The sequence below is a fragment of the Oncorhynchus tshawytscha genome, linkage group LG04 (genome assembly GCF_018296145.1).
Source record: "Oncorhynchus tshawytscha isolate Ot180627B linkage group LG04, Otsh_v2.0, whole genome shotgun sequence".
Lineage (NCBI taxonomy): Eukaryota > Metazoa > Chordata > Actinopteri > Salmoniformes > Salmonidae > Oncorhynchus > Oncorhynchus tshawytscha.
In genome coordinates this window covers 70,139,814-70,349,813 of record NC_056432.1, presented here as the reverse complement: position 1 = coordinate 70,349,813, position 210,000 = coordinate 70,139,814, and the positions used below count along the sequence as shown (strand labels likewise).

The 210,000-nt window shown below is 42.6% G+C and overlaps 6 protein-coding genes across 13 annotated transcripts in view; 2 read left to right on the top strand and 4 right to left on the bottom strand.

Moving 5' to 3' along the window:
* Positions 1 to 3,645: 3,645 nt before the first annotated feature.
* On the bottom strand, positions 3,646 to 53,391 carry rras2 (RAS related 2). The gene is made up of 6 exons (XM_042321154.1): positions 53,045 to 53,391; positions 14,153 to 14,240; positions 13,857 to 13,959; positions 6,992 to 7,100; positions 5,698 to 5,816; positions 3,646 to 4,282 (listed from the first exon to the last, which is right to left on the bottom strand). Exons 1-6 carry the CDS (start codon positions 53,144 to 53,146, stop codon positions 4,195 to 4,197), a joined length of 609 nt encoding a protein of 202 aa, XP_042177088.1. The 5' UTR covers positions 53,147 to 53,391; the 3' UTR covers positions 3,646 to 4,194.
* A 6,411-nt stretch (positions 53,392 to 59,802) lies between these two features.
* Positions 59,803 to 67,067, bottom strand: LOC112235133 (coatomer subunit beta). Of its 3 annotated transcripts, none has more exons than XM_024403527.2 (22): positions 66,958 to 67,067; positions 66,204 to 66,357; positions 65,846 to 66,075; positions 65,538 to 65,707; positions 65,321 to 65,435; positions 65,139 to 65,231; positions 64,498 to 64,635; positions 64,286 to 64,405; positions 64,059 to 64,166; positions 63,798 to 63,944; positions 63,544 to 63,689; positions 63,337 to 63,433; positions 63,085 to 63,245; positions 62,851 to 62,971; positions 62,515 to 62,742; positions 62,149 to 62,328; positions 61,617 to 61,761; positions 61,346 to 61,465; positions 61,092 to 61,237; positions 60,912 to 61,001; positions 60,327 to 60,482; positions 59,803 to 60,156 (listed from the first exon to the last, which is right to left on the bottom strand). In XM_024403527.2, exons 2-22 carry the CDS (start codon positions 66,292 to 66,294, stop codon positions 60,097 to 60,099), a joined length of 2,862 nt encoding a protein of 953 aa, XP_024259295.1. In that variant the 5' UTR covers positions 66,295 to 66,357; positions 66,958 to 67,067; the 3' UTR covers positions 59,803 to 60,096. The 3 variants fall into 3 exon arrangements, with proteins under 3 accessions (XP_024259295.1, XP_024259294.1, XP_024259293.1); XM_024403526.2 differs by having other exon boundaries at positions 66,901 to 67,050; XM_024403525.2 differs by having other exon boundaries at positions 66,847 to 67,036.
* A 2,005-nt stretch (positions 67,068 to 69,072) lies between these two features.
* Positions 69,073 to 73,268, bottom strand: LOC112235132 (proteasome subunit alpha type-1). The gene is made up of 10 exons (XM_024403524.1): positions 73,153 to 73,268; positions 72,408 to 72,452; positions 72,216 to 72,317; positions 72,009 to 72,112; positions 71,817 to 71,905; positions 71,628 to 71,698; positions 71,415 to 71,544; positions 71,263 to 71,342; positions 69,503 to 69,607; positions 69,073 to 69,345 (listed from the first exon to the last, which is right to left on the bottom strand). Exons 1-10 carry the CDS (start codon positions 73,153 to 73,155, stop codon positions 69,286 to 69,288), a joined length of 789 nt encoding a protein of 262 aa, XP_024259292.1. The 5' UTR covers positions 73,156 to 73,268; the 3' UTR covers positions 69,073 to 69,285.
* Positions 73,269 to 74,220: 952 nt separating this feature from the next.
* Positions 74,221 to 167,768, top strand: LOC112235140 (cGMP-inhibited 3',5'-cyclic phosphodiesterase B). Of its 4 annotated transcripts, none has more exons than XM_042321151.1 (16): positions 74,221 to 75,319; positions 149,489 to 149,539; positions 152,135 to 152,383; positions 152,706 to 152,854; positions 154,001 to 154,104; positions 154,222 to 154,435; positions 154,575 to 154,672; positions 154,897 to 155,051; positions 156,157 to 156,357; positions 157,411 to 157,522; positions 158,385 to 158,498; positions 161,619 to 161,818; positions 162,955 to 163,158; positions 163,384 to 163,545; positions 164,629 to 164,875; positions 165,051 to 167,768. In XM_042321151.1, exons 1-16 carry the CDS (start codon positions 74,429 to 74,431, stop codon positions 165,257 to 165,259), a joined length of 3,360 nt encoding a protein of 1,119 aa, XP_042177085.1. In that variant the 5' UTR covers positions 74,221 to 74,428; the 3' UTR covers positions 165,260 to 167,768. The 4 variants fall into 4 exon arrangements, with proteins under 4 accessions (XP_042177085.1, XP_042177086.1, XP_042177084.1 ...); XM_042321150.1 differs by having other exon boundaries at positions 74,222 to 75,319; positions 154,894 to 155,051; XM_042321152.1 differs by lacking the exon at positions 158,385 to 158,498 and having other exon boundaries at positions 154,894 to 155,051.
* A 420-nt stretch (positions 167,769 to 168,188) lies between these two features.
* On the bottom strand, positions 168,189 to 185,668 carry LOC112235131 (vitamin D 25-hydroxylase). The gene is made up of 5 exons (XM_024403523.2): positions 185,124 to 185,668; positions 184,147 to 184,288; positions 183,337 to 183,969; positions 170,500 to 170,829; positions 168,189 to 169,229 (listed from the first exon to the last, which is right to left on the bottom strand). Exons 1-5 carry the CDS (start codon positions 185,361 to 185,363, stop codon positions 169,048 to 169,050), a joined length of 1,527 nt encoding a protein of 508 aa, XP_024259291.2. The 5' UTR covers positions 185,364 to 185,668; the 3' UTR covers positions 168,189 to 169,047.
* A 20,047-nt stretch (positions 185,669 to 205,715) lies between these two features.
* The window catches only part of LOC112235130 (calcitonin-1), a 4,441-nt gene continuing 156 nt past the window's right edge, over positions 205,716 to 210,000 (top strand). Inside the window, exons 1-4 of one of the 3 annotated variants that reach the window (XM_024403522.2) lie at positions 205,716 to 205,868; positions 206,576 to 206,669; positions 207,373 to 207,507; positions 208,218 to 208,794. In XM_024403522.2, the coding sequence (XP_024259290.1) occupies positions 206,584 to 206,669; positions 207,373 to 207,507; positions 208,218 to 208,407 (411 nt within the window). In that variant the 5' untranslated portion in view covers positions 205,716 to 205,868; positions 206,576 to 206,583 and the 3' untranslated portion in view covers positions 208,408 to 208,794. Of the gene's footprint in view, positions 205,869 to 206,241; positions 206,670 to 207,372; positions 207,508 to 208,217; positions 208,795 to 209,141 lie in introns of those variants that run through there. The other 2 variants (XM_024403521.2, XM_024403519.2) reach the window with 2 other exon arrangements.

Sequence of the window (210,000 nt, the reverse complement as noted above, 5' to 3'; positions counted from 1 at the left end):
TTAGGACTTTAGAGGCACTGTACTTCCCAACATATATCCTGTCTCGGCTTCCTCTAGTGTAGACAGTGAGAGAGAACAAATGAAGGAACAGGAGAGAGAGGGAGAGAGATGACGTGCAATAAGGTAATAGTGGTAAGTTCATCTCTCTCTAAAAAAGCTCTGAAGAAACCACAAAGCTCATACAGTATGTATGAGATGACTACCACCAAGCTTAAACTCTCAGTGAAAAGATGGTAATATCCTGGTATTTTAACAGAGCTGGAATAAAGAAAATTCATTACAGCGCGTAAGGGAATTGTGCCCTCCCAACACTTTTTTCTCTATATCCCATTCCCTTAATCTGAAAGGAGAAACTGTAGTATAGTTATACTCCGACCCTCTCACCTTTCATTTGTAGTGGAGCTGATAATCACTGCAACAGATAGTTGACGGACACCACTGAGCACACACACAACTGTCGGTGTTACACCTTCTAATGAGCCACATGAATGTGTGTGCATAAGCACAGTGTTTGCAGTTGTGTGTCCATGTGGGAGAGATGCAGTATAGGCCACTGTGTGTTCATCTCTACAAAGGAACCCCTGAGGGAAAAACAGACTGGAATGTTCCGTGATACTTCGGTGAGAAGAACTGGAGTTATTCATCCTTCCCTCTGTATATTTTGATCAAAAGACTGCAGTTGAGTGGAGGTCTATAGCTAACTGAGATATATCTCCAGACAGTCTTTCATGCATTATATATCTGAGAATTAAGGAGGAAATGTCTCGTGAGCCCAACTGCTGCCATGGTGCCTGGTCAAAGCCTTGCTTTAATTTCTGCCGGCAGAAATCTAGTTGATGAGAATAATGACCTCTTCGTGACTTTTTAGGAGCCATTACAGATCAAACCTAACTCCACAAATATCACCGGAGCTTATATCTGAGAAATTATTTGACAGCTGTGGGGTACAGAGGCCCAGCAGTGACACATTTGTGCTCCCTGTGTCTTTCTAGGTACAGAAGCCCTGGCCTGCAGTGACAAAACTGTCTCTGACTTGTTTAGTGACAGTAAATTGCTACAGCTGTTTTGAATGAGTCCAAGCATAATGTGATTGGATTGCCATAGCCATCTGTTCCCCAGTCAATACAATTCTTTAGATAATGTAGAACCAGTCAAAGGACTTATAGCTCATCTTGATTTCCAGTAGGCTACACAGTAGACATTCAGAGGCTATGCATTCAGACTCATGCACCACATCACGTAAGGATTTCTCCAGTATACAGCCGTAGCAGTCAGAATGATACATTTTATGGTTATTTGGAGACAAAGCCAGGTAGAATGGTAATAGCATTTAAATGACTGTGCTTGACTTGAGTGCACTACACACTGTATTGTTTCCAGCCCAGCAACACCACACAGATGACTCAGAGTCAAGGCCACCGAGAACACAGAGCCAAAAGTAGGAATTATCTTCAAGGGTTCTTTTCAAACCAAATCGCACAGTGATCCTCTGTTGATTTATGAGACATTTGTGCAGGGTGCTATGGAAACCATGGCCCTGTCCTGCTATCTCCACTCCAGAGTTGTGTTCTACAGTCTGGAGACGGCCAATCAGATGTGAAGAACTGAAGTGCTGCCTGGCGTCTTACACCATATTTCTGCTGTGATGATGGAGATGACAGGAATAACATGACCATCAGCCAGAGAGAGGTGAGCTACACGGGTACACTTACCCTCCATACAAGAACACATTTGTTCCTGTAAGGCAGATCTATCCAGCTGGAAGACAATAAGCTATAGTAGAAGGAGTTACATCACCAATAAGACAGCCGTTTTCACGCAGACAGTTCAGAGGTGGTGTTAATGTTGGAATGTTATTAGTGAAGACAGTGGTCCATCCTCATTATGACAACAGGTGTTCAGTGGGTATAAAATGATGGAATCTTCTCATCTTATTCCTCTTTGATTGGATACATCCATTTTCTCAAAGCAAAAATCTCAAAGCAATATCTGCCAACACAACTGTTATTGTTCCACCTCGCTTCACAATACAAGGTCAACAAAATATGAAGTTCACCAAATGCAGGACTTCTCAAAAAAACAAAAACAAAAACAAAAGGAATATTCTCTATTATAGTTGGCTGAATGACAGATTTTATTATAGCACCAGATGCTATACATGGGGCAAGGTGCATGGACGTGAAAATAAATAAAAAATATATGAATTGAATGTACTGTACATAAAGTTTGCCAAAAGAGAGGTGGTGTTACTTTCAGACACATTAATCTATGACCCAAACATTGACCTAGAGAACAGTGAAGAGAAGAGTGAACGGCCTACCCACGATCCACCCTGCTAGTAGGTCAGGTGGGCTGAGTGGAGGCGTTCAACCAACACCTTGGTTGACATTTGCAGTATAGGCATTGGGCAAGGTAGTGGGGAATGGTCAAGGAAAATGTGTCACCAACACCAAGAACTATTGGAAGATTTGTCCAAATGGGGACTAATCAAATCAAGAGGAGGAAAGTTTCTGGACCACAGGTTGGTCAAGAACCAATGTAGGCCTACAGTCTTCTTCAGTTCAAAACCAGCTAAGGGAATTATACGTTCCTCTTTACATATACACACAGCTGTGCTGTGAGAGCATATTCACTTACAGACATATAAAAATACTTGTCAACTAGTTTGATAAGAAAATAATGTATAAAAGTATAAAGTAAAAACATTTAATCAAGTCCATCAAATAATCACTTTCATGTTTCTGTTTGTCTTATATTACATGATGATATAACAACACTACAATAGTTCATTGGTTTCTATTAAGCAGAAATACAGATCATATTGAAAAGGATGGCAAGACAACAGAATGTGTGAATTGTCTTGATGTTAACTTTAAAGGTGAGAGGTCAGGTGATGTAATGGCAATTATGTAACCTCCATGTGACTGTGGGAGTCATGGAAACAGCTCCAAACTGGCCCAGAGTCACACCAATAACCTTGGAGGACATGAACACATCTCCAAGAATAATTGAAGGCAGTGTGTAACAAACAACCATGTCATTGAAATTAAGTTACAGTTTGTTTATGAGTGAGCTTCAACAGCTCAATACCTCTGTCTACTTTAAGTAATAACTACGTCCCAAAAGAGAGCCAAATAGATGGTACAAAAATCAATGTTCCAACTGAGAGGGATTGATTTGAAAAGATATGTCAGAGAGGAACATTTCTGAAACTGGTCTGCTATTAAATTCATCATTATCAGTGAGGTACATAAATACTACCCATGGTCTCTTCTGCACTGCTTGGTAAAGATTAAAAATATAAAGAGTTTAAAATGTTTAATTCTGATTAGGCCAACCTGACTCTGAGCTAATCAACAACAACAGGTAAGAGTCAGAGAAGTGTTGTACAACTAAATAAATAAAACAGGTTTGATATCATATTAGAAGCCTAAAGTCTATGAACCTTACAATGCAAATACAGTAAACATTCCATATTTGGCCAGTGAGATGAGTGCAGAATCCATAGACATAGAAATGGATCCGCTGATGACGCTGGAAAGTTAAGTTGTCATAACTTTAGGGCTATCTAGGTTTATACTGTACAGTGTACATACTTGTATACATGTTATGTTCATAGAAGTCAAACCAAACTCATCAACCTTACACGCTGTACTGTGGCGATTTAATAAGTCATTACAAATGCGCTTTCAAAATCACAACAAATGTCACTTATGTACAGTAGCGGATGAGCACATGGAAGTAAAAACGGATATGGCATGACATACACAGAGCTTCATAAGATCACCTCTCTATTCTGATGAGAAACTGGTAACTAGTAAACCTCTCATTGACATTCTGGATGTATATATTTCTCATTCAATCTCGGCAAAAAGTACAAATGTCACTGCAAGGCAAGAAAAAGTCCTTCAGAATACAAAAAATGATATTGTTTAGCTGATGGCAATGTTTAGTGTTAGGACTTTCTCATATGAATTGGATTATTGTTGAAGGTCAAGAGGAGTTTGGCGTTGTCAGTTTCTTCTAGAAGTGAAGTCTGGGGGCGGGGGCAGTTCCTGGTTGCTACCACAGGAACCTCTGTTGAAGTCATGCACGTGGAGAAGGCAGCACTCAGTCATCCATACAAGATGTCATGTCAGGCAGGAGGCGGGGACTGGTGACAGCAGCTGGGTGACTGACAGTGATAAGGCCCACTCAGACGATCACACAATGGCAGCCACTCTTGTCCTTTTCTTTCCGCGTGGGTTCTGGCGAGGGCGGGCATTCCTGTTCCTGGAATTTCCTGTGAGGAGAAAGTGCATTATTACATTATGAGTAAGCAGAGATAGAAGGATTCTAACAAAATAATCTGACTCACTCAAGCAACAATTGTTTTGTTCTGGCTTTGAGTGTAGATGGGATCACATCCTGTAATTGTCTTCATAGAAATGGTATTCCTTTACTTCTACAGATATATCATTGACATTAGGGCATTCTCACATATGAAATTCAGTACCCTGGTTCAGATCTCTGGAGCGTTTGTGAGAATTCCACAGAATACGTTTTGATTTCACAAGACCTGAAAATAACAGTTTCAGGATGCAATTAGCAAGATGCACATTCTACATCATTGTTTTCCAACCCTGGTCCTCCACATGTTTATTGTAACCCTGGACAAGCACACCTGATTTAACTTGTTAACTAATCATCAAGCTCTCAATGAGTTGAATGAGGTGTGTTTGTCCAGGTCTACAATGAAACTGTGTAATGTTGGGGGTACTGGAGGACCAGGGTTGGGAAACACTGGTGTACATGATGTTAGCAAGCTAGCTTGTCCAAATGGGCAAAAAAGTTCCACGCGTCTCGCACTGCCACGTAAATACTTGGTACTCTAGTCCTAGATCTTGAACCCACTACTCACGCAGGACAAGGATTCGTTTCAGCTAGGGTTCGTTTATGTTTTAAACATGCTTTTGTCACACCCTGATCTGTTTCACCTGTCCTCGTTATTGTCTCCACCCCCTCCAGGTGTCACTTGTTTTCCCCAGTGTATTTATCCCTGTGTTTCCTGTCTCTCTGGGCCAGTTTGTTTTGTATGTCTTTCAAGTCAATTAGCGTGTTTTCCTGTACTCCTGCTTCTATTCTCTTTTTGCAAGTCCTCCTGGTTTTGACCATTGCCTGTTTTCTGAACTCCGTACCCACCTGCCTGACGATTCTGCCTGCCCTGACCTCGAGCCTGCCTGCCACTCTGTACCTCCTGGACTTTGAACTGGTTTTGACCTTTTGCCTGTCCATGACCATTCTCTTGCCTACCCTTTTTGGATTGATTAATAAATATCAAAGATTCAAACCATCTGCCTCCCGTGTCTGCATCTGGGTCTCGCCTTGTGCCATTATAGTTCAGATCAGGGTACCAAATGGTTCAGATCCTAAGGGGATATGTGAAAGTGACATTCCATGTGGAAGTATTGCATAAAGCACCTTTCAAATGTACTTGAGAAAGACAGACTAGTGCCAGTGAAGGAACAAAAGCTGAAACTACTTCTTTCCCTCAACCCATTGCCACTGTATTCAGGGAGGTATAGTGGGGTTGTGGTGCCACCTACAGTCAGTAATGAATCCACCCACCTGATTACTCTAACTAACTCTACAGTCAGTAATGAATCCACCCACCTGATTACTCTAACTAACTCTACAGTCAGTAATGAATCCACCCACCTGATTACTCTAACCAGCTCGTGGAAAGCCTGGTCTACATTCATACGGATTTTGGCTGAGGCCTCCATATACGTCACCTTGAGCTGTCTGGCCAGCTGCTGGCCCTCCTCCTGGGTCACCTGAAGGGACGAAACAGGTACAGGGATATATCTTAGATAAATAGCAAGTGCTATTTTGCATCACCCTGTGCCCTAGCTGGGTGAAGACTTCACTTTAGGACCAATTGAACGGTTTCAAATGATCAAACTCTGCCCACCAGGCGATGCAAAACAAACACGCCCATACATTTTATCACACAGTCAGAGAGAGCGAGAACCACCCTCTAACACATGACCATTGACAAACACAAGAATCAGGAAACTGGTGACATCTGCTGGTGAGGTTGAGAAACACATGGGTCAGAAGGTTCACATCCAAGAGTGGGTCACTATGAAATGTGTAAACAATACAGCAAATGTATCACATTACATTTTACATTCAAATAGCACCTGAATTCTATGTGCTTAGCTAGAATATTGTTGCTTCTGGTCCGTCCTAAACTATTGTGACAAGATTAGAGACCAGGGCCTGTATACACAAAGCGTCTCTGTGTAGGAGTGCAGATCTAGGAACAGTTTTGCCTTTTCGTTCACAATAAATAAGATTTTATGGACAGATCCTAGATTAGCACTCCTACTCTAAGACACTTTGTGGATACGGGCCCAGACCTCATTGCAAAATCATTTATTCTACCGTCCTAAAACAGCTGAACTCATTGAGTTGCCAGTAATGGGTAGAATTGAATCATACTCAACTAATTTGTTAAAGCCCACATTTAGACTAATTCATTTGGATGAATCATATTGAGTTATCAATTCTAACAGAGGCCCCACATTATATTCAGCCAATAAAAATAATTATAACAGTAATTGATGTGATAAATGCATTTATATTTGATCAGAAGAGAGAATGTGTTTTATTCCAGCAGGTGACAGTGTGGAGTCATGTGGGAAAGTGAACTGCAGCTGAAAGCCAATGAAGGCCACGGAATGAGCCCTCTTCTTTTCTTCTCTCCCTCCCTCCTCTTTCCCTCTGTCTTTCCCTCTGGTGGTCATCTTCTCTTTCTCACTCCCTCTTTGTCTACCCAAATAGCTCCAGCCACCACCACCACTCTCCATTTTCACAATTAAAAATATAAATGAGAAATTACACATTTTTAAAGCTTGTTGCTTTATATTTACTTTCTTCACATCACCCTAACATGTATGTGTATTTGAGCTGAGGCCTCTGGGCCATTAGGATGACTGCTACTCACCTGTCTCTGAAGCTCCAGGTCTGCTTTATTGCCTACAAGGATCATGGGAAATTCATCCCGGTCTTTGACTCTGAGGATCTGTCTTTGAAATTTGTAGATTTCTTCAAAGCTGTGAAACATAAAGCACACAGCATCACTCGATGCCCCCAGTAAAGCTCAGACATAAAGATAAAGCTGGTGCCTCTGTGGACCTCCCAGGAATGTTGTCTCACAGCCACAAAAATGAACCCCTTGCCCTCCCTTCCCCCACAGCACCCAGGCAGATGGGATTGGCGTCTCTATAAAAATCAAATCAAATCTTATTTGTCACATACACATGGTTAGCAGATGTTAATGCGAGTGTAGTGAAATGCTTGTGCCTCTAGTTCCGACAGTGGAGTAATATCTAACAAGTAATCAAACTATTCCCCAACAACAACCTAATAGACACACATCTAAAGGGGTGAATGAAAATATGTACATATACAGTGCCTTGCGAAAGTATTCGGCCCCCTTGAACTTTGCGACCTTTTGCCATATTTCAGGCTTCAAACATAAAGATATAAAACTGTATTTTTTTGTGAAGAATCAACAACAAGTGGGACACAATCATGAAGTGGAACGACATCTATTGGATATTTCAAACTATTTCAAACAAAAACTGAAAAATTGGGCGTGCAAAATTATTCAGCCCCTTTACTTTCAGTGCAGCAAACTCTCTCCAGAAGTTCAGTGAGGATCTCTGAATGATCCAATGTTGACCTAAATGACTAATGATGATAAATACAATCCACCTGTGTGTAATCAAGTCTCCGTATAAATGCACCTGCACTGTGATAGTCTCAGAGGTCCGTTAAAAGCGCAGAGAGCATCATGAAGAACAAGGAACACCCCAGGCAGGTCCGAGATACTGTTGTGAAGAAGTTTAAAGCCGGATTTGGATACAAAAAGATTTCCCAAGCTTTAAACATCCCAAGGAGCACTGTGCAAGCGATAATATTGAAATGGAAGGAGTATCAGACCACTGCAAATCTACCAAGACCTGGCCGTCCCTCTAAACTTTCAGCTCATACAAGGAGAAGACTGATCAGAGATGCAGCCAAGAGGCCCATGATCACTCTGGATGAACTGCAGAGATCTACAGCTGAGGTGGGAGACTCTGTCCATAGGACAACAATCAGTCGTATATTGCACAAATCTGGCCTTTATGGAAGAGTGGCAAAAAGAAAGCCATTTCTTAAAGATATCCATAAAAAGTGCCGTTTAAAGTTTGCCACAAGCCACCTGGGAGACACACCAAACATGTTGAAGAAGGTGCTCTGGTCAGATGAAACCAAAATTGAACTTTTTGGCAACAATGCAAAATGTTATGCTTAGCGTAAAAGCAACACAGCTCATCACCCTAACCACACCATCCCCACTGTCAAACATGGTGGTGGCAGCATCATGGTTTGGGCCTGCTTTTCTTCAGCAGGGACAGGGAAGATGGTTAAAATTGATGGGAAGATGGATGGAGCCAAATACAGGACCATTCTGGAAGAAAACCTGATGGAGTCTGCAAAAGACCTGAGACTGGGACGGAGATTTGTCTTCCAACAAGACAATGATCCAAAACATAAAGCAAAATCTACAATGGAATGGTTCAAAAATAAACATATCCAGGTGTTAGAATGGCCAAGTCAAAGTCCAGACCTGAATCCAATCGAGAATCTGTGGAAAGAACTGAAAACTGCTGTTCACAAATGCTCTCCATCCAACCTCACTGAGCTCGAGCTGTTTTGCAAGGAGGAATGGGAAAAAATTTCAGTCTCTCGATGTGCAAAACTGATAGAGACATACCCCAAGCGACTTACAGCTGTAATCGCAGCAAAGGTGGCGCTACAAAGTATTAACTTAAGGGGGCTGAATAATTTTGCACGCCCAATTTTTCAGTTTTTGATTTGTTAAAAAAGTTTGAAATATCCAATAAATGTCGTTCCACTTCATGATTGTGTCCCACTTGTTGTTGATTCTTCACAAAAAAATACAGTTTTATATCTTTATGTTTGAAGCCTGAAATGTGGCAAAAGGTCGCAAAGTTCAAGGGGCCGAATACTTTCGCAAGGCACTGTAAGTATATGGATGAGCGATGGCCCGAGCGGCATAGGCAAGGAGCAATAGATGGTATAAACACAGTATACACATGTGGTATGAGTAATGTAAGATATGTAAACATTATTTAGAGTGGCATTATTGAGAGTGGCATTGTATAAAGAAACTAGTGATCCATTTATTAAAGTGGCCAGTGATCTCAAAGTAGGCAGCAGCCTCTCTGATTTAGTGATTGCTGTTTAGCAGTCTGATGGCCTTGAAATAGAAGCTGTCTTTGAGTCTCTAGATCCCAGCTTTGATGCACCTGTACTGACCTCAAATTTCTTCAGACTCCTGAGGTTGAAGAGGCGCTGTTGTGCCTTCTTCACCACACTGTATGTGTGGGTGGACCATCTGAGTTTTTCCGTGATGTGTACGCCTAGGAACTTAAAACTTTCCACCTTCTCCACTGCTATCCCATCGATGTGGATAGGGGGGGTGCTCCCTCTTCTGTTTCCTGAAGTCCACGATCATCTCCTTTTGTTTTTCTGACATTTTTTTGCCGAAGGGAGGGCGGGGGAGGGCTTTGTATGCATCACGGAAGATAGAGTAGCAGTGGTCGAGGGTCTTGCTCATGCGTGTAGTGCAATCAATATGCTGGTGGAATTTAAGTAGTCTTGTTCTCAAATTTGCTTTGTGAAAATCCCCAACTACAATAAATGCAGTCTCAGGATATATGGTTTCCAGTTTGCATATAGTCCAGTGAAGTTCCTTGATGGCCGTCTTGGTGTCTGCTTGAGGGGGAATGTACACAGCTGTGACTATAACTGATGAGAATTCTCTTAGTAGGTAAAATGGCCTGCAATTGATTGTAAGGAATTCTAGGTCGGGTGAGCAGAATGACTTGAGTTCCTGTATGTTGTTATGATTACACCATGAGACGTTAATCATGAAGCATACACCCCCACCCTTCCTCTTCCCAGTGAGGGGTGTATCTCTGTCGGTGCGATGCATGGAGAAGCCCAGTGGCTGAACCGATTCCCATAACATATGCAGAGAGAGCCATATTTCCGTAAAACAGAGAATGTTACAATCTCTGATGTCTCTCTGGAAGGCAACTGTTGCTTGAATTTCATCTACTTTGTTGTCAAGAGACTGGACATTGGCTAGTAGTATGCTCGAGAGCGGTGGGCGATGTGCACGTCTACGAAGTCTGCCCAGTTGAAAGCTTCGTCTGCCCTTTCTGGGTCGTCTTCTGGAATTTGATCCATTGTCCTGGGTGGTGATCGTATTCCTGGTCGTAATGTTGGTAAGTTGACGTTGCTCTTATATCCAATCATTCCTCCCGGCTGTATGTAATAAAACATAAGATTTCCTGGGGTAACAATGTAAGATATAATACATAAAAAAACAAAATACTGCATAGTTTCCTAAGAACTCTAAGTGAGTCAGCGCCATCATTTGGGAATCAGACAGGGTGGGTGAAGGGAGGTACTCCAGAGCAGACAGAGAAGTCAATGAACTCCTGTGGTACTGCATGCCTCAATGTTCCAGAAATGTTTGCATGAGCATTGCAGTAAAGCCTTGGTGAACTTGTGAGCAGCCTCAGCACAGGCTTGCCTGCCTTCCATTGACCAGGGAGGGGTAGCACTAAGCAGGTCTGTCCCTTTAACCAGAGCTTTGCTCCCCGTTGACTTGAAAGGCTTTTAGTGTAATACAAATATCATGCTAACTGTTTGAACCAAACGGCATACATAGAAAGTAGAATCTCAATTCAACGGCTCAGACACAAGAGGTATGTGGCAGGGTCTACAGTCAATCACGGACTACAGGAAGAAACCCAGCCCAGTCACGGACCAGGATGTCTTGCTCCCAGGCAGACTAAATAACTTTTTTGCCCGCTTTGAGGACAATACAGTGCCACTGACACGGCCTGCAACGGAATCATGCGGTCTCTCCTTCACTGCAGCCGAAGTGAGTAAGACATTTAAACGTGTTAACCCTCGCAAGGCTGCAGGCCCAGATGGCATCCCCAGCCGCGCCCTCAGAGCATGCGCAGACCAGCTGGCCGGTGTGTTTACGGACATATTCAACCAATCCCTATACCAGTCTGCTGTTCCCACATGCTTCAAGAGGGCCACCATTGTTCCTGTTCCCAAGAAAGCTAAGGTAACTGAGCTAAACGACTACCGCCCGTAGCACTCACATCCGTCATCATGAAGTGCTTTGAGAGACTAGTCAAGGACCATATCACCTCCACCCTACCTGACACCCTTGACCCACTCCAATTTGCTTACCGCCCAAATAGGTCCACAGACGATGCAATCTCAACCACACTGCACACTGCCCTAACCCATCTGGACAAGAGGAATACCTATGTGAGAATGCTGTTCATCGACTACAGCTCGGCATTCAACACCATAGTACCCTCCAAGCTCGTCATCAAGCTCGAGACCCTGGGTCTCGACCCCGCCCTGTGCAACTGGGTACTGGACTTCCTGACGGGCCGCCCCCAGGTGGTGAGGGTAGGCAACAACATCTCCTCCCCGCTGATCCTCAACACTGGGGCCCCACAAGGGTGCGTTCTGAGCCCCCTCCTGTACTCCCTGTTCACCCACGACTGCGTGGCCATGCACGCCTCCAACTCAATCATCAAGTTTGCGGACGACACAACAGTGGTAGGCTTGATTACCAACAACGACGAGACGGCCTACAGGGAGGAGGTGAGGGCCCTCGGAGTGTGGTGTCAGGAAAATAACCTCACACTCAACGTCAACAAAACTAAGGAGATGATTGTGGACTTCAGGAAACAGCAGAGGGAACACCCCCATCCACATCGATGGAACAGTAGTGGAGAGGGTAGCAAGTTTTAAGTTCCTCGGCATACACATCACAGACAAACTGAATTGGTCCACTCACACAGACAGCATCGTGAGGAAGGCGCAGCAGCGCCTCTTCAACCTCAGGAGGCTGAAGAAATTCGGCTTGTCACCAAAAGCACTCACAAACTTCTACAGATGCACAATCGAGAGCATCCTGGCGGGCTGTATCACCGCCTGGTATGGCAACTGCACCGCCCTCAACCGTAAGGCTCTCCAGAGGGTAGTGAGGTCTGCACAACGCATCACCGGGGGCAAACTACCTGCCCTCCAGGACACCTACACCACCCGATGCTACAGGAAGGCCATAAAGATCATCAAGGACATCAACCACCCGAGCCACTGCCTGTTCACCCCGCTGTCATCCAGAAGGCGAGGTCAGTACAGGTGCATCAAAGCTGGGACCGAGAGACTGAAAAACAGCTTCTATCTCAAGGCCATCAGACTGTTAAACAGCCACCACTAACATTGAGTGGCTACTGCCAACACACTGTCAATGACACTGACTCTACTCCAGCCACTTTAATCATGGGAATTGATGGGAAATGATGTAAATATATCACTAGCCACTTTAAACAATGCTACCTTATATAATGTTACTTACCCTACATTGTTCATCTCATATGCATACGTTGATACTGTACTCTATATCATCGACTGCATCCTTATGTAATACATGTATCACTAGCCACTTTAACTATGCCACTTGGTTTACATACTTATCTCATATGTATATACTGTACTCGATATCATCTACTGTATCTTGCCTATGCTGCTCTGTACCATCACTCATTCATATATCCTTATGTACATATTCTTTATCCCCTTACACTGTGTATAAGACAGTAGTTTTTTTTGGAATTGTTAGTTAGATTACTTGCTCGTTATTACTGCATTGTCGGAACTAGAAGCACAAGCATTTCGCTACACTCGCATTAACATCTGCTAACCATGTGTATGTGACAAATAAAATTTGATTTGATGATTTGATTTGAGAAATATCCCCCAGAGAGAAAGGGAAACAGAATGTAACCACAAACCCAGGAGTGTGTTATAGTGAATGGCCCCCGGCGGGCAGCTTGGCGAGCACATAGTGAATCTGGAGAGCCTTGACTAACGTCAATGGAGGAAGGAAAGACTGTTTACAGCAGGGAGAGAGGGGACTCTGAGGGGTGGGTTGAGACACACCACCATCACATTGCTGCACAGGGACCAGAGGGGTGACACGGGCCCAAAGACTGTTTACAGCACGGAGAGAGGGGACTCTGAGGGGTGGGTTGAGACACACCACCATCACATTGCTGCACAGGGACCAGAGGGGTGACAAGGGCCCAAAGACTGTTTACAGCACGGAGAGAGGGGACTCTGAGGGGTGGGTTGAGACACACCACCATCACATTGCTGCACAGGGACCAGAGGGGTGACAAGGGCCCAAAGACTGTTTACAGCAGGGAGAGAGGGGACTCTGAGGGGTGGGTTGAGACACACCACCATCACATTGCTACACAGGGACCATAGGGGTGACAAGGGCCCAAGACTGCCGACCACAGCACTACAGGACAGCACATATAGAGGGGATGCATTAATTCTCATGCAGGTGATTTAATGCAGAGTTTTTAAACAGAAAAACAAAGCCTGTAAAGAGGTGGATGTTGAAAGAGAGGTATATGAGCAGAGGAGAACAAAGGAGAATGACGACACAGGTTGGCGAGAACGGACGTGTGGGAGAACAAGAGCGTGAGTGAGAGAGATGTATGTGTTTAGCATGAGAAGAGAGAGGAGCAGGCAGACAGAGGGAGAAAGAGAGAGACAGACAGAGAAGCACAGATGAAGATAGGCGCAGATAGAGAGAGTGAGAGAGAGAAAAGCGCAAACAGAGATTGGTGCAGACAGAGAGAGGCACCGTGGGGGCGACACATGACTGGGTTGTCACTCACCTTCCTCTGTCAGTGACTGAGAAGACAAGCAGGAAGCCCTCCCCTGTCCTCATGTATTGTTCTCTCATGGCTCCAAACTCTTCCTGTCCGGCCGTGTCCAGGACTAACAAACACAGGGACAGACACGTTAGACACACACACACACAGTAGCACCTCTCCTGAAAAAGGTACTGTACAAAACTAAACCCTCCAAGATAAGAACAGTAATCTCCTGTGAAGGCTGGTATTTCTCAATGAACATTAGTGTTGTGGTCAGATTTCTCCTGTTTGTTTACAGGCTGAGGGTCTATACTTACTGTCAAGCCGGGCCGCCCTCTCGTCAATGACACACTGCTTCGTATACGAGTCTTCAATCGTGGGATCATAGTCAGTGACAAAGTAGGACTGGAGAGAGAAAGAGGGAGAGAGAAAGAGGGAGAGTGAACATGTTGTACAGTAAGGACTGAGGAGACACAGCTGAGTAGGCATTGAGATAAACATCCGGCTTTGGCTCGGTCTTCTAGAGAGTAAACACTCCATCCACTTGTTTTGTTCAGTAACTCGTTGACCTCTACACTACTATGCAGCATGCAGGAGGTAAACACATAATCCTGACCCGTGTGTTGTGAAAGCCAGGGTAAATACGGACTCACATAACCACTCCACTGTTTCTGAGGGCCACAGGAAAATGAGGTCATCTGGAGTGTTCATGACCAAAACACTGCTAATGTCACTGGCACTTCTGTCGCCACTATTCCAACAATGACACTAATTAGCCATCTTCCAGAGGCTGGTAATGAAGCAGTGACTGGGACTGCCTGTCTGTCTCCAATGTGAGCAGGATGCTTGGAGTAGGTTGAGACAGAGCTTGAAGCAATTAGGGTTAAGTGCCTTGCTCAAGGGCACATCGACAGAGTTTTCACTTAGTAGGCTCAGGGATTCGAACGACCGACCTTTCGGTTACTGGCCCAACACTCTTAACCGCTAGGTTACCATGAATAAAACAGTCTAAGTTTGTTCCAATGCATGAATCATCTTTCCATTTTAAACAAATGATTGTGACAGGAGTGGATCTAATCTGGTAGTGGATTAAATCAGTGTATGTGTATTGATTCATGGCACATGGCCACCTGTTTGACTGTTAAAATATGCATTGTCTTTTTCAGTTAATCCACCGATGCAGATGGAAATATACTGCCTTCTCTCCCTCAATAAACCCCTCTTTCTCTCCCTCAATAAACCCCTCTTTCTCTCCCTCAATAAACCCCTCTTTCTTACTACCTACTCCACACACTCTCCAACTCTCTCACATGCATTATTTCATACAAATACCCTTTTCTCGCCATATTTCTCTGTTGCACACATAAACACACCCCTTCCCATACTATCTGTCTCTCCCTCACCCAAGCTCGTTCCTTCTTTCTCCCCATGCCTCTCTCCCCATGTCTCTCCCTAGTCCTCTGTATGCGCTGCATGCATGCCGACATCACATCCACTGTTCAATAATTCATCAGCGGTCATGCATATGTCTGCAGCCTGCTCTGCACTACTACATGACAATGCTGACCATGTGCCGAGAGAGAGAGAGAGAATCTACCTACTGCTCACACGCTCTTATTTTTAACCTCCAGAAGTTGAGGTTCATGCTCTCCATTCTCCACAGCCTCAGCTATAACATCAGAGTCCCACTCTCTCTGTCTCCAAGAGCTCTACTCTCAGTGAGCCTGTTAACCAGCAGAGACTGACTGTTGCTCTGCCGCTCTCTCTGTGCTGGTTCCCATGATTGATGAGGCTGCAGTACAGTGAAGAGAGAGAGAGAGCGAAAGTGAGAGAGCGCAAGAGAGAATGTATATCCAGAAACATCGCTGGCTCTGTCCAGTAATATATGTGATGGATCCTCATATGGCTCATTGGGTACATCACCATTAGCTCCATATTCAACACAGGATGACTCCCACTGTGGGGTGGGTGACTAACTGGGACAACACAACCACAACAGCCTCCCAGGGTGGGAACGAGCTTAGCTCACTGTTCTTCCCAGCACCATTCAGTCTTCACTGTATGCACAATTGTGTTTGTGCTATCACGCCAACTCCTTGTCATGCTTGGCTTAACAAGGACAGCAATTGAGTTGGCAAGAGCACAAACAGATCTGGGACCAGGCTACTGAACTTCTATTGTGCAGCCTCACACCACCGTCTCCATGACAACACTGGACAGCCATCACTGCACAGACAGCTGATCCTGTCCAGAGTCCAGAGTCAGTCGCTCAATCTGCAGGGGATCTAAAGTCTGGTCTGCTTGCATCCCCCCCAAACACACACACACACACACACACACACAGTGGACTCTCTTTGCACGGTGAAGTGTCCTGACCTTCAGTCGCACCTTAACACAGATGCCAGTGGGAACTGAAAAAAGAAACACTCCCTGTTCAAACACTCCTGAAATGCAAATATTCTCCTCTCAAGTGAATTAACCAATTGCTGCAATGGTAGCGGAGCCTTTTTCATAGAATTACACTTAATTTGAATTAAAAGCAGCTCTGCAGCAGTAACTTGGAGAGCGGCTAAGGTTAAATCCCTCTTTAACAAAACAGAATGCTCCTGTAGTCTGACAGAGTTCAGCCAACCCTTCCATAAATTACCTCTATTCCTGTGTGCACCAATTAGACAGCCTTAGACACACATCCTTATGAGCACCAGTGTGTGTGTGTATGTGTGTGTATAGTGTAGAGCAGAGTATAGAGCATGGTGTAGAGTAAAGTAGAGTGGAGCAGTATAGAACAGAGTATAGGGTATAGAGTAGAGCAGAGAATAGAGCATGGTGTAGAGTAAAGTAGAGTGGAGCAGTATAGAGCAGAGTATAGGGTATAGAGTAGAGCAGAGAATAGAGCATGGTGTAGAGTAAAGTGGAGTGGAGCAGTATAGAGCAGAGTACAGAGTAGAGTATAGAGTAGAGCAGAGAATAGAGCATGGTGTAAAGTAGAGTGGAGCCGTATAGAGTAGAGTACAGAGTAGAGTATAGGGTATAGAGTAGAGCAGAGTATAAAGTAGAGCAGAGTATAGAGTAGTGCAGAGTATATAACAGAGTATAGAGTAGAACAGAGAATAGAGTAGAGTGTAGAGTATATGGTAGAGCAGAGTATAGAGTAGAGTGGTGTATATAGTAGAACAGAGTATAGAGTAGAACATAGTATAGAGTAGAACATAGTATAGAGTATATAGTAGAATATAGAGTAGAGCGGTGTAGTATAGAGTAGAGTAGAGCAGAGTACAGAGTAGAGCAGAGCAAAGAGCAGCGTATAAAGTAGAGCAGAGTATAGAGCAGAGTACATAACATTTGATTTGATTTGAGTATATAGTAGAGCATAGAGTATATACAGTTGAAGTCGGAAGTTTAAACTCAGTTTTTCACAATTCTTGACATTTAATCCTAGTAAAAATGTCCTGTTTTATGTAATTTAGGATCACCACTTTGTCTTAAGAATGTGAAATGTCAGAATAATAGTAGAGAGAATGATTTATTTCAGCTTTTATTTCTTTCATCACATTCCCAGTGGATCAGAAGTTTACATACACTCAATTAGTATTTCATAGCATTGCCTTTAAATAGTTTAACATGGGTCAAACGTTTCGGGTAGCCCTCCACAAGCTTCGTACAATAAATTGGGTGAATTTTGACCCATTGCTCCTGACAGAGCTGGTGTAACTGAGTCAGGTTTGTAGGCCTCCTTGCTCACACGCTTTTCCAGTTCTGCCCACACATTTTCTATAGGATTGAGGTCAGGGCTTTGTGATGGCCACTCCAATACCCTGACTTTGTTGTCCTTAAGCCATTTTGCCACAACTTTGGACGACCTACTTGGGGTCATTGTCAATTTGGAAGATCCATTTGCGACCAAGCTTTAACTTCCTGACTGATGTTGCTTCAATACATCCACATAATTTCCCTCCCTCATGATGCCATCTATTTTGTGAAGTGCACCAGGCCCTCCTGCAGCAAAGCACCCCCACAACATGATGCTGCCAACCCCGTGCTTCATGGTTGGGATGGTGTTCTTCGGCTTTTTCCTCCAAACATAACGATGGTCATTATGGCCAAACAGTTCTATTTTTGTTTCATCAGACCAGAGGCCATTTCTCCAAAAAGTACGATCTTTGTCCCCATGTGCAGTTGCAAACCGTAGTCTGGCTTTTTTATGGCGGTTTTGGAGCAGTGGCTTCTTCCTTGCTGAGCGGCCTTTCAGGTTATGTCGATATAGGACTTGTTTTACTGTGGATATAGATACTTTTCTACCTGTTTCCTCCAGCATCTTCACAAGGTCCTTTGCTGTTGTTCTGGGATTGATTTTCTCTTTTCGCACCAAAGTACATTTATCTCTAGGAGACAGAACACCTCACCTTCCTGAGCGGTATGATGGCTGCGAGGTCCCATGGTGTTTATACTTGCGTACTATTGTTTGTACAGATGAACGTCGTACCTTCAGGCGTTTGGAAATTGCTCACAAGGATGAACCAGACTTGTGGAGGTCTACAATTTATTTTCTGAGGTCTTGGCTGCATTCTTTTGATTTTTCCATGTCAAGCAAAGAGGCACTGAGTTTGAAGGTAGGCCTTGAAATACATCCACAGGTACACCTCCAATTGACTCAAATGATGTCAATTAGCCTATCAGAAGCTTCTAAAGCCATTATCTGGAGTTTTCCAAGCTGTTTAAAGGCACAGTCAACGTAGTGTATGTAAACTTCTGACCCACTGGAATTGTGATACAATGAATTATAAGTGAAATAATCTGTCTGTAAACAATTGTTGGGAAAAGGACTTGTGTCATGTCATGCACAAAGTAAATGTCCTAACCAACTTGCCAAAACTATAGTTTGTTAACAAGAAATTTGTGGAGTGGTTGAAAAATGAGTTTTAATGACTCCAACCTAAGTGTATTTAAACTTCCGACTTCAACTGTAGTAGAGTATAGAGTAGGGTATATAGTAGAGTGGTGTGTAGGGTATATAGTAGAGTTTAGAGTATAGAGTAGAGTGGTGTATAGAGTAGAGCATTGAGTATACAGTACAGTGTAGAGTATAGCAGTGTATAGTGTAGAGTAGATTATAGAGTAAAGTATAGAGCAGAGAAGAGTACAGAGTACAGCAGAGTATACGGTAGAGCATAGCAAAGAAGTGCAGTGTATAGAATAGAGTAGAGCAGAGTATAGAGCAGAGCAGAGTACAGAGTAGAGCCGGGTATAGAGCAGAGTAGAGTAGAGTATAGTGTAGAGCAGAGCACAGAGTAGTGTAGAGCAGAGTATAGAGCAGAGTACAGAGTAGAGTATAGAGTAGAGTAGAGCAGAGTATAGAGTAGAGCAGAGCAGAGTAAAGAGTAGGGTGGAGGATTGAGTAGAGTAGAGCGGAGTATAGCGTGGAGTGGAGTATAGAGTAGAGCAGAGAGCAGAGTAGAGCAGAGTAAAGAGTAGAGGGGTGTATTGAGTAGAGTAGAGTAAGGCATAGAGCAGAGTAGAGCCGAGTATAGAGTAGAGTGGAGTATAGAGTGGAGTGGAGCGGAGTACAGAGTAGAGTAGAGTAGAGCGGTGCAGAACAGAGTATAGAGTAGAGCAGAGCCCTCCACTCCAGTCAGCCCCAGCCACTCAGCCAGAAGGAAGGAAACTAAACCTACACACCAGGGCAGCCGGCCCAGGCCAGCAAAGCCCTCTGATGTCACAGAGGAGATATTCCCCAATCCACACCTACTCACCCACTAACCCACCCATCCAGCCACCCACCCACCCACCGCCAGCCATTTCCACTGCTGCCTTTCAGCTCCACCACCCCACCCACTCCACACCATAACAACATTAGCTGTCTGTTCACCATGAAAAGAAGGTCAGTGGATCCAGTGTCTCTCTCCGCTGCAGCCTCTGTACTGATTTAGTTAGCCTACATTGTGCTGCAGCGCTGAGGAGTCGTCTCCCTAGTCGACAGCTGCTATACTAACCCTGTCTGTCTCTGACTCTCTGATAGACAATCTAACAGATCCTGTATTACAACTGCTGGCTGCCAGCTTCATCTCCACCAACGGGAAAACAAGGATACGTGTAGGCGTGCAATAAACGCCATGCACCCACCATGCACCCACTTCCTCACCACACAAACAGCTTACCGTGCTATATATAGATACACTCCTTTCTATCTGAGACAGCCATCCCACTCGTTTGGGTAGCAGGAGTCTCACGTAGATTACCGTTATAGCTGATCCAGCATAAGATAAACAGCCAGAGCAGAGCTCAGCCATGGATTCACCAACCAGTTCTGTGGATGGAGGGAGGCCGGAGATTTCTCTCCAAAATACTCTAGGCGATTAATTAACAAAAACACACATTTTTGAGGAAAATGGTATGCCTGCCTACTGGATCATAATAAGTGGGAACACAGCAGACTAAGAGGAAACGGCAGAGTTAATTGCCTTCCATACGTGCCCATAATGCCCTATGAAGATTCATAGACCTTGACTTCCAAATCAAGAGCTTGAGCTTCTCTAATGAGAAAATGTAGATTAAATGGTAGGAAAACTTACAAAATGATGCAAATATCTGCAACTTTATAATATCCCCCAATCCCAATACAGCTCCCCTCTCAGCCAAGCCTGGCCAATTCCAGCACCTGGTCGCACTGACACAGCGTTAGAGAGACACACACTATGGCTGGGCCCAAGGTAGGGTTGGACCAGGACACTGTGGAGGAGAGGTCCAGTAAGGGGTAGGAAAGATGGGGTAGTAGGGGTAGGGTAGGACCAGGACACTGTGGAGGAGAGGTCCAGTAAGGGGTAGGGGAGATGGGGTAGGACCAGGACACTGTGGAGGAGAGGTCCAGTAAGGGGTAGGGAAGATGGGGTAGTAGGGGTAGGACCAGGACACTGTGGAGGAGAGCTCCAATAAGGGTTAGGGGAGACAGGGTAGTAGGGTTGGACCAGGACACTGTGGAGGAGAGGTCCAGTAAGAGGTAGGGGAGACAGGGTAGTAGGGTTGGACCAGGACACTGTAGAGGAGAGGTCCAGTAAGGGATAGGGGAGACGGGGTAGTAGGGGTAGGACCAGGACACTGTGGGGAGAGGTCCAGTAAGGGGGTAGGGGAGACAGGGTAGTAGGGGTAGGGTAGGACCAGGACACTGTGGAGGAGAGGTCCAGTAAGGGATAGGGGAGACGGGGTAGTAGGGGTAGGACCAGGACACTGTGGGGTAGGACCAGGACACTGTGGGGAGAGCTCCAGTAAGGGGGTATGGGGGAAACAGGGTAGTAGGGGTAGGACAGGACACTGTGGAGGAGAGCTCCAATAAGGGGGGGTAGGACCAGGACACTGTGGAGGGAGACGGGGTAGTATGGGTAGGAGACACTGTAGTAGTAAGGGGTAGAGGTAGGACCAGGACACTGTGGAGGAGAGGTCCAGTAAGGGGTAGGGGAGACGGGGTAGTATGGGTAGGACCCGGACACTGTGGAGGAGAGCTCCAGTAAGGGGTAGGGGAGACAGGGTAGTAGGGTAGGGTAGGACCAGGACACTGTGGAGGAGAGGTCCAGTAAGGGGTAGGGGAGACAGGGTAGTAGGGGTAGGGTAGGACCAGGACACTGTGGAGGAGAGGTCCAGTAAGGGGTAGGGGAGACAGGGTAGTAGGGGTAGGGTAGGACCAGGACACTGTGGAGGAGAGGTCCAGTAAGGGGTAGGGGGGACGGGGTAGTAGGGATAGGGTAGGACCAGGACACTGTGGAGGAGAGGTCCAGTAAGGGGTAGGGGAGATAGTAGGGTCCCAGGTCCAAGTGCAGCCATTTCAATTAACAATACCGTTAAACTCAGGCCAGACCACCTAGTGTAGACTCTAGAAATAACCGCTGACAGGGTGGTCCTGCCTGCCAACCCTTGATAAAGATGTATGAACCAGCCACCACCACAACTTTACCTTCATTTACAGTACCTGCACAACAGCAGTCAGCCATAACACAAATAACTGCTAATCTTACATGTTTTGGAAGTATGCAGGACTTGATGACGGCATACAAATACAGGTGATGAACTGAACTGCCTTTTCATGTGCATTGATTTATGGGAGAGTTGAACCAGTGCCAGCTCAAAGCAGATCCCGGTGAGGCCTGGTGCTTTAACTCCAGACCTGCTTAAGCCCTCTCATTTGTTTCTAGAAGTGCAGCAACAGAACTCCACCCTTGAAGTAGAGCTGTTCCAGGGATTTGCATAGTCAGGCTTTCCCTAGATTCTCCTTCATTCCCCAGCTTATCATGATGTGAATGGCGAACTAGACTGGCCCATTATACTGGCTGTTATAGGGGTAGTCTACACTATCATACTGGTCACTGCTTCCATTGGGGGTGTTAGGTACAGTCATGTTGAGAGTTCGCTCCAGGTCATCTACAAGTCCATGCTAGGTAAAGCTCCGCCTTATCTCAGTTCACTGGTCACGATGGCAACACCCATCCGTAGCACGCGCTCCAGCAGGTGTATCTGCTATGTACTTCCGGCGCCGACAGAGATGGCCGCCTCGCTTCGCGTTCCTAGGAAACTATGCAGTTTTTAGTTTTTTTACGTGTTATTTCTTACACTAGTACCCCAGGTCATCTTAGGTTTCTTTACATACAGCCGACAAGAACTACTGAATATAAGATCAGCGTCAACTCACCATCAGTACGACCAAGAATATGTTTTTCGCGATGCGGATCCTGAGTTCTGCCTTACAACCAGTGTAACCGAGTGGATCACATGCAGCGACCAAAAAAAAAACGACTCAGAAAAAGAGGGAAACGAAGCGGTCTTCTGGTCAGACTCCGGAGACGGGCACATCGTGCACCACTCCCCAGCATTCTTCTTGCCAATGTCCAGTCTCTTGACAACAAGGTTGATGAAATCCGAGCAAGGGTAGCATTCCAGAGGGACATCAGAGACTGTAACGTTCTCTGCTTCACGGAAACATGGCTCACCGGAGAGACGCAATCCGAAGCGGTGCAGCCAGCGGGTTTCTCCACGCATCGCGCCGACAGAAACAAACATCTCTCTGGTAAGAAGAGGGGCGGGGGCGTATGCCTTATGGCCAACGTGACATGGTGTGATGAAGGAAACATACAGGAACTCAAATCCTTCTGTTCACCTGATTTAGAATTCCTCACAATCAAATGTAGACCGCATTATCTACCAAGAGAATTCTCTTCGATTATAATCACAGCCGTATATATCCCCCCAAGCAGACACATCGATGGCTCTGAACGAACTTTATTTAACTCTCTGCAAACTGGAAACGATTTATCCGGAGGCTGCATTCATTGTAGCTGGGGATTTTAACAAGGCTAATCTGAAAACAAGACTCCCTAAATTTTATCAGCATATTGATTGCGCAACCAGGGGTGGAAAGACCCTGGATCATTGTTACTCTAACTTCCGCGACGCATATAAGGCCCTGCCCCGCCCCCTTTCGGAAAAGCTGACCACGACTCCATTTTGTTGATCCCTGCCTACAGACAGAAACTAAAACAAGAAGCTCCCACGCTGAGGTCTGTCCAACGCTGGTCCGACCAAGCTGACTCCACACTCCAAGACTGCTTCCATCACGTGGACTGGGAGATGTTTCGTATTGCGTCAGACAACAACATTGACGAATACGCTGATACGGTGTGCGAGTTCATTAGAACGTGCGTTGAAGATGTCGTTCCCATAGCAACGATTAAAACATTCCCTAACCAGAAACCGTGGATTGATGGCAGCATTCGTGTGAAACTGAAGGCACGAACCACTGCTTTTAATCAGGGCAAGGTGTCTGGTAACATGACTGAATACAAACAGTGCAGCTATTCCCTCCGCAAGGCTATCAAACAAGCTAAGCGCCAGTACAGAGACAAAGTAGAATCTCAATTCAACGGCTCAGACACAAGAGGTATGTGGCAGGGTCTACAGTCAATCACGGACTACAGGAAGAAACCCAGCCCAGTCACGGACCAGGATGTCTTGCTCCCAGGCAGACTAAATAACTTTTTTGCCCGCTTTGAGGACAATACAGTGCCACTGACACGGCCTGCAACGGAATCATGCGGTCTCTCCTTCACTGCAGCCGAAGTGAGTAAGTCATTTAAACGTGTTAACCCTCGCAAGGCTGCAGGCCCAGACGGCATCCCCAGCCGCGCCCTCAGAGCATGCGCAGACCAGCTGGCCGGTGTGTTTACGGACATATTCAACCAATCCCTATACCAGTCTGCTGTTCCCACATGCTTCAAGAGGGCCACCATTGTTCCTGTTCCCAAGAAAGCTAAGGTAACTGAGCTAAACGACTACCGCCCGTAGCACTCACATCCGTCATCATGAAGTGCTTTGAGAGACTAGTCAAGGACCATATCACCTCCACCCTACCTGACACCCTTGACCCACTCCAATTTGCTTACCGCCCAAATAGGTCCACAGACGATGCAATCTCAACCACACTGCACACTGCCCTAACCCATCTGGACAAGAGGAATACCTATGTGAGAATGCTGTTCATCGACTACAGCTCGGCATTCAACACAATAGTACCCTCCAAGCTCGTCATCAAGCTCGAGACCCTGGGTCTCGACCCCGCCCTGTGCAACTGGGTACTGGACTTCCTGACGGGCCGCCCCCAGGTGGTGAGGGTAGGCAACAACATCTCCTCCCCGCTGATCCTCAACACTGGGGCCCCACAAGGGTGCGTTCTGAGCCCCCTCCTGTACTCCCTGTTCACCCACGACTGCGTGGCCATGCACGCCTCCAACTCAATCATCAAGTTTGCGGACGACACAACAGTGGTAGGCTTGATTACCAACAACGACGAGACGGCCTACAGGGAGGAGGTGAGGGCCCTCGGAGTGTGGTGTCAGGAAAATAACCTCACACTCAACGTCAACAAAACTAAGGAGATGATTGTGGACTTCAGGAAACAGCAGAGGGAACACCCCCATCCACATCGATGGAACAGTAGTGGAGAGGGTAGCAAGTTTTAAGTTCCTCGGCATACACATCACAGACAAACTGAATTGGTCCACTCACACAGACAGCATCGTGAGGAAGGCGCAGCAGCGCCTCTTCAACCTCAGGAGGCTGAAGAAATTCGGCTTGTCACCAAAAGCACTCACAAACTTCTACAGATGCACAATCGAGAGCATCCTGGCGGGCTGTATCACCGCCTGGTATGGCAACTGCACCGCCCTCAACCGTAAGGCTCTCCAGAGGGTAGTGAGGTCTGCACAACGCATCACCGGGGGCAAACTACCTGCCCTCCAGGACACCTACACCACCCGATGCTACAGGAAGGCCATAAAGATCATCAATGACATCAACCACCCGAGCCACTGCCTGTTCACCCCGCTGTCATCCAGAAGGCGAGGTCAGTACAGGTGCATCAAAGCTGGGACCGAGAGACTGAAAAACAGCTTCTATCTCAAGGCCATCAGACTGTTAAACAGCCACCACTAACATTGAGTGGCTACTGCCAACACACTGTCAATGACACTGACTCTACTCCAGCCACTTTAATCATGGGAATTGATGGGAAATTATGTAAATATATCACTAGCCACTTTAAACAATGCTACCTTATATAATGTTACTTACCCTACATTGTTCATCTCATATGCATACGTTGATACTGTACTCTATATCATCGACTGCATCCTTATGTAATACATGTATCACTAGCCACTTTAACTATGCCACTTGGTTTACATACTTATCTCATATGTATATACTGTACTCGATATCATCTACTGTATCTTGCCTATGCTGCTCTGTACCATCACTCATTCATATATCCTTATGTACATATTCTTTATCCCCTTACACTGTGTATAAGACAGTAGTTTTTTTTTGGAATTGTTAGTTAGATTACTTGCTCGTTATTACTGCATTGTCGGAACTAGAAGCACAAGCATTTCGCTACACTCGCATTAACATCTGCTAACCATGTGTATGTGACAAATAAAATTTGATTTGATTTGATTTGATCTCACTGATCATCCCTAAAGCCAACACCTCATTTGGCTGCCTTTCGTTCCAGTTCTCTGCTGCCTGTGACTGGAACGAATTGCAAAAATCGCTGAAGTTGGAGACTTTTATCTCCCTCACCAACTTCAAACATCAGCTATCTGAGCAGCTAACCGATCGCTGCAGCTGTACATAGTCTATTGGTAAATAGCCCACCCATTTTCACCTACCTCATCCCCATACTGTTTTTATTTATTTACTTTTCTGCTCTTTTGCACACCAATATCTCTACCTGTACATGACCATCTGATCATTTATCACTCCAGTGTTAATCTGCAAAATTGTAATTATTCGCCTACCTCCTCATGCCTTTTGCACACATTGTATATAGACTCCCCCTTTGTTTTCTACTGTGTTATTGACTTGTTAATTGTTTATTCCATGTGTAACTCTGTGTTGTCTGCTCACACTGCTATGCTTTATCTTGGCCAGGTCGCAGTTGCAAATGAGAACTTGTTCTCAACTAGCCTACCTGGTTAAATAAAGGTGAAATAAAAAAATAAAAAATAAAACTAGGATGAGAGCCACTAGCCACAGTTGGCCATTAAAAAAATGGGCCCCCAAACATCCAGCTTTGTTGTCTCTTCAGGGTCAAAGTCCATTGATAAGGTTGTGTGTGCAAAGCACATGGTGTACTTTTCAGAATATAGTCCATCTGAGTTCATCTTATCTCTGTCCCCAACCAGAGTTTTTACACTGAGCCGTCCTCTAAAACTGCCTCACTTGTGGAACTGCTCAGAGTAAAGGGTAGCCTAGTGGTTAGAGTGTTGGACTAGTAACCGGAAGGTTGCGAGTTCAAACCCCTGAGCTGACAAGGTACAAATCTGTCGTTCTGCCCCTGAACAGGCAGTTAACCCACTGTTCCTAGGCCGTCATTGAAAATAAGAATTTGTTCTTAACTGACTTACCTAGTTAAATAAAGGTTAAATAAAAAAATAAAAATAAACACCTGTGAACATTGAGTTTCATGTGTCAGTCAGGCAGCTGTAGACTTACACCACTCCCTTAGCCATCCCCTTCCTGTTCCCCCTGCCCTCCCTTGTCCTACAGGGTTAACCTCTGCTGAACCTGGGGGACTGTCCAGGGGCCGAATGGCAGCCGTCAGTAATCAGACATCACCCAGCACAAATAGCCACCCTTAAGGGTTAACATGAAGCAGATGGGAGTGTAGGAGTTCTGCTTGTCCAATAATACTGTCTGCTCTACTCCATCCCTCTCCTCACCTTCATGTGTGACTTCATCCCACTGGAGAGTTCCAGCCAAGAACACAATTACAATTTGTTATGTAAGTGAGAGCAAGAGAAGGAGAGAGAAAGAGAGGGCGAGAGTGAAAGACCTCCACTTCCTGGGGAAAAACCCACTTGTCCCATGAGCTCATGCAAACCAGAAAGGTCAAATATTCAATAACTAATACACATGAAGAGGGTGAGCACAGCAGCACACAATGGGTCCACCGCCTTAAAAGGGCACCAGGGACCTCACCCCTCAGGCTGAAGGAAGCCTCTATCTACTGTAAATGTTATTACACTGCTTCAATAAAACGCTTCTACTATTCCTCATAAATAATCATCACATCACATCTGACCACATTTGAGGTGGTGGCTAGGGCTTTAGCATCTGGAATTATTTCATCTGATTGAATTCTTCCTTGGTCTCAGTGAGCAGAAACTAGTGCCAATGTCCAGCATTACCGGTTGTTTTATCATATCTCAAAACTCATATCTAACCCGACTGAGCAAAGAGAGGAATGTTCCAGAATGATTCTGAACAAATGAAGCCATGAAATGAAGTGTCCACAACACCCCCAGCCTGTCATCCTCCCAATGACCAGATAGAACAGATCCCCTGGCCCCTGCCTCTGCCAGGGCCTCTCATTCAGCAGCCCACGCCCAGGCCCCACCCCAGCAGAGGAGCCCCCCACCTCAGATACCAAAATCGATTTAGCTCCCAAATAGATGTTCTCACTGCACTGGAGCCAGGGCTCAGCCACAGGCCATGGTACAAAACATCACCAGGGGAACGACTAGCTAACTGGCTCTCCATAGTTAGAGCCTTCTTCACCCCTGTGCTCAGGTCTCATACTGTGTACATATACAATTACACAGCAGCCCTCTGTCAGTCTACTGAGGCCTCTGCTCTGGTCTCACCCCGCAAACAGCTCTGGACTTGATAATAGCGAGGTTACCATCAATTAGAGAATCATCTTAGATTAGCATCATTTAGAGTCTGAGAGGCTGAATGGCCTCCTCTGTGTCAGGACTAGGTCATGTTGCCTGGGGGCTCTCTGGAACAGGAGTCATGACTTTCCACCAAACGGAAAAGAACACAGACACGCACAAACACACGCCACAGCAGTAGTAACGTTTCACCTCAAACATGAGACAGAGTAGCTTTATGGCATGAAACTACATGGGTAATAAAATCATATGTTCTGGCCTTGGTCTGAAAGTCCTATGTGGTCCTGGTACTGTACACCATAAAGAGCGTAGCAACAAGGAGAGTGTTCCTGCTGAGGCTAAAGCAGGGAGGGAAATGTTGATCAAGTCTGCTGAGCCAACCAGGCGCTCCTCTGCCCTCCGTGGCATTATAACTTCAATCGGCAGGCTAAATATCACTGTGTGCTGGACTTTCACTGCTTTTGAACCCACTCAAAGGGCGCCATCAAAGAGGAGCCAGTAAAAGGCCTTTCTTCCCCGGCTGGCCACCAGAGCTCAAAGCATTCAGAATCCACAGCCAACCTAACATGTTCACTGGGACCTGACCACACCACTACCTCGTCTCTTTCTTAACCCCAGTTTCTGGTCATGTTCTCATCACAAGGCACCATTTTAGATACAGTAGAAAGCCACAGAGTTATTCGAGCCGACAGTGTGCAGTAAAAAGCTGTGTGAACGAGCCTAGTTTCTGTTCCAGCAGGTCATGTGATGTTACCAATGTCCCCTTCCCCCCATTAAGCTAGCCTTAAGCCTAACCATTGTGGTGGTGTTGATGTAGCCTTCTCTGTGGCCTTCGGTAGTTTGCTATGAGGGGCAGAAAAAACAAATTGATATTTGTGAGTCTAACTTTCTCACTCATAATTATTCAGATTCATTCAGGACTATCTGTAATCATGGTAGCATCCACAATAATGTAATAGTGTTTTGAAACATATTCTATTATTCTTATACAATGAAACTAACGTGACACAATACATTATTTACCATTATTTTCTATTGGGCACAAAATAATCTGAAACACAACCAAAACAAACAGGAAATGCATCCAGCACGTTTGTAGAGTCATAATCTTGATGTAATCATTGCGTGCTAGGAATATGGGACCAAATACTCAACTTGACTACTTTAATACACATAAGTGGATTTGTCCCAATACTTTTATAAAAAGTGCTGTAATTTCTTAGCGGTTAACCTGATATGGATGAAAATACCCTCAAATTACAGTGGACAGTCTGCACTTTAACATGTATCATTTCAAATCCCCAGTTCTGGAGTACAGAGCCAAAACAACAACAAATGTTCACTGTCCCAATCTTTTTAGCTCACTGTATGTGGTGGCTGAAACAAAGCACTAACAGAAGAGAGTGTGGTGATAGCTGGCTCTGAAGTTCCCACAGTAAGAGCGACTCAGCGAGAGACGGCCACGATGTGTTATTGTTGTCTCAATGAACAACCTGTGTCACAGTTCTGACACATACCTGGTATGGGATGAGGTCACTAGGGAAAGGAAAGTGAAAGGGGGATACAACTGAATGCCTTCAACTGAAATGTGTCTTCCGCATTAAACCCAACCCCTCTGACTAGGCTTGTTTATTATGAGTGAGATATGGGGACAGAGATTTGAGATGGGTACATAATACTGATAAGCTCTCATAAAGCTGCATCTGATAGGACAGAGGGTTGTTTTCCCACTACAGGAAGTAGGACAATCTATGAGCTTACGGGTTGCTGTAGAAGAGATGCACAGAGAGTCAGGGGTCCGTTATGGCCAGTCAGCCATGTCGTGAGTAAAAACCATGACTGGGACCTAGGACAGGGCCTCTCCTGACCACCCCAGCTCAAACACACACACCCCGGTGTCCTCCACCTAGCACCCAACCACCCACGTTGTTCTTATTCCACTTTCATTTACTAGTAGTAATGGCAGGTATGACATGTATCCTACTTTACAGTACAGCTCCTGTTACAGATTCATCTCCCTCCATCCGCTGTAGTAGCGCTCCATGTATTTGCATTAGTGGTGTTTCTCCAGATGGTAAGCTTTGCAGAGGGTGATATGTCAGGAGGAATAAGGCTTCTCCTTGGCAGTGTGTCAGAAACGCAGCACCATTACCGTTTTAGGCCACCAGTCACACAACACAGACAGTGGAAATGTTATTACCTCAGCAGGCAGCTCCTCATAAATAAGAGTTAATGGACGTCACTCTCCTGCTCCCAGCCCCAAGGCCCAGGGCAGACAGACAGGCCTCCCCCACATAGACCTAGCCCAGCCGCCCACCGGCCTCATAAGCCCTTACGTAACAACATGATAAATATAGGTGATATATTTCACTTCCACAAACCGTTCCCATTGAGGGAAGTGGATATGCCTTGAGCTAAATCACACAAAGAAGTGAGGCCCTCAAGTCCCTTTTAGTCATGTTTAAATCCAGAAACAATTAGCTTGATTGCCATCAGGACTGTTTGTTGTAGTAAGACAGCTAAGACTCTCAGGTCTTCAACTTGGCCACTTTAAATTGCGTCTGGAATCAGGTTGAGGGGAGGATAAAGGAACATGTTGCAGTTATACATACCAAACATTTATGAAACACACTTGTTAGACGGCTGTTAACTTGGTGTGCGCTTGCTTGTGCCAACCAAACATTCTCGTTCATTTGTGTTTATTGAGACAAACTGGTGCCGAGTACATATTACGAGCCATAACCAGTGATCCGGTCTCTCTTAGCAGCCACAGAACAGCAGCTGAGCCTCCCACTAGTCCCCACTGCCATTTCTTTCTACCTACCCCTTGAAAACTGATTACAGATCAGCTCTCCATATCCCATCTGGAACCTTAACCATTAACCTAAACCACAAGATAGGCCCAGGACCAGTTGTTAAGGGCATAATGAGGCCACACGCCTGCTCACCCACTGTCATCAGCACAGATGGGGAGTCATTCATGCTGCACTCCTCACCTGTTGAGAGGGGTTGTTCCATTCCCATTCCCTTCCCTTCCCTTCCCTTCTCCTCACTCCCCTCCTCTCCTCTCTCCCCCTGTTGGACAGCAGGTGCCCAGCAGTAATGAGTCAGTCTCAGCTCAGCCTCAGCTGTCTGCAGACAGCCAGCAGCCTGCCCAGACAGTGCCAACTGTCAGCCAGCCCAGAACCTGCCTAAGCCTAGCCAAGGCCCCAGGGTAGGGCAGCCAGTGATGGGACGTCCCAGAACCAGGCTCTCAGTGACACACCATTAGTCTGCCTGACCGTCCCCATCCCCCCAGGAACAGACTCAGGGGTTTTAGTCCCAGGAGTGGACAGACACGTTCTAACAGACAAGCCTTTGGTTTGGTCAGCTAGCAGCAAATCAAATTTTATTTGTCACATACACATGGTTAGCAGATGTTAATGCGAGTGTAGCGAAATGCTTGTGCTTCTAGTTCCGACAATGCAGTAAAAACCAACGAGTAATCTAACCTAACAATTCACAACAACTACCTTATACACACAAGTGTAAAGGGGATGAAGAATATGTACATAAAGATATATGAATGAGTGATGGTACAGAAAGGCATAGGCAAGATGCAGTAGAAGGTATCGAGTACAGTATATACATATGAGATGAGTAATGTAGGGTATGTAAACATTATATTAAGTGGCATTGTTTAAAGTGGCTAGTGATACATGTTTTACATCAATTTTTCCAATATTAAAGTGGCTGGAGTTGAGTCAGTATGTTGGCAGCAGCCACTCAATGTTAGTGGTGGCTGTTTAACAGTCTGATGGCCTTGAGATAGAAGCTGAACAGGCAGTGGCTCGGGTGGTTGTGTCCTTGATGATCTTTATGGCCTTCCTGTGACATCGGGTGGTGTAGGTGTCCTGGAGGGCAGGTAGTTTGCCCCCGGTGATGCGTCAGACCTTCATGCAGACCTCACTACCCTCTGGAGAGTCTTACGGTTGTGGGTGGAGCAGTTGCCGTACCAGGTGGTGATACAGCCCGACAGGATGCTCTCGATTGTGCATCTGTAAAAGTTTGTGAGTGCTTTTGGTGACAAGCCGAATTTCTTCAGCCTCCTGAGGTTCTTATTACTTCCGGCGCCGACAGAGATGGCCGCCTCGCTTCGCGTTCCTAGGAAACTATGCAGTATTTTTTAATTTTTTTAATTTTATTTTATTTCTTACATTGGTACCCCTGGTAATCTTAGGTTTTAATACATACAGTCGGGAGGAACTACTGGATATAAGCGGTAATGTCAACTCACCATCATTACGACCAGGAATACAACTTTCCCGAAGCGGATCCTGTGTTTTGCCCACCACCTAGGACAATGGATCGGATTCCAGCTGGCGAACCAAAACAACGACGCCGTAAAAGGGGCAGACGAAGCGGTCTTCTGGTCAAGCTCCGGAGACGGGCACATCGCGCACCGCTCCCGAGCATACTACTCGCCAATGTCCAGTCTCTTGACCACAAGGTTGATGATATCCGAGCAAGGGTAGCATTCCAGAGAGACATAAGTGACTGTAAAGTTCTTTGCTTCACGGAAACATGGCTCACTCGAGACACGCGATCGGAGTTGGTACAGCCAGCTGGTTTCAGAAACAAGAAGAGGGGCGGGGGTGTATGCCTTATGATTAACGAGACGTGGTGTGATCATAACAACATACAGAAACTCAAGTCCTTCTGTTCACCTGTCTTAAAATTCCTCACAATCAAATGTCGACCGCATTATCTACCAAGATAATTCTCTTCGATTATAATCACAGCCACATATATTCCCCCCCAAGCAGACACATCGATGGCCCTGAACAAACTTTATTTGACTCTATGTAAACTGGAATCCATACATCCTCAGGCTGCATTCATTGTAGCTGGGGATTTTAACAAGGCTAATCTGAAAACAGGACTCCCTAAATTCTATCAGGATATCGATTGTGCTACCAGGGCTGTTAAAACCCTGGATCATTGTTATTCTAACTTCCGCGACGCATATAAGGCCCTCCCCCGCCCTCCTTTCAGAAAAGCTGACCACGACTCCATTTGGTTGCTCCCAACCTATAGACAGAGACTAAAACAGGAAACTCCCGCGCTCAGGTCTGTTCAACGCTGGTCCGACCAATCTGATTCCACGCTTCAAGATTGCTTCGATCACGTGGATTTGGGATATGTTCCGCATTGAGTCAAACAACAACATTGATGAATACGCTGAGTCGGTGAGCGAGTTTATTAGCAAGTGCATCGGCGATGTCGTACCCACAGCAACTATTAAAACATTCCCAAACCAGAAACCGTGGATTGATGGCAGAATTTGCGCGAAACTGAAAGCACGAACCACTGCTTTTAACCAGGGCAAGGTGACCGGAAACATGACCGAATACAAACAGTGTAGCTATTCCCTCCGCAAGGCAATCAAACAAGCTAAGCATCAAGCATCGGTATAGAGACAAAGTAGACTAGCAATTCAACGGCTCAATCACGGATTACAAAAAGAAAACCAGCCCCGTCACGGACCAGGATGTCTTGCTCCCAGACAGACGAAACAACTTCTTTGCTCGCTTTGAGGACAATAGAGTGCCACTGACACGGCCCGCTACCAAAACCTGCGGGCTCTCCTTCACTGCAGCCAACGGGAGCAAAACAATTAAACGTGTTAACCCACGCAAGGCTGCAGGCCCAGACGGCATCCCCAGCCGCATCCTCAGAGCATGCGCAGACCAGCTGGCTGGTGTGTTTACAGGCATATTCAATCAATCCTTATCCCAGTCTGCTGTTCCCACATGCTTCAAGAGGGCCACCATTGTTCCTGTTCCCAAGACAGCTAAGGTAACTGAGCTAAACGACTACCGCCCCGTAGCACTCACTTCCGTCATCATGAAGTGCTTTGAGAGACTAGTCAGATCGGAGATTCATATAACAACAAGATGACTATGGGAAAATGCCATGCTGTGAAGCTCCTCACTTCTCTAGCTCTACACAGACATTGATTTTCTAACACCCACATGGGAAACAGACTGTAGAGAGGCACGGTGAAATCCCTCTCTGTACAATGTCTAGATGGGAAATAACAGTGATGCAGGAGTGACATGGCACTCTCTCTACAATACCCACAGTGAAAAATAACTTCTATAGACACATGATAATGAGGAACAAATGGTGCATGGATTCTGCGAAACAATACCAAAACAAATTGACTAAGGAGTATCCTCTGTGCCTAGTATAAAAGCCTTTTAGTCAGATTGGCTGCATGGGGTTGAGAGATATAGGGGCATGAGCTTCACAGCATGGCATTTCGCCATAGATATCTTGTTGTTATATGAATCTTCGATGTGAGGAATGATACGGTCACAGTGAAACAGGCCTCAGCAGTGGAATGAATAGAGAAGGAGATTATCAAAGACAACATGTGCAGCTTCCCAAGTACCCACACTTCTCTTCTCTCTGTCAGTATCTCTCACCTGGGTGACAGGCAGCCAGCAGGGACCAACAGCCTGAGATGATCTGTGATTCAGACAGGAGGTGCATTTGACAAGCCTAACTCGATATGATAAGCAAACTATTAATAATTCAATTAACAGACTGCACAAGAGTCGGGAAGAGGACTGTCTGGAGTGAGGAATGATTTGAGTAAACACAGGTTTAGATTTTAGTCTAATTGCAGTGTTGGGCTGGAGGGAGTATGTTTCAGCATGCTCTGCAGTATTGCCTCTGACACTGCAGCATACATTACATTAGTTCTCAACAGCACACATAAAGCAAGCAAACATCAGAAGGAATGCTAGGAATTCCTCCTATTGTGATCAGTGAGTATCATGATTAGCCCTGTCTACATTTGTTCGGATAGGGACCGATCCAATTATTGTTTTGACGATTGCTGTGCCTTTTTAATGCCCGTTTGGGATTGTATCTTTCCGTAATGCAAACCGTTACTCATATACTGGGGCACCAAACTGAACAACCCTACATCAAGGCTCTAGCATCTTTTATTTTTTAAACAACAAAGAGAGCTTGATCCAGTGAATTCCTGAAACAGTCATTATGCCTAATCCACAGTGACATTGTCCCAGAGAGACTGCTGTACTCAGAGGTTGGGGAGAGAAAATGAAATCAAAACAAACAGGAGGGATAATAGAATCTGTGGGTTCTTCTCCTTTAACTGCCACTGCTGTTTGTTGTTGGAGCCATCCGTTACACGATGACTCCAGGCCACAGTTGTCTCAGACACTCAGAAACACAGTCAGTCATGAATAGGGTGCCATTTGGGACCCAGAACAGATCTACCCAAATCAAACAAACAGAACTAGTATAACGTGCTGTGGTGAGATCAGGGACCAGACTGACTGGAATGCTGTGGTACTGTTGACACAAGACATTTTAGGCAGATCAGATCATGATTTTGCAAGATGATAGTCAAATGTTATGGCAACAATAGCCTGTGGCTAGTGTGGACAACTATGGCCTCTACGGACAGATTTGAGAAGAAAACAAAAGCCATGTCTAATTGAATGTTTCTCAAAACCAACCCACTCAGGGCATCCCCACTGAGCGCAAATTGAACACGTCAATATATCATATAACTATGACTAAACGAATGGGCTGCAATAGCTGCAGTATAGCAAACCAAACAGCCTGGCAGATCTGACACACATTTTTGTTGAGAGTAAATAAAAGGGAGAGACATATAGGGAGACAGACAGACAAATATTTTATGTTCTAACAGATCAAGAGAGGGGGGGGGGGGGTGAGACCAATTGCCTCTCTCTGGATCAGGCAGAAGCCACGGGCTCTTGGAGTCTCAAGGCCGACTGACAGCCATCCACGTCATACCATAGAGTCTAGACCAGGGATGGGCAACTCCAGTCCTCGGAGGCCTGATTGATGTCACACTTTTGCCCCAACCCCAGCTAACACACCCAGTTCCAATATCATCATCATCTTCAGATTACAACGCAATTAGTTTAAATCAGCTGTGTTTGCTAGGGAAGGGGGAAAAGTGTGACACAACTCCGGCCCCCGGAAAATGAGGTAAGAGAAGGGAGGTAAGGCAATAAATAGGACATGGTGGCGAAGTAATTACAATATACCAATTAAACACTGGAGTGATAGATGTGCAGAAGATGAATGTGCAAGTAGAGATACTGGGGTGCAAAGGAGCAAGATAAATAAATAAATAAATACAGTATGGGGATGAGGTAGTTGGATGGGCTATTTACAGATGGGCTACGTACAGGTGCAGTGATCTGTGAGCTGCTCTGTCAGCTGGTGCTTAAAGCTAGTGAGGAAGATATGAGTCTCCAGCTTCAGGATTTTTGCAGTTATTTCCAGTCATTGGCAGCATAGAACTGAAAGGAAAGGTGGCTGAAGGAGGATCAGTAGATCAGTGGTTCCCAAACTTTTTATAGTCCCGTACCCCTTCAAACATTCCTGCAGCTGTGACCTCCTCTAGCACCAGGGTCAGCGGACTCTCAAATTTTGTTTTTTGCCATCATTGTAAGCCTGCCACACACACACACACACACACACACACACGATACATATATTAAACATAAGAATGAGTGTGTAGTTTGTCACAACCCAGCTCGTGGGAAGTAACAAAGAGCTCTTACAGGACCAGGGCACAAAAAAATAACAATCAATAATTTTGCTCTTTATTTAACCATCTTACATATAAAACCTTATTTGTTCATCAACAATTGTGAATAACTCACCACAGGTTCATGAGAAGGGTGTGCTTGAAAGGATACACAGAACTCTGCAATGTTGGGTTGTATTTAAGTATAAGTCTTAAATCATTTTCCACACACAGTCTGCGCCTGTATTTAGTTGTCATGCTAGTGAGGGCCGAGAATCCACTCTCACGTAGGTACAAGGTTGCATAGGACATCAGTGTCTTAACAGTGCGATTTGCCAAGGCAGGATACTCTGAGCGCAGCCCAATCCAGAAATCTGGCAGCGGCTCCTGATTAAATTCAATTTTCACAGAACCGCTTGTTGCAATTTCGATGAGGCTCTCTTGTTCAGATATCGGTAAGTGGACTGGAGGCAGGCCATGAAAGGGATAACGAATCCAGTTGTTTGTGTCATCTGTTTCGGGAAAGTTACCTGCGTGATTGTGCACCCAATTCACTTAGGTGCTTCGCTATATCACATTTGACATTGTTCGTAAGCTTGAGTTCATTTGCCCACAAAAAAATCAAACAATGATGGAAAGACCTGTGTGTTGTCCTTGTTAATGCAGACAGAGAAGAGCTCCAACTTCTTAATCATAGCCTCAATTTTATCCTGCACATTGTATATAGTTGCAGAGAGTCCCTGTAATCCTAGATTCAGATCATTCAGGCGAGAAAAAACATCACCCAGATAGGCCAGTCGTGTGAGAAACCAGTCATCATGCAAGCGGTCAGACAAGTGAAAATTATAGTCAGTAAAGAAAACTTGAAGATCGTCTCTCAATTTTAAAAAAACGTGTCAATACTTTGCCCCTTGATAACCAGCGCACTTCTGTATGTTGTAAAATCGTTACATGATCGCTGCCCATAGCATTGCAGAGTGTAGAAAATACACGAGAGTTCAGGGGCCTTACTTTAACAAAGGTAACCATTTTCATTGTAGTGTCCAAAACGTCTTTCAAGCTGTCAGGCATTTCCTTGGCAGCAAGAGCCTCTCGGTGGATGCTGCAGTGTACCCAAGCGGTGTAGGGAACAACTGCTTGCATGCGCGTTACCACTCCACTAGGTCTCCCTGTCATGGCCTTTGCGCCATCAGTACAGATACAGGCATGAGCAGCTGCTATGTTCGGCTATAAATATAAATGGACTGTTTAAAAATGCGAATCACATTTTATTTGGCGTAGACCTGACGCCATTGCACGTACCCCAGTTTGGGAATACCTGCTCTAGATAGCTAATGTCCCAGGAGGGGTTGCTGATGAGAAATCATTTTAAACCAATTCCTGTCTGGGGAAGTGCTGTGTCACATACACCCACAGCCTCACCATGTCATATACTGAACAAAAATATAAAAACGTAACATGCAATCAATTCATTAGGACCTAATCTATGGATTGCACATGACTTTGCAGGGGTGCAGCCATGGGTGGGCCTGGGAGGGCTTAGGCCCACCCACTGGGGAGCCAGGCCCAGCCAATCAGAATGAGTTTTTCACCATTAAAGGGCTTTATTACTGACAGAAATACTCCTCAGTTTCATCCAATGTCCGGGTGGCTGGTCTCAGACGATCCAGCAGGTGAAGAAGCCGGATTTGTAGGTCCTGGGCTGAAGTGGTTACATGTGGTCTGTGGTTGTGAGGCCCTTTGGATGTACTGACAAATTCTCTAAAATTACGTTGGAGGCGGCTTATGGTAGAGAAATTAACATTCTCTGGCATCAGGTTTGATGGACATTCCTGCAGTCAGCATGCCAATTGCACGCTCCCTCAAAACTTGAGACATCTGTGACATTGTAGCATCTGTGGCACTGCACATTTTAGAGTGGCCTTTTATTGTCATCAGCACAAGGTGAATCTGTGGCACTGCACATTTTAGAGTGGCCTTTTATTGTCATCAGCACAAGGTGAATCTGTGTAATGATCGTGCTGTTTAAATGTGGATGGATTATCTTGCCAAGGGAGAAATGCTCTCTAACAAGGATGTAAACAAATTTGTGCACCAAAATTGAGAGAAATAAGCTTTTTGTGTGTATGGAACATTTCTGGGATCTTTTATTTCAGCTCATGAAACATGGAACCAACACTCTACATGCTGCGTTGATATTTGTGTTCAGTATAGATCAGGGGTAGACAACCCTGGTCCTGGAGGACCACAGGAACTTCATGTATTTGAAAACTAGGTGTGTTGAATTTAGGCACTGAACTGTTTAATTAGCTCAATTGGTCAGGTTGTCTTGCCGTACATGCGGGACTACAAGAACAGGGCTGTCTACCCCTGTCATAGATGATAGAGGTCTGAGAGGGGCCCATGCCTCCATATATTATGTGAACAGTCAACCAAGTCAAAGCTCAATATGTGAGAAAGTTACAGTTACAGACCAAAGTTCACACAAGCAGATTGTGTTAAAGATGATGTGACACACATTACTTTTCCTCTTGTCACTCTTTGATATTCCCTGTTTCAATGTGACTCTATGGATCGGGCCAAATGAGAGGAGGCTGGTAAGCATAAGCGACAGATCCTCCAGCAGATGTCATTTGTGTGAGCTTGGAGATGGGAGGCATATGTTCCCTGTGTCCGTGCAGACCATGAACATTTACACAGCCCCAGGCCAGGCAGCCGTATTCTAATCTGTTCCTGTTCATGGTGGGAAGTGATTATCTGAACAGAAACACATGCACTCTCTGGATCCTCTCCCCTGCTGTCCCTGAGAACATAGAGAATCACAGTCACTGTATGCTAAACCCACAGATGAACTGGAAATAGTTTTTTACTGTGACTGCATGAAAAAGGGGATAGAAATAGAATCTGAATTCTACCCGAAGAAATTCACTGGCTTAGTGGAAACAACAACTCTTATCCTCTGCAAGGTGAGAGGTAGAATCTTTTTGACTAACTGTCACCCCAGTCTCGTTTTTGAGTGTGTTTGTGTGTTTGTGTGTGTGTGTGTGTGTGTGTGTGTGTGTGTGTGTGTGTGTGTGTGTGTGTGTGTGTGTGTGTGTGTGTGTGTGTGTGTGTGTGTGTGTGTGTCAGCTCATGCCCTGCCAGACATGGTTTCTACAAGCAGTTGATTCAGGTAAACAGGATACCTAAAGTAGAGGCAGGGCCTTTGAAAAGCCACAGGAGTAAATACATGCCCTGATGTGAGACCAAAGGGGAGAGAGAGAGAGACAGAGAGAGAGAGAGAGGAGGCCCTGTGGTGAATCGAGGGGGAGGGGTAAACACATACCTACTGCTTTTCTCTAACCATCACTTGTTTCCCTCAACACCTGTCTATCATCTCATCTCCTCTATGAATAGCGATGACCATGTTAGAGCAACAACAAAAACCCTTTGCTGTGGCACTCAAGTATAGTGAAACTCAACAGGGAGGAACATTCCACCTGACCATACATTATCAACATTAATATACATAAAATATCCAGTAATAACACAGTAGTAAGCTCTCTGATTGGTGGTAGCACTTCTACATGGGGGGAGCAATCAGTGTCACCGACTCCCCGTCTCTAGTCTCTGTCTGTCTAAGACTCAGGGTCAATTAGACATTGATAATAGTCGTGATGAGAAGACTTGCCTTCAGTGGAAGCCTTCTGTAATGCAGTTTATTCACTAGGAGCCAATGGAAAGACCTGCCCTCAGTGAACATGGACCACACCACCCACTAGAGGCATTCACGGGTCACGGGTCCATCCCAACCTGAATCCCGAGACCCTAACCTGAATACCCGAGACCCGACCAGGTCCAAAGTTCTAATTTTTCCCTCAGGTGGGTCCTGTTTGATTGTCAGTGGGTCTCAGGTCTATGTAACTACAGCTGATAGACCAGAGTCCACCAGACCACTGATTTGCATAGGCTATTGCATATTTGTTTTACGCTAATAAAGGTGAATTTCTTAACTTATAGAAGGCCTAGCCAAAATTTAAAGACGTATTTGTTAACCAGAAGAGCAATTTGGCACATTTTTTTGTCACTCGGTTCCAATCGGGTCTGGTCTAGACCCGGACCTGTTAGGGTACGAATTGGGTCTAGGTCTGGTTGTCATCGGGTCCATTCGGGTTTGGGTACGATTGTCCTCGGGTCTGTTCTGGTCTGAACCAGAGAAGATCTCTCCTACCCACTGCATGCAGATGGGCGGGGGTGTCCTGTCCATTCAAATCCCAGTCCCATTATTATTTATCTTTACATTTTTGTCATTTAGCAGACTTACAGACTTAAAATTAATGCATTAATCTTAACCCTAAAATCACCAACAGGGGTCAAAAATGTAATCTATTTTGTATACTAGTGGTGAGTGGCTAAGCTGAACATGTGGACTCAATAGTAACACCAATTTTGGCACAGGTGTAGATGTATGTACCCTTAAAAGATATACAGTGCATTCGGAAAGCATTTGGAAAGTATTCAGACTCCTTAACTTTTTCCACATTTTGTTACGTTACAGCCTTATTCTAAATTGTATTAAATCCTATTTTTTCTCATCAATATACACACAATGCACCATTATGACAAAGCAATAACAGTTTATTTTTGCAAATGTATAAAATAACAAAACTGAAATGTCACATTTACATAAATATTCAGACCCTTTACTCAGTACTTTGTTGAAGCACCTTGGGCAGTGCTTACAGCCTCAAGTCTTGTTGGGTATGACGCTACAAGCTTGGCACACCTGTATTTGGGGAATTTCTCCAATTCTTTCTGCAGATCCTCTTCAGGTTGGATGGGGAGCGTCGCTGCACAGCTATTTTCAGGTCTCTCCAGAGATGTTCGATCGGGTTCAAGTCCGGGCTCTGTCTGGGTCACTCAAGGACATTCAGAGACTTGTCCCAAAGCCACTCCTGCATTGTCTTGGCTGTGTGCTTAGGGTCGTTGTCCTGTTGGAAGGTGAACATTTGCCCCTGTCTGAGCGCTCTGGAACAGGTTTTCATCAAGGATCTCGCTGTACTTTGTTCTGTACATCTCTCCTTCGATCCTGTCTAGTCTCCCAGTCCCTGCTGCTGAAAAACATCCCCAAATGATGCTGCCACCACCATGCTTCACCTTAGAGATGTTGCCAGGTTTCCTCCAGATGTGACACTTGGCATTCAGGCCAAAGAGTTCAATCTTCGTTTTACCAAAGAATCGTGTTTCTCATGTTCTGAGAGTACTTTAGGTGTCTTTTGGCAAACTCCAAGCAGGCTGTCATGTGCCTTTTACTGAGGAGTGGCTTCCGTCTTGCCACTTTACCATAAAGGCCTGATTGGTGGAGTGCTGCAGAGATGGGAGAACCTTCCAGAAGGACAACCATCTCCACAGAGGAACTCTGGAGTTCTGTCAGAGTGACCATCGGTTCTTGGCCACCTCCCTGACCAAGGCCTTTCTCCCCCTATTGCTCAGTTTGGCCAGGCGGCCAGGTCTAGAAGATTCTTGGTGGTCCCAAACTTCTTCCATTTAAGAATGATGGAGGCCACTGTGTTCTTGGGGACCTTCAATGCTGCAGAAATGTTTTGGTGCCCTGCACCAGATCTATGCCAACACAATTTTGTCTCGGAGCTCTACGGACAGTTCGTTCATCGTCATGGCTTGGATTTTGCTCTGACATGTACTGTCAACTGTGGGACCTTATATAGACAGGTGTGTGCCATTCCAAATCATGTCCAATCAATTGAATTTACCACAGGTGGACTCAAATCATGTTGCAGAAACATCTCAAGGATGATCAATGGAAACAGGATGCACTGGAGTTCAATTTCGAGTCTCATAGCAAAGGGTCTGAATACTTATGTAAATAAGGTATTTCTAAAAAACAGTTTTCGCTTTGTCATTATGAGGTATTGTGTGTAGATTGATGAGGGAAAAAAATATTAAATCAATTTTAGAATAAGGCTGTAACGAAACAAAATGTGGAAAAAGTCAAAGGGTCTGAATACTTTCCGAATACACTGTAGATATGAGGCCACCGCAGATGTGGTCCCCGGGGGGGTGTGGCAGCCAGTAAAATGAATAAATAAACATTTAATTTAATTTAGATTCCAGTCAATGTCTCTATACCAAGTTGAGAGTCATCTTTCAGATGCAATTGGAAATGTGTTTATAGCCCACAGCATTCCAAAGTTAGACCTAAAATTCTGATGACACCGGTGACCATATCGCCTATATCTCGTGGCTATCTTAGGTCATACCGGTATGTCAGATTACCAGTCACATTCTGTTAAGGTCCCCAAAGCACACACATCCCTGGGTCACTCGTCTTTTCAGTTCGCTGCAGCTAGCGACTGGAAAGAGCTGCAACAAAACACTCAAACTGGCCAGTTTTATCTCAACATTTTCGTTCAAAGACTCAATCATGGACACTCTTACTGACAGTTGTGGCTGGTTTGTGTGATGTATTGTTGTATCTACCTTCTTCTACCTTCGGGGCAGCAGGTAGCCTAGTGGTTAGAGTGCTGGACTTGTAACTGAAAGGTTGCAAGATCGAATCCCTAAGCTGACAAGGTAAAAATCTGTCGTTCTGCTCCTGAACAAGGCAGTTAACCCACTGTTCCTAGGCCGTCATTGAAAATAAGAATTTGTTCTTAACTGACTTGCCTAGTTAAATAAAGGTCAAATAAAATTAATTCTTGCCCTTTGTGCTGTTGTCTGTTTCACAGAAACACAACACTTTGAATGGAAAGAAATGTGTTAAAATATATGCTTATTTTGGGGCATTTAAACCATTTACTTGTGTTAGAAAAGGTTAATAAAATAAGAAGTGTTACTGTTTGACAGAAAGTGTCATTTTTCCATAATTTCCAATTGTGTAAAAATTTACCCCTTTTAGGGTGAGCTAGACGAGACAACCACATATCACAGTCATGGCAAGTACATTTTCCCTCAATAAAGTAGTTATCAGCAAAGTCCGTGCTAATCGACACCCCTGCCCAGGGAGTGAGAATTGGCACTATGCCCGGTTCTGGTCTGTTACCCAGGCAACAAGGAAGTGGTCCTCCATAAACTTTTTAAAAGAGCAGTCAGAGTTGATCTCCTGCCTTATTCTTTACCACAGGGACCACGGACAGTGAGTTTATCATTGATCTGATCTTATTGAAATGCACTATGTTATGATCAGCATTACTATGTAATAGAGGTTAATCGGAACGGCCGATTAATTAGGGCCGATTTCAAGTTTTCATAACAATCGGAAATCGTGATTTTATTTATATATAGTACACCTTTATTTAATCTTTATTTAACTAGGCAAGTCAGTTAAGAACACATTCTTATTTTCAATGACGGCCAAGGAATGGTGGGTTAACTGCCTCGTTCAGGGGCAGAACGACAGATTTTCACATTGTCAGCTCGGGGGATCCAATTTTGCAACCTTACAGTTAACTAGTCCAACGCAATAACGACCTGCCTCACTCTCGTTGCACTCCACAAGGAGACTGCCAGTTACACGAATGCAGTAAGCCAAAGTAAGTTGCTAGCTAGCATTAAACTCATCTTATAAAAAACAATCAATCAATCATAATCACTAGTTAACTACACATGGTTGATGATATTACTAGATATTATCTAGCGTGTCCTGCGTTGCATATAATCTGACTGAGCAGCTCTGCGTTGTGCGTCAAGCATTGCGCTGTTTATGACTTCAAGCCTATCAACTCCCGAGATGAGGCTGGTGTAGCCGAAGTGAAATGGCTAGCTAGTTAGCACGCGTTAATAGCGTTTCAAACATCACTCACTCTGAGCCTTGGAGTGGTTGTTTCCCTTGCTCTGCATGGGTAACGCTGCTTCGAGGTTGGCGGTTGTCGTTGTGTTCCTGGTTCGAGCCCAGTGAGGAGTGAGGAGAGGGACGGAAGCTATACTGTTACACGGGCAATACTAAAGTGCCTATAAGAACAAAGGTTAATGAAATACAAAATGGTATAGAGGGAAATAGTCCTATAATAACTACAACTTAAAACTTCTTACCTGGGAATATTGAAGACTCATGTTAAAAGGAACCACCAGCTTTCATATGTTCTCATGTTCTGAACAATGAACTTAAACGTTAGCTTTCTTACATAGCACATATTGCACTTTTACTTTCTTCTCCAACACTTTGTTTTTACATTATTTAAACCAAATTGAACATGTTTCATTATTTATTTAAGGCTAAATTGATTTTATTGATGTATTATATTAAGTTAAAATAAGTGGTCATTCAGTATTGTTGTAATTGTCATTATTACAAATAAATGGTAAAAAATACAATCGGCCGATTAATCGGTATCGGCTCTTTTGGTCCTCCAATAATCGGTATTGGTATCGAAAAAAATCTCTACTATGTAGACCTCTACTATGTAACCATGTTCTGCCTGGTACAAATGTTAGATGTTTGGACAGAAAACAAAGATAGTAGAGAAACCTGACTCCACCCAGTCTAATGATACATCTATAATAAACCTGATCTTTGCTCAGAATAACATCACATCAGTCTCTGGGTACACAGACACCAACTGCAAGACCTGCTGAATGGGTTTAATTGTGATTAGATCCCCATAGGGTTTCTATTCAAACTCAATATAATATCAAGTTACAGACTGGTATTATATCATTCCTTATCCTTTAGGGCACGGTTCCCAAATAGGCGGACAATTTTATTTGGCCCCCCTATATTCTGAGCAAAGAATCAATACATTACTGTAAAATCACCAGGAAATCAGCTCAAAGTGATTTTAAATTATTTATAATGATGTTCCGGCCCCCCAACCCTCCACTCAAGAAAACAATAGGCCCACGGCTGAATCTAATTGGGAACCCCTGCTTTAGGGTAAGAGACCAGCACAGACTTGTGTCATTGAAAACCAAAATAATTTCAACGTTATCTCTTAACCCTTGAGTCTAAGCCTTTAAGAACTAAACATGATTACAATGTTGCGCAAACATTGTGCTGCATCATGCACTCAAAACTATCACACAAATACATTCCTAGGAATGTGTAAGGTCATTATAACATGTTCATCAAATTAGAACATTTAGGTTAGAGGGAAATGTATGCATTTTCTCTCCCTCTGACAACACCCATATGGAATTGGAAAATTACTTCTACAGGACTTTTTTGCAATGTAAGCAGGAGAGTTGTTGTTTAAGTAGCTCAGAATGAAGTGCTGTTAAAATGACTTCCCTGCTATGAGCACAGACTGGTTCACTTCACAGGAACGCTCAGTCAATGAGCCAGCTCTGTGAGAAATCAACAGGTGACTCTGTTGAACAAAACCAACAATGTTCCCTCACCACCCACCTTGGCAGCACTACCAAACACCCACACACAGCTAAATGTGTGGGGTTACCAACTCCCTCAAAGGAAATGAAAAACCAGCTCAAACCAAAATGTATCAGTGGTATATGGTATGTGACATATCACCAAGCTAGATAGAATGCTACAGCACTGACTATATCCAAAAATAGTTTTAAAGTGTGCTGGTCGTGGTCAGTTTCCACACTACCTGGTACTCAGCCACCTTGTCCTGGGTGTGTGGGAATGCACACCCCCATCACCACTGCTGCAAACACTTTACTTAGCCCGCTGCGTCTATTTCAGAGAAATGTGCATGAAACAATCCCCCAACCCCCATCACACACACACACACACACACACGCACACCTTGCCTGCAAATGCCCAGGAAAGAACGCCCACATCCTTAATCTGTATTTATTCAATTAGAACCCAGAGCAGCAGCATTTCTCCTAAATGACCTCATCTCAGTAATCAAAACCATGCTCAAAATGAGACAGAGAGAGAGGGGGTAGAGAGAGCAAAAAAGAAAGAGAGCACTTAAGTACTCCCTGTTTAGGTGTCTTTAACCTCTGATCATACTGGTCTGTATCTAATCCTTCATGACTCTATCAGGCTGGATACTGTGCTCTCCCACTGAATCATACAGCGGGGAGTCAACTCCAGCAGAAATGAAAGAGAGTCAGTGATAAGGGCTAATATTAGCAGCTGTGTGTTCATGCAACACCATGCTTTACTATGTCATCCAGTCTGGCGAGAAGATAGCATTTCACTCCCACAGGTGCTATGGTTGCTAATCATAACTTCCACAAAGGAACCATAGCAGAAATGTTATTCATACCATCGGTCAAACAAATGAGTGACATTAGATATGGGATCAAATGGCTTGAACCCCACCACCCCACATTGAGTCATGTTTTCCATCTGTTGAATAACACTCTGTGTTCCAAAACTTCTGTCAGATGACTCAATGTTATGTCACCTTTCTGCCATTCTACTCATTGGCTTGGCTGTGTTCTTACTTCAACTACTCCCAGTGGCGATGACCTGCCTGCCCTGTCACTCTGTTATTGTAGAGTGACATCATCCTCCCTGCAATGTAAAAGGACCCTCACTTCAGCCATTGTGTGACTAGTCTAGTATACACTACAACGGTTTCAGTAACTAGGTTTCCATCCAATTGGCGACAGATTTTCATGAGAATATTCTAAAATACAGTGGTGTGTTTCCACCAAATGGACTTGTTTGAGATCAAATCAGTGCGTGACGACGTAGTGCACGCTTAAGTTTTCATGTGCCGAATAGAAATCTGAACTTCAATGTTTCCATCACATTTTCAACTCTACCTATAGTTTTGTCACAAAAAACTCTTGCATTAAATACAAAATGTCTCTACTCTGGTCTTGACATGTGCGCTCTATCCAACAGCTCACAGTGTGGGTAGACTGTGCAGGGAGGCTAGTCTATATGATGAGATTATTATGGATAAGAGCAAGAATGTTTGTATTTGTCAAAATGGCAGTCAAGCATCGATCACCAGAATAAGAACCTTGAGATTTATTGGAAAGGAGCATCAAGATCATTGTGCACTTTCACTACCCTGTGAAGTTCATAACTTATTTCATCTGTAGCCTAATAAACTGCATATTTGCGCATAAAGGTGTTTTCACCTCCATTTCTCAAATTATTCATTTTGCCGACACAAAAAGATCCCACCAAGTCGAACAAACTATTGATCTGTCGACATCTATAAAATTGTACCAAAACTTCCTGTTTCCATCACAGCTATCGTGATTTTTTTTTATAAGGTATGACTTTACTCGTATACAAACTGTGGATGAAAACATGGTTACTGAGCCAAGAAAGTTTTTGTTGTCGTTCAAATCAAATCAAATCCAATTTTATTTGTCACATACACATGGTTAGCAGATGTTAATGCGAGTGTAGCGAAATGCTTGTGCTTCTAGTTCTGACAATGCAGTAATAATCCAACAAGTAATCTAACTAACAATTCCAAAACTACTGTCTTATACACAGTGTAAGGGGATAAAGAATATGTACATAAAGATATATGAATGGGTGATGGTACAGAGCAGCTTAGGCAAGATACAGTAGATGGTATCGAGTACAGTATATACATATGAGATGAGTATGTAAACAAAGTGGCATAGTTAAAGTGGCTAGTGATACATGTATTACATAAGGATGCAGTAGATGATATAGAGTACAGTATATACGTATACATATGAGATGAATAATGTAGGGTATGTAAACATTATATTAGGTAGCATTGTTTAAAGTGGCTAGTGATATATTTTACATCATTTCCCATCAATTCCCATTATTAAAGTGGCTGGAGTTGAGTCAGTGTGTTGGCAGCAGCCACTCAATGTTAGTGGTGGCTGTTTAACAGTCTGATGGCCTTGAGATAGAAGCTGTTTTTCAGTCTCTCGGTCCCAGCTTTGATGCACCTGTACTGACCTCGCCTTCTGGATGATAGCGGGGTGAACAGGCAGTGGCTCGGGTGGTTGTTGTCCTTGATGATCTTTATGGCCTTCCTGTAACATCGGGTGGTGTAGGTGTCCTGGAGGGCAGGTAGTTTGCCCCCGGTGATGCGTTGTGCAGACCCCACTACCCTCTGGAGAGCCTTACGGTTGTGGGCGGAGCAGTTGCCGTACCAGGCGGTGATACAGCCCACCAGGATGCTCTCGATTGTGCATCTGTAGAGGTTTGTGAGTGCTTTTGGTGACAAGCCGAATTTCTTCAGCCTCCTGAGGTTGAAGAGGCGCTGCTGCGCCTTCTTCACGATGCTGTCTGTGTGAGTGGACCAATTCAGTTTGTCTGTGATGTGTATGCCGAGGAACTTAAAACTTACTACCCTCTCCACTACTGTTCCATCGATGTGGATAGGGGGGTGTTCCCTCTGCTGTTTCCTGAAGTCCACAATCATCTCCTTAGTTTTGTTGACGTTGAGTGTGAGGTTATTTTCCTGACACCACACTCCGAGGGCCTCTCACCTCCTCCCTGTAGGCCGTCTCAGGGCGGGGTCGAGACCCAGGGTCTCGAGCTTGATGACGAGATTGGAGGGTACCATGGTGTTGAATGCCGAGCTGTAGTCGATGAACAGCATTCTCACATAGGTATTCCTCTTGTCCAGATGGGTTAGGGCAGTGTGCAGTGTGGTTGAGATTGCATCGTCTGTGGACCTATTTGGGCGGTAAGCAAATTGGAGTGGGTCTAGGGTGTCAGGTAGGGTGGAGCTGATATGGTCCTTGACTAGTCTCTCAAAGCACTTCATGATGACGGAAGTGAGTGCTACGGGGCGGTAGTCGTTTAGCTCATTTACCTTAGCTTTCTTGGGAACAGGAACAATGGTGGCCCTCTTGAAGCATGTGGGAACAGCAGACTGGTATAGGGATTGATTGAATATGTCCGTGAACACACCGGCCAGCTGGTCTGCGCATGCTCTGAGGGCGCGGCTGGGGATGCCGTCTGGGCCTGCAGCCTTGCGAGGGTTAACACGTTTAAATGTTTTACTCACCTCGGCTGCAGTGAAGGAGAGTCCGCATGTTTTCGTTGCATGCCGTGTCAGTGGCACTGTATTGTCCTCAAAGCGGGCAAAAAGTTATTTAGTCTGCCTGGGAGCAAGACATCCTGGTCCGTGACTGGGCTGGTTTTCTTCTTGTAGTCCGTGATTGACTGTAGACCCTGCCACATACCTCTTGTGTCTGAGCCGTTGAATTGAGATTCTACTTTGTCTCTATACTGACGCTTAGCTTGTTTGATAGCCTTGCGGAGGGAATAGCTGCACTGTTTGTATTCGGTCATGTTACCAGTCACCTTGCCCTGATTAAAAGCAGTGGTTCGCGCTTTCAGTTTCATGCGAATGCTGCCATCAATCCACGGTTTCTGGTTAGGGAATGTTTTAATCGTTGCTATGGGAACGACATCTTCAACGCACGTTCTAATGAACTCGCACACCGAATCAGCGTATTCGTCAATGTTGTTATCTGACGCAATACGAAACATATCCCAGTCCACGTGATGGAAGCAGTCTTGGAGTGTGGAATCAGCTTGGTCGGACCAGCGTTGGACAGACCTCAGCGTGGGAGCTTCTTGTTTTAGTTTCTGTCTGTAGGCAGGGATCAGCAAAATGGAGTCGTGGTCATCCCACTCAAATTGGGCCAAGACAGTATGCTTAATAGGAGAGAGGCTTTACATTTCTCTATAGATTCGGATGCATCTCTGTAATCCCTTTACTGTAAAAAGGGTGTCAGGTTTTTTTTCACCTGTAAATCTTATCCAATTCCATCAAGTGCACACTACCACACACAATCACACCCACAAGCCCAGCCAGTTAGGCAGGCTGCGGCTCGTGTTTTCTTTTTCAAATCTAAGTGGTCCATAGAAAACGAACAGGAGTGGAGGGACTTCCTTTTCCAAAGGCGCTGATTCCGGCTGTTCCATGGTCATTAACCCAACATGACTCAGACAACACTCTGTCCCCCACCCCAAGTGACCCTCCACACCTCCATAGATCTGGATGGGAAAGTCTGGACTCAACAGCCAGCTGCGAGGCTTTTCCCCTGGCAGCCGGCTTCTAGAAAACTCTAATAGGATGTAGGCGCTTTCCATGATGTCAACATTCTACACATTACCAAATTCATTTTTCTTTACATCCACAGACATATACAAAATAAATAAGAAAAGGAATGCAGTCAACACACCAACTACATTTGACCAAAAAATATATATATTTCAAGCCTTGCTTACATTTGTATACAATCATATAGATCTCTCTATTATGTGTGAGAATACTTTGGAAAATATTTCCAAAATTAAAATGACTTGGAGCTGATTTCCTGGTGTTTTTACAGTACTTTATGTCCAACAAGCGGGCCACCAGTTGGGGAACCCTGCTATAGACTATGCATGCAGAGCATATAGGCCGTTTATACTGCACTCATTTCTCACAGATTTAACATACTGTATATATTGGGAATTCCTTTGCATGTCAAGGGACAAATAAGAGGTTGATGCTCATCTAAAAGATATGGTTGCACATTATTATGTTATACCACTATTCACAATGAACACAGTTGTGGTATGGTTATTATAAAGAGGAATAAAGAGTATTGATCAAGACTGAATTGGACATATTCGGAAATGCTAAGTGTATACAAAAAAAAAGGTCTTATTTCCCAAATGAATGTTCTTTAGTGAGTGCGGACTGACCTGCAAATTTCAACTAAAGGCTCCAGAGGCACCGTTGCCATGACAAAGCAATCATCCAGAAAATATCTGTGAACTGCTGATCGCTGAGCTGCATACAGTCTTCTCCTACCTACCCTATATTCTACTCATCTTGTTAACAAACAACAATCTTGTTGCTTAAACAAAATGTAATAACCAGTCTATTATTATCTTGGTGTTACTGTCCTATCAGTATTATTCTTTTCATATCATATGGTAATTAATCACATTACTGTCTCATTACACTGTAATAAGGCACTTGTACTGTGGTTTACTGTTTCCTATCCCTACTGGAACAAGTCAACAGTGCATATTTCCTTGTTTGGACCAAAACGCAAGTATTTGCTAAAAATACTAAAAGGACTTTGAAGTGTTTATACAATACTTAGCCTACTGTTCCATTCCAAAGAAGAATAGGGTCAGAATGTCTGAAACGTGGTACAGAAATCTGATCTGACCAACATCACTGATATACATTTAATGAGCTTTCTGAAACCTTATTAGACCTTCAGATCACAACAAAATCCCCAAGCAGCACATGCTGCTGACTGCCCCACTATTGTCTCAGTCACTTTAGACATGCAGCTGCCCGCCCCCAGTCGAGTCTCCTGGAATTAGGACCTGGCATTACAGACTCTTTGAAGACACAAAGAGGATTCCAACGCTTGTCCACTCATTCTCAGTTACACTTTTATGAGCAGCTACACCAAGAAACTAACTGTGAATATAAAGGTTTTGATAGTGAAAGGGGAAAGACAAAGAGTTAAAAGTGTGGGTACCTATGGACAACACACTGTGTGTTGGAATGCCATTGATAAGACTATAAAGGACAACTGTGGCTGGGCAATGGCTGCTTGGTCCACTGGCTTTAACAACAACTGTCTTTAGCAGCAGCTGTCATTGCTCTGCAACTGTTTGAGCAACAAAAGGGATTGATCAAGATTCACATATCAATGTTGATATCAATGTTAGAGAAAGGCATGCATGCAGGGATATTCTCTGTAATGAATATGCTTACAGTTATGGATGTGTAGGAATTTCTTTATATCATAGTCTGATTCACTTAGATTTTTTGGGATCCAAATGAATGTTAGTTAGTCTGTTGGCTAAACCGTTATTAGGCTATTCAATAGGCATATTCATTGTCTGATAATGAACATTGTCTACATGAATAAAAAGGGTAGGCAAGAGATTTGTCAATACTGCACCTAATGGGTATGATGGAAAATACGTTCAATGTGAGTTTACATAGGGCTTTTGTTTCAGATTCATGTTTTCAAGTACAGCAGGCCCAGAAATGCTGAACGATGTGTTATATTGTAGCCAACAATTATAGACTGATGTATGTAACGCCGCAACGGGCAGGACGATCCACCCAAATATAGCTCCAAAACAAGAGAGATGTTGACAACTCAACTTTGCAAATAAGTGTTTTTTCATTTCGGTTGTACAGATTGTACAGGTAGCCGAATGTTATAATACTTAGGTTATACAGTTTTAAATCAGATTTCAGCCTAAATCACAATTGTGAGACTATTTATTCCACAGTTACTTTCCATAGCCCAGTGAGATTACATTGCCAATTGGCGTTATTCATTGTACTGACAAATATGCTTAAAGTAAAAATTGTATCCAACACAATTTCAAGTGTTTTTACAGAATATGTTCTGTGCTAAACAGGCCTCGGCGAATGTAGCCTACTTTTGCGAGAAGAAAATGAACTAAACCCCAGCATACACTTGTGGGATCCCCATTCGCAGCCTCCGTCCAGATTCCCAAACATTCCGTGCAAAGTGACTGGAGAAACGGCCGACTATTTACTAACCTGGATAAATTGTATAGTTAGGGCTGACTTTCCGACACCACCACCTCCAACCACAACCAGTCGATACTTCTCCTGCACCGAGCCGTCCTTCCACCCTGCCATCGAGGACACACTTCTGCACTCGCCGCTGTCTGAACACCAGTAGTGAGGAGACACCCACTTTTCAGTGAAAGGCCTTCAGTTGAAAAATGGAACGAAGGAAAATCGCGAGCCTATTAGACTGAAATGATAACTGCGTCTCTACAATCTGTTCCAGACTAGAGGAATTAACAGTGCTGCTCACTGACCTACGGCCGACCAAGTCCATACGCCCTCAACAGCGTTGCTAACCACTGCGTTTTTAAGATGTGAAACAGTAATCAGTTAGTCCAATACAAATGTCCGTCGCTAGGGGCACTTTACTTCTCATGAGTAGCATCGACTAGAGGGGTATTTAAATATTACCATTGTAGAATACTCACTTTACGACCTATGTTCCTGTCATGTAGGGCTTACCATTGTCTTCGTTATGTGCTGTGCCAATAATAACATTTATAAGCATTCATTTTGGCCGTGCACAGACTATCCTCAGTAGGCTACAATGAGGTCATGCAGTATTAATGTCCATGTTAATGTAATTAACAGTATCCACCATCCAGCCCACACAGCGATGGATGGTGATTGTAATGGATTTCATACTTTCATCTCTGATGGTCTGGATGATCAATAAGCCTATCTTCCAAGTAGCACATCATTGTTAGTGGGAAAGACAAGTTTAGTCTGGCCTGGAAGGATGGCTTTTGGCTCATTTCTATGTATTACCTTAAAAAATGGGAAGATATGCTGCAGCTTGACACTGTCTGTTTTCCACAGCTGTGAAGCGCTGTCCTCACTGACACCGTTGGCCAATATCAAAGCCCCCAGAGTGAGAGCTTTCCCACAAAGGCACTTTGTCCACATATTTATGTTCTTAATTCCATTCTTTTATTTATATTTGTGTGTATTGGGTATATGTTGTGAAATTGTTTGATATTACTTGTTAGATATTGCTGCACTGTCGGAACTAGAAACACAAGCATTTTGCTACACCCGCAATAACATCTGTCAAACACATGTATGTGAATAATTACATGTGATTTGATTTGATTTCAAGTGTGTGTGTGTGTGTGTGTGTGTGTGTGTGTGTGTGTGTGTGTGTGTGTGTGTTTGTTAGGGCTGTCAGGGCTGAACTGAGTTCTGTAGCAATGGCATGCATGCGTGACCACAATGATCTTGGTGACGCACACAAGTGGGTCTATATCTGAGTTTCTGGAAGGACCTAAATGTTATATAGCCCCCAGACAGCGCATAGCAATACTTTATGTAATACTGGTGCATGTGTTTACATATCTACACTAAACAGAAATATAAACGCAACGAGGTGTTGGTCCCATGTTTCATGAGCTAAAATAAAAGATCCCAGAAATGGTCCATAAGCACAAAAAGCTGATTTCTCTCAAATGTTGTGCACAAATTTGTTTATCCCTGTTAGTGAGCATTTTATAATTTGTCAAAATAATCCATCCAAGTGACAGGTGTGGCATATCAAGAAGCTGATTAAACAGCATGATCATTAAACAGGTGCACCTTGTCCTGGTGAGAATAAAAGGCCACTCTAAAATGTGCAGTTTTGTCACAACACAATGCCACAGATGTCTCAGGTTTTGAGGGAGCATGCAATTTCCATGCTGACTACAGGAATGGTCCACCTGAGCTTTTGGCAGAGAATGTAATGCTTATTCCTCTACCATAAGACACCTCCAATGCCGTTTTAGAGAATTGTAGAGACCACATGTCACGAAGACAGCCCAGGACCTCCACATCCGGCTTCTTCACCTGTGGGATCATCAGAAGAGGGAGATGCTGAAGAGTATCTCTGTCTGTAATAATTCTGATTGGCTGGACCTGGCTCCTAAGTGGGTGGGCTTATGCCCCCCCAGGCCCACCGATTGCTGTGCCCCTGCCCAGTTTGTGAAATCCATAGATTAGGGCCTAATTAATTGATTTCAATTGACTGATTTCCTTTTATGAACTGTAACTCAGCAAAATCTTTGAACAGTAGATATGATTTTCCTTCATTTTCCCTCTGTCTCCTCCCAGGAGGGCTATTCAGCAAGATGTTGTATTTTAGACTCCTGAATGAATAAATTCCAATTGACTCCCACTCTGCAACGTAGTGCCAAAGGCATTTGAGGAATTTAAATGAACTGCTGAAATCACAGTCCACGCAGCCTGTGGGGTAGCAGAGGAACAACAGGGGCGGTGCATGAGTCCCTCCACACTTCAGGAAATATGGCTTGTTAAGTACAGTGCCTTGCGAAAGTATTCGGCCCCCTTGAACTTTGCGACCTTTTGCCACATTTCAGGCTTCAAACATAAAGATATAAAACTGTATTTTTTTGTGAAGAATCAACAACAAGTGGGACACAATCATGAAGTGGAACAACATTTATTGGATATTTCAAACTTTTTTAACAAATCAAAAACTGAAAAATTGGGCGTGCAAAATTATTCAGCCCCCTTAAGTTAATACTTTGTAGCGCCACCTTTTGCTGCGATTACAGCTGTAAGTCGCTTGGGGTATGTCTCTATCAGTTTTGCACATCGAGAGACTGAAATTTTTTCCCATTCCTCCTTGCAAAACAGCTCGAGCTCAGTGAGGTTGGATGGAGAGCATTTGTGAACAGCAGTTTTCAGTTCTTTCCACAGATTCTCGATTGGATTCAGGTCTGGACTTTGACTTGGCCATTCTAACACCTGGATATATTTATTTTTGAACCATTCCATTGTAGATTTTGCTTTATGTTTTGGATCATTGTCTTGTTGGAAGACAAATCTCCGTCCCAGTCTCAGGTCTTTTGCAGACTCCATCAGGTTTTCTTCCAGAATGGTCCTGTATTTGGCTCCATCCATCTTCCCATCAATTTTAACCATCTTCCCTGTCCCTGCTGAAGAAAAGCAGGCCCAAACCATGATGCTGCCACCACCATGTTTGACAGTGGGGATGGTGTGTTCAGGGTGATGAGCTGTGTTGCTTTTACGCCAAACATAACGTTTTGCATTGTTGCCAAAAAGTTCAATTTTGGTTTCATCTGACCAGAGCACCTTCTTCCACATGTTTGGTGTGTCTCCCAGGTGGCTTGTAGCAAACTTTAAACAACACTTTTTATGGATATCTTTAAGAAATGGCTTTCTTCTTGCCACTCTTCCATAAAGGCCAGATTTGTGCAATATACGACTGATTGTTGTCCTATGGACAGAGTCTCCCACCTCAGCTGTAGATCTCTGCAGTTCATCCAGAGTGATCATGGGCCTCTTGGCTGCATCTCTGATCAGTCTTCTCCTTGTATGAGCTGAAAGTTTAGAGGGACGGCCAGGTCTTGGTAGATTTGCAGTGGTCTGATACTCCTTCCATTTCAATATTATCGCTTGCACAGTGCTCCTTGGGATGTTTAAAGCTTGGGAAATCTTTTTGTATCCAAATCCGGCTTTAAACTTCTTCACAACAGTATCTCGGACCTGCCTGGTGTGTTCCTTGTTCTTCATGATGCTCTCTGCGCTTTTAACGGACCTCTGAGACTATCACAGTGCAGGTGCATTTATACGGAGACTTGATTACACACAGGTGGATTGTATTTATCATCATTGGTCATTTAGGTCGACATTGGATCATTCAGAGATCCTCACTGAACTTCTGGAGAGAGTTTGCTGCACTGAAAGTAAAGGGGCTGAATAATTTTGCACGCCCAATTTTTCAGTTTTTGATTTGTTAAAAAAGTTTGAAATATCCAATAAATGTCGTTCCACTTCATGATTGTGTCCCACTTGTTGTTGATTCTTCACAAAAAAATACAGTTTTATATCTTTATGTTTGAAGCCTGAAATGTGGCAAAAGGTTGCAAAGTTCAAGGGGGCCGAATACTTTCGCAAGGCACTGTATGTTTCAGTAGGTCATTTAATGGTTCTGTACCTATGTTATACTTCCAGCCCTAAAATCCTTATGTCAACAAAGTTAAAACGGTGAGGCTAAAGGGGAGTTCTGGATTGAAAAAGGGGAGAGATATTTGTAATGGAAGAACTCTTGTTGATTTAGTGCGTTGTTGGGGTCTCTTTTTTTCGTTCAGTCATTGTGATACCACACAAGCAGTGAAGTTTAAGAAAAATATGTGAATAACTGAAAAATCATTCATAATTTCTCTCCGATAACTATTCTGTGATGTTGTATATCTGCAGATTTTAGGGTGAGATGAGGACTTGAGAGGAAAAGGACTTAATGATTGATCATGGGTTTTGTTACTGTCTGAACTCTTCACTATAGGCCTAAAATCGTATTTTTCAAACGATTTTCTTACAAGCAATCATTTCACAGTAATGTTGCTTTTAAACATGCCTCTCTCAATGAGAAACGAATGGAAATTTGGTCATCAAATTCAGAAAACGTACGTGAAGGGGACCCTGGGTCTCGACCCCGCCCTGTGCAACTGGGTACTGGACTTCCTGACGGGCCGCCCCCAGGTGGTGAGGGTAGGCAACAACATCTCCTCCCCGCTGATCCTCAACACTGGGGCCCCACAAGGGTGCGTTCTGAGCCCTCTCCTGTACTCCCTGTTCACCCACGACTGCGTGGCCACGCACGCCTCCAACTCAATCATCAAGTTTGCGGACGACACAACAGTGGTAGGCTTGATTACCAACAACGACGAGACGGCCTACAGGGAGGAGGTGAGGGCCCTCGGAGTGTGGTGTCAGGAAAATAACCTCACACTCATTGTCAACAAAACTAAGGAGATGATTGTGGACTTCAGGAAACAGCAGAGGGAACACCCCCCTATCCACATCGATGGAACAGTAGTGGAGAGGGTAGCAAGTTTTAAGTTCCTCGGCATACACATCACAGACAAACTGAATTGGTCCACTCACACAGACTGCATCGTGAAGAAGGCGCAGCAGCGCCTCTTCAACCTCAGGAGGCTGAAGAAATTCAGCTTGTCACCAAAAGCACTCACAAACTTCTACAGATGCACAATCGAGAGCATCCTGGCAGGCTGTATCACTGCCTGGTACGGCAACTGCTCCGCCCTCAACCGTAAGGCTCTCCAGAGGGTAGTGAGGTCTGCACAATGCATCACCGGGGGCAAACTACCTGCCCTCCAGGACACCTACACCACCCGATGTTACAGGAAGGCCATAAAGATCATCAAGGACATCGACCTCCCGAGCCACTCCCGAGTGGCTCGGGAGGTCGATGTCCTTGATGATCTTTATGGCCTTCCTGTAACATCGGGTGGTGTAGGTGTCCTGGAGGGCAGGTAGTTTGCCCCCGGTGATGCATTGTGCAGACCTCACTACCCTCTGGAGAGCCTTACGGTTCACCCCGCTATCATCCAGAAGGCGAGGTCAGTACAGGTGCATCAGAGCTGGGACCGAGACTGAGAAACAGCTTCTATCTCAAGGCCATCAGACTGTTAAACAGCCACCACTAACATTGAGTGGCTGCTGCCAACACACTGACACTGACTCAACTCCAGCCACTTTAATAATTGGAATTGATGGGAAATGATGTAAATATATCACTAGCCACTTTAAACAATGCTACCTTATATAATGTTACTTACCCTACATTATTCATCTCATATGCATACGTATATACTGTACTCTATATCATCGACTGCATCCTTATGTAATACATGTATCACTAGCCACTTTAACTATGCCACTTTGTTTACATACTCATCTCATATGTATATACTGTACTCGATACCATCTACTGTATCTTGCCTATGCTGCTCTGTACCATCACTCATTCATATATCCTTATGTACATATTCTTTATCCCCTTACACTGTGTATAAGACAGTAGTTTTGGAATTGTTAGTTAGATTACTTGTTGGTTATTACTGCATTGTCGGAACTAGAAGCACAAGCATTTCGCTACACTCACATTAACATCTGCTAACCATGTGTATGTGACAAATAAAATTTGATTTGAAGTGCTCACATTCTAAATCTTTCCATACAAGGCAAAACGTGATGTTCTTCTTTCCAAGAAGCGAAGGAAATTGAGTGTCTATTCAACTTGAGAAGTTTTATATAATGGTGAGGTGGGAAAGGCAGTCAAAGCAATGTAAATGTATGTGACTGATTAGAAATTGACAAGGGATTTGATGCTGATCGTTCACCATTTCAAATACATAGCAAAGAATGATCTCACACAGCACGTTGATTGTGTTCACTCCACATTTCTATGACTTCAAATTTGGGACCTGGCAGAAACATACATTTTCACTTCATTGATGCAATTACTTGCAATTTACAGAAGCAATAACTTTTTCCACAAACCTTTAAGTTTTACTTTCAAGGAATTTGCATGCATCTGATACCATAACCACTTCGATGAGTCATTATCTGAAGTATAAAGACAATAATGGGACATGAGATCAGCTAAGCTGCTTATTCACAGGCAGCCCAATTCAGATCATTTGTTTGGTCAAATGACCAATTAGTGGCAAAAACGTAAGAATTGGGCTGCCTATGTATACACAGCCGTAGTGGATTGAATGTAAATTCAAACTGCATCCATATTTCATGGTTTAGTCTGACATTGCATTTCACTTTACTGTCATAACTTTTGTCAATGGCGTAGTTAAGGGATTGTGGATCCAAAGTTTTTCCTACCTCGCATTCCTTTAGTGTGAGTAAAGAACGACTGAACACGCAAACAGCCCATCGTCTGACAAATGTTGGGAGTATGTTTTGTTATATATGACATGTTTATTGAAAATGAAAGAAAGGCCAAGGATATCACTTGGAGGACAATAAGAGGGAGTTTCGTCCTGACACAGGAGGTGTAAAACCATTTCTCATACAGACATAGAACAGTACTTAATCAAAATGGCCATCAAAAAAATATTGTAGCGCTTTATGGCCAGAGACAGACGAGACTAGAGAGGACGAGCAGAAAGCACATTTCTTTGCAGATGAATCTTATCCAGTAATGTGGAGTTCTCAGTTGGACTGCTGGTTTTCAGTTCACTTTATATAGATGTTTTTTTCTGGGAAAGGTTGATCTTGTCACCCAGACTCAATGCCATACCCTGTAGAAAGAAGGGAAGGGTTACTTGCAATGTATAAACTTTAATAAACAATTCCACCCCGATGTTTGCATTATTCTATCATTACGTCGTCTGCATCCCAAAAAGAGTGCACTATATAGGGAATAGGGTGCATTTTGGGATGTAGTCTGAGTGGGGAGTGAGTTTCTCACCTGGCTCTTGGCCCGGATGCGGATGTGTCCGTTGACAGGGGCATCAGGACCCAGGTGGATGGGCTTCTCAATGCTGACGTTGGCCAGGGCGTCTTCACCGAAGATGGAGCGGGCATACAGGTTGGCAGCCATGAAGCCACAGAAACCAGAAAGTGCCTGGTTGTAAGGACAGACAAGGTTGTGTGAGTGAGCATCACATGCATTACTACCTATTTGACCCAGTAGTAGGAGTATGAAATGTGCTGAATTTGCTGAAGACAGGGCTATGACAAGAGAGTCAAGCTCATCTTAACGGTCTAAATCCATCAGTGGATTGATGAAGAACTTGATACAAAATAAATAGGTACACATTGCCTGTACCTCGCAGGGCGCCCTTTTCTTATCAAACGGATTGATTCAATCAGATAATTATAAAAAGCCATTTAGAAATCAAATCCTAACACTGTAAAAAAGGTAGCAGCAACAGAAAAGTTAGACGCTCTGACAACTTCCACTCATTAGCCTTCCCATCTGCCAGGTTTTCTGTTCTACACATCATCGTCCTATTGATGTAGTTCTAACGGCAATATTCCACGACTACTGTACCTTCTCTGGGGTCAGGCACTTCATGTTGGTGGAGCTGAGGATGTGGTGGAGGTACTCGTTCAGGTCTGCAATGTTGGTGTTCACTGTCACCTAGAATAAACAGTGTTATTACGATCATCCACTGAACACACTAACAAAACAAAACCAAATATGGACAGTTCTCTTATCTAGCGGTAGTACCTTATTCTCCCACTCAAACTCAGCCCACATCTGTCTGAACTCTGCATCTGTGCACGAGGCTGGCTGGATGTAGTCCATGATGTCAATGTGGATGTCACTGAGGACCACGCAGTTCCTGTCGCTGGCAGCTCCTGATACGTCATACACTGAGAGACAGACAGACATTAGAACTGATGTCATACACATGGAGTGGAGGCTGGCATCAGATTATTCATGACAAGTATTCTGACAGAAGTTAGAAGTGATCCGCTTACCTATGTTGCCAAATATGATGCCATTCTCTGTGGACGCCACTTTGACGTTAGCCTTGATGTTGGCAAAGTCATGGGGTGCCAGAGTGAGAGGAGAAGGCTTCTCAACCAGCTTGAGGTCACCTGTTGGATTGAAAGGTATGTCTAATGCTGATATCAACATCACCTATGGCAAACAAGAGAAATTGCCCTGAAACAACCCTTAGTAAGGTTGTATGACTCTGCATATAGTCATATGAACTATAGTCATATGAAGTATAGACTAGAACCTCACCCAATGTCGCCAGCTCCAGGGTGCAATTCTGAAGGGTGTCGTTGGTTTGGTTGACGACCAGCACGTCCAGCACAATGTCATACTGGTTGACATGGACATAGGCCTCAGCATAGACTGGGTCTGAGAAACCAGTCAGCTGGGTAACCTGCAATACAACATACACTCAGAATGACATGGTCCTCACCAACCTGTTGTTATACAACGGAGCAACTGTCAATAACTACCTCAACAGCACTAATAGCTAAGATGAAAACGTACATTTCAGAATAGGATCCTGATACAATCCATGCCATAGCCTGAACCTAGAAATGTTGTTATATTAATTCCCTCTTTCATAGTCGTTCCTGTGGAACAGAACTAGAAAACTCTGCTCACTGTCACGTTGGAAACACAAAGCCACCTGCTGGCAACTTGAGGTATATCACACATCTACTATCCAAAAAGGCACATGACCGTGTGATTTCACAAGCACACAATTTTGTAATTCTGTAACAGAACAGTGTGTGTGTCTACTGGGTCCTTGTATGTGTACCTTGTTGAGTTTGGAGGCCATGGGGTCGTTAGCCTCCTTTTTAAGAGTGGTTCCCATGGCAGCCAGTAAACTGAGCTGGAACTGGTCCTCCTTGGAGGACGTCTCGTTCTTGGCCGTCAGTTGCATAAAGGAAATGGGGTCGTCTGCCTGCACCAGCACGTTCCGCTTCTCTGACTCTTTCTTTGGATAAGAGCACAGAACACCATCAGCACATAGCAATACAATCCAGCAGTGTCCAAATGGATAGGCAGCCAGGTGAAGGGAGAACTAGAGTATAGCTGATTGAACTGGGAGAAGGCAGTGGTTTAGTGAGAAGTGGACTGGAAGCTATGGCCTAGTAATCTAGCAGCCAGTGCTCCTCCCTACCTTCTGAGATAGCTTCTCCTCCTCCAGCCTGACAGTGAGCATGTGAGACAGGGACTTGCGGCACTCCTTGTTAAAGATGTCGTTCATGAGGGGCGAACACTCGGACAGCACCTTGAGGCACAGAGAGATGCGGTCCACATCGTCGTCTGTGATGGGCTTCTTGGGCAGAGAGGACTTGCCCAAGTGGAGGATGGTGGCCATGATCAGCATAGACTCAGCCACAAAGGACTGAAGGGGAGACGGTGATAGAGCATTAGAATCACTTCATGACTTTCAATGGACAGTGAACATGGAACACCTAAATCACAACTGTTTCACAACCGTTTCTATACTTACATTCTGTCTCTTTTTGTCTTGAACTATGGTGACATATCGCAGGGCCACTTTGGTCAGGGTTGTGGCTAAAGAGGCTGCCACATAGAAGTCTCCGTCCATCAAGAAGCCCCTGAGAGGAGGCCTACAGGGAAAGAGATGACAGTTTCATTTAGTGACATATCATCCACTTCTGAAAGACAATCACTGAAAGCTAAGAAACTGTGCATTTTAGACACAAAAGGTGATTTATTTTACCTGTCCTCTTCCTTCTTTGAGGGACGGGAGGAGCTGAGGGCGCTCTGTGTGACGTAGGTGCCCATCTCTGTCACCAGTTTGGCTGCTGGAGCTGCGCTCACCTCTTCTTCCGGCTTCCCCTCCCCAGCCTCTTTCTTGATCTCGTTCTCTACTATGGGAATCTGAAAAAGGGACAGACATAAGCAACTGGCATCAAGTATCACTCTGGTATTGGGCGCTGAAAGTGAATGAATAATCCATAAGCACACACACCTCTCCAAGCGACCTGCGCACTTCTGTCATCACACTCTGAATGTCCTCTTTAGTGCTGCAGTATTCTCCCAGGATCCAAAGCGCTCCTCTGTAGATCCTAACACAGTTTAAAAGATTGGATGTCAGCATAAAAAAATAAATCAGTAATTCTCCAAAAGCATCCTATGATTGTCTATTTATATGTAAGCTTGTCGGTCTTGGTCTTACTTGACAGTCCTGATGGCGTGGAAGACTTCCAGCATCTTCTCGATGATGAGGGGCCTCAGGTTGTCGAACCTCTGAATGGCCTCCCTCACAAACTCCAGCACATCAGCCGCAGCTGCCTCATTAGTGTCACTCAGGAACTCCATCAGCTGAGTGACACACGTATGTTATTTAGAATACATCACAGAGGACAGAATGACCCTAGCTGTGTTTGATTTCAGGGTGTGTGTGAGAACAGGGTAGATCGGTAGACTCACCACAGGAATGACATTGGCCGCCATGTCAGGGAAGCGTACACTGCATGAGTGGAGGGTGCGCACCAGCAGCTGCCTGAATTTATCAGTGTCCTCATGCTCCGTCACATTGTTGGTCTTAATCACCTCCTTCTTCAGAACTATCACCAACTGGAACACAAACACACAAACACCTTAGTTAGAATAATCATCCTTTTACAAAATAGACAGGAGAGGCGAGTCCACAGAGACAGGAGAGATTAGTCCTGAGGATGACACCCCCACCTCCTCTACGTTCCGGGATGAGACTAGGTCCAAGGCCAGCTGCAGGGTCTTCTTCCGGACCTCGAGGTCAGGCGTGCTCAAAACACGCAGAATGTCCATCACCAGGTCCTGGGTGGACAGAGAACAGACATGTTAACCAGGTTATTATTACACTTCAAAGACTTACTGGTACCTAACATGGAGTCTGTTCACCAGGAGCAACATTAATGAAAGTGAAGTTGGAGTACCTGGAGAACACGTTCATGAGTGGGATGCTCCTTCAGCTCTATCAGACGATCCAGGACGATCAGCTTCACGTTGTTGTCACTCTCCTTGATGATCAGGTCAATGTAGCACTGGGCAGCAGCCTAGAACAACCACACAAATGCCATTGAAAGACACACAATGCCAGACTAAAATCGACAGCAGTGCCATGATGTAGATAAGTGAGACGGGGTACCTTGATGGCAGTGGGTGCGCTGGACAGCGTGACAAGAGTGCCAGCTGCCTCGTACTTGACGGCTGGGCTGGAGGACTGCAACAGGTTGTAGATGCAGCGGATGAAGCGGGCACGCTCAGACGGGTTAGCGTGGCACACCTAAACATTGAGGAAACAAGAGACATGGCAAATAAAAATGCTAGTACTTACATGGATATAATTTTCAATTGAAGCTTCTTTTTTTTTTAGCCCTTTTTCTCCCCAATTTCATGGTATCCAATTGGTAGTTAGTCTTGTCTCATCGCTGCAACTCCCATTATGGACTCGGGAGAGGCGAAGGTCTAGAGTCGTGCGTCCTCCGAAACACAACCCAGCCAAGCAGCACTGCTTCTTGACACAATGCCAACTTAACCCGGAAGCCAGCCGCACCAACGTGTCAGAAGAACCACCGTACACCTGGCAACCGTGTCAGCATGTACTGAGCCCGGCCAGCCACAGGAGTCGCTAGTGCGGGATGAGACAAGGACATCCCTGCCGGCCAAACCCTCCCCTAACCCAAACGACGGTTTGGGCCTATTGTGTGCCGTCCAATGGATTCTTTACACATTTCTCAAGAGAGATATCTGGGAGGTTTCTGGTGGGAAAATGTCTGAAGTACTCACCTTGTAAATCAGCTCCACAATGACCAACTGGAGAATATCTCCAAATGTATGCACTTGATCAATGCAGGTGCTGAGGTAATCCAGAGCTCTGTCCTGCACAGTGGAAATGACCAGTGTTAGTCCCAGACACAGAAAAATGTTGGTGATTGGTCTCTACTAAAAAAAGTGAAGATGCAATTGACCTGGTCTGCGTGAATGAGCATCATGAAAGCATTTCTCTTGCAGCTGGCATCTTTTTCATTCACAAGAAAATCATGGATCAACTCAGGGGCATCTGGGATAAGATTTTCAAAGTTCCTGAGATGGAAATAAAATTGCTCAAGTAAATGCCATGTTCCCCATTAAGGGTCATAAACAGTCATACGGGACTTCCATATTGTATCACTACAGTAAGTGTACCTGTAGATGGTGTAGATGGCCAGTACAGCATTGCGGCGAACGTAGCTGTGGCGGTGCTCCAGGCAGGCGCGGATGGCTGGCATGAGGGGCTCCAGCAGCTCAGACTCCTTCAACTTGCACAGAAAGCGCAGGGTGGATCCACGGATGAACTCGTTGGGGTGCTGCAAGTCCTGAAACAGACAAACATACCCTTGAATAAGAGGCATTAAATGTAATAGTCACATGTCATACTTTCTTGTGCTAATTATATAATGTATTTAACATTCAGACATGCAGTGACAGTACACTTGTGTAGTATGCTACCATACCTTTCTGTAGGCGTCACAGACAAGGATCATCTCCTGTAGCAGCTTGCCATCTGGAGTCGTTTTGGGGACAATCTCCCAGAAGACTAGCAGAAGCTTTTTAATGGTGTGGTCTTGAAGTGGGAGGACAAATCGGATGATTGTCATCAGTAGGCCTGGCAGCTTCTCTCCATTCAGAATCATGATGATTACCTTCTTCAGGGCCTCTGTCTTTGCCTTGATCTCTCCTTTTTCTGATATCAGGAAAAATAACATTGTATTACTCTTAAAGTCACAATAATTACAGATCAGTCACACTGATAGTTTAGGGGCGGTTAAGTGCCTATTGCCAATGCAGATAGGGTCAACAGAGGATACTTACCCAAGTCTGCTTTGAGACTGACTTCCGATGGAGGTTCGGAGTCATTTGGAACATTGATCAAAGTGTAACAAACATTCTCTGCGGCTGTCATTTTGCCGGATGGATCCACTTTCCTCTTGCAGCACCCCAATCAACAAAACTGTTAAGATGATTCCTATGAAGTACCCATCAAGTAATGTTAATGCATAATCCGACAAATGTAAATAGGTGCTATTACACATAAGTTATTGAACACGATTCATGCTTTCGAATATTGCACTGCTGTAACTAAGAAATATGTGGTAGCTAGTCGACACATCACGTAGACAATTCAGTTAGCTAGCTTGTACTATAGTAGCTAGGTTTTTGTTGTTGTTGAGTAGCCAGTAAATGTTATTAATTCACACAGGCCGCCTCGGCTATTAGTTAGCTAGTACGCTAGTTATTGACAAGTCAATAGCCTAACGAATTATGCAGCTCAATCAGTGACATTCACAACAACAACAAAAATGCAATATGGCTGTATCACTTCACAGAGCCTAGTAAACTAGTCGGACGTTTTGTTATTGCAAATAGAGCAAGCTCAAACGCTTGTCGTCCATGACAGCTAGCGTTAGCTTGCAAATGGTGGATAGATACCAAAACATATTTGGAATACAATTACCCAAACCAATCCTTCCGCACTTGGTTACGATAGAGAAATAAGCACTTTAGCTACCTTACTGCACGTTTACTATATTTCAAAATAGCCTCAGATGTCGCGTCTCTTATTTACTTGGGCATCTGTAAATTGCTCAGAGATCTTCTCGAGCTGTCCGTTCCCCACTTCCCTGTGACGTGGAAGATTAGCTACTTTCTGAGCCACATCACTGATACAGCAAGTGAAAAGGGACAAATAACCCGGATGTCTAGACACGAAGACGAAATTCTGAGTGTTGCCCAATGTAACAATATTCTATATTGCCTCCATGGATGTACTGAACTGATGCTTTACATGTTTTTGCTACAAGTAATTTATACATTTGCTATTTATGAAATATTGAATTGTAGATTTTGTTTATAATTGACCCATCCGCCCATCACTTGGTATGGTCCAATCCAGAAGGTTGACCAAGCCACATTATATAAGGTTACCATTTCAGTTGGGTTTGTAAGTAGGTTGTTTTACCAATGATTACGATTCAATAAAGTCCATAGTAATCCTGGGTTAGTCATGAAGTTTGAACATCTATGTTTTTATTTTTTTGTTCAAAGTTCAGTTGGTGTTTAAGCATAAATAAACCCCCACTTTGGTTCCTACCTCTTTGAAAACATCCACCACCGAGTGGCCACATAAGAACATAGAATGACAATGCAGTAATGAGAAAAGATAAACGTGATGTTACATTTCTTTTAAAAACCTATTACGGCTGAAATCCCGTTAACGGGATCGATATGACAAAAGCCAGTGAAAGTGCAGGGCGCCAAATACAAACAACAGAAATTTAATAATTAAAATTCCTCAAACATACAAGTATTTTACACCATTTTAAATATCAAATTGTTGTTAATCCCACCACAGTGTCCGATTTCAAAAAGGCTTTACGACGAAAGCATACCATGTGATTATGTTAGGTCAGCACCTAGTCACAGAAAAACACCACCATTTTTCCAGCCAAAGAGGAGTCACAAAAAGCAGAGATAAAATTAATCACTAACCTTTGATGATCTTCATCAGATGACACTCATAGGACTTCATGTTACACAATACATGTATGTTTTGTCCGATAAAGTTCATATTTATATCCACAATTCTCAGTTTACATTGGTGTGTTATGTTTGCTAATGTTTTGCTTCCAAAACATCCGGTGATTTTGTAGAGCCACATCAATTTACAGAAATACTCAAAATAAACATTGATAAAAGATACAAGTTTAATGCAGGTAATTATAGATAAACTTCACCTTAATGCAACTGCTGTGTCAGATTTCGAAAAAGCTTTACGGAAAAAGCACACCATGCAATAATCTGAGTACAGCGCTCAGAGACCAAAACAAGCCATAGATACCCGCCATGTTGTGGAGTCAACAGAAGTCAGAAATAGCATTATAAATATTAACTTACCTTTGATGATCTTCATCAGAATGCATTCCCAGGAATCCCAGATCCACAATAAATGTTTGTTTTGTTCGATGAAGTCCATAATTTATGTCCAAATACCTCCTTTTTGTTCACGCGTTTAGTTCACAAATCCAAATTCACAAGGGGCAGGCACTTAGTTCAGACGACAATTCCATTACAGTTCGTAGAAACATGTCAAACGATGTATAGAATCAATCTTAAGGATGTTTTTATCATAAATCTTCAATAATATTCCAACCGGACAATTCCTTTGTATTTAGAAAGGAAAATTAACGCAGCTAACTCTCACAGGCGCACGTGAGCCTGAGCTCATGGCACTCTGCCAGATACCTGTTTGAAACAGCTCTCATTCACTCCCCCTTCGCAGTAGAAGTCTGAAACAAGGTTCTAAAGACTGTTGACATCTAGTGGAAGCCTTAGGAAGTGCTAAATGACCCCATAGACATATATTGACATTGACATATATATTGACATATATATAGACATGTATATTGGATAGGCAAAGACTTGAAAACATACAAACCTCAGATTTCCCACTTTCTGGTTGGATTTTTTCTCAGGTTTTTGCCTGCCATATGAGTTCTGTTATACTCACAGACATCATTCAAACAGTTTTAGAACCTTCAGAGTGTTTTCTATCAAAATCTACTAATAATATGCATATCTTAGCTTCTGGGCCTGAGTAGCAGGCAGTTTACTCTGGGCACATTATTCATCCAAGCTACTCAATACTGCCCCCCAGCCATAAGAAGTTTAACGAACCAGACAATTTCAGAAAAGGTTTGTCTTTAATGACAAAAAATATATGCAAACATTGAACCGTTCACAAAAATCATAGATAGTCGACTTGAACATACACAAGTATAATGGTAATTGTTCTCCATGTTGATACAGTTACAAGTGAGTGTGGGTGGAATATTGACTGAATGAATCAGGGATAAGAGCGTTGTCATCTTCACACTGTCTGGGACACACGTTAATCTCAGAGCTCCATGGGTTCTTCTGGCTTCTCTGCTGCCGGCTCGTCATCTGGCTGGGCAACCTGCAGTACAACAAGAGGACAAGGCATGTGCATTGTCAGGTATGGAGATAATAAGATTATTGACGGTACATTATTCAGTTAAGGCAATAACCGTTCCTCTTGACAAGTTTCCTCAGAGAAAATATTTGTATTCAACATTTGCCAAGTTGTTCTTTACCCTTCTCTGTGGTCTCTCCTCAAGGCCTTCAAGGAATGATGCCACATCGCCATCATCGTAGATGGTGAACTCCATGTCCTTGCCAACAATCCCAACGGACACATTCTAAAAGGGCAGACAGTAAGTTGTCAATCTGTGAATGAACTTGTGTTCCGAACCCCTACCCTTCTCTCAGAACCCCTCATGAATTTAAAAACACTGGATTAGTGTAAGAATGGCTAGAAGGTGTTTTCACATAGTAGTTATACCAGTCCATCCCATAAGGGGGAGCAAATGAGAGCCCACTTCAAGGTGAGGAGTAGATAATTGGACAGTAGCCTGATATTAAAAGTCTTAAGGTTACTACAAGCTTCACTCCGTTGATCTACGTGCATGTGGGTGCAGTGGGATTTTTGGAGCAGGGGATACGTTTTGGTAACATGATATCCTTGACGGTCCCACTCCCATTAAAATAAAATCAAATTTTATTTGTCACATACGCCAAATAGAACAGGTGTAGACCTTGGTGAAATGTTTACTTACAAGCCCTTAACCAACAATGCAGTTAAGAAAAATAGGTGTTAAGAAATTATTTACTAAAATAAACTGAAGTTAAAAAATAAAAACATAAAACAAGAATAGAAAAATAACATAATTAAAGAACAATAATAAAATAACAGTAGCGAGGCTATATACAGGGTGTACCGGTACAGAGTCAATATGCGGGGGCACAAGTTAGTTGAGGTAATTGAGGAAATATTTACATGTAGGTAAATGTAAAGTGACTCACAAGGGGGCGATAGCAAAGTTTTGTAATATTTTCATTTTTATTAGTAACTAGCTGGTAGCCTGGCTAGCTGGCTTTAAACATAGGAAGCTAGCTAGCTTTTTTTTTTACTTCCCACATCTATCTCCTTATGAAATAAATCAGATTTATAATTAAAACATATGCACTGGCAAATATTCGTATACTTGCAGGTTTAACTACTGATGGGGAAACAAAGCTTCCTGAAGCTGAGGTTTTCAAGACAATTGTGTCAAATAGGTTCTTTACTCAAGGCTTTAATCAACACAGTGTACACTAGTTACGTCTGCTGTTCAAAAATAATTTAGAGCAGCCAAATTAGCGTGTGCTCAGCATGGCCTTTTTGTCTTCTACCAAACCAATCAGGTGGTTGTTCGACGAAACGAAGCTTCATGTCATTAATCACATGCTTCTGATATTCATGATACAGTCATTTGCACACTGCCTCGAAGTACACTTCTTAGCGATTTTGACGTATGCCTCAGAATTCAGGCATCAAACGTAACATCACTAAGTGTAACCCAAAACATTATCCCAGTTTGATATGCTGCTTGTGTATTAATTCCCATATCAGCTAAAAACAGAACATCATAATGTTTTGCTCGCAGAGAAAAAATCATATGGCTAGCTAGTTGGCTATAGCAGGTTATACAATTTCACACTAGCCTGATAGTTATAACTTCTAAACAAAATACCCTTTTGGGTGGATTCTTGTTGTTTGATTATCAATGCAAAATAGGCTAATTTGATTAATAACCTATAGATCGGATCGATGGAACCAAGTGACAACACTCCCCCCACGGCTGCGGAAAGAATGATACGGCGCATCTCAATTTTCAGGTAGTAGAAAAGTATGTTGAATGGCGGATGGTATTACAAGAACCCGCCCCTTTTGTGACAAAAAACGACATTCCAACATTGCGCTACGCTCTGAATCTTGCGTCTCCATAGAGCTTGCAGTAAGCTTAAGGTTTACCTTTGTGGTAAGATCTTGTTCTGCAGGTAGAGTTTCTCTCAGTCCCCGGAGGCCATGTTGAACCAGGTCATTCAGTTCACCTACAAGACAGAATGAAAGTTTTACAATGTGCTTACATCAGAAGCAGAGAAGAAAAGGCTTAAAATACTCACAGTCGAGAAAAGTGTCCATATGTCTTTCCAGATAGGTACGTGCAGACTGGGAGCGGGCCCCTATGGACATGGCCTTGCAATCAAAGTAGTTGGCAGAGGGGCAGGTCTGGAAAATGTGTGGCCCCATATCCTAGAAAAGACAGACAATATTAGATATGACATACTACTCCACTAATATTTACAGAGGAACAAACCAACCAATACATATCTTACATCATATCCTGCGATGAGTAATCCCACACCATAAGGCCTTCTTCCATATCTCTGTGTAGGGATCTGGGTTTCTGAGTGCTAGGTCAAGGTGGATTGTCTTAGTTGCAACGGTATAATAACTTTTCAAATGATCAATACAGACAATTCATGTTAAGCATCATAAAAACTACATTTGTGGTAAAAGGATACTGCTTCCAATTAGTGTGACCAAGCGGGACACAGGGAGAGGCCGATCAAACACGAACCTGGAGTCCAGGCACTCCTGACGCATAAAGTTGCTGAAGGAGTATGATGGAGGAGAGAAGTGTTAACCTCAGTCAGAAGAATACTGTCTAATTCTCTTCAAGAATATGAATAACCATGCACAACAGATCCTCTTACCAGAGTAGCCTTGCATCAGCAGTGAGGCCAGCAATGGAGATGCCAATATGGCTGTCGACGTGTAGAATTTTCTTCTGATGGGCAGCCAACTCGGACTGAGCTCGCTGGACAAGAACACAAAATTAGGATTAAAAATAAACTACTTTTACACTGCTTTTCATATAATCATGTTCTTGAATGCAAATGTAAAATCAATGTAAATTGTACCTTCAGAGCCACAAGTACAGCATGACTGCGAGATTTCAGACCCACTGTGGCAGATCCTTGTTTCACTGCTTCCATAGCATATTCAATCTGATGAATACGCCCCTGAAACATAAGACAGTGACCTGTTATGAGTCACAAATATTGCAGCTGAAATTGCTGACTGTTACATTACCTGTATTTGCAGACTCTTACCTGTGGACTCCAAACGGTGACATCATTGTCATACTGGTTGCGGAACTAAGAAAAATACAAAAATGAGTCTTACAATCTAGAAACCTACATGTTGCTGTCGTCATAGGACAATATGTCATCATTGATTCCATAATCAAGTTCCATTTAATGTTATCATGGAACCCATTATTGCTCCATTGTTTATATTGGCTGCCCAAAGCCCACCTTTTAATGGTAACAGTTACTTCTTACGTATCTTTAACAAGGCAATGACTCAGCTAAAATAGATCTGATTTAACTAACTAGCTAGCAACACAGATTGGTCTTCACACAGTGAAGTTTGACTTCAAGTTGTGAACAACTAATCTAGGTAGGTAGGTAGGTAGCTAGCTGAATGGATAACATTAGCTAGCTAGTTAGCTACCATTGATTAAAATGTTAGCTATGTCCAATAACATTAAGAAAGAAGTTAGCTACTACTATCATATTCTACCCAAAATATGGGATAGTCACAGGTTAGGGGTGCAGCCATAGCATTGGTTGTTAGCCTAGCCAGCTATTATATTTCATTACATTTTTCTTAACCGGTAAGTTACAGCAGCGTGGCTAGTAAGCTTAACTAAATGCTTACTCATTGCTATGGATAGCTAGCTAAGTAGCCTTTCCATCCAACTACAGATACCAGAGATTTCTGGTGCATTTAATTATTACGTTTGCAGTCACTTTTGATATATCGTACATATTATATTATTTCTTCCAAGCTTACCATGATGATAGAGCTTCCCACCAACAAGCGCCTCAGATAACCGATTAGAGCTTGATTACTTTTCCTATTGACGTCTGTGCAAAGGGAAACAAGTAGATTACAGATGTGATGTGAAATTCTTCACCAGACACTGCTGAATAAATCAGAAACCACCCACAATACACAAAGTAAAAGCTTGCAATTACTCAATACACCTAATGTTAAACATAATCTACAATCTCGTCGAAATCAACTATTTACCCCTGAAAATTGCGATTTTGAAGGTGCTTTCCTTATTCTTACATACATATCACTTGCTTTATCCAAATAGAGTCCTCTGATATATGTAGTGCTCTAAAGATGCGATTCCGTGGAGGAACAATGCTTTCATTTACAAAGTCTCATTAGAACACATACAAAAATAGGTATTCTAAAATTAAACATATTTTCAAAAATGAAGTGGTAGATTTCGTTAGTTGAACATATTTGGAAATCTTTCAATATCACAGGCCTGCCAGAGTAACTAGGCCTAGATAGGGGTACAATAGCCTGGCTATGTAATTACACTATAAAAAATGTGTAATAATAATAGTAATACTACTACTATTATTACTACTACTTCTACTACCACTAATAATAATGGCTAAACCTTCAAATAATGGGCCTTATTTTTGGCCAACATGTACTTTACCGATCCTAAAATCCCAAAGAAACAGATCAAGTTGCATATCTGTTTGAAAGCAAGATCATTTGACGTTTGGATTTTGTCCAAAGTAACGGTAACCAAAATCAGGTAAATTGATAAACGCACACTTTCCTCACTGTCAACATGTTGACGTTGTGTGGTTGTTTTTAGCTGTATAGATTATCTATTTTTGAGGTTTTCAGTTTATTTTGAACGCGTTCAGACAATGCAATTAATTGTGATTTAAAAATGCGTGCACTAAAATGACAAAATGTTAACTCGAGCTGATTAACTCTGACAGTCTTAGCTTTTATATAGCAGCACTCTTCTACTGACAGACCATGAGAGTGCACGGTTTGTTTTTAGTGCTGCAGAGCGCGTGCCTGTGTTGATCTGTAGTTTTTGTAGCGGATTGTCACATCTAGGCGGCGACACAGAGTCCCTTTTCTCTAAAAACAACAACATTTCACCTTTCTTTCTTTTAGTCAAAATGCTTGTGCACGTTTGAGTGACCATGGAGTGCGTTTGCCGTCAGGTAGTTGAGAGTTAATACGGCGAGAATATTGGGAGAAGGAAACTTTTCAAGGAATCCAAGGAGCTACAGTTGGAAACATGGCTGTTCGCGAAGAAGGAGAGGTTTTGCACAGTAAAATCAGGCACCACGATGGGGTTGCCAATGCAAACAGCACAGAGAGCTTCAGGAACGGCTATGTGAAGAGCTGCGTCACCCCTTTAAAACAAGTCCATCAAAGGGGATTTTTGTTTAACGTCTGTAGGTTTTGCATTGAGGACATTCTGAATTCAAAAATATTTAGAATTTCTGGCCTATACCTGGGTGCATTCGCAATTTTTGCAGTTTCGTTGCTTATTTCCAGGAGCTTGCAAAGTGACTTTAGCTTTTGGGATTTGCGGACTTTTCTGTCGGGCTTCTCTCAGTCCATCAGCCCTCTCTTTAGCATAGGCTGTGCATTCTTCTTTTTGACCTTTTATTTAAGGAGGAAAAAGAGGGAAAGTAATAAATGTTGGCTTGTGTCACTGCCAGCATCATGTTACTTAGGGGATTTTTTAGTTTTGCGGTTTTTGCAGTGGGGAGAGGACCAACACCAGATGCAAATGATTGGCAGGTTGTTATTCGTGTTGGGGTGTGTGGGTCTCCTAACACTGATCCCCACTTTGAAACTCAAACACAGTGTTCTGATCCTGGTGTTTGCCAGTGTTGTGTGGTTGGTGTCTTTCACCAGTCTGAGCTGTCTGCCTGCACTCCTGAGACCCGTGTTTGCGTGTTTGGCGGGTGTCTCAGGCTCGCTCTTGTCCCTCTGTTTTGACCATTATTACCCGTCAAGGGAAACGCCGAATAGGATCTCCAGCAACGAGGAGAAAGTCCCTGTGATCAGACCCAGGAGAAGGTCCAGTTGTGTTTCTTTGGGGGAAACGTCGACCAGCTATTATGGCAGCTGTAAAATGCCTCGCAGACCTTCATTACCGTGCATATCCAGAGAACAGGTAGGTCATGGGCTGGCATAAAGTTCATCATTGCCTTCATTCATTTGTGCAAAAAGTATCACTGACTGCTCAGAGTGAGCACACGTGCACAAGAGTACACAACCTTGAACCTGTGGTCTCCAGCAAGGAGGCAATTAAACCCCATATCCAGAATGCATAGGCCTACAGTAGTCCAGACAGAAAATCACCCCTACACTGCTGAACTATTCACCATCCAGGTCATTCACCTCTACTCACACAAATAATCGTCTCTTGAAATAAACTAGTCTGATAGTCCTGCAGTAATTAAACTCATATGACTATAACATGCAGCACACATGCACCATAAGTTAATTTACTTAAATCATTTTTATTCAGCCATCCTATTCTATTCTTGTTTGTTGAGAGAGTTGTGTTGATGACAGGAAAACCTGTCAAACAAGCTAAAGCGTGATCACTTATGGTAGAGTAAGCAATGCAATGATCATTATTTAGTAATACACTCACAGGCATAATTTTCATATAGGATTAGAAAATAAGTGGTTAGTGCTACATATGGACTAATCTCAAGTTCTCTATAAGGTTATTATTTCACTGTAGTTAGGATATGGTGTGAGGCCACTGCAATGGAAAGTGTGAGTAACATCAAGTGTATTTATTTGGCTTCAACACTCACTGTATTCCAGGCAATGTATTGTGACCATGGAAGATATTCATTCCCCAATAGTTCAAGACGGAAGACCCCCCCAATAGTCAAACAATCTGTTCACACTTACATTTGATTGTAACAAACAACGTCACTGTGGCCCAGCTGAGCAGGGGCCACAGTGTATTTATACAAAAATGTACCCTTGATTTGATGAAGAAGACAACTTGATGAAATGGCCTATTATTACTTTCGTATGCAGGCCCAATCATAACATTCTTTGCAGGGATGTGAAATATTGCTAACTTTCTTACATTTTCAACATCTGAGCTCCAGAACCAATTGTGTATCAGAAAGAAGCTGTTTTTGGAAGGACAGGGCCATCCACTCTGACAGTAAATAGACATCAGGCTTTGGCATCAAATGATCTTCCATATTTTAAAACCCCAAAGGAATGTAATTCCTTTAAAGATGTATAATAACAGGCAATTTGTGTATAGAAACTTTATGGATTGCAGTTTGGCTTTATCTTATTATCAGTGATGGTAGTTGATTCTAGTTTATTTGTGAAATATTTAGGCGAAATGTCACACATTAATAATAAGGGTTTTCAAATCCAATGAGGGCAATATGTTCAGCTGATATTTTAGTATGTGCTCTGGCCTCTGACCTTATTAGATTAGCCTATCATATTTTTCATTGTCAATTAGATTTATCCGAATTTAGTTTTGCCTCTGATTCTGTCTGAACCTGTGACGTTTTATAAAAGTGACCTGCCAAATATTGTTTCAGCAATAGCCTTTGTTGTAAACTGGACTACCTTAAAGATGGAGATTATTATGAAAAGATAAGACACATAAGCTGCATAAAGGATGTTTTATTACGGTGTTGTAATAGCACACTTCACTCATACAACACAACATTGAATTTGTTCTTTGTTCATTTGACTCATTGTCCTGCAGTGGATGTTGTCAGGAATAGATTGCAGACTCAAGTCTGGATACTACCATACAGGTCTGTTCTAGCAGTAATGTTGTCAGGCAGTGAGGGGCATTTGTGTAGACCAGTATTGATCAGTGAAATAAAGTTGTCACTGCCTGTTGTCCAACTGTATTGACTTAACAAGAGAGGACAGGAGTGCCAGCATCACCCAAATCGTGCTACTGTCCTAACTGAAGGACCATATTTGAGTATCACAGGCAAGGACTTGAAGAGTGTGATGATGTGCCTGTCAGGTTCAGTGTCCACAGTCAAGTCCTGTATGTGACTCTTTGTCATGATGTAATGTAGAATAATAGTAATTACGCCAAGCTCAAATGTGGTCTTAGCAGACACATTCAGTTTGGAACTGAAAGAACAAACTCAAACGTAATACTAACCATAGATCATACTTGTCATCCACACATGCATAGATTACTGGACTTGTTTGGTCACACATTAAATGGCACCTCATGTATCATGACATTACATGATTTTCTGGTCATTGATTCATCAGAAAATGTATAGTAAAATAATTTATATTTTTTGGGGTCAGCACATGATGCTTATGACAAATGCTGTGTGGAATGTGGAAAAGACTAACTCATGTCACTTGAAAAAAAATGATGATTTTGATTGTGTCTTGCAACATTGGCAATGCGTAAAAATACACAATTTATATAATAACGGTTTCCACAAATTAATATTTACAAATGAACAACACCACCATATACGATCAGTGGTCAACCACATTTGGGTTTGCATACAAAGTTTAGACACGATCCTTGCTTTTGTCCTGAAGCTCTGTTGATATTGACATGATGATATGCTGTGTGTCCTGTTCTGCGTTAGATCCATTTGTTGCCAGCCAGTGATGCATTTAGACCTTGTCTGTTAATTGTTTCTAGTTTCCACGCAACAAAAGTTCAGTGTTAGCTGCCAGACACATATCAATACCAACACCTTTTGATATGAGACCATGTGCAGCTGAAATCCAAATAATTTAAAGTCTTTGAAAGACAACTCTGTTTTAATAGGCCTGTCTCTTGCTGGAACTCTCCCATGATAGCTATGTAGGCCTTGTTATGGCACACTATCTCATTCTGTTCAGGGCTCTACAGTGACCTTTTTCACAAGGAGCATGTGTGTGCCTAAGTTGAAAAATGTAGGAGCATACAAAGAAATTTAGGAGCACAATGAAAAGTATTTGAGGTAGTAATGGTGCAAGCATGACGGTCATGAATCTGAGCTCAGTGTATTTTCCACGGCACTTGGGGGGGTGCGGTATAGTGAAGTAATCATTGCAACAATTATCATCTGGGTGATATTTTTCGGGGGTTTCACAGCATAATATTTAGGCGCATATGCAAGTAAAATGGTTGCACTGTAGAGCCCTGCTGCTACAATTCACTATGCTCTTTTTGTATGTAGGCCTACATACTGTGCTTGACACTCCTTTGTACAACTACTAATACAGTTCAAATAGTTATGATATAGGTCTACTTCATTATGAATTATATAGGCCAACAAAGGCATGACTAAGGAGGACCATAATGCAGAGAAGAGAAAGTTTTACATCTCATTTGCATGTCTATCACCTCACTTTGTGTCATGTATTCTGAAACCTCTGGTATTAGGTTAGACGTTCTGAGCGTAAGACTTAGTGTCCCAGTGATGAATGATCAGTGATAGGCCATAAGCACTGATACATTATTTCTTATTTTGGACTCTGATACCTTACATTTTTAACGTTTGGTTTACATTGGCACATCAGTCATGTTTTTCATAAAGATACTGACGTTTGGATTTCAGCTTGATAGTTCATGCTAAAAAGCAATGAATAGTACAGCCAAAACAGCCAGGCAAAAGAAGTCCAGATGTCGACTAGTTTGGCTCTTAAGTGTTGGACACAGTTGGACAAATGTCTTACATTTCAAATCAGATCAAATCACTACATAATCATCAGTGTGTTATCTTATTTATTGTGTTGTTTTCAAGATTACTTGACATTCTTTGAAATTTATTGCAGTTTGACTTTAAGGGTGACATCTGTCCGCAAAACAATCCTTGCAGAGCGCAAATAGGCCTAGAACATAATACACGCAGTCGCAGTAGCCTTCTTTTTACGATGTCTGTGGGAAGGCAGTGATCATTTATGAAAAGTTTAAGTAAACAGTGTAAAAGTGCTTTGCACATGACATTGCAAGCAGCATTAGGCCTATTCCAAACTATTTAAAATGTTACTTTTCTTGGGCATCTTTGCTTACATTGTATTTCGGACAGACGATGTAGCTCATTATCTTGTAATAGTACCCTACCTCATATAGATAGTACAATTGTCATACTTTCAGGGGATGTTACTGAGGAAAGGTACATTGAATCTGTATTATTTGCTAACTAGCAAATGGCTGTGAATGTGTTGTGTCTGGAGAGCGACATTAAGCTTATGAGCGTCTTACTTGGTTGAGATTAAGGTGCCACACTCTGTCCTGTGATCTTATGATCTAGATAGTACACCACAACACCTCGGCCTCTCCTGCACTTCCTGATTCACTTTGGAAACTTGGTCATCATACATTACGCTTGCACTTTTGAAGTGTTTTAGCCATTTGGTAGCCATCAGACCCCGTTGTGGTTCCTAAACTGATGGACTGGCTAGCTACAGTGATAATCAGTGCAACGTTTTGTGGGAATATCTCATTGATGCGTGGTCTCACGTCATGTCTGGCCTCATGGCTTCTCCACCTGATGAGCCCTCTCCCTGGCCCCTGCCTGTGAGTCACAGCCTTCCTTCCCACAGTGTAATGGCTATGTGCTCGTCACCAGGGCAGCCTACTACGTCTTTAAACCCAACTACAGTGGCATGGACCAGAAGGTGCGTCTAGTGCTGCTTGAAATCTGTTTGACATTGAATTATTAGTTTGCATTGCACAAACTCAAAAGAAAGCAAAACCTAACCTGAAACTGTGAACATGGGCCTACAGTAAAACAGGTGTAAAATCCTGGCCCCAGTGGTGGAGTCTTCTCTACCTGAAATGCAATTTTGGTAACAGAAAACAGGACATTGACAAACACATTTGCAGTGCATGGTCCTTTGAAAAAGAATACAATGAACAGTGTGCCTTGACTACTCCTACAGTATAATGTGCCAGTATTCCTATAGTATAATGTGCCAGTATTCCTATAGTATAATGTGCCAGTATTCCTATAGTATAATGTGCCAGTATTCCTATAGTATAATGTGCCAGTATTCCTATAGTATAATGTGCCAGTATTCCTATAGTATAATGTGCCAGTATTCCTATAGTATAATGTGCCAGTATTCCTATAGTATAATGTGCCAGTATTCCTATAGTATAATGTGCCAGTATTCCTATAGTATAATGTGCCAGTATTCCTATAGTATAATGTGCCAGTATTCCTATAGTATAATGTGCCAGAATTCCTATAGTATAATGTGCCAGTATTCCTATAGTATAATGTGCCAGTATTCCTATAGTATAATGTGCCAGTATTCCTATAGTATAATGTGCCAGTATTCCATATTATACTATAGGAGCAGTCAATAGAACAATTAAACGATTGAGTTCACACAGTGAGGTTTTGAACTTGTAATTGTATCAAATGATTTCTGTAGTAAGATGGACAGCCTACATGATTAGGCACTACTATATAGGCAGTATTATTCTGGAAGTATTACACAGTTGTTATCATGTTGTTTTTTCAGTGATAGAATAATGGTAAAATACTGCACACATGAGAACGGTAGAAAGACCATACAGTGCTTTTACCTGTATAGGTCACATTTCTCACAGAATAAAAAAGTCCTACATTTGTAGCAATGTTTTCATGGAACAGACATGTTGGCCCCACACTTCCTAAAGAGTTCACACAAATGAAAAACAGTCACTTCGTCTAGGCATAAACCAAAGTCGTTGCATGTCTTTTGGGAAAATACATCCATGATTTGGTAGCATACCGTTTCTCTTCTTTTTGGATAGTGCTTGGGTGGTGTTTGGACTATCATGACAAAATCAGATTTTGTTTGTCTATTGTTTAACATGTGTCATTCCTGCAAAAGGGGCAGGTTGGATATCCTGTGTAGTGCACTGACATCCTGTGTCACATCACTACACTTTGTGGCATATTGGTAGGCTAGATATGAGGACAAATAGAAAGTATTTAAATAGAAAGTGATCCAAGGTTAATGAGTGACCTAAAGAACTTGTGTCCTACACACACACACACACACACACGACACACACACACACACACACACACACACAGCAATGTGTTCCTTTGACTAGGGAAACTGATTTGCTGTCCTTTGGGAACTGAGCTGTATGTTCTGTTTCTCCTGGTGTGAGTCTATGGGTAGTTGTGGCTTTATCGGTTTATCTTGAGCTCATGAGGAAGTTTGTCTGTGGGTTTGGCATTGTGCAGCTGGAGGCAAGTGGGTCGGTGTGGTGGGCGGGCGTTGACGCTTGCTGAGGGCCTGTTATCGCAGGTGTTTGGCTTCTCAGTGCATGACTGCTTTTGCTCTGAAAAGGACATGGCTGCATGGGCTCCAACATCTTCCTCAGTCACCTCCCTACTGCTCATTCAGTCCTATTGCCTCTCCAAATTGATTCTTAGATGTTTAAAGCTCTTTATTTGTATATATATATTGTCGACATGTACTTTACTATTCAGGTGGAAAATCTGGTCTTTCTCCATCTCAAACAGGAACTTTTCAATTCAGCAGTTGTTGAATTGAGATAAATACTGTTAATAATACACATGTTGTCCTATGTCATTTCTGAACCACATTAACACAGCAAGGTGTAGTTACAACAACCTGTCAATGAATGTGCAGCATTCCTATGCTGCTTTCCATAGTCTGACTTACATGGCTCTGAAATTGTCAAAATGTTCTTTTGTGTTTACCAGAAAACTGATCTCCAAGTTTTCAAAACAATAAGCCGTGGCCCTGTGTTCATGTGACCTACCGGTCGGTATGTCCTGCAGTGCAGCTGTATGCTGATGACCTCTGTGTGGAGTGAACACATCTGTCTGTTGTTGGTGAGATCCTTCAATGTGTCAGGCGGTCTGGGAGGGAAAGCCCTACTCAACACGGATGCTGCTGCTGCCATTTTAGAGATCTCACTGTGAACATAATGTATTAATGAAGTGATGGCGAGACTACTGATACATAATTCATGGAGCAGGATGGGAGAGATTTGTGTTTTTGTCTCAGCGAAGGTGTTCGTATGATTAAAAATTAAGTATCAGCGGAACAAAGTGAAAACATTTGCCCCCAAGAATGTGGATAGGCAAAGTCACCAAGTCATAGGATTTCCCACAAATGACCTCAATGTTTTCCTTTTCCAAAATAATTTACATCAGAAATCCATGGGAACTATTATCCTCACCAATTAAAGTCCTGAAAACAACCCCCAAACCATCTAGCTATAGTATGGATGTGTAATATAGACATTCTGGGCTGACCTGATATTAAAAAGTCTTAATTGGTATTGAAGAATTTAGTGCTTATATTGGTATCTGAACAAATCATCCTCCTTTCCACTCTCTGCTAGCGGTCAATTTTTAAAAGGTAGAATTGTAGAAATACACTTTTAAAAATAATCCTGACCTTAATAATTGATAAATTATTAAAATGTCAGTCGTTGGTATAAGTGTGTAACCCCCAGATGTATTGCAATGCTGTTGCCCTCTTTTTCTTCATCCTCATCTGGTCCGTAATAAAAGATGGAGTAATGAGGCGTAGAGTGTTAACACTGGCCCCTGACTAAGGAAGCCAAGGCTCCTTGCCTGGATGTGACCCGCCTACAGTGTCTGTCTCGTATAGAGGTCAACTGCATATGATTTTTCAACACCGATATCGATTATTGGAGGACCAAAAAAAGCCGATACCGATTAATCGTCTGATTTTTATACATATATTTGTAATAATGACAATTACAACAATACTTTATTAACACTTTTATTTTAACATCAATAAAATCAATTTAGTCTCAAATAAATAATGAAACATGTTCAATTTGCTTTAAATAATGCAAAAACAAAGTGTTGGAAAAGTAAAAGTGCAATATGTGCCATGTAAGAAAGCTAACGTTTAAGTTCCTTGCTCAGAATATGAAAGCTGGTGGTTCCTTTTAACATGTGTCTTCAATATTCCCAGGTAAGAAGTTTTAGGTTGTAGTTATTATAGGACTATTTCTCTCTATACCATTTGTATTTCATATACCTTTGACTATTGGATGTTCATATAGGCGCTATATTATTGCCAGCCTAATCTCGGGAGTTGATGGGCTTGAACAGTGCAATGCTTGAAGCAAAGCGAAGAGCTGCTGGCAAATGCAGGAAAGTGCTGTTTGAATGAATGCTTATGAGCCTGCTGCTGCCTACCACTGCTCAGTCAGCCTGCTCTGTCAAATATCAAATCATAGACTTTATTATAATATAATAACACACAGAAATATGAGCCGTAGGTCATTAATATGGTCAAATCCGGAAACGATAATTTCGAAAACAAAATGTTTATTCTTTCAGTGAAATACAGAACCGTTCCGTATTTTATCTAACAGGTGACCTCCCTAAGTCTAAATATTGCTGTTACATTGCACAACCTTTGATGTTATGTCCTAATTATGTACAATTCTGGCAAATTAATTATGGTATTTGATAGGAAGAAATGGTCTTCACGCAGTTCGCAACGAGCCAGGCATCCCAAACGGCTGCATATACCCTGACTCTGCTTGCACAGAACGCAAGAGAAGTGACACAATTTCTCTAGTTAGCAGGCAATGTTAACTAAATATGCATGTTTAAAAAATATATACTTGGTTATTGATTTTAAGAAAGGCATTGACGTTTATGGTTAGGTACATATTGGTGCAACGACAGTGCTTTTTTCGCGAATGCGCTTGTTAAATCATCACCTGTTTGGCAAGTAGGCTGTGGTTCGATGATAAATTAACAGGCACCGCATCGATTATATGCAACGCAGGACAAGCTAGATAAACTAGTAATATCATCAACCATGTGTAGTTAACTAGTGATTATGTTAAGATTGATTGTTTTTTTAGAAGATAAGTTTAATGCTAGCTAGCAACCTACCTTAGCACCTTGCTGCACTTGCGTAACAGGTAGTCAGCCTGCCATGCAGTCTCCTCGTGGAGTGCAATATAATCGGTGTGCAAAAATGCCGATTACCGATTGTTATGAAAACTTGAAATCGGCCCTAAATAATCGGTCAACCTCTAGACTCACATATGACCCTCTTATAAAGCACTACTCTTTTTTTCCCACCTTTATTTAACCAGGTAGGCTAGTTGAGAACACCTTTATTTAACCAGGTAGGCTAGTTGAGAACACCTTTATTTAACCAGGTAGTGTCACGCCCTGGTCGAAGTATTTTGTGTTTATCTTTATTTATTTGGTCAGGCCAGGGTGTGGCATGGGTTTTTGTATGTGGTGTGTATATATGGGGGATTGTAGCTAGTGGGGTGTTCTAGATAAGTCTATGGCTGTCTGAAGTGGTTCTCAATCAGAGGCAGGTGTTTATCGTTGTCTCTGATTGGGAACCATATTTAGGCAGCCATATTCTTTGAGTTTGGTGTGGGTGATTGTCCTTAGTGTCTTTGTTCCTGTCGCTGTGTTAGTTGACACAAGTATAGGCTGTTTCGGTTTTCGTTACGTTTATTGTTTTGTAGTGTTTTGTGTGTATTCGTGTTACGTTTGTTTGATTAAACATGGATCGCAATCTACACGCTGCATTTTGGTCCGACTCTCCTTCACCACAAGAGAACCGTTACAGGTAGGCTAGTTGAGAACACCTTTATTTAACCAGGTAGGCTAGTTGAGAACACCTTTATTTAACCAGGTAGGCTAGTTGAGAACACCTTTATTTAACCAGGTAGGCTAGTTGAGAACACCTTTATTTAACCAGGTAGGCTAGTTGAGAACACCTTTATTTAACCAGGTAGGCTAGTTGAGAACACCTTTATTTAACCAGGTAGGCTAGTTGAGAACACCTTTATTTAACCAGGTAGGCTAGTTGAGAACACCTTTATTTAACCAGGTAGGCTAGTTGAGAACAAGTTCTCATTTACAACTGTGACCTGGCCAAGATAAAGCAAAGTAATTTGACACATACAACAACACAGAGTTACAAATGGAATAAACAAACATACAGTCAACAATTCAGTAGAAAGTGTGCAAATTAGGTAAGGTAAGGGAGGTAAGGCAATAAATTGGCCATGGTGGCGAAGTAACTACAATATACCAATTAAACACTGGAGTGATAGATGAGCAGAAGATGGATGGGCAAGTAGAGATATTGGGGTGCAAAGGAGCAAAATAAATAAATACAGTATGGGGATGAGGAGGTTGGATGGGCTATCTGCAGTGATCTGTGAGCTGCTCTGACAGCTGGTGCTTAAAGTCAGTGAGGGAGATATGAGTCTCCAGCTTCAGTGAATTTAGCTGTTCGTTCCAGTCATTGGCAGCAGAGAACTGGAAGGAAAAGTGGCCAAATGAGGAATTTACTTTGGGGGTGACCAGTGAAATATACCTGCTTGAGCGCATGCTACGGCTGGGTGTTACAATGGTGACCAGTGAGCTGAGATAAGGCGGGGCTTTACCTAGCAGAGACTTGTAGATGAACTGGAACCAGTGGGTTTGGCGACGAGTATGAAGCGAGGGCCAGCGAATGAGAGCGTACAAGTCGCAGTGGTGGGTAGTATGCGGGGCTTTGGTGACCAAACGGATGGCACTGTGATAGACTGCATCCAATTTGTTGAGTAGAGTGTTGGAGGCTATTTTGTAAATGACATCACCGAAATTGAGGATCGGTAGGATGGTCAGTTTTACGAGGGTATGTTTGGCAGCATGAGCGAAGGATGCTTTGTTGCGAAATAGGAAGTCGATTCTAGATTTAATTTTGGATTGGAGATGCTTAATGTGAGTCTGGAAGGAGAGTTTACAGTCTAACCAGACACCTAGATATTTGTTGTTGTCCACATATTCTAAGTCAGAACCGCCCAGAGTAGTGATGCTGCACGGGCGGGCAGGTGCGGGCAGCGATCGGTTGAAGAGCATGCATTTTGTTTTACTTGCATTTAAGAGCAGTTGGAGGCCACTGAAGGAGTGTTGTATGGCATTGAAGCTCATCTGGAGGTTAGTTAACACAGTATCCAAAGAAGGGCCAGAAGTATACAGAATGGTGTCATCTGCGTAGAGGTGGATCAGATAATTACCAGCAGCAAGAGCGACATCATTGATGTATACAGAGAAGAGAGTCAACCCGAGACTTGAACCCGTGGCATCCCCATAGAGACTGCCAGAGGTCCGGACAATAGGCACTCCGATTTGACACACTGAACTCTATCAGAGAAGTAGTTGGTGAACCAGGCGAGGCAGTCATTTTAGAAACCAAGGCTGTTGAGTCTGCCGATAAGAATGCGGTGATTGACAGAGTCGAAAGCCTTGGCCAAGGTCCATGAATACGGCTGCACAGTATTGTTTCTTATCAATGGCGCTTATGATATTGTTTAGGACCTTGAGCGTGGCTGAGGTGCACCCATGACCAGCTCTGAAACCAGATTGCATAGTGGAGAAGGTATGGTGGATTCGAAATGGTCGGTGATCTGTTTGTTAACTTGGCTTTGGAAGACCTTAGAAAGGCAGGGTAGGATAGATATAGGTCTGTAGCAGTTTGGGTCTAGAGTGTCTCCCCCTTTGAAGAGGGGGATGACCATGGCAGCATTCCAATCTTTGGGATTCTCCAGCTTTCTGGATTTGGATGAAGGAGAAATGGGAGAGGCTTGGGCGAGTTGTTGTGGGGGGTGCAGGGCTGTTGACTGGGGTAGGGGTAGCCAGGTGGAAAGCATGGCCAGCTGTAGAAAAATGCTTATTGAAATTTGCAATTATAGTGGATTTATCGGTGGTGACATTGTTTCCTAGCCACGGTGCAGTGGGCAGCTGGGAGGAGGTGCTCTTATTCTCCATGTACTTTAGTGTCCCAGAACTTTTTGGAGTTTGTGCTACAGGATGCAAATCTCTGTTTGAAAAAGTTAGCCTTAGCTTTCCTAACTGCCTGTGTATATTGTTTTTTTTACTTCTCTGAAAAGTTGCATATCACGGGGGCTATTCGATGCTAATGCAGTACGCAACAGGATGTTTTTGTGCAGTCAGGTCTGAAGGGAACCACGGGCTATATTAGTTCCTGGTTCTACATTTTTTTGAATGGGCCATGCTTATTTATGATCGTGAGGAAGGCACTTTTAAAGAATAACCAGGCATCCTCTACTGACAGGATGAGGCCAATTTCCTTCCAGGATACCCGGATCAGGTTGTTTAGAAAGCCTGCTTGGTGAAGTGTTTTAGGGAGCGTTTGACAGTGATTATGCTACATGGTATCTTACACTTGACACCCCCTCTCCCCATCAGGCCCTTTGAGTCTGCTTTCTCTCGGCCCCTGTCCCACAATGTCCAGCAGCCACATTTTAAGAATAGAAGTAACTGTATTTAAAGAAATGACAGGCACAATTAATAAAAATAATAACACCTCACCTAAATCATGCTCTATGGCAAGGTTCCTCATCTTTTTTAATGGTTGGACATAAAAGACTGTAAAAAAAAAAAAAAAAAATCCCACACAATAGAGATAATAGTGAAGACATCAAAACTATTAAATAACTTTTAAGACATGAAGGTCAGTCAATCCGAAAATGTCAGGAAGACAGTGCAGTTGCAAAAACCATCGTGCGCTATGATGAAGCTGGCTCATATGAGGACCGCCACAGGAAAGGAAGACCCAGAGTTAACTCTGCGGCTAAGGATAACTTGATTAGAGATACTAGTCTCATAAATTGGCAATTAACTGCACCTCAGATTGCACCTCACAGAGTTCAAATAACAGACACATCTTAACATCAACATTTCAGAGGAGACTGTGTGAATCAGGCCTTCATGGTCAAATTGCTGCAAAGAAACCACTACTAAAGGACACCAATAAGAAGAAGATACTTACGAGTCCATATTGAGATTTTTTTGGTTCCAAGCGCCGTGTCTTTGTGAGATGCTTAGTAGGTGAACGGATGATCTCTGCATGTGTGGTTCCCACCGTGAAGCATGGAGGAGGAGGTGTGGGGGTGCTTTGTTGGTGACACTGTCTGTGATTTATTTTGAATTCAAGGTACACATAACCAGCATGGCTACCACAGCATTCTGCTGTGATACACCATCCCATCTGGTTTGCGCTTAGTGGGACTAACATTTGTTTTTCAACAGGGCAATGACCCAAAACACACCTTCAGGCTGTGTAAGGGCTATTTTACCAAAAGGGAGAGTGATAGATTGCTGCATCATATGACCTGGCCTCCACAACCACCCGACTTCAACTCAATTGAGATAGTTTGGGATGAGTTGGACCACGGAGTGAAGGAAAAGCAGCCAACAAGTGCAGCATATGTGGGAATTCCTTCAAGACTGTTGGAAAAGCATTCCAGGTGACTACCTCATGAAGCTTTTTGAGAGAATGCAAAGCTGTCATCAAGGCAAAGGGTAGTCTACTTTGAAGAATCTCAAATTTAAAATATATTTTGTTTAACACTTTTTTTGTTTCCTACACGATTCTAAATGTGTTATTTCATAGTTTTGAATTCTACTATTATTCTACAATGTATAAAATATAGAAAAAACATTGAATGGGTAGGTGTGTCCAAACTTTTGACTGGTACTGTATATATGCAAGCAAGGTATGTTTTAGTCAAACATTATTGTATGTCTGTTTGGGATTCTTGCGGTCAATATGCAGTCTTCAAATGATTTGTAATTATGTTCCGCCCCCCTGACCATTTGCTCGTGGCTGAATTTAGTTGATGATCCCTGCACTATGGATTTGTTTTGTCTTGTAGTAAGATATTCCAAATATGATCTCTACAATCTCCTGCAATATAACTTCAGTCACAAACTGTCAAATTATGATGTTCCGCTTTGTGTCATTACAGAAGCATTTATACTCAGCTCTGATGGACAGACCCATAATTATGCTGTCGACATTATCCTTTTGTTTTCCACATCCCACTTTGAGTCCAACCCATGTGTTGATCAGGTCCTCTCTGCAATTCAGGGCAAAATGACTGTTTCTATAATAATCTAATTAAACACTGTTATTTAAAAGAGCATAGTATGAGCATAGTATGTCGTATGAAGGATGGCGTTTCAATGTAATATTCTAAAATATCCTGTAAGAACAGTTGCGATGTTCCTTGTCCGTATGGAGAGAGGGAAGGGTGGTTTAAACCTGGTCAGGCAAGGGTGAACCATAGATGAACCCCTGTTTGTGTGGTGTTAGTGCTCCTGGGTGTTTTGGGAGCCAGGCAGGGGTAAATAATGCTCTTAACTAACTCTTAACTATACACATGAGGACAGTGCATCAGGCTGCATATAGAGAAAGCAATAGAGAGAGGGAGGGAGGGAGGGAGGGAGGGAGGGAGGGAGGGAGAGCAAGGCGGTGGAAAAGCAGAGCATCTCTCAGCTGTCACGTTCTCTTGCTGTAAAGCCATGTGGAATGATATAACATTGACGTCACTACCCAGTACGACGTACGAGTGTGACTGAAAAAAACAACAACGTAGTTTTACTAATCGCCCTGTAGAATTTAGTGACTGCCTCTAGCTTCTGATGAGAAGGGGAGAAAATGCACGGAGGAAAATGCAAATACTATTTAACGTTGTATGTAGGATTGTTTATATTAGTCAAATAAAATGTATCATTTTTTACATTATTCTTGTCCGACCATGCGATTTCTTTTTTTTTCTCACATTGAATTCTGTTTTTGTTGTTTTTTGTAAATATTTTTATGAAGATGAACATTAATTGAATAGAGCCAACTACCAAGTGTTAGTAGTTGATGGTCATTATATTTAGCCTAAATGATTGTAAAATTGCTTGAGTGAATTTAACAAATAGTGCTCTGATTTGACAAAGATGATGGATGACGTGTGTAATATCTAAAGTACTCTATATTTTGACATATTTTGAGACAGTTAATGTTTTTTTCTATATAGTAAAATAATATGTAATTTACGTGCATGTTTCTGGAATATGGAACATCGTTTATTTGATTAAATATTAAAATAAGGCTACAACATGTCTTTAGTCGTTCTTTTGATCATTTCTAGCAATTCTGTGATTCTTGACTAAGGAAAAAATATATAGACCTACTTGTTGTTGTCTGTGATCCATCCAACTTATTTAGTCTATCTCCTCAACTCGTTTATTTCTGCGTAGTCTCAGTACATTAGCTCCTATTGTGCTCAGCTGTAGTGGGCCCAGAGATAAGGGGCTCCTGAATGACTGAAAAACAAGTCCTAGAAAGCACTGATAGGATGACAAAATACAACAGTCTGCTGGAGCTACAGTATATTGCTTATGGTGTTGAATTACATGTTCTATAATACCAAATACATCTTTTAACCTTTCACTGTCAATACTATTCAGATATTTTGTGAACAGAAATCCACAAAGACAAATATTGTAGCCAAACATTGGCTTGAAAACAATGTAACATGGTTCTCTCTTTTTTGGAATAGTAATCGTTATTTAAAAAAAATATTTTTACTTATGTAAAATGTTGGACTAAGGAAGTGAGTCACTCCTGCCTTGCACAAGTAAACGCATGAGTGGTAATCAAATTAGACCTTAAATTAAGGCCACGACACTACTCAGGCCTTTTCACATCACACATGGTCAGGATATTGCTGCTGCACGCAAACACACACACACACACACACACACACACACACACACACACACACACACACACACACACACACACACACACACACACACACACACGCACTAGCAGCAGGCAGGGCCTTTCCAATAAGGGCAGTAGACATACATCGGTCTAATCAGACACAAGTCCTCAAAGCTTCCTATAGTCAATTTTGAAATATACATTACTGACTTATGCAAAACATATTAAGCAATAAATGGTAAAAGGAACAGATTTTAGCCTTTGAAATGTAACATTTATATTATTGTTACATGAATAATTTTTGAACTAGATAGATAATGGATAGGTAATAAAGGTACCACATCTCTTCCAGTGGCTATGAGTGAACAGATCTATCCAATATTCACAGTTCTTGACACATACTGTATATCTGTTCAGTGTGACTCTTAATCAGAATATCCAGATCTCAGTGTGTGAGCTTGACAGTTAAATCCAAAAGTTAGTTTGCATTGTTACTTCAATTTATTGATACATAAGGTGCAGCCCAGCTATCGTTGCTGTCTGTTTTATTTTTTCACTATTAGATTAATAATACTTAAAAAATAATAATAAAATACCCCAAAATGATCAGTCATGTTTTACATAATAAAAAAATACATAATATTTTTATTAGGCTAATATTTTATTATTATCTTGTTGTATTTCAGCTCAAATTAAGACAAAACTCCTCATTATATACAGTTGAAGTCAGAAGTTCACATACACCTTAGTCAAATACATTTAAACTCAGTTTTTCACAATTCTTGACATTTAATCCTAGTAAAAATTCTCTGTCTTAGGTCAGTTAGGATGACCACTTTCTTTTATGAATGTGAAATGTCAGAATAATAGTAGTGAGAATGATTTAGTTCACATTTAATTTCTTTCATCACATTCCCAGTGGGTCAGAAGTTTACATACACTCAATTAGTATTTGGTAGCATTGCCTTTAAATGGTTTAACTTGGGTCATATGTTTTGGGTAGCCCTCCACAAGTTTCCCACAATAAATTGGGTGAATTTTGGCTCATTCCTCCTGACAAAGCTGGTGTAACTGAGTCAGGTTTGTAGGCCTCCTTGCTCGCACACGCTTTTTCAATTCTGCCCACAAATCTTCTATAGGATTGAGGTCACAACTTTAGAAGTATGCTTGGGGTCATTGTCCGTTTGGAAGACCCATTTGTGACCAAGCTTTAACTTCCTGATTGATATCTTGCGATGTTGCTTCAATATATCCACATAATATTTCCTACCTCATGATGCCATCTATTTTGTGAAGTGCTCCAGTCCCTCCTGCAGCAAAGCACGCCCACAACATGATGCTGCCACCACCGTGCTTCACGGTTGCGATGGTGTTCTTCGGTTTGCAAGCCCCCCCATTTTCCTCCAAACATAACGATGGTCATTATGACCAAACAGTTCTATTTTTGTTTCATCAGACCCGACGACATTTCTCCAAAAAGTACAATCTTTGTCCCCATGTGCAGTTGCAAACCGTAGTCTGGCTTTTTATGGCAGTTTTGGAGCACTGGTTCTAAAAAATAATTCTGAGGTCTTGGCTGATTTCTTTAGATTTTCCCATGGTGTCCAGCAAAGAGGCACTGAGTTTGAAGGTATGCCTTGAAATACATCCACAGGTACACCTCCAATTGACTCAAATTATGTCAGTTATCCCATCAGAAGCTTCTAAAGCCATGACATCATTTTCTGGAATTTTCCAAGCTGTTTAAAGGCACCGTCAACTTAGTGTATGTAAACGTCTGACGCACTGGAATTGTGATACATTGAATTATAAGTGAAATAATCTGTCTGTAAACATTTGTTGAAAAAATGACTTGTGTCATGCACAAAGTAGATGTCCTAACCGACTTGCCAAAACTATAGTTTGTTAACAAGAAACTTGTGGAGTGGTTGAAAAACTAGTTTTAATGACTCCAACCAAAGTGTATGTAAACTTCCAACTTCAACTGTAGATAAAATATACACAGGTATCAGATTATTCTAGCAACTATTATTTATTTGCTAGTTAAATTGAATGTTGTCTTTTTTAAATTATGTTCTCTGTCAGTGGTTTGGTGTTAATTTTCTACTTGGCAGCAGTCATCAGGACTTGTTGAATGAAAGGGTTAACAGCAGCAGCGAGGGAGCCAGCCGAGCGAGGTGCTCTGTGTGTTTGGCCGACTGCAGAGTGAAACAGGATGCAGCGACTGCATTGTCAGCCTGCTGGTGTGAGTGCAAACAGATGAGGAAATGCTGGAGCGTGTACTCTAAAACTTGGGTTACCTTGGAAACGGTTTGCGTCATGATCACCAGCAATTAGCTTGCAGCTCTTTAGTTTTCAAGATAGGTCTACCAGGGCTTAGTCCAATGGCTGTTGCTAACAGCGAAAGGAATTGTCCTCCAAACAACGCTAGGAAATAATGATGCTTTTTACCTATATTTTGTAATGTCATTTTTTTGTTTTCAAAGACAATTAAAAGTTTATCTTATTTCATATGTTAAATTTTTTACAGAATGTATATATTTTGAAAGTTACCTGAAGAGTGGTGTTTATTATAAAAGTGAGATGACGAGGCAGAGAAAGTTCCCATTAAATGCTCTTCTAATGAGCCCTCATTGACGTTCTTCTCGTGTGTGTGTGTGTGTGTGTGTGTGTGTGTGTGTGTGTGTGTGTGTGTGTGTGTGTGTGTGTGTGCGTTGTATGTGGTCGAAGCACATGGAACGGTGCATAAAGTTCCCGAGCGGTCGGTCAGTGATGAGTAGTAATATTTAATGGTTATATTTGAGAGTTAAGAGGCTTCTCTCTCTGGACCTGTGTTGAGTCTGTGGACACACCAACCAACTGCCATTTTTATACCTCCACTGATCACAGGGAGAGAAAGCCTACTCTGCTCAACCCAGGGGCAGATTGTTGGAACTGTATTAGCCATATACTCAGCACCTTTCATTTGTTTCAAGAGGAGCAGGGATTTTCTGCATGGCTCATCTGGAAAGGATTATTGCACCATAAGGTTCCCAATAGTTCAAACATTTAAGGTGGCCTGGTAGCTTTTAAGTCGACATGGAGGTTGTTGAACCTTGCATGCATCCTGTGAAGGAAAAAAAAGATAAGAAGCTGTTTGTTTAGCCCAGTGGCTGGGTTGGATAGGAGGGAGGGACAGCAGGGGAGACCATAATGGGGTTGGGAGGAGGGGTGGTTAGCTGAGATCAGAGATCGAGTGACGTACGTGAAAGATCTCAGTTGAGTTAGTTGGCTCGCTGGGGGTTGGAGAATGTTGGAGGAATGGGACTGCGAGGATGGTTAGTTTCTGTTTGCAGTGGTGTAAAAAGTACCCAATTGTCATACTTGAGTAAAAATTAAGATACCTTTATTAGAAAATGACTCAAGTAAAAGTGAATGTCACCCAGTAAAATACTACTTGAGTAAAAGCCTAAAAGTATTTGGTTTGAAATATACTTAACTACCGAAAGTAAATGTAATTGCTAAAATATATTTAAATATCAAAAGTAAAAGTATAAAAATACAAAATAAATCCTTATATTAAGCAAACCAGACGGCACCATTTTCTTGATTTTTCAATTTATGGATAGCCAGGGGTTATCTCCAGCCAGGGGTTATCTCCAGCCAGGGGTTATCTCCAGCCAGGGGTTATCTCCAGCCAGGGGTTATCTCCAGCCAGGGGGTATCTCACCTCTATACAAGCCCTATTGCTGTTTAGCTGTTTTGGCAATTACAGCGTATTTGCAGTGGTGGAAAAAATACCCAATTGTGATACTTGAGTAAAAGTATAGATACCTTAATAGAAAATGACTCAAGTAAAAGTGAAAGTCACCCAGTAAAATACTACTTGAGTAAAAGTCTAAAAGTATTTGGTTCTAAATATACTTAGTATCAAAAGTAAATGTAATTGATAATATATACTTAAGTATCAAAAGTAAAAGTATAAATCATTTCAAATTCCTTCTATTAAGCAAAGCAGACGCCACCATTTTATTCTTTCAAAAATGTAGATAGCCAGGGGCACACTCCAACACTCAGACATCATTTACAAATTATGCATTTGGGTTTGGTGAGTCCGTCAGATCAGAGACAGTAGGGATGACCATGTGTTCTCTTGATAAGTGCATGAATTGGATCATTTTCCTGTCCTGCTAAGCATTCAAAATGTAACAAGTACTTTTGGGTGTCAGGGAAAATGTATGGAGTAAAAAGTACATTATTTTCTGTTGGAATGTAGTGAAGTAAAAGTTGTCAAAAAATGTATAGTAAAGTACACATACCACAAAAAACTACTTAAGTAGTACTTTGAAGTATTTTTACTTCAGTACTTTACACCACTGCTTATTTGTGACTGAATAGCACCAATAATCCTGTCTGTCAAATTCAAGATGGGAACTGAACTGTTGTTCACTGTTCTGATGAAACGTTTTCTTTCTCTCGCTCTCTCCTCTCCTCTCTCCTCTCCTCTCTCCTCTCCCCTCTCTCCTCTCTCTCTCAATTGAAAACAGTGTTAGCGCTGCCACTTTTACACCAAAAGGCTGTTGCTAGGTGACGGCTGACGTCAGTGGCAGCTACAGAGGAGGTCTTGTGTGTTTGGCTGCTGAGGGCAGACCCCACTGAAAAGGGCAAAACTATGAAGCACTATTAGTCATTGCAATAAAAACCTAAACTTCAGTGTCCAAGGATAGCCACTCTAAATAATTGTGAGCATTTCATGCAGACACCTTCTGTAAACCTGCGATCAGGAATTACAAGGTAAAAAAATAAGAAATTCTCTGTCAACAATGCCAATACCCACCCCCTTTTATCTTTCTCTCTCCCTACTCCCTCGCTGTCTCCTTTTCTCTAACCCCCCACACAGGCTCAAATACCAGTCCAGGAACCCCCTCCGTTTTCAGAGCACATGACGTAAGCAATATTTTGTAGAGAGGGGGGAAGAATCAAGGTTGCCAAGGTTGCTCTGGAGCCTGCTTGCCATTGTTTAGTGTAACCAATTCCTGGGAACCCGTATCTCTCTCCCTCAATCCCTCTCTCTCTCTGGACTAGAACATCTGCCCTATTGGACAGCACAGATCAACACCGCACTGTGCATAGCCTAAACAAATTACACAAAAGTTAGGCTTGGCATGTTTGTTTATTTTAGTAAAGAAAGTGAACTATTCTGCTGAATGTAAGCAAAATAAATGACTAATTCACACAATATTTATTTCACTTAGAAATTGTAGAGTAGATTGTTTAGACCAGTGAAAAATACAATAATTTAATGCATTGAAAGTTCTGTCTAAGGCAACAATGTGATAAATGGGTTGAATTGGGGAAACCAGGTTACCGAGATTCACCGCCCAAACCCATTGTTCTTCTTCCCCTGAGCAAGGCAGTTAACACACTGTTCCCCAGGCGCCGAAGACGTGGATGTTGGTTAAGGCAGCCCCCTGCACCTCTCTGATTCAGAGGGGCTGGGTTAAATGTGGAAGACACATTTCAGTTGAATGCATTCAGTTGTACAACTTTCCCTTTTCCTCTGGATGAATACAGTGCCTTCAGAAAGTATTCAGACTAGACTTGGGCGGTATACCGTGTATACCGGGGTATTTGGAAATAGCCACAAGATGTTTTTTCAATACCGTATAATAAAAAATTAAATAAAAATTCAATACATTTTAATATTTGTAGTTACAGACGATACATTAGTGCAACACATACATTTGCCATTAAATAGCTTCATTGTCATCAGATGACAACAGAAGTGCAACAACTATTTGGTTGGCAGCCACACAAGTAAATGTGCTCACAATGAAAAAGCAAGGTCTTTTTTTGCTAAAAACTATGCATGGTCATCATATTTCTAATGTTTTTCATGGAAAGAATGTAACCAACTACATTTCCTAAAGTTTTGCATAAAGTTAATCTTGTATTTTACCGGATAAAAGTACCTGAGAAAAGTAGCTACACATCAGGGCTCCTGAGTGGCGCAGCGGTCTAAGGCACTGCATCTCAGTGCAAGAGGCTTCTCTGCAGTCCCTGGTTAGGCTGCATCACATCCGGCCATGATTGGGTGGCCCACAATTGTCCCAGCGTCCGGGTTTGGCCGAGGTAGGCTGTCATTGTAAATAACAATTTGTTCTTAACTGACTTGCCTAGTTAAATAAAGGTTAAATAACAAATCAAAAGTCAGAATGCTGTCTTTTGGTAGAATGCCTGTTCGTGAATTCTCATCCGAGTGGAGAGATGCAACTGAAGCACAACATTTGTTTGATGCTGAGCAGAAATTACAATAAGAAGCATTTTAGATCTGAGTTTTTAAAACGTAAGAAGATATTTCTTATGCGTTTTAGTAATTATTTCCTGTGTAAAGAAAATGAAGAATTCTGCGTTAGGGCGACCCCTAAGTTTAACTTGCTAGTTATCTAAGTAAGTGGCTGAATTAATAAGTTCACAGGGCATCATATTGTGTTGGCTTTCTGCCGTGTTTGAAAAGTCAAAGCCCTTTGGATGAGTTATCTGTAAAGCTGCCACTGCAGCTTTATATCCTTGCGTTTTTTCTCCTCTCCGTTCTGGGCCCGTCTGCTCCTCCCCTATCTTCTCAGAGCAGCGAAGACAGGCTCGTTGCCCTTTCGACTCCTGGACTCCACACAGACACGGTGTGTGTATACAGTACTGTTCTTCCTTCAGACAAGCATGTGTCAAAACTTTGTTCATCTACACAATGTCTCTCCTTCACATTCACTTGTAAATGTCCAAACTCACCAAAAAGGACATTCGGTAACTCCTACCCATAGGAGCACTGTATATATATTATACAGTGCATTCGGAAAGTATTCAGACCACTTGCCTTTTTCCATATTTTGTTATGTTATAGCCTTATTCTAAAATGGATTACATAGTTTTTTCCCCCCTTGTCAATCTGCACACAATACCCCATAATGACAAAGCAAAAACAGTTTTTTTAGGAAAAAATATTACATTTGCATAAGTATTCATACCCTTTACTCAGTACTTTGTTGAAGCACCTTTGGTAGCGATTACAGCCTCTATTCTTCTTGGGTATGACGCTACAAACTTGGCACACCTGTATTTGGGGAGTTTCTTCCATTCTTCTCTGCAGATCCTCTCAAGCTCTGTCAGGTTGGATGGAGTGCGTTGCTGCACAGCTATGGGACACTGGGACACTCAAGGACGTTCAGAGAGTTGTCCCGAAGCCACTCCTGCGATGTCTTGGCTGTGTGATTAGGGTCGTTGTCCTGTTGGAAGGTGAACATTTGCCCCAGTCTGAGGTCCTGAGCGCTCTGGAGCAGGTTTTCATCAAGGATCTCTCTGTACTTTGCTCCATTCATCTTTCACTCGATCCTGACTAGTCTCCCAGTCCATGCTGATGAAAAACTTTCCCACAGCATGATGCTGCCAACACCATGCTTCACCGTAGGGATGGCGCCAGGTTTTCTCTAGACGTGATGCTTGGCATTCAGGCCAAAGACTTCAATCTTGGTTTCCTCAGATGAGAGAATCTTGTTTCTCATGGTGTGAGAGTCTTTAGATGCCTTTTGGCAAACTCCAAGCAGGTTGTCATGTGCCTTTTACTGAGGAGTGGCTTCCTTCTGGCCACTCTACCATAAAGGCATGATTTGTGGCGTGCTGCAGAGATGGTTGTCCTTCTGGAAGGTTCTCCCATCTCCACAGAGGAACTCTGGAGCTCTGTCAGAGTGACCATCGGGTACTTGGTCCCCTCCCTGACCAAGGCCCTTGGTGCACTACGAACAATTCCTTTCACCTCATGGCTTGGTTTTTGTTCTGAAATGCACTGTTAATGGTGCAAATGCACTGTTAAGGTGTGTGTGCGCCTTTCCAAATCATATCCAATCAACTTAATTTACCACAGGTGGACTCCAATCAACTTGTAGAACCATCTCAAGGATGATCAATGGAAACAGGATGCACCTGAGCTCAATTTCGAGTCTCATAGCAAAGGGTCTGAATACTTTTTATTTTTAATACATTTGCAGAGATTTACAAAAAAAAAGGTTTTTTAAAATGTTCTTTCATTGTAGGGTATTGTGTGTAGATTGATGTATATAAAATCTGGATACCTCCAGACTCTAATTCACAACCCTTAACTTTTTCCACATTCTGTTGTGTTTTAGCTTGCATTTAAAATGGATTACATTTAGATTTTTGGGTCACTACACACCATAATGTCAAAGTGGAATTACATTTTTTAGACAATTTTACAAATTAATAAAAGATTAAATGCTGAAATGTTTTGAGTCAGTAAGCATGGCTACATGTACACAAAAATGTGATTATTGTGGATAGTCAGGTTAATATACTACACTGAACAAAAATATTAACACAATATTAGAGGTCGACCGATTAATCGGAATGGCCGATTAATTAGGGCCGATTTCAAGTTTCCATAACAATCGGAAATCTGTATTTTTGGGCGTCGATTTTGCCAATTTAATTTTTATTTATTTATTTATTTTAAATACCTTTATTTAATTAATTAGGCAAGTCAGTTAAGAACACATTCTTATTTTCAATGACGGCCTAGGAATGGTGGGTTAACTGCCTTGTTCAGGGGCAGAACGACAGATTTTCACATTGTCAGCTCGGGGGATCCAATCTTGTAACCTTACAGTTAACTAGTCCAACACTCTAACCACCTGCCTCTCATTGCACTCCACGAGGAGCCTGCCTGTTATACGAATGCAGTAGAAGCCAAGGTAAGTTGCTAGCTAGCATGAAACTTATCTTATAAAAAACAATCAATCATAATCACTAGTTATAACTGATAGAATCTTGGTTGATGATATTACTTGTTTATCTAGCGTGTCCTGCGTTGCATATAATCGATGCAAAGCTAGGGGATGATTTAACAAAAGCTCATTTGCGGAAAAAGCACAATCGTTGGACGACTGTACCTAACCATAAACACCAATGCCTTTCTGATAATCAATACACAGAGGTATATATTTTTAAACCTGCAATCCAGGTTAGCAGGCGATATTAACCAGGTGAAATTGTGTCATTTCTCTTGCGTTCATTGCACGCAGTGTCAGGGTATAGGCAACAGTTTGGGCCGCCTGGCTCATTGCGAACTAATTTGCCAGAATTTTACGTAATTATGACATAACATTGAAGGTTGTGCAATGTAACAAGAATATTTCGACTTAGGGATGCCACCCATTAGATAAAATACAGAACGGTTCCATATTTCACTGAAATAAAAAACGTTTTGTTTTCGAAATGATAGTTTCCGGATTCGACCATATTAATGACCAAAGACTCGTATTTCTTTGTGTTCTTATGTTATAATTAAGCCTATGATTTGATAGAGCAGTCTGACTGAGCGATGGTAGGCAGCAGCAGGCTCGTAAGCATTCATTCAAACAGCACTTTCGTGCGTTTTACCAGCAGCAAGCACAGCGCTGTTTATGACTTCAAGCCTATCAGCCTAATGGCTGGTGTAACCGATGTGAAAAGGCTAGCTAGTTAGCTGGGTGTGCGCTAATAGCGTTTCAAATGTCACTCGCTCTGAGACTTGGAGTAGTTATTCCCCTTGCTCTGCAAGGGCCGCTGCTTTTGTGGAGCGATGGGTAACGCTGCTTCGAGTGTGGCTGTTGATGATGTGTTCCTGGTTCGAGCCCAGGTAGGGGCGAGGAGAGGGACGGAAGCTATACTGTTACACTGGCAATACTATAGTGCCTATAAGATCATCCAATAGTCAAAGGTATATGAAATACAAATGGTATAGAGAGAAATAGTCCTATACATACTATATTAACTACAACCTAAAACCTCTTACCTTGGAATATTGAATTCTCATGTTAAAATTAACCACCAACTTTCATATGTTCTCATGTTCTGAGCAAGGAACTCAAATGTTAGCTTTTTACATGGCACATATTGCACTTTTACTTCTCCAACACTTTGTTTTTGCATTATTTAAACCAAATTGAACATGTTTAATTATTTATTTGAGGCTAAATTGATTTTTATGAATGTATTATATTAAGTTAAAATAAGTGTTCATTCAGTATTGTTGTAATTGTCATTATTACAAATAAAGGTAAAAACATTGGCTGATTAATCGGTATCGGCTTTTTTGGTCCTCCAATAATTGGTATCGGTATCAGCATTGAAAAATCATAATCGGTCGACCACAATATGCAACATTTTAAACCATTTTCCTGAAATATAGTTCATATTTTTTAATTGATATATATATATTGTGAATAAGTTTGAAAAGATCGAGATATGATTTTTATGCCATATCGCCCAGCCCTATGGCCTGGACTCATAGCACAGAGGAGGTGATACTTGGGTGAGTTGTTAACTGAACTTTCCTGCTGTGCCCAATGTGCGCTAGTAGATCAAATCAGAGCTGTGACCCAACTGTCACAAATATCACACTCCGGCACCCAGAACTCACAGTAAGAGCTTGGCCAGAAATAAAAGACCAGCTACATGGATCTCTGGGAAATTAATTTATTTTAGGTGCAGGTAGGCTTTTTTTTTTTTACACCACCAGCCTGTATCGTTTACACCAGGCAGGAGCAAACCGTTTTCGTGAACGGGGTGGTGTACCTAAAAAACTGGCCACAGTAAATATGGCCACTGGCTCCAAAATTACTGGCACCCATGACTGGCAATGTACAAACAATACTTAAAAACATATAAACAATATCATTATAGAGATAAACTCAAAATATCAACATGTGAAAAATACTGTACTTTATTAATGTTTCAATGGAACCCAACAAAATCATTGATTGATTTAATTAAAAATCAATGTCCTCCAAATCAAGGTTTCCCGAATAATGGCTTTAAAGATGATTGTAAATAACATCTACTAAAATTAAACCAGGAATTAAATTCCACTTATATAAGTGTATCTAAGTGTTAAGGAACTATATTGGGTAGGGTATAAAAATGAGGTAACAAGCATTTTGTCAAACATTACAGGAAAAGACCATGCTGTTATCCTTGCCAGAGGTGGTGGCACTAAGTACTAAATGAAGAGCACCAATAATTATGAAACCTTGATTTTGGTGAAATGTATTTTGTATTAAATAATTGTATGATTTTGGTGGGTTCCATTGAAACATTAAAAAAGTACAGTATTTCTCACATTGGTATTTTGAGTTTATCTCTATAATTATATTGTTTATATATTTTTAAGTCTTGTTTGTGCATTGCCAGTCAGGGGTGCCAGTAATTTTGGAGCCCACTGTATATCACATATAACTAGGGATGCACATTGTTGGCAAAAAAATCTAATTGCGATTTTTGTTGTTGTAACTTTGTGATTGTGATTTGACTTGTGATAAAGATCAAAACCCTTGGGTGAACTGTTGGAATCATAGACATGTAATGATTTATATTAAAGGGGAAGCTTACCTAAAAATCCAAATGTTCCAAGTGATTCTGTACATTGATGTATTATGTGACTTGTGACGTGTTTTTGTACCCTGCTAGCTCTGCTCCGCTGTCAGTCAAAGAGCAGTTGAGAAATCTGTGAATTGTGGACATTCCTTCTTTTATTGAAAGCGCATAGCCGAATGAGTTCATGTTTGGAACAATCTGTTGACTGCATTTGACCTAACAGAACAGCATGCAAACTTCTAGTGAATCTAACAGCGGGGAGGAGGACCTGCACTGCTTGTGTGACAGGGGGTGAGGCTTTGTTTGTGTGGGAAGCAGCCGCAAGAGGATAGAGAGAGAGAGAGAGAGATGACAGAGAACTATAAAAATGGATATTACACTGAGTGGCCTTTTCAGAATATTGCGATATGGGTATCTCTTGCGATATGGATATATCTTGCGATATGGATATCTCCTACGATATGGTTATCTCTTGCGATATGGCATTGCACATGTCAATATTGAAATTTGATTAATTGTGCATCCCTACTATAAACCTAGGCAGAGCAGCCTAATACAGATCATTGTAGCAAAGTCCTCGGCTAATAATATTGAAATTGAGAATGATTTATTTCCCACTTCAGAAGTTTATTTTCCTCTTTCTCTTGATATTGCAATTGGCTCACTGGTTTAGTGCAGTGCGTTATGTTTCCCTGTGTGCAAAGTGAGATTGTGAGTGCAGTCTGTTGGGCTGCTTCTGCTGTGTGTGGAATGATAGCAACAGCTGCTTTGTGTGTCTTTCTGTGGCCTGGCTCTCCTGTGCTGCTGCTGCTCCAGCAGAGGTTCTGTGATTATGGACTCCTGGTGCTATGGGCCTTGGTATTGGGCAGCAGGGATAGAGAGCAGCAGGAGCTGGTTGGGAGTTGAGATGTACCAAGCATCGTGTGTCCCTCATATAGACAGGCCTACACTCTGACTAGATGGGGACATGACGTGACTACTATGGTACAGTAGCTAGCTAGGGTTATAGCACAGTGAGAAAAGTCAGTGTTTGTTGACTGTGCCCAAAGTGATGTGATCTAATGTGCTTTGTTAAAATAACACTGTCCCATTACAGTGACAAAAGGATATGGGGCACAGTTCCAAGCTATTTAAAAGGTCATTTAAAGGCTAGCCTACAAACTGTGGAATGTGCTTGATTTCTTTCAGATAACCTAAGACCCCTGAAAGCATGCAAATGTTATTTCTGCTTTTATTTATACCTGTGCAGAGACTCTTGCAGCTGCTGGTCTAGGATCATTCATTACAGTTTTGATTGACCTATAATTCACAAGGCTTTCTTTCTGCTGTTGGTATTAGTGCTCTTTTCCCTTTAATCAATGTTCCAAGAGCCAGTGGGCCAGAATGAGATGTGGTGTTTCTGTCTGCTGCGCCGGCTGGAGAGGATGTTGTGCAAATGGACGCCATGTGTGTCACTTTACTTTGGGGGGAGAGACAGGAGAAGACAAAGGGGGAGTTCTAGTGTCCCTAAATGGTTGATAGGGAAACCGAGAGACAGACATTCACTGCATCAATTCATAATTTCATTGTGACATCAGTCAGAAATATACGCTATCATTTACTCAAGTGTAGACATTTCTTCAAGAGAGCATGGCACTATCTTGATGACATAAAATGCCAAGTTATGGGAAAAATGTGTGCTGTGGATGTAATTTTCTTCTTCCCCCGGTTCAAGCGATGTTGTGTATTTTCTCACAGCTCAGATGTAGCATATACTAATTGTTCTTTACCGGTCTTCACAGTAAACCTGCTTCTACTGACACAGTAAACCTGCTTCTACTGACACAATAAGCCTGCTTCTACTGGGAGACAGGGTTTGCCTCAGTCTGCGCTCATACTTGGATGTTGCTCGGGCCCTCACTGGGTTGTGCTGTGCTCCAGACTCTGCTCTGCTCGGAGTCAACCCTGGATGTAGATGCTCAGAGATCTTTTATGATGAACTAGTAATAGTAATGGAATCTCCCTTGCCTTCACATTCGAAAGATGTGACATTTGTATCTCCACCCAAGGCATTTTCCCTTCATGTAACACCCTTCCTGCTTAACAGAGCAAGGTATGCCCAATGTTTACATCCCCAGGATATGGGATTGTTGAGAATATGAGTGTATTTCATCTAAGGCTGCAAAGGGAGGGTCGATTACTTGAAACCTTCTGAAGTTTACCAGTAAACCACAAGAATTTTGGTATCTTTTAAGGATATGAATTATACAAATAAAAAATGACAAAATTACGATAGATTGCCATAGATTTTCTGTTAATTACCAAAATTACTGAAGATTCTGATAAATTACATGTAGCTTTACAACTGTAATTACATCATGTTGAACTAGATGAACTTATCATAGAACGTCCACTAACTCTTAACAATAAAACTAAGTTCACACCATGTCTGTTATCATAAACTGGCAAGACAATAACAAAGTTCCCTCTTCATTCAAGATTTATTGTCATTGTTTGTATAGTTTTTTCTGAAGTGCAATGACTAACGCAAAGATATTTCAGGGGCTATTGTTGACCAAATGGATTGAAAGCTGGAAATAAATAGTCAAGCAAACCAGTTAGCCTATCTGTTTTCACATTTTGAAATAGGCCAACTGTCAGTGATGAAAACTACTGCAAAGGTGGAACTATGCTATTGGAGCATCCTGTGCTGAAAGACACTCAAATATATTTTAGGAACTGGCATTTAATGTTACCATATTACCATATTCTAGACCATTAGAGGGCGTGGAATTGTGGAATCTCATTCATAACAGGAAATGACGTTGTCTCTTATTATTTTTCAGTCTGACTGAATCTAAAGGATTGTGAATAATACATACTCATTCCCATAGACCAGGGGTGTCAAACTCATTCCACGGAGGGCCGAGTGTCTGCAGGTCAATTAAGACCTAAACAACCAGGTGAGGGGAGTTCCTTACTAATTAGTGACAATAATTAATCAAGTACAAAGGTGGAGCAAAAAACCCACAGACACTCGACCCTCCATGGAATGAGTTTGACACGTGCCATAGACTGAGCTGTCAGATGATGGTATTTATGCCATTGTGAGTAAGAGTTATGCTACCTCAGAGCACTGGCCTCGGATCAGATCAACTTTTCCTTCCTATGTCTGTTCTGATTTATGAAGTGAAATGTACTCTGGCCTTGCTCTAAAGCCCTTCCAGTGAGTGATGTTGTGTTTGGTGACGAGTGTTCTTCTTCTTGTCTGTATGTATCCTTCCCACCCTGTCTGTCTGTCAGTCTGGCCTAGCGGCAGGGTCTCTGTGTTCTCCCCATGGTAGTGTATGGCACAGGGCACATGGCACATGGCAAGGGACTCTCTTTTTCAGTTCAGTTCATGACATGTGCTGTGCTGCTGAACACCGGGGACTCAACACTCCCTACCAGCCCAAGCCCCATTTTATTCTCATAAAACATAAACTTATTACTCTCACACTTGGCTACAAGAAGGCATTTTTTAGGTGTTTCGCAACATAGTTGTAAGATTCAAGCTGTTTTAAATCCCATGGAGCAGGAGCAGCTCTGACTAAAGCTGATCTGCTGTTTCCACCGTATCCTATTGGGTTAGAAGGGAATGCTCCATAGCTTTGTGTTAGAACTTATCCCAGTGCCTGGAGGCCCAGGTTACAGGGCTGTGAGTTGTGCCAAGAGCCCAGACATCTTGTGCAGCCTACCACTGTGGCATTTTGTACTGCTCACACAGCACTGTGGCAGGCAGCAGAGCTGACCTTTATTTCACTGATTCTAAAAGGGCCTAAGGGTTTCCTTATGAAATTCAGGTGAGGGTAACAAGCTATGGGGCCCATTGCTCTCATTGTGTAATGATGTGTGAGCATCATGAAAACAGGAAAAGTGTAAAGTTTGTGTTTGTTTTAGTGTTGTTTTTGGTCACTTTAGGGCCTGATGTTGGCACCCAGAATGAGATGCACATAGAGAGAAAGCTGGAGGCAAGTGACCGCTGTAAAATAAAAACGTTGTGCCTGGGCCAGCGGTGGGCCCTTGTTTGTAAATCATTTACTTGACAACAGGCAATTTCACTCACTCTCACATCTCTCTCTCTCTCTCTCTCTCTCGTGTGTAAGATAGATGGTGGCTCTGTTCGCATGCTTGTTATTGGCCTGAGTTCCAGGGCTCAGGCGCTAGGCTTTGTTTATGAGAGGAGCCTGCTCTGATTCCATGATAAAGCCAGATGTTCCCTTACAAGGCCTCCAGCCTCCTCGATCTGGCACTCATGACCATATCAGGTATAGTCTTCCTGTTGTACTCAAGCCTCCCAGGCTCAACACTAGCTGCTGTCAGGCCTTTAATTGGGCGCCTCAATGCTTGGCTCTAACACAGCTGCATACGAAGGACACTAAGGAAAGTGTTTATACTTCAATACAACAGAGCCTTTTTAATATACAACGTGTCAATTCTCCCCACCATGTATACTGTACATTGTAAAAAAGCCCTGTGTGTGTGTGTGAGTTCAGAGTAATAGGTTTAACAGGGTTATTTTCCAAAAGAACGTAAGCAGATACATGAGGAACCAGAAAAATGGAGCCCCACTTTCATTAATGTGTCTAAGTGCCTAACTAGTGTGTAAATACCTGTGCTGGATCTGGATGTCCTTGTGAGTGATGCGCCTTACTTTCCCTGATCCATCTCTTAATTCAGCCTTTGAAAAGGTATGGGTCGCAACCCAAAGTGGATCCCGGACCTGTTAATGGTTGGTCGCGACGTATCAGAGTAAATATATAATTATTTTATTTATTACTGGAATTGATTTGGCCAAGTGCAACTGCGGCCTCTGTTCAGTACGCTCTCTGCTTAGCAGCGGTCTCTGCACAGTTTGGCAGCTGCGCTAGTGGGAGAGGGAGATGCCTGTGTGCTTCGCGGTTTACCAGGTCTTTTTTCTTAAAGATCACTCAGCAACACAGGCTGCAGCGATGTCGTTCAGCAGAAGATGATGCACTGTCAGCTACTGACTTGTCCTTCTCACTCGCCATCACTCACCGCTGTCATCAAAGGGACTCATGCTAGCAACAAGTTCTTAGCTGAGCTCAATCGTCACAAAACGCAAATACACAGATGAGTTTATCTCTCTTTCATACAAACTTTGAGAAATTACGAGGAGCGCCCACAATGTGTTTTGTGCGGGGAGTGCTTAGTAATGAGTCAATCAAAACAAACAAATGAATGTAACGGCACGTCCTAACCAAACGTCCACAGCATGATGGTAAACCCAGGGAGTTCTTTCAGAACAGGGCAGAATGCTTCAGGAAACAGTGCTTTAACATTGGAAAAGTAAGTCAGCTAGCATGGCGTTGTTGTCATTTTATAACAGGTGATCGATCATAAACAGAAATTAGGGAAAATCTCATAGTAGTAGATGTGAGTTTCTCTTTCAAACAATCCCCTGGGTTTGTAACATTACACAGCTAATAGCTAACGTTAGCCAAAGCAAGCTAACTAGCTACTGATAGTGCAACCCTAAGAAACAGTACAGCTGAAGATGAAAAATGTAAGCCTACTGTACATTTTACTGTGGAAATTATTGTTGAAAACAAGTCTAGGTTGTAACCGTTGTTTTTAAAATACAAGTAAGAAATGTTTTGAGGCAAAGCTTAGTGATGAGCTTCATGGGCACTATGGTGTTGAACGCTGAGCTGCATTCTCACATCACAGTGTGGAGTGCGATTGAGATTGTGGATCTGTTGGTGCGGTATGTGAATTGGACTGGGTCTAGGGTATCCGGGAGGAGGTTGTTGATGTGAGCTATGACCAGCCTTTCAAAGCACTTCATGGTTACTGATGTACGTGCTATGGGGTGGTAATCATTTAGGCAGGTTACCTTCGCTTACTTGGGCACGGGGACTATGGCGGTCTGCTTGAAACATGTAGGTGTTCCAGACTCAGTCAGGGAGAGGTTGAAAATATCATTGAAGACACTTGCCAGTTGGTCCGCGCATCCTGGTACGCCGTCTGGCCCCGCGACTTTGTGAATGTTGACCTATTTAAAGGTCTTGCTCACATTGGCTACCCAGAGCATTATCACACAGTCATCCAGAACAGCTGGTGCTCTCGTGCATGATTCAGTGTTGCTTGCCTCGAAGCGAGTATAAAAGGCATTTAGCTCGTCTGGTAGGCTCGCATCACTGGGCAGCTTACGTCTTGGTTTCCCTTTGTAGTCCGTAATCGTTTTCAAGCCCTGCCACATCTGACAAGCGTCAGAGCCGGTGTTGTAGGATTCAATCTTAATCCTGTCTTGACGCTTTGCTTGTTTGATGGTTCATCTGAGGGCATAGCAGGATTTCTTATAAGCGTCCGGATTAGTGTCCCGCTCCTTGAAAGTGGCAGCTCTAGCCTTTAGCTCGATGTGGATATTGCCTGTAATCCATGGCTTCTGGTTGGGATATGTACGTATGGTCACTGTGGGGACGACGTCGTCGTCGATGCACTTATTGATGAAGCCGATGACTTAGGTGGTATACACCTCAATGCCATTGGATGAATCCCGGAACATATTCCCGTCTGTGCTAGTAAAACAGACATGTAGTGTATCATCCGCGTCATCTGATCACTTCCGTATTGAATGAGTCACTGGTACTCCCTGCTTTAGTTTTTACTTGTAAGCAGGAATCAGGAGGATAGAGTAATGGTTAGAAGATTTTCCAAGTGGAGGGCAAGGGACAACTTCGTATGCTTCACTGTTTGTGGATTAAAGGTGGTCTAGAGGTTTTTTCCCCCTCTGGTTGCACATGTAACATGCTGGTAGAAATGAGTTAAAACGGAATGAAGTTTCCCTGCATTAAAGTCCCCAGCCACTAGGAGCGCCGCCTCTGGATGAGCATTTTCCTGTTTGCTTATGGCCCTAAACAGCTCGTTGAGTGCAGTCTTAGTGCCAGCATCGGTTTGTGGTGGTAAATAGACAGCCACGAAAAATATAGAGGAAACTCTCTTGGTAAATAGTGTGGTCTGGAGCTTATAATGAGATACTCTATCTCATGCGAGCAAAACCTTGAGACTTCCTTAATATTAGATTTGGTGCTCCAGCTGTTATTTGCAACTAGATACAGACCTCCACCCCTGATCTTAACGGATGCAGCTTTTCTATCTTGCCGATGGACCGGAAACCCCGCCAGTTGTAAATTATTCATGTCATTCTTCAGCCACGATTCGGTGAAACATAAGATATTACAGTTGTTAATGAACCGTTGGTAGTGTCATGATGTGGCCCTTTCTGGGTATAGCTCGTGGCATCCCTCTCTCTCTCCTACACCCAGGTTCTGTTATCTCAGGTCGAAAATTCCTGGAGGAGACTCTCCTCCTGGTCAAGCAGTATAGAGAGAGAGAGAGTTTCACAGTAGAACAAAGGAACTTCTTCTACATCACAGAACTTGAGAACTGAACAATATCCATGTTTTGGAGAATGTGTAAACAGTTGGTGGAGAGGCCAGCTACGACCCGGTCTGTTTTGTTTCATGTTTGTGACCTCATGAAAGACAACACAGCCACATTACCATAACTCTGTTCATAAAGGTGCCTCTGTTATGAGGTTTGCTTCTAATTACTGTATAACATGAATGAGTAAAGATTAAACTATTTGTGAAATGATGTTAAACCATTAATGTGAGAAAATTGTATTCACTTTAAAGTTTAACTAAGTCATTGTCCCGCCCCCATGAGCACAGGCATGATCTGGCTCATGGGACAGCCCTTTTCTACTCTTACGAATAAAAACCCCTCCTGAAGAAATCCTCTTTAGACCATGCATACCTCGGTCAGCTAAGGGGGCAAAGGTTTGAGTAGAGACCACAAAAACCTCAGTTTAAGCTAAGGTTGTAATGGTTGTTGAATTCCTAACCATACCACGTGGAGCATTGGCTACACGGCGGGAAATGGTTCAACTCTGAGACTATCGATCCCGGCAGAATAAGAGCAAACCTTAGATACTAATTACTAGTCTGCAGCTAGAAATTATGTCAACCTGGGATGCGAAGACCGACAACAGCCGAAACATCTATTCGATAACAAAATTTCTGAATGGTAGTCTGAAGTACCCATCCTAACCTGGGAAGACTTAAGGGAAGCAGAGAGACGCTCGGATGAACTTTCCAACAGAAGGCCTGACTATTCCAACAGAGATCACGACGACACACTGGGCGTAAATATAGAGTGCTGTGAAAAAGTATTTTTGCACATCAGATCAAACAAATTTAAATATTACACAAAGATAACCCAAGTAAACACAAAATTCCGTTTTTTAGTGATGATTTTATTTATTAAGGGGAAAAAACTAATAACTGGTTGTGCCACCCTCAGCAGCAACAACTGCAATCAAGTGTTTGCGATTACTGGCAATGAGTCTTTCACATCGCTGTTGAGGAATTTTGGCCCACTATTTTTTGCAGAATTGTTTTAATTCAGCCACATGGAGGGTTTTCGAGCAAGAACCGCCTTTTTAAGGTCACGCCACAGCATCTCAATCGGATTCAAGTCCGGACTTTGACTAGGCCACTCCAAAACCTTCATTTTGTTTTTTAAGCCATTCAGAGGTGGACTTGCTGGTGTATTTTGGATCATTGTCCTGCTGCAGAACACAAGTGCGCTTCAGCTTGAGGTCAGGAACTGATTGCCGGACATTCTCCTTCAGGATGTTTTGGTAGAGAGCAGAATTCATGGTTCCATCAATCACAGCAAGTTGTCCAGGTCCTGAAGCAACAAAGTAGCCCCAGACCATCATACTACCATATTTGATTGTTGGTATGATGTTCTTTTTCTGAAATGCTGTGTTACTTTTACACCAGATGTAACGGGACGCACACCTTCCAAAAAGTTAAACTTTTGTCTTGTCAGTCCACAGAATATTTCCCCAAAAGTCTTGGGGATCATCAAGATGTTTTTGCCAAAAGTGAGACGAGCCTTTGTTATTTTTGGTCAGCAGTGGTTTTTGCCTTGGAACTCTGCCATGGATGCCATTTTTGCCCATTCTCTTTTTTATGGTTGAATCATGAACACTGACCTTAACTGAGGCAAGTGAGGCCTGCAGTTCTTTAGATGTTGTTGTGGGTTCTTTTGTGACCTCTTGGATGAGTCGTCGCTGCACTCTTGGGGTAATTTTGGTAATTTTGGTACTCCTGGGAAGGTTCACCACTGTTCCAAATTTTCTCCATTTGTGGATAATGGCTCTCACCGTGGTTCGCTCGAGTCCCAAAGCGTTAGAAATGGCTTTGTAACCCCTTCCAGACGGATAGATGTCAATTACTTTGTTTCTCATCTGTTCCTGAATTTCATTGGATCACGGCATGATGTCTTGCTTTTTGAGATCTTTTGGCCTACTTCCCTTTGTCAGACGGGTTCTATTTAAGTGATTTCTTGATTCAACAGGTCTGGCAGTAATCAGGCCTGAGTGTGGCTAGTGAAATTGAACTCAGCTTTCCAAAAAATGTGATTAACCACAGTAAATTCATGATTTAACAAGGGGGGGCACTTACTTTGTCACATAGGGCCATGAAGGTTCGGATAGCTTTTTTCCCTTAATAAATAAAATGGTCACTTAACGTCCTTCAGCTAGGAGGCACTATTTTTATGTTTGGAAAAATAACATTCCCAAAGTAATCAGCCTATTTATCAGGCACAGATTCTAGAATATGCATATAATTGACAGATTAGGATAGAAGCACTCTAAAGTTTCCAAAACTGTCAAAATATTGTCTGTGAGTATAACAGAACTGATATTGCAGGCGATAACCGGAGGAAAATCAAACCAGGAAGTGGCTTCTATTTTGAAAACTCCATGTTCCATAGCCTGCCTTCGCTCCATTTAAAGAGATATCAACCAGATTCCTTTTCCCATGGCTTCCTCAAGGTGTCAACAGTCTTTAGACATAGTTTCAGGCTTTTATTTTGAGCGAGAAAGATAACTTCGCGTCAGTTGTTCGCATGAGTTTTGCTTGGGCAGCCATCGTCTCTCCCTCTCCTACGGAAAAAGACAGTGCCGGTTGATATATTATCGAATATATATTTTAAAAACAACCTGAGGATTGATTATAAAAAAACGTTTGACATGTTTCTGTGGACATTACGGATACTATTTGAAATTTTCGTCTGCGTTGTCGTGACCGCTCGAGCTTATGGATTTATAACGCGCCAAACAAACTGAGGTATTTTGGATATAAAAATAATATTTTTGGAACAAAAGGAACGTTTATTGTGTAACTGGGAGTCTCGTGAGTGAAAACATCCGAAGATCATCAAAGGTAAGCGATGAATTTGATTGCTTTTCTGATTTTCGTGACCAAGCTACTTTGATGATAGGTGTTCATAATGTTTTGTCTAGTGATCAATAAACTTACACAAACGCTTGGATTGCTGACACGACAGGTGGATTAACAAAATGCTAAACTGTGTTTTGCTATATTGCACTTGTGATTTCATGAATATAAATATTTTTAGTAATATTATTTGAATGTGGCGCTCTGCAATTCAGCGGTTGTTGATGACAATTATCACGCTAAAGGGATTGGTAGCTTCAAGAAGTTATTAACTGTATTTTTGTTTTTGTGTAATATAAAAATGTGTTTGATCTGAAACATTTAAGTGTGACAAATGTGCAAATAAATAAGAAATACTTTTTCACAGCACTGTATATTGATTGTAATTATTCCCAAATGAGTGAGCGTTCATGTGCAAAGGATTAGCATTTCAATTAATATAATTATCAACTGTGTAGTAACTCTTTTTGTCTTTCCCGCCCTTCTCAGTCCACACTCACTTCCCTTTGTCCACCAAGCCGTCATATCGGCGTAGCCCACTAGGGAACCTTCCCTATCATTCCCTTATCTACTGTTTGTTTGTTTATGCATTTCTGTGATTATTTAGTTAGTTAGGAAATAAATTATTAAGACAATTGGTGTATGGATGATTCATTGTAAAGGCTGGGTTCGTGCAGATAACCAACCATTTACAATGTTTGGAATGAGACTAACACGAGGTGAAGAATAATTAATTCATTTAGAAGACTAATTGATCAGATATTAAAATATCTGAAGACTTATATTAGGAAAATTATAACTTTGTAATCTGAAGATTTTCCTTGGTGCCCCAATTTCCTAGTTAATTACATTTACATGATTAGTTTAATCCCGTAATAATAATTACAGAGATTTGATTTGATAAAATAACAGTCTTCAATTTAATGATGCCAAAGACACGACAGTAGGATATCCTTGATCGGAGTTCATCCATTTTGTTATCCAATGATTGTACGTTGGCTAATAGGACTGATGGTAGAGGGGGTTTATTCACTAGCCTACGAACTCTCAGAAGGCAACTCGACCTCTCCTTTTCTTCTCGCAAATTACGGGGATTTAGGCCTGTTCCAGAGAAAGCAGTATATCCTTCGCGTCGGACTCGCTAAAGAAAAATCTGGGTTTAGTTCGAGGTGAGTAATCGCTGTTCTTCCGGCGCCATTTCAGGAAACAGTCTCAATGCTGAACATGACCTCAGTGTTAGACTGTCAAAAACTGAGCCCAGAATAGACATGCTTATTGAAAACTTAAACCTGCCACACACCTCTCATTAGGAGTGTGTGTGTGTTTTCTGGTCTACATCCGTATGATGTGATCAATCAGTTTTATTTTGGTTCAGAATTTTTTTTAAATTTATTGTATAGATGTACAGCAACAGCTCCAACCTATACTTTTTTCATCAATAATTTCTACAGTAAAATGTACAATAGGCCTGATCACTTTTCTTCTGTACTGTTATTTAAGGTTGCGCTATCAAAAAGCCTGTGTGTGTGTGTGTGTGTTCTGTTATGCATATTTGTGATGTGATCAATCAGTTTATTCCAGTTCAGAATGAAAATGATGTATTTTAACAGCAACAGTTCCAACCTATACAGATATGGGTTGTTAATGGGGAAGAAATAAACAGGAATAGATATTGATATTGCTATTTCATTGTTATTTGTTTTTGTCTATATTGTAGTTGTTTTAGGCATAAGGGCAATGAAATGTACCAATATTTATCTATAGTTGCGTATTTTCTTAAGCTTGGGTCCCAGGAAAACACAGAATTTCTCATTTGTGTCCTTGGCTGAAAAGTTGAAGAACCCCTGTTCTAGATTGTGATGATCATTTCGGTATGTTTTTAAATGTCCTGTCATGGAATTGTCAAAATACACTTGAAGTTTGGTTTCTGAGTGTGTAAGGGCCACACCAGGCTGAAGTCAGCCAGCAGTATGTCACGATCGTCGTACAGAGTAGACCAAAGCGCAGCGTGGTTAGAATACATTCTTCTTTATTAATTACGAACACTTAAACAAAAACAACAAAACGAATAAGACGAACGTGACCTCTATATAAACGATGTGCTAACGTGCAACATAACATAGACAATAACCCACGAAATACCCAAAGAAGATGGCTGCCTAAATATGGTTCCCAATCAGAGACAACGATAAACACCTGCCTCTAATTGAGAACCAATCTAGGCAACCATAGACCAATATAAACACCTAGAATAAGACAAAAACACACATATCACCCATATGACCCTTCTGGTCAGGCTCCGGAGACGGGCACATCGCGCCCCACTCCCTAGCATACTACTCGCCAATGTCCAGTCTCTTGACGACAAGGTTGATGAAATCCGAGCAAGGGTAGCATTCCAGAGGGACACCAGGGACTGTAACGTTCTTTGCTTCACGGAAACATGGCTCACTGAAGAGACGCTATCGGAGTCGGTGCAGCCAGCTGGTTTCTCCACCCATCGCGCCGACAGAAACAAACATCTTTCTGGTAATAAGAGGGGCGGGGGCGTATGCTTTATGGTTAACGAGACGTGGTGTGGTCACAACAACATACAGGAACTCAAGTCCTTCTGTTCACCTGATTTAGAATTCCTCACAATCAAATGTCGACCGCATTATCTACCAAGGGAATTCTCTTAGATTATAATCACAGCCGTATATATTCCCCCCCAAGCAGACACATTGATGGCTCTAGAACTAGAAGCACAAGCATTTCGCTACACTCGTATTAACATCTGCTAACCATGTGTATGTGACAAATAAAATTTGATTTGATTTGTCACACCCTGACCTAACCAAAATAATAAAGAAAACAAAGAATACTAAGGTCAGGGCGTGACACAGTAGGAGTTTTCTCTTGGTTGTACAGTAGGCCAGGTTTCTGGATGTAACGTCACCCCTATGAGCTGTGAAGAGTACAAACCTCTAATACTCTCCCCATCGTTCACAGTGTAATTACAGTATAAATGCCTGCCTGTAGGGAGGGAGGGACTGTTTACCATCTGTCCTATCGAAAAGTTACTTCCACAAAACACCAGTAGGCCTAGGTTACATTTTGACTTGGACATTAGTGAGCTAGGGAGGTTGGAATTTCAGGACAAAAATAGTTAGCATTGTTGTTTTATAGTTCCTGTGTGTAAACACTTAAAAATGCCAAAAGATGTGCTGAAAATATTGTCAGCGAACAGGTTCTTCCACACAGTTAGATCACCAAGAGAAAGAGGTTCTGTAAACAGAACTTCTGGCGAATGAAGAATCCAGGTTTGATGTTTCTGCTGGACTCATGGGATGTTGAAAGGGGAGTGGAAACAGTCGAGCCAATCAGGAGAGGACCTACAAAGTTATTTCACATCCATAAATGATCTGTTCATAAATTTCAGGTGATATATAAAAGCTGCCCGGGCTGTCGCACAAATCGTACATTTTGTGCGTCACTGGGTCAACATTCTCTTTCATAATTGCATGTGTTAAAAGTAGATAAACCCGGGATATTTTTATGAAGACGCAGATCAGCAAATGAAAGTAAAGCAAAAAGGAGTGCTTATGATTGAGAAGGACTATTCCAGGTATTTATGCTGCCAGGGCACCCTGCCAATACTCTCCACAGATCATGGATCCCTATTTGCTCTAAAGCCCGTCGGCTGGTGCATTGCTGAGGTCCAGGTCGAGGGATATTAAGCAAAGATGAAACTTAACGTGCATGAAACACAGCACACTGCCTACAACTATTTATAGGACGATGATTTACTGAGCTGTCGCCAATAAACTTTGGATCAAACTCCTCTCGCTGAGATTAAATCCCTTTTACTGGGAATATGCACTGTGTTTTTATCTAAGAGATATAAATTGTATTATCAGGCCTATCTTCTCGGAATTGTGGTGTTTTTGTTATTTCCTTGTTCATAACTATATAAATGGAACCTCCACGTTTTGCCCCTGGGTTCTGTTTTGGATATTACATGAAATTGAAAACACATTTTTCCTTGTTGCATTTTTCTAATTCTTCCACATCATTGCTCTTTTTTTTCTCTTTTTTTCTCCCACCTTTATTTAACCAGGTAGGCCAGTTGAGAACAAGTTCTCATTTACAACTGCGACCTGGCCAAGATAAACCAAAGCAGTGCGACATAAACAACAACACAGAGTTACACATAAACAAACGTACAGTCAATAACACAATAGAAAAATCTATGTACAATGTGTGCAAATTTAGAAGATTAGGGAGGTAAGGCAATAAATAGGCCATAGAAGCAAAATAATTACAATTTAGCATTAACACTGAAGTGATAGATGTGCAGATGATGATGTGCAAGTAGAGATACTGGGGTGCAAAAGAGCAAGAAGATAAATAACAATATGGGGATGAGGTAGTTGGGTGTGCTATTTACAGATTGGCCGTGTACAGGTACAGTGATTGGTAAGCTGCTCTGACAGCTTGATGCTTAAAGTTTGAGAGGGAGATAAAAGCTTCCAGTTTCAGTGATTTTTGCAATTCGTTCCAGTCATTGGCAGCAGAGAACTGGAAGGAAAGGCGGCCAACAGAGGTGTTGGCTTTGGGGATGACCAGTGAAATATACCTGCTGGAGCGCGTGCGTGTTGCTATGGTGACCAGTGTGCTGAGATAAGGCGGAGCTTTACCTAGCAAAGCCTTATAGATGACCTGGAGCCAGTGGGTTTGGTGACAAACAAGTAGCGAGGGCCAGTCAACGAGAGCGTACAGGTCGCAGTGGTGGGTAGTATATGGGGCTTTGGTGACAAAACGGATGGATGTGATAGACTACATTCAATTTGCTGAGTAGAGTGTTGGAGGCTATTTTGTAAATGACATCGTCGAAGTCGAGGATCGGTAGGATAGTCAGTTTTACCATGTTTGGTAGCATGAGTGAAGGATGCTTTGTTGCGAAATAGGAAGCAGATTCTGTCACGCCCTGGTCTTAGTATTTTGTGTTTATATATTTATTTGGTCAGGCCAGGGTGTGACATGGGGTTATTTTGTGTTGTGTTGTGGTATTGGGGGTTTTAGTAGGTATTGGGATTGTGGCTGAGTAGGGGTGTCTAGCATAGTCTATGGCTGCCTGAGGTTCTCAATCAGAGTCAGGTGATTCTCGTTGTCTCTGATTGGGAACCATATTTAGGTAGCCTGGGTTTCACTGTGTTTGTGGGTGATTGTTCCTGTCTTTGTGTTTGCACCAGATAGGGCTGTTTCGGTTTTCATTATTTCATTTCGTTAGTTTTGTAGTTTCTGTATGTATAGGTTTTCCTTCATTAAAATATATCATGAATCATCATCACGCTGCATTTTGGTCCGATCCTTGTTCTACTTCTTCGTCAGAGGAGGAGATAGAAGAGAGCCGTTACAGATTCTAGATTTAATTCTGGATTGGAGATGCTTAATGTGAGTCTGGAAGGAGAGTTTACAGTCTAACCAGACACCTAGATATTTGTAGTTGTCCACATATTCTAAGTCAGAACCGTCCAGAGTAGTGATGCTAGTCGGGCGGGCAGCAATCAGTTGAAGAGCATGCATTTAGTTTTACTAGCATTTAAAAGCAGTTGGAGGCAACGGAAGGAGTGTTGTATGGCATTGAAGCTCGTTTAGAGGTTTGTTAACACAGTGTCCAAAGAAGGGCCAGATGTATACAGAATGGTGTCGTCTGCGTAGAGGTAGATCAGAGAATCACCAGTAGCGACATCATTGATATATACAGAGAAAAGAGTCGGCCCGAGAATTGCACCCTGTGGCACCCTCATAGAGACTACCAGACAACAGGCCCTCCGATTTGACACACTGAACTATGTCTGAGAAGTAGTTGGTGAACCAAGCGAGGCAGTCATTTGAGAAACCAAGGCTATTGAGTCTGCTGATAAGAATGCGGTGCTTGACAGAGTCGAAAGCCGTGGCCAGGCCGATGAAGAAGGCTGCACAGTACTGTCTTTTATCGATGGTGGTTATGATATCGTTTAGGACCTCGAGTCGAGGCTGAGGTGCACCCATGACCAGCTCGGAAACTAGATTGCATAGTAGAGAAGGTACGGTGAGATTCAAAATGGTCGGTGATCTGTTAGTTAACTTGGCTCTCAAAGACTTTCGATAGGCAGGGCAGGATGGATATAGGTCTATACTGTAACAGTTTGGGTCTAGAGTGTCTCCCCCTTTGAAGAGGGAGATGACCCAGCTTTCCAATCTATGGGGATCTCAGACGATATGAAAGAGAGGTTGAACAGGCTAGTAATAGGGGTTGCAACAATTGTGGTGGATAATTTTAGAAAGAGAGGGTCCAGATTTTCTAGCTCAACTTGTTTGTAGGGATCCAGTTTTTGCAGCTCTTTCAGAACATCAGCTGTCTGGATTTGGGTGAAGGAGAAGCGGGGGGCTTGGGCAAGTTGCTGCAGGGGGTGCAGAGCTGTTGGTAGGGGTAGCCAGGTGGAAAGCAAGGTCAGCCATAGAAAAATGCTTTTTGAAATGATCGATTATCGTAGATTTATCGGTGGTGACAGTGTTTCCTAGCCTTAGTGCAGTGGGCAGCTGGGAGGAGGTGCTCTTATTCTCTGTGGACTTTACAGTGTCCCAAAACCTTTGGGAATTAGTGCTACAGAATGCAAATTTCTGTTTGAAAAAGCTATCCTTAGCTTTCCTATCTGACTGTGTATGTTGGTTCCTGACTTCCCTGAAAAGTTGCATATCGCGGGGGCTATTCGATGCTAACGCATAACGCCACAGGATGTTTTTGTGCTGGTCAAGGGCAGTCTAGTCTGGGGTTTGTCTGTTGATTGTCATTGATTGGCAACTGAAATCAATCAGCCTGTAATAAATGATATGTGAATCAAAATATAAACTCACATACCATGTCAGAAAACAAAACAGTTTGTAGATTTAATTTATTTTCCTTTTTAAACAATGCTCAAGGAATGCTTTCATTGAAAAAAAGAGAATTGGCTCTCTGATTGTGTACCATGGTTGTAGCTAATCTATTACGATATAGACCTAAAAAATACTAAATTGATTAGTGATTTTTCCAATAGAATCCTATAGGATTCACATATCATTTATTATAGGCTGATTTGATTTCAGCATTTGTTGATAATAAAATGTGAAAATACTCTAGATGATACATTTAGTAACATGATAAGAATATTCCAGGAAAATGTGGGGTAGGTGCAACGTAAGACAGGGTTTGAGTGAGAGGAATAACTGGTCTCCAAGTGGCCACGCGACTCTCCAAGGTGTGCACAAGTCCTAAGTTATTACAATGCACTTTTACGACTCAAAGAAGTGTCTTCACCTATAAAGAGTTGACATTTTCAACCCATATATGGTTACGAGTGTAAAGGGTTACAGTGAAGACCTGGATGCCAGCAGTGGGTTAGTGGTGCGTTTGGGCAGAGCTGTGGTATTTTGCTTTGGCTTGGTGTGTAAAGGGAATAGCCTATATCTCACTCCTGTCCTGTGTGTGACGGCTGGACACAACCCCTAGAGCTCCTCGGCTTTCCAGGAAAGTCCCATCTGGAATGATCACCTAGTCTCCTGTAAATCGTTTTGTTGTTGTAAAAGGTGGATGTTCCAGGGGAGCTTATTTGACAGATATTCCATCAGGAATTTTATATCCAAAAATATATCAGAAAAAATGACAAACTTTCTCTGGAAAGCATAAACTTTCTCTGAAACAGACCATTTCAAACCATAGTTTTAGATCCACAATTCTCAGATTTGCCTTTTAATCAACTTTGTGAACAAATGGTCCAATCAGGCGTTCTTTGTCTAAGCTGAGCCGTGGTGGCTGTTCTTCTGTAGAGTTATGGTAGTGAGCACAGCAGAACTGTCTGTAATCGGCCATTTGAGACTGAAACATGCCATTGTGGGAAAAAGTTCATCATTGACGTAATATGGTTGACCTTCCTCAGATTGTGGCATTTTTGTTGTTCCTGCAAAACACGTGTTTGTCATTATGCAAGCTCCGCTCCGCTCCGTCTGGCCTGCAGCCAGGAGCTAAACCTCAACTATGAGAAGCAGAGCTGACAGTTGAGCTGAGATTTTCTCCTCTAAGTAAGCTCCGCATTCCTGTTTCAACATAATACCCCGTCAGTCACCTCATCAACTCCTTTTAGCCTAAATACTGGAGGGAAGTCTGTCTTACACACTGTCTTACACACGTACAGTGGGGCAAAAAAGTATTTAGTCAGCCACCAATTGTGCAAGTTCTCCCACTTAAAAAGATGAGAGGCCTGTAATTTTCATCATAGGTACACTTCAACCATGACAGACAAAATGAGGGGAAAAAATCCAGAAAATCACATTGTAGGATTTTTAATTAATTTATTTGCAAATTATGGTGGAAAATAAGTATTTGGTCACCTACAAACAAGCAAGATTTCTGGCTCTCACAGACCTGTAACTTCTTCTTTAAGGGGCTCCTCTGTCCTCCACTCGTTACCTGTATTAACGGCACCTGTTTGAACTTGTTATCAGTATGAAAGACACCTGTCCACAACCTCAAACAGTCACAAAGGCCAAAGAGCTGTCAAAGGACACCAGAAACAAAATTGTAGACCTGCACCAGGCTGGGAAGACTGCTTCTGCAATAGGTAAGCAGCTTGGTTTGAAGAAATCAACTGTGGGAGCAATTTTTTGGAAATGGAAAACATACAAGACCACTGATAATATTCCTTGATCTGGGGCTCCACGCAAGATCTCACCCTGTGGGGTCAAAATGATCACAAGAACGGTGAGCAAAAATCCCAGAACCACACGGGGGGACCTAGTGAATGACCTGCAGAGAGCTGGGACCAAAGTAACAAAGCCTACCATCAGTAACACACTACGCCGCCAGGGACTCAAATCCTGCAGTACCAGACGTGTCCCCCTACTTAAGCCAGTACATGTCCAGGCCCGTGTGAAGTTTGCTAGAGAGCATTTGGATGATCCAGAAGAAGATTGGGAGAATGTCATATGGTCAGATGAAACCAAAATATAACTTTTTGGTAAAAACTCAACTCGTCATGTTTGGAGGACAAAGAATGCTGAGTTGCATCCAAAGAACACCATACCTACTGTGACGCATGGGGGTGGAAACATCATGCTTTGGGGCTGTTTTTCTGCAAAGGGACCAGGACGACTGATCCGTGTAAAGGAAAGAATGAATGGGGCCATGTTTCGTGAGATTTTGAGTGAAAACCTCCTTCCATCAGCAAGGGCATTGAAGATGAAACGTGGCTGGGTCTTTCAGCATGACAATGATCCCAAACACAACACCCGGGCAACAAAGGAGTGGCTTCGTAAGAAGCATTTCAAGGTCCTGGAGTGGCCTAGCCAGTCTCCAGATCTCAACCCCATAGAAAATCTTTGGAGGGAGTTGAAAGTCCGTGTTGCCCAGCAACAGCCCCAAAACATCACTGCTCTAGAGGAGATCTGCATGGAGGAATGGGCCAAAACACCAGCAACAGTGTGTGAAAACCTTGTGAAGACTTATAGAAAACGTTTGACCTCTGTCATTGCCAACAAAGGGTATATAACAAAGTATTGAGATAAACTTTTGTTATTGACCAAATACTTATTTTCCACCATAATTTGCAAATAAATTCATTAAAATTCCTACAATGTGATTTTCTGCATTTATTTTCTAATTTTGTCTGTCATAGTTGAAGTGTACCTATGATGAAAATTACAGGCCTCTCTCATCTTTTTAAGTGGGAGAACTTGCACAATTGGTGGCTGACTAAATACTTTTTTTGCCCCACTGTATATTCATAACATCTGAAGTATATTTACTTATCTCTTTCTGCTCTGTAAATTGTTTCATTGTCTTTTTTTGATATTTTCTAATCCTAAACAAAACTAAACCAGGTTTATGGTCCTTCCCCTGTCCACCCTCCAAAACAACAGCCCTCTAGTTTTATTGTAGTAAAGACATATGAGAGGGCAGAGAAGACTGCAGGTAGTAGAGTGAGGTAGAGACCTGCTAATAGGAGATGGGAAGTAAAACATCCCCAGGAGAAGAAGGCTTCAGAGCTGGGGCTTCACAGCAGAACAGAGCAACAGCACAACACTTTCACTTTAGATTTACTGCTTGACTGGATTGAGTTTCTCTCGCCAGGCGCCACAAACACTCGCTGGGCGTCCTGTCCCAGAGCCAAGCCCTGGAGGAGAGGGCCCTTTTGACCTGTCTGGGCCCTGGCCCTGCTCTCTAGCCTTCTGGCCCATGCCCTGGGGCCACCCCTGTTCCACAGCTGTCAAACCTCTGGATGGACAGGGGCTGGAGCGGTGGCCCGGGCAGGGTCAGTCCCTAGGGGAGCTTAACGTGGGAGTCTCTCTCTCTGTGGTTCATTAATTGCTGTGGTGTGGGGTTTGAGTAGTGGTTTGGGAGGAGACGAGGAAGAGGGGGTGGTAGTGGTTAGGCTCCAGCAGGGGGAGACCTGGCCTTCCACAGGCCTGCGTCATCAGCATCTGTCTGAGCTGCGGGCTGCAGGCAGGTGGCCCTGGGCAGGAGAGACGTAAATCACTGAGCTGCAGCAGCTGGTCACGCTCCTGGACCGGGTACAGGCAGGCTTTTTGGTGCCCCAGAAGCACACACACACACGACTGACTCCAATCAAAACCATGTTGCTGTGTACTACTATAATTTGGTGGCATTTGTATTTTTATCAGGTTTATATATATTTTTTTGCCTAGTTTAAAACCCATTATGAATTGTTTGTAGTTATGCTCCTGTTCTGTGTTTCTATGCTGTGCCAATAATGTGGAGAGGAGAGGCAGCTAAGGAGCAAGCTATGTGCAGAGGAAGGGCAGCCAAGACTGGGCGTGTCTGCCGTGACCGAGGACGCCCGCATCCACAACGGGTCCTGTCTGGGACAACCGAGACAGGGGACGCCGAGCCCATTGTCCCCCTCCCAGTCACCCTCTATGTCCATGTCCGACTCCCTGTCCAAGCTCCGTACCTGTCCCCATCCCATTCCCTGTTGCAGTCCCAGTCCCAGTTGCAGTGCACATCCCTCATCACAGTGCTGGGATCAGTTCCTGGCTCTGGCTTAGGACACACTTTTCTATCTACTTTTCAGGAGTTCCATGTTGCATGACCGTTTTTCTTTCCCTTGGTGGTTTGTCTCTGGTCTGGTCTCTGGTGTTTCCCTGTGAGGGGCCACAGCTGGCCATCAGATCCACACACAGAGCCAGGGAACAGTGCAGAACCCCCAACCCTCCCCTCCAAAAGTAAAGTTGCCTTAAGTAGCCTTGTCTGAGCCATAACAGCCCATAGGGCAGGAGCATGTCCCCTGTTTCTGTAGCGTGAGACAGCTTGATGTACAAGGCCTAGACAGGAAGGCAGTCTATTGCAGGGTCAACAGTATGTGTTGCTGGCTGTATTTGGATGCCGTCATTGCGCTGGTGGTGTTTGGTTTGGTGTCCTGGATCTCTCTGTCCTCCGTGTCCTGCAGCAGCAGGAGGATGTAGCTGCTAGCTCATCTAGAGGTGGTTGAATCCTTGAAACTTTTCAGAGTAATAGGGTCCTCAATTAGCTTACAGACATAAGCTCTCTCTCTCTCTCTCTCTCTCTCTCTCTCATACACACACACACACACACTTATTGCCCTCAACTTTATTCATTTTGGGTTGATGAGATGGACAGTGCATTGTTCAATTTGAGTATAATCTCATGAAATGGACTTTGCTGGCAGATTTGCCTAAGAATTAGGACTCATTCATGGTAAGTTTGAGCGATCCTGTGACAAACAGACATAATCACAAAGAGACCTTGTGATTAAAGGCTTTTGTTGTCCAGCCAAATAATGGTTTTTTTTGTGTTTTTTTCCCACCTTTATTTAACCAGGTAGGCTAGTTGAGAACACCTTTATTTAACCAGGTAGGCTAGTTGAGAACACCTTTATGTAACCAGGTAGGCTAGTTGAGAACAAGTTCTCATTTACAACTGTGACCTGGCCAAGATAAAGCATAGCAGTGTGAACAGACAACAACACAGAGTTACACATGGAGTAAACAATAAACAAGGTAATAACACAGTAGAAAAAAAGAAAAAGAAATTCTATATACATTGTGTGCAAAAGGCATGAGGAGGTAGGCGAATAATTACAATTTAGCAGATTAACACTGGAGTGATAAATGATCAGATGGTCATGTGCTGGTGTGCAAAAGAGCAGAAAAGTAAATAAATAAAAACAGTATGGGGATGAGGTATGTAAATTGGGTGGGCTATTTACAGATGGACTATGTACAGCTGCAACGATTGGCAGCTGCTCAGATAGCAGATGTTTAAAGTTGGTGAGGGAGATAAAAGTCTCCAACTTCAGTGATTTTTGCAATTCGTTCCAGTCACAGGCAGCAGAGAACTGGAAGGAAAGGCGGCCAAATTTGTTGTTGGCTTTCGGGATGATCAGTGAGATACACCTGCTGGAGCGTGTGCTACGGGTGGGTGTTGCCATCGTGAACAGTGAACTGAGATAAGGCGGAGCTTTACCTCGCATGGACTTGTAGATGACCTGGAGCCAGTGGGTCTGGCGACGAATATGTAGCGAGGACCAGCCGACTAGGGCATACAGGTCACAGTGGTGGGTGGTATACGGTGCTTTAGTAACAAAACGGGTGGCACTGTGATAAACTGCATCCAGCACAACAGTGTATTTGAAGGAAATAAACAACTGTTTATTTTTGGCTGAATTATCGACCATAGGCTATATGCGCATACCCTTCAACATTTTAATGGTTTCTTTAGACATATTTCATATGGTAAGAATCCAGGTTAATATGACAATATTTCCATAGCTGGTGTTGTAGTCAGTGTGTGTGAGAGAGAGAGAAGAGCCATGGGGGGACTGCCTGCTGGGTCTTGGTCTGGGGTATCACAGTGCAGCCCCAGATCAACACCTGAGAGGAGAAGTGGTAGACGGGTGTGAAAAGTCAAAGATGACGCTGTCCTCCAACCCCATTCCCCACTCCAAGAATGTTCCATGGTCCTGCCAGGTCGCCCTGGCGACACGGCTGAGGCTGACACCTCCGACTGGTCCCCTGCGCCCCCCTCTACACCAATCAGTCAGTCAGTCCCCCTGCCAAGGCTTTGGATTACAATCCAGGCCATCCGTACCAGGGGGGAAGAATAGAGCAGCAGAGACTGACTGCAGGCAGGCTACAGTGATCTACTTAGCTAAACGTCAACTATCTGAGCAGCTAACCGATCGCTGCAGCTGTACATAGTCCATCTGTACATAGCCCACCCAATCTACCTACCTCATCCCCATACTGTTTTTATTTGATTTACTTTTCTGCTCTTTTGCACACCAGTGTCTCTACTTGCACATCATCATCTGCTCATTTATCACTCCAGTGTTAATCTGCTAAATTGTAATCATTTGCTCCTATGGCCTATGTATTGCCTACCTCCTCATGCCTTTTGCACACAATGTATATAGACTTTCTTTTTTCTACTGTGTCATTGACTTGTTTATTGTGTTATTGGCTTGTTTATTGTTTACTCCATGTGTAACTCTGTGTTGTTGTCTGTGTCACACTGCTTTGCTTATCTTGGCCAGGTCGCATTTGCAAATGAGAACTTGTTCTCAACTAGCCTACCCGGTTAAATAAAGGTGAAATAAAAATAAATAAATAAAATAAGGACATCTCTTTTCACAGCGATGCAGACTAGTGTAGAACCACCCTATGGATATATTTGTTCTTGTGTCTCCTTCTGCCATTTAGGCTACTCAGTGTCTCTTTTATTTTTGTATTATCTGTGTGTGTGTGTGTGTGTCTAAAGAGGGCTGCTGACGCGCTGTGTGTCGCTAGAGGCTGACGTCAGCACTGACCTGCTCCTCTCCATACAAATCCCAAGCTGCCTGTTTCCCCCTTCTCGCATTCCCCCTCGCACTCATTACCCTGCTTTTATGATTTCTACCCTGTCTGATCTAATCTCACACTCAGTGCTAGTGGAGGGGAAATATAACAAACAGGTCAGTGTAAGACTGGTTTGGACTGATTAGCAGCTCAAATAACTGCTGTGTTTTAGGAGAATATTCAAGACTAAGTTATGATAAAGATTAACCCAGTAAGCAAAATGACGTCTTTTAGACATCACTTCCAGACATCCTTTTCCAGATGTTGACGTCAGGTGCGTTTTAGGTGCTGAATGAAAGGTGAAAATACTTATTTTCTGGACTTAAAAAAATACGTATTTTCGGCCTCCCGGGTGGCGCAGCGGTCTAAGTGCTTGAGGCGTCACTACAGATCCGGATTCGATCCCTGGCTGTGTTGAAGTTGGGCCACGACCGGGAGACCCATGAGCAGCGCACAATTGGCTCGGAGTCGTCCGGGTTGGGGGAGGGTTTGGCCGGCTGGGATGTCCTTGTCCCATCGCGCTCTAGCGACTCCTATTGTGGGCCGGGCTCATGCACACTGACATGGTCGCCAGGTGTACAGTGTTTCCTCCGACACATTGGTATGGCTGGCTTCCGGATTAAGTGATCAGTGTGTCAGGAAGCAGTGAGGCTTGGCAGGTCGTGTTTTGGAGGACGCATGGCTCTCGACCTTCGCCTCTCCCGAGTCCGTATGGTAGTTGCAGCGATGGGACAAGACTGTAACTCCCAATTGGATGTCACAAAATTGGGGAGAAAAAGGGATAAAAGGTCAAAATATTACGAATTTTCCGGACATTGAAAATACATAATTTACAGATGTTGAAAATACATCTTTCAGTCATTGATTCTATGGACACATTTTAACTGCACATACTCAATGAAGTAAACATTATATCACAATAATCATTCTTCAAGCCTCTTAATATAAGAAAGTGGAGCCAACTGAAGAGTGCACCAGAATATTTATTATTGCTCACATCTGTCACGTGCCTTGATGGTAGCTTTTTCAAAAGCTTTAGAACTGTCAGCAATGATGTTCAAAGTCATCCAACCTACAGAATAAACCAACACACCACTTAAATGACTATAACATTTTTTTAAAATTGTAGTCTGCAAATTGACTGCAAGAAAGCCAAACAGATATACTATTTAACTTAAACATAATAATTTCAAACCTTGCTTCCATTTGCAAACGGTCACATACACTACATGACCAAAAGTGTCGACCATCTCATTCCAAGATCATTGGCATTAATATGGAGTTGGTCCCCCCTTTGCTGCTATAACAGCCTCCACTCTTCTGGGAAGGCTTTCCACTTTATGTTGGAACATTGCTGCGGGGACTTGCTTCAATTCAGCCACAAGACCATTAGTGAAGTTGGGCACGGATGTTGGGCGATTAGGCCTGGCTTGCAGTTGGCTTTCCAATTCATCCCAAAGGTGTTCGATGCGGTTGAGGTCAGGGCTCTGTGCAGGCCAGTCAAGTTCTTCCACACCGATATCTCGACATAACATTTTTGTATAGACGTCGCTTTGTGCACGGGGGCATTATCATGCTGAAACAGGAAAGGGCTTTCCGTAAACCGTTGCCACAAAGTTGCAAGCACAGAAATGTTCAGAATGTATGTAGGCTGTAGGTGTAAATGTCCCTTCACTGGAATTAAGGGGCCTAGCCCAAACCATGAAAACCAACGTGCTGACGATGCTTCCAGAGGCAGTTTGGAACTCGGTAGTGTTGCAACAGAAGACAGATGATTTTAACGTGCTACGCGCTTCAGCACTGGGCGGTCTCGTGTGGCCTACCACTTCCCGGCTGTTTCCACTTCCCAATAACAGCAGTTACAGTTGAGCGGGGCAGCTCAACATGGCAGAAATTTGACGAACTGACTTGTTGGAAAGGTGGCATCCTATGACTGTGCCATGTTGAAAGTCACTGAGCTCTTCAGTACGGCCATTCTACTGCCAATTTTTGTCTATGGCAGTGGTTCCCAAACTTTTTATAGTCCCGTACCCCTTCAAACATTCAACCTCAGCTGCGTACCCCCTCTAGCACTAGGGTCCGTGCACTTTCAAATGTTGTTTTTTGCCATCATTGTAAGCCTGCCACACACACTATACGATACATTTATTAATCATAAGAATGAGTGTTAGTTTTTGTCACAACCCGGCTCGTGGGAAGTGACTTAGAGCTCTTATAGGACCAGGGCACAAATAATAATCAATAATTTTTCTCTTTATTTAGCCATCTTACATACACTGCTCAAAAAAATAAAGGGAACACTAAAATAACACATCCTAGATCTGAATGAATGAAATATTCTTATTAAATACTTTTTTCTTTACATAGTTGAATGTGCTGACAACAAAATCACACAAAAATTATCAATTGAAATCAAATTTATCAACAGAAGTCAGAAATAGCGTTATAAATGTTCACATACCTTTGATGATCTTCATCAGAATGCACTCCCAGGAATCTCAGTTCCACAATAAATGTTTGATTTGTTCGATAAAGTCCATCATTTATGTTCAAATACCTCCTTTTGTCCAGGCGTGGTCCAGGCGAAAGTTCAGGAAAAAAGTCATATTACAGTTTGTAGAAATATGTCAAACGATGTATAGAATCAATCTTTAGGATGGTTTTACCATAAATCTTCAATAATGTTCCAACCGGAGAATTTTTTTGTCTTCAGAAATGCAATGGAACGCAAACTCTCACATGAACACGCGTGACCAGCTCGTGGCACTCTGCCAGACCACTGACTCATTCAGCTCCCATTACCCCCTCCTTCACAGTAGAAGCATCAAACAAGGTTCTAAAGACTGTTGACATCTAGTGGAAGCCTTAGGAAGTGCACTTTGACCCCATAGACACTGTATATTCGATAGGCACAGAGTTGAAAAACTACAGACCTCAGATTTCCCACTTCCTGGTTGGATTTCTTCTCAGATTTTTGCCTGCCATATGAGTTCTGTTATACTCACAGACATCATTCAAACATGTTTTAGAAACTTCAGAGTGTTTCCTATCCAAATCTACTAATTATATGAATATTCTAGCTTTTAGGCCTGAGTAGCAGGCAGTTTACTCTGGGCACCTTATTCATCCAAGCTACTCAATACTGCCCCCAGCCATAAGAAGTTTTTAAAGCTAGGCCCCTGAACTCCTGTGTATTTTCTGCATTATGAAATGATATGGGCAGCGAACATGTAACATATTTACAACATACAGAAATGCGTTGGTTATCAATGGGCAAAGTATTGACATGTTTTTTTTAATTGAGAGATGAGCTGAAAGTTTTCTTTATTGACTATAATTTTCACTTGTCTGACCGCTTGCATGATGACTGGTTTCTCACACGACTGGCCTATCTGGGTGGGTCTTTCAAGCTGTCAGGTATTCCCTTGGCAGCAAGAGCCTCTTGGTGGATGCTGCAGTGTACCCAAGTGGCGTAGGGAGCAACTGCTTGCATGCACGTTACCACTCCACTATGTCTCCCTGTCATGGCTTTGCGCCATCAGTACAGATACCAACACATCTTGATCACCAGTCCATTTGATGTCACAAAAATATCCTCTCATGTTGTCCTGGTATCCAGTGGTTTTCAGAAGACGATGTCTTCCATGATTGACCCCCTGTAAATGTAACAGACATACACCAGGAGCTCTGCCAGGCCTGCCACGTCTGTTGACTCATCCAGCTGTAACGCATATAATTCACTGGCTTGTATGCGAAGCAGTAATTGTTTCAAAACATCTCCTGCCATGTCACTGATGCGTCGTGAAACGGTGTTGTTTGATGAAGTCATTGTCTGTATAGTTTTTTAGGCCTTTTCCCCCAGCATTGTCCCAGCCAAATCCGCTGCAGCGGGAATAATTAAGTCCTCCACAATAGTATGGGACTTGCCTGTCCTAGCCACTTGGTAACTCACCATATAAGACACTTCTAGCCCCTTCTTATTAATGGTATCTGTTGCTTTTATACATGTCTTTCTACTCAAAAGTCGTCTTTATTCTCGCTTCGGTTATATTTAGCAAAATGTGAAATAGTGTTTTTTACGTTGGATAACATGGAGACTTAGAGCTAGAAAATGGTACATCATACACTGCAGTTGAGAAACAATGGGGAAGTAATTCTGCTTTGAAGGTTGATACATTTGTAAACACACTTTTGAGAAAATCGTCCTTGAATATTTTGGTACACCTACTGGAGAGTTCTTCTTTGTCTACACCCATTCATCATCGTTCACACCGTCTTAAACCTTAGCCCCACCCATCTCTTTGAGGATTCACGTGTGAGGCCAAGTGCAAAGCAGAGTGAGTAGTGTTGCAAAAAACAAAGATTTCAAGACTAGGTAATAGCCTACAATAAGGAAAAGCTCCATGTACAAATACTCTATCTAGTCCTTGGTCTACATCCTAATCTGATTTTGGTGCTGGTCATGTTCTTCACTTTACCGTCTCTGGTAAACACACACTATATCAAACTAAATCTAAGTGTATTTGTCACATGCCCAGGATAGAGAAGGTGTAAATAATACAGTGAAATGGTTACTTTCACAGTAGCAATATCAAAGACAGAGAGTGTCCAGATAAAACTATTTGATGAATTATGTTTGGGAATACTTTGGAACATATTTCCAAAATTCAAATACATTTGAGCAGACTTTTGTTTTGCTCAAACATGGTTTTATTTGGGGGCCAAATAAAACCACGGCAGCCACCAGTTGGGGAACTCTGGTCTATGGTGTGGCAAGCCGTCTGTCTGCAGACTGCAGCAGAGTAGTTAGATGTCAGTTTTGGTTGTGGGGATGTGGCTGACTGTGGTGGTGAGATTGACGGTTAAGGCCAGGCAGCCATCAGTCATCAAAGGATATGGCTGGTGTTGCAGCAGGACCAGGGTGTGTTATAGGGTGTTGTTTTGGTGTGCTTCCCTGGCTTGCTGGCTGGCCCTGGTTGGCGGGTGTCGTGGGGCGGGTTGGGTGGGCCCGGTTGAGGGCTGTAGCGTGTCAGTGTGGAGTTATTCGGCTCCCTGTCATAACCCAGGGCTAGGGGCAGGCAGGTGAGAAACGCACATGCTGACACTTTCCCCTCTCACAGCCACTCACAACAGACAGCTCCCACCTCACAAATACCTCACCTCACCTCACCTCACACCAAGACCAAGAACCAAAACACCTAACAAATCTCCTCAATCAATTAACTATTTGAGATTTTGTATTACACTGAACAAAAATGTAATATAAACGCAACATGCAAATTGTTGGTCCTTTGTTTCATGAGCTGAAGTAAAAGATCCCAGAAATGTCACACAACACAATGCCACAGATGTCTCAAGTATTGAGGGAGCATTCAATTGGCATGCTGACTGCAGGAATGTACTTCAGAGCTGTTGCAAGAGAATTGAATGTTCATTTATATACCATAAGCCGCCTCCAACATCGTTTTAGAGAATTTGGCAGTAAGTCCAACCTCCTCATCCCGCTTATTCACCTACGGGATCATCTGAGATCAGCCACTCGGACTAGGTTTGCACAACCAAAGAACTTCTGCACAAACTGTCAGAAACTGTCTCAGGGAAGCTCATCTGCATGCTCATCATCCTCACTATAGGTCTGGACTAGAGGTCGACCGATACGATATTGATTATTGGAGGACCAAAAAAGACGATACCGATTAATCTGACAATTTTTTAAATATAATTTTTATTTGTAATAATGACAATTACAACAATACTGAATGAACACTTATTTTAACTTATTATAATACATGAAAAAAAATAAAAATCTATTTAACCTCAAATAAATAATGAAACATGTTCCATTTGGTTAAAATAATGCAGAAACAAAGTGTTGGAGAAGAAAGTAAAAGTGCAATATGTGCCATGTAAAAAAGCTAACGTTTAAGTTTCTTTCTAAGAACATGAGAACATATGAAAGCTGGTAGTTCCTTTTAACATGAGACTTCAATATTCCAAGGTAAGGGGTTTTAGGTTGTAGTTAATATATTATTTATAGGACTATTTCTCTCTATACCATTTGTATTTCATATACCTTTGACTATTGGATGATCTTATAGGCACTTTATTATTGCCAGTGTAACAGTATAGCTTCCTTCCCTCTCGTCGCCCCTACCTGGGCTCGAACCAGGAACACATCGACAACAGCCACCCTCGAAGCATTGTTACCCATCGCTTCACAAAATCTGCGGCCCTTGCAGGGCAAGGGGAACAACTACTCCAAGTCTCAGAGCGAGTGACGTTTGAAACACTATTACCGCGCACCCTTCTAACTAGCTAGCCATTCACATCGGTTACACCAGCCTAATCTCAGGAGTTGATAGGCTTGAAGTCATAAACAGCTCAATGCTTGAAGCACAGCAAAGAGCTGCTGGCAAAATGCACGAAAGTGCTGTTTGAATGAATGCTTACGAGCATGCTGCTGCCTACCACCGCTCAGTCAGACTGCTCTATCAAATATCAAATCATAGACTTAATTATAACATAATAACACACAGAAATATGAGTCTTTGGTCATTAATATGGTAAAATCCGGAAACTATAATTTCGAAAACAAAACGTTTATTATTTCAGTGAAATACGGAACCGTTCCGTATTTTATCTAACTGGTGGCTTCCCTAAGTCTAAATATTGCTGTTACATTGTACAACCTTCAATGTTATGTCATAATTACGTAAAATTCTGGCAAATTAGTTCGCAACTAGCCAGGCGGCCCAAACTGTTGCATATACCCTGACTCTGCGTACAATGAACGCAAGAGAAGTGACACAATTTCACCTGGGTAATATTGCCTGCTAACCTGGATTTCTTTTAGCTAAATATGCAGGTTTAAAAATATATACTTCTGTGTATTGATTTTAAGAAAGGCATTGGTGTTCATGGTTAGGTACAGTCGTGCAACGATTGTGCTTTTTTCGCAAATGCGCTTTTGTTAAATCATCCCCCGTTTGGCGAAGTTGGCTGTCTTTGTTAGGAAGAAATTGTCTTCACACAGTTCGCAACGAGCCAGGCGGCCCAAACTGCTGCATATACCCTGACTCTGTTGCAAGAGAAGTGACACAATTTACCTAGTTAAAAGAAATTCATGTTAGCAGGCAATATTAACTAAATATGCAGGTTTAAAAATATTTACTTGTGTTTTGATTTTAAGAAAGGCATTGATGTTTATGGTTAGGTACACATTGGGACAACGACAGTCCTTTTTCGCAAATGCGCACCGCATCGATAATATGCAACACAGGACACCCTAGATAAACTAGTAATATCATCAACCATGTGTAGTTAACTAGTGATTATGATTGATTGATTGTTTTTTATAAGATATGTTTAATGCTAGCTAGCAACTTACCTTGGCTTCTTACTGCATTCGCGTAACAGGCAGGCTCCTCGTGGAGTGCAATGAGAGGCAGGTGGTTAGAGCGTTGGACTAGTTAACTGTAATGTTGCAAGATTGAATCCCCGAGCTGACAAGGTAAAAATCTGTTGTTCTGCCCCTGAACAAGGCAGTTAACCCACCGTTCCTAAGCCGTCATTGAAAATAAGAATATGTTCTTAACTGACTTGCGTAGTTAAATAAAGGTGTAAAAAAACAAAAAAAATTGGTGTCCAAAAATACAGATTTCCGATTGTTATGAAAACTTGAAATCAGCCCTAATTAATTGGCCATTCCGATTAATCGGTCAACCTCTAGTCTGGACCTGACTGCAATTTGGAGTCGTAACCGACTTCAGTGGGCAAATGCTAACCTTCGATGGCCACTGGCACACTGAAGAAGTGTGCTCTTCACGGCTGAATCCCAGTTTCAACTGTACCGGGAAGATGGCAGACAGCATGTATGGTGTCATGTGGGTGATCAGTTTGCTGATGTCAACGTTGTGAACAGAGTGCCTCATGGTGGGGTTATGCTATGGGAAGGCATTAATATGGACAATGAACACAATTACATTTTATCGATGGCAATTTGAATGCACAGAGATACCATGACGAGATCCTGAGGCCCATTGTCCTGCCATTCATCTGCCGTCATCACCTCAGGTTTCAGCATGATTATGCACGGCCCCATGTCGCAAGGATCTGTACACAATTCCTCGAAGCTGAAAATGTCACAGTTCTTCCATGGCCTGCATACACACCAGACATGTCACCCATTGAGCCTGTTTGGGATGCTCTGGATTGACGTGTAATGTCTTTAAGTAATGATGGACTGTCGTTTCTCTTTCCTTATTTGAGCTGTTCTTGCCATAATATGGACTTGGTCTTTTACCAAATAGGGCTATCATCTGTATACCCCCCTCCACCCCACCCACCTTGTCACAACACAACTGATTGGCTCAAATGCATTAAGAATGAAAGAAATTCCACAAATTTACTTTTAAGAAGGCAGACTTGTTAATTGAAATACATTCCAGGTGACTACCTCATGAAGCTGGTTGAGAGAATGCCAAGAGTGTGCAAAGCTGTCATCAAGGCAAAGGGTGGCTACTTTGAAAAATCTCAAATATAAAATATATTTTGATTTGTTTAATACTTTTTGGGTTACTACATGATTGTGTTATTTCTAGTTATTTCTAGTTTTGATGTCTTCACTATTATTCTACAAGAAAATAGTTAAAAATAAAGAAAAATCTTGAATGAGTAGGTGTTCTAAAACCTTTCACCGTTAGTGTGTATTAGGCCCGATATTGTGAATATATTAGGCTCTATATTCTGACTATTGTGCCTATATCAGTCCCTATATTGTAACTATATTGTGACTATTGTGACTTTATCAGGCCTCAATTGTGACCCTCTCATACAGATAAGAATGTCCCAGTATGTTTACCTCCATTTGAATTTACAAGTAGAGTTGTGTTAAAATAGGAGAGGATGTAGCATAGCTTGATTTACAATCCTCCATATTTGCATTGGTACTGTTGTATACAGTATTGTACCATGTTGCACGATGCTCTCTTTTGACCTAAAAACTGGTGAATCTGTAATTAGGCAGGTGTGCGTGTGTATGCGTGTGTGTTACACACACAGGGGCTAGCTAACAGGCCTGTGTATTGTGGCCATTGAACTCTGCTGTTGACCCACATTCCCCTGTCTCTGAAACTGTTACATTCACTGTCAAATCATGTGTGAACAGAGCTTGGCATTTTTCGTGTGAGACTACATGTTGAGGTGAAGATGAACATGGAGTGTACAGAGAGATATGAACAGAACGTTCATGTGTATGTGCGTGCGTGCTCACAGAGGTGTGAACAAAGCGTCACAGGGACACACGTGTCTGAGGAACACACTCCCTAGCTCCAGTCTGACAGTCAGGCCAGCAGCACGTCTCGACTGCGTCATCCACTACACTCCATGGCAGCCTCTCATTCTCCCTCCCTCTCTTTACCTCTCCCTCTCTGTCACTCCCTCTCTCTCATCTCTCCCTCTCTCCTCCCTCTCCCCCTCCCTCCGACCCATCTCTCCCTCTCTCCTCACTCTCCCCCTCCCTCCGACCCATCTCTCCCTCTCTCCTCCCTCTCCCCCTCCCTCCGACCCATCTCTCCCTCTCTCCTCACTCTCCCCCTCCCTCCGACCCATCTCTCCCTCTCTCCTCCCTCTCCCCCTCCCTCCGACCCATCTTTCTCTCTCCTCCGCCCCGCTCTCTCTGTAAACAAGCAGACATCTGACAGATCTTTCCTCTGGCCCTCTCCCGCCATCCCGTCACCATGGCGTTTGGAGCATTGTTTGCTGGGCTCTGTTGAGTTGCCATGGCAGTGCTTATTTGCTGTACTAAATGTTTGGCTGTGTTGTACAGATTCTGATGACAAACACGGAGCATCCCGGTCTGATCAATGAAACTGCCTCTGATTGGAGAGGAAGGAACGAGGCATCTCATAGAAGCGCAGCACAGATACATTTGTCATCCAATCTAACCTATTTAATGGCCTCGTGTTATTTGTGTCTGGTGTCTTTTGATGCAGATAAAATATGTTTTGGGATGACATTCCCCTGACATAAATGCTTTGGTTTCTGTGTTCATTCAGAGGATCTCTGGTCTCAATCTCTGGTCTCAATTATTGGTCTCTGATACTCAATTATTATTTAGAACAACACTGGTATCACTCACACTCCCAGGGTGCATCACTCCTCACTACACCTGCTCTCACACTCTGTAGAAGTCTACTACTGAACACACAACCTAGACTAAGGGTCTTGTGCAATCACAAAGATATCCTTATTTACTACATTAGTGAACGCTAAGAAGCAAATGAGGATTACATGTTGGATTAATGTGATTCATGTCAACGTTTACAATTATGTGAAACAAAGAGACCTGGATAATAAATGCTTTCTTACATTGCAGAAAGGAGGTTGTTTTTATATCCCTGCACTATGTTCCAGTGCATTGGGAACCAGTGAACTAACACTTAAGCTAATGTTCTCTAATGTTCTCTCAGACAGTTGAGCTTAGTGCATACTGGTCTACTTCAATCTTACATAATGACTGCTTGGGATTGGGCTTTGTGTCTATTTAGATGTGAATTGCTGTGTTTTTTTGTGTTTAAGTCTGAGAGGTGGTCTGTGACGAAAGACTAGAGAGCAGAGGCCTTGAAGTGTGTCCATCCATCCACATGCCTCTAGCACACACCCTTGTGGCCAGTAGAAAGACTACATGTTCTCTGAGTCTTGCGGGAATGAGTGTTTGCTCTCTGGGTTTAACCTGGCGACTAACCTGTGTTCCTTTCTCCCTGAGAGAACATGTATAGTGATCACCCAGTATGATGGCAAACTGCTCCCAAGACGCATTTACTTCAGGACAGACTGTTCTGCTCTGTCTAGACTATAGATCATCCACAGATACTTTTGGGTGTTTGTTGCTATTATTTTATTCTTCCCAGAAGTGGTAGTTTGACAATTTAAACAAATGTATATGCAATATCCTATTTTAAATGTTTTATTGGAGTGAAAATACTGTTCAAGATGAGGGCAAACTAGTGAATTAAATAATATCAACAAATGTCAAAAATGGTATCGTTAGCGTTCATTTCTAGAGGTTGTACTGTAGATCTATCTAAACCAATTCACATATATTCAACATCTACTGTAGATCTAGTTGTTGCAGTGTGTAGTAAGTAAACCTACGACCCAGTATGTGACAATGGAAGTTTAACACTCGTGGCATAGTAGCAGTTGGTCTGTGTGAGACTGTGAGCTCCTGTTTGGTGACTTTTCTCTGACAGATCATGTGGAAATGCTGGTCATTGACGTAATGGGGGCGAGATAAGATCTGAGTGCAACATTGTTGACGTTTCATTGTGGTCAGCTGGTTGCGGTGGTTTGCTTTTTGTGTTTTTCCTTTCTACAAATGTCATAAGTTAGACACAATAGCTCTCTCTGTGTGTGTCGGCCTAAATAACACTACAGCAGTTGAAAGTCCACAGTTTGGTAATTCGTCTATGTAAGCTGTTTGACCTGATTCTATCTTACCCTCATGTGTTTACTTTAGGTTAACTACTAGAGGTGAATAAAGAAACAACACTTTCTCGTTGACCTCTTTAATATGCTACGACAGTTACACTATGTCTAATACTATAAAATAGACTGTTTCTCATTGGCCTCTTTAATATGCTACAACAGTTACACTATGTCTAATACTGTAAAATAGACTGTTTCTCATTGACCTCTTTAATATGCTACAACAGTTACACTATGTCTAATACTATAAAATAGACTGTTTCTCATTGGCCTCTTTAATATGCTACAACAGTTACACTATGTCTAATACTGTAAAATAGACTGTTTCTCATTGACCTCTTTAATATGCTACAACAGTTACACTATGTCTAATACTGTAAAATAGACTGTTTCTCATTGATCTATTTAATATGCTACAACAGTTACACTATGTCTAATACTGTAAAATAGACTGTTTCTCATTGACCTCTTTAATATGCTACAACAGTTACACTATGTCTAATACTGTAAAATAGACTGTTTCTCATTGACCTCTTTAATATGCTACAACAGTTACACTATGTCTAATACTGTAAAATAGACTGTTTCTCGTTGACCTTTTTAATATGCTACAACAGTTACACTATGTCTAATACTGTAAAATAGACTGTTTCTCATTGACCTCTTTAATATGCTACAACAGTTACACTATGTCTAATACATTTCCACTTCCGGCGCCGACAGAGATGGCCGTCTCGCTTCGCGTTCCTAGGAAACTATGCAGTTTTTTGTTTTTTTTACGTGTTATTTCTTACATTAGTACCCCAGGTCATCTTAGGTTTCATTACATACAGTCGAGTTTTTACAAGCATTTCGCTACACTCGCATTAACATCTGCTAACCATGTGTATGTGACAAATTAAATTTGATTTGATTTGATACTGTAAAATAGAGTTTCCCATTGACCTCTTTAATATGCTACAACAGTTGCACTATGTCTAATACTGTAAAATAGACTTTCCCATTGACCTATTTAATATGCTACAACAGTTACACTATGTCTAATACTGTAAAATAGACTTTCCCATTGACCTATTTAATATGCTACAACAGTTACACTATGTCTAATACTGTAAAATAGACTGTTTCTAATTGACCTCTTTAATATGTTACAACAGTTATGCTATGTCTAATGTTGTAAAATAAACTGTTTCTCATTGATCCCTTTAATATGCTACATCAGTTACACTATGTCTAATAATGTAAAATAGACTGTTTCTCATTGACCTCTTTAATATGCTACAACAGTTACACTATGTCTAATACTGTAAAATACACTGTTTCTAATTGACCTCTTTAATATGTTACAACAGTTATGCTATGTCTGTGGTAAAATAGACTTTCTAATTGACCTCTTTAATATGCTACAACAGTTACACTATGTCTAATGCTGTAAAATAGACTGTTTCTCGTTGACCTATTTAATATGCTACAACAGTTACACTATGTCTAATACTGTAAAATAAACTGTTTCTCATTGACCTCTTTAATATGCTACAACAGTTACACTATGTCTAATGTTGTAAAATAGACTGTTTCTCGTTGACCTCTTTAATATGCTACAACAGTTACACTATGTCTAATACTGTAAAATTGACTTTCCCATTGACCTATTTAATATGCTACAACAGTTACACTATGTCTAATACTGTAAAATAGACTGTTTCTCATTGATCTATTTAATATGCTACAACAGTTACACTATGTCTAATACTGTAAAATAGACTGTTTCTCATTGACCTCTTTAATATGCTACAACAGTTACACTATGTCTAATACTGTAAAATAGACTGTTTCTCATTGACCTCTTTAATATGCTACAACAGTTACACTATGTCTAATACTGTAAAATAGACTGTTTCTCATTGACCTCTTTAATATGCTACAACAGTTACACTATGTCTAATACTGTAAAATACACTGTTTCTAATTGACTCTTTAATATGTTACAACAGTTATGCTATGTCTGTGGTAAAATAGACTTTCTAATTGACCTCTTTAATATGCTACAACAGTTACACTATGTCTAATACTGTAAAATTGACTTTCCCATTGACCTATTTAATATGCTACAACAGTTACACTATGTCTAATACTGTAAAATAGACTGTTTCTCATTGACCTCTTTAATATGCTACAACAGTTACACTATGTCTAATACTGTAAAATAGACTGTTTCTCATTGACCTCTTTAATATGCTACAACAGTTACACTATGTCTAATACTGTAAAATAGACTGTTTCTCATTGACCTCTTTAATATGCTACAACAGTTACACTATGTCTAATACTGTAAAATAGACTGTTTCTCATTGACCTCTTTAATATGCTACAACAGTTACACTATGTCTAATACTGTAAAATATGACTGTTTCTCGTTGACCTCTTTAATATGCTACAACAGTTACACTATGTCTAATACTGTAAAATAGACTTTCTCATTGACCTCTTTAATATGCTACAACAGTTACACTATGTCTAATACTGTAAAATAGACTGTTTCTCATTGACCTACTTAATATGCTACAACAGTTACACTATGTCTAATACTGTAAAATAGACTGTTTCTCATTGACCTCTTTAATATGCTACAACAGTTACACTATGTCTAATACTGTAAAATAGACTGTTTCTCGTTGACCTTTTTAATATGCTACAACAGTTACACTATGTCTAATACTGTAAAATAGACTGTTTCTCATTGACCTCTTTAATATGCTACAACAGTTACACTATGTCTAATACTGTAAAATAGGCTGTTTCTCATTGACCTCTTTAATATGCTACAACAGTTACACTATGTCTAATACTGTAAAATAGACTGTTTCTCATTGACCTCTTTAATATGCTACAACAGTTACACTATGTCTAATACATTTCCACTTCCGGCGCCGACAGAGATGGCCGTCTCGCTTCGCGTTCCTAGGAAACTATGCAGTTTTTTGTTTTTTTACGTGTTATTTCTTACATTAGTACCCCAGGTCATCTTAGGTTTCATTACATACAGTCGAGTTTTTACAAGCATTTCGCTACACTCGCATTAACATCTGCTAACCATGTGTATGTGACAAATTAAATTTGATTTGATTTGATACTGTAAAATAGAGTTTCCCATTGACCTCTTTAATATGCTACAACAGTTGCACTATGTCTAATACTGTAAAATAGACTTTCCCATTGACCTATTTAATATGCTACAACAGTTACACTATGTCTAATACTGTAAAATAGACTTTCCCATTGACCTATTTAATATGCTACAACAGTTACACTATGTCTAATACTGTAAAATAGACTGTTTCTAATTGACCTCTTTAATATGTTACAACAGTTATGCTATGTCTAATGTGGTAAAATAGACTGTTTCTCATTGACCTCTTTAATATGCTACAACAGTTACACTATGTCTAATACTGTAAAATAGACTGTTTCTCATTGACCTCTTTAATATGTTACAACAGTTACACTATGTCTAATACTGTAAAATAGACTGTTTCTCATTGACCTCTTTAATATGCTACAACAGTTACACTATGTCTAATACTGTAAAATAGACTGTTTCTCATTGACCTCTTTAATATGTTACAACAGTTACACTATGTCTAATACTGTAAAATAGACTGTTTCTCATTGACCTCTTTAATATGCTACAACAGTTACACTATGTCTAATACTGTAAAATACACTGTTTCTAATTGACCTCTTTAATATGTTACAACAGTTATGCTATGTCTGTGGTAAAATAGACTTTCTAATTGACCTCTTTAATATGCTACAACAGTTACACTATGTCTAATACTGTAAAATTGACTTTCCCATTGACCTATTTAATATGCTACAACAGTTACACTATGTCTAATACTGTAAAATAGACTGTTTCTCATTGACCTCTTTAATATGCTACAACAGTTACACTATGTCTAATACTGTAAAATAGACTGTTTCTCATTGACCTCTTTAATATGCTACAACAGTTACACTATGTCTAATACTGTAAAATAGACTGTTTCTCATTGACCTCTTTAATATGCTACAACAGTTACACTATGTCTAATACTGTAAAATAGACTGTTTCTCATTGACCTCTTTAATATGCTACAACAGTTACACTATGTCTAATACTGTAAAATATGACTGTTTCTCGTTGACCTCTTTAATATGCTACAACAGTTACACTATGTCTAATACTGTAAAATAGACTTTCTCATTGACCTCTTTAATATGCTACAACAGTTACACTATGTCTAATACTGTAAAATAGACTGTTTCTCATTGACCTACTTAATATGCTACAACAGTTACACTATGTCTAATACTGTAAAATAGACTGTTTCTCATTGACCTCTTTAATATGCTACAACAGTTACACTATGTCTAATACTGTAAAATAGACTGTTTCTCGTTGACCTTTTAATATGCTACAACAGTTACACTATGTCTAATACTGTAAAATAGACTGTTTCTCATTGACCTCTTTAATATGCTACAACAGTTACACTATGTCTAATACTGTAAAATAGGCTGTTTCTCATTGACCTCTTTAATATGCTACAACAGTTACACTATGTCTAATACTGTAAAATAGACTGTTTCTCATTGACCTCTTTAATATGCTACAACAGTTACACTATGTCTAATACATTTCCACTTCCGGCGCCGACAGAGATGGCCGTCTCGCTTCGCGTTCCTAGGAAACTATGCAGTTTTTTGTTTTTTTTACGTGTTATTTCTTACATTAGTACCCCAGGTCATCTTAGGTTTCATTACATACAGTCGAGTTTTTACAAGCATTTCGCTACACTCGCATTAACATCTGCTAACCATGTGTATGTGACAAATTAAATTTGATTTGATTTGATACTGTAAAATAGAGTTTCCCATTGACCTCTTTAATATGCTACAACAGTTGCACTATGTCTAATACTGTAAAATAGACTTTCCCATTGACCTATTTAATATGCTACAACAGTTACACTATGTCTAATACTGTAAAATAGACTTTCCCATTGACCTATTTAATATGCTACAACAGTTACACTATGTCTAATACTGTAAAATAGACTGTTTCTAATTGACCTCTTTAATATGTTACAACAGTTATGCTATGTCTAATGTGGTAAAATAGACTGTTTCTCATTGACCTCTTTAATATGCTACAACAGTTACACTATGTCTAATACTGTAAAATAGACTGTTTCTCATTGACCTCTTTAATATGTTACAACAGTTACACTATGTCTAATACTGTAAAATAGACTGTTTCTCATTGACCTCTTTAATATGCTACAACAGTTACACTATGTCTAATACTGTAAAATAGACTGTTTCTCATTGACCTCTTTAATATGTTACAACAGTTACACTATGTCTAATACTGTAAAATAGACTGTTTCTCATTGACCTCTTTAATATGCTACAACAGTTACACTATGTCTAATACTGTAAAATACACTGTTTCTAATTGACCTCTTTAATATGTTACAACAGTTATGCTATGTCTGTGGTAAAATAGACTTTCTAATTGACCTCTTTAATATGCTACAACAGTTACACTATGTCTAATACTGTAAAATTGACTTTCCCATTGACCTATTTAATATGCTACAACAGTTACACTATGTCTAATACTGTAAAATAGACTGTTTCTCATTGACCTCTTTAATATGCTACAACAGTTACACTATGTCTAATACTGTAAAATAGACTGTTTCTCATTGACCTCTTTAATATGCTACAACAGTTACACTATGTCTAATGTTGTAAAATAGACTGTTTCTCGTTGACCTCTTTAATATGCTACAACAGTTACACTATGTCTAATACTGTAAAATTGACTTTCCCATTGACCTATTTAATATGCTACAACAGTTACACTATGTCTAATACTGTAAAATAGACTTTCCCATTGACCTATTTAATATGCTACAACAGTTACACTATGTCTAATACTGTAAAATAGACTGTTTCTCATTGACCTCTTTAATATGCTACAACAGTTACACTATGTCTAATACTGTAAAATAGACTGTTTCTCATTGATCTATTTAATATGCTACAACAGTTACACTATGTCTAATACTGTAAAATATACTGTTTCTCATTGACCTATTTAATATGCTACAACAGTTACACTATGTCTAATACTGTAAAATAGACTGTTTCTCATTGACCTCTTTAATATGCTACAACAGTTACACTATGTCTAATACTGTAAAATAGACTGTTTCTCATTGACCTCTTTAATATGCTACAACAGTTACACTATGTCTAATACTGTAAAATAGACTGTTTCTCATTGACCTCTTTAATATGCTACAACAGTTACACTATGTCTAATACTGTAAAATAGACTGTTTCTCATTGATCTATTTAATATGCTACAACAGTTACACTATGTCTAATACTGTAAAATATGACTGTTTCTCGTTGACCTCTTTAATATGCTACAACAGTTACACTATGTCTAATACTGTAAAATAGACTTTCTCATTGACCTCTTTAATATGCTACAACAGTTACACTATGTCTAATACTGTAAAATAGACTTTCTCATTGACCTCTTTAATATGCTACAACAGTTACACTATGTCTAATACTGTAAAATACACTGTTTCTAATTGACCTCTTTAATATGTTACAACAGTTATGCTATGTCTGTGGTAAAATAGACTTTCTAATTGACCTCTTTAATATGCTACAACAGTTACACTATGTCTAATACTGTAAAATAGACTGTTTCTCATTGATCTATTTAATATGCTACAACAGTTACACTATGTCTAATACTGTAAAATAGACTGTTTCTCATTGACCTCTTTAATATGCTACAACAGTTACACTATGTCTAATACTGTAAAATAGACTGTTTCTCATTGATCTATTTAATATGCTACAACAGTTACACTATGTCTAATACTGTAAAATAGACTGTTTCTCATTGATCTATTTAATATGCTACAACAGTTACACTATGTCTAATACTGTAAAATAGACTGTTTCTCATTGACCTCTTTAATATGCTACAACAGTTACACTATGTCTAATACTGTAAAATAGACTGTTTCTCATTGATCTATTTAATATGCTACAACAGTTACACTATGTCTAATACATTTCCACTTCCGGCGCCGACAGAGATGGCCGTCTCGCTTCGCGTTCCTAGGAAACTATGCAGTTTTTTGTTTTTTTTACGTGTTATTTCTTACATTAGTACCCCAGGTCATCTTAGGTTTCATTACATACAGTCGAGTTTTTACAAGCATTTCGCTACACTCGCATTAACATCTGCTAACCATGTGTATGTGACAAATTAAATTTGATTTGATTTGATACTGTAAAATAGAGTTTCCCATTGACCTCTTTAATATGCTACAACAGTTGCACTATGTCTAATACTGTAAAATAGACTTTCCCATTGACCTATTTAATATATGCTACAACAGTTACACTATGTCTAATACTGTAAAATAGACTTTCCCATTGACCTATTTAATATGCTACAACAGTTACACTATGTCTAATACTGTAAAATAGACTGTTTCTAATTGACCTCTTTAATATGTTACAACAGTTATGCTATGTCTAATGTGGTAAAATAGACTGTTTCTCATTGACCTCTTTAATATGCTACAACAGTTACACTATGTCTAATACTGTAAAATAGACTGTTTCTCATTGACCTCTTTAATATGTTACAACAGTTACACTATGTCTAATACTGTAAAATAGACTGTTTCTCATTGACCTCTTTAATATGCTACAACAGTTACACTATGTCTAATACTGTAAAATACACTGTTTCTAATTGACCTCTTTAATATGTTACAACAGTTATGCTATGTCTGTGGTAAAATAGACTTTCTAATTGACCTCTTTAATATGCTACAACAGTTACACTATGTCTAATACTGTAAAATTGACTTTCCCATTGACCTATTTAATATGCTACAACAGTTACACTATGTCTAATACTGTAAAATAGACTGTTTCTCATTGACCTCTTTAATATGCTACAACAGTTACACTATGTCTAATACTGTAAAATAGACTGTTTCTCATTGACCTCTTTAATATGCTAAAACAGTTACACTATGTCTAATGTTGTAAAATAGACTGTTTCTCGTTGACCTCTTTAATATGCTACAACAGTTACACTATGTCTAATACTGTAAAATTGACTTTCCCATTGACCTATTTAATATGCTACAACAGTTACACTATGTCTAATACTGTAAAATAGACTTTCCCATTGACCTATTTAATATGCTACAACAGTTACACTTTGTCTAATACTGTAAAATAGACTGTTTCTCATTGATCTATTTAATATGCTACAACAGTTACACTATGTCTAATACTGTAAAATAGACTGTTTCTCATTGACCTCTTTAATATGCTACAACAGTTACACTATGTCTAATACTGTAAAATAGACTGTTTCTCATTGATCTATTTAATATGCTACAACAGTTACACTATGTCTAATACTGTAAAATAGACTGTTTCTCATTGACCTCTTTAATATGCTACAACAGTTACACTATGTCTAATACTGTAAAATAGACTGTTTCTCATTGATCTATTTAATATGCTACAACAGTTACACTATGTCTAATACTGTAAAATAGACTGTTTCTCATTGACCTATTTAATATGCTACAACAGTTACACTATGTCTAATACTGTAAAATAGACTGTTTCTCATTGACCTATTTAATATGCTACAACAGTTACACTATGTCTAATACTGTAAAATAGACTTTCCCATTGACCTATTTAATATGCTACAACAGTTACACTATGTCTAATACTGTAAAATAGACTGTTTCTAATTGACCTCTTTAATATGTTACAACAGTTATGCTATGTCTAATGTGGTAAAATAGACTGTTTCTCATTGACCTATTTAATATGCTACAACAGTTACACTATGTCTAATACTGTAAAATAGACTGTTTCTAATTGACCTCTTTAATATGTTACAACAGTTATGCTATGTCTAATGTGGTAAAATAGACTGTTTCTCATTGACCTATTTAATATGCTACAACAGTTACACTATGTCTAATACTGTAAAATAGACTTTCCCATTGACCTATTTAATATGCTACAACAGTTACACTATGTCTAATACTGTAAAATAGACTGTTTCTAATTGACCTATTTAATATGTTACAACAGTTACACTATGTCTAATACTGTAAAATAGACTGTTTCTCATTGACCTATTTAATATGCTACAACAGTTACACTATGTCTAATACTGTAAAATAGACTGTTTCTCATTGACCTCTTTAATATGCTACAACAGTTACACTATGTCTAATACTGTAAAATTGACTTTCCCATTGACCTATTTAATATGCTACAACAGTTACACTATGTCTAATACTGTAAAATAGACTTTCCCATTGACCTATTTAATATGCTACAACAGTTACACTATGTCTAATGTTGTAAAATAGACTTTCTCATTAACCTATTTAATATGCTACAACAGTTACACTATGTCTAATACTGTAAAATATACTTTCTCATTAACCTATTTAATATGCTACAACAGTTATACTATGTCTAATACTGTAAAATAGACTGTTTCTAATTGACCTCTTTAATATGTTACAACAGTTATGCTATGTCTAATGTGGTAAAATAGACTGTTTCTCATTGACCTCTTTAATATGCTACAACAGTTACACTATGTCTAATACTGTAAAATAGACTGTTTCTCATTGACCTCTTTAATATGCTACAACAGTTACACTATGTCTAATACTGTAAAATACACTGTTTCTAATTGACCTCTTTAATATGTTACAACAGTTATACTATGTCTAATACTGTAAAATAGACTGTTTCTCATTGACCTCTTTAATATGCTACAACAGTTACACTATGTCTAATACTGTAAAATACACTGTTTCTAATTGACCTCTTTAATATGTTACAACAGTTATGCTATGTCTGTGGTAAAATAGACTTTCTAATTGACCTCTTTAATATGCTACAACAGTTACACTATGTCTAATACTGTAAAATTGACTTTCCCATTGACCTATTTAATATGCTACAACAGTTACACTATGTCTAATACTGTAAAATAGACTGTTTCTCATTGACCTCTTTAATATGCTACAACAGTTACACTATGTCTAATACTGTAAAATAGACTGTTTCTCATTGACCTCTTTAATATGTTACAACAGTTACACTATGTCTAATACTGTAAAATAGACTGTTTCTCATTGACCTCTTTAATATGCTACAACAGTTACACTATGTCTAATACTGTAAAATACACTGTTTCTAATTGACCTCTTTAATATGTTACAACAGTTATGCTATGTCTGTGGTAAAATAGACTTTCTAATTGACCTCTTTAATATGCTACAACAGTTACACTATGTCTAATACTGTAAAATTGACTTTCCCATTGACCTATTTAATATGCTACAACAGTTACACTATGTCTAATACTGTAAAATAGACTGTTTCTCATTGACCTCTTTAATATGCTACAACAGTTACACTATGTCTAATACTGTAAAATAGACTGTTTCTCATTGACCTCTTTAATATGCTACAACAGTTACACTATGTCTAATACTGTAAAATTGACTTTCCCATTGACCTATTTAATATGCTACAACAGTTACACTATGTCTAATACTGTAAAATAGACTGTTTCTCATTGACCTCTTTAATATGCTACAACAGTTACACTATGTCTAATACTGTAAAATAGACTTTCCCATTGACCTATTTAATATGCTACAACAGTTACACTATGTCTAATGTTGTAAAATAGACTTTCTCATTAACCTATTTAATATGCTACAACAGTTACACTATGTCTAATACTGTAAAATATACTTTCTCATTAACCTATTTAATATGCTACAACAGTTATACTATGTCTAATACTGTAAAATATACTTTCTCATTAACCTATTTAATATGCTACAACAGTTACACTATGTCTAATGTTGTAAAATAGACTGTTTCTCATTGACCTCTTTAATATGCTACAACAGTTGCACTATGTCTAATGTTGTAAAATAGACTGTTTTTCATTGATCTATTTAATATGCTACAACAGTTGCACTATGTCTAATGTTGTAAAATAGACTGTTTTTCATTGATCTATTTAATATGCTTCAACAGTTATACTATGTCTAATGTTGTAAAATAGACTATTTCTCATTGACCTCTTTAATATGCTACAACAGTTACACTATGTCTGTATATAGCCTCACTACTGTATATAACCCTGCTGTTATTTCACTATCTTTTTACAGTTGTTTTTATTTCTTTTCTTACCTATTGATCACCTAATACCTGTAAGTAAGCTTTTCACTGTAAGGTCTACACCTGTTTTGACAAATAATCTTTGATTTGATTAATGAATACCTGCATGAGTGTATATATATATATATATATATATATATATATATATATATATATAGTGTATGTATATATATATATATATGTATATATATATATATATATATATATATATATATATATATATATATATATATATATATATAGTGTATGTATATATATATATAGTGTATATATATATATATATATATATATATATATATATGTATATATATATATATAGTGTATATATATATATATATACACTATCTGTAACACGCAAGGCCTCCTGACTGATGTGTGTTTCTCTCGTTCAGATGATCCTATGGGACTGGGACCTGAAGCAGTGGTACAAGCCCCAGTATCAGGTTAGTGTTCTCTTTTCTCTCTCTCTCCCCCTCGCTCCCCCATCTCTCTCTCGCTCCCCATATCTCTCTCTCTCTGTCTTTCTCTCTCTCTTCTCTCTTTCGCTCTACTTTCTCTCGCTCTTCCCCCCTTTCTCTCTCTCTCTCTCTCTGAATATTCTCATCTGGATACTGGTACAGTATATCATGTACTCATCTGGGTATTGGCTACAGTATATCATATACTCATCTGGGTACTGGCTACAGTATATCATATACTCATCTGGATACTAGCTACAGTATATTATATACTCGTCTTGATACTGGTACAGTATATCATATACTCATCTGGATACTGGCTACAGTATATTATATACTCATCTGGATACTGGCTACAGTATATCATATACTCGTCTGGATACTGGTACAGTATATCATATACTCATCTGGATACTGGTACAGTATATCATCTACTCATCTCTATACTGGCTACAGCATATCACTGTTAGAGCACATGTGCAGTCTATCATTCACATTAGGGTTGGGGATCATTTCCTATTTTACTTTCAATCCATCCATGGAATGAATTGTAATAACATGAATACAACTATAGATCATCAACCCTCATAGTGTAACAAGTGTCCTCACAAGTGAATTAGATTTCCCAGAGAGGGCATTGAATTGACAAAATATAAGTAAAAGTGGATACTGAATAAAAATGGTATTAGTGTAGCTCACTGTAATTTAGTCATATTTCAAAAAATTGAGTCTGGAATTAATAAGTAGAGGGGGTATTTTTTTAAACTAACTTCAACCTTTTAGGAAATCAGATGTATCTCCATACATTTTGGAGAGCCTCCATATAATCTTTCTAATCTAGAATACTGGCCTTGTGTTCCAATATATTGTCAAATCGCTGACAGACGTTTTATGCTAGGTCTACTTCATGCATCGTAAAATGGAAGCATCAGTGTTTTTTGTAAGCTTGTGTGTGCGTGTGTGTGTGTAGATGTTTGGACTGTGTGTGTAGGCCTGCCTATGTGTGTGTGTGTATTTTGTGCCTTGTATGTGTTGTCATCCTGTTGGGGTCCACAGTGTTTTGCAGACACGCTCTACAGGTAGATCAACAGGAAGCAGTGCTCCTCTGACTGACGTGTGCCCCACTCATCACTCACCACTCATTGTGGCCACAGTTCCGGGCCTTCAAAGGGCAGCCTAGTTCTCCAAACCCTCTAGTATTTTATATGGTGTCTATCAGCACAGGAACAGTCAGTAGTATGGACAGGGTGAAGAGGGGTAGGGGTGTAGGCAGGATCTCCGTCAGTGTCATGACATACACACAGCCTCCTAGCTGTCGTCACTGGGCGCTGCACTTTTACTCCACACACAGGCACCATGCCCAGCCAGCACCATGGCCTGCCAGCACCATGCCCTGCCGCACCATGCCCAGCCAGCATCATGCCCTGCCAGCACCATGCCCTGCCGCACCATGCCCAGCCAGCATCATGCCCTGCCAGCACCATGCCCTGCCAGCATCAATCCCGGCCAGCACCATGCCCTGCCAGCACCATGCCCAGCCAGCATCATGCCCTGTCAGCACCATGCCCAGCCAGCACCATGCCCTGCCAGCACCATGCCCAGCCAGCACCACTCCCCTTTATTACTGACATCACTGGTCCAAACAGCCTTTCAATTACCTAGCATCAATGCCATGAGCTCAGCAGCGAGCCTGTCTGCCCTTCACACTACCCTCTACTGCTGTAAGAGGAGGAGTGACAAGTACAGTCCCATCACAATGAAGCCAGCAGTGTCCTGTTACAGCTATCTGACAGTCTATCTGTGTATGTGTGATACCTGTAGATGTCCTGGGCCCAGATTCACTAAACACTTTTTACGCAAAAACTTAAGAAGCTTCTTTAGAGGAAGAAAAATAAGTTCATTAGTGCAGATCCTCAAAAATGTCTTAAGAATGAATGATTTTTCTCATGAACTTCTCAGATGTCTTCTTACGAACTTCTTAACTATTTTGAGATGTTTGTCGTTAGGCAACCCAGCCAGCTAGCTGTCTATCTAGCAATGGCAATCATGTTAGCATATTTCTAATTGGGATTACTGGTCTAAAATGTTCTTGGCTTAAAAACAATTAACACTGAAACTTTCAGATGAAGTTTGTGAGTCAATTGAACATGTTCAATAGCTTTCATTAGCATATTATTTCACTGCCATGTGTTTAAGACAAGGGTTTAGCTATCTGGGAATTCCAAGAAGAAATTCAATTACTTTATTTTCAAGCATCTCATTTACACTTAATTTTTTTGCTTAAGGAGAAACACAAGAAGTAACATAAAAACAAGAACCTTTTGGAAGAATAACACCTTCGCTTAACTTTCTTCATAAGTCCATAGTTAAGGAAAAAATGGCAATTAAGAAGGAATTTCTTCTTCAGAAGCTTTTCTGTTTGGTCATTTAAATCCAATCTGGGTTCATTGGAAACAGTGTAAAGGAATGAGGAAAGGACACCAGTCTCTCTTCTCTAGTACAGTATCTACTGTATGTTTGTGCTCTGCTGAATGAGGCATCTCTCTGACATGTGTCCCCTTGTCTCCTCCATGTCCCCAGGGAGCGGTAAGTGGTAACGGAGTGGACCTGTCGGTCATCAACGAGGCCAGGAACATGGTGTCTGACCTGCTGATGGACTTGTCCCTGTCGCCACACACCGTCTCATCCCTGCGCAGTGTCAGCAGCCTCATGGGGACCTTCTCTGGCTCCTGTCGGCCCAGGGTCAACCCCTTCACCCCCTTCCCAGGTTTCTACCCCTGTACCGAGGTGGAGGACCCTGCAGAGAGGGGCGACAGGAAGCCCCTGAAGGTGGGCCCTCCAGCAACCTTCTGAATGTGATACTAGCAGGTCATAACTAACACACAGACAGAAGCCTGCTGAGACTAGCAGGCCAACACATTATCCACTAACACATTATCCACTTATACATGGTATCTTATCCTCATAATGAATGTTCCTCTTCTATGTGTTCACCAGTGTTACGTATATTTAGTTTTGTTGTTTTTAGTTGTACACCTGCTCTACTCTATGTAACCTGGTGGTGAGCTGAATATAGATCTGCCTTTGACTGTGTTATAGCATCATTGACCATAATGTAATAATGTCTCCCTGCTCCCCTCCACACACCTAGGGTCTTAGCAGCAGGAACAGCCTACCAACCCCCCAACTCCGCCGCGGCTCCACCTCCTCCCCTCTCCCCCCTCTGGAGTCGGCCTCCTCCCGCTGGGAACGCAACAACGGCAAGAGACCGGGACCCCACCCTGACCTCAATATGACCAGGTACGACCACACACACCTTGACCTCAATATGACCAGGTACGATCACACACACACACCCTGATCAAAATATGACCAGGTACGACCACACACACCTTGACCTCAATATGACCAGGTACGACCGCACACACACACTGACCTTAATATGACCAGGTACGACCACACACAGGTGGGACTTCAGAGTTCAGACACCAGGTTAAAGGTTAAAGACATGCCCCGGTAATTTGGCGACTAATAAGTACTTTTTAAACCTCACGTTTTCGGCTGGATGTGTCAATGTGTAGTTCATACATGGATAATCTATGAGCAGAATAACTGTCTTACCTCAATTAGCCATGAAATCTTTCAAAGCGACTTTCTTCTGAAAGCTGTGCGGCGCCATTTTCCCTACATTTACCCCTATGTGGGCTAGTCCCCTAGCAATTAGAGTTTTAGCAAATGAGCTTCAGCCCCTCACCATTTGAGTGACAGCTAGCAAGACACTCACACAGTAGAGAGAGAAAGGGAGTAATGACGTGGTGTACATGGAACAACGGCAACATTTGCGAGGTAGTACAGAGTTTTTCGGGGACTACTTTTTGCTCGCAGGCACTACTTTCAGAACTACTGGCTAAAAGGTATATAAAAGTACTGGAGAATATCATTCAAGGTCAAGTCATTTTCAACATGACACACTCCCCATCTTTACCCTGATATGAACAAGCAGGCCCTCCCTCAGCAACACATTCTTTACCATCTGTCCTTGATTAAACTCCCTGAAGATGTGGTTCCCCTTTATATCCACTGGGGGGCAGTAGTGGTCAAGCTCTGTAAACTGATATGCCTAACAGATAATGACCATAACATTCCTTCATTCTGTTTGTTCCAACACTGTTTAGATGAGTCACTTGATCTTTTATGGATCTTTGTCTTCTTCGAGGATACAGTTTCAACATTGATTGTCATTGTCTTACTTTGAGCACCAAATGAGTCATATAATTAGTGTTACTGTATGCTATGGAACATTTCTCTAAGTTCTTCATTATATATAAGAGCGGGTGTGAAAAAGTTGAACTTTATAATGGTGTAGATTGAATATGAAATCATTTTAACTGATGTTGTCTCATTAGTTCTAGCAGTAAGTGCTATGTGTGTGTGTGTGTGTTCCAGCACGGGTTCTCTGTCCAATGGGCCTAATGCTAACCTGCTGACCATCCCTAAGCAGAGGTCCTCCTCTGTGACCCTGACCTACCATGCCGGGCCCAGGAGAGCAGGTGAGACCATGAGGATTTACTGTACACACAGGTCTGATACACTGTGTGGAAGTGGAATATGTTTTTAAGTTGTTTGACTATCTCTCTCATTTCTCTTCTATCTCTCTCGCTCTACAGGTGCGTCCCCCAGTCTGAGTCCTGTCAGCTCCCCCAGCCACAGTCCTCAAGGGGGAGGTCTCTCCTCCCAGGTCACGCGCCCCCCGGTGGAGTTCCCTGACACAGCTGACTTCCTCACCAAGCCCAGCGTCAACCTGCACAAGCCCCTGGGCTACATCCTCAGCTCCGCTGACTTCCAGGGGCCTTACCGCAGCCCCGCTGCCCTGTGCACCAGGTAGGGCAATTTACTACCCCCTTCCCCCTCCATTATCTCCTGGTGTTGTAGAGGCAGGTCAGCTGTAGAGTAGAGTTGCATTTCACCATGTGTGTTGATGATACGTGCGGCTGTGTTTGTCCCTCTGCTCACCCTGTAGCTGTGGTCGTCAGATGCTGAAGAACATGCCCAGTATGGAGGCGGGGGAGGGACACCTGCCATTCACTGGTCATGCTGAGGCCCAGCGCAGACGCTCAGGTATGACACCTGCTGGAATGTAGCCTCACTCTGTACAGACATAGGCTGCACAGTGTTTTTGGGCGCACTCCCATGGCTTAGCTTACTGTTTCCACTCTCAAATGACTGAAAACCATTTGGACATGCTGTACCAGAGAGTCAATTCATTAGAATAATGCTTCCCACCGAAATGTGAAACCAGTGGTCATCTCACTGTGATTTGCAATGTGTCTCCTCCACAGCAGGTGAGGGGTCAGAGTTCATGGGGGAGGCACTGATCAGGGAGGAGAGTGTGGAGGCCGAGTCGATGGGGGACAGGAATCCAGACCCAAGGAGCCGGGGCCAGACAGACGAGGAGGAGCAGAGCGCCACCACAGAGCAGCAGACTCAGGAAACAGAGGTATGCAGTGCTACAGTATGCTAAGGGTGCATTCCCACACAAGCTAATGGAGGAGTATGAGCTATGTACCTTTGTGAGAGTGTTTTGGTAGTGCGTTGTTTAGCACAACCTCATGCAACCTGACACGCCTCCCCTCCACTACTCCAACGCACCTTCCCCATTGAAATACATTGTGTTGGCTCTGTCATTTTACTCTGTGTTGCCCTCCCTGTGTGACTGCACCCTACTGCTAGGCTAACATCGCCATGCTGCAGACTTAAGAAACAAAGGTAGGCTACGCTGTTACATAACAGTAGCTTTGAAGGGATATGTCTCAGTCAATGCTAACACCTTACAGCGTTTGTTAGCCTTCTTGTGTGTAGCATTGCTGCCACTAAACTATCCCAACCAGGAGACTCCCTCTGAGTGAGATAACACACTCAGGCCAACACATGTAACAGTGTAGCTAGCTATAGGATGTGTCCTCTAGTTAGTTCTGGGAACACAGTAAAGGTTTTCCTCAGACACTCATTGGGTGCATGTCTTTCAGTCTGTTGTGATGTATCTAACAGCTGTGTAAAACCAGTGTGATGGGGGGGTAGTGTTGAACTGGCTCTGTCCTGGAATGCCCCCGCCGTTTACTTGGGCTGTGCGCTCACTTTCTTTATTGGACAAACCAAGCCTTGTTAAATCAAGCCAGCTGTTAAGACAACTGTGTAGGGTTCATCTGAGGATTCTGTGGGGTAATTCAAAAGCGAATTATTCAAAAGCAACGCATACATAGTCAGTCTGTAGCCTGATTCCATCCCCTTAACAGAGAAATGAGATTCATAAGATTTACGATGTGGTGTTTTGAATAGTCTGGTTGTCTACGGGCCTGTGTGTGTATGTGTTAATGTGTGTGTGTTTTAATGTGTGTTTGTGTGTGTTAATGGGTGTGTATGTATGTGTGTGTTAATGTATGTGTGTGTGTGTGTGTGTGTGTGTGTGTGTGCATACGCGTGCGTGCGTGTCTGCCTGCCTGCCTGCATGCATGCATGCATGCATATGTGTGTTTATCTAAACGTGTGTGTGTGTGTGTGTTTGTTTAAAATGTGTCTGTGCTGTTGTCCTCTCCTGCCTGTAGGGTGAGTTCAGACTAGACCCCCTGCTGGAGAACCACAATGACCTCATGGAGAAGATCAACAGCTGGAACTTCCAGATCTTTGACCTGATGGACAGAACAGGAGGGAAGACAGGAAGAATACTCAGCTACGTCAGTACAACCACATACCAACCATATAGCAACCATCATCTGTCTGTCATACGCCATGATCTGTTACATCAGGTATTCCCAAACTGGGGCAATGCCGTCGGGGGTACTCCAAATAAAAATATGATTCAAATGTTATTTTTTATTTTACTTTTGAATTGTATTTTTTAAATTTTATAATCTTCACATTTTCAAACAGTACATTTATATTTTCCAACGGGGCTATACATTTGGGTGATGTTTTTCTCTCGCCTGAGTAGCCTCGGTTCACTGCCAAAAATAAAATTAAACCATCTAGTGTTCAGCCAAATAACAACACAATGTCAAATACAGGTAGCCTCGTCAAATAATTAACATCTGTATGTTCGGTCTGTATGTAGCCAAACGTAGCTGCTGCTCATGTTGGTATCTGTACTGATGGTGCAAAAGCCATGACAGGGAGACATAGTGGAGTGGTAACGCGCCTGCAAGCAGTTGCTCCCGACGCTACTTGGGTACACTGCAGCATCCACCAAGAGGCTCTTTGCTGCCAAGGGAATGCCTGACAGCTTGAAAGACGAGCCAGGTTGTGACAAACTCTCACTCATTCTTATGATTAATAAATGTATCGTATAGTGTGTGTGGCAGGCTTACAATGATTGCAAAAAACAACATTTGAGAGTGGACGGACCCTGGTGCTAGAGGGGGTACGCAGCTGAGGTTGAATGTTTGAAGGGGTACGGGACTATAAAAAGTTTGGGAACCACTGTGTTACATCAATTAATATTTGAATAAGCAACACCTGAGTTGTATTCCAAATGGCACACTATTCCCTATATAGTGCACCAGAACCCATAGGGCTAAGAGTAGTTTTGTGAAGCATCCGTTGAATGTATTTATTTGGAGAAACTCACTTGAATGATTGGTTTAAATGTTGAGAACGGTATGATCCCCATTACTGATATTTGCCTGAATGATATCCCGAATGCTCATGGTGTTCTTGGGGATTTCTCTATGTGCTGTTTTGAGTACACTGTTCTCCCAGTGTCTCACTGTCTGTGTCTGAGGGGAATGACTTGGTTAATGTCAAAAAAATGTATTTGGGTTTTAAATTAATCTAGGTGTTTTATTTGTTGTCTTTCTCCCCAGGTGACCTACACTCTGTTCCAGGACACTTGTCTGTTTGAGATGTTTAAGATCCCTGTGAGGGAGTTCATGTCCTATTTCTGTGCTCTGGAGAACGGCTATAGGGATATTCCCTGTGAGTATAGTGCTGCCTGTGCTTTCTTCAGTCCAGGCACAATGCCCATATTAACACTTGGTGTATTGTCTACTCAGATGTAGAAATGATCAGACCTGGGTGAAAAACATGAAGGTATGGGCCTCCTGAGTGGCGCAGCGGTCCACTTCATTGCAGTGCTTGAGGCGTCACAACAGACCCGGGTTCGATCCCAGGCTGTGTCACAACCGGCCGTGACCGAGAGTCGCATAAAGCAGCGCACAATTGGCCCAGCGGCTTCCGGGTTAGGGGAGGGTTTGGCTGGGGGGGGGGGCTTTACTTGGCTCATCGCGCTCTAGCCGGGCACCTCCAGGCTGACTTCGGTCATCAGTTGAACTGTGTTTCCTCCAACACATTGGTGCGGCTGGCTTCTGGGTTAATCGGGCAGGTGTTAAGGAGCGCGGTTTGGCGGGTCATGTTTCGGAGGACGCATGGCTCGACCTTCGCCTCTCCCGAGCCCGTTGGGGAGTTGCAGCAATGAGACAAGATCGTAATTGGATATGACAAAATTGTGGAGAAAAAAGGGGAGGTAAAAAATATATCAAAAATAAGAATTTGAAAAAGTATTTGAATGGTGTTTAATTTAGCTCAATTACGCCAGTTTAGACTATTCCAGGCAGCTAAATCATTCCCACTTCAAGTATTATTTTAAATTATATTCCCAGGTTGTCATGAAGTAGAAATGAATCCCCATAATAGGTCTACAGTTCACTACATACAGCAGGACACCATACAGACATGCACCATCATATGTAATAGTAGCTTCTACCTCATGTACAAGATGTGGTGAAGTATTACTGTGACTGATGTGTGATGTCCAGTGTGAATCTCTGCCTGTACTCAGATCATAACCGGGTCCATGCCACTGACGTGCTCCATGCTGTCTGGTACCTGACTACCCGGCCTGTCCCAGGATTCCAGCAGATCCACAATGAGCATGTGACAGGAAGTGACACAGGTAGCACTATTTCTGTTCTCTTTATTTCAATTTGTATAACTATGGACTTCCCCAAGCCCTCATTTATTACCATAATATACCACAATATGCCACATATTTATTAGCATAATTAGTGTGCTTGCTGAAGGCAAGACCACTCTAGATTTCATACATACTCTTATTATTGGATTTCTTCCGCACGCTCTAGAGCTTAAATGATTTAAGTTTTTAACACGAAACCTACTGTGCAAAATGTGCAAACTGCCCCAACTTAGATTTCTTGACAAAATATTTGTTATATCATTTATAATTTTTTAACTACAACAATATTTAAAATAATCTCCAAATGCATTTCAATAGCAAACATTTGAGACCTATCTCCTCTTTCACATCTTAAACTATCAATGATAAACCAATGTTCAGACTGACCCTGCTTAGATTTGATATAGATTTTTTTTTATTTTTAAATTGTACCCCTTTTTCTCCACAATTTCATGGTATCCAATTGTTAGTAGCTACTATCTTGTCTCATCGCTACAACTCCCATACGGGCTCGGGAGAGACGAAGGTTGAAAGACATGCGTCCTCCGATACACAACCCAACCAAGCCGCACAGCTTCTTAACACAGCGCGCATCCAACCCAGAAGCACCAATGTGTCAGATGAAACACCGTGCGCCTGGCAACCTTGGTTAGCGCGCACTGCGCCCGGCCCGCCACAGGAGTCACTGGTGCGCGATGAGACAAGGATATCCCTACCGGCCAAGCCCTCCCTAACCTGGATGACACTAGGCCAATTGTGCGTCGCCCCACGGACCTCCCGGTTACGACGGAGCCTGGGCGCGAACCCAGGGTCTCTGGTGGCACAGCTGGCGCTGCAGTACAGCACCCTTAACCACTGAAAACCATTTAAATTAGCATAGATTTACAAAACATGGATTCATTGCCAACCATAGTAACACCGTGGTAGACATTTGAAATGCTACTGCTTTTTAACCATTTCAACTACAAACATTAAAGCTACTTAAACATTTTCCAAGCAAACTATTTAAATTAGCGACATTAGTATAAAATAACCCACCAACAGCTGGTGGGAGGAGCTATAGGAGGACAGGCTCATTGTAATAGCTGGAATGGAATGGAATCAAACACATCACATATATGGAAACCACATGGTTTTCGTTTACCTTTATTTAACTAGGCAAGTCAGTTAAGAACACATAATTTTTTTCAATGACTGCCTAGGAACAGTGGGTTAACTGGTCTAGGAACAGTGGGTTAACTGGTCTAGGAACAGTGGGTTAACTGGTCTAGGAACAGTGGGTTAACTGCCTTGTTCAGGGGCAGATTTTTTACCTTGTCGACTCGGGGATTAGATCTTGCAACCTTTCGGTTACTAGTCCAACGCTCTAACCACTAGGCTACCTGCCGCCCCATGTTTGACTCCGTCCCATGAATTTCATTACAATTTCATTACAAGCCATTACAATGAGCCCATTCTCCTATAACTCCTCCTACCGTCCTCCTATAGCCCCTCCTCCAGCTTGTCCCAATCAATCCTTCTATCCATCTATACTTATTCAACTGAATTAATTAACATGGGGTTTGAATGAGAACCATAGAAATACACTGTTAACAAAATTAAGTTACAAGACCAACTTTAAAACATTCAGGCTATCCTAACTTAACATTTTCTAACACACCTTCATAAACAATAAACAGTTTTAATGTATAAAAATTAGCATACCATTTAATGAATTCAATTTCAACCATGATAATACAGTGGTATTCATTTCAAATGCTACTGTTCTTTTTGTAGACTTAAATCTCGCTCACTAACTTTAAGCATCAGCTGTCAGAACAGTTTAACGATCACTATACCTGTACACAGCCCATCTGTAAATAGCACACTCAACTACCTCATCCCCATATTGTTATTATTATTTTTTTCTCTTTTGCACCCAAGTATCTCTACTTGCACATAATCATCTGCACATCTATCACTCCAATGTTAATGCTAAATTGTAATTATTTTGCCACTATGGCCTATTTTTTTGCCTTACCTCCCTAACCTTACTGCATTTGCACACACTGACTGTACGTTTGTTTATCCCATGTGTAACTCTGTGTTGTTTTTGTCGCACTGCTTTGCTTTATCTTGGCCAGGTCACAGTTGTAAATGAGAACTCATTCTCAACTGGCCTACCTGGTTAAATAAAGGGGAAATAAAATAAATAAAACAATATTACAGCTACATACATTAAAACAACTTCAAAACTTTTTAAACCATAACAATTCAAATTAGCATAAATTGGCATTAAATAACCCACCAACAATAATAACTCTTGAAATGTTCAAGCTAGAGACACCAAACCAACTTTCACCAACTTTCATGTTCAGGGTAGGCTATTCAATCAATCAATCATTCAATTCTCCCATCTAGCTACTTTTTCTACTTTATGAACCAGTCAGTACCATTAGTATTGTATTCACTATAACTACTCTAACTTGTTTCACGACCATAAATACTTTAAGACAAGCTAGCAAGCACACATTTTCTTTAGGAAAGGGACTTTTCTAGTTCTATGATAGCCTCTTGATGTACCAGTGTAGGCATTCCTGTAGTGTTTGGCCTTTTCTCGGCAGACACCAGATGGTTTAGTTTAAAATGCCAGGATCCCCAGTCCCGTCCCTGCTAATTATATTTTATGTACTGCATCTTTGATCCATCGGAAATGATTTAAGGCTCGCTTGCTGACTGATCCTTCAGTAGCTGCCAGAGGAGCAGCTGCCTTCTGATAAAGAGAGGGGGGGGGAAGGGTGGAGAAACAGAGAGGGGAGATGGGGTGGTGAGCAAGCCTCTGTCGTGATAGAGATCTGTCTGTGCTGAGCTCAGCATGTTTATGGCTTATTTTGGCCCTTTTAATCTTTCAAATGGAGTGCAGTAGTCTGAGTCACTGTGCCACCAGCTTAACCTGCCTGTAGAAATCCTACTCTACCTACTTTGTTCTTAATGTGACACTAGTTCCCTGTTTTCACTTTATAACACAGTCAAGTCTTCTCCAGTAAGGTCCAGTTATGATGTAGTTCCAGTGTGAGGTCCCAGTATGTCGTTGCTGAAAGCTGCTGCTCTTCTCTCTAGATTCAGACAGTGGGATCTCGCCGGGCCGGGTATCATACGCCTCCTCCAAGAGCTCGTCCATCTCTGACGACAACTACGGCTGCCTGGCGTGGAACATCCCTGCTCTGGAACTCATGGCACTATATGTAGCAGCTGCCATGCATGACTATGACCACCCCGGTCGCACAAACGCCTTCCTCGTAGCCACTAACGCAGCTCAGGTAAGTGTTATTATCCCAAAAGCCACTACTCTACCATCTCAGCTAGCAAACCCACACCTGTTCAACAGTAAAACCTGTATCAGGAAGAGAAAGTTCAACCTATCCCGTCACTTCAGTAAGTGTTCCCATTTGTGTTCCCACACGCTGTTAAGTCCTAGGAAAGGGGAAGTGTTGTGCTTGTGTCACAGACAGCATTCATTTGGTCCCTGTGACTCATGGATGAGATCTTTATTGGCCTAAAACCTTCTACATAGACAGATTCTAATCAGCCTTGGATCTCATGGTAAAAGCAATGAAGTGAGGGACTGGTATAATAATACACTTAGTTCACATGTCAGGGAAAAGTTTCCACAATTCCTAAGAATTCAGCCAATACCTTTTCTTGCTACAACATTACAGCAAAGGTTGACAAACAAACTATACCACTGTATAAATAGTGTTTTGCACTGTCATGACCTAATTATAGCACTGTGCATACTGTCTAGGTTGTGTTTTCCAACCCTGATCCTCCAGTACCCCCAACAGTACACATTGTTATTGTAACCCTGGACAAGCACACCTGATTTAACTTGTTAACTAATCATCAAGCCCTCAATGAGTTGAATGAGGTGTGTTTGTACAGGTCTGCAATGAAACTGTGTAATGTTGGGGGTAGTGGAGGACCAGGGTTGGGAAACACTGGGCTATGTGATATGTGAAGCAAGAGTTCTGGGTAGGCTATGTGATACTGTATAACAGGATGGCATGGCATGGCATTATATTGCTAACCTGACATGTGGGCAATGCCTTCCTCGTAGCCACTAACGCAGCTCAACCCTGACATATTGATTAACAGTATGTTGGCAGTCAGTCAATCACCCACCTGTCCACCAACATGTCTAGACCGTCTGCATTATTTAGTCTGAAGCACACTGACCCAATTTCCTTTCCCCTGCTTTCACCCCTCCCATTCCCTTCTTCAACCTCCTTTTTCATATTTTACCCTCTCCTTTCTTCTTCTTGTCCTCTGACCCACCCGCATCCATCTCCACTCAACCTACCCTTCCTCACTCTCTCCTCACTCTCTCACTCTCACTCACTCTCTTCTTCCCTCATCCACTTCTCCTCTACCTCCGTCTCATCCCTCTGTTCCCCAGGCGGTGTTGTATAATGACCGTTCGGTCCTGGAGAACCACCACGCTGCTTCAGCCTGGAGCCTCTACCTGTCCCAGCCAGAGTTCAACTTCCTGGCCAACTTGGACCACGTGGAGTTCAAACGCTTTCGCTTCCTGGTTATCGAGGCCATCCTCGCCACAGACCTGAAGAAGCACTTTGACTTCCTCGCCGAGTTCAATTCAAAGGTTTGAGATGATGATGACGAACCTCACATTTTCAGAAAATCTTTTTCCATTCTGTTGATACTTTGTTTTTCCTGTCATTTCGATACTGGCAAAGGCAATAACAATACGCCTTATCTTCATGGCTAATAGAGTTGATACTTAAAGGAACATGCTGGGGATCTCTGTTAGAAATGAGGAGCCTGGCAGTTATAATCACTGTGTGAATGTTTGTGTTGCTATAAATAGGTGAATGATGTGAACAGTCCAGGAATCGACTGGACTAATGAGAATGACCGGCTGCTGGTGTGCCAAGTCTGCATTAAGCTGGCAGACATCAACGGGCCGGCCAAAGGACGCGATCTGCACCTCAAGTGGACAGAAGGCATTGTCAATGAGTTTTATGAGCAGGTATAGAACCCCTCCACTCAGCATGGCCCACATGTCAGGTTAGCAATATAATGCCATGCCATGCCTTCCTGTTATACAGTATCACATAGCCTACTACCTGGAACTGATGCTTCACATATCACATACCCTACTACCTGGAACTGATGCTTCACATATCACATAGCCTACTACCTGGAACTGATGCTTCACATATCACATACCCTACTACCTGGAACTGATGCTTCACTTATCACATACCCTACTACCTGGAACTGATGCTTCACATATCACATACCCTACTACCTGGAACTGATGCTTCACATATCACATACCCTACTACCTGGAACTGTTGCTTCACATATCACATAGCCTACTACCTGGAACTGATGCTTCACATATCACATAGCCTACTACCTGGAACTGATGCTTCACATATCACATACCCGACTACCCGGAACTGATGCTTCACTTATCACATACCCTACTACCTGGAACTGATGCTTCACTTATCACATACCCGACTACCCGGAACTGATGCTTCACTTATCACATACCCGACTACCCGGAACTGATGCTTCACTTATCACATACCCTACTACCTGGAACTGATGCTTCACATATCACATACCCTACTACCTGGAACTGATGCTTCACTTATCACATAGCCTACCCAGAACTGTTGCTTCACATATCACATAGCCTACCCAGAACTGTTGCTTCACATATCACATAGCCCAGTGTTTCCCAACCCTGGTCATCCACTACCCCCAACATTACACAGTTTCATTGCAGACCTGGACAAACACACCTCATTCAACTCATTGAGGGCTTGATGATTAGTTAACATGTTAAATCAGGTATGCTTGTCCAGGGTTACAATAACAATGTGTACTGTTGGGGGTACTGGAGGACCAGAGTTGGAAAACACTGACATAGCCTACCCAGAACTGTTGCTTCCTTTTCTGCTGTCTGTTACTGCTAGAATCAACACAACGTCACATTTATCCCTTTACGAAGTGAAGTGAAATTAGATTAATGAATAAAACAATCTTAATTGACAAATTAGTGAAAATGTTTGTCTGCCTGTCTGTCGATCATCTACAGGGGGATGAGGAAGCCACTTTGGGATTACCCATCAGCCCTTTCATGGACCGCTCCTCTCCCCAGCTGGCCAAGCTGCAGGAGTCCTTCATCACACACATCGTGGGGCCGCTCTGCAACTCGTACGACGCCGCTGGCCTGCTCCCTGGCTACTGGATCGACGAGGAGCGCTCTGAGGATGAGGATGAGGAAGAGCAGGTGGAGGACACAGAGACCGACGAAGACGAGCTGGAGGAGGAGCTCGAACCAAGTAAGACGTCATTTTCTACCCTTCTGAATTGATGTATGATCATGAGTTGATACATTTATAATTTTAACATTGAGCATTTAACATTTCCATCAAGAGCAGGAGTTTTTTTTTTCTTGCTATTGCGACTAAAAAGATTTGGGATGTTAAATCCTTTTTTGTGTGTGGTCCCATGCAGAAAGGAGAAACGGCCGGCGTCGGCTGTTCTGCAACATTATGCAGCACCTGACAGAGAACCACAAGGTGTGGAAGAAGACCATCGAGGAGGAGGAGAAGAGCAAGGAGAAGCAGCAGGCCGACAGCCTGCCTCTCAGCCTGTCCCCTTCGCCCTCCGACGACCAGATCCAGGTCATTCAGGAGGAGGAGGAAGGAGAGGAGCGCCAGTAGCATGATGAAGAAGAGGAGGGACAGAGCCAGGATGCTCGGCAAGGGCGGAACAGTGAAGGCGAAAGTCCTTCAACTCCTCCCTCTTACACGCTCACACAAAAATATTTATACACAACACATAGGTGCACACACGTACTATAGACATATACACAAACACATACACACACAGGATGACCCTGCTGGATCTCCACACGTTGAAATTGTCACTGTGCCGACACGCTAATGCAGTCATGTTGTTTTGAAAAAAGGCCTTACTACTGTGAGGGGATTCTTGCTGCAATGGTGGGAACCCCACTCCTATGCACTTTCACCCCATGGAGAGTAGACCAAGAACAAACACCAGAGCTGAGGACACTGGTGTGGAGAGGAAGAGAGGAAAAGGGTCTGGATGTGCCCTCCATGGTGATCTGGCTGTAATGCTGCCTTGAACGCAGAGCACTTAACTCTCCCTTCGGTACTAAAACAAATCCTATGATTTCAAATAAAGGAAAAGAAAAAACACCTTGACGTGGTTGACATCCGTTACCAAAGCGAACAGTTCAAACGTGGAAAGACAAGAGACTGAGACTGTTTCAGGCTCACTGTCAGGAATATTCTAGATCTATATATCAAATGTGCCTGTCTGAACCTTTACTGAGTCCCCTGGTCCAGACCCTAGGTTGGTCTGTGCAGTCCTCTCCCCTTGCTGGAGACACCAAACACTGTATCACTGACTCAGTCACAGAGACGTTGTGGAGATGTTGACTGAAAATGAGCATTATACCTGCATCGTTTTTGATGCCTTTTATTCATGTGTACCACCTGCCTTTTATGTTTCCTTCTTTTTTTATTGGTTTAATTTAGTTGGCGTGAGCGTGTGAATGTGTGTGTGTTTTCTTCAGGAACGCTTGGTCGCAAGTCATTGAAATGTTGTCGGAGATGAGATGTTCTCTGTTGTTCCAATGGAGTGCTGTTTTTTTATTTTGATTATATCTATTTTTTCCACGGTTACTCAGGATTCTCGTGAAGTTGAATCATTATTTTGCAAGAATTTAAGTAATTGACTTTAAAACAAAATCTCGGTGATTGAAATAGTTTTTAAGCTTTGTATGAACAACTTGAAAAACAAACACATTCAAGCAATTGAACTGCTCCTCTGTGATAGAGCAAAGTATGTCCTGTGTTTCTGTCAAACTCCGTTGGCTTGATCTTCTAAAGACCTCACTGTAGAATTGGGATCCTTGATTGTCAGTTGACTGTAAAAGACCTGTTTGCAGCAAGGCAACATTTTGTACAGTAAAATCCCATGATTATTCATGTACCAGTATAGGTAAAGGTGTTTTTGAGTGCATTGCTGTTGGCATTGTTTTTACACATACTCTGTCTAGCTAACCTCTTCATTTCATTTCAGTCATTCTACAGACACTGATGTTTTGACAAAAACTCTAGATCTTTGCCAAACCCACAACCAGGCCAGGACTTAAGTAATCCAGGGTTTCACCTTTGTTTTGGTTTTATAGTGTCTTATTCTCTGTACCATAAGACGGTGTAATACTAATAGTTCTATATTTCTCTCTGTAAAAACTCTAGGCATTCCACTAGAAAGAGTTTAATGAAAGAGATGGCAGACCTGCAAGCCGAACTCACTTATCACCCTGTTAAGTCATTTTCTCTGGAGAAGGAAGTTCTCAAGTAGGAAGTGTAATTCAAGCTAGTATATTTAAAGACAAAAAATATATATATAAATGTCCACATTTTACTACCAAACAAGTGTTTAGCTCTGCACAAAAAAATATCTGCATATAAATATAGTGTATAAATATATTATATTTTTTAATTAATCAACAGAATGCATCTGTTTTCTACACACAGCTGACATATTGTACAGTAAGACCCTGTACTTCTCATCCTGTTTCCAGAGTTTTTATCTGATACTACAGATGTTGAACTGTGGGGTTTGGTGTTTTTCTTTTGGGTTCAGCATCTCCCTGCTCCTTATCATAACCACTTTCTCTCTCAACTCTTGTGTTGTCTACTCAGTCCACCCAACCAGTGCCAAACTGTCCCTGCTCACTGCCCAACCTCTGGGCCCTCATACACTGGGCTTGCTATGGTTGGACCCAGAGGTCTCTCTGAGCTCCATGTCCCACAGCAGGCTCAAAGTGATGCTGGTGAAGCCCGGCCCAGGTGTTGTTGTATGAGAGCTCACGACTCCTAACCGTGGCCCTTCAGTCGGTTCGGGTTGAGCGACACTGCATCTCTTAAGTTCTGATGGTGAATTGTGATGCCTCTGCCACCTCCCCCCACATTGTATGGCTCATTATGTTGTAAAAGTTTGTTTGTTGGCTTGTCACTGTGCAGTCTCACGAACCACAGTGTCCTCTAATGTTCTTGTCATAAAAGTCTCTATGAATGGCTGTTACCCTTATGTAGCATTGAGATATTGTCTGTTTTAACTGTTCAACCATATCAAAATTGTGGGGGAAATGATTTTTGTTATTTATAGCTGTCATAAAACACCATCCCTAAATTAACTGTTCTCTCAAATTATTTTATTGATACATAGACACACATACTCAATTGTAACTGTGTGTGTGTGTGTGTGACATAAAAATCCCCTTGAATGTAACTGTACTATAACTTTGTCCTTAAAGTGTTTAGATCCTCCTGCCAACAACCACAGTTGGAACACTGATGTTTGCTGAAATGACTGCAATGTTACAGTTTCAACGCACACAAACAAGGTGCTCATCCAGGCGAATTGGCAGTCTGTCTACCTCAGCATAACTTTCTGAGAAGTGCAGTTAGTAGTTAGAGGTGTGCTGGGTGCCAAAAATAGCCAGATACATTACATCAATATGAAATATTACCCAGTAAGTCTGATGTATGCACAGCACAGCATTGCATTGGAGGTTTTTTTCTAGCCCTTTGGTCTGTTGAGTAGAAGTGAGAGGTCAAAAACGGCATTGTTCTTATTACAAAGTATGACCATAATAGACAAAAGTCAAATTTACTTAAATCACAAAGGACAGCATCACAAAGACATTTTCAACAGATATTGCAGTAGCTTTCTGAGAGAAGGCTTTTCCATGGAAGAATCCCTAGAGATCGGGTTCATTGTTAGTTCAGACTGCTTGATATGGCAGATCCAGACTAAACACCATGTCCAGAGCCTTCTAGGAAAAGCTGGCTGCTAGTCTACTTTTTTTCACTGTCCTGTAGAAACAGCTGAAACTACCCACTGGGAACAGACATCAATTCAACGTCTATTCCACGTAGGTTCAATGTAATTTCATTGAAATGACATGGAAACAACAATGATTCAACCAGTGTGTGCCCAGTGGGTAATGTTCCCATTTCTCATCTAGGCAGGCTGTGAGAGAGAAGACAGGGCTGTGAACCATCATAGAGGTCCATCCTGTCAATCATTGATGTAATCCCGCAGGGAAGATGAGACATTTGATTATAAGGACACAGATAAAAAGTAAATTCTAATTCAAGGTTAATTCATAGTATATGTCTGCATGTATTGTTTAAATATTCACACTTCTTATCTTCTCGATTAAACTTACTGAGAAGTTCCACCTGATATTTCAGGATCTCGCCAGTAACATTTCTGGTGATCCTGTGACTTTGTAAATGGTGCTGTGCAAACATGCAATTTCTCAGAAACAACCATCAGCTGATGTTTAGAATTCTAGCAGTTCTGTGTAAAACACAAGGTAGGAGTCCAAGCTCTAGACCCCTGTTCTGTTCTGACTAAACCCCCAACCCCCCCACCCCTTCGGGCTGTGCCTTCTGAGAATCTGTCACTGCTGCCTGCGGACGGCGCAGATGGAGTAAGGCAGTGGCTGCAGTGTCATGCCCAGTTTGGGGGTGAGGCTTGGCACTGTGCCGGGGGGGAACTGCAGGTGGAAGCGCTGCAGCATGGTGGTGAAGAACAGGAACATCTCCATCCTGGCCAGATGCTCGCCCAAACAGTGACGCTTCCCTGAGGACAAACCACACAACATGGATTGAGTTTTGTGAAGATCATGTCATACTTTGTATCATCTACTCTACTCAGAGGAGGCTGGTGAAGGGAGGACTGCTCGTCGTAATGGCTGACATGAAATCAACGGAAAGGTATCAAACCATTCCATTCCAGCCATTATAATGAGCCGTCTGCCGATTTAGTGACACCAGCTACTACTGACTACTGTTTTCCAGTGAACATTCAACCAACATATCTATTGTACTCAATGTATCTGTTAAGTGATAGTAAAGGTCCTTTACTATCACTGTTATCAGCTGTTTAGTGTTTACCTTATTAGGATATAGGTTATGGCTGGGAAAAGGTTTACACTTGCATACACAGCGCAACTTGAGCAATAGAGGGAACCACATGTATGGGTGGTATGACAGAGAATTTGTTTTGTTTGAACTGACATGGTGGTGTTTTTCTGTCTTAACAGTACTTTCCTTTATTAATGGCAGCGTTGTAGTCTGCAATAGCCCCAGGGACAGGCTTGCTCACCAGTCTATTAATTAAGTGCTCAAATAGATTACTGGGCCTTCATACCAGAGATGCTCTAGCTTTTATTACATTTGACTCATTGTAGGTAAAATGAAATGAGATCATAGCTGGGGTATACAGTTAAAGACATGCTCCGGTACTTTGGCAACTAAAAAAGTATTTTTCAATGTGTAGTTCATACATGCATAATCTATGAGCAGAATTACTGTCTCACCTCAATTAAACACGAAATCCCTAGTTTGAAAGCGACTTTTATTGAAGCTGTGCTGCTTTATTTTCCCTACATTTCCCTCCACGTGGGCCTGCCACCTAGCAATTTGAGTTATAGCCAATGAGCTTCAGCCTCTCACATTTGAGTGACAGGTAGCAAGAGGCCTGCCCAGCATTATCCAATGAGGTTGCAGGGCGGGCCCAGCTCAGTGGAAACAGCACAGAGAGAGAGAGAGAGCAATGGCGTGGTGCACATATCTGCATATATGTGACGTAGTATGCAATTTTTGGGGACCATTTTTGGCTCATGAGTGCTACTTTCAGAACTACTGCCTAAAATGTATACAAACATACAGAAGAATCTCTAATATATTGGAATTTCATGCCCATGATGACTATTAACCCTGTTTTTAAGCATTACCATTTAGATTAGGCAAGAGGAGAGTCATTCAAGTGAAAGGGTGTACACAGTATGTGTGTGAGAGTCTGTGCTACTCTCTTTGGGGGCCTAGGAGTGGAAAGAAGCCAGACTCACCCAGAGAGAAGGGTAGGAAAGCTTCCCGTCGGACAAAGTTTCCATTGCTGTCCAGGAAGCGATGTGGTGAGAAGGTTCCAGGGTCGCACCAGTACTTCTCATCAAAGTGCACAGAGTACAGGTTGGTGATGACCATGGTGCCTTTGGGGATGTTGTAGCCGCTCACCAGTGTGTCCTGAGTGGTGGCGCGGAAGATGCCCAGGGGCACGATGTTACAGAAGCGCAGGACCTCATGTAGCACCGCTTCCACATAGGGCATCCTCTTTTTGTCCGCCAGCGAGGGAGACTTCTCACTTCCCAGCACACTGTCCAGCTCCATATGCACCTTCTCTACACAGAGGAAACACCAGCAGCAAACTGTCAATAACTTTTCATCACAATGTGCTTTCTGCTTGCTAAACTCTTATCTAGTATCTACAGAAATAAGAAAACCTTTAATATGTTTGCACCCCAGGAAGAGTAGCTGCTGCCAAGGGGATCCCTAATAAATACAAATCCTTCCCACAGTTGTGTCAAGTTGGCTGGATGTCCTTTGGGTGGTGGACCATTCCTAAAATACATTGGAAACTGTTGAGCGTGAAAACCCCAGCAGCATTGCAGTTCTTTGTACAAACCGGTGCGCCTGTGTAACGGATGTGAAACGGCTAGCTTAGTTAGCGGTGGTGCGCGCTAAATAGCGTTTCAATCAGTGACGTCACTTGCTCTGAGACCTTGAAGTAGTAGTTCCCCTTGCTCTGCAAGGGCCGCGGCTTTTGTGGAGCGATGGGTAACGATGCTTCGAGGGTGACTGTTGTTGATGTGTGCAGAGGGTCCCTGATTCGCGCCCGGGTATGGGCGGGGGACGGTCTAAAGTTATACTGTTACACCTGGCACCTACTACCATACCCCATTTACAGTGCCTTGCGAAAGTATTCGGCCCCCTTGAACTTTGCGACCTTTTGCCACATTTCAGGCTTCAAACATAAAGATATAAAACTGTATTTTTTTGTGAAGAATCAACAACAAGTGGGACACAATCATGAAGTGGAACGACATTTATTGGATATTTCAAACTTTTTTAACAAATCAAAAACGGATTCACTAAACTATTCAGCCCCCTTAAATTAATACTTTGTAGCGCCACCTTTTGCTGCGATTACAGCTATAAGTCGGTTGGGGTATGTCTCTATCAGTTTTGCACATCGAGAGACTGACATTTTTTAGTATTGCCAGTGTAACAGTATAGCTTCCATCCCTCTCCTCGCCACTACCTGGGCTCGAACCAGGAACACATCGACAACAGCAACCCCTCGAAGCAGTGTTACCCATGCAGAACAAGGCGAACAACTACTCCAAGTTTCAGAGCGAGTGACGTTTGAGACGCTATTTGCGCGCACCCCGCTAAATAGCTAGCCATTTCACATCGGTCACACCAGCCTAATCTCGGGAGTTGATAGGCTTGAAGTCATAAACAGCGCAATGCTTAGAGCTGCTGGCAAAACTCACGAAAGTGCTGTTTGAATGAATGCTTACGAGCCTGCTGGTGCCTACCATCGCTCAGTCAAACTGCTCTATCAAATCATAGACTTAATTATAACATAATAACACACAGAAATATGAGCCTTAGGTCATTAATATGGTCGAATCCGGAAACTATCATTTCGAAAGTAAAATGTTTATTCTTTCAGTGAAATACAGAACCGTTCCGTATTTTATATAACGGATGGCATCCCTAAGTCTAAATATTGCTGTTACATTGCACAACCTTCAATGTTATGTCATAATTACGTAAAATTCTGGCAAATTAGTTTGCAATGAGCCAGGCGGCCCAAACTGCTGCATATACCCTGACTCTGCATGCAATGAACGCAGGAGAAGTGACACAATTTCACCTGGTTAATATTACCTGCTAACCTTTCTTTTGGCTAAATATGCAGGTTTAAAAATATATACTTCTGTGTATTGATTTTAAGAAAGGCATTGATGTTTATGGTTAGGTACAGTTGGAACAAAGACAGTCCTTTTTCGCGAATGTGCACCGCATCGATTATATGCAACGCAGGACATGCTAGATAAACTAGTAATATCATCAACCATGTGTAGTTATAACTAGTGATTATGATTGATTGATTGATTGTTTTTTATGAGATAAGTTTAATGCTAGCTAGAAACTTACCTTGGCTTCTTACTGCATTTGCGTAACAGGCAGGCTCCTCGTGAGGCAGGTGATTAGAGCATTCGACTGGTTAACCGTAAGGTTGCAAGATTGAATCCCTGATTGAATCTGTCGTTCTGCACCTGAACAAGGCAGTTAACCCACGGTTCCTAGGCCGTCATTGAAAATAAGAATGTGTTCTTAACTGACTTGCCTCGTTAAATAAAGTTGTAAAAAATTTAATTTAATTAATAAAATCGGCATCCAAAAATACCGATTTCCGATTGTTATGAAAACTTGAAATCGGCCTGACTGGTTGCATCACTGCCTGGTATGGCAACTGCTCTGCCTCTGACCGCAAGGCACTACAGAGGGTAGTGCGAATGGCCCAGTACATCACTGTGGCCAAACTTCCTGCCATCCAGGACCTCTTTACCAGGCGGTGTCAGGCTGTTACCAGGCTGTTCTCTCCTACCGCACGGCAAGCATTACCGGAGCGCCACGTCTAGGTCCAAGAGGCTTCTAAACAGCTTCTATCCCCAAGCCATAAGACTCCTGAACACCTAATCAAATGGCTACCCAAATGGGTATCACCTATGCATAGTCACTTTAATAACTCTACCTACATGTACATATTACCTCACCTAACTGGTGCCCCCGCCCATTGACTCTGTTCCGGTACCCCCCTGTATATAGTCTCACTATTGTTATTTTACTGCTGATCTTTAATTAATTGTTACTTTTATTTCTTATTCTTATCTGTATTTTTTAAACTCCATTGTTGGTTAGGGGCTCGTAAGTAAGCATTTCACTGTAAGGTCTTGTTGTATTTGGCGCATGTGACTAATAAAATTTGATTTGAAATATTGCTGCTAGAATCTTGATTAGAACCACAAAATTTGATCATATTACTCCAGTACTGTTACTTCCTGTTAAGGCTAAGTTCAAGGTTTTACTGCTAACCTACAAATCATTACTGTAACAATGAATCTGTGAGTCGCAAAGCAGGAGAAACGTTTAATAAAGCAACAAACATGAAACGAGACAACATAACAGTGGCGTTTACTTGTAAACACTGGAACAATATTGACTGAGGAAGAAACCCAAGGGAGTGACAGATATAGGGGAGGTAATCAGGAAGGTAATGAAGTCCAGGTGAGGACAGGCTTCCATCTGCAGGTGCGTGTAATGATGGATACCAGGTGTGCGTAATGATGGATCGCAGGACCGGTGGTTAGTAGAACGACGATGCCGAACGCCAGAGGGGAGGAGCGTGAGTAGATGTGTGAATTACATGGACTTGCTCATACCTATCTCTCTGATTTGGTAATGCTGTACATACTTACACATACTCTACGGTCACAAGACGCAGGCCTCCTTATTGTCCCTAGAATTTCTAAGCAAACAGCTAAAGGTAGGGCTTTCTCCTTTAGAGTTCAATTTTTACAGAATGGTCTGCCCCATGTGAGAAACGCAGACTCAGTCTCGACCTTTTAGTCTTTACTGAAGACTCATCTCTTCAGTAGATCCTATGATTGAGTTTAGTCTTGGCCAGGAGTGTAAAAGTGAACTGCAAGGCACTGGAGTGACGAATCCCCCTTGCTGTCTCTGTCTGGCCGGCTCCCGTCTCTCCACTGGAATTCTCTGCTTCTAACCTTCTTATGGGGGCTGAGTCATTGGCTTACTAGTGCTCCTCCATGCTAGTGCTCTTCCTGTCCGGTTTTGCGCCCCCTCGAGCTTGTGTGCTGGAGGATATCTTCGTGGGCTATACTTAGCCTTGTCTCAGGGTAGAAATGGCGCCGGAAGAAATGGCAGCAGTTTTACGGGCACCCAAGCAATTGTCCTATTATGTGTTTTTTTTGCGTTATTTGTAACTTATTTTGTACATAATGTTTCTGCAACTGTATCTTACGGCAAAAAATAGCTTCTGGATATCAGGATCACTCACCTCGGATTAGACAAAGATTTTTTCTTCAACAAACAAGACATTTTCCAAACATCCGGCAGGGCCGACATCCCCATTATTTGCAAGAGGAAGCGACGCAGGTACAGAGGACAAAGAGCCAGATGCCTGGTCAGGACCCGGAAAAGGCGAGTGGGAAAGCTGCCGTTACTGTAAATACTACTCACCAACGTGCAATCATTGGACAATAAACTAGACGAGGTACGATCACGAATATCCTACCAACGGGACATCAAAAACTGCAATATCCTATGTTTCACAGAATCGTGGCTGAATGACGACATGGATATTCAGCTACCGGGATACACGCTGCACCGGCAAGATAGAACAGCACACTCTAGTAAGACGAGGGGGGGTCTGTGCATATTTGTAAACAACAGCTGGTGCACGAAATCTAAGGAAGTCTCTAGATTTTGCTCGCCTGAAGTAGAGTATATTGTGATAAATTACAGGCCACACTACTTGCCTAGAGAGTTTTCAGCTATACTTTTTGTGGCTGTCTATTTACCACCACAGACAGATGCTGGCACTAAGACCGCACTCAGTCAGCTGTATAAGGAAATAAGCAGGAAAGGAAACCACTCACCCAAAGGCGGTGCTCCTAGTGGCCGGAGACTTTAATGCAGGGAAACTTAAATCAGTTCTACCAAATTTCCATCAACATGTCAAATGTGCAACCAGAGTTTAAAAAAAGTCTAGATCCCCTGTACTCCACACACAGAGACGCGTACAAAGTTCTCCCTCGTCCTCCATTTGGTAAATCCAACCATAACTCTATGCTCCTGATTCCTGCTTACAAGCAAAAATTAAAGCAGGAAGCACCGGTGACTCGGCCTTTAAAAACACCTTGAGGATGGATCCTAAACAACGTTTGCCGTGTTTCTGTCGATATTATGGAGCAAATGTTTTAAAAAGTTTGGCGTTATAGTTGAAGAATTTTTCGGTCAATTTCTCAGCCAAGCATAGTGAAGAAACGGGAGCTTTTTCACCTACAAAAATAATATTTTTGGAAAAAAGGAACATTTGCTATCTAACTGGGAGTCTCCTGAGTGAAAGCATCCGAAGTTCTTCAAAGGTAAATGATTTAATTTGGTTGCTTTTCTTATTTTTGTGAAAATGTTGCCTGCTGCCAGCAGAGCCTAGCATAGCATTATGCAATGATAAACTTACACAAATGCTTGTCTAGCGTTGGCTGTAACGCATATTTTGAAAATCTGAGATGACAGTGTTGTTAACAAAAGGCTAAGCTTGTGTTTGCATATATTTATTTCATTTCTTTTTGCGATTTTCATGAATAGGAAAAGTTGCGTTATGGTAATGCGCTTGAAGCTATGATTACGCTCCCGGATATGGGATTGCTAGTCGCAAAAAGTGGTCAGATGAAGCAGATACTAAACTACAGGACTGTTTTGCTATCACAGACTGGAACATGTTCCGGGATTCTTCCGATGGCATTAAGGAGTACACCACATCAGTCACTGGTTTTATCAATAAGTGCATCGAGGAAGTTGTCCCCACAGTGACTGTACGTACATACCCCAACCAGAAGCCATGTATTACAGGCAACATTCTCACTGAGCTAAAGGGTAGAGCTGGACTCTAACCCGGAAGCTTACAAGAAATCTTGCTATGCCCTGCAACGAACCATCAAACAGGCAAAGCATCAATACAGGGCTAAGATTGACCGTCTCTGATGCTTGTCTTATGTGTTATAGACTACAAAGGGAAGCACAGCCGCAAGCTGCCCAGTGAGACGAGCCTACCAGACAAGCTAAAATCACTTCTATGCTCGCTTCGAGGCAAGCAACACTGAGGCATGCATGAGAGCATCAGATGTTCCGGACGACTGTGTGATCACGCTCTCTGTAGCCAATGTGAGTAAGACCTTTAAACTGGTCAACATACACAAGGCTGCGGGGCCAGATGGATTACCGGGACGTGTGCTCCGGGCATGTGCTGACCAACTGGCAGGTGTCTTCACTAACATTTTCAACATGTCCCTGATTGAGTCTGTAATACCAACATGTTTCAAGCAGACCACCATAGTCCCTGTGCCCAAGAACACAAAGGCAACCTGCCTAAATGACTACAGACCCGTAGCACTCACGTCCGTAGCCATGAAGTGCTTTGAAAGGTTGGTAATGGCTCACATCAACACCATTATCCCAGAAACCCTAGACCCACTCCAATTTGCATACCGCCTCAACAGATCCACAGATGATGCAATCTCTATTGCACTCCACACTGCCCTCTCCCACCTAGACAAAAGGAACACTTATGTGAGAATACTATTCATTGGCTACAGCTCAGCGTTCAACACCATAGTACCCTCAAAGCTCATCAATAAGCTAAGGATCCTGGGACTAAACACCTCCCTCTGCAACCGAATCCTGGACTTCCTGACGGGCCACCCCCAGGTGGTGAGGGTAGGTAGCAACACATCTGCCACGCTGATTCTCAACACTGGAACTCCCCAGGGGTGCGTGCTCAGTCCCCTCCTGTACTCCCTGTTCACTCACGACTGCATGGCCAGGCATGACTCCAACACCATCATTAAGTTTGCAGACGACACAACAGTGGTAGGCCTGATCACCGACAACGACGAGACAGCCTATAGGGAGGAAGTCATAGACCTGGCCGGGTGGTGCCAAAATAAAAAACTATCCCTCAATGTAACCAAAACTAAGGAGATTATTGTGGACTACAGGAAAAGGAGGACCCGAGCACGCCCCCATTCTCATCGACGGGGCTGTAGTGGAGCAGGTTGAGAGCTTCAAGTTCCTTGGTGTCCACATTAACAACAAACTAGAATGGTCCAAACACACCAAGACAGTCGTGAAGAGGGCACGGCAAAGCCTATTTCCCCTCAGGAAACTATATTTTTTTTGCATGGGTCCTGAGATCCTCAAAAGGTTCTACAGCTGCAACATCGAGAGCAGTGGTTGCATCACTGCCTGGTACGGCAATTGCTCGGCCTCTGACCGCAAGGCACTACAGAGGGTAGTGCGTACGGCCCAGTATATCACTGGGGCTAAGCTGCCTGCCATCCAGAACCTCTACACCAAGCGGTGTCAGAGGAAGGCCCTAAAAATAGTCAAAGACCCCAGTCATAGCCTGTTCTCTTTAATACTGCATTGCAAGTGGTACCGGAGTGCCAAGTCTAGGACAAAAAGGATTCTCAACAGTTTTTACCCCCAAGCCATAAGACTCCTGAACAGGTAATCAAATGGCTACCCAGACTATTTGAATTGTGTGCCTCCTCCCCAACCAACCCCTCTTTTTACACTGCTGCTATTCTCTGGTTAACATATATGCATAGTCTCTTTAACTATACATTCATGTACATACTACCTCAATTGGGCCGACCAACCAGTGCTCCCGCACATTGGCTAACCGGGCTATTTGCATTGTGTCCAACCCACCACCCGCCAACCCCTCTTTTACACTACTGCTACTCTCTGTTCATCATATATGCATAGTCACTTTAACCATATCTACATGTACATACTACCTCAATCAGCCTGACTAACTGGTGTCTGTATATAGCCTCGCTACTTCTATCGCCTGTCTTTTTACTGTTGTTTTATTTCTTGACCTACCTATTGTTCACCTAATACCTTTTTTTGCACTATTGGTTAGAGTCTGCAAGTAAGCATTCCCCTGTCCGGGGGGTACCTGTTGTATTCAGCACACGTGCCAAATAAACTTTGATTTGATTTAGTAAACTGGTGGGCTGTTGATATCCCTCTAGTGGTGTGGGGGCTGTGCTTTGGCAAAGTGGGTGGGGTGATATCCTGCCTGGTTGGCCCTGTCCGGGGGTATCGTCAGACACGGCCAGTGTCCCCTGACCCCCTCCCCCCCTGTCTCAGCCTCCAGTATTTATGCTGCAATAGTCTATGTGGGGATAGACTAACCCTAACTAGGGTTAGTCTATCCTATCTGGTGAAATTCTCCTGTCTTAACTTAAGTATGCTCCCTCTAATTCTCCCATCTTTCTCTCGGAGGACCGGAGCCCTAGGACCATACCTCAGGACTACCTGGCCTGATGACTCCTGGCTGTCCCCAGTCCACCTGGTCATGCTGCTCATCCAGTTTCTGCTGTTTTGCCTGTGGCTATGGAACCTGTTCACCAGATGCTGTTTTTCGACCCTCTCCCTCCATCTCTCTCTCTACCTCACCTGCTTTCCTTGACCTCTGAAAGCTCGACTACATAAAGCCAACAGACATTTACTCCTGACGTGCTGACCTGTTGAACCCTCTATAACTGGCCTGGGCATCGGCCATCCCGGGGGCAGTACGCAGCCTGCGACCTGATTCAATACGGCCCCCCGGAATCATGCTCAGATCACATAAAGAATTTGCGATAGTAAAGTTTTGAAAAACGTATTTGTTATTCAAATTAAAAACCCAATGAATACTCGCCTTTGTGTAATGATTTAACTCCCACCGCTTGTGGGACATTTATTTTGAAGACTTGTATAAATAACAACTGCACGAGGACAGACAGTGACTGACAGGCTGACGCACACGTCACAGTTATAAATAGTAGCTAGCTAGAAATTGTGCAAAAATTTGTTTTTCAAAGAAAAGGAATGTAGACAATGAATGTAGGGTGTTCCAGCAAGAGTGGACATTGAAATAATTATTTATTGAGGTATCAGGGAAAGCTGTGTACTTAGTGTGCAAAGAGAACATCTCTGTCTTGAAAGACTACAACTTGTCCCGACACTTCCAGACGAAGCATGCAGAGAAATATAGGAATATGTCTTCTGAGCAGAGGGCAAGTGCATCGAAAGAGTTGCTTTCTCAGTTGCAGAAGTAGCAAGGACTTTTCACAAAACTGCATTCAGAAAACAATGGAATTGCGATAGCTAGCTATGTACTGTCCCACAAAATTGCTAAACATAGCAAGCCATTCGCTGAGGGCAAATTCATTAAAGAATGTTTAATTGACTCTGCAGCAATACCTTGCCCCAACAAGAAAGAGCTGTTTGAAAATGTTTCCCTGCCAAGACAAACAGTGACACGGAGTGTCGAGGATATCGCAGAGAATATGGAACAACATTTGAAAGACAAAGTAAAGGAATTCACCTATTTCTACAAACTACAAGGGAAGGGCCTTTTTGCACATCAGATGTACAGCCTTGTCAAAGCCTTCAAGGGAAAATGACTCCTCCTGACCCGCCAAGTAGAAGACAACAATCTCACCCACCTTCTGACACTACTAGTCTGTTCCCTATCAGATGACCTTCTGACACTACTAGTCTGTTCCCTATCAGATGACCTTCTGACACTACTAGTCTGTTCCCTATCAGATGACCTTCTGACACTACTAGTCTGTTCCCTATCAGATGACCTTCTGACACTACTAGTCTGTTCCCTGTCAGATGACCTTCTGACACTACTAGTCTGTTCCCTATCAGATGACCTTCTGACACTACTAGTCTGTTCCCTATCAGATGACCTTCTGACACTACTAGTCTGTTCCCTATCAGATGACCTTCTGACACTACTAGTCTGTTCCCTATCAGATGACCTTCTGACACTACTAGTCTGTTCCCTGTCAGATGACCTTCTGACACTATTAGTCTGTTCCCTATCAGATGACCTTCTGACACTACTAGTCTGTTCCCTATCAGATGACCTTCTGACACTACTAGTCTGTTCCCTATCAGATGACCTTCTGACACTATTAGTCTGTTCCCTATCAGATGACCTTCTGACACTACTAGTCTGTTCCCTATCAGATGACCTTCTGACACTACTGGTCTGTTCCCTATCAGATGACCTTCTGACACTACTAGTCTGTTCCCTATCAGATGACCTTCTGACACTACTAGTCTGTTCCCTATCAGATGACCTTCTGACACTGACACTAGTCTGTTCCCTATCAGATGACCTTCTGACACTACTAGTCTGTTCCCTATCAGATGACCTTCTGACACTACTAGTCTGTTCCCTATCAGATGACCTTCTGACACTACTAGTCTGTTCCCTATCAGATGACCTTCTGACACTACTGGTCTGTTCCCTATCAGATGACCTTCTGACACTACTAGTCTGTTCCCTATCAGATGACCTTCTGACACTACTGGTCTGTTCCCTATCAGATGACCAGCAGGAGAAGTATACATCGCTGCTGTGTGCTTTTAATGGTGAGTTCATCATTTTGAGGATTTCAAAGTGTTGGAAAATGACATGCTGTTGGGTTTCCTCTCCTTTCACCTTCAATGTGGATAATGCTCCCACTGACCTGCATCATGAACTTCTAGATCTTCAGTCTGATGCAGTGATTGGAGAACTACTCAAAACAATGTCCTCTCTCAATGAACAAAACTTTCCAAGGATTAGGAGTCATGCTCAAAAGATGTTTGTACTGTTTGGGTCAACCTATGTATGTGAACAGGCATTTTCAGTGATAAAATATAATAAGTCAAGGCACAGATCATCTGTTACTGACTTTCGCCTCCCAGCAATTTTGCGCATAGCGATGTCAAAACTATACCTGACTTCACTGCTCTAGTCAATGCCCATCAGAGACTTCACTCCTCACACTGATTGAGTAGTTTAAATGTAATGTTGAGCTCTCTTTCTTTCTTGTGTTTTTGTGCATACCCGTTAACAAGAGTTCTGTCCGTGGTGCTGAATGCACAGTGTACTTTTGTATAATGTATAATGTACATTATGTATAATGTATAATCCTGAATATATGATTCTGGCCCATGATGGCAAAAATATATTCTAATGCTCTACAACCACTGGGATTATTATTTGAGCCTGCTGGTCATCTATGAACGTTTGATCTTGAAAAACGATCTGGCCTTAATGGCCATGTACATTTATACATTTTTGTCATTTAGCAGATGCTCTTATCCAGAGTGACTTACAGTAGTGAGCGCATACAGTTTAGTACACTTATAATCTCAACCCGGCACATCCAGAAGAGGACTGGCCACCCCTCAGATCCTGGTTCCTCTCTAGGTTTCTTCCTAGGTTCCTGCATTTCTAGGGAGTTTTTCCTAGCCACCGTGCTTCTGCATCTGCATTGCTTGCTGTTTGGTGTTTAAGGCTGGGTTTCTGTATAAGCACTTTGTGACATCTGCTGATGTAAAAAGGGCTTTATAAATAAAATTGATTTAATTGATTGAAGTGGATTTAACAAGTGACATCAATAACCTGGTCAGTCTATGTCATTGAAAGAGCATAATGTTTAATGTTTTACACTCAGCGTATACCTTAGTAGTGAAATAGTTTAAACAAAAATCTATTTAAAAAATATATTATTAATTACCTACAAACATACACTCCCCTCCTTATGTATTTGGACAGTGAAGCTAAAATTGTAAATTTGGCTCTATACTCTAGCATTTTGGATTTGTTATCAAATGTTTCATATGAGGCGAAGGTACAGAATGTCACCTTTCATTTGAGGATATTTTCATTTATATCTGTTTTAAAGTTTAGAAATGAAAGCACTTTACATGTCTAGTCCTCCCATTTGAAGATGTCATATGTATTTGGACACATTCACTTATAATGTATTAAAGCAGTCTAATGTTTAGTATTTGGTCCCATATTTCTAGTACGCAATGACTACATCAAGCTTGTGACTACACACTCGTTGGATGCATTTGGAGTTTGTTTTGGTTAATTTGGGGTTATGAATGATGGATGATGACTGGAGTCATTTTATTTCTAATTCATGACATCCCTAATCATGGTAGCATCCACATTAACGTAGCTGTGTTCAAAAACACATTTCATTCTTACTTACAATACAAGTGTCTACAAAATATTAAAATACAGTACATTGTCCACCATTCACTTCCTATTGGGCCAAGCATAATCCGAAACACAACCAAAACAAGCTGTAAATGAATCCAACACGTTTTTAAAGTCACAGCTTGATGCAGTTATTGTGTGCAAGGAATATGGGACCAAATACTACATTCTTTACAACGTTAAAACACTAAGTGAACTTGTCCAAATACTTATGATGTCTTCAAATGGGGGGAATAGATACATTTGCTACATGCTTTCAATTCTAAACGGTAAAACAGATATACATTATATATATATAAAAAATACCCTCAAATAAAAGGAACATTCTGTCCTGTCACCTAATATAAAATATTTGATATCAAATCTAAAATGGTGAATTATAGAGACACATTTACAATTGTAGCTTCACTGTCCGAGGGGAGGGAGTGTATAACTTTGTACAGTTGAAAGAAAAAATATATACCTTAGTTGCTGTATATTATGGCTTGGAGAAAGGTTAAATAAGGATGAGGCAAGTCCCTTTACTGGACACCAGAGAAGAGGAGAAAGAAAGACCAAGGATGACCTGTTTGTGAACCGTTGAAACTGAGCTTAATACCAGAATAGGCCTCATCTGAAAAACAGACAAACAAAATAGAAAAGGACAGGAAGAGATGGAGGGACGTTGTGGAGGCCTTATGCACCACTTGACATGATGAGGCCTGAGTAAGGACAAGGCAGGGTGCTAAGAGGCCTGATTAAGGATAAGGCATGGTGCTATGAGGCCTGAGTGAGGACAAGGCAGGGTGATATGAGGCCTGAGTGAGGACAAGGCAGGGGGATATGAGGCCAGAATGAGGACAAGGCAGGGTGATATGAGGCCTGAGTAAGGACAAGACAGGGTGCTATGAGGCCCAAGTGAGGACAAGGCAGGGGACTTGGTGCTGAGGCCTACTGTGCAATAAGGCAGCACACTGACCTTGAATGTTGGGGTAGAGGGCCATGTAGAGCATAGCCCAGCGTAGGGTGTTGGTGGTGGTCTCCGTGCCCGCGATGATGAGCTCGCCCACAGAGTAGATTAGGTTCTCTCTGGAATACGGGGTGCCCAAGTCGCCAGCACTCTTGTCCAACTTGTTCAGGTAGTCATCGATGTAGTGGCGCGGGAAGTTGCAGACTCTGCCCTCCGAGAAGCGCCTGATGATCTGCTCCAGGAAGTTATAGACCTTGGCTGCGTTGCGGAACAGCTTCTGGTGCTTTCCGAAGGGGAGGTACTCGATCCATGGGAATGCGTTATAAAGGAAGGCCCAGCCACTGACGGCCAGCTCCACATTCTCACTGAAGATCTCGATCATGTGCTGGAAGTCACAGTTGTCGTACGTGAAACGCTCTCCGAAGATGATGAGGTTGGTGATGTTGGACACAGCATTGGTCACCAGGTGCTTTGGGTTAAAGGGTTTCCCTTTGTGTTCGTCGATGGCATCCACAAAAAACATGCACTCTTCCAGGATCTTCTGGTCGAGGGGCTTTTGAAAACTGCCAAAGTAACGAAAGGAGTTCCTGGCCAGTTGACGATGTTCAATCCATCCGTTGCCAAATTTAGCATTCAGAAGTCCTGAGAAGGAAGATATTGAGATTAGAGCAGACATAATGAGACCTTACTGAGCATGTACCATAAAATAGCCTTCGAGAGTTCGATAACACCAAGCTTGTATTTGCATGTAATATCTAATCACAATATAACAATATCATAATGTCCATATTCAGAATACATTATAACTGACTTTCTTACCTCCCATTTTTGTCATTTTCATAAATAAAGGCAGCGATGGCCGGTCAGAAAAGACATCACCCTGGTGGTACAGGCATTCTCTGATGGCATCATATCCATTCAGAACCACTGCTGAGTAGCCTCCCAAATCAAGACTGAAAATCTGAGATAAAATACTTGAATAAATAGACATCCAAAATAATATGCCATTTCTTTTCCCAAAATATGTTTCATTCTTTATTTTCTTTGAAAAAGTAGTATGACATAACATCTAAATTGCAAATGATCTATTGGGCTAGTTTAGAGGTAGTCTAGCTCTATTTGCCGAGGCATGCTGACTAAGCGTACCTTCGCCATTTTTCGAAACCCTGCAAGCCAGCTGGAGCCTGCCAACACTTAGCGAATAGCGAGCCTCTTCTGTTCAGTTTTCTGAGTTTTTTTTCTAGGCTGACGCAAGATATAGGGACAAGAATGGAGCGTCCATCCTAACTCATATTTTGACACACATAAGAAATTGTGGTGTGTGTCGGATGATTTTTATTTATTTTTTAACCTTTAACTAGGCAAGTCAGTTAAAAACAAATTATTTTTTACGATGACAGGCTAACGGTGAACAATGTCTTGACTGCCTTGTTCAGCGGCAGAATGACAGATTTTTTTACATTGGCAGCTCGGGATTCGATCTAGCAACCTTTCGGTTACTGGCCCAATGCTCTAACCACTAGGCTACCTGCAAACGTTATTTCACAATGTTTTTTCACGAATGAAATTAAAGCAACTTTGAGATGTTGTTTTGTAATGAAAAGCGCTATATAAAATACATATTGTTATGCAAAAATCCGTATTCATAAATGAACACTCAATAGGCTAAACCGCAATAGTTAAACCGGTTTGAGCACAAGAAGACTAGCCTACATGGGGGTGCACACAAGTAGCCAACACAAAAAAATGCCTAGGTTTAGTCAAGCCACTTTTACACAATAAGGTAAGTACCGTACCTGCCCATGGATTTCACTCTGTTTCTTCATAAAGACGTGCGGTTCTGTTGCTAGAGACATAATGTTCCCTATGACAGGGATAGGTGACGGTCCAGGAGGGAATCCTCGTGGTCTCCTCTGCTTCACAAGCTGCCGGATCAGCAAAAGAACAATAAGGGAAATAAGTAAACTACACAGACCTAAGAAAGCCTGTCCATGCGACACTTCTGAGACTAGGGATGATAACTGAATTAATACCATTTTTCTCTCTCTAATTTTGCTGTCTGTACTAAGCTCTCCTCTGTGAAAGAGTTATGTAGGCTATATCATCTTGCACATGTTTCTATCCCCTGCCTCTACCCAATAGGATACTTCTCCCTCTACAAAGCTAAGTTTGGCTGGAAGTTTAGCTGTGATGACTATCGATGAACTTTGATCAGCCTTCGATCAATTCTAGCAATCAACAAATCGTGATTCTGCTATTTCTGAGGATTTGATTTCCCAATGATGATTCCTGGCCATTTGTTGGCATGCAGCATAACTTGCCGGCCAGCTGGCACCACACAGATCAAGTTGGTTAAAAAAAGCTATATTTTTTCACCGCTGATTCAGCCTGTACTCAGACTAGACATAACATAGTAAACGAAACTTCGGGACACTCAATTTAGCATGATATATCACATTTGTTATGGTTACATAAGACAGAATGTTACTAAAGGCAAAAACAAAAGGCTGGTGGATAATTAGCAACTTTGCAACTAGCATGTTAGCTAACCCTTCCCCTTAACCCTAAACCCAACAACCCTTTAATCTAACTCCTAACCCCAACTTCTAACGTTGGCATTAGCCACCTAGATAAAGTTAGCCACAACAAATTGAAATTCATAACATATATGTATTGAAAATTCGTAACATATTGTCACAAATTAAAAGATACCATACCAAACCTAACATATACTAATTTGAGTGTCTTGGAATCTAGATTTTTTTCTGTGTTACGTCTACCCCTGAGTCCAAATTGGCTGCTCCCATTGTCATAGCATACTTTCTATGTGAGTGTTGTTTAGACTGTCTTATATCTAGACACATTGGCATTATGCAGCAAAAGCAAGGTTCATGTTTGATTCAAGAGAGCTATTTCTATAACTCATGCTGTATAATAAATACAATATTTCTTTCAAATTCATGTGATATAACACATAGGCCTAACCTTTAAACAATTTAAAAATACCTAGGTCATGGGGTAAAACATGTCCTTGTCTGCATTAGGATATAAACGTTGCCCTATACTATGTTGTTGCATTAGGATAAACTTCACCCCATACTGTGTTGTTGGAACACCCTACAATCAGTAGGATACAAGAATAGATCAATCACTTTCTTCACAATTGTGCCATTCTGTCTGGGATGTGTTCTTTTTGGTAGGCTACACCAGCACCAACATGCAGTCTGGGTTGTACATTGACGGTATTACAATATAAAGATTGTATATCTTTACCCAAGTGTCCCACTTTAGTGTCAATCATTAATGCAAACAACTTGCAAGCAAATGTGTAGAATGTCTGTCTATAAGGGCAAAAGGCGAGACCCAGATGCAGACAAAGGAGGCAGATGTCAAAACTGTGAAGACTAGAAAAAGAGAATAGAAAACAGGAGCACGGGAAAACACGCTGTTTGACTTGAAAACATACAAGACGAACTGGCACAGAGAGACAGGAAACACTGAGATAAATACACCAGGAAAATAAGCGACACCTGGAGGAGGTGGAGACAATCACAAGAACAGGTGAAACAGATCAGGGCGTGACAGTACCCCCCCTAGGGATGCCACCAGGCATCCTACCTGGGTGCATACCTGGCTGACAAAATCAGCGATGAGGGCCAGGTCCAGGATGTCTTTAGCAGGAACCCAGCACCTCTCTGCCGGACCATAACCCTCCCAGTCAACCAGGTACTGGAAACCCCTGCCCCATGGTTGAACCCTCGGGAAGCATCTCACCGTATACGCCGGCTGGCCATTGATGACCCAGGGGGGAGGGATGGGCCTAGAAACGTAAGACAGAGGACTGTGAGACAAGGGCTTAATCCTGGACACATGAAAACTAGGGTGAACATGGAGGGTACAGGGCAACAGCAGACGGACGAATGACTAGAAATGGGGAAAGGACTAATGAAATGCGGGGAAAGTTTATGGGATTCTATCCAGAGGGGTAGGTCCGATAGCGAGGAGCCAGAGTCCAGTGACGGTCTGCTTGTCGACGATACCAGGAGGTTGTCTTGAGAAAAGCCGCCCGAGGTATATTCCAGGTACGCCGACAGCTACGGACGAACATCTGGGCTGAAGGTATCTTGCGCAGGGAAGAGCGGGGGAGCATTCGAAGGGGGATAGTCCAGTAGCCGAGCAGGGGAGTGTTCCTGGCATTTTCCATTCAGACCAGTTGCTGACTCCAGGTGGTGGGGTTACTGGCAACAAGACACCAGAGTACCATCTCCATATCTTGATTAGCTTGCTCCGACTGGCCGTTGGACTGGGGATGAAACCCGGAGGACTGGCTGGCCGAAGACCCGATAAGCGTGCAGAATGGCTTGCAGAATCTGGATGAATACTTGGGACCCCGATCAGGATGGTGGTGTTGCCATGTGACGGAGGAAGCCCGTTGACAAAATTCAGGGAAATATGAGATCAGGGGCGATGAGGAACAGGAAGTGGCTGAAGGAGACCAGACGGAGATTGCCGCAGAGTCTTGCTTTGGGCACACACAATGCATGAGGCAACGAAGGCCGAGACATCAGGAGCCATGGTTGGCCACCAGAAGCGCTGTCGGAGGAAAGCCAGGGTACGATGAGCACCAGGATGACAGGTAAGCCTGGAGGAGTGAGCCCATTCCAGAACTTGGGACCGGATCAGGAACGAACATCCAGGAACGTTGTGCTTTGCGAACCAGAGCCTCAATACCCCAGACAACCACAGCCGCCAAACATGAGGCAGGGAGAGTGGTCTCTGATTCCGAGGGTGTGGCAGCAGAACTGTACAGGCGGGAAAGTGCATCCGGTTTAACATTTTTGGACACTAAGCGGTAGGAAATGGTGAAATTAAACCTAGTGTATAATAGAGCACACCGGACCTGCCTTGAGTTAAGGCACTTGGCTGTGCGAAGATATTCCAAATTCTTTTGGTCGGTCCAAACCAAAATGGGATGTTCCGCCCCTTCCAACCAATGCCTCCACTCCTCCAGGGCCATCTTTACTGCTAGGGGTTCCTGGTTGCCAATGTCATAGTTCCTCTCCGCCGAGTTGAGATGATGGGACGTGAAGGCACAGGGATGAAGTTTTTGGTCCTGGACGGATCGCTGGGAAAGAACGGCCCCTACTCCCACTTCGGAAGCGACAACCTCCACCATAAACTGACGGGTCGGATCCAGATGGATGCGGATGGGGGCAGTGGTGAATCGTTGCTTCAAATCCACAAAAGCCTTGTTTGCTATTGGGGACCATGTGACCGGTATGGAACGGAAAGGAGTTGAGTGGAAATACCTAGTTCAGATACCAGGGTAGCGTCCATGAAACTCATCAGCCCAGAGTCAATGAGCACCCGAAAGGACTTTGACTGGTCTCCACACAGCAGAACAGCAAAAGGGGTACAGGTAATTGGAATTAGGGAATTCCCAGTCTGACTCACCAGAGTACTTGTACCTACTAATGATCTAGGTCTCCTCACAGGACAGGTAGCAATGAAATCCTATGTGAACGTTCCCATGGAAATAATCTAGCTCTTCCCAGTTGCATAGGTTATGGTGTATCAGACTCACCCGTTGTCGATGATTCTCGAGGGAACTCGGGTGGCTTAGGATCCTCTCGGAAAAACAGCCTTTGGAGACTTCTGGATTCCTTCAAAAGATGAGCGAGCCATTGCAGATGAACGAGTGTGCCCGAGACCAGACCTTCTCTCACTCCTGCGTTCCCTTAGGCATCCATCAATTCTAATGGTGAGGGCAATGAGGGAGTCGAGGTCCACCGGTAGTTCCCGAGCAGCTAGCTCATCTTTTACCACCTCAGATAATTAGTGAAGAAAAGTATCAAAAAGAGACTCTGTATTTCAGGCACTCTCGGAGGCCAATGTGTGAAAATCAACCCCGTAGTCTGCTACACTACGGGAGTTTTGACGTAATTCAAGACGTTTACTGGCCGCCTCCCTCCTGGATTATGTAGAATTGAATACCTTCCTCACTTCTGCCATGAAATCCTCCAGAAGACAACAAATGGTGGATTGTTGCACCCAAACTGCCGTATCCCAGGAGAGTGCCCTTCCCGACATTAGCGTAATAACATAACAAGACCGAGTATAGCCCACGAAGATCTCCGCCACGGCACAACCCAAGGGGGGGCGCCAACCCAGACAGGAAGACCACGTCAGCGACTCAACCCACTCAAGTGACGCACCCCTCCTAAGGACGGCATGGAAGAGCACCAGTAAGCCAGTGACTCAGCCCCTGTAATAGGGTTAGAGGCAGAGAATCCCAGTGGAGAGAGGGGAACCGGCCAGGCAGAGACGGCAAGGGCGGTTCGTTGTTCCAGAGCCTTTCCGTTCACCTTCACACTCCTGGGCCAGACAACACTCAATCATATGACCCACTAAAGAGATGAGTCTTCAGTAAAAACTTAAAGGTTGAGACCGAGTCTGTATCTATCACATGGGTAGGCAGACCATTCCATAAAAATGGAGCTCTATAGGAGAAAGCCCTGTGATGGCTAAGGGAAGCACAGGCTACATCCCAAATTGCACCCTATTCCTTTTATAGTGCACTACTTTTGAGCATTGCTCTGGTTAAAAGTAGTGCACTATATAGGGAATATGGTGCCATTTGGAAAGAAGCACAGTGTCTGAGGTGGATTCAGAACATCACTGCCTGGTGGCATCAGACAGAACAGGACTGACTGGTCAGGACTGGTTCAGGGTTGTCACAGTCATCATAGCATGGGAATAATTGAAACCCCCTTAAAGAGTTACCCTCTCAAGCATTATGCTGCACATCCAGTTATAGTTGACCTGGTTTGATTTGACTCACATTTATGCTCTGTCCATAGGCTACTGGCAGAAATGAAGGACATTAATAATGGGATCATTTATTAAGCGGTGCCTGTTCACTAACCACACAGATCTGGGCTTGTATTTATAAAGCATCTCAGAATAGGAGTGCCGATCCAGGATCATGTCCCTCCTATGTCAAAACCGACCCTAGATCAGCATTCTGGTATGCTTTATGAATATGGGCCCAAATCTGGATCAAATAGTAGTGTGCCCGTTGATTCTGGAGGTCCTCTGTATCGACTGCCTGTCCACTCAGTGTGTGGTGACTTGCTCCTCATTAGTACCAGTGATGTCTGTTTACCCAGCCAGACATTCCTTCTTGCTGAGGCAGCTGGCAAAGATGCTTATTTTTTTCTACAAATGTAACAAACCCATCTCCCCAGACCTCACCCAGTGATTTGGATTTGCTATCGCCATTTAATCAGGACATTCAAGGAAACTGCTTTTCTACTTCCTGCCAGCCCCCCAGATACAACAAACTATCCAGGAAGCATTTTATACATCAATCAAAGACATAATTGAATTAACTTGTTCTCACTGTTGAATGGAAATGTCCACTTGTGACTGTGTTGGGAAGGGCAGACCAACAGACCTTGTGCTTACTGGAAATCAGCCCTACTACTTGAATACTGTAGGCACAACGTCAAATCGGTTGACAAACCCTTAAGATGTCAGCTGCTAATTTTCAGATTTACACAACCGTGTTAGATTAAAAAACAAGGCTTAATCATGCTCACTCTCTATCCATCACTCGTCACTTGTCTGCAGGTATGTTTTGATGTGAGAGAGGAAGCCAGTCCCGTCATCGCCACCTCACCCACTCTTAAGATAGCCTTGGGCCCCCAGTTGGCCCGAAGGTTGGTTAGGAGACACTGCAATTGTGATGAATTGAGAGAATATTAGGGTAGCACTGTAATTCATTAATCATACGCTGTCTGCCGCTGTTCTTAACTCTTTCCCTTTCTGTCTTCTACACATCTTTCCCCACCTCATCTTTCTTCCTCGCTTTATAATGCACAACATATGTGCCTTTGAAGTACAGATTGAACTTGTATTTATAATATTACAATTATCATAATTATAATGCATTTATTATGTATTTATAACACCTGGATAATGAACTTCTTTCAATAAAGCGGTTCACATTCTCCACTGGTTGAAATTAAGGATCTCATTGAAATACTATCCTGTGTCCTCAGATTAATGCAGGGAGTTACATATGCATATTTTTTTTCTGTATATATGAATTACAAATCAATTCTAGTCTATTGCATAGTTACAATGTGCAATCATTGAGGTCCCAGGAGCAGGAGTGGTAAACACTGTTGAAGTGTACAGTATAATTGTAATACATACATGCAGACACAGCATCATTCAAATAATGGAGTTTGATATGACTGAAAAATAATGTCTCATAGATTCATACCTGAACCACACCTTTATTTGTCAAGGAAGAGTACATGATCAGTGAATATAGTCAATGTACAGGCTACAATGTGGGAATCTCATGCGTGGGAATAACCATAGTACATGTATATAGGACGTGCATCCTTGGCACAATGAAGTTATTACAGTTGAAGTCGGAAGTTTACATACACCTTAGCCAAATACATTTACTCAGTTTTTCACAATTCCTGACATTTAATCCTAGGAAAAATTCCCTGTCTTAGGTCAGTTAGGATCACCACTTTATTTTAATTAAGAATGTGAAATGTCAGAATGATAGTAGAGTGATTTATTTCAGCTTTTATTTCTTTCATCACATTGTTTAATTTGGGTCAAATGTTTCGGGTAGTCTTCCACAAGCTTCTCACAAAAAGTTGAAGTTGGGTGAATTTTGGCCCATTCCTCCTGACAGAGCTGGTATAACTGAGTCAGGTTTGTAGGCCTCCTTGCTCACACTCGCTTTTTCAGTTCTGCCTACACATTGAGGTCAGGGCTTTGTGATAGCCACTCCAATACCTTGACATTGTTGTCCTTAAGCCATTTTGCCACAACTTTGGAAGTATGCTTGGGATCATTGTCATGGTTTTCGTAGGTGGAAGAAGGTGTGAACCAAAGCGCAGCTATTTACCTGAACACTGAAATACAAAACAACAACGTGAATAAACAAAAAAACCGAAACAGTCCTGTAAGGTGCAGAAAAACACTAAACAGAAAATTAAACACCCACAACCAAAATGGGTAAAACAGGCTACCTAAGTATGATTCTCAATCAGAGACAACGAACGACACCTGCCTCTGATTGAGAACCATACTAGGCCAAACACATAGAAAAAAGAACATAGACTACCCACCCCAACTCACGCCCTGACCAACCTAAAACAAAGACATAACAAAGGAACTAAGGTCAGAACGTGACAATCATTGTCCATTTGGAAGACCCATTTGCGACCAAGCTTTAACTTCCTGACTGATGTCTTGAGATGTTTCTTCAATATATCCACATCATTTTCCTTCCTCATGACGCCATATATTTTGTGAAGCTCACCAGTCATGTGCAGTTGCAAACCGTAGTCTGGCTTTTTTATGGCGGTTTTGGAGCAGTGGCTTCTTCCATGTGGAGCGACCTTTCAGGTTATGTCGATATAGGACTCGTTTTACTGTGGATATAGATACTTTTGTACCTGTTTACTCCAGCATCTTCACAAGATCCTTTGCTGTTCTGGGATTGATTTGCACTTTTCGTACCAAAGTACGTTCATCTCTAGCAGACAGAACGCTTCTCCTTCCTGAGCGGTATGATGGCTGCGTGGTCCCATGGTGTTTATACTTGCGTACTATTGTTTGTACAGATGAACGTGGTACCTTCAGGCGTTTGGAAATTGCTCCCAAGGATGAACCAGACTTGTGGAGGTCCACACATTTCTTTCTGAGGTCTTGGCTGATTTATTTAGATTTTTCCATGATGTCAAGCAAAGAGGCACTGAGTTTGAAGGTAGGCCTTGAAATACATCCACAGGTACACCTATAATTGACTCAAATGATGTCAATTAGCCTATCAGAAGCTTCTAAATCCATGACATCTGTCACGCCCTGGTCTTAGTATTTTGTGTTTTCTTTCTTTATTTGGTCAGGCCAGGGTGTGACATGGGTTTATTTTGTGGTGTGTTTGTGTATTGGGGTTTTTCGTAGGTTTTAGGATTGTGGCTTAGTGGGGTGTTCTAGCAAAGTCTATGGTTGCCTGAGGCGGTTCTCAAACAGAGGCAGGTGATTCTCGTTGTCTCTGATTGGGAACCATATTCTTTGAGTGTTTTGTGGGTGATTGTTCCTGTCTCAGTGTTTTGTATTTACCAGATAGGCTGTATAGGTTTTCACGTTCCGTTTATTGTTTTGTATTGTTAGTGTTTATTCTTCATTAAACATGTATCGAATTAACCACGCTGCATTTTGGTCCGATTCTCCTTCGACGGAAGAAAACCGTAACAGAATCACCCACCACAAGAGGACCAAGCGGCGTGGTGACAGGCAGCGGCAGCAGGAGCTACGAAGTTTGGAGTATACGACTTGGGAGGAAATAGACAGGTGGGCGGTCGACCCAGAGAGAGTGCCGGAGCCCGCCTGGGATTCGCTGGAGCAGTGCGAAGAAGGTTATCGGAGAATGGAGTTGGCGAAGCAAGCATGGCGGCGCGGACGGAAGACCGAGAGTCAGCCCCAAAAATGTCTTGGGGGGGGGGCTCAGGGAGAGTGTGGCAGAGTCAGGGTTCAAACCTGAGCCAACTCCCCCTGTTTATCGTGAGGAGCAGCGATCACAGGACTTCTGGACTTGGGAGGAGATATTGGACGGAAAAGGACCAATGAAGAGGCAGCACGACGACGCAGATGGAAGCCCGAGAGTCAGCCCCAAAAATGTATTGGGGGGGGCATCACAGGGAGTATGGCTACGCCAGGTAGGAGACCTGCCCTAATTTCCTGTGCTTACCGGGGGGCTAAAGAGACCGGGCAGGCACCGTGTTACGCTATGGAGCGCACGGTGTCTCCAGTGCGGGTGCATAGCCCGGTGCGGTACATACCAGCTCTTCGTATTGGCCGGGCTAGAGTGGTCATCGAGCCAGGTAAGGTTGGGCAGGCTCGGTGCTCAAGAGCTCCAGTGCGCCTGCACGGTCCGGTCTATCCAGTGCCACCTCCACACACCAGTCCTCCGGTGGCAGCTCCCCGCACCAGGCTTCCTGTGCGTGTCCTCAGCCCAGTACCACCAGTGCCAGCACCACGCACCAGGCCTTCAGTACGCCTCGCCTGTTTAGCGCTGCCAGAGCCTTCCTCCTCTCCAGCGCTGCCGGAGTCTCCTGCCTGTTCAGCACAGCCAGAGCTGCTAATCTGCATGGAGAAGCCAGAGCTGCCAGTCTGCATGGAGCAGCCAGAGCTTCCAGTCTGCATGGAGCAGCCAGAGCTGCCAGTCTGCATGGAGCAGCCAGAGATGCCAGTCTGCATGGAGCAGCCAGAGCTGCCAGTCTGCATGGAGCAGCCAGAGCTGCCAGTCTGCTTGGAGCAGCCAGAGCTGCCAGTCTGCATGGAGCAGCCAGAGCTGCCAGTCTGCATGGAGCAGCCAGAGCTGCCTGTCTGCATGGAGCAGCCAGAGCAGCTAGAGCCGCCAGTCAGCCAGGATCTTCCAGATCCGTCAGTCAGCCAGGATCCGCCAGTCAGCCAGGATCTTCCAGATCCGCCATTCAGCCAGGATCCACCATTCAGCCAGGATCCGCCATTCAGCCAGGATCCGCCAGTCAGCCAGGATCTGCCGGAACCGCCAGTCAGCCAGGATCTGCCAGAACCACCAGCTAGCCAGGATCTGCCAGAGCCAACTACCTGCCTGAGCTTCCCCTCAGTGCTGAGCTTCCCCTCAGTGCTGAGCTTCCCCTCAGTCCCGAGCTTCCCCTCAGTCCCGAGCTTCCCCTCAGAACCGAGCTACCCCTCAGTCCCGAGCTACCCCTCAGTCCCGAGCTTCCCCTCAGTCCTGAGCTTCCCCTCAGTCCCGAGCTTCCCCTCAGTCCCGAGCTTCTACCTCAGTCCCGAGCTGCCCCTCAGTCCAGTGTGGTCCTTTGTGAGGGTTATTAGGCCAAGGTCGGCGGCGAGGGTCGCCAATCAAAGGACGCGTTACAGGGGGACTAAGACTTGGTTGGAGTGGGGTCCACGTCCCGAGCCGGAGCCGCCACCGTGGACAGATGCCCACCCGGACCCTCCCCTATGGGTTTAAGTGTGCGGCCGGGAGTCCGCACCTTGGGGGGGTTCTGTCACGCCCTGGTCTTAGTATTTTGTGTTTTCTTTATTTATTTGGTCAGGCCAGGGTGTGACATGGGTTTATTTTGTGGTGTGTTTGTGTATTGGGGTTTTTCGTAGGTTTTGGGATTGTGGCTTAGTGGGGTGTTCTAGCAAAGTGGTTGCCTGAGGCGGTTCTCAATCAGAGGCAGGTGATTCTCGTTGTCTCTGATTGGGAACCATATTTAGGCAGCCATATTCTTTGAGTGTTTCGTGGGTGTTCCTGTCTCAGTGTTTTGTATTCACCAGATAGGCTGTATAGGTTTTCACGTTCCGTTTATTGTTTTGTATTGTTAGTGTTTATTCTTCATTAAACATGTATCGAATTAACCTCGACTCTCCTTCGATGGAAGAAAACCGTAACAACATAATTTCCTGGGATTTTCCAAGCTGTTTAAAGGCACTGTCATCTTAGTGTATGTAAACTTCTGACCCACTGGAATTGTGATACAGGGAATTATAAGTGAAATAATCTCTCTGTAAACAATTGTAGGAAAGATTACTTGTGTCATTGTCACGCGTTACTAAGGTGGGTGGAATCAGGCGCAGAGAGCAGGTTTCAATTATTAGACAGTTTATTCTCCGGCGCACAAAACAACGGTCAACCCAACACACAGGGTGAATAATCCAAAGCAGGACCAGAATAGTCCGGAGAATAAAACTCATGAACACCACCAAATAACAGGAATACAAAAACAATCCCGCACAAAACAAGGGCGGGACAACCTACTAAATATAAGGACGCTAATGAAACTAAAATACACACAGGTGAAACTAATAAGACAAAACCAACAGACAAACGAAAAAGGGATCGGTAGTGGCTAGTAGGACGGTGACGACGACCGCCGAGCACCGCCCGAACAGGCAGGGGAGCCAACTTCGGCGGAAGTCGTGACAGTACCCCCCTGACGCGCGGCTCCCGCAGCGCGCCGCCACCGGCCTTCGAGGACGACCCGGAGGACGAGGTACCGGGCGATCCGGGTGGAGGTGGTGGAAATCTCTCAGGAGAGAAGGGTCCAAAATGTCCCCCACCGGAACCCAGCATCTCTCCTCCGGACCGTACCCCTCCCAGTCCACGAGGTACTGTAGGCCCCCCACCCGGCGTCTCGAATCCAGAATGCCCCGAACTGTGTACGCCGGGGACCCCTCGATGTCCAGAGGGGGCGGAGGGACCTCAGGCACCTCACCTTCTTGCAGGGGACCAGCCACCACCGGCCTGAGGAGAGACACATGAAACGAGGGGTTAATACGGTAATACCTAGGAATTTGTAACCTGTAACACACCTCGTTTATTCTCCTCAGGACTTTGAACGGCCCCACACACTGCGGCCCCAGCTTCTTACAGGGCAGGCGGAGGGGCAGGTTTCAGGTCGAGAGCCAGACCCTGTCCCTCGGTGCAAACACGGGGGCCTCACTGCGGTGCTGGTCAGCGCTCCTCTTCTGCCGTTCTCCCGCTAACCGTAGTGAGTCCTGAACGGCTTTCCAGGTGTCCTTGGAGCGCTGTACCCATTCCTCCACCGCAGCAGCCTCGGTCTGGCTCTGATGCCATGGGGCCAGGACCGGCTGGTAACCTAACACACACTCAAAAGGGGACAAGTTAGTTGAGGAGTGGCGTAGGGAGTTCTGAGCTAGTTCAGCCCAGGGAACATACCTTGCCCACTCACCAGGCCGGTCCCGGCAATAGGACCGCAGAAACCTGCCCACATCCTGGTTTACGCGCTCCACCTGCCCATTACTCTCGGGGTGAAAACCTGAGGTTAAGCTGACCAAGACCCCCAGTCTCTCCATAAACGCCCTCCACACTCTGGACGTGAATTGGGGGCCCCGATCAGAAACGATGTCCTCAGGCAACCCATAGTGCAACCCATAGTGCCGCAGTCTGCAGGGCCGTAGGGAGACCGGGCAACGGGATGAGACGACAGGACTTAGAAAACCGATCCACAACGACCAGGATCGTAGTACTTCCCTGGGACGGGGGAAGGTCGGTAAGAAAGTCCACCGATAAGTGTGTCCACGGCCGTTGTGGAACGGGGAGGGGTTGTAATTTCCCTCTAGGCAGGTGCCGAGGAGCCTTGCTCTGAGCACACACTGAGCAGGAGGAGACATAAAATCTCACGTCTTTAGCCAGCGTGGGCCACCAGTATCTCCCTCTCAGACTCCGCACTGTCCACTCGATGCCAGGATGACCCGCGGAGGGGAGAGTATGAGCCCACCGGATCAGCTTGTCCCGGACCCCCCTCGGCACGTACGGAGTCCCCACTGGACAGTTAGGGGGGGCCGGCTCTGACCGTGAGGCCTCCTCTATCTCCGCGTCCACCTCCCATACCACCGGTGCCACGAGACATGACGGTGGAATGATGGGAGTTGGCTCAACGGTCCGCTCCTCGGTATCATAGAGGTGGGACAGCACGTCGGCTTTGGTGTTTTGGGAGCCTGGCCGGTATGAGATGGTAAACCGAAACCTGGTAAAAAAACATGGCCCATCTAGCCTGACGTGGATTTAGTCTCCTCGCTGCCCGGATATACTCGAGATTACGATGGTCAGTCCAGATGAGAAAAGGGTGTTTAGCCCCCTCAAGCCAATGTCTCCACACCTTCAGAGCCTTGACTACAGCTAACAACTCCCGGTCCCCCACGTCATAGTTTTGCTCCGCTGGGCTGAGCTTGCTCGAAAAGAAAGCACACGGGCGGAGCTCGGGTGGCACGCCCGAGCGCTGGGACAGCACGGCTCCGACCCCAGCCTCGGACGCATCCACCTCCACTATGAACGCTAAAGAGGGGTCCGGATGCGCCAACACGGGCGCATTGGTGAACAGCTCTTTCAAACGACTGAAAGCTCTGCCAGCCTCTGCTGACCAACGCAAGCGCACCGGTCCTCCCTTCAGCAGTGAGGTGATGGGAGCAGCCACCTGACCAAAACCCCGGATAAACCTCCGGTAGTAATTGGCAAACCCTAAAAACCGCAGCACTTCTTTCACCGTGGTCGGAGTCGGCCAATTACGCACGGCTGTAACGCGGTCATCCTCCATCACCACCCCGGAGGTGGAAATACAATACCCCAGGAAGGAAACGGACTGTTTGAAAAACTCACATTTCTCCGCCTTGCAATACAGGTCATGCTCCAGCAGTCACCCAAGTACCTTACGCACCAGAGACATATGCGCCGCGCGTGTGGCAGAATAGATCAAGATGTCATCGATGTACACTACCACTCCCTCATCTATGAAGGATTGGAAGACGGCTGGAGCATTCTTCAACCCGTATGGCATGACACGGTACTCATAATGACCAGATGTAGTACTAAATGCGTTTTTCCACTCATCTCCTCCCCGGATACGCACCAGATTATACACGCTCCTCAGGTCCAGTTTTGTGAAGAAGCGCGCCCCGTGAAATGATTCCACCGCCGTAGCGATGAGAGGTAGTGGGTAACTAAACCCCACTGTGATGGAATTTTAGACCTCTATAATCAATGCACGGACGCAGACCTCCATCCTTCTTCTTCACAAAAAAGAAGCTCGAGGAGACGGGTGATGCGGAGGGCCGGATGTACCCCTGTCCCAGCGATTCAGCAACATATGTTTCCATCGCTACCGTCTCCTCCTGGGACAATGGATACACGTGACTCCTAGGAAGTGCAGCGTTCTCCAGAAGGTTTATCGCGCAGTCCTCTCGACGATGGGGTGGTAATTGGGTCGCCCTCTTTTTACAGAAGGCGATAGCCAAATCGGCATATTCAGAGGGAATGGCACGGTGGTAACTTGGTCTGGACTCTCCACCGTAGTCGCACCAACGGCAACTCCTATACACCTACCTGAACACTCCTCTGACCACCCCTTAAGAGCCCCCTGTCACCAGGAAATCACCGGGTTGTGTTGAGCTAACCAGGGAACCCCCAACACCACTGGAAACGCAGGTGAATCTATAAGGAACAGACTAATCTGCTCCTTATGATCCCCCTGCGTTACCATGTCCAGCGGCACCGTAGCCTCCCTAATTACTCCTGACCCTAATGGTCGGCTATCTAAGGAGTGCACGGGGAAAGGTAGGTCTAACTACACCAGGGGAATCCCTAGCCTTAACGCAAGCCCACGATCCATGAAATTCCCAGCTGCGCCTGAATCGACTAGCGCCTTATGCTGTAGAGAGGGAAAAAACCCAGGGAAAGAAGTCAACACATACACATGACCGACAGGAAGCTCTGGGTGAGTCTGGTGCTTACTCACCTGGGGTGATCGAGCAGTGCTCCGCCTGTCCTCCCGACTCCCAGACGAGTTCCTCCAGCACCGGTCGGACGTGTGCCCTCGTCGACCACAAATGGTGCAGGAGGACACTCCTCCTCCGGTCCCCCTCGAAGCCTCCCCTCCTAATTCCATAGGGATAGGGGCAGGAGGGCTGGAAAGTGGAAACGACAGGGCCCGATCCGAACGCCTGCTGGCAGCCAGCAGGTTGTCGAGATGGATAGCCAAGTCAATGAGTTCATCCAGTGTGAATGTGGTGTCCCGACATGCCAGCTCCCTGCGGACGTCCTCCCTGAGACTGCATCTGAAATGATCGATCAAGACCCTGTCGTTCCACCCCGCTCCTGCGGCCAAGGTCCTGAACTCCAGAGCAAAGTCCTGTATGCTCCTCGTCTCCTGACGCAGGTGGAACAGCCGTTCACCGTGAACTCTGGGTAATTATCCCTCGCCGAGTCCGGACCATTGCACACTGCGTTGGCCCACTCGAGGGCTCGCCCAGTCAAGTAAATTAACTTGATGACAAAAAAATATGCACAAACGTTTGTCTCTACATTAACTAACATATTCCTCTCATTGTACATTTTTTGCTTGACTCGTTATGACGTTATAATTACTTACATTTTCCACCATAATGTTTTGTCAGCCATCTTTGTTGTGCCTTATTACTATTATAAACTGGTTACCAATGTAATTAGTGCAAGAAAAATAAATGTTTTGTCATACCCATGGTATACGGTCTGATATACCACAGCTTTCAGCCAGTCAGCATTCAGGCTCAACCCCACCCAGTTTATAATCACACTTATACAATGGGTGGGTCTAATCCTGAGTGCTAATTGGTTAAAAGCGCATTCCAGCCAGTGTCTATTACACAAGTTACCAATAAATCTATGACGTTAAAATGCCTATTTACTCTGTTCCATCTGATTGCTCAATCCACTGTCTCATCAGCCAAGCCAGGCTTGATCTCCACTATAAAAAGCATCTAGACATTATCTCACATTTCTTTTAGACTAACATTTAGTTTTCAACTGCAGAGATTTGTTTAAACCTTGCTATCTGTCTCTCAGACATTTGCAACATTATTTCAATATTCAAATTCGATCTCCAACTGTCTCATAGTAATGAACTGTTAAGGCTTTCTTCCGTTGAAAGAGAGTCGGACCAAAATGCAGCGTGGTAAGTTAGATACATATTTAATGATGAAGAAAAAACGAACAAAACAAAACAACAAACGTAACGTGAAAACCTAAACAGTCTATCTTGTGCTAACACACACAGAGACATGAACAATCACCCACGAACACACAGTGAAACCCGGCTACCTAAATATGGTTCCCAATCAGAGACAACGATAATCACCTGACTCTGATTGAGAACCGCCTCAGGCAGCCATAGACTTTCCTAGACAACCCTACTCAGCCACAATCCCAATACCTACTAAAACCCCAATACAAACACACACCACAAAATGTCACACCCTGGCCTGACCAAATAAATAAAGAAAACACAAAATACTAAGACCAAGGCGTGACATGAACGTCTAGGGGTCTGGAGTCGGGACGAGACAGGCAGGCAGCGTTTCTCAGCCAGTCGAAATCATGAATCAGCTGGCATCATTTTTATGGGATATATACAAAGAAATGTTAATTGAAAAAAGGTCAAACTAAACAAAGTGCAGCTAATTTGCAGTCTTTACAGCTTCAGTGTTTGTAGTGATTGTGTTAGCTGTGTTGTTGGTTAGCTCCTCTGTACAACAGTGTCCTAACGAGAGAGCACATGCCAAGCGAAATCACGCCTCATTAGCTCATTGTTATGGATGTTCCAAATAAATGTCACTAGAAAACAGCCTATGCAAATGCAGCTACTGTTGTTATTCTTCTTTAAACTTTTGACGTGACTGTAAGTTAGCTGTAGTTAGCTAGCAAGCAAGGGATAAGAACATTGCCAGCCAGTATGGCAATTGGACATTTAGAACAAACGACTGTGTCACGTCCATAGATACAGAACAAAAAGCCTGAACGACTGGGCCGCCTCTCTGGCAACCGAACCGATAGAACGAACGACCAGCCGGCTTGGGTAGCAACCCTAGATTTGTGTCGGCACTATATCTTGTGGAAGGATGAAATAGTATGAATAAATTAATCACATTTATTTTTTAAATATATCAATCATTATTTGAATATGTTGGTAACCCGTTGTATAAAAGTGATAATGCCCTCGAAGCCGGTGTTTGGTGGATATATTGGCACGGTTTCCCGGCCCGAGACCAATACCCGTGCCAATATATCCTCCAAAAACTGGCTGATTTATTCATACTATTTCATGCTTCCACAAGATATAATCCCTACACAAATCTAGTGTTGCTATCCAAGCCAGTTTTCGGTTCGGTTGCTAAAGACGCGACCCAGTCGTTCCGTCTTTTTGTTCTGTATCTATGGACGCGACCCAGTCATTCATTCTAAATGTTACATTGCCATACTGGCCGGCAATGTTCTTATCTCTTGACTTAGTCATGTCAGAAAGAATAACAGCAAAGTAGCTGCATTTGCATTTGTTTAAGCTTTTTTCTAGAGACATTAATTTGGATACATCCATAACAATGAGCTAATGAGGTGTGATTTCGCCTGGCATAGAAAATGTGCTACTGTCACGCCCTGACCTTAGAGATCCTTATTTATTCTCTATGTTTGGTTAGGTCAGGGTGTGACTCGGGTGGGAAAATCTATGTTTTCTATTTCTTTGTTGTTTTGCAGAGTGTGGTTCCCAATCAGAGGCAGCTGTTTATCGTTGTCTCTTATTGGGGATCATATATAAGTTGTGATTTTCCGTTTGGGTTTTGTGGGGTGCTATTTTCTGTGCCTGACGGAAGTGTTCGCTTTCGTTTTTTTTTGGGGGGGAATTTGTTATTTTTGTTTGAGTGTTTCTTGAAAATAAATATCATGAACACTTTCCACGCTGTACTTTGGTCCACTCTTCCCTCCACCGACGACGAGCATTACAGCTCACTTGTCAGGACACTGTTGTTCAGAGGAGCAAGCAAACAACACAGCTAACACAATCCCTTCAAACTGGAGCTGGAAAGACTGCAAACTAGCTGCATTTAATTTTGTTTTACCTTTCTTCAATTTACATTTATTTGTATATATCCATAAAAACTATGCCGTCTGATTCATGATTTCAAATGGCAGAGAAAGGCTGCCTGCCTGTCTGTCTCCTCCCGACTCCCAACACGTTCATTACTATTGGCAGCTGTGTAATAGTAATAAACTAATTTGAATATTGAAACAATATTGCAAATGTTGGAGAGACAGCAAGATTTATACAAATCTCCGCTGTTGAAAACTAAATGTTAGTATAAAAGACATGTGAGATAATGTCTAGATGCTTTTTATAGTGGAGATCAAGTTTATAAATTGCTTGGCTGGGCTGATGAGACAGTGGATTGCGTAGTCAGATGGAACCGAGTAAATAGGCATTTTAACGTCATAGATTTAGAGGGTGGTAACTTGTGGAATAGACACCGGTTTTAACCAATCAGCATTCAGGATTTGGCCCACCCGTTATATAATGTCTTCTGTTATATTCTATTGACTTCTATTGACTTCCATTGTCTTCTATTGTCTTCTATTGACTTCCATTGTCTTCTATTGACTTCTATTGTCTTCTATTGTGCACAAACCAGCTCTAGTCAGCTACTCCCATAGGACTATGCACCCATGACTCACAATGACACAAACAATAATGTAATTTCATAAATCTAAATATTAATACAAATATCATAAGCTGCTGTTTGGTTCTCACAAGTATAATTTTAGCACAGGCGTTTACCTCGGTTCTCCTCATTATGCCACAGGAGAAGAGAGCCTGCCCAGCCCCATGCAGAGAGAGCTGCCATGGCCAGGCCAGGTCAGAGAGGTGGCAGTATCCTGCAGTGTGATCACACAGAACAGAGGAGCTCTGATTGATGGGTAACCTAGGCTCTGTGATTACATCTCATTTCCTTAATGTCCCAGCAAGGATGCACAGTGCAAACTTTCCTGTTTCCACCAGAGATGAGGTAAGTTGCATTTCAAAGTGGATTCTAAATAACATCCATCCAATTCCCTAGCGAAGCCCTGACAGGACAGCCAGGTCAAGTGTACATGTTTAAGTCTGTAATCCCTGTGTCACCACAGTCTCCAGGTGGTCAAACCTATCCATGGAGAGCATCAAGTGGCGGAAGCTTGTGTCAGTCTCCAGTCTTTATTCCATGTAATCAAACATTGTCAATTCCCTACTTTTTGTAGGAGATGCTTAGCCTGCGCTACAGTATGTATTGAGTGCCATTAATGTTTGCATTCAGACACGTATGATACAGTCTCATTCTTTGACATTGAAATTATCTTTCCTATTTTGCCATTGATATTGTATTCCAATACCATAGTGTGGTTTTGATTTGGGAGGTGTAATGAATGTGTGTTTCTGTCATCTCAACACCCTTTCAATAGATACAACCAACCTTGTATACAGTACAGTTCATCATGTCACATGTCAGTGTTCCCTCCCTCTCTGTTTCGATAGACAATGATTATCTGTCTCCTGATATAACTTACACCAGGTTGATGCACCGTGAGATACTCTGACCAAAATAGATTGGAAAGGTTACTGTATTGAATTGAAAGTTAGAAACAGGGAACAGAAAGTTGAGGTAGGGACTGAGATGATCCATAGATATGTGGTCATGCTACATCTGTTCACATATAGTTAGGCCTTTATTCGGAAGTGGCAATACAGGCAAGCCTGTACGCCTACACATCCTCAGTTTCCGACGTCCGGGAGCACCGAGGGGGGTGGACCCTGGCTCTGTCCAATTTCCCTGATTTAGTGGTTCCGTCATAGGCCTTGCACTCTGTTCAATAGTCCTAAAAGCCTCATCCACACTAATGGGGTTCCTCCGTGACGCAAAAGAAGACTCTTGGGCAGGATGCTTTACGATACCTTACCCAATAATGTAAAGTAAGGGGAACAAGATGATGCCCAGAGACCAACAGCTCTGTAATTAGGTCTGAGAAATTGGGCCGACTATTGTCAGCCACACCATCGATTCCCTGAAAAGAGCAGTTCACCGAGGAGTCAGTAGTGTGCTGTATGGGGAAGGGGATGGGAATTGATTATGGTATATGATGTATTAACTATGTCATTGTTCCAAAAATACCACAAGACTAATGTCCAAGCATTTCACAGAGCTAGTTTAAACTGCCAACATCTTTGAATTTATTATGTCTAAAAAGTTACACATGTCGTCCATTTTTGGTTGTAGAAAAGTCCTAAGCATGCTGTATATTCTGATAATCTGGTCATTATGGCAATCAAAATTAAGCAGCTTGACCAACTCAACAATTATGTTTCAATATCATCAATTAAAATATTATAACAGTTGTTATCAAATAACCCAAACATGTATATTTGACATTAATATAACAACACATGATTGTGGCCTGATAATTCTGTAGTACAGCGTTTCCCATCTCCTGTCCTTGAGTACCCCCAACAGTACATATTTTTTGTTGTGGCCCAGGACAAGCACACCTGTTTTTGTCCGGGGCTACAACAAAAATGTGTGCTGTTTGGTAACTGGAGGACCGGAGTTGGGAAAACAAAGCACGGTGTAGTACACAAAAAAATGTCTCAAGAGTCAGAGAGCTGCTGTGTGCCTGTTTGTACAGTAGGTGGCTCTGCCAGCAAGGCCAATGAGGATGTATTATTCTCTTGATTCTTCAACAACACAACACAATGTAACATTGTTGGGACCTTTAAATCCTATTTTAGGATGATTTTTGTATCTGGCAGTCTGATTTGGCCCTGTCCTCAATGCAAGTTGTGATATCAAATGGTGCAAATGACTAGCAGATTTTTGTGAATGGAGCATTTTGTGACAGAACAATGACGTAATTTGTGTTCTATTGTCTTTACTGGTTTGTCGTGACCGCTGGACGATACCTGATTGGCTAGTGGATGGGGCTGAACAATCTGATTGGCTAAAATTAGATCATTAAACAACTACTTAGTCAGTACACAAACCCAAGTGGTAGATATATAAGACAGGACATTGTAGCAGGGTGCAACAGATTCACAAGTTGGTCTAAAACTTGAAGTACCTCAACTCATTCCATTGTTCGTCCACGAAAACAACCAATCACAGTAAGTAGAGAATTTAAACCAATTTTCTGTGTACACGATGCATTGGGCTAGCATGGATGGGATGTAATTTCTGTGGCTATTAGATATTGTGCTAATTCTTCAGAATGTTCCAGTGATGATAGGGGGGACAGAATGAGATAGCGTAAACTTTGCCTAGGCCATTGACCCGGTGTGAGATGCTGTTGAGAAATGCAGTTCAGGTGGCTTTTCAAGGGTAGATGAGGTGATTGTGAGAGGGGGGCTGGGTTTAGATTACAGCTCATTCCACTAATGCATGGGCTCCTGTGGGAGCCGCTGGCTGGCTGGGGCTCCAACTCATAATCTAGATAGTATCACTAATGCCTTCCTCAATGTCTGGTACTGCGTCTCCAAGCCCAGCTCTTCTCTTCAGTTAGAGGGGAGCACTGAGACTAGATGGCTCACTCTGATAGCAGGGAACTAGGGACTTTGGTAGGACTGTCTCATCGCAGAAGGGAAGAGAATGCATTGGGACAGGGAGAGTGAGATGGGCAGCTTCTTCACTCCCAGTAGAATAGTGAGCAACTGAACTGAGATGGATGGAGCTTACATGCAATAAGTCATGTGTAGGGACAAACGAAGATGTTTGTTTTGATCCGAATTAAATGCTTGTCCTATTCTGCTTTGAGAGGAATGTGAATGTTTTTAAAGCCAAGTTTCTGTGGTTGTGGATGTAATGTGTTTTACAGCAGGGACCATGGTTATGATGAAGCTCTCTGCCCTCCTCATTGCCTATTTCTTGGTCATTTGTCAGATGTACAGCTCACATGCAGCTCCAGCCAGGTGAGGATCAAAGCACGTTATATACACTGTAATGTCCAGTCAGTCACTGAAATGTATGTATAGACTACAGGGATGTTAATTTATAGCAATCCCAAAAGGAAACGCCATAGATCCATTGGGATACTTCCATCTTTCTAATAGTAATTGTTGTTATTTCATATGTCTTGGCAGCCACATATATCTTATGCATGCTAATTTAAATTATTTTGTTTTCAGATAACATGATGTGATTACAGAAATCCATACATTACGTTACATTAAATGCCCTCTTTTCAGTAAAACGATGCAATTGGATTACAATATCGTAATCTAATCAATCCGGTGACTCATAAAGCCATTCTATGTATAACCTCCTAACCACTTCTATCCATTTGGAAATAATCCAACTTAATGCCACAGCAATAGGCTAAGATGATTGCTATTGCATGTAGAATATTTCCAAGGGGTTGTAGAATACATGGCTGTTCAATATTCCGGATAGAGAGACCCTGGTCACCGTTCTTACTACAATATTGATTTTGTCATAAAGCTCTAAGTTGGCTACCTGTCAGCTTTCTAAAAGGAACACTTTTAGAATATTGTTTTGAGTTTGGCTCGTATCCCTTAAAGCATGAGGAAATGGCTTTTAGCTGAAGCAAACTCACATAACCTACGTGCTGGTGCAGTTCCAGTCTGATCAACCCAATCGTCAATGTGTTTTCAGAACTGGTTTAGAGTCTATAACAGACCATGTCACGCTAACTGACTATGAAGCCCGAAGGCTACTCAACGCCATCGTCAAGGAGTTTGTTAAAATGACATCAGAGGAACTGGAGCAACAAGCCAATGAAGGACATAGGTAGGTACAGATTTTCTCATCTCCACAACTTGTTTTTAACAACATTCATTTTCATTTTATCTAGGTTTACTTGGTGTATACTATATGGATCACACATGTTCCTATTATTCAAGAAAACATATAACCCCAAATGTCTTATGAATATGTGGCCAGTCTTTTGCTGCCTCCTGTAGCAGTCAGAGCTATGGGTATTTATTAAAGACACAGAGGTATGGACATCGCCCAACCATCAACAGGGAAATCTAGAGTTAAAGCATATATTCTCTGTGTTTATCTATGCATGGGTTTTTGGAACACTTCATTTTAATGTATTCATTATTTAAGCATTGTTTATGAGAAAGCCTGTTGAGGAATGCTAAATGATAAATAACCCTAAAGAATGGAAGAAAGCATGGGAATTAGTGCAAGAGAAATGGGATGCATGACAGCAGTTTGTTATAATTTAACTACGATGCTATAAACAGGATTGCCGCATGAGCCTAAGTAACTGAGGTCATTATAGCTATAGACTATTTAATTGCCTGTGTTGGACTTGATAGCATGACTTTAAACCGTAATTTTTTTATATAAATGCAAGTAAATATTGACTTTGAAATGCATGATGTTGGAATACAGTGTTATTACTGTAGCATGTGGATAACAGCAGGATGCATCTGCATGCCATGGTTACTATGAGCCTGTTTCTGCATGTTTGTCTCTCTCTCTAACAGCCTGGATAGACCCATGTCCAAGCGTTGCTCCAACCTCAGCACCTGTGTGCTGGGCAAACTGTCCCAAGAGCTGCATAAATTGCAGACGTACCCCCGCACCAACACAGGAAGTGGCACGCCTGGCAAGAAACGCAGCTTGCCTGAGAGCAACCGCTATGCAAGCTATGGAGACTCATATGATGGAATCTGAGCGGTCCTCCCCTCCATCAGCCCTAGTTAACCTGACCCCTCTGTTCCAGCCTAGCCTGATGATTGCTGATGCATGTGAATCTTGCTTGACCGACTGCAGAGAAACCTTGATGTCCCGCAATGTCCCTGCTCTCTTTTTCTTTAGTTAAAATCCCCTTTTTGACAGAGAATAAAATATATAAGTACAAAGCAGAGTCCAATCCTTTAGATTTAGAAAGTGAATAAGGATTTAGTAGCACTTCCCTATCTTAAGGTGTATGATATCCCTTTACTATACAGATAATTTACAATATATACAAAGTCTTAATCAAAACCAAAATTCTTAATCAATGCTTCTTTCAACCGTGACTAGGGTTCTTGTTTAATAAACTTTTTTTTTATACCAGAACATATTTTCCATCTTAATTATTCAAGTGAAACAAAGCCTTTTAACATCTTTAATAGTTCACAACTGTTTAAACAATATTGGTGAAGCCCCAGTGTATATGCTATGTAAACGTAAATTCACAGTGCATTTGAGGTAAGTTGAATAACTAATTTGAGCTGAATCTCATCGTTTAGATCTCTGAATGTCTTTATTTTCAATTTGATGATATATTTTATAAATTTTCTCCAGAAAACAGTAATTTATTACCTTTGTTCTTTTTATTGTAATTCATACATTTTGTATCTTTGTAATAAATCCTGAATTTAGGAGAGGTTTGTATGACCAGTCCTTTCTCTTCCTAAAAGCAGCGTTACAGCACAGAAGCGTGCGTGTAATACTGCCACATGTGTCACCCACCGACTGGCTGACTTCCTGAACAGATCAGGAGGAATGGGCAACAGTAACTTCGTCCCCACCAACGTGGGCGCCAAGGCGTTCGGACGAAGAAGGAGAGACACCCCCAAGACAGCACCAATGTGAATGTGTTAACAGGCCTCAGGGATTTGGTATAACAACATTCTACACTCCTCTCTCTTCCCACTGCTGTGCCTCTAACTGTCAACCTCTGTCTGTCTCTACTGTATCTCTAATGCTCTTTCCCCAGCCTCTGTCTTTCCACATCTATTCTATTTCAGTACTCTTCAGATAGTCTCTTTGTAACTTTGCCGGCCTTCAAATTTGGTCTATGTCTTATGGATGAATACAAGTTGGGAGTTAGAGTTCAGTAGAAAGGAGGATAACCAGTAATTTCCTTCCATTTTCTCTCCCTGCAGAGTATGAGTCCTTAAGTGAGACAACAATACATCCTGTTCTGAACCAACTACAGACATCTAGAAATGACAACTCTTCACTGTTTTAAAAAAACAGCCTTCAAACACAGGACTGATTTCCTGCATACCTCTTGCATACTCTGTGTTACCGATATTCATTTGCTCTATGACCATGAGGAAATACAACCTAGAAAACATTACAACAAAAAATAAAGAACAAACTTCTGTTATGTCTATTTTCACCAGATCTTTACCCTGTACAAGCCAGTTGGTTCTGTCCCGTTTTGGCTTAGAGCACCTGTGCAGTTTGATCCTGAGTCCCCACCCCTCCTCTCTCCTGTGTCAGCAGCACACTGCAGGGGTGCGGAGACTACATCAAGCTCCGCCCCCACAAGCT

Excerpts from the sequence above, each read along its gene's own strand:
- rras2 (XM_042321154.1), bottom strand. The coding sequence starts at position 53,146 with ATGGCAGGGTGGAAGGACGGCTCGGTGCAGGAGAAGTATCGACTGGTT. Across the intron at positions 14,241-53,044 it reads TAACTATACAATTTATCCAG|TCCTACTTTGTCACTGACTA; the intron begins GTTAGTAAATAG and ends TTCTCTCTCCAG. Across the intron at positions 5,817-6,991 it reads ACCTGGAGCTTCAGAGACAG|GTGACCCAGGAGGAGGGCCA; the intron begins GTGAGTAGCAGT and ends TCGTCCCTTCAG.
- LOC112235133 (XM_024403527.2), bottom strand. The coding sequence starts at position 66,294 with ATGACAGCCGCAGAGAATGTTTGTTACACTTTGATCAATGTTCCAAAT. Across the intron at positions 61,002-61,091 it reads AGTTTGAGTGGGAGAATAAG|GTGACAGTGAACACCAACAT; the intron begins GTACTACCGCTA and ends TGTTTATTCTAG. Across the intron at positions 60,157-60,326 it reads GCATCCGGGCCAAGAGCCAG|GGTATGGCATTGAGTCTGGG; the intron begins GTGAGAAACTCA and ends TTCTTTCTACAG.
- LOC112235132 (XM_024403524.1), bottom strand. Across the intron at positions 71,906-72,008 it reads GCTGATGCAAGGCTACTCTG|CAACTTTATGCGTCAGGAGT; the intron begins GTAAGAGGATCT and ends ATACTCCTTCAG. Across the intron at positions 69,346-69,502 it reads AGGAGAGACCACAGAGAAGG|GTTGCCCAGCCAGATGACGA; the intron begins GTAAAGAACAAC and ends GTTGTACTGCAG.
- LOC112235140 (XM_042321150.1), top strand. The coding sequence starts at position 74,429 with ATGGCTGTTCGCGAAGAAGGAGAGGTTTTGCACAGTAAAATCAGGCAC. Across the intron at positions 154,436-154,574 it reads CCCGCTGCCCTGTGCACCAG|CTGTGGTCGTCAGATGCTGA; the intron begins GTAGGGCAATTT and ends CTCACCCTGTAG. Across the intron at positions 154,673-154,893 it reads GGCCCAGCGCAGACGCTCAG|CAGGTGAGGGGTCAGAGTTC; the intron begins GTATGACACCTG and ends TCTCCTCCACAG.
- LOC112235131 (XM_024403523.2), bottom strand. The coding sequence starts at position 185,363 with ATGGTATTAATTCAGTTATCATCCCTAGTCTCAGAAGTGTCGCATGGA. Across the intron at positions 184,289-185,123 it reads AGAGTGAAATCCATGGGCAG|ATTTTCAGTCTTGATTTGGG; the intron begins GTACGGTACTTA and ends ATTTTATCTCAG. Across the intron at positions 183,970-184,146 it reads GAAAATGACAAAAATGGGAG|GACTTCTGAATGCTAAATTT; the intron begins GTAAGAAAGTCA and ends CTTCCTTCTCAG.